General features: G+C 35.6%; 1 protein-coding gene across 1 annotated transcript; it reads left to right on the plus strand.

Moving 5' to 3' along the window:
• Positions 1-69,824: 69,824 nt before the first annotated feature.
• LOC149567440 (putative GTP-binding protein OBGC2) lies at positions 69,825-236,478 on the plus strand. Its single transcript, XM_089820632.1, has 10 exons — positions 69,825-69,982; positions 82,393-82,857; positions 82,947-83,041; positions 112,421-112,504; positions 152,745-152,822; positions 159,016-159,207; positions 159,319-159,426; positions 208,189-208,263; positions 208,427-208,644; positions 236,206-236,478. Exons 1-10 carry the CDS (start codon positions 69,865-69,867, stop codon positions 236,330-236,332), a joined length of 1,560 nt encoding a protein of 519 aa, XP_089676758.1. The 5' UTR covers positions 69,825-69,864; the 3' UTR covers positions 236,333-236,478.
• Positions 236,479-243,793: the final 7,315 nt, after the last annotated feature.

The following is a 243,793-nucleotide window of genomic DNA, read 5'->3' on the forward strand; positions in this document are numbered from 1 at the left end:
AAGCATCACTCTCAATAGTGAAGGGTTTGGAAAAATCTGGCATCGCGAGAACAGGTGTACTGCACATAGCCTGTTTCAGTTGTTCAAATGCAGTCTCAGCAACAGGGGTCCAGGAGAAGGCATCCTTTTTTAACAGAGCTGTCAATGGTGCTGCAATTTTCCCGTAATCTTTGACAAACTTGCGGTAGTAGCCAGTCAACCCCAAAAAACCCCGAAGGCTCTTGAGAGTTTTAGGATGCGGCCAAGTTTTCATGGCATCTATTTTTGTAGGATCCACCCGCACTCCATGGTGTGCAACAATATGCCCGAGATACTCCACTTCCTCCTGGCCAAACACACATTTAGATAGTTTTGCACAGAGTTGATGATCAGAGAGAAGTTGCAAGACAAGCTCCAGATGATGGAGATGCTCAGCCCAAGTTTTGCTATATATGAGGATATCATCAAAGAAGACCAGAATGAATTTCCGGAGGTATGGTCGAAATATGTTATTCATCACTGCCTGAAATGTTGAAGGAGCATTCGTGAGGCCAAAGGGCATGACTAAAAATTCATAGTGACCATCATGTGTGCGGAAGGCAGTTTTAGGTATATCCTCCTCATTAACCCGAATTTGATGATACCCAGAACGAAGATCTAACTTGGAGAAAAAATGAGCCCCATGAAGTTCATCAAGAAGTTCATCAACAACTGGAATGGGAAACTTGTCCTTTATAGTGAGATGATTAAGTGCTCAGAAATCAATGCAGAGTCGCCATGACCCATCTTTTTTACGAACAAGCAGAACTGGAGAAGAAAAGGAACTGGTACTAGGGCGAATAATACCTTGCTTCAGTAAGTCACGGACAAGTATCTCGATTTCGGTCTTCTGATGAAATGGGTAGCGGTAGGGCCTGATGTTGGGCGGAACACTGCCAGGAAGGAGCTGAATACGGTGGTCCTCTGGACGAGAAGGAGGTAATCCCACAGGTTCAGCAAATATACCAGAATACTTGTCCAAAATGTGTTGGAGATCGGCAGGAGTGCTAGAGACTGCTGATGGCTGCATCTGAATGGAATGGAGCTGAGCGATGACACCATGTGAATTCTTCTTAAGAAGTTTTTCCATACGATGTGAACTGATGATGCTGAGAGACCCTGGTTGTAAGCCTTTCAAAGTGTGTTGGTGCCCCTCGGCTGAAAACTGCATCCAAAGTTCAGCAAAATCCCAGAGAATGGGGCCAAGAGTGCGTAACCATTGGGCACCCAAAACCACATCACAGCCACCTAAGGGTAAGGCAAACATGTCAGAGCGCATGTTATAATCTCCAATAGAGAGACGCACATTGCGACATTTCCCTTTACAAGGTAAAGTGCCCCCATTGGCAATCATGACTTCAAAGCTAGAGCAGGGATGGATAAAGCAATCAGCCTGTTTGGCTATTCGTGGATCAATGAAGTTATGAGTGCTACCAGAATCAATGAGTATAGTAAGAGGGATCTTCTTGAAGAAACCCTGGACCCGCATGGTTTGTGGAGTAGTGACTCCTGCCAAAGCATGGACAGATATCTCTGGTGGAGCTTCTGGTGAAGGAGGTTCAGGCTGGTGAGGCTCAACCTCATCATCCACTGTTTCCTGAGCATCTACATATGCTTCCAGTTCCGGTGGAGAATCCACATCCAAGAGATAGAGCTTTTGCTGAACACATCTATGGCCCCGAGACCATTTCTCATCACAATTATAACAAAGCCCTTTGTCTCGCCTGACTCGCATCTCTGTTTCAGACAAGTGCTTGATCGGAGTAGTTCTGGGAGCTGGTATGACTGGAGGGTTGTGAGAACCTGTATTTCTGAATGGAACAAAATTAGATCTGGAGCGTTGTAGAGCACTAATCTTGTCTTCCGCTAACTTAGCCAACCCAAGGGCTTCCATCATTGTAGTAGGTCGAAACATTTTGACTTCTGAGTGAAGTGCATCCTTCAGACCACTGACAAAACAACTACGGAAGAATTCATCAGACAAGCCCTCTGTGTAATTAGCTAATTTTTCAAACTCTGTCTGGTATTCTCTTACAGTGCCTGTTTGACGCAGTTTAGTGAGTGCTCCTGTGAAATCATCAAAGGAACTAGGGCCAAAGCGCTCCAAAATGAGGGTGCACAATTCTCTCCACGTTGGGCCTACATTAGCCTTGATGTACCAACGGAACCATTGAAGAGCTTCATGTTCCAAATGAAAAGATGCAAGGGGGACTTTGTGGTTATCCAAAGTATTATGCAAGCTGAAATACTGCTCTGCCCTATAGATCCATCCAGTTGGATCAGAACCATCAAAGCGTGGAAAATCAAGCTTTGGTCCACGGAAATTGCCAAAAGAGGACCCAGTATCTCCTGAATGGTTTCGGCTCATGGCTGATTGCTGAAAGTTAAGACCCAGAATTTTGTCATCCAGATCTTGAAGTTTGGTTTTGAGGGATGCAATTTCCTCTTCCATGATTTTTGCTCCTGTACGCGTAACAACCATAAAAAAAGGTTTTTTTTTTTTTTTTTTTTTTTTTTTTTTTTTGGAATGGGTAGAAGATGAGAAACAAAAACTTTTTTAGTTACGGCAAACTTGGATTTGGGTAAAACTCATATAGGAAATGGGTGTTCGACGGGTGGTGGGAGACTATCTGGGGACAAGGGAAAAAGAAAAATGAGGGTTTCAAGGGTAGGGAGGCGAAATGAGGCGAACAGTCCAAGAGGGATAAGGGAGCAAAATGAGGAATTGAATCTTGTGGCTCAGTTTGGTGGCGATTGGATGAGAGGTGAAAAAGATAGGGCAAACCCTAAAATTAGATAAATGAGGGATTTAGGGCTTTGATATGTAAAATTTGGAGTTGGGTCGCCAAGGAAGGAAGTATGCGAAATGATATTGCAGACGTTCTGCGGAAGTATGAGCAAAAACAGAAAGCAAACAAGGAAGCTACGACTAAAAAACAGAAAAAATTTTACTTTCTTTTTTTTTTTTTTTTTTTTTTTTTTTTTGAACAGTCGACTTAGGAAAATTCACTCACAGACAGAACAACTGAAAAGAGTTATTGCAATAACAAGAGATATTAGAAGTGAGAGGAACCTGAAGGCCACGACAGAAAAAAAAAATTTGATGTAATTTCCACCCAGCGAGCCCAAGAGAGTGCTCTGATACCAGATGTGAAGAACCTCCTTATAGCAATATCGTGAGAATGCTCGAAATAACAGAATACAAAGTGATAGCAGAACTCAGAATGAATCTACTGATCGCAGGCCACTTCGAGGGGGTAACCTCCTTTGAGCAAGCTCAATACAATAAATTCGTCTGTGCCCATCAAGGGCCTCAATCTATTCTTATATACTGGGTACGATCTAGAAAAGTAATACTACCTATGCATGTGGGATAATAAAATATACTCACGGGATGACTTACAAAGCATATGCGTCCAACAACACTACTCTAACAAAATAAACAGAAGGAACACACAGGTTCCTAACATCTTCCCAATGAGTATTTTTCTGAGAATACTAAAAAGCTTAAATCATCTCATGAATATAAAAAGAATCTAAATACTGAAGAACCACTTAATTCTAACAATCAATATCATCCACATGATTGAATGTTAAAATTGATAAATAGATGAATGATGAGAATTTCACCTCTGACAACCTCCAAACTTCAATAAAAACAAATAATTCTGGAATATACAGCAAACACAACCTAAATCATACATAATTGACATTCTCAAGAACACAAATTACTATAAAGTAGATAATAGTATCTACTTCAGAAAGTTTCAGCACATAAAACTATAAATTTTTATTTTAGATTGCTACTAATTTAGGAAAGATTGTATTCAAAATTTAAAGTGTAGAACCCTTAAACAAAAGTATTTATGTTTTATTGCCTATGGAGAGATAAATCCCCTTTAAATAATAGCTATTACATATTTAAATGGCATAGGGTTGGATAACTATCCAAAATTATCGCACTAGGAGTAACTTGTCTTTTAGTTAACACAACTATGTCAATTGAATGCATAAAAGGAAATAAACAGGAGAAAAATTGCAACTGTCCAATGATCACGTGTTATATCAAGAAGAATTGTCCACACTGGTTGTGATTCTTGCGGCCTTCCATGTCCCATTGGTAGTAGCGAATGTAGAAATAACTAATGGGTGAGGTAAATTGATGTAGGCAATCCTCTATTTCCAAACCTTCTTTCCCCTCTTCAGCTCTATTACTTTCTCTTCATGCATTTCAATCATAAAAGCTAAGTTTGAGCTATGGTTGAATTATAGTCTTTCTTGTTGTCACTGTACAGACATTTTTCTTCATCAAACATATAGGACTTATAAGGTTTTATGTGAGGAATTCTTAGAGCTGAACTACTACTAACCTTGTTTATCCTGGCCAAGACTTCTCCAAAAATTGTCTTAATGCACTTGATTCTAGGATCATAATGATTTGCACATTCAATAACCAACTTCGAGTGCCCAATGGTTGATGGAAAGGTGGCAGCTTTGAGAAACCCACTACTGGCCAACCTCTGGTATATAGGACCAAATTGAACACTTTTCGCCCGCTCTAATATCCCAGCTAGGCTTACATTCACCAAGAAGGTATCTCAGATTTATGGGAGGGAACTTAACAGGCATGGCTTTTCTAGTTTAGGCAGCTAAAAATAGAAGAGAGTCATGGTATTGGTTTTTTTTTTTTTTCAAAGGAAGGTTTACAGACATAAACTAAAACACTTTAAACCAAAACTAGTCATAATAAAAATGACAGAGGAAAATGGTATAATGCACTTAAAGTTCTCAATAGAGCCTAGCCCTCTCCACCTCTTTTGCTTACCAGTTGATGTTAAGAGCTCATAGTGACCAAATAAGTAATTATACTAGCCAGAAGAGGAAATTTTAAGAAATGATTGTGGGAAATCTCAGGATAGATATGGGCAGGTGAAAGCATTTATAACAAGCATGTCATTTATACTTGACAAGACTTGCTAGGTTGTTAGCAGTTAATACCTATCAAATCCACTTGCTGATCTACCTCTCATGATATCAAAAAATCTCAATTTGACCTTTTCCCAAAATTAATTATACTTTGGCACGAGTTTCCTTAGCTATCTTAATTATTACCTTTCATATCTTCATAATTGCCATCAAGTGGGACCCATTTTCTATCTCAAGAATGGTATTCATCTCCTAATATGTCACTTGTGAGAAAATAAGAAAATGTCAAAAAATCAAAAGGTTGAAGTTGAATTTGAAATTACTTTGAATCAAATCTGACTTCAACTTCGGCTTTGCAAAACTTGACTTGGGTCAACGGGTAGAAAAGACTCAACTTTGTTGGGTGAAGGAGAGCGAGTGAGCTTAAACTTGAAGTAGAAGTATGTTAAGAATTCAAGTTCAACTTTAGGTTTTTGTAAAAGGAGCCTTGGCCAATAGCACTGCATATTGCATGAAAATCAAGGTAACAACATGTTTGGGGGAAGTGCTAAGAATGGAAGATTATGCTCTTCACCCTTTAGGTGAATCAAAAATCTTGACCTCTCAGTGTGGATCCAATTTGTCTCTATCTCCTAATAAGATATTACCTTTATAGGGTTTTCTATTGGTGGAAATATACCAATAGGAATAGCCCAAAGTTGGAATGAGAACAACCTAGCTAACCCAGCCCACTATAATCACAAACCCCTTGACAAAGGCCAAAGCCTTGGGGGGCATAGCACTTGTCTTCATTTAGTAGAAGTACTTATAAGATTGGGACCATGAGGAAAATACTAAGTGAGAATGCTTAAGGTAATCTTGTAGCCACAAGGTATGTTACTTGTCTCCAATAAGGTGCCCTATTATCAGGTGCAAGAGAAGTGTTGCAAATGAGACCCTTTCTAAACACCTTAGGATTAGAAGCTACCCTTATTATCCACTCAACATCTTGGTGCAAGGATCAATCCTAGTGGACTACCTAGACCACCCCAAGATTTTACACACCATTTGTGTCCCTTCGTTTGTGCCAATGGAACCTCCATGAAAAAGCCAACATCTATTATGGGAAACTACTTTACATGAGGTGAAGGGGTATCAAGCATGGGCCAAGTTGTTGAGTAATGAGTTTTAACCTTTAGGTAGTTTTTCTTGATATTTTTTTGAATGTGATAGACCCGTGAAAATATTTTGGACATACACATGATGTTAGCATTCATAGGGTTTTATTTTTGACATCACAAGTACTTGTTTTGACAAGGTTGCTTTGTCCCTTGTTCAACTGTTTGAAGGCATTCTTACATCCCCAATTATTCTCAAACCTTTGTGTCTACTAATACGAACTAGAATTTTACTTTGTCATGATTGTATTCTAGCCTAAAACACTTGAAAATTGAACTAAAACATAGACATTTTAGGTAGCAAGTCGCATCCTATAGATTTTATCGACCCTTTATTGCATGCCAGTTCTGAGAAATATTGTAGAATACTTATAATTTACCAAAAATTTTGCACCACCTAGCAAACCTTATCACCCTACTATGTTATGCTCTATTGTACAATCTACTAGGAACTATCACCTATCAAGAAAGTGTCATATGTTTACTTTACAAACTATTGCATGATATACTTTGTTGAACTTCTATCACCTAGTTTATTGTAAACTATCACCCAGTTTCTGTTGCTTCCATAATTGAGTTTAGATTCCATTTTAGCTAAATCAGGGGTGGTTTTCCTTGGTCTTACCACATTTTGGTATAAAATATCCATGTTTGGTACTATCTAAAGATGAAAATATGAGTTTAGTCTCTCAAATATGAACTTAATGTATCTTTTGGCTACTTGCTATCGAGCTTCTTGCTCAATTCTCGACTGGAATCATTAGTGCTATAAATTCTTGAGCACTTTTGACAAGCTATTTTATCTATTCTATCTTCTAACACATGACCATTTTGACTATACAAATTTTAACCTTGAAAGGCTCTATTTTGTCTCATTACACTAAAGACTTATCCTTACATGTCGATTGTGACTAGGCTCCAAGTTGGTCAAGGAAGCCATCCCTCATTTACTTTTGTGCAATTTTTTACTCCAACTAGACATCCTCATAAGAAAGCATGTGAGGAAGAACATGTCCTTAATAGGAAGAAAGAGGCTAACACCGCTACTTGGCATAATCCAATTTACTACTTTGATAATTTTTTTGATACCCCCTTTAATACCCCTAGGGCTACAGATAGTGTTTCACTCACAATGAGTCCCAAAGAGAGGAACCGCTGCTTAGAAGACCTTTTTTTGCATAGAGAAGAACAAGCTTGGTTAGATACAGAAAGACTAAAAGAAGCTATATGTATAGCCACTAGAGAGATGTCTCATCCACATGTTGAAACTAGTAGTCACACACATAATTTTTAAAATTGGCATGCTCATGATAACTATAGAAACCTATTTTGTGGTGATAATGGGATTAAAATGTCACCAAGATCTCCAAGGACACACAAACCACCTAGACCATAGAAATTTTATTATAAAAGAGAGGTATATAATGAGGTTACTAGTGAAAACCTCATGGATTTCAACAAGATGAACTTCTCCAAAAACTCATGCTAAAGGCCTTAGAGAAAAATGGAGACCAATACTTTCAATGCATCACTTCTCAGGTGTGGAAACTCCCTCATGACTATGATATTCAAAGGATCATATAGAAAAGAGATTCAATTGAGGCTAAGATCCTAAGAAAGGAAATGCAAGAGCTAAGAAGTCAACTTGATCAACTACAAATGGCAAAAGAGAAATCGAAAACATTTTTTGTGAAATATATATGTGTTCTCCCATTTGATAGAAGTCTCTACATGTTGTCATTTCCTTAGGATATTGAGGTTCCCAAGTATGATAAATATGATTAAAATGGTGACCCACACAACCATGCACGTCACTTCTACACTATTAGCATGGACTTCATGCATGAGGACACATACCTAATGAGATTATTACCTAGAAGCTTAAGGGGAAAAGCCATGGAGTGGTTTACCAAATTGTCACCTCCCCTTAATAAATTTGAAAAAATTACACAATTACTTATCCAAAAATATTTTTATAACATACAACATCATATTGCTATGTTGTATTTGTACAACATAAAACAAAAACAAGGGAAACCATTTATACATATTTACAATGATGGAGATAATTACTAGTGCGAGAACACCTAGGGGTAAGGTAAAACCATAAAGAAATTTTTGTTTTTACATGGTCTAACCAACCATGGAAACAATAAGTACTACATGTAAAGTCCCAAGGTGAGTTTAGATAAGTCAATTTGGTTGATTTGATTCTAGGAGTTAAAAGTTGTCAAGTAGGTCCTAGGAAGCAAAAAGTTGCTTAAAAGTATTCAAAATGGAACAATACTATGGAAGGAACCAATGAGTGGTCAAATTATGTGGAAATTTTTCATTTGATGTTGTGAATCCATGTGGAAAGGCTTGGAACCAAACTAGTCAAGTTTGGAGTCTTAGATTAGAAAAGTTGCAAAAGTTGTCGAAGGTTGCTCATTGACAAATTTTCAAGTAGTTTTTGAAAATGAACTACTTGGAGTAGTTATGGATTGTTTCAATGGAAAATAAGGAAGTGAAATACTATTTAAACATCCCTCAATCCAATTCTAGGGGTTGGATACTTGGATGTATGGACAACACTTGTAAGTGCAGTGTTGTATGAGCATTGGAGAAGCTTTTTGAGGACTAATGAATTTGTGGGGTTGATTGTGTTGTTGTTTTATTTGATTTAGCTTACTTGGATCATGTTTTGAAACTATTCATAGTTTTTTGGATTCAAGTGTTTCATTTCCTTAGGCTTAGAAAATCATTTTGTTTGGGCAATACCATTGTCCAATTTTGAGTTACTAGCATAGCAATGGCTATGGCTTGAACTTCCATGGTCAAACTCTCATGGCTTTTGGAAATTAGGAAATAGTCTTTGTATAGGTTGTAAATATGGAGTTTGGGATTTGTGCAAGATAGTTGGCTATTTTTACAAGTGAGCCCTAGGCAAGAAAATAGAGCTTGGCAAGGTGCAATGAAGGCTTGTGAAGAAGTGCAGTGGTGAATAGAGGATTGGTATGAGCCAAACTTAGTAATCTATGGAAAGAGGAAGTTAATAAAAGTTTTTGATTCAGAGGAGGAGGCAAGAAGTGGAGTTGAACACACTAGGGGGAGAGAAACCTTTCTTTTACCTTAGGAACCCTCAAAATAGGGGTTTTCTAACATTGTACTATACGGACAGTACTCAGACCTCAAACCACCAAAATCTTTGAGCCTAGGTCCATAGGGAAAAAATTCCTATAGACATCAACTAGCCTTATTAAGGGTTTTTGGGAGAAATTTCTAAACCCTTTTTTTTAGGAGGGCTAACAGGGGCTCTTAGGGCTATAAGGCCAATTTGAGCAATTTGGAGTTATGGGTGTGGTGGACCTAAAAGAATGATGCAGAATGGTGGGTAATATGTCAATAAACTCATTAGGAGAAACCTAGCTTGGTTTGTGTTGGGGAATATTAGAGTGATTGGAATTTCCCTTGTAGGCTTAAATATGCCTAGTGGAATGAATGGGAAGGATAGAGTGTGAATTGAATTGTTGGGGAGTTTTCTTGGGAAAAGGGGACCTAGAGTGTGATCTCTTAGAGTAGGGTTGAGAAAAGAACCTTAGGAGGCCATAGATAGCCTTATTATAGCCAATGAGGTCTAGTGGAAGAATCTCCTCATCAATTACATTGTACATATCCTCGAAAAATTTATGAGGTTGAGGAAATTGACATCTTCCTCAACACACTTGTGCCTGAACTATATTATGATCTTAGGAAGCAACCATTTACCTCATTCAATGACATGGTTTAAAGTTCCTATCACATTAAGGATGTTTCTATCAAAAAGGGTGACATTTTTCACAATAAGGATAAAAATGGAAATTTTAATGGTAAAGATAAGGGTAAACCTTGGAATAAAAACAAGTATGTAGTCAATGATGGAATTTTAGCCACTCCTAAGACTAAGGAATCAGCCTTTAACTTATCCAATGCCATATATGCTATTAAACAACAAGAGACCTCAAAGACACAATCTTTTGACAAAGTTAAGAGGCCCTCTAAACCAAGACACACTTACACACCAATGGTCGAATCATATGAAGTGGTCTTGAAAGCTTTTCTTGCTAATAAAATCAGTATGCTACCCAAAAATTCCTAACCCTATGACCCACTTGTAAAACCTGATTGGTGGAGAGATAGTTGATATTGCAATTACCATAGAAATAAGGGTTAGAACATTGATAATTGTTCCAAGCTCAAAGATGCCATCCAAGATCTTATTGATGAAGGAAAAGTTGTCATGAATGGCTTAGTTGAGAATTCTGACCATAAGACTTCCAAACAACCATTTCTCAAGTATGAAAAGGGAGAAACATTGAAAACCAACAAAAAGGGTAATGATATCAAGATTACTTATGCGTATGCCAACACAAATAATGTGATCGACACGATTGAGCCGATAAGTGAAAGCATCTACATGATGGGCCCTAAATTTGATGAGGAACCCAATTATAACACTGATGATGAGAAAATTAAGGTGATCTTGAGAATACACAACCCTCATTAAAACTTCAAAGACACTAGACGTAGGGTGTCCCTTAGGGTGGCTGATTCCTCCTCTTGATAGGGTGAGACCTTGAATGTTGTCACTAGGGGGGAATCTAAGGTTGTTCTCAAAGTGGTTAATGATCCCAAGAATGCCTCATCTTCCAAATAGGTGGTTCAACCTACTATATCTAATTATGACCTTGTAAATCAATTCCAGTAGACTCCCGTGCAAATCTCCATTTTTAAGTTGCTAGAGTTTTCTCCTTTACACAAGGAGATCCTAGAGAAAGCTTTAATAATTATTAATTTTCCCACCTATATCGATGCTAAATGATTCCAAGCTATGGTAAACTACATTTTCTCACCTCATTGTCTTACATTTTCTAAAGAAGATGACAAATCTCTTAGTCAATCCCATAATATCACTCTCCACATCAAAGTACATATCTACCACACCCAAATTTGAAGAGTCCTGATAGGTGATGGTACTAGGTTAAATATTGTTTCCTTCATCTCACATCAACAACCTTGAAGCTTCCACCTCACTTCCACTCATGCACCCTAAGCTCATAGACTGGTCTATTCAAAATCTTAGACCTGAGCTACTCATATTCCAAAATGATTAGGAGATTGCATGTTATCTAAATGTCATTGAACCCATGGTATCTTCTACCAGTAAACTAGTATTCAATATGAATAAAATAGACATCCAATAAATCAGTCACAATTTGAAGAGAAAAATAAAAGATAAGAGTTTAAATGGCGAAAACCACCTTGCGGTGGTGTCTGAACTGAAAAAGAGTAAACATAAAGATGTATCAAAAGGTGAAAACCTCTTTGAGGCACCTGAGGATGAGGTACTAAGTAGTCTTCCAAGATACTTTTTGGATAGATCATTAGTTTTGATAGAACCAACATAGCCAATCAACTTGGGTACTGAAGAATCTCCCAAGATCATACATGTAGCTCAGTCTTTATTAGTAGAAGAAAATGAATAATTCACATAGTTCTTCAAGGAGAAAAATATTAAATTCACATGGACCTATGTTGATATACTAGGCTTAGATAAAGGGTTTATTATGCATCACCTCTCCATATCTCCTCACATTAAACCTAATAAAGAAAAAATGAGAAAGATGCATCCATATTTTGCCTTAGTAGTCAAAGATGAACTAGAGAAGCTGCTAAGCACCAAGTTTATCAAAGCTATTGATTGTACAGAATGGATATATATTGTAATACATGTTTCCAAACATGGCAAGTATATTTGTGTCTACACTAATTTTAGGGATTTAAACAAAGCATGCCCAAAGGATGATTTTCTGCTACCAAACATAGATATGATAATGGGCATGATTGTGAGCTATGAAATATATTCCCTAATGGATGGTTTCTTAGGGTACAATGAGATTAAGATATAAGCTCCTGAAGATCAATAGAAAATGACATTCACATTACATGGGGTACCTTCTGTTGAAATGTCATGCCCTTTGGGCTAAAATGTAGGTGCTAGATACAAATGAGCTATGACTAAAAATATAAATGATATGATGCATAAAAACATGGAAATAGTATGTTGATGATACCTCACAAAATTTAAACAATGAAGCACTCACTTTTTTGACCTGAGTTTGATACTAGACCGCATGGAACAATTCCAACTTAGGCTTAATCCAAAAAAGTGTTCTTTTGGAATCACATCTAGAAAATTGTTAGGGTACATAATTTCAGTTAAGGCCATAGAGGTTGATCTAGAAAAGGTGTAAGCTATTATGGAAATGCCACCTCCCAAGAATGTTATCCAACTAAGGAGTCTGCAAGGATTCCTTCATTCCATAAAGAGGTTCATATCTCAATTAGTAGATAGATCATAATCGTTTGACAAAAATTTGCATAAAGGGTCAACATGCATATGGAATGAAGAGTGTGAGAAGAGGTTGGCTCAAATCAAAGAGTATATATCATAGCCACCTATCCTCATGCCTCTAATTCAGGTGAAGTCATTAATTCTCTATATCTTAGCTATTACAAATTCCTTAGGAGCTCTATTAGCACAACATTATGAGAATGGGAAAGAAAGAGCCATATACTACATTAGTCGCACATGGGTCTCTTATGAGCTTAATTACAAAATCATTGAGAAGGCTTTTTTAGTTGCAGTGTTTGAATCACAAAAACTTCACCACTACATGCTCACACATATCACATTGCTAGTTTCCAAAATTGATCCTTTGAAATATCTCTTGAGTAAGTTTGCGCTTGTGGGTAGAATAAAAAAATGGATGATGATTCTTCCATAATTTAGCTTTCAATATGTCAAATGTAAGGCTATTAAACAATATATTTATGATCAACTAGATTAGCTCCCCATCACAGATCCTATGCATATTGAATTCCTAATTGCATCTATCATTTATGTTATAGAAAGAACCTGGAAGATGTTCTTTGATAGGTCATATACTCAAAATGGTGTTGGTGCTAGAATTTTTTTTGTCATGCCTCATGGCTACACCATTCCAAAATCCTACAAGATATTATTCCCATGCATAAATAATATAGAAAAGTACAATGTCCTTGCCAATGGAATCAAGATTTCCCTTGAATGGAGAATAATAGAGCTACATATCTATGGAGATTCACAACTTGTCAATAATAAAGTTAACAATGAATATCAAACTAAGGATGAAAAGTGAATACCTTACAAGAAATTGGTGGATGCCCTATGGAATTACTTTACATTTTTTATCTTCTACCAAATCCCTAATGTAGAAAACAAGGTTGTTGATGCTATGGAAATTTTGGCATCTATCCTACAACTATAAAAGCATTAGTCTTACTTCAAATTCCTAGTGGAAGAATCGTGTCATCCTGCTTTTGACCCTAATGATAGAGCAATTTAAATTGTTGTTAGTCATGATTCCTCTTGCTATTCCACTATTTTCTCCTATTTTCAAGACCAAATCATTCCTAAAAATATTACACACAATGAAAAATGCCATCTTATCTATAATGCTTCCCACTACACTCTCATCTCTAGAGACTCATATAGAAAGAGCTTAGACAGAACATTCCTTAGGGTTTCAAGAAATATATTATTCTAAAAAGGTGTTAGCTAAATTTCATGACATCATTTGCGAGTCACATTCTAATGGCCTTGCACTTTCTTGAAAATTTCTTAGGGCATGATACTATTGGCCAACTATGCAAGTTGATGCCATCTGATATGCTAAATCATGTAAGAAGTGTCAACTATACAACAACTTGATTCATGCTCTTGGGTGTGAACTCATTCATTCTATTACAAACTGGCCTTTCTGACAATGGGCCTTTAACTTTATTGGTAAGATTCATTTAAGTTCATCTAGCAGACACAAGTTCATAATCACAACAATTGAGTATTTCACTAGATAGATTGAAGTTGTTCCACTTTCTACTGCTACAGGAAAACATGTTGCCCTATTCATACTAAATCACATCATTTTCCACTATGGTATTCCTTCTTCCATAGTCACTAACAACAAAAGACACTTTAAGAATAAGGACCTAAGACAACTTTACAAAAAGTTTAAAATCAAGAAACATTGGTCCTCCATATATTATCCTCAAGGGAATGGCCAAGATGCTGCTAAAATTTGTGCATAGGACAATTCACAAGTCAAGAAGGGATTTGTACCTACAAATTAATTTGTCATTATAGGCCTATAGAACCATCATATTCCCTTTACACTGGTCTATGGTTCTAAGGTTGTCCTTCCATTAGAAGTTGAGATTCCCTCTCTACAAGTCTCTTTACATGGATTGGTCACTGATGAGGACCATAGGGCAATGAGGATTCATGAGCTTGAAACTCTCAATGAGCATCAAAAGGCCATTTTTAACCACATGCGAGCTTATCAGAAGAGGATGTCTATCGGTTATAACAAGAAAGTCCATCCTTGTGAATTCCAAGTGGGTAAGCTTGTTCTTAGAGAAAACCCAAAGAATTAGCAGAACAAAGAGAAAAAGGTAAGTTTAAACCTAACTGGTTGGGTCCCTATATTTTAATTGTTGTAATTGGATCTAGTGCCTATTAGATTTCTACACCTGAGGGGGAATAGCCCCTTAAGCCTATCAATATACTCCATTTGAAGAAGTGTTATGCCTAAGGCCCTTATTTCTCAGTTGTTTGTACATGTTCTATGATCCTAAAAAATCCTAAAAAGTCATCTATGACCTTGAAACAATCCTAAAAAAATAAAAACTATCCTGAAAAAATGATCATCTTAGTGAAAACCTAGCAATAGGAACTTTGATGTATAACCAAAATAACCAAAAATTTAAAAAATACAAAAAAATCATAAAATGTCCTGAAATTTTTTTCCAAGTGGTGAAAACCTAGAAAGAGGCATTACTTGATTATCTTGCACCTATGTCTATCAGTCTTGCTTTGCGCTCATCCACTTCATTCTCACTTTGCATCACCTAGTTCGAAATTGACTCTCGCATCTAGATCTAGAGGATACAAACTATTTACCTTATCAAGGTATTCTTGTGCATAAATGTTTCTTCAAAAACTTGTCTAATAGTGTTTCTCAACACTTCCCCTTGACATTGAGTGTTTCCCAACACTTTTTAGATACCTTAGTTATCAGCTAGGATGCTACAATATTTCTTACTATTATATGTGAGCCCTCAATAAATGGTCATGTGACTTACACACACACACACTTGATCATTAAAACTTGTTGAGACTTGATTGATTTTATTTTCTATGTGTGTTGTCTATAACAATTTCTTTGTTGAGTGTTCCCTCCCTAATAGTCTTTTAAGGATTTCATGAACTAGAAGACTGGGGGCATGGGACATGAGGCATGTTATTTCTTGTTTTCTCCTTGTGGGCATACTTTGTTGATTAGAAGTGTCATGAGCATTCATTCTTGTCCTACTTGACATTTAGATCTATAATGTATCATCCTTGTTTGTTTTCACAAGACCACACTCAGGGGTTATCTTGGTGCTTATGCCTTGATATAGATGTAATCTTGTTGTATCAAACTTAGGGAGCCTTACTACATTATTCATCTTGACCAATATGTCTTTGATGCTTAGGTTTGGTTCCCACATACCTATCTCATCTAGATCATATTCATATCCTCGTAGTTATACCAATGATGATTGCATGATCTTTTGATGTCCCTAATAAAGCTTGATGATGAAAAATTTGAGTCTAAATATGTGTCCCCTAGAAATCACACCTTTTTATACTAGTTTTCATTTTAGGGTTCATTTTAGTTTAGTGTTGCACCTTGCATTTTGAGAGATTTCTCTCTTTATCTTTCGTAGGCTCTGCTAACTACATTCACCTTCTCTCACTTCCTCTGAATTATGTCTTTCACTTCTTATCAGTCATATCAACTTTATGCTTCTATTCTTGTCATCACAAGCGGTTAATCTCATCACCAAATCTAATTTATCTAAGTGCTAAAGTTTAAAATCATGAGTCTACATCTTAAACATGAGAGCTAAAAACTTCTATGAGAGAGATACATCAATGAGCATAGGAATGCAAACATGATCACACATAGCAACATCACATAGAAACATAAAGAAAAGTGTTGAAATACACATAAAAAATCCATAACATGAGCAAGAAAAGAGATAAGTACACAATGCCATAAACTGAATCTAGAATCTCATATATATAATTATCAATCAAGTACAATATGGGATTCAAAATCTAGATAGTTGTCTCAACAATATACATCAAGTGCCAGAAGAGCATTAAATACATAGACCTATGATAGACTACCTCTCTCATGTGTGGGAGGAGAATATGGTGGTGGTGCCTATATCATGTTCAGTGGATGTACCACCCCTAAATGATCTCTCAGCTCCCTCAATGTAGTCTGATAACCCATGTCCTAGAGGAACTATGCCTCTATAGGTTGCATAGTAGTAGGTAACCTTCATACCATGTCATTCACACTCTTATCTGGTTGTATCTCACTCTCACCTCAGCTCCTTTCTCTATGCCTGCTCATCTATGAGCTGTTGATCCTGAACCACTATGGCAATCCTTGCATGTTGTAGCTCTCCCTCTCATGCCCTGATCTATTGATCCCTCAAATATCCCCTCCTCCAACTAGCGAAAGTGGCACCTACCTCTCCTCCCATCTCAGATGTTGCCTCTCCAACTGAGGTCATCGTACCAGTGTCCCTTGTCTCTCCTCCTCCTCCACCTCCATCTATGTACAACTCCTCAAGCGCATCTGGCTAGCAGACACATCCCCATAACCACTCCCTCTGCCTCCTCTCCCTCTACTTCCTCTTCCTCCACCATCCTCTCTACTCCGTCCACCTCCACCATCCCCTTCATTATCACCCCCATCATCTCCTCATACTCCCACATCCTTAGGCTATGCATTAGGAATCATGAATCATATAAAAAATGCCTCCTCATGCTTTGGGCATAATCAAATGTCACTCTCCATCTAAAACCCCTGGAAGATAATCCCACATCTCTTGTCGTAGCTATTATGTCTCCTATAATGTTGCAACATAGTCAAGCATAGGTAGCCACCCCAAATCCTCCTAATTGAGCATAGGTGGTTCTCTTGTAGGGATCCTCTATCATCCTCCAAACTACCACCATACTAGTGTAACGAAAAAATGCTCCACAATGCCTGCATGGTGGCCTACAAAAAACTAGCTCCTAAATATATAGCCCAACTTGTCCACTACCTCCCACCATCCATCACATACCCTATAGGGCTGCCACGCAAAAGCAAACAACTCATTAAACAATCATTGATAATATGTCATGTCTTCTCTATGTGGTTGGGAGACAAAGTCACAGAATCTATAGATGAAGGGGTAAGATCTCTCCTAAGGATGTACTAGAGGTCAAATGGTTGCTATGTCATCCCAAGCCCAAACATCTACCAATATTGTGCCACATGCCCATGTCTTCCCCTCTCAGTAGACAATCTAATGCAACTCATGATACATATCAGTTGGAATAGCTGGTCTCCAAGCCATCCGTTGTGACCTCCCTATCAAGTCCATGACTAATCTCCCACATCTGCATTGGAAGCCCTTCTAGCTTCTATCTATGAATAGGACATGTGCAACCAAGGAACACACAATGCATAGAACTGGGTGTTGATCCCCATACTCTTCTATCAACCTCTCCCATGTTAGATGGCTATCAAGGATGGTCACATCCTTGAATAATGCCTAAAGCACTTCCCTGCCCTCTGTTGGGGCCTAATCATAATACACATTTGACACATAAAGCTCATGTCAATGCCTATAATCACATGATCATACAAAGAAAACATAGATATACTTGTTAAACTTATTGGATCCCCATGACAAGGTACTCGTAGGATGCGATATGTATTCTCAAGTGTGATAGTGGCCTCTCTAGTGGGCAAATGGAAGGTGTTATGCGCACTATGCCACCTCTCTGCTAGTGTGCTAATAAGGCCATGGTTTTCGTAGATATGGCGCAAATGCAATAACCACTGGAAATCCATGGTCCTCAAAGTCCTCCTTTGATCCTCATCTAGATGATGCACTAATCTCAATCCCACTACCTCAAGGGCCCTAATATGTAATATCAAAAATACCATCTGTAAAGCAAGAGCCTATATGTCAGCACATGCCATAATGAAAACCAAAACATTACTAAAAAAATCTATACTTTGCTATCCAACTAAAAAAATTAATATTCAAACAAGAAATGGTGAAAATATGACTCACAAATGCAAAGTTGGCTGAGTAAGTATCATACGACACTTTCTCCAATAGTTGTGTGATACTTCACACACTACAATACGACTATTGGGTGGTCTCGTAAGATTCTTTTTAAAACCTAGAAATATCAAAAATAGTTCATAGAACTACCATGTGATACCTTATAAAGTATCTCACAACATTTTTTGGGAAACCTATGAAACCTTACGAAAGCAGCGAAAAAGCTCAAAAAATCAAAAACTTATTGGGACAGCATACTATGGAGGCTGGTTATGCAACCGGTTGCACTCAAAACGGTGTGATGTGATCAAAATACCTCACTATGCCATCACATCTCTCTCAAAAGGCTCAAAGCTCTCAAAATTACAAGACAAATGAATTGAAAATGACCCCTTGGACCCCTTAATACCTTTTGACCTCATTTTGCCCCAATTTGTGAACTCCTTAGAATTGTGCAAAAATTGCACTCCGAGCTAATTTTGGCATCCTAGATTCATTTTCGGGATCAAAATTAAAATCAAAGTTCATCTTGGTAGTCAAAAAAACATTTTAGAATTTCCTCCTCATTTTATGTAGTCGGCTAACCCTTTGAAGCCTAATCTTCAAATCTCTTTGAGGCATCATCATTCATTCATTCCTTCATCATTTCTACTCTCTTCCACACTTCTTACTCACTTCAGTACATTTCATTTCACTTACATTTCATCCTTCTGCTTGATTTGACCTCTTTCTAATGCTTTATCTTCCTTGGTCAAATTCAGTCAAAGTGGAGCATACTATCACTTCTTTGTGGTCACTCTTGGGTTTTAATTGCTTATTTGTTATCGTGGACCTTGATTCATCTCAATTTGATCATATTTTAGTAATTTTTACATCTCATCTACCTCATTTTGATTTCAATTCCAACAGAGCATGAATATTCTATCATTACTGCAAATTGTTTGCTATGGCTATCTATCTCTACGGAGAATATTATTGACCTTTCCATTTTTTCTTGATCTATCTGCTTTGCTTGACATATTTGTCCTCTTCTCAGCTTGATCATCTCTATCTTCTAGTTTAGTATTGTCGCTACCAGGCTATGCATTCAGGGTTCGCTATCTTGCTCTACACTTCATTCTTTGGAGTTAAATCTCTCTATTTGATATTACCTAATTGGCTTCTTCATTATTTTATGTAATGTGTTCCTAGATCAATCACACATTAGTAAAAGAGGGGAAAATTTAATCACCCAAAAATGGTCGCCTAGACTATTATCCCCCTTCTCAGCATTTTTGCTAAATTATTAAATCATTTATCTAGATCAAATCTTCAAAAATATATTTACTTGATTATAACCTATGGTTTTACCACTATATCCTAAGTTCATATTTAATTAAAAGGAATGTGTCCCCCTTTAATTAAATAAAAGATCCATTTCATATCTTATCCTAAATTGCACACATAAAGCCATTTTTCCATTTTAAAAATAAAATAAAAGACTTTATGTCTCACATGGCAATGAAAAAGTCAACTCTTTCTGATTGGTGGAAATGATCTTGCACATGGATCATGCAAAATTCAACACCCCATCCTTGAATAGATCTTCTTGTCTCATGATCTCCATTATCTATACTTCTTTAAAATGGAGAGCTCTCTCGTCATCTAAGGATCCATCTTCGTTGCATTAGTGTTATGCTACATGTTTTTCTATAGGTACTCTTGGAGCTCTTGGAGGATCTTGTGGCTTCACACTCATTCTTGCATAACATAGTAATTTAATTTCATATTCCATTAGCCTAGTTCTTTTATGCAATAGAGTAGCAAATTTAGCTTAATTAGAAGGATTGTAACTCTTTCATCTTGGTAGTTAGTTGTATTCTTTGCATTTCATATAGCTTAGTTGAATTTTTGCATAGCATTTCCAAGGTATTTCTTGGAAACTAACACTCTTACTCTTGTCTTAGAATCTCTGATTTCATGGTGTACTTGTAAGTGGTTGCATTTATTAGGCTCAGGTAAGAGCCATTTCATTTCTATTTGTATTCCTTTGCATTCCATGACTAGGGAGCTCTAGGTCAACATTCAAGGCTCTCAATCCATGAGATCCCTTGAATGAAAGGACTTAGATAAGTGCACATTTTTATGTGTATAATAACAAGGGCTCTAGAATTCTTACGATTTTGTTTAGGTTTAGGTAGATCATTAGATGTAGAGCGAATATCTTCCTTAGCTTCAGGTGGAGGTTGAACTACACATTCCACAACATTAACAATATTATCATTCTCTCATCGTAAGGTATCATAAGCAATATTCACTTTAGGAGAATAATAAGGAGGAGGATGTTGAACAATAATATTAATAGTATGTTGAGGTAAAGGATAAGTTTAGATTTGAAGATTTTAATTGGGAGGTGCCACAAATTTATTCCCATTATCATTATTATCAATAGATAATGCATTAGAATCAATCAAATCCTAAATTTTATGTTTCAAAGAATAACAGGCCTTGGTATCGTGTCTAGGTTGGTGATGAAATTGACAAAAGTCTTTAGGATTAAAAAATGAACTTAATGTATTAGAAAGCAGAAGCAGTTTAATAGGAGGAAATGTATTCATATCAACACTAACCAACCTAGTCATAATAGAATGTAAAGAATTAAAAAAGAGAAGTAAACTTATGATTCATCCAAAAAATAGAGGAATATGTAGCGGCACCTCGAGATGAAATAATTACTTGATGATATATTGTATTTATGGATTTGTTAATCTTCACATAGTTTTTAGGTTTTTGAAATTTATTATGATTAGATGTAGAATCACTCTTATCAATAGGTATAGGAGCCATTGGAGTGGTGCTCTCAAATTGACTCACTTGTAATTAATAATAATGAGGTACTACACAAAGTTGCAAAAAAAAAAGGTAAACTCGGTAAGGATAATCTTATCTCTAATGTATTTTTGTAAATTTGCAATAAATGTATGTTGAATATCAAGATCAAGTACATGATAATTGCTGAAGTTGATAAAAGATCAACCGCATAGCTCCCAACAATGACCTACATGCAAACACCTATCACAAAAAGAGAGAAGCAAAAGCTATGGAGGCTAGAATTCCCAGATCCACAGATGAGACATTCTTAATGAGCAAAAAGAGAAATTGTTATAATCAAAAGTGAATGAATAAAATTACAAAGAGAGATAAATCCTTATAAAGGATATCAAAACCCTAATAGGAATCTAACCTAGGTTCCATGATAATAATTAATAAAAGAATTAATTATTATATGACCAAAGTTTGGCTTAAGTAAACTAGAGATAATAAGTGACTTAATAATTAAATCAATATGATTTAATTAATAATAATAAACTTTATTACTCTAGCAATAATAAATCTGAGCATGCAAATGCTTAAATATACCAATAAAGTTAGTCATTTTCTCCTTAGGAACTTGTTTTCAATGCATCAAATTAGTCAAAAAATAGAAGGACCAATATTATTATGAAACTATTATATAAAGACTTTAGAAAGTTTATGAAAAGAATCAATTGAATAGAGTGGAAAGGAGCAATACTATTTCAAAGATATGTCATGAAAAGTGTGAGAAAACAACTTAGCTAAAATCCTACGGTCATGAGCATAGTCACTACATAGAACTTGGAAAGTATTAAGATGTGTCATAGGATCACCTTTACCATTGTAAGTGTCAAGGTGAGACATATCAACTTGTTAAGGAGAAACGGTATGGATAATGTCTAAAGACAAAGGGCTACCTATATCACATGTAGCAACATTAAACTTAGATTGAGTAAAGAAAGCAAGTTGTTATTATAAATAATACATAGTTTTAGAAAGAATAATGATAGTGGAATCATTAGAAGCACAGACACATTCAACACACTAGGAAAGGTCTATGAATTAGATGGAATAGAGAAACTGTGTGGAACACTAGGAACCATAGTAGGAGTATTAGAATAAGTAAAAGGAACATTATTATATCAAGGATGTAAAGTCAACAATAAAAATTGCATAACACTCACATGAAAGGAAAGAATGGGAAGAATACTATGAGGATTAGGCACCTGAGAAGAAGTAGTTGTAGAAGTTGTGAAAACCAACTTCATAGATCGCCAAGAACACCTACATGCAAATAACCTGTAATGAAGAGAAACTAGAAAAGGAAAAAGCAGAGCTTGGAAAATCTCAATGGTGTGAGAGCGAAATTGTATTCCAAGTTATGAAAATAAAAAGTACAAAAGTTTAACCTTAAAGGTGAACAAAACCCTAAAGGAAAAGAAAACTAGGTTTGTGCATTATAATTAATATAAATATTAATTATATGCACCTAAGAGTAAGCTTAAGTAGACTAGAGTAATACATGACATAATTAATTAAATCAATGTGATTTAATTAATAAGTGTAAATAAATAGATACTCTAAACCCCCCCCCCCCCCCCTTAAGTGAAGCTTAGGAGGTAAGCTAAACTAGCAAATCTATGAAAGTAGGAAAAATGGGTCCTGGCAACAAGACCTGATCAAGTACCCAAAACAAGGAAATCTTTGTAAACCAGAGACAAAGGAGAAAACCCAGTGGGAAAAACCCCTCTACAAAAAGAGATAGAAAAAAAATTCTAAAAAAACATGAAGGAAGGAAGGCCTCAACAAGAACCCCTAAGGACAACTTTTGGAACCCTAAGCATAGACCACAACTAAAGATAGTGAGGTAATTCAAATGACTTGGTGAAGACGTCGACAACATGGGCATAAGTGGAAATATACTCCAAAGAGAGAACACCATCCTGGATCAGCTGATGGATGAAATGCATATGAAGCTCAATGTGTTTAGTGCACTGATGCTCCACCAAGTTGCGAGAAATATGAATAGCACTCTGATTATCGCACTACAGAATAATGGGACAATTAGGAGGAAAACCAAACTCAGTCATCAACTAATTAGAAAGCATTTTTGCTCTATACTCAGCCTCTGTAGATGAAAGTGCATAAGCATGTTACTTCTTGCACGACCATGTGATAGGACCAGAGCCAAGGCAAAAAACAAAGCCAGAAGTAGATTTCTGATCATCAACATTACCTGCCCAATCTGAGTTAGTGTAGCTAACAATGTGAAGAGTCCCTAATGTGTAATGAATGCCATACATAAGGGTGCCCTGAATGTATCTCAAAATATGTGTGGCAACTTGCCAATGACTCTCATGAGGCTCATGTGAAAACTGAGAGACAAGACCAACTACAAAGGAGAGATCAGGACAAGTGTGAGTAAGGTACAACAAGTTGCCAACCAATTGATAGTACAATGTGGGATCCAATGAAGGTGAAGTGCAAGAGGTATACAAAGTGACACCTAACTAAAAAGGTGTGGGAGTAGGCTTGCAATCAAACATGTCAAAGTGTCAAAGCATGTCAAGAGCATACTTCTATTGGTAAAAAAAGATTCCAACAAAGGACTGAACAGTCTATAGACCAAGAAAATAGTGTAAGAGGCCAAGATTAGTCATCTCAAATTGTTCCATCAATTCTCTCTAAACATCTTGAATCATAGAGGATGAGCTACCTATGAGAAGAAGGTCATCAACATATAGCACAAGGATCAAAACCTCAACCTTAAGACACTGAATGTAGATTATAGGATCAAAATGACAGTGTGTAAAGCCTGTAGAAAGTAGAAAGGAGTCCATCTTCTCATACCAAGCCTGAGGGGCCTATTTGAGACTATACAATGAGCATCAAATTCTACAAACCAAGGAGGAATCTTATACAAATCGCTAAGGCTACTCTATGTAAATCTCCTTAGTAAGATCATTGTGCAAGAATGCACTCTTCACATCCATCTAAAAAATGGTCCATCCTTGTGAAGCTGCGAGGGATAAGACAAGGCAAATAGAGTTCATCTTGGAAACAAAGGAAAATATATCAATGTAATCAATACCCTTAACCTATGAAAAACCCTTCACAATAAGACATGCCTTGTGCTTATCAATAGAACCATCAATAGCCAACTTAGTATGATGCAGCCATTTGCATCGCACTTTCTTCCCTTAGGAAGAGAACAAAGATCCCAAGTATGATTCTTCATCAAAGAAGAATACTCCTCCTCCATTGCACTGTCCCACTTAGAATGTCCTATCGCTACTACAAATGTCTGAGGATCATCACAGATAGGATGATTGAGAAGACTATAACCTGCAGTATGAGATCAAGTGCGATGGGAAGTGGAAGGGTCACCAGCTAGAGATCATATAGCCTCAACTATAGCTTGAGCCCATTTAGGCATCTAGGGAGGATCTTGTGGTAGAGGTAAATGGGGATCACCAAGATCATCATCCTTATCATTTGAAAAAGAGACTGAAAAGGATGAGGGAGTAGTGGTAAATAAAGTAGACTCTGGAGATAGGGTATCTACTACAAGGAGGCACTCATCAAACTGGGCATCCCATTGAAATAGGACCACTCTGGAATCAGGATCAAACAACCTATAGGCCTTAACATCCTCATAGTAGCCAACAAAAATGAGGTGTTAGCTTTTCCAGCTCCATTACTCTCCTTTGAGCATCTGGTACAAATGCCCATGCTTCACTACCAAAAACTTAGAATCAAGATACATCAGGCTTAACATGAGACCAAGCCTCCTCAAGAATCATATGTCGAATAGCCTTGTGAGGCATTTGATTCTGAATATAGTTGGTACAATTGACTACCTCTACCTAGAAAGATGAATCCATGGACCTGGACTGAATCATACAATTGGCCATCTCCCGAAGTGTTTTGTTCTTTCTCTCTGCCACACCATTTTGTTGAGGGGTGTAGGGCATTGAAAACTGATATTGAAGACCATGTTCAAAGAAAAAATCCCTAAAATTTTGGTTCACATACTCCCCCCATTATCTATGTGTATCTACCAAATAGAAAGACCAGACTGCTTCTCTACAAATGTCTTAAAGACTCGAAATGAATAAAAGACATCAGACTTGTACTTCAAAAAGTACACCCATGTATGCCTGGAGAATTCATCAATGAAAGTAAGCACATATCTGGCACTAGAAAAAGGAGTGGGAAATGACATGGGGTCACTATGAATCAACTCCAACGGTACCAAAGCATGAGTGGCTCATCCATGTGGAAAAGGATCCCTATGTTGTTTGCCAAGAGCACAACCCTAACAAACACATCTATGCAGGAAATCTGGGGAAGCCTAAGAACAAGAGGCTATATCCTCATCTACTAAAGATATTTGTAATTGACATGGCCCAAACACTCATGCCAAAGTCTACTTACTGAATTTGCATGTGCTACAAGATAGGAACCTGTGTCATCAAAAGACTCAAATCCATCAAATCTGTACAGGTGAGATGCAGAGTCAACACTCCCAGTAGCCACAATCAACTTAGAATCAAGTAAGTCCTGAATAACCACATCATGTGGTGAGAACTCAACTATCGTACTAGAGCTAGAGTGGAAAATCTGATAAATAGACAATAGGTTCATTAAAATGTTAGGGACAAAAAGGACATCCTGAAGAGAACCCCCAACTAATGCAACAGAACTAGAACCCACAACTAAAAGATGTGATGAGTTCCTAATAACAATCTATGAAGTATCACAAGGAGCAAGTGAGGTGACCAACTATTGAGTGTTTTTCATATGGTGAGAGGCATCGAAATCAAGAATCTAGGTAGGCCCATAAGTCATAGCTCGTACAGTAAGAGCGTGAATTTTCCCTGTAGGGGGGATGAAGACTTAGGAGGTGAAATGTGATGCTCATGCATGGCTTCCTCTAAAGCCTCCAAATATTTCCAACACCTAGAAACAAGATGTCCATCCTTGCTACAAAAATTGCAGGTCTCAGTTTATTTCTTCTTAGTCTTGGAGGTAGACTTAGTAGACTTCAAAGCATATTTACCCTTTGAAGGGTTAGCTGGAGGTTAAGAATCAATTTTTAGTGTATCTTTCTTTGGTTTGGCTTTCAATTTTGGTTTCACCTGAGAAGTCTGAGCAACCAATGCTTGGCTGGAAGAGCCAGAGGCATCCACCTATTGGATCTTAGCCTATTCCCATGTCAATTGATCACAAAATGTCTCAAAAGATGACATCTAATGTCTGTTACCTAAGGCATCTATAGTGGAGTAGAAAGTGGAAGAAAAGATCTGATATTGTCCTCACAACTTTGAGAGTATCAAAAAAATACACTCATCATCTGTTTTGTTTTTCCCACATCCCTGCAAAATTGTACGCAGAGATTTGAACTTCATCAAGAAGTCATCAATGGTGGGGAAGTTGGTAGGTGTCAAAGAAGTCAACTCTACATCAAGCTGTAGTGCTTGGAACTCATTCACTATGAAATTTGGTCCAAGTAGCCCGAGGAGTGGTCGAACCATCTAGGTGAAATAGTAGACTATCAGAGATATTCGGTACAATCAATCCCATGGCTTCATCCATTTTGTTCATGTGCTGAAGAACCTCAAAAGGGCACTATGGGATAGGTTGATTCTCATCCAAACATGACCATAAGCCATGTGACATAAGAAGTTGAGTCATGTGTGCTTTCCAATTGTGATAGTTGTGTGGTGTTAACTAGGCCACAGAGGGGTCCAACATTGAGAGAAGAAGACGGAAGCAAAAGGGTCAATTCTAAAGTAAATTATAGAAAAAAATTCTCCCCCTCACAATGTATAAATATATCCCTCAAAAACCAAAGCAACAACTATTGAAAGCACAAAAACTGAGAAAAGAACCTAGATGTTGGATGCAGAGAGGGGGGAAACTAAAGCCTCTACTTCAATGCCAAAAATGGGAGCTCAAATTGACTTGAAATGAAATAAAGCTAGCATTATTGTCTCCATCTCAAAACCATCTTTTTAGCACTTCTTTTAGATCAAACAAATACCTTTGTATGCTCAAGTTATGGCCAAAAAACCAACTACTGCTCCAAAATCAATCTATCTAGAAAATTATAGTCACTGGAAGAAATTTGGTAGTCATATGGCCATCAACTATCCATCACCAGAAAAAAAAAAATTTGGCTACCAGAAAATGATGTTAGTAGCTAGAAAGTAACATCATCATACTGGAAAATGGCATCAGCAGGGGGCCAAAAAGATGATGTAACCATGATTGAGAATGATGTCAGTGACTAGTTTGATGATGTCATCCACCGATTTGATGACATCAATAGCTGTGAACTATCAATGGTTGCTGAGTGGAGCTCTACGATGGTGATGGCGGGATAAGACAGCTCCACCAGTGGTAGCAACAGTCGGGCTAGGTGGAGATGGCCAGAGGGTGGCCTGCCGATGGTGATAGGGTACAGGCTACATCGTGGTGGCATGGTTGGTGGTGGCTAATCCTAGGCTAGGTGTGAGTGGCGCTTCAGTGGCATCGGGATGGATGGAGAGTGGTTGTTGGGTGGACCAACCTAGATAGGCCAAAAATTGATTTTTTTGTCCGTACAGCCCTCCGGGGGGGCCAAATCTTTTTTCCAGAAGCTACAGTAGCCAAAAATCAAAACTTTTATATAATTTTTTATTGTATCAGGACTTCTAAGTGTGATGGCGACATCTATTTTTTCCCAAAGTGCCCTGAAAAAATGTGCCTCCTCTCGATTGAAGAAAAAACCTCGAAAATGCTAGGGTTTCTATCTCTAAATCACGGCTTCAAAATCTCCAAACTAGGAAGTAGTAGGGATGCTCTGATACCATGTAGAAGTTGTGAAAACCAACTTCACAAATCGCCAAGAACACCTACATGCAAATAACCTGTACTGAAGAGAAACTAGAAAAGGAAAAAGCAGAGCTTGGAAAATCTCAATAGTGTGAGAGCAAAATTGTATTCCAAGTTAAAGTACAAAAGTTCAACCTTAAAGGTGAACAAAACCCTAAAGGGAAACAAAACTAGGTTTGCACATTATAATTAACATAAAATATTGATTATATGCACCTAAGAGTAAGCTTAAGTAGACTAGAGTAATACATGACTAAATTAATTAAATCAACATGATTTAATTAATAAGCATAAATAAATAGTTACTCTAACAGTAGTCACAATAGGAGTAACATAAGTAGAAATGCTAGAGATAGGTATAGAAATAGGAATAATAGGCTTAAGAATGGAAACAAGTGGACCCATCCACACTTCAGAAGCAACTTTATTAAAGGCTTAACATGAGTATGGATAAGGTGAGCATGCAAAAAATTAACACTATGCTCATCATTATGAATCACTTTCCTAAGAGCATCAAAAGAAGCAATAGTTCTAGTATTGTGGTTTTCTTGTAGAATCCAGTCATGCATTTTATCAATTCCAATAGCAAGTTTGTCAACTTGTTCAAGAGGAACCCTTAAAGCCTCATCCTCATCATGAGATGAGTGATGCTCCATAAGAGGATTAGGATAATGAGAAGCCATAGGGTGACTAAGATTCCTAAGACAAGGAGAAGATGAATTGGGATCACAAAGAGCCATGGATCAACAACTTCTCCTAACAAGAATGCCATAAGTAGGACTAAAAATAGTAAAGCTCATACACCAAACAAGGCAAGAAGACTCAAACGAATCCAAATTTATGATATGAACTAAAATCCAATGTAAAACAAGATATAAAGCATGCAAAGATAGAAAACAATATAGGAGAATGCAAAGATATAACTTTGAATAAGAAATGTAACACTAAATTAGAAGTGGAGATTTTGTAAGTTGGGTTCACCAATAAATTTGGTGATGGACATGTGAATCAAGGATAGGAACCTATGTTCATCACATAAACATGCATACATATATGCATAATATAGGGAGGTAAATGAAGGACATGAGTCCTTTCAATCCCAATTCTAAAGAATTGGGCCTAGAGATATTAGTGCTAACCAAACAAGTAAGGAGCATTAATGCAAACTAGGCCTAGGAAGTATAAGGGAAAAGATATCCCAAGTCCTTGAAAACCCTAGATAATGTAAGAAACTAGAGCTAGATATAATTAAATTTACTAAAAGGAAAAATAAGGTAGAGAACACACCTTTAGAATCTATTTTAAGCTTTTTTACTGATCAAAATGAATGGAAATCATCATATTTGGTCAAGAAACTATGCAATGGAAAAAAAAACCTAGAAATATTTGAGAGATTTGTCAAGGGTGAAATGGAGCATCAGGGGTGCACTACACCCCTAATTGACTATGTGTGGTACTGATTCTAATTTCACAATTTTAAAGAAAGTTGAGAATGGTACTTAGAACTTGATGCAGTGCAAGGTAGAAGAATCCCCAAAGGAGTTAACCTAGCCCCTAGCATTCACCACACAATGGAATATAAACAATAACACAAGACTGGATACCAATTCATAGATCTTTATTCATAAAATAACTGATTACATGCAATGTGCCTAGATGTAAGGCCTTCCAAGTTAGGGACAAATACAACTAACAATTACAATATCAGTTCTACAAGATCCCACAAGATCCAACTCACAAACCCAATCTTAGCTAGCCCAGATCCACAACTGGAAAAGAACACCAAGAAGAATCAAGAAGAATCCACACTTGCACCCTTAGGTCCACCAAGCAATCTTTTGGTTCTCAAGCCATAGCCCTAGCTCTTCAAATTTTGCATCCTCTTCTCCAAGATGGATCCCCTTAATCATCATCCTAAAGACTCTACAAGATCCCTTACTTATACCAACTAAGCCTCAAGTCGTCCTAGTTCATTAAAAAATAAATTAAATCCCAAACATTAAATATATGTTGAGCCACAAGTCAACTACAACACAAATTAAATACCCATACAAAAATTAAATGCCAAAATTAAGCTTAAAAACAACTTGGCACCAACAAGAACCAAAACCAAGCCAAGCACTAGTAAATCCCCAAGCACTATCAAGCTCCAAGACCATGCCGAGCTCCAAGACCATGTCAAACTCCCAAGCATTTCCAAGCATCACAGTGTATGTTGAGCTCCCAAAATATGTTGAGCTCACAAGCATAAACTAAGCCCAATAGTGACCGGGCACCATTCCTTTGGTGACTGAGTCCACCACTCCAAACCAAAATCCCTCCAACATGCAGGATTGCAAGAAATCCTAGGATGCTCCTACATCAAATCTGTAACATGTTCATTGATTTGATATCCACAACCTGAAATAAAAAAGGGGTTTTATTGTTGATGGGAGGGTTTGCCTCGGTGACCCTAGTTTAGGAATTAACCTTTAATTAAAATAATTAAAACAACACGAATGTAAAGTAAATGTACAAATTCACCTTATAGTAGTTGGATCTCTCAAATTGAATGCAATGTGCTTACTTACACTAATTGATTTGGATCAAGAAGATGAAGATGAATGGACAGAGAAGATGCAATAAATAATCTTGATTGGATTGAAGAAAAATTTGAGCATAAACTCCTTAAATTACTTGAATTCTTGAATCCTTGATCTTCAAAGGAGGAATGCTTTAATGAATGCTCGAAGACTTGAAGGCTTGAAAATTGAACACTTGAGAGCTTGATCACTAAAGTGCTTGATCATAGAATGCTTCGATACTTGGTGGATGAATGATGTGAAAATGAGGAAGTGGAAGAGTATATGAAGAGACTAGAATTGACTAACTCTCATAGGATGACCTGCCTAGGAATTAACACCCCAAAGGTACCCGTATATAGGTTCCACAAAGGACACCCAAGATATGTCCCAATCAGGGGTGTACTATGGCCCTGATTGGCTCATCAAGAGCACACTGCATACCTAATTGGTTAGGGGCACACTGCACTCCTCACAACCAAGTCCCCGAACCTCCAGGATCCCTTGCGAATCCCAAAATAGGTCCCAAATCTTCAGAATTAGGTACAAAATCTAAGATGTAGTCGTCATAGTGCAAACAAAAGATTTCAAGTGGATAGTTGAAGGGAAGGGAAAACCTAAGAGGATAGATCCTACCTCAAGCTTAACATTATGAAAATGGGATCTTTAAAGAGGATCTATTAGGTTTTACCCCAATTCTACTTAGGAGGAAGGAAAAAAAGGGAAGAAGGAACGAAACATGCAAAAAGATTGATGATCTCAAATCAAATAGGTGCTAAACCTTCATTAAATTGGAGTGCATCCAATTTAAGATGCTACACTAGGACCTTATTTCTCCACCATGAAATGTTACAATTGCAACCAAATTGGGCACCTTTCCTTTAGACGTCCTAAGAAGACTTTTTCATCCCAAGAAGGGGATAGGAGAGTGAATTACATTCAAGAGGATGTTGTAAGTTTTAAGTCAACTAAAGTTACCTTGCGCTCAAAGGTTGGAGAAAACCTCATGGTGAGGAGAGTACTGATCAAAAAACCAATCAAGGAAGAACCAAGCCAAAGGAGGTCCCTATTTAGGATCAACTGCAAGATAGTAGGAAAGGTATGCAAAATGATAATAGACTTTCGCTCTATCGATAATTTTTTTCAAATGGATTAGTTAAGAAGTTGAAATTAAGTAGGATTCCACATAGAAATTCATATAAGATCACTTGATTAAACAAAAGTCAACATGTATTAGTAAATGAGAAAACTTGGGTAGAATTTACTATAGGAAGGTATAGAGATAAAATTCAGTGTCATGTGTTGCCAATGGATACATGCCACCTACTATTAGGTAGGCCATGTAAATATAATAAAAAAATATATTCACAGTGGTGAGAAAAATTTATATGCATTTCAAAAGGATGGTGCCACTTTTAGTATACAATCCATAGAAGATGGGGAAGAAACCAAGCCTTCTGGTCCTAATGTCTTATTAGCTCAAGAAAAGAGTTCCTAAACACCTTTAAGGAAGGGGATGACATTGGGTTTTCCTTAGTGTTGAATCCTAAGGAGGAGAAAACAAAAAATAAGGTAGAAGTCCCTACAGAGGTACAAAATTTGTTAGACAAATTTATGGACTTAGTGAGTGATGGAGCACCTACTACGTTGCTATCACAAAGTGTTATAATCCATAAAATATACTTCATAGTAGGGGATTCCTTTTCTTAAAAATATGCATACAAAATGAGGACATTTCTAGGCAAGTGCAAGAATCACTAGATAGTGGTATGATAAGGAAGAGCATCAGTCCTTGTGAAATGCACACAGTTTTAGGACCCAAGAAGGGGGAACTTGGAGGTTGTGTGCCAATTCAAGAGAAATCAATAGAATCAATATAAGATACATGTTTTCCATACCTAGAACTGAGGATCTTATGGATTTTTTAGGAGGAGCAAAGTATTTAAACAAGATTGATCTAAAAAGCGGCTACCACCATATAAGAATAAAGGAGGGAGATGAGTGGAAGATGACATTCAAAACTATTGAGGGGTTATATGAGTGGCTTGTTATGCCATTTGGGTTAAAAAATTCCCTTAGTACATTTAAGAGGCTAATGAACGAGCTCTTAAAGAACTACATAGGTAATTTTTAATTGTTTATTTAGATGACATATTTATTTTCAGTAAAACTAAAGAGGACCATCTTAAGCATCTAGAAATTGTGTTGAAGAAAATTGCATGATGAGAAGCTAACCATCAATTTGTATAAGTGTGAATTTATGAAGGAGTTGGTATACCTTGGTTTTGTAGTTTCATAGGGTGTTTTGAAGATGTATATCTTAAAAGTGGAGGCAATCATCAACTAGCTCCCTCCTAAAATAGCTAGATAAGTTAGGATCTTCTATGGGTTAGCTTAGTTTTATAGGAAATTCATAAGAAATTTTAGTGAGATGTGTTCAGCCATCATTGACACAATGAAAGGAGGAATAAAAGATAAACTTAAATGGACACAAGTAGCTAAAAGAGGGTTTGAAACCTTGAAGTAAAAGGTGGATACCCAAACCATCTTAGTATTGCCTAGTTTTTACAAGCTCTTCACAATTGAGTGTGATGCAAGAAATGTTATAGTAGGAACAATTTTAAGTTAGGAGGAAAGAATAATGGCATTTTTCAATGAAAATATTAATGAGGAAAAAATAAGGTACTCTTATTATGACTTGGAATTATATGCACTTGTACAAGCCCTAAGAAAATGGAGGCACAATTTGTTGCCCAAGGAGTTTGTAGTTTATATTGGAAATCAAGCCCTTAGTTTCTTTAACTCTCAAGTTAAGATCAATTGCAGACATATGAAGTGGGTAGAGTATATACAGGCTTACACTTTTTCTATTAATTGGAAGAAAGTTTAAAGAAATAAGGTTGTTGATGCCTTAAGCAAGAGAGTAATGAGTGCACAAGGAAACTTAGAGCAACAAGGTTGTTGATGCCTTAAGAAGGAGCATATTGATTGCATAAGAAATCCAATTACAAAGCATTGGGATTGATAGTTTCAAAGACTTGTATAAATAAGATGAGGACTTCTTTACAACCTACAAGGTATATAGATATTTTGAGAACCATTTCCATAGTGACTATGGAGACTATGCCGTACAAGAAGGTTTATTTTTTAAAGGTGGACAATTATGTGTGCCAAAAAGGTCAATAAGAGAGATTTTGATTCTAGAAAAGCATAACTGTAGCCTAGGAGAACACTTTGGATTTAAATAACACTGGAGTTGTGCAAAGTTTTCATTATTGGCCTGAAATGCAAAAAGATGTTAGAAAATATGTGGAAATTTGCACTATATGCCAAAGAGAAAAAGGGACATCTTCAAATGTAGGTCTTTATCAACTTTTACCCATTCCTAATAGGGCATGGGAATAAATTAGCATGGATTTTTTTGTAGGGATACCTAGGACAAAGAGTGGGTATGAATTTTTTGTTGTTATAGTGGTGTCATGCCCAAATTTTACAAGGCAAAACACAACTACAATTTTTTTTTGAAATATGAAAATCACATACATATCTATGTGGGTTACAAATAATCTATCTATCTATAAGGTGTTTGAAATATATCTACTCATGGTTCTACTTCTTGCACACTAAACTCGAGCATCGATAGTCCAATGAAAAATCATATAAAATACATATTATAAGAGCATATAACTTCCAATGTTGCATAATTCATTTTAACACATTCAAATTAACTTTCCTAATCATTCCATATAGAGCATGCAAAAACAATAAAACATTAAAATCTACATATTGCATTTAATCTTAAATCCACATGACCAATTTAGCATTTGAACCACATCATAATCCATTTCTCTCCTAATGGTGTAATGTAGCATCCATACTTGTTAATCATTCCATATAAAATTTGGGTCTTAGTACATGTCATACATGAAAATCACTATTGTAAATACCAAAATCAAATAGATAATATAAACCACCATCCATCTAAATCTCGAATATATGTTGAAGTATCAAGTCCTAAGTTTCAAATGCAAATAAGATATCTATGCTATGATGGGTCAGGGTGAGGCCTCACATCCTCCCCCCCAGGCATGAACCTCCTCCTAGAGTTCATCAAAAAGGGTATGGGTACTAAGATTTTATTTGTGTTGCATCCTCCCATGACATTATGACCTCATCATAACAGTCCCATTGGACTCTAACTTGGTCCAACTCTCTACCTAGAAGTCTGAGGGTTTGTCGAGACAAAATGTGAATGAGTTCCCATGTTAGTTACCCATCTACCTCCATCTGCAACCCCATCAACTATAGCTTAGTGCGCTACTTGATGATCATAAACTATTGCAAAGACCTTGTGGGTCTTTCCCATGTCTCCTATTGTGGGTTCTAAAGTGGCCCCATACTGGCTACCTCCTATCAGAACTTGTGGGCACTCTCTTGCTAGGTGGCTCATACCACCACAAGTGTAACACGACCCTTGAGTATGAATCTAAACTTCCTATGATCCTAATTGTTGCTAAACCCTAGTCCTTATGGGTCCATTGTATCCATCACCTGATGATTATTGAGTCCAAGTTGGTTGTTCATAAGGAATCAGTGTCCATTGTTAAGATGTAGAGCTAGTGTCTTGTTGGGACCCATGTTGTGTCTATGGGATCTTAGAGGACCCTACTACACAATCTCAATTCCTCTTCCAAGGGGGCCTCTGATGTCCTGACTGTTGAGAAGGATCTCGGTTATGAGATCGACCCTGAGACTCTTGTTTTTTATGAACATCTTCAGCAACCAATGCTACCTCAATTGCCTCTTTAAAGGTATTAAGAAAGGCCAAGCGTACTAAGTTCTAAAGAGACAAGTTAAAACCCTTGGTGAATCAATAGATCCATAGTTTCTCATCCTTCATATACTCAACATAAGGAAGGAGCTCTAGAAATTTTCTCCCATAATGTGCCACAGTAAGGCCCCTCTGCAAGAGGTCATGAAACTCCTCAATCTAATTATGTCTAAAATGCTCTGAAAGATACCTATCTCTGAATTTGGCCACAAATGCTTCCCATTTAAGAGTGTCTACCCTCACTCCACCTATGGTCTCTTCTTGTTTCCACTAATTGGAAGCATTATCTCATAATAAGTGTATAGAAAGTTGTGCCTTCAAATTGCTCCCATAAGGTCGCAACCCAAAGCACCTCTCTAAGCTCTGTAACCATGTCTCTGCCTATGTACCATATGTAGATACGATGAAAAGAGATGGTTTGAGTTGAATTAACTCCATAATTTCATTTTCTATGTCTCTAGGTGCTCTCACTACTGTTGGTGGCTCTATAACTGGTGGTGGTTCAACCTAATGAACCGAGGCCTCCTCATGATCACCTTATCCCTTTGTATCTCTAGGTGGGGGGCTTCTACTTCTTTCCCTATTACCTGCTCTATGTCCCCTTGTCCCTTTTTGTTCAGGTTGTGGAATTACAGGTGGCAACCTCCCTGAACTACTTTGATAATTTTATGAATGGCTGTGAAATTCTAATTAAGGTTTTGAGGCTACTCGGGTGGAGGTCTACCAATTTCATGCTCAACTTCACCTAGTGCCACTCGAGTATCTCTAGGAACTCTACCCCTTTGATGACCATGGGTAACAATTAACATCCCACACACAAGTTGCAGTTTTAGTGAGTTAAGTGTAATGGGTTAGGTTCTAGTGTTCAACTTGGTACTCTGATCCAGAATGTTATGCCCAAATTTTACAAGGAAAAATACAACAACAAATATTTTTTTTGAAAGGTGAACTTATGAAAATCACATACATATCTATGTTGGTTACAAATAATTTATCGATTTATAAGGTGTTTGAAATATGTCTACTCATGGTTCTACTTCTTGCACACTAAACTCAAGCATCAGTAGTCCAATGAAAATTCATATAAAATACATATTATAGGAGCATATAACTTCCAATGTTGCATAATCCATTTTAACACATTCGAATTAACTTTCCTAATCATTCCATATATAGCATGCAAAAATAGTAAAACATTAAAATTTGCATATTACATGTAATCTTAAATCCACATGACCAATTTAACACTTGAACCACGTCATAATCCATTTCTATCCTGATGGTGTAATGTAGCATCCATACTTACTAATCATTCCATATAAAATCTAGTTCTTAATACATGTCATACATGAAAATCCCTATTTTAAACACCAAAATCAAATAGATAATATAAGTCGCCATCCATCTAAACCTCGAATATATGTCAAAATATCAAGTCCTAAGTATCAAATGCAAATAAGATATCTATGCTATGATAGATCGGGGTGTGGCCTCACAAGTGGATAGATTCAATAAGATGACCCATTTCATCCCATGCAAGTTAACAAATAATGATTGTCAGACTACTAATTTGTTTTCTAAGGAGGTTATTAGGAATCATGGCTAGCCATTAGTATAGTATCTGATAGAGATCCCAATTTCATTGGAAAGTTTTGGAAAACCTTATAGAAAATATTAGGTACAAACTTATCCTGTGGGTTTGCATACTATCCTCAAACATATGGTCAAACTAAAGTGGTCAACAAGAACCTTGGTAATATTCTCAAAAGTTTGAATGAGGCACATTGGCAATCGTGGGATCAGGTGATACATGAGGAATTTTTTGCCTAAAATGATATAGTGGAAAGTACCACAAGAAGAAGTTAATTTGAGGTAGTCTATGGAATACATCCAAGAAGTGTAATGAATCTTAGAGACCTAAACAATTTGGAGAAGAGGAGTGTTATGAATAAGGTTTCTCTCAGTCTATGCAAGAGATTCATTAGCAAGTCAAAAAAACCTCAGTGGAGAACACACAAACGATTAAAGAAAAAGTTGACTTGAAGAAAAGAGGTGTCCAATATTAGGTGGGTGTTAATGGTAAATTTGAACAAGGCTATATTACCTAAAGGTGTTCACACTAAACTACAATTAAGAAGGATTGAGCCCTATAAGATTCTAGACAAGCATGGTTCAAATGCTTACAATGATGATCTTCCTGAAGACTTGGCATTATCACTCATCTTTAATATAGTAGACTTAGTTACTTATAAAGGACCCATACTGGTAGTTAATTCATAGATTTTTAATGTTAAAGATATTGCCACTTCAGCAAGTACCCAAGCAATCCCAATCATAGACAGAGAGTATTTTGTGTTCTAGAGTAGCAAAAACACTAGATGCTAGATCTATATGGGGAACTTAATAAAATAGAAGGGATGGTCAAATTTTGAAGTTACTTAAATTCAAGAGACTGAATTAAATAAATTTTGTATTGATCTATCACTCTTGTCACTCCTTGTGGCTCGAGCTCTTTTCTCATGGGGAGAATGATACAAGACCACCCAGAGTATAGTTACAAAAGCCTTAAATTTTGGTTTGAAGAATCTCATATGGGTCTATGCATGTGGTAATGGTATTAGATATGTCATTATGTTATTTGGAATATTATTGATGTCTTGGAGTCATGGTTAAGTCCATGTTCGTAAAATATTGCCAAGTAGGCAAAAAATTGTAATATTGTCATTTAAGGGTTTAATGTGTAATTTGATGTAATTAAGGGTATAAATTCATGATGAGGGTGTAGAAGTGTTTAGGATTCTAAATGATACCTTTTTATATCAATTTTTGGGTTGATTTAAAGGTTGGTGAAAAAGTTGCATTGCAACTTTGCAATGTTGCTCAATGCAACATATTGCAACTTTGGTCATTTCAACAAAAAATAGTGTCAAAGCCTAAAATTTTTGGAGTTATATTAGGAGACATATAAAATTCCTCAAGATTAAATAATAGAGGATTGGAATACATTTCATATTTTTGGGCAATTCAAAAACATTACTAGTTTTTTTGCAACTTTTGTATAGTTTCATTTGCAACTCGTGCTACTTGTGTGTTGTGGATTAGTTAGTGAATATTTTTGTTACATTTGGTGAGGTTAGGTATATAATTGATTTTTTTATAGTGGTTCATTTTTTTTGTGGAATTTTAAGTGTTCTATAAAATTTTCTTGTAACCCTGTCACTACCTAAACTAGGGTTTGGGCACAAACACGAGCCCCTAACTTTAGTTTTCATCATTGGAAATTTTTGGCCTTCAGAAAATGAAACTAGGGGAAATGATATTTCTTTTCTAACTGGTAGATGACAAATAAGTTATGCTAGTTACTTTCTCCACCAAACCCTTAATGAGTTGTTAGTCAACTCACCTAGGTAAAAGACATAAAAGAGTTGTTAAACTTGGAGAATTAGAATGAACTACTTGTGAAAATAACGATGAAAGGTGGAATAAAGATATATAAATAAATAATGGTATTAGATAAAACCACTAAATCCATTGAGTTTCTTATTTTCTATAATCTTGGAATATTCATCATTTACAAGCCAAACTAGGTCAAGTTTGGCAAAGACTAGTTTACAGAGGTTGGGGCCCTAAACCCCTAAAGATATTTTGAAGATTCAAAAAGGGTATCTATATCAAGAAATTTTTTGGAGGGTATTTTAGAAATATTGGGAGTAAAACCCTCAAAATTGAAAATATAGACCTAATTGGAGCCCTATCCTAGTAGCCCTGTTTTGTCAATCTTGTCAAGAAATGGGTTTAAGGTTCAATAAACTACCCAATTGAGTTGAGAACAACGTGTAAGAATATAATAGAATTAATTACACCTATGCATGTGTCCCAAACTTCATGAGAGTATATTCTTGGTGTATGAGGGATAATAGGCCTAAAGAGCAAGTTGAAATAATTCACATTGATGTGAACTTCTAGGATTGAATCTTGGAGGTATCTATTCATCCCAATTCCTACCTCAATCCAATGGGTTAGATTGAAGAAAGAGAAGCTTGATTAAAATAATAAGGGCTCACAAACATTATCACTTATTAGAGCTATCAGATTTCTATAATCCATCAGTATTACTATTCATTTTTCTAGACTTAATTGTGTAAATATTTTTTTATCATCAACATTTTAGATCACACTATGTGATCCATCATCAGGACATTCATGCAAATGAAAAGAGGAGAAAAGTGATAAAAGGTCTTGATGAAATTTTTCCTCTCTTCAGTTGCATGAACATCTTGATGATGGATCACGTAGTGTGATCCAAAACATTGATGGTAAAAAATTCTTTACACAATCAAATCAAGAAAACTAAATAGCAATTATCACTAATTTTAATTTTCTATGTTTTTGGTATGTGGTCCCATTTAACTGCTTATGCATTTAATACTCCATGTCACCCTCCTTATTTTTTTGTTCTGTATATCTCCCACAGTTGTACTCCATGTCATACCTATTTACTCATTTTCTTTCTCCCTTATCTCTACATGCTCCCTCCAACACATATTGTCTCCTTTTATATGTGACATTGATGGGATAAAACCCTTATAGGGGTCAATTGATATTTTTTCCCTCAATATTTATTGTAGTTTTAATAATTAATTGTGACTATTTTATATTTGATCCCTCATTTAACATTAATACCACCCTACCTGGGCATTTGCATGCATATTGGGGTTCATTCTAGCGATGGTCGCACTCTCCCACTCAAGCCTAGAAATAATCAATTTGAGCAGCAATAATCAAAGCAGGATTAAGTCTAATGTTATTTAAATTAATTAAAATTATTATTATCAATAATTCAAGTATTTGTATTAATATAAATAAAAAGTCTATATAGATATTTAGGCAACTTGTGGTTATAGAAATACCACCAAAAATAAACTACTACCACTACCTATCGATAGATTATTACATGGAAAACACATTTTAAAAAATAATTCTCCCACAAAACAAAAGGAAAAACCACACTAGCTACTAAGGCTTGCTTGAACCACCCCACAGCCTCCTCACAAGAAAAGTAGGGAATTCCATCATTCCCACCCACACACCAGAGGAAGGAGCATTAGCCTGCCCATCCACACCACTAGGAACATCCTCATGATCCACTAAGAGGGACACATCCACATCTAGAAAAAACACCCTCGCAACCTAATGTAGAACCACCACTACCTTTTCTGCTCCCTAACATCATTTCACTTGGAGATGTCATTGAATCAATAAGAGATCGCCTTCTCCAATAAGTGCTAAGGATTTTATAGGAGTAACCTTTTTCTTCCTTTGGATATCACCAGCTCCCAAAGCTTGATCCTATACACAACACCATGAGTAAAACAACTACTTACACTGCCACATTCAAGTGGATGGTAATTGTACCTCCACTAGAGTAGTTGAAGACCAAACTAGTAAGGCATGAAGCTCATCAAACCCACTAAAAATGAGACACCATGAGAATTTCCCCATGTGCACCCCTACCATAATTTTATCCATGTAGCTTCTTTCATGCCCACTCCTCATTTTGAATCCAAGCACTCTTATGACATACCTAGGACTTCAACCTTTGAGTCTGCCGCCATTAAAACCAATGCCGAGAATGGGGACAAGATGTCTAGGTTTGATCACGGTCTCCAATTATGCACCAAATTCTACTCCCTAAAAATTAGCTTCAGTGCCTCCCAAAAGACCTCATCATCATACTTGAACACATTTCATAGATGCTTCAAAGTGATCGGCCCTTCAAAAGAAAAAATTTGTCCTAGTGTATACAGTGAAAAATTAGCCTCCATGATGCTTGATCCTAATGTTTTCAACCTTCATAATCTAGTTCTTGTGCTACAAATGAAAAATGGGAATTTGATGAGTGTTAATCACTCTAGTGAAGCCTCTTAAAGGAAGAGATTCCAATAAACACTACATCATTGCTCAAACTCACCTACGAGCTACACACATGCCTATTTCACATTTTTAGTATGAATTCCTTGTCAAATTTCTCTCCATTTGATTATGGGAAATGTTCCTATGAACTTTAGTGCACTTGCAAATCAAGATTTGATTGAATAATTTCCCTAAAATCTTTTAAAAGTTTGAATTTGTCACTCAAGGAACCTTTTACTCCCACATTCAACAATTTATCTTCTAGAGCATTTGCCTCCTTAGGCAAATGATAAATCCTATATTCCTCCATATTTTGCAACAAGGTTCGAACCTATTTGATGTGCTTCTTCAATGGAGAACTTGCTTGAATGCCTTGAATATTGATTGAAAACTTGAAGACTTGAGTGTTGGTGCCTGTGTATGAGAAATCTTGCTTGTGTGAATGATGGATGCAAAATTAGTCAATTGGATGGGTTTAAAAAGGGCTCAGAATAAACTTTCTCCCCCATGCCAACTTTACTTCAAATTTTACACCTCAAATTAACTCAGACTTGCACCCTAGAAGTATACCCAAAATAGGTCCCAAGAAGGGATGCACTAAGTCCCTAATTGGGCTAGTAGGGACATACTACATCCTTGATAACCTAGCCCTAAAAACCTTGAGAATCCCCTAAAATCCTAAAACAAGTTTCAATCTTTAGAAATCAGGTACAATTTTTGAGAAAAAATCATTTTAGTGTAGAAATGGATTCCAAGTGATTGGAGCAAGGTAAGGGAGGACCAAAGTGACTAGATCCTACCTCAATTTCTGTGCCATGAAATAGGAATTCTAAGGAGGATCTATTAGATCCTACCCTAATTCTGCTAAGGATGAATAAGGAGAGAGAGTAGAAGAAAAGGGGAAAATGTAAATAAATGATGACATCACATTAAAGGGTGTGAAACCATCATTAAATTGAAGTGCTTCCAATTTAAGATGGTACATGAACACATCAATAATATATATATTACTTATTTCCTTAAGCTCCTTACAAAGACATTTTTCACACATAAATTATGTTGTGATTGAGTCAAATAAACATTTTTCATTAAACAATCACCATCCTCTGAAGAGACAAGGCAATAATGTCCAAAATTGACCAAAAGAGACAAATTTAGACCAAGGGATTCAACCCACACTAGAACCTTAAGGGATCAGTGTGATGACTCCTTTTTCTATGTGGGTTTTGGATAGTCTTAGAATGAAAATGGACCCTTTCTAGAATTCAATTATTGGTAGTGTTGGGTGGATATTTTGCAACTGAAAGTTCATTTAAATTCAATCATAAAATAGGTAGACCAATCATAGTATATGAGTCAAAGTCTCTCCTACCTTAAAGGGAAGGCTCTCCCTTCTCACCACTCCTTGGATCAACTCAAGGTAAGAAAGAAGTTGAGATATATTGTAAGGGGTTTTACCAATAATCTTTCCTCTTATCTTTTAGGAAAGAATCCACTTACCTGTAGAGCAAATAACGGGTAAGATTAAATCTCTAACTACACTTCTACCTAAAAGTTGGAAATGGTGATATCAATAAACCAACACCAACTCAAAGGTTGATTGAAAGTGTACTAGTTTGGCTCTAAGCCATATTTTAATCTATTTTCTAATGAAAACATCTACCATTTAAATGCAAAGGCTTCCAAAAGTAGGAAAATTCTATTTTTTTGTGAATTTCAGATGATAACACAAGCTACAATCAAAAATTTGACTCCAATTATTCCTTTACTTGACTCCAATTATTCCTTTACTCACTATGCCCTATTATTAAAAAAATAATAACAACATGCGTTAAAGATAATAGACACAAATTACAATCAAATCTTCTAATTTGCACTATCACAATTGCGTTGAATCAAAGTTTGAACTCCAATTATTTATTTGTATTCACTTATCTTCAAAATTAGTACTATGCCATCAAATTTATGCTTGCACAATTTTATTAGATCTCTCTTGCATAAAAGTACAGATGATTTTTACAATGAGGGGACACTCCTTATATAGGAAAAAGAAGTGAGAGAATGGAGGAAAAAGTGGGAGCAACTCAACCACTTTGACCTAATAAAACTAAGAAAGAAGATTTATTGGATTACATGTACTGAAGATTCATGTAATTGGATTACATGCAATTTTAATTACATCTAATCCATCTTCTACATCTACAAAGATGAAATGCAAAAAATTAAAAAATTAAAAGGTGGAAAAAGTTGAATCAACAGTTAAGATTGTCAAGGAGACCCTTATACTTGGCAATACAGTAATGAACAATAGGAAGATATGGAATCTTCATTGTATTTGAAATGGTTTCAACCTTGAATGCACTAGCACATTCTATTTTTACAACTTGGTAATTCTCTGCAAGGGAATCACACAACTGCTTTGCCACAAACTTGTATGTAGTGAATTTGTTCATCGTATGTGATAAAAAATCTTCTAAATCAAATTTAGAATTCATTATGTCGGTGTACCTTGAAGTCATTTCTTCTTAAGTGAAAAAATCATCATCTTCTATAAGGATCTTGCATCCCATCTATCTTAGATATCTCATGATCTCCATTTCTACTACTTGATAGCCTTTTAAGGTTCCCTGAATTTTTGTCAAAAGCTTTTCCACCAGCTGTGCCTTATGACTCATGATTACCTAATATTCATAGAATATATTCAAGGATGGAATGATGCCACATGAGATGAAGACATCAAAATCACCCGTTTTCATTTGATCTCAAATACCCAAATCTTCTTTTAGGATATTGGTCTTTTGATTGAAAGAAGCAATCATGTCATTGAGTCTTTCTTCAACCCTTCTGATACATTCAAGGAATTTGAGTAGACCTTTAATTGACCAAACTCCTTAGATAATCTCTTCAAACCAAGCCTTAATTTCCTTGGTTCTCTAATTTACTTGAGTTATTATGGGTTGCAAGGAGTGTTGCCAAAAGACCTCATGAAGACAATCATTTTCCTGCTTCAACTTATTTTTCTTCTCCTAGAGGTATGATTTCTTTTTGATAAATTTGAGAGTGCATCTTGGACATCATGTACACACACCAACCATGGTTGTTTACCAAGTTCAATTTTAGTAAACTTGTAATCTAAGTGATTAAGCTCGTCATGTAGTTTATCCACCAAAGGCTCTGTAATCTCAACATATTTGGTCTTCTCATAATTAAAAAGGACTCTTGAGACAACCTTTTCCTTAAGGAGTTTAGATTTTTTTTTGCAAGGAGATCATCTAGGGGTAAAATTATCTTCATCCTTTTCATGGTGATATTTCCCAACCATGTAGGAAAACATAAACCTTCATCTGTTGAAACTAGAATAGTGGATATAATAGATATTGATATTGATTGTATTTCTATTGTCATAGCACGCACTTCTATTTTCATAGATGGAACCATGGGTGTCCTTTGAGATGACTTTGTCATGAATATCTCAAAACTTGCAATTGAGGTATCAAATTGGGAAACTTGACCTTTTATGAGAGTTGGAAAATCATCAAATACATTTCCAAGTTATCACATTGATCTTTTATGAGGATAGGAGGAGCTACAAAAGAGATATGGAGTGCCGACATGTTCACCTCTAAGATAGAAATGGTAGGTGTGAATATAGTGGAGAATGAATCCACATCATTGTCTAAGGCATCTAAGAATGGTTCCTCTTGACTAGATGACTTCTGGTTGTTTGGCAATCATGGGGAAGATATGATCATTATCTCTCCTACTTCCTCTTAGTATTCTACATTTGATTCTTCCTCTAATTCTTGCACTTGTAGGGGCATTTGAGAAGAACCTAAGGGTGAAATTGAACCTTTCCCTCCTTTAATCTTAAACTTGAGAGTTTTGGTTGGCCTTGAGGAGGATGAACCATCTTTTTTTTTTTCTCCACTTAAGACTTCCTTCCAATGGGCCCAAAATGATTGCAATCTATGCCAACTTTTAGATGTACTCTCTTGAGGCCTTTTATTTTTAGCCACTTGTTACTATTAAAAAAAAAAAGATTGGAATCTATCAAAGATAGAAATTCCTTCCTTTTATTGTCATTGAATAGGGAAGGGGCCAAGACTTTCAAGTTGAGTATTGTGATATTCTAGATCTAGGTTCATGCCGTCATCTTCAATCTCAAATCCTTATGGAATCTCAACAATGTTGAGGTTGATGATTTGATGCAATGTAAGCATGTAGTAGTACATCTTGATGATATATATCTCAGTGCAAAAATCAATTAACACATCCTCCATGCAATGAACATGGGCGAATGCCCTTTTATTTTTTGAATGCATCCCTCAATAGTCAAAGTCAGATCTAGCATTGAACTTCTTCAAGTTAATGAGCTAAAGTTTTGTCTCCGTAGCTTTAACCTTATACACTGAATTGCATGTATATCAACCAATCTTGAGGGGTTTGATAGTGGTAATCTTGAATCTTGGCCCATGCTGGATGTTGGTATGTTTACACTTCCATGAGCTATCTGGATATTTCCATGAGAATGATCCTACTAGTAGGATATCTTAGTACAATATATGATTCTCCTTGAAAATACCCAACTCTTAGGTAGGTGAAAGTTGGAAATTGCAAGAAAATGCACCTGAACTGATTTTACCTTTCCCACACCTCATCTAATATTGTTTTGATTGCTAGCTTCTTGTTGAAAAGACACCTGAAATGCATCTTGTACCCTCTTGTAATGATGCTTTCTCTGTGTTAGCATGATCTGATCATAATAGTTTTAGATAGGAACTAGAGACCTATCTCCCTTGTTGGAGAGTCCTGAAAACATCCCCATGGTTATAGCAATATAGACCAAATATGAATTCATGTAGAATGATGATGTGTCCCCACATGAATCAATTGTTTGCACAATATTGCACTTATGAGCTCTCCCCAATAGATGAGATCTTTTTTTTCAAAAATCTAGAAGATGAACTTATACATCTATGCCTCAAAGTTATTAGATTATTTGAGAGCACACATTCTACTAAGGAGAGTTATCAAATCATTAACTTCCGGAGAGAAGATAGATCTATGTATTGCCTTCAATTATCTAGAAAAATTGGGTCTCTTATTCTCTAGCCAGTTATCATTTGTATGCAATCTAAAGTTGAAGGGACTTTGAAAATTTGTTCAATAACATCTAGATCCAATTTGAAAAGTACCTTACCATCTGCATCCTTAACTATTTTTTATTTGGGGCTAAAATTATGTGCACATCCCAAGATGAACCCCAGTGTGATGGAAAACATAGGGAAAGTGGATAGTAGATGAATGTTACTCCTCTTTATACACCACATATTCTTGTTGGTAGGAGTTTCAAGCCTCTACAAGAAATAGGCCATGTCAACATGCCTAATCTCTATATCTAAGATTTGATCAAGAGTAGATGAAATAAAGAGATGCAATTGCATAAGCTAGCTCCTTATCATATTGATATTTCATCTTTCCTTTAGCTTTTGGTGGGGCAAACATATCTTGCACAACATGGAAATTCCAAATAGTAAATACACCATTTAAAGTGATTTGATCCATGGAGGTATTAGATTTTGGTTTGCAATGGCAGATCTATAAAGAATAGGTGTTCAAAGTATTGATTAGAAACTTATGGAATACATGTGATGGCTGTAAATAAACTAAAAAGCATGTATTTGGTCAAAAAGGGCCAAAATCAGACTTAGAATGATGGATTTCATGTAGGAAAGGATGGGGTTTTTGTTTGAATGGAAAAGAATGCAAGTTGGATGCATACACATATGTGCAAAATGACAACTTTGTTATTTAAAAGTGTGACCTTTTTACCAAAATTGGGTTCTCTAGAGGTAATTATATGTAGTAAAAATACATCATCTTTACTTAAGATAAATATGCAATTGGATTCAGAGGATGTAATTGCATGTGTTGGAGGATAAAGTTTGGAAAATATATGAAGTGTGGATTGGCATGGAAGATGAAAGCATGTATACACACTTACATTCTCGGGTGGAAATCGTCAATGTTCTTCCAAAAATAAATCAAAATAAGCAACAAACAAGAAAGAAAAACTAAAAATAAAACAAAATCTTACCTCTTGCTTTTGACTCAAACATGACAAACTTTAAAATCTCGCTTTATATACAAATTTTTCATTTTAGAGTTTGGAAGATTTTTGAATTTGCAATAAGAGGATTTCAAACTTACTTAAAAACAAGGGTTGTATTTGAACAAATGGACAAAAATGAGACAAAGAAGTCAATGTTGTAGAAAAAAAAGTAAGAAATACAAAGAAAGTTGAATCCTTATACTTACTTGGAGTTCAATGAGCCAAAAATGGAGGAAAGAGAAGTTTGGATGAACTAGTCTTCTTCAGAATCAGGTTCTCCAAGTGAAAACCATGCAACAACCAAAAACCTTTGAAAAATTCAAAGTTTTAAGGAAAATCATGATCTCCAAGGGCAAACACGTGCATGACTGAGCAAGATGTTACTGCAACTCTCTTTCTTCAAATATTTTTTATGCAAATCAGATTTAGAAGGCCCTAAAACATGGGAATTCTTGGCTCCAAGATGCAAAATGTAGACTCTAAAGACATTTGCATGCAAACATTTTTTATAGATTGCACATATTTGGGTGTTTTTAATGAAAACTGTGTATTAGAGATATATTTGCATGAAACATTTTTGGCATCCATGAGGAAAAATGTGGAATCTAGAAGCATTTACATGGATTCAAAAGCCAAAATACACTTTATAAATGCAAACACATGTTTTAAAAATGCATGTATTTGTGAGTTTTAGTGCAAATAACACTCTTGGGCTACCATAAAATGTAACATTTTGCTTGTATTCGAAGAAACATACCTTTCAAATTTTGTTTATATGCGAGCAAGAGGAAAATCACACTCTTGAAGCCTTATTACATGTTTAAAATATCTTGGAGCAAATCACACTCTAGAAACCCAAACGCATGAGGCATATGCAAGTAAAAAATGAGTTTATAGTGCAAATCACACTCTAAAAGGCTCACAACATATAACATCGAGGCTAGAAAAGGTATGTTTGATGCCAAACAAACTCCTGAGATGCAAGTACATGTTTTAAAATATGCACAACCAAAGTCCAATGTTTTCTCTTCAAGAGTAAAATCACACCCTCCAAGTGTACAAACATGTTTTATTTTTGTCCTAACATGCAAACCACACTCTTCAGATGTGTTTGCATGTTTTAAAATATGTCTTGACTTATCATGCATTTGGGTTGAGAAAGCCAAAATCACACTCTAGAGATGCATTTGTATATTTTGGTCATTTGCATTCACATGCAACAATAAAGTCACATTCTCTAGATGTATTTGCATGTGACATATTTCAAAAAAGACATGTTATTGAGTTGCATAACTTAAATCTTCTATTTAGCAATTGTCTATGTGATTAGTGAGCAAATATCACTTAAAGGGGTCAAATAGAATATTTACACTACACGGTTCACATATTATGTGTAGATATATAATTAAAAGCAACAATTTACTTAAATGTTTAAAGTAAATTTCAACATCAAATCATACTATATAGGGCACTACAGTCATTTAAGTGAAAACTTAAAAAGCAACTCAACATCAAAATATAACATAAAGTGCACTAAAATGACTTAAGTGGTAAATTTAAGTCATAACGTAACTTAAAAACATAACATAAAGTGAATTAAAGTTTTTTTTTTCAAAAAGTCCAACTCAACATTAGAATATAACATCCATTTTTAAAAAAATATGCAGTTGAGCTTAGAGAGGCCACTTTTTGGACACTTTAATGATCATATATTTTGGCTAACAAGTCTGACTAAGCCCTAAGATATACCAAATCAAAGAGAAAACTGAAAGCAAAAGATTAAACAAAACAAAAGACTAAAAAACACTTGAAAAACTAAATAAAAACTTTGAAGGCTTCAAAAATAGAGTATAGGCTAGTAAAGTGAAAAAATGAAAAGAACTTGATGAAAGCTGTAACGCCCCGCTCGGGAACCCAAGAGAATTAAACCTAACATGTTACAATGTCTATTGAACTATTTTTTTTTTTGAAGTTTAAACAACATCAAGATAACATTAATGCGGAAGCAATAAGAACATACATATCAAATACACATTTGCAATTACAGATACAGTTTCAATTCCTCAAGGATTCCTTTACGTTGAGTCACATTTAATAATTTTAAATTAATTAGTTTAAGTTCCAAGTACAATGTCTCATGATCATAAAGAAATAACAGATACATAATCGCATAAGCAAATGCATAAGTATATCTAACACAATGAAAGTACATCCAATAAATAACATCCACTGCACATGTCGCAGGGTATGTGAAAATAGATACAATAAATCAGAATACATGATAACATATATACATCATCTGAAAAGAAGTCTCTGAGATATGAAATAAGAATGATAAAGGTACATCTTCTGCAATGAACATCCAATAGCCGGTAATGTGAGGGGAACCCAAATGGTAAGAAGGCACTACCTCCCGACCGCGTGGTTACCTAGTCAGGCTTCCACTCCCACCGTGCAGGGAAGATAATGAACGATCCACATACGACTAATCAAACATAAAACATTCCTAGGCAAGGTACCCCTAATAGCCAAAACTACCTCAAAGATAACACATGCTATTCAAGAAGATAAAATAATCCAAAAATAAGAACACTCAAACCAATACCGACACCACATAACCAAACATCATGCACGAACCAAGTATAAACCAAATACCAAGATCACAAGATAAAGTCAACAAAAGATAATCATCCTCAAGTCAAAAGCCACATGTCAAAAGTACAACATCCATGAATCACCAATCATCCTCAATGAAAGTAAATAACTATAATAAACACATCTGACAATAGATACACCACCAACAATAAGTACACCACATCCAACAATAAGTACACCACCAGAGATACACAAATCTACAGAGGAGACTCATGCTACATACTAGGGAGTGTCATCACATGGCTGCTTGAGTTACCTTGGACTGATCTCTTAAGAGACCTCGGACCCTCAAGCGTTGAGTTACCCTGGACTGGTTACTATGAACCCCAGACCCTCAACATCACACATATGGAAACTAGAAAGCCCTCTCAAGAAGACGAGGCACTCTTCTCATTCCACCCTTAGTCTATACAAGCACTAAAGGCATGGTTAGATAAAAAATCTCTAACTTATCTTTTTAGTGTGTTCCCCCCCCCCCCCCCCCCAAAAGTTTTAATTACTAGGTTATCACTTATTACATAACTTGCATTAGGTTACCCTAGTACTGACCACTTTGGGTCCCGGACCCCTATGCAAGCCACTCCCAAGTCACGTACCTAGACAACCTCTCCTAAGCACATAAAAACACAGTTGTGTCCCATACCACAACACTCATACTGATCAAACTCGGTTCCTTAATAGGCAACCTGAAATAAGATGGTTCTGCCATCCAAGAACACATAAAAGCTCCACAAGATAAACCTCATAAATATAATCTCCAATATGAATCATAAAACACATCATGACATCCAACCACATAAATGGTATAAAAGAAATCTGACAAAGCCTCTGGTGTACATCCTAGACTGGTCAAACTAGGTCAACCCCAAAATCCACAAGTAAAGACAATACATAGAAAACAGTACAATTTCATAGTTTGCGTTTGATTTGAGAATACACAATTGGGTCACAAGTAAAGTTTTAGTTTACATTTTAATGTATGTTTCAAGTTATAAGAGTCTTAGTGCATTTCCATCCAATAACTCATCTGTTTATCCAATTCAAATAGATATATAAAGTTATCCTCTTTATAAAAAAATCAATTTCTAAAAAGAACAATCAGAGGATAGTCATTTATTTAAAATAATCTCTAGTTATCGTTAATCAGAACCATTAATAATTCAATAACTATATAATCCATTAATTAATTACTCTTAATTAAAATTGTATTTATTTAAATAATTAATAATTATTTAACTAATCTTATTAATAAATCCGTAATTTCTATTTCACCCAATTCACCATTAATTAAATTTAATCAAACTGATTTTTGATTAAAAATTAATTAAATAAATTTTGACTAAATATTTATATCAATCTCTCAAGTTGTAAATAAAAATGGTCATTAATTAAAAGTTAATCATACTAACTCCATTATTATTTAAATTAATAATGATTATTAATATTCATAAATATAATACTGAAATCTTATTAATAAATATTATTAATTAACAATAATAATAAAAATATTAATTAAAAAAAATTAATATTATAAAACATTAACAAAGATGATCTTTCAAAACCTTTTCATAAAACTATACGCCTTTTCCCAAATATGGGTCGACTTTTTAAATAAGTCGCAGGCTTTTAAGCCAGCCGTGCGGTCTGTACTGCATGCGGCAGTGTTAAAAAGGTGCGCCCCCATTCGCAAGCAGGTACACTGCGATATGCAGGTACCCTGCGAATGTCGCTGATGGAGATAGGTAAGTGGGTAATTTTGTTTGTTTAGTTTAATTTTTAATTTTTAATTTTTTTAATTTTTATTTCATTTAAAATTTAATACGAATTTTATTAAAACAAATTTAAAATTATTATAAATGAAAGATAAGAATTATTTTATAATTTTATAATTCTTACAACTCCTCTATATATATATATGTGTACATATATATATATATACATGTACATATATATATACATGTACATATATATATACATGTACATATATATATACATACATACATATATATATATATCTATATATACATGTATATATATATATATATATATATACATGTATATATATATAGATATATATATCTATATATATATATATATATCTATATATATATATATATATCTATATATACATGTATATATATATATATGTACATGTATATATATATGTACATGTATATATATATGTACATACATATATATATATATGTACATACATATATATATATGTACATACATATATATATATGTACATACATATATATATATGTACATACATATATATATATGTATGTACATGTGTATATATATGTATGTACATGTACATACATATATATATATGTATGTACATGTGTATATATATGTATGTACATGTATATATGTATATATATATATATATATATATATGTACATATATATATGTACATATATATATATATATGTACATGTATATACATATATATATATATATCTATATATATATGTACATGTATATACATATATATATATCTATATATATATGTTGTATATATATATGTACATATATATATATATATATAGATGTACATATATATGTATATATATGTACATCTATATATATATATATATATGTACATATATATATACAACATATATATATAGATATATATATGTACATATATATATATACGTACATATATATATATACATATATACGTACATATATATATATATATATATATATATATATGTACATATATATATATATATATATATATATATGTACATATATATATATATGTACATATATACGTACATATATATATATACATATATACGTACATATATATATATATATATATATATATGTACATATATATATATATGTACATATATATATATGTACATATATATATATATGTACATATATATATATGTACATATATACGTACATATATATATATGTACATATATACGTACATATATATATATATATATATAGATATATATATATATGTACATATATATATATATATATATCTATATATATATATATAAAACATTCACATTATTATCCCGACAAGAAAATTAAGTTTAACCTTTCAAATTTCTAATTAAAAATTTTCTTTTTATTTCAAACTAGTCCTCAAATTAATTTATGTACATATATATATATATGTACATATATACGTACATATATATATATATATATATATGTACGTATATATGTACATATATATATATGTACATATATATATATATGTACATATATATATATATATATATATATATCTATATATATATATAAAACATTCACATTATTATCCCGACAAGAAAATTAAGTTTAACCTTTCAAATTTCTAATTAAAAATTTTCTTTTTATTTCAAACTAGTCCTCAAATTAATTTATGTTCTTAAAATCTATTGAAAAAGGACAACGTGTATCTTTTAAAACTCAAGCTTGCTTTCAATGTCCAATAGATTCTCATATTTTAACTAATTTCTTATTCAAATACAATCCTCTAAAATAAACTCAACGAAGCCATGTACAAATATTTCTCAACCAAGAACAATATCGCATACCATAAAAACAACACATGCAAAGACACAGAGCAAACAAAAATTTGAAAAGCGAAAACTACTATACAATTAAATCACAAGATCCTACTTGGATCTGATGCTAACCTCTGACAACTAAATGCAAATTCCTACCGCAAGCAAAATCTTTCAAGCCACGTAAAATTCTTTTCTTTCCAAACCCTTCGAATTGCTCTCCATAAACCTGTGTGTGCCCTGAAAACCTGTGTCCGAAAAACTTCTATCTCCAATAATGACCCGAAAACCTCTAATAGAGAATCTAATTACCTTTTAGGGTTTCTGTGACCACAACTCTAAAATTACAATTATTTAATTTAATTAATTCATCATGCATAATTGATTTTCTTTTTTTTAAAAATTAAAATATTATTTTATTATTCCTTCATGCACTTTAAGTGAATTGTTAAATTACTTTATTTAACTATCCACTTGACTTCTATTTTAATCAATTTATAACTTATAAATCTCATGCGCACTTAATGCGATTAAATATCTTTATTGATTTCACATGTTTTATCTTTTAAATTAATTTCTTTTATTTTCAACTCATTCATAAATCATGCGAACTATAATCTTTATGATAATTAAATATCTTTTCACTTTTAATTTCATTTTTTTAGAAACTTAATTGATAAAATATTTATTAACTTAAATAACAATAATATTTAGCATTTATTTAAAAATGAACTCTAAATATATTATTATTAAATTAAATAAATATTATCATGTTCTAATTTTAATCTTAAAACTTTTATCTTCAATTTAATTCTTTATATTTAATTAATTTCTCAATTAATTAAATATAATTAAATATTCAAAATATCATAATAATTTTCCATTAAATTAAATTATTAATTTAATCTATTAATTAGACTTAATTAATAGAAATTCATCAAAGACTCACAAAACAACATATGCACAAAAATACTCACGGGTTTAAAAAGGGTAGACAGTCTGTTACGAGTCCTCCTTGCAGGACAAGTATTATAGGCTTATGGCTAGGATTGGACCTGATCATTATCTTCCCATTCTCACCATTTGAGTATTTGTAATAGGGCACGCTCATCCTGGCGATTCAAGGAAGTCGATGCCCGGTACCTGCATCCTGCATAAAAGACGAGCATATACATGTTTATAGTTATATCTAAAGTAAACAGGCAATGGCAGGGAGTGGTGCATCGTGTAGATCCCGACTAGCAGGTGACTACGACTCCCTCCCTTAACCACATCAAACACTTCAGACAAAAAGATAAAATAAACACACACACCATACACATGCAAGTATGGGGTAAGTATGGTAAAAATCACAAGTCTAACATCAAATGCGTACATATAATAATGCATCTCTATCAATACAACATAATCATCATTAAAGACATCATGTTAATATTTTTATGAAAGAAACCACATTTACTAACTAGGATCATCAAAATATCATTAACAACACATGAATGAAATCAACTAAGCAATAATAACCGATACATTTGTAATTCAAGACATGAAATAATATCATAATATTGTAAATCCAATATCTCTAAACTAATCAATGCATAAAATCAACCTAAAAGAATTTGACAATGATAACAGAAGTGCGAACTAGGGGCAGGCACTACAAAAGCCTTTAGTAAAAGGATTCACTAAGCACAGTTGAGAATGATTGGTTGATCAACATTGACCTATTAATTAGTGAATTATCTCAAAGAAATGTGAAACTTATTTGAAAAAGGTTTCATAGTGTTACCTCCATTTTGTAATGACAAAATGGAGGACAACATGTATAATTAATCATATTTAAACTAATTTGTTAGAGCTATCACTTAATAGCATTAATAATTTTAGATAATGTCAAATTTTCTCATGTATCAAGTCCCCCAATGGATGGTACATTTATTGTTGCTCAAGTTTGGACGTGATCTAGGTGGGGTTCCCATATTGGGACTCTCTTGCCTTGATGTGAACAATTTACTTGACCCCCTATGTACACTCCCTATTCACTACATAACTACTACACTAGTTCTTATCAACTTATCTATAATTTATTAATAGTATTAATTATGATTATGCTAGAGTCAAATTATGCTTCTTTATTAGCTTAAGATAAGGTGCAGTATTTTGTCATTGGCTTTTTGAAATCTAAGTTTATAAGTAGGACGTAATTGTTCTTCCAATCATGCCCAATGTTATTATCATTTGATTTGTAAATCAAGGAATATAAATGTTATTAATTTGATCACAAATATATTATAAATAATTATAAACATTTATAAAATAACTCTGCATTTCATGGTTTAAATAATAGAAATGAGATAACATAATACTTTATATAACTCAAATATACTAATTAAAATATGATCATACATGGACTTAGCTTTTTATATTCCCATGATGGGATCACCTTATATTAAATGTGCAACATAAAATCTCTACTCAGTAAGTGGTGGTGCACTCTATACTCATGCTAAATGTACAACCCATCCAACGAGGTCTTCCTTTGAGAGAAAGTAAAATCAGCAAGGGTTGCCGACAAATGAGCTTGGATAAAAAAATGGTAAAGCATAGATTATTGATAAATCAGTGAGTCAAAAATAGGAACGTAGGGCCTTGCAAGAGTATCTAAACATGATGAGTTAGAATTGTAGAGGATATCCATGGATAAGATAGCTAGGGTTGGGGCCATAGCCGAGGGGCAAGACATTATTTGTCTCATAGAAACACATGAACATGAGGGGTGCAGGATTCCATATTTTGAAGGGTGCAATAAAGTCTTCATGTGGAATGAAGAAATAACAACAAGTAAAGGTCATGGAGGGATTACTACCTTGATAAAAGATATGTGGAACAAAAAAAAAAAAATGGAGAAAGAGGACCCAAATAAACAATTTATATGGCTAAAGATTGAGGATGATGAGGAGATCATATGGTTAGCAACATGCTATTTCACACCAAAAAGCTCTAAATTCTATAAAAAGAGGCATCTAGAAAATGAAGACCCATTTGTAGCTTTAAAGAAAGATGTGCTTTCCTTTAATCAAATTGGTAACACAATTCTTTTAGGATATTTTAATACTAGGATTGTGAGTAACCAAGCTATTCAGCTGGGCAACGATCTAACAGAGGATGATAATCCCTTATGGCTAAAAGAAGATGATGATAGTATCAGTAAATGGACCTCACAAGATGAAAAAGGTGGTGTATCTCACTTTGGGGCTGAAATCTTAGGGCTATGTAGCCTCCGCAAGTTGGTTGTGTGTAATGATATGAAGATGTGGCTTAAATCAAACAAATTTACTTGTAAAATGTATAACATAAAAAGTGTGGTGGACTATTTGATATGTTCACAATCAACCATCACCAAGGTAGTTGATTTTAGAATTAAACAATGTCCTATAGAGCTAAATTCAAACCATATGCCCCTCTATATTAAATACAATATGAAGGTCAAAAGGCTTAAAAGTGACCAAGTCCTAGATGAAAGCACAAAAGGACATAAAGAGGGAAAGATTATTATAAACAATGAAAATAAAAAGATATTTTGCACCGCTCTTGAATAGTAGATCCAAATGCATTATGACATCATGAATATCAAGGAAAACAATGATAGAAAAGTCACACCAGCATAACTCACTGATCCCACTAATTCAGGAAGTGCTAAAGGGTTGTAAGAGAATAAGGATAAAGAAGAGCATCTCAAACACCTTTCCGGCTAACCCATGGTATGATGAAGAATGCAAGGCCACAGAAAAAAAATTTAAAGGGAGAAAGGAAAACAAAACAATCATAAGAGAATACAAACAGTTGATCAAATCCAAAAAAGAAGAATATGTGATTAATCAAAGGAAGGGGCTAATCATTTTAGGAAAGCACAATCCTAAAGATTTTTGGAAGAAGTTACAACAAGCTAGAAAACATGTTGAAAATAAAATTATGGATTCTAAATGGTTAGAGTATGCAAAGACTCTTTATGAGAGACTGGAGGACAAAGTTCCACTCCCCACAATCAACAATTCAGATGAACTATTTTCTAATGAAGACATTACTCTAGGGATAAGGAGATTAGTGAGTGGAAAAGCTCAAGATATTGATGGGATGTAGGCTAAATTTCTAAAGTGGGAGATAGATTTGTTGACTCCACACATCAGGAACATTTTTAATTTGGTCACGCAAGGCTACTTTCCCATAGAGTGGAGCACTAGTGTAGTTATCCCTCTCCATAAAAGTAGGGATGTCAACAATCCTTCTAACTACCACACCATCATAATGAAACCTCTATTAAGCAAGCTCGACAGGAGTATGGTAGAGCAGAGAATTAGTGGATGGGCAAAAAAAGAAAGGAAAAGAGCTATGGGATAGGTTGGTTTCAGACCAAAATATTCCACCATTGATCACTGCATTACCCTAAGGTTCGTCATTGAAAAAGTGTGGGATAAATAAGGGGAGAGAGGCTTTTTGCTACTTTCTCGACTTTAAGAAAGCTTTCGACACTGTCCCTAGGGATAAGTTATGGAATAGGATGGAAGAATTGGAGGTCCCAATAGAGTATAGAGCTGTTGTTTATAAACTTTATGAAAGTTAAAGCAAAAATCAAAACCAAAGTGGGCATGTTAGAATGTTTTGGCAGCGATAGAGTGGTCAAATAGAGGTGCATGTTATCTCCTACCATGTTTGGCTTCTATATTGACAAGTTAGAGGAATGGCTAAACAAAGCCAATGGAGAGGGAATTTAGCTGGCTGAATATGTGATCAGAATGCTTCTTTATGCTGATGACCTTATTCTTATTGCTAAAATAACATAGGGGATGAGGGAAAATTTGAAGAACTTAGAAACCTTTTGCATAGAGGTAGGGATGGAGGTCAACATTTCTAAGACCAAGATCATGGTCTTTTCCTTGAGGAAAAGAAAATAACAATGCACTTTCATATTTAATGACAAAGCACTAGAAAATGTAGAAGAATACAAGTATCTGGGGATAAATTTCCATTACCAACTCAGTTGGGAAACATGCAAATCAAGAAGGATACAAGGGGGATGGAAGGCATCTTATCTTCTTCAAAACAGGTGCAGGACAACATAGTTATGGGACTGGAAGACTAAAAAAATCCTCTTTGGGTTGTTGGTGATACCAATTATTTTATATGGTAGTGAGGTATGGGGGAGCAACGTATCAAACCATAAATGGCTACAAATTGGAAGAATTTAGAAACACTTCATCACAACTAATCTCAAAATCAAATCAATGATTCCATACGAGATTATTTTAGCAAAGGTGAGTATCTTCCCCATGGAGGCCTTGACGATTGTTAGATTATTGAGCTATCTAAAAAAGTGAATAAAATGTATACAGATCGCTGGCCTAATAGGGTGGTTGACAGAGAATTGACTTGATAGAAGAAGACATGGAAGAAACAAAACAATAAATGGTTCAACGAGTGGAATATTGACTACCAAGAGTGCTTGAAAAATAATTTGGAAATAAAAAAATGGGTTGCAGAAAAAATCAGATCTACTATATGGGAAAACCAGTTAGGTAGAAAAAAAACCTATTACGTCAAAGAATTCAATCCCACATGTGAACATAATGACAAAGAGTATTTAGGAGCCAAGATCAAAGGAAAGGTAAAAATCCTAGTCGCTCCACTGAGACTGGGTTCACACCGTTTGAGATGTGAAATTGGTAGATGGAAGGTCCCTAAGGAAGAGTGGGATGACAAAATTTGTAGATTTTGCAACAAGGGTGTGCTAGAAATGAAGTGGCACTATCTGAAGGATTATATAATATATGAGGAAATTCACAACCAACACAAAGAAACTTTAAAAGTGAACAATATAAAAGACCTTTTCAAAGGACCAAGATTCCTTATGCAGATTCACAACAAAAGAGACAGTATGGAGAAATCAAATCAAATTGACTAGGAGTTTTATGTGGGTCCCTTAGGCTTATGGCCTCATGGATGTCATTAAAAATCTTTCATTCATTCATTTGTATCCTTGAGTCCTCTTTCCCTAATGTTTTATGGTGGGTCCATCTTCCCACATAGCCACCAACCGATGGGTTCATTTTTTAAAAACCTTCTATACTTACATTGAATTCCCTTTCCAAAATGTTTTCCCATTTTCTAATACTATGTTTTTCCATTTTTTAATTCCCATTTTCCCTCTTACTCACATGGTGCATGAGCTCACAAACTTCATATATATATATATATTTTGGGTAATCTCTCTATATGTCCTCATGTTCAAAGGCATGGATTATTTATATGTATTGGCTTGAGCATGCCAATGTCCCTTTGGGTAGACGTGACCTTAATTAACTTAGGTGTTAGTGAATTACTATTATATTATAATGGTAGCTTAGATTAATTTGATGTTTCTCATATTAATTTGAGTATTTGTGTTCTTATATTAAAATATAAGGACATTTACATTCAATTATATCATCTATGTTCTAATATACATATTGAATAATTATCTATGTATTTAACAACTATGAGATATTATCAATATACACATATAAATTACAATTACATATTTATTGGTTTCATTCTTAGTCAATTATTCTTAGGTTTTGTTAATGTAATATTTAAGGTCCTTCCAATGTTCAATAATTTTATTCAATTTATTGATTTATTACATTTAGGGTTATCATAGTTCCCTGACTAATAGGTTTGTTACAAATATTGTCTCTTACAACTTCTACTATACAATATATTTATGAATAGATTGATGAGGTGTTTATTTATTTATGTTTCAACTATTATGATCTAATATTAAATTTTATTATTAGAGGGGACATTAAAATTGGTGGTTAAACTTAATAGGATCCATATTCTAAGGGGAGAAAACTAATAACAAGTCACTAAAATAGCAAGGGCCATGTTTTGAGAATGATGTTTGCATAGTGAACTATCTTTCACAAAGTAGAAAAGAAAGACATTTTTGGTTAGTTTTCAATAACATTTGAATTAATCCCACAAGGGACGCATAAAGAGTTCACCTAAAATAATTTGTAAAAGAAAATTGGTTTAGTTGCTTACAATTATTACAATTTGCAGAGTAAAAAGAACAAGAATCATGAGACATTTATAATTCATACTTTATATTACAACATTAGAATAAATTTATAAGGTTTCTTCATAGGTGACACCTTGAGGCATTCAAACACCAAATGTTTTAATATTAATATCCAAAGTTATAGTTTTAATGCCATTAGAAAAAGATACCTAAAACCTCTATAATAAATATTGGGATATAAAAATCTCAAACTAAGTAATCAAAAGGTAGTGCAACAAAAAAACCTAATGCAAAAAGGCATCATGGTTAGAGATTAAAATGACAATTTTATTTATGTAGTGGTGCTTCCCTTAGGATCTCAAATTAACCATCATATAGAAGTCATAGGAGTTTATCAAGCTCTACTTTCGACCAAGTGTTTGGGTTACAAACATGTTTGGATTGAGGGGGATTCAAACAATTTATAAAATGCCTTAAAGGGTAAAATAATGCTTCTTGGTCTATTAAAAAATCTAGAAATATTATAAAATATTTTAAGAAAAGTTTTATTTCTCAATCTTATATGGAAACTAATAAAGTGATAGATAGGCTGGCAAATAAAGGGTTAGAAGCAAGGAGGGAAAAACTATTTAGGATTCTAAAAACATTATAAAATATTTTAAGAAAAGTTTTATTTCTCTCTTATATGGAAATTGATAAAGTGATAGATAGGTTGGTGAATATAGGGTTAGAAGCAAGGAGGGAAATGTTTGGGAATAAGGAAGAGATATGGTTGACAACATTTTATCCTTCCTTCCTTTTGATAGAATCAATGCAAATGTTGGAAGAGTTTTCAATAATGATGGAAATGACATGTAAACTCATTATTATCAATGCTTATGGTGGGGATCGTATCAAGGTCATTATTACCAATTAATCTTGACATGTTTTATGGGTGTCTTTTCGGATTTCTTGGCAATTTAATTTTGTATTGTCTATCTAAACACCAAGAATTGGGTTTCTGTTGATCTCCTAACTATGGAAAATTATATGAAGAGGGTTGAGCTACTTACTTGCGATGAATGGAAGACCAACACAAAAATATTGTATAGACTGTCGAAAAGTGGTGTCACTCCTTATATGGAGAAGTTGCATGGGTTACACATAGATATTACTCACACCTTTGTTCAAAATTGGAACAATGGTTGTCATTCTATTTGGGAAGGAAATTTACCTCAATAAGAAGTTTATTCTGATATCACTCATCTTCCCATGACTAGTATGGAATTTTATAGAAATAAGAGGGTTTCTAATAATGTTGTTAGGAAATTCCTAAAATTAACCAAGAACGAGAGACTTTGGTTAAGAGTACTAATTATTTTCTTGACCCAAAGCAAATTAAACCCCTGGGGAGTGAAATTATTAAACCCATAACATAATATTTTATCATGGATGAGAAGTTTACTAGGGTCCATGATTATCATATTGTGGTGCTGAACCACTTTCATAATAAAATTTGGGTTTGTTTCCCTTACTACCTAATACCTTATTTGAATGCTAACATAGTTAGCATTAGGGAGAACTCTAAAACACAGATTCTCCATCAGGGCCTTTTTTTATTAATACATGATTATTGTAAGGAGAGGGCTTCTATTTCCCCTCTTAACTAGATTCCTTTCAAGGAAGAGGGAAAGGGGAAAGATATCATGTTTGACAAGAGCTAGGAGACTGAGTCTAAAGAGGATCTTGAGGATTCAACATACAAAATTTAGTCCCCCTCTCTTAGAAAGGTTGTTGGTACACCCATTAAGGAGTATGGAGGTGACAATGCCATGAAGAAAAAGGGGAGTGATGAGGACTTTGACCTTTGAACTCCAACCCTCTACTTCTAGGAAAAGGAGTTCTATGGGTCTATAAAGCCAACTCCTAAAGCTAGCTTGTCCACCGGGAAAAGGAAAAGTAGGGATCTTGATGTCATGTGTTCCACATTCTATTGGAAATAAGAAGAAAATTGGTTCTAAACAACATGATGAACATATAAGGGCAAATACACTAATCACCAAAAGATGCATAATAAGGATTTGGAAGGCCTCTCAACTTTGGTTATGGGTGGAGATACCAATTTGGCTACTCATCTCGTGCATGCTAAGGAGAAGCCAATGGAAGTTGATATTGCAAATAAAAGCCAACTAAAAGTCAACCAATTGGAGGATCATGGGAAAAATGGTGAGGCCAACGCTTTGGAAGCTACTAAAGATGGGGTTGAGGGTTTTTTTCAAGGTGTTTAAGTGGGACTACAATGAGATCAAATATATTAGTAGCATTTCAAAGTGTTCTTCAATGAAAAACTACAACTTTTGGAGGCTATGGATGTGGGTAAAGATAAAACTCTTCCTAACATGCTCAAAGATCTCACTATAGCCAGTGATAATTTTGGGGCTAGTGTGATACAATATGAGAAAGGCTTTGGGGAAGTGAACTACACATTGACACAACATGAGAAAAGCTTAGGGGAAGTGAATACTAGAATCAAAAAGATGAAACACACTCTTAAGGAAATGAGAGAAAGGTTTTCATATCCTTAGTGCTTCCAACTAGCATTTGAAAATCCTCATCAACAAGTTGGAGAATATCAATCAGGAAAAGGAGGTTGTTGATTTTGAGGATGACAAAGAAACTTCTAGCCCTAGGAAGAGGACTCGTGCTAGCAATAGGTAGAAAGCTCTAAGTACAAAGAAGGATATCAAAGATCTTGAGGGTGCTCAAGAGAATATGAACTAGCAAGAGAAAGAAGCAACACAACTTCTTCATAACTTTGTCTACTATTTGTTGTTTGGTTGATTTTGTCTGCTGATATTTTGTTGGATTCTGGGTTCTAGCGGATCTATTTTTGTTAGAGTAGTTTCTTGGCAATTATTTGTTACAGTCCTTTGATCTTTAGTTGCTTATAATGCTTATCTTTTGGTTTTAATGTTGTAAAGGGTTTCAAGGTCCCTTCAAAAGCCTTTTTTTTATCTTAATCAAAACCACAAAAAGGCATCAAAGCTAATTAACCTCTTTTAGTGATTCAAATATGCATAATGTTAACTAAATTATTGAAGGACTATTTTACTTCAAGATAAATGTTGATAATTGAATGTTCAACATGTGTCCATCTTGTGACAAGGGTGTTGTAAAAATAAAATGAAACCACATCATAGGATGCTTAGTCTACAATGACATTAATATAAATTACAAGGACACCTTGAGATGATTTATTTTAAATACTTTGTTTGAAGAGTTTCTAATTGCACACTTTTTAAAATCAAAGTTCTACCACATAAAATTTGAGATAATTTTTTTAACAATTTCTTAATATTTTGATTACCTTCTAACTTAAAATTGTACTTATACACATGGTCTATGCAACAATTTATTTGCACCTTAGTAAAAAACATATTGCTAACAACCAATAGTATGTAAATATATATGTTATCTAATTGTATTTGTTAGTTCCTGCCAAGGCAGGAATACTTATGCATTCATGTCAATGCAAATATGACATTAACACTAACTAATCAAATCAAATCAAATAATTTAAAAGATTATATGAGATTTCAAATGTTTATATCTTTTTCTAATTTTACATTATTTTATAAATCACATTTTTCATCCATTCCATTGGTCAATACTATTTTTGGTGCGGGAGAAAATTAATTTTCTTCAACAAAAAGTACAAATATTTTCTAACAACTTCATCTTTGCATTAATGAATGTATTAATTACAACTTAATCTTTTCCACATTTGTGACAAGTTGATAAGATTTTATTTTTTCAATCATTTTATCTTCCACCTCACACAACATGTCTAATCAATATTAATTATCACAATCTATTAAATATTTTTAATTTCTTATTTTAACCATATTTATTATTAGTTTTTAATTCCTGCCAAGGCAGGAATACTTATGCATTCATGTCAATCCAAATATGACATTAACACTCACCAATCAAATCCAAGAATTTTAAAGATTATATGAGATTTCAAATGTTTATATCTTTTTTTTTCTAATTTTCCATTAATTTATAAATCACATTTTTCATCCATTCTATTGGTCCATGCTATTTTTGGTGGGGGAGAAAATTAATTTTCTTCAACAAAAAATACAAATATTTTCTAACAATTGCATCTTGCATTAATGAATGTATTAATTATAACTTTATTTTTTCCACATTTGTGACAAGTTGATAAGATTTTATTTTTTCAATTATTTTATCTTCCACCTCACACATGTCTAATCAATATTAATTATCACAATCTATTAAATATTTTTAATTTTTTATTTTAAATGTATTTATTATTAGTTTTACATTGATGTTTATTTTTGACTATTTGATATAACTTGTTCCTAAAACTTCATATAATGCATAAGTTCAAATTATATATGTGTGTGTGTGTGTGTGTGTGTGTGTTTAATATAATTTCAATATGCTATATCTTTGTATTTGAATTTCTAATTTTTCTAAAACTTTGCCTTTTTATTAAAAGTAGTTAAATTATTACTATTATTTTACTTTTATAAAAATAAAATAAATAATATTATTTTTTAATTATATTTTATAATAGTGTTCAGTGTTACAATTTTTAAATTATATTATTTATTATTATTAATATTTTTTATTTAAACAATTTATCATTTAGTTTAAATACATTTAAAATTTAAATATATATTTTAATATTAAATTAATAATTATATTTTATATAAAAAAAATACTAAAGAAATAATCACAAAATAGAAATAATTCAATTCTAAAATATATATAAATTATTATTAGGTTTTTATAAACTATGTATTAAAATTAAATAGTTATATTTTATTTCTTATTTGTTATATCATATTTATTCATCAACATCAAATTTATATGCATTGCATCTATTTATTATTTACAAATGTACATATTAAATTATATAGATATTATTTCATAATTAAAAATTACTTAATTTTATGAACAATTTGGAAATACAAAACATTAAATAGTAACCTTTCTCTAATTTTTTAAAATTAAACAATTAGTTTTACTTATAAAATATTTTTATAATCCAATACATTTCATTTTTTCTTATAGAAATGTGAGTTTTAATATAAAAATTAAATTCTTAGTTTCATTAATTAAAATATAATATATTTTAATTTTTTGTTATAACCATGATTTTATTTTGACTATTTATTTTATTAAAAAAAATAATTATATTTAATTCTTTCTCTCTCACACACAACTTATGTTGGTATCACTCTATCTTACTATTTTATCTCTCTTCCTCTTCCTCTATATTATCTATCCTTTTTTCCTCTGCATATATGTTTATGTTGTTATTGTTGTATACTGCTATTTATCTCTATCTATATCTCTATCCTAGTTTTTGTCCAATGCTAATGATTAAATAAAAATAGTGTGAGTTCCATTTGATAATCAAGATGAGAATAATACATAGTTGGGGGAGTTATTCCAACTACTTATGGTTATCTAGTAGCATGCATGGTATGCTTAAGCATATAATGTGATACTCCAAATGCTTCATCACTTTTTCAAGTTCTATAATTCAAATATTGGTATGGATATCTTTCCTCATTATACATAATTTAAGTTGTTAATGTAGAATGTGCAAATTTGTCTAAAGCAAATGTATTGATCATAGTATGATATTAAGTACTTAGTGCCATATTGGGGACTTTGACCTCTTATTCTTGGGCTTAAACGTCCAAAGATATAATAATGTAGCATAAGAACTTAACAACAAAATATGAGCCATCCTATCATATCACAAGCGCAATTCTAAGACAAGAATTTAATAACAAAATATGAGCAATCCTATCAGATTACAAGTGCATTTCTAGGCAAAAATTAATGCATTCATAATGTTAATTTAGATTCTTACTCATCTACACCTCTACAACCATTATGCGTTAGGCAGGAACTATGACGCATTGCGTCTCTTGTACATTGATGTTTATTTTTGACTATTTGATATAACTTGTTTCTAAAACTTCATCATGCATAAGTGTATATATATAATTTCAATATGTTATATCTTTGTATTCGAATTTTTAATTTTAATTTTAATTTTGTTTTTATTAATAAAAGTAGTTAAATTATTACTATTATTTTACTTTTATAAAAATAAATTAAACAATATAATTTTTTAATTATATTTTATAATAGTGTTTGTAATATGTATAATTGATAAGTGTTACAATTTATAAATTATATCATTTATTATTATTAATATTTTTTATTTAAACAATTTATCATTTAGTTTAAATACATTTAGAACTTAAATATATATTTTAATATTAAATTAATAATTATATTTTATATCAAAAAAATATACTAAAGAAATAATCACAAAAAATAAATAATTCAATTCTAAAAGATATATAAATTATTATTATGTTTTTATAAACTATGTATTAAAATTAAATAGTTATATTTTATTTCTTATTTATTACATCATATTTATTCATCAACATCAAATTTATATTTATTACATCTATTTATTATTTACAAATGTACATATTAAATTATATAGATATTATTTCATAATTAAGAATTACTTAATTTAATGAAAAATTTAGAAATACAAAACATTAAATAGTAAACCTTTTATAATTGTGTAAAATTAAACAATTAGTTTTACTTATAAAATATTTTTATATTTCAATACATTTCATTTTTTCTTATAGAAATGTGAGTTTTAATATAAAAATTAAATTCTTAGTTTCATTAATTAAAATATAATATATTTTAATTTTTTATTATAACCATGATTTTATTTTGACTATTTGTTTTATTAAGAAAAATAATTATATTTAATTCTCTCTCTCTCACACACAACTTATGTTGTTATCACTCTATCTTACTATTTAATCTCTTTTTCTCTTCCTCCTCTATATTATCTATCCTTGTTTTTTTCCTCTGCATATATGTTTATGTTGTTATTATTGTATACTGTTATTTATCTCTATCTATATCTCTATCTTAGTTTTTGTCTAGTGCTAATGATTAAAAATAGTGTGAGTTCCATTTGATAATTAAGATGAGAATAATACATAGTTGGGGGAGTTATTCCAACTACTTATGGTTCTCTAGTAGCATGCATGGTATGCTTAAACATATAATGTGATACTCCAAATGTTTCATCGCTTCTTCAAGTTCTATAATTCAAATATTGGTATGGATATCTTTCCTCATTGCACATAATTTAAGTTGTCAACGTAGAAGGTGCAAATTTGTCTAAAGCATATGTATTGATCGTAGTATGATATTAAGTACTCAGTGTTATATTGGGGACTTTGACCTCTTATTCTTGGGCTTAAATGCCCAAAGATATAATAATATAGCACGAGAACTTAACAACAAAATATGAGCCATCCTATTAAATCACAAGCGCATTTCTAGGACGAGAATTTAACAACAAAATATGAGCAATCCTATCAAATCACAAGTGCATTTCTAGGCAAAAATTAATGCATTCACAATATTAATTTAGATTCTCACTCATCTACACTTCTACAACTATTATGCGTTAGGCAGGAACTATGACACATTGCATCTCTTGTTGCAAATACAATTAGCTAACATATATGTTTACATACTATTGCTTGTTAGCAATATTTTTTTAAACTAAAGTACAAATAAAATGTTAATTACTACACTTAGCTTTAATGCTTCTAAATCTCATAAATATTAGTAAAATCTTTACTTCTTTTTGCATGTTCTCATATGCTCTTGGTTACCAGTCATAGCTTCTAACTCAGATTGTCTCCATGAATAAATATCAATGGCCACTAAACCTTAAAATTATCATAAGCTTTTTCATAAGCTAGGGGACATTCTAGGCCTCTCCGTAAAAAATAAAATAAAAAATACTACCCTTCATTCAAAACAGATAAAAACAAGAGCTCTTTGAGAGTTGGAGTCCCTGCCTTTAGGGAAACAAATTAGACATAATATTTGATAAAATGATGGTTTTGAAAAGAGAAGTTATAAATTTTAGCAAATTTAATTTAGATTTTTAGTTAACATTTTAAATTTTAGTTTTATAGAATAATGTGGTGACTAGCCATTGTCTAAAAATATACAACATAATGTAATGCATTTTAAAATCACGAGATTTGAATGAATAGAGTTTTAAGTAAGAAATTTAAGATTTTTAGAATTTTATTGCATAAGTTAAATTTGGAGATTAATTGTTTTTAATTTTTTAAATTAATATATACTAAAGTTTATATATATAAAACAATAAAACTCTTAATAGCAATAATATATTTTAATAAAAAATCAAATTTAGTAATTATTGATTTATATAAAACTAATTTTTAAAATAATATAAAATATATTATAATTTTAAAATATTATATTCAAAACTAAAAATTGTGATCTTAATATTGATAAGACATTATTTTTGTTGTGGAAGATAAAAACATGACTTTTTAATAAATCTAATGAATTTGTGACAAATAAAAAAAATAAAGTTGTAATTATTTTATAAATCTAATCAACTTGTGACAAATATGCAAAAGATAAAGTTGTAATTAATAAATCTAATCAACTTGTGACAAATATCCAAAAGATAAAGTTGTAACTATTTTATAAATCTAATCAACTTGTGACAAATATGCAAACGATAAAGTTGTAATTAATAAATCTAATGAACTTGTGACAAATATCGAAAAGATAAAGTTGTAATTATTTTATAAATCTAATAAACTTGTGACAAATATGCAAAAGATAAAGTTGTAATTAATGAATTCATTAATGCATGTTAGAAAATATTGTATTTTTTGAAGTGAAAAAATAAAATAAACTCCACCAAAAATGTAATGGACCAATTAAAAAATGGTAATAAATCAATATAAAATAATTTTAAAATAGAAAGCTTGTTGAACTTTAGATATAACTTTAAAAATAGAATAATTGTTTTCCAAAAAATTAATTGAGACATTAGTACCTGCCTATAGATAGGCATGGACTAATAAATTCAAATCATCTTCAACACCAACGCAGGGAGTGTGAAAGCAGAGGAGCACGCGAAGCCATGAATCCAGATAAGTCCTAGATATTATAAATACGAAGGCAAATACAAAAGGAGCTCAGAAGCATTGAAGCGGAGAAGGAAGTACCGAACTTGCCAGATGATGGCCCTGGATTATTTATTCTGTACCTCCACTCGGCCTTCGCTGTCTTCCTTCACTTCACTTCAGTTCCCCCAAGCAAAGGCCAATACAAATATAAATGCTTTTACTCTGAAAGGTAACCCAAATGTTAATTAGTCGCATATGCAGAAATCCATTTTATCAGCTCCCTGGAAAATGTTCAAGATAATCTATGAGTACAATTTTATGCGGAAGCAAGTTGTGCATATCAATTCTTGCATTTTAGCATTTGCAATCTCTCTCAATACAAAAGCCATTCCTTCTTGAACTCTTTTATACTTGATTAATCTTGAGACAACTTTGAGTTTTTTTAACATAATTAACTCGCCAAGTCTGCGGCAAAGTGGCAATTTTTTTTTACGTATTGTAATTCTTCTTCTGCCGCCAGTAGCTGATGCTCTAACACTCTTTCATATGATTCTGAAGGAGCTGAACTCCTTTATCATTTAAATAAACTTCCACTAAATTTAGGTTTGTTGACATGGAATATAGAACCTTGGCATGGATACTGCTTTGGGCTTTGCCATCCATTCCCAGTTACTTACCCTGCCCTTCACATGCTCTAGCTTTGCTGATTTGTGGGACTGATCTCCGAAGGTTCACAATTCTCCCTGGTTCCTTTTTCCTACTACTCTATTTTCTTAAACTTGTGCGCTGTGTGATTGCACCAGCAACTCGTAAATATTAACATGCTTATTCCTGTGAATAGAACTGTATATTTCTGACATGATTGGACAGTAAGGAATTGACATATATATCATGTAATCGCCAAACTTGACCGAATCTAACCAAAATGATGCAGGACAGACTAGGTGATGATAATCTTCTTGGCCCAGGTTAAATATTGGGCATTGTACACCTTTAACTCTCTATAATAAACAGAAGTACCAGAGCAACAAGGCAGAAACATTGACATAGTCTCACATTTGAGTGGCCTGAAGTAAGTATGAAACAGACAGTTGCATCTGGTGTTTGGACTGTTTTTGCTTGCTGGGATGTTTGGGTGCAACAGCCTCTGCGACGGGGATATTTTACAAAAGACAGTCCACAGTAAATTATCTAATCGTGAGCCTTGATTTATGGTGTTTCTATCTCTCCTCTTCACCTTCCTTTGCATCTGACCACATCCAATTGAACAATCCCATCATGAACTCTAATTCATCGGTAATGTGGAAGCATGGCATTTGAAATATATGGCAATTAGATACATAGCGTGTATGTTTAACCTTTGTTCTAATTGCTGCAATCACTTTTTCCCATCAACGCATCCGATTAACTAGTTGTTTGAGCAATATATTTTTCTTGTAGTATTCATTCATTGTTTGAGATATTTTTCTTATATGACAAGAGCTCCCAATAAATAGTAGGGTTTCAGGAGTGGAAACCCTTTTGTGTTTCAGTGGTAGCAATGACAAGTTGCACAAAGTGTGTGAGAAAAATCCAATGAGAGCTGTGAAGAATGTTCCCTTCTCTTGTGGGTCGAAAGTGGGGGTTTGGGGGCTTATGGCCTTGTATATATCTTTTTTCTTGGAGAAAATGAGATAGAGAGGAGAGGGAGATGACTTTTTTTTATGAATAGTCCCTTCTCTATTAATATAAATATTAAAGTTACATATTCACAAAAAAAGGGCTGGGGGATACAAGATCACCCCGCGAGGTTTCACACAGCGTAGGGCCAGAAAGCTTAACAACTACTCATAAAAAAAACATATATAAACTGCCCTTAGGCAGCCAAAGCAGTGCCAGCCGAGGGAGGAGGATCATGGCGATCGTCACAACTCCATACATCAGTAGGGTTAGTGGGTGGCTTAGGAGGAGCCCACCCGTCATTAGCATGAACAAATTTATCTTTTTCTTCTCCCTTCGTTTTGGGAGACAAAATTGCCAGGTCCAGGTGAGGGAATGACCACTTCGGGTCTCTACTGAAGGAGGGCCAACCAAAATCCGTTGGAGCAGCATGAGGAGCAACCGGAGACCAACCAATACCTTGCCATGGAGAAACAGAGCAGCGACGCTAGTCAACAAACTCACCACTAGGCAAACGACGAAGAGCCTGAGAGTGGGGCGTTTGTGAGTGGTGAGAGGAAGAAGAGGAAGAGCCACGACCCCGCCGACGGCCACAGGGCGTTTGTGCGTTCTGTAGAAGCAGAATTCATCAGCACTCTAGCAACTGTACATGGTGCATTACCCCAGTGGTTGAGCAATTCCTGAAGGTGGGCCACCTCCAACCTAACCTTGTCAGTCTGTACTTGAATCTGCATCATGAGATTATTACATATACAAACCTTAGTATACATAGAGTCATTGATGTCCAAAAAACTGTGAGTGAACAGAACAACATTTCTATCTTTCCACAAAGTAAATAGGATCTCCAGTCTGAAAGCATGCCAAATTTGAGAATACTTGAAGGGCATTCTAGGAGATTCTCCCAACAAGATGATATGCCAAGAGAATGGTTCTGACTGAAAGGGTCTAAAACAATCATAAATTTAGAGCCAATATTGCTGGGCCCTTCTACAAAACCAAAAAATGTGAAGAAAAGTTTTCGGCTGCCCACTTGAGTCGAGGACTGAGAGGCGAACCCTAGAAAAGAACACACAAGGCAAAGTGTGCAATCTTCAGCTCAGTGATAACATTTCAAATGGTGTTAAATCTAAAGCTCTAATATTTGTGAGAAGATTGCAAATGCCACAGATGATTAAGCACATCAACCATAGGCAGGTGAGGAACCAACCAGCGATAACCCAACTTGAGTTTTTAGCTGGCCATAGGAGTGGCAAGGTACCACTTCCAATCACTCCACCATGGCTTGACTGACTGAACCCCTAGTTTGTGTAGCATATGAAGAGGCACCACATAAATTAGAAGATCAAATGTCTGCCGATTTAGGCGGCCAAGCCGAAACTGGACTTGCATGTCCTTCCATGAGCGAATACTCATGGCGAATTCTGTTAGATTCAACTCAAAAGTTGGACCAAGTATGCCAAACCCCACCAAGACGGTGGCAGTTAGCATTGGGATCAAAAAGGCCTAACTTATTACGCATGTAGTACTAGGCTTCTCTTTCCCCAATTGTCAAGGAAAAGGCTAAACCCCATCTTTTTCAAAAGCTGACTCAACCATATTAGAATCCCCACATATGACCCAAGTGGCGGGTGGCAGCTGATCTGCCATCCAATGCCAAAGGTAAGATCTTTCCACAACATCATTGGGAGTATAAACATTAACTATGCCAAAGGAATGATTATGAAAAGACAACAAAATCCAAACTATCCTCTGCATCGGATCAAAGCCATGCGAAATAACAAAAAAAATAAAATGAGAAGATAGAAGAGTGACTACACCACCTTGACCAGCGTAATGCTAGGAAGAAAACATGGTAGTATCCGACCAAATAACACGACAAGTTGAATTAAGAAGAAACCCAAATATCTTAACTTCTTGAAGACGAAGAATATCAAGGTGACCCAGCCTCTATCTTGTGTCACAAACCAGGTATTTTCCTGGGGAGGTCTATGAGACCTCGAACATTCTATGAAAGAAAATTCATGACAAAAACTCTTACATGTCATCCACGTCCCCAAGGGAGGAGAAACTGTTATGTAAGAAAGCTGCTATGGATTTGAAAGGGGGAGATTTATCTCTTGAAGAGATTAATCTCCGTTTCTCCATGACATTTGTATCCTCGGATTGTCCATTTGGACTACGAGTGCGACAGAGAGACTGATTGCAATTATGGAAGTAGCCTGCGATGTGCAGACCTAAGTAGGTCAGGAAGCACTCGCAAAAGCTTCCGCATTCCCTTGAGGAGTACGGTTTGAACTAGGCAGCAACAAAGGAGTAGGTTTGGAAACAGGAACCACACTAGCCACCGTTGTAGGGGACTTAGAAGATGCTTGGGCAATAGCAACTGGTGTCTTCTTGGGAGTCGTTGAGGTTTTACCCTTGCGGGTAACCATAGTCCATTCTTTTTTTTCTGAGTTGCAACTGGCTGAACCTCCTTGAGAGGTTGTTTGTTACACTCAATCAATGGACAATCCTTGATTTTGTGTTCAACAGACTGGCATTAGTAGCAAGTGTTGGGTAAACTCAAATAGAGAACCTTTTGAGTGAAGTTGGTGCCACCAACCTGGATTTCAACACTTTCCTTAAGACCCCTGGAAAGGTCAACTTCTATGCAAATCCTCTTTTGAGGACGAGTGCTATAAAATTTAGGCGGATCCATGCAAACCTCCTTGCCTAGGGTTTGAGCAATAGCTTGCATGAAGGTCCAACAAGGCATAGGGAGACCTAGGAACTCGACCCAAACAAAAACTCAAAGTTTCTTATCATCCGAGATTGTAAAATCTTGAGATCACCTCTAGAAAACTAAGAGGGAAGATCTAACCGACCAAGGACATGGTAAAAGATTTGTTCGGCTTGACTAGGTTTAGCAAAGCAAAATAGAAAAAAGCCCTTGGTGAGGCTTTCAATGCCTTCTAGTCATACTCCATGTGGAGTCCAGGCCTTGGCGATCCACTCTTTGAGCATGCTTTTAGAAGGAGTAGGACCCACAAAATAGCCTATTAGGGTATGTTGCTCTAGCCACATAGGCATTATCAAAATCTTGAATATTAAGAACAATGTCGGGGGTGGAATTACCTCGCGAAATACTTTCAGGATGAACTTGCAAGGCTGTTTGCTTGGAGGAGCCATTGACATCTGCAGCAACAACTCCAACACCGACATCAAATGTTGTGCCGAATTTGGCTGAAGCCATAATAAAGGCTACAAAAATCCCGTAGTAAATGTGGTATGACAAAACTAGAAGGACTTAGAAGGAAAGCCGTACGAAAACACAAACCCTAGTAGAGCAAATCCAAGAGGCTTTTGTTTTCTCTTTCAGCAAGATGACTTTTGTATTGGGTAGGATGATGCATTTCAGGGGCATTTTATGGTTTTTGGATGCAAAAGAAAAGAAGTAAAAAATTGTCTTTTTTGCAGTGTTCCACCACCTATTGGAGATGGGGCTATAAAGGGCCTAAGGGCCAAGTTCAGGGATGACAATGTGGGGTTGGTGTTGGGCATTGCTGATATACATAGAGTACTAGAAAATAGTAATGAAAAGATGTATAAGAATTACATTTAAAATAAAACTTTGACAAATTAGTAAAAATAGCAAAATTGCAAATAGTAAATGTTAAGATTTGAATTGTATGTGTTAAAGATGAATACTAATTATTACTGTTTTTTTATGGACAGTGATGCTGTCATTCACCATTGATAATATGAAACCCTTATATTTTGAAATTTAACCATATATGAAAATGGAATTGGATAATGAGTTGTTGGATAAATATGACAATAGAACTACATGAACTGCAAACATGGAAAAACCAACATATAGACCCCACTTCTGATATTAATTTAGGGTAGCCAGCATAATCAGCAACAATGTATGCAATAACAGCTACAAAACCTCATAAGTTGCCCATATATGGTTTGCAAATGATCCGAAAAGTCCTTTAGTCAGCCAAAAATATATGTATCTATCTGATTTGCTTGCAAAACGTAATATCCCCGTCGTTAAATAAAATAAAATAATAACTTTATTTGGGATCCCGATCGATTTATGTATATCTCGGGCCCATCTTTAATTTTTTGTAGGCATAGGTGTTTGTCGTGTCATATGTCGGCATGTTGTTTCTCCCTCGGGAGTTTTCCTCCAACGGGGTATATATGTCTGCCACCTTAGTTGTTGTAGGTATGCGATTTAGATTATTTTCTTTGTACTGCGAATTCCTGTTGGAGTTCTCTGTTCACCATTTCGGAAGTGAGAGTTCTTCCCTACTTGGCTATTTTGGTTTTAGTGATATTCATTCCTCACCCTATTCCGTCCGTGTATTACTTGGCTTAGATCTAGCAAATCAGAGTAACATTCTTATTTGCAAGTCTCATTGTTCCTGGTGTGTGTGTGTGTGTGTATATATATAGTTCACATGTGACAGTGTACGCTTTGTGCTTATATTGATATCTCTGTAATTGATAGACAACTGCATTATCTCATTGAAGGAAGTCCGTCGGTTCACACGCCCCAGTCATATTTTGTACCCCCTCCCTTCATCCCTCCATATGGCCATGGCAATTACCCTCCACACATAGCATTTTGTTCGACCTTCCCTAACAGTATGACCACCTAACCGTATGATTGGCATACTTCTCACACCTCCGTACCAAATCACTGTACAAAATTCTTATCTCTCTTCATCAGTGTATGGTCACCTTCAATTCCACCATAGGGCTTATGCCATATGACCTACACTCCCACCATACCCATTGGAAGTCATTAACGTATGGTCTGCACCACTATACCCTCCCTTTCTCCACCATATGACTCCAAATTACTATCGTACATTTCTAATTATTGCCTTGTCGTACACCATCTGGCATTTTGGATAACCTCATACCCACCGTATACCTCATTATTGTAATCTGTCCTCCATCCCCCAAGAATGAAACATTAAAGTGGTATCAAAGCCAGTGATTCTGTCGGCCCGTGGAAGTGAATGCAAGTTTATACCTGAAGGAGAAGGTGAGATCACTTTATTGGTAGAATGGGGGATCCACAGGATCCTATGACAAAATTCATGAATCTTTTAAGAGAGCTCAGCAGACACCAAATGCAATAACACATTTCTGGAGTATTTGCTGGTTATTGACTGGTTAAATGTTGCTGGTTATTTACTTGTTATTATTGTATGAATTCTTGTTTACGATTCTGAAAATTAGTTGAAATTTTTTTGGAGAGAATATCTAAATGGGATATCGCATACATGTATTCCTATATTTACAATAAGAGCTATGTGCCTTGATCTTTTCTTTGTTCCTTGAGGATCTTCTTGTAGAAGAGAAGAACGATGCATCAAGAATGTTGCTGAGGCATTTTTTTTTGGCGTATGACAACATCCAAAATTTTGAAACAAAGTCAGGACAAGGGGCACTTCCAATGAGAGGGAGCAGACTGCGATGGGATTTTGTTTAAATATCAAGATGGTCATATACTATTTGGTCTAGGACTTGATCTCATAATAGTAGCTCCAAAATGTTCTTGGATCTAACACCTTCAATCACATATGAATCATGTCAACTAATAAGAGACTATTGAAGCAAGATATCCTTGATAATTGGGATTGAGTGTCCTTTTGTATCAAGAGGGAGCTTGCCATTTCATTAGAGGCAACCTGGGACGAAGAGGTTAGGAGGTTTATCCATGTACTTGAAGCTTCAAAAAGGAATGACATTATCTTAATATCTGGTGTTGCCAAGCCTAAGGATAAATCCACAGCTTAGTACATTCACTCATGTTACTATGAATCGAGGTATGCTTCTGTGACAGAGGGAGTAGATGGAGGGTATGCTTCAGTTGACTTTTAAGGATCTTGGTCATATTTATTCAGAGGGAGTAGACCATGTCAAGGTGGATCCTCTAGTGATCAAGAAACTGAAGTAGTTAGAGGACTATGATTCATGAGACGAAGTTCCATATGTGTAAGATTGAAAGGCCTTTATGTGAATGCTGAAACGTAGATGGATATCTAGAATGTTATTCATTAAGAGTACATTATCACTGAAGATCTGACAATCAATATTTTCTCCAAAGCCTTCAACCAAAGTAGAGTTTGCACATTGTTGAAGACAAGCTCAGAGTAAGGGATCAGACCCCTTACTGAGAGAGAAACTCAACATTGGTGATTTCTTGGGATGTATCTTAATGCATCCTTCTTTGTGAGAGAAAAGCTTAAAGTGAAACCCTTGTTTCACCCTCTGGGAGTAGTTATGATGAATCCACCCTTTAAAATGGTTCATGGTAGATGTCATGTGTGTGACACCATGACAACACTACATGAGAGAATCCATGGTGACTCCGTGTAAAATCTTTTATTGCCGTGTGTGACTCCATCACTTTATGGGCCCCCCTTGTGTACATTATTGAAAGGTGACAATCTTTCTAATAATGAACACTTGTATTTGACATTGTAAAGTGATGATTGTACAATGATTAGTTTCACTATCATGATGGATATCATGTGACTTGATATCCATGGACATGTCATGATAGTATCTCTTGGACATTTTGATAGATATCACGAGACTTGATATTAGTTGAAGATCATGATGTTCCTTATGAGATAATCATGGTCGATAAGTGTTTCCGTGGATATGCCATGATTTGTTATGGTAGACATCATGAGACTTAATGTCAACGCACATACCATAACTTGGATATATAAGAAGAATGTCATGTGACTTGATATTCTTGAGCATATTATATCCTCTGATTTCACTAGTTGGGTGATATCTCCGCGCACAATAGATGAGCCTATCGTGATATATACTTGGTTATCTTCAGTGTTGAATCAATAGTAGCTTTGGTCAGATATAGGTATGCTGATTGATTGTTTTGGAAATACAATCATCACACTTGCATGTAATTGAAACCCTAAAAATAAATGCTCTTATTGGAGATAGATAATTATCTATATCAGATTGTAATGGATCCAAGTATATTGTAGATCTGCACTTGCAGATTCCACTACCGATCATTGTCATTTTTATGTTCGTCTTGCCCCGATCGAGTTATGATCAAATGCTTGAATAAATCAGCTCAAAGTCTGATTATTCCTTATTGCAGATCAGCTACATCTTATATTTATTGATTAAATGCAAACTTTTGTTAATCATGATAAGGATCAGGTTTTGGTTTGGAAATAAATAGTTGCATTTGAAGAGATGGACATGCCTTTTCATCCCTTACATATACTCAAACCGGTCTGCCAAGAAGAGCATCAAAAGCAATTAATGCTCTGCCCTTTGGAGTTCAGTGACTACAAATATTAGGTTCAAATTACTAATTAATATTCAGTATTTATCAATATTGAATTGTCACTTGCATACACATTTGCCAAAGAATCTTTTTTGATTACTATCTGCAAATAAAATACAGAGATTAGTAAGAATTATATTCTGAAATTTCAAATGATACATATATAGTTCAAATCTGAAATAAATCTAATCATATTTAACAAAGCTCATTCACAATATTTAATCCCTAGCAAATAGAATAGTACAAAAAAAAGGTACCTTACAACAACAGTATCTTCATTTGCAGAAATGTGAAACATAAGTGAGATACCTAAGTGATATCTCCAATTGCTGATGGGTTTCCGTCCATTGCCTCCAAGCTCAAGGGTTTCTATCATCAAATCTGCTCGAATCCAATTCTCTCAAACTCTTTAAGAGAGAAACAATAAACCAAGAATGCAAAAAGGGAGCTCTTCATTCCTTTTTATATTGTTTCCACATGAGCTCTCACACTTGTTTTGTCAATGTGGGATAAATAACATAATACTTTTGCCTTTCCTTGTTTTTTCGCAATTTTTTTCCTCCTATTTTCTTGTGGCTCTTATTTTTTAGTGGTGTTTTTTTCTTTTTATATTTCCCCATTTACCTTTCATGTCTCCAATCTGTTAAAATAAAGGGGACCATGCCTTTCCTTATTTTGCGATTTTTTTCCTCCTATTTTCATGTGGCTCTTATTTGTCAGTGGTGTTTTTTTCTTTTTATATTTCCCCATTTACCATTCATGTCTCCAATCTGTTATAGAATAAAGGGGACAATGTAATTCAAATATTTCTCGGAAGCAATAGACTATGCCATAATAAAGTTCAATAATTAAATTTAACTTTATAAAGTAACTTTATTAGTGCATAATAAATCATATCAATGATAAATAAATCTTCTTGTTGATTTTAAACTATTATCATCAACATGTTACTGCTACTGGATATCTAGTCATGCCTAGAATAACTTACTATAAATAGTAAGTGCCCCCCATATTGCCTCAGATCGCCTTAGAATGAACTGCAACCAAAACTGCCTAGGTCAGAAGTCCTCTAAGTCCCTTTATGCCCTAGTTAGCCTATCTAACCATGGGGAAATAGGCTAATAACAACATTGTGCTGCGAATGCTGGAAATCGGATATTATAGAGCATCAAATAGGAGTTATGATCAGATCAAATGGGCAGCAAATAATATAAAAGGCATCTTTGCATACAATATCAATTCTATGATATTTATAACCACCTACTAATATTCTCAATAAAGTCTTGAAACTACATTTTTTACACAGGTTAAGTCAATAGTAACATATTTTTCAAGGTTAGTATACATTTTTTATTAATATAAATGACATATGTATGTAATGACATGATATACAAGAAGTATAGTGTATCCATAAGGCTCAGGAAGGGATGAGGCATAACGAGGTGGTGAACATAATGGCTTGTAAGGGGCCGTTCTAGGACAAACATGAAGATGGCTAGAACTCTAGGACACTTTTACCTTGAGGAGATAAGTAACCTGTCGATGGTCTCTTCCCAAGGTTTAGAAGGGAAGTGAGAATGGGAGAGGTAGTGGTGAGCCACCAAGTTGAGCTTATGTATCTATACATGTTTCGTATCGAAACATTTTGACTTATGTGTAGGGTAAAGAAAACAAGTACTTGGCGAGAGAGAAGGGGACAGTATGTGCATCCATGTGTTTCATTGTTTTTTTGTTGCTTTTTGGTTCTTAACACCATTAGGTACGTTTGATACATACCCTAGGCACACCTAAATGCTTAGATATGTATTCTGGGTGTACCTAAGTGTACACTTGGGTGAACACATAGACAGGTGTACTTGGTATTGGCGAGGGAGGCCCAAAGGGCTTATCTTGTAACTTAGACAACACTAAGCCAAAAAATAGATATCTTTGCCAAGGAGGAACTTTCTTAATTGAAGCCATCTTGTCCTCCTTCATTGGTACCATCAACAAACTTCAAACCTCATGATTATTTCATATTGATCAATTGTAACCTCCATCATCTTGTAAAATTTGTTTGTCGAAAAACAAAGATTGTGACAATGCGTCCTTGCAAATAGATCAAGGAGAACACAAATTGAATGGTTTGACATCTAATCAAAATCAATTTTAAAGACAAACAAGAAAAGATGACCATAAACATTGAGCTTTTTATGGCACAACATATTGGAACAAGCTAAGTGAACTAAGATGTGTAGACTACAAATGGTTTGCTGATGCCGTGCAATTGTGCATGGATCATACTTACTATTGGTAGTTTCATTTTTTGGGTGTATGTAGTTTTTAAAGATTTGTAAGTCAATTTTTTCTCAAAGAGAATGCCCAACATAGTCCTTTGTGAATAGTAATAGGTTTTGCTACATTATACGGTTGGATTTTATATCCTATAAGAAGCTTGAGGGCTGGTTGTTATGAATAATGATACTGTATAATTCTGCCTTTCCTAGTGTGACTTGGATCACTTTTGGAGGCACTATCCGTGTTGATCTTAGCCCACTCTTCCTAAGTTTTTAATAGTTTACTTGAGAAGATTGGATGTGTAATATTACATTGTACAAAATATTACATGCAAGTATAACAAAACTATTAATACACATTATTACTAATATAACGTATATTGGCAATTGGGCACTTCTATGTTGTTGGATATGCAATTATATCCTCATTAGAGTAAGTTCAATCAAAAAAATATATTTTGTTATTGCAAAGAATTGCCTGAAAAAATGGGCACACCAAAGAGATTTTTTCACTGCAATTGAATGCTAAAAAGCTTTTAGTATGGTATTATATACAAATAACTTTAGGCTTCCTCTCTTGTCACAGTGTCCCATCTGTACTAAATTTCAGAAAAGCTTAAAATATGGATTAACTAGAACAAACATTAGATGTCCTTAACAGGTTTGTACGATTGTGCTTTTCAGTTTAATTAGGGCATTGCTTAGCACATATCTTGATGTAAACATTAGCTATGATTAATGCTAGTAATAGTAATAGCTGCTATTGCTTGTTCTTTTTGTTGATTATAATTAAAATTTTATTGTATGATTTATCTTACAACTTATATCCAGCAATGCTGATGTTAATCACGAATCTTGGCATTTGATGATTTGATAAAAATGGGTACTTATGTTGGACATATTTACTTTCATATTTCTTCTTAGTGGTCTTTCATCTTTCTTCTCATGTCCAATTGCAATCCCTAGGAGACATTGGGCAGAAGTTCAGGCCTTTGATTTACTGATGCTCTAGTTGTCAATATTAACTTTTCCTCCTGAAGAATCTCCATTACTTTCATCTAATGATAAAATATTCTCTTATAATGCCCTTAATTGTATTCTTATTCTAGAAGCTTGTGGAGAATTGAAAATATTTATCTTCCATGATTTTATTAAAAGGTGTCGGTTTCGTGTCTTTGTTTAGCTTGCTAAGTTTTGATATTAATTTAAAGTTAAATCCTTACTTCTTGTTCTTTTGTGGATGTTATGTTGTAATTTCTTCAACCATGGAAGATTAATGATATTTAAGTTTTGTGTTGACATACATTTCTTTGTGGAACTTTAATATCCCATGTTTTAGTTTGTTGATCAGTCCGTGGGTGAAGGCAGGTCAAAGTGTAGTGGGCTGCATCAAGGGTCACAATATACAATGCACATTGATAAAGGGCAAAGATCTATCTGCTTCTGTTCCGCATAATTTGGAAAGAGAGCCCCATAAGTATTTTGATCATGTTGTCATTACTGTGCGCTCGGGTGATGGAGGGCATGGTGCAGTTCTTAGCATGCCAATGCCTGCAATGCAACAAAAAACTCAAGGGAAAAAGACGAAAGAGAAAGTAAAAAGAAAAGGTTCTTATAAGCGAGACCCAGATGGAAATTTGATTCTACCCATGGCTGGGCATGGAGGAGATGTAGTACTTTATGCAGATGAGAGCAAAGACTCTTTGCTGGAGCTACATCAGATAAGCAGATATAATGCAAAGCGTGGAGGGAATGTTGATGCAATGGGTGCTTTGACTCCTATGTTGCATGATGGTTTTGCAGCACCTACCCTGCGAATTCCAGTTCCTGTAGGTCAGTGGAATCTGCAATGTGCAAAATATTTGGTTCATAGCTCTTGTTTATGACAGAATTATTCATATATAAGCTATACTGCATGCTAGGAACTGTGGTGAAGCGGAAGCGGGGAGGAAAACTTTTTGCAGATCTTACTCATCCTGGTGATGAGATACTTGTTGCAAGGGGTGGGCGTGGAGGAGTAAGTTTGTATCTTCTTGATCCATGATTACACATTGCTTCTCATCTTTTACTAGTTCATCAACCTACATAACACAGAAAAATAATTATACTATTTTCTTGTCATATTAAATTAGAAATCTCTGTTATATTGGGGTTTGTATTTGAATGAATTGAAGATACACAATTTGCTTGATAAAATTGACAAAAGAGAGGACCTTGTTGAAGAGAGTCCATGGTCCGATCTTTTCTTGAGATCAAGAAAAAAGTAATTTTTGGTCTTAAAAAATCTTGTCAGTTGAAAGTGCTCCTCTTGTATTATTGTTAAGTGTGACATCCTCAAAGAGAATCTATTGTTTGATCTTTCTCAGGAAGAAGAAAAAGAATCATTGTCTTAAAAAATGTTAAGTAAATGTGGTTTTTTGTCTCATAGTCAATTGTGCCTTATTTGATGATTTCACTATTGGGTAGATTATGAAATGATCAATTGGTGCAAAATTGGTATTTGCTTCCCATATCTGATGTAAAATTTCCCTTCTTAAATGTGACAGTAATTGCTTGGAACCTTTTTGGTCTAATGTCTCTAGTTAGAAAACCATTCCCCAAAACCTTTTTATTATTTACCAACTAGAGCATGGACTCTGAAGATTGACTAGTCTATAATAGCTAATGAAGAGCTGGTAGTCAAAGTGTTCTCTTTAGTTTTGTTAGGCAATTAAATGGATAAATTTTTCACTCCACAGTCTATCTTTGCAATTGAATGTTCCATAAAAGAAAAATTGTGTAGTACACTTAGAAGCACGATCTATCAAAACGATCGTATTGCAAGGGTGTAATGACCCCTAACTAAAATATTCATATGAATTACTTAGATCTCGAATAGTGCTATGAAAATCACAAAATCAATTTTACAAAATACTTAGATCTGAAATACACACAAAATAAACAGATCTGTACATTTAAGTTTGCTGTAAGGACTATTTCATTTGCACAATTCATTTAAATGATTACAAATATCTGCTATAAGTATTTATTGACTACATTGGTTAGAAAGATGTTTTGAAAATGACCAAGCTGTGAAAATACCCGATAATGCTATAAATCTCCCAGTTGAAGTGTTGATGCGACCTCCATGTGAAGATTCCTCAGAAACCAAACTTTTTATCCTCTCATATTTAAAACCAAGGGTTTTCATCCTTAAAGTTTTAAACCCAATAGCTAGCTGCTAAATACAAGTGCTTGGACTAGGGTTTAGGTTTGTTGATGTGATGATAAAATAGATCCAAACTGATGAAGTTGTTCACCTTCTATAGATGTTGAAGGCCTAGTGTGGACCCAAATTTCTCACCGTCTTATCACATTCAAATTTGCATCCTTTCCTTCTCAGTTCTGGCTGTAGATGAAGCCCTCTGTTCAAATGGCAGGGTTTTGTGGGTGCATGATTGAGTGCGGGGGCATAAGGAAGTGCATAAGAAAGATGCAATGGTTGTTGGGAGAAAGGATTAGGGGTTGATGATTTCAAGCACATAAGGAAGAAAAAATCCATAGGTTCTAAATAGCAAGGAAGTGGAAGGCCAGGGATTGAAATTTTGAGATCTTTGATGCTGGTGGGGAGTGGGGAATGGCAGACAAGAATGACAGTAAGAGAAATATCAAAATCTTCCCAAGGTTGGAAAGTGACTTGGACAATCTTATATTCAGGACAAGGAACATTACAAAGTGCATGCCTTAATCACATACTTTGTGCTTTTTTTTGGTAGATAAGGTTAGCCTTTGATTTTTTAGCTGCTTAACACTTCTTGGAAAGATACGAGAAGGGAGACTAATCTATTTTGGCATTTTGTGTGTTGTTCTTAAAGGTGTGTCACTTCAAATTTGTTCTTGAGTAGGAAAATTTCTGAAACTGATAGGACGGTATAGAAGGAAAATTATATTTAGATTTCCACTATATATTAGATTTTTGTTCCCCCAAGTTTCCCGGACAACAATTTTTTTGGCAATTTTGGGGACCGGGGGGGGGACGGCAAACGGGGACAGCTATATATATATAAAGGGAAAATTTATAATATACACTGAAATTTGCAAATATACATGTCATTTGTATGAAACTAAGCCAAAGCATGTCATTTAAACATTATACAAGCTTAAGATACACCATTTGAATGCCATCTAGGAAATAATAACTGATTTCAGTACTTAATTGTCAATATGCATATCAATATGTGAACAAAAATATTTAAATATAAGTTCAACAATGAACAATATCATAAAAATCTGGAAATTTAAATATGGCCAAAGGCTAGAGGGCTGCCATAAAGTTTCATCATCATGTTCAAGCTCATTATAGAAAACAAAATATAGAAAAATGAAGTAGACTGTTGCTATTCTGCCTTTGCCACCATGACATCAAAATCAGAGTCCTCACTGTCATGCTCCACAGTAAGTGTACTCTCATCTATTGGAATCCCAACCAATCCTAGTGCTGTCTCATCCTCATCTATCTAGGCCACATCCTTAGGCTCAACATCCCACTGCAAAGTTGGACAATACTTATACTCTGGAGTTTGACAATCTGCAAGTCGAAGAGTATGATGCATTGCCACTAGCTTCTCCGCTCGTTTAGAGGCAAGTCTATTCCTCTTGATGGAGTGGATAAATGAATATGTGGACCAATTCCTCTTTGCAGCTGAGGAACTAGCAACCTGTGCAAGGAGGCGAGTGGCAAGTGCTTTTAACTTGGGTTTATCTCTCCCATGCCAGGTCCACTATCCAATAGGATCTCTCTAACCAAAACCACTCTATCCAACTTTGCTTGTGGCTTACCCAAGTTTGGGCTGCAGAGGTTGGTGAAGTCAAGGAACTTTTGCACGAAGTGTAGAGGCCTCTTGAGCTGAACACATCTTATCAATGGCTCTTGTGAAGCCATCCAATACCTCAAGATCATCACATGGGAGGCCCCTTCCACCCAACTTTGCATACCATTTGGGATTTAGAGAAAAGGCTGCCATATGAAGTGGGGTATTCATTATGTTCCACCTCCGCATCACAATAGGCTTAATATGCTCCTCATAAAACCCCAATGTAGGATTCTTTGCTGCAACAATTATCTTTATCTTCCCAATAGGCTGTCAAAAGTCTCATATATCTCTCTCAGACTAGGAGTGTCAATATCAGTAGATCTAATGACATGTACAATGGGTGCTATGATAGAGCAAATATATCTGCACGATGCAAACAAAAATTAAAATTAGAATTAGAAATTTTAATTTTTTTAAGTTAGTATGAAAATCAGCAAGCAAAAGACTAACATTTAATTTAAAAATCAGCAACTTACCTCATTGTGGACCACCAGCTCTCATCAAGGATCCTTTGCTTCATTGCTATTCCTTTAGAGGACTTAGAATTGGACCATCATCCCTACTCTGAATTCCCCACCATCAATTTGAGGACCTCATACACCTCAATCATCCTTTCCATCAAGATGAAGTATGTACAATACCTATAGGAACAATTATAAATTAAAATAAAGTTAAACATTAATGATTAAACACATCACATGTAAGTTTGTAAGTTGTAACAATTATAAATTAAAATAAACTGAAAGAAAACTAAAAGTAAACTATAATTAAAATTGACATACCTTGTCTTGGCTAGTTTGAGGAACTCCTTAAAGAAGGACCTAAATAAAGCAAGTGAAGTGTGGTGGTTGCATATAAACATTTGCACTTCTCTAGCTTCTAACACCGCCTGTTTCACCCATTAAATCTTCCCTATGTCCTTCAATGCTTTGTACAATGCATGAATACAACAATGGGTTGAAAAGATGTTCCTATAAGCACCCTCTACCATCAAACCAACTGATTTGCACACAGGTGCAAAACTATGATAACTTGTACTACACTAGCCGACTCAACCTTCTCTATGGCATCTCTTAAAATGGTGAACTCGAATTCTACATCCTTCTTCTTTCCTAGGCAATCTATGGCTTTCAAAAAATAAGAGTCAGCAGGGGATGTGACAATGATATTGATGAGTGACCAATGTCTAACATCGGTCCACCATTCATCACAATAGAGCAGCCTGACCTAACCCAAGTACGTTTCATATCCTCAAACAACAAATCAACCCTATAGTACTCTTCATCTAGGATGGTGTTTCACAACTTATACTCACTAGGGGGTACAAATGAGAGATTTATATTCAATATATCTTTCACCATTTGTTGAAAACAAGTGGATCGACTGTATGATATGGGATACCATTAGCAACAAAGAATCTACCGATGGAAGCCTCACACTTTTCCTTTGTCTGTGCATTAAACTAACTTTCCAATGAGCCCTTCTCACCACTACTCATCTTCCTTTTCCACTAGTACCAATGGTGGATGACATATGCCTAGATGATTGTGACTGAATAGGTGGCGATGTCATTGTCAAATTTTGCCACCCCCCTATTTCAGCCTCTAAGTGCAATCTTCGACATTGTAATCTCTGTGCATCAGTCAAGTTAGGACAAGCTTTGACTCCATTGCAAGGAACACCTAAAAAGTGTGACTTCACCCTTGTATAGCTGCCCCTAAAATCATCAAGACAAACATGACAATCCCACACCCTAGTCCCTCCTGAATTCTTTTTATCTTTTGGCCTAGGTGTGACAAATTGGAGAAGAGGTTTTCTCCTATTGAAAGGACTCTTTGCAAAATCCTTCATGATGGTGGAAGGGCATTTAAACAAATCAGTTCTAGGATCAGCTCCTTTCCTAGTCCACTACTAGCAATATCACCCCTAACCACATTTTCCTTTTCATCACCATAACTACTAGTACTTCCACTGTTGCTCATTGTGCTTTGTTTTGAGATTTAAATAATCAATGAAAATATAAGCAAAAACAATGACAAAAAATTAAAAATCAGACTTTTCAACCTGCAAATCTATTTAAAAAATGGAAAATCGAAGCATAAAGAGTTTCATACTTGTTGCACAATAGAGGAAGCTCAAACCCCTGCTTAAGCTCTTGGAAGCAAAAATATTACCTCCTCTTCTTGCAAAATGAAAACCCTAGCCAGCTGCAACACACTCCAACTTCACAAACAAAACCAAACAAATGACAAAACAACCATAATGTGGTATTTTTTTTACCTTTTAGGGCATTTGGAGGGGCGGGGCCAACCTGGGCGACCAAGTTAGGATTATAAAATTTATGCTTTTTGTTTTTGCTTTGCAAAAATCGGGATGACTGATCATCCCCGGTACGGTCAAGGGACGTCTAGACGTCCCCTTTTCGTACTCAGGACATCTGCAATTTTTGCCTATCTGGGGATGGCAGGGGGACGTCCCATACCCCTCCTCCTGTCGTGGGGACCTCCCCTTGGCTTTTCAGGCGAGGACACATCCCTGTGGTATGTAGTAGTAGATTATAGAAGGAAAAGTAAATTTAAAGATTTTTGATCTATTATTGACATGGAGCAAGCCTCAAGTTTGCATTCTTAATCCATATTGAGAATACAATCAATAGTGGGGGTGAGTATGCCTCATAATACATATTTCACCATAGTTTGTAGACTTTGACTTTGAGAGTATTCAACAAGCCCAAAATTTTCAACTCGACTAGAAAGTAATAAAAATTAAAATCTCCTAAGGAGAATTTTTTTGTTAAGTTCAATTGCAAAATGGGTTTAAAAATGAAAATTAATACTTTGAAAGATAAAACACATGGCTTTATAGAAAAAGCAACATGTGAAAAATGCTTGTTAACTAGTGTTTTACATGCACGAACATTTTTACCCCCATTTTTTTGTGCCTATAAAAACGTGAGAGTTAAACTTGTGAGAACTTGTCCAGCTAAAAAAAATAGAGTACTTGGAGAGTTTGCAATCTATGTACTTTATCATCATTGTTTGGTTTATTTCCATTCCTTTGAATAATCATTGTTGTTGACAATTTTGCCAGTTTAAATAAATTATGTATTGTTATCTAAAAGACATTTTAATGTCAAATAAGTTCTCAGGTAGTTGTAGGGAAGCGATGGCTGACACTCTTAATTGACTATCGAGTGCTTTATATTGTGGGTTGGCATTGGGAACAAGAACTAGCATTATATTGACATTACATAGAATTAAAGGCTACATCTCTCTGCCAATTTATTATGTTATGCGTTCTTTCTAAATTATTATGTTATCTATATTTGTTTATATTTCTATTGGCTCTGATTATTAAAAACATATCTTGAAGGGAGTAAACATTTTGTTGTCAATGTGTAATCGAATTCGAAGATTCAAATGAAGGACAATAGTTGGGATGTTAGAATAATGGGTCATGCATACGAATAAGTGGTAGTAATTGATAATAATGTCGAGGACAACAGGGAATGATCATAGATGATAGTAATATAGGACTTGGTGCACACGTGGGAAGTTTTGGTCAATTAGTATGTGCAAAGGGAGGCTTGGGATAGAGAACTCCCTACGGGTATGATAAATTACAAGCTCACGGTGCAAGCTACATTCTATGATTTTCTGGGAAGTCATCTAAGGTTGTTGGTTCACAATTTGATTGAATTACAAGAATAGCATTAAGAGAAGAAATGAGAACAACCTCGTCAATAGATACTACAATGATGTGAAGAAAGGAATTAGAGAGAGGAGGTAGATTATGACACAAACAAATGCTGTATGTTTGACAATTCTATTAATTAATGGCCCTTCTCCCAAACAAAGAGAAAAGATGTATTAGGAGAGAGAAAGCAGAGAGAGAAGGAGAAGCATTGGTGAGATCTCTTTGAATCAAGGAGTAGAGTGAAGATGACAATTATTACAGAGAATCATTGAGGAGTCTCAAAGTCCACAATGAAGAAAAAGTTGAAGTGTCCAGGTGAAGCCGAATTAGAGAGAGACGAGAGCCAACTAACATGGAAGGTAGCACACAATGTATATGGCACAAGTGGGAGGAGATTGCCAGAAGCCTACCACTCCCCAATGAGGTAGGAGAAGATCTTGCTGACTAGGCAAATAATCCATTTGTACAAGCAATGATAGACAAGGAAGACACAAAGTTTGAGTCCACACAGATTGAACCATCTATGCATTCCACATGTGACAAAGACAACAAAGAGAGAAACTTTGAGTGCGGGGTAGTTGAATTATTTGAGAACACTCTATTGGGTATTGAGAACTTATTCATATGAGAGGAGTAAAGGAAAGGGGTGCCGAAACCAAGGAGAAGGGACTACTAGCACAAGGGTGGTGATCAAGGTATGGACAATGTAGGTGTATGTGTAGAGAGCTCACATGCTGAGAGTACAATTGAGACAGAGGAACGTTGAAAAAGAGACATTCCATTCTAGTCTGACACACAGGCTGCCAAATGAACTAGGAAGATGGTGAACACCTCAAAGAAGCAAAAGCTTCCTAAATTTACAAGGGATGGATCAGAGGACCCTATTCACCATTGCAAGACTTATATCAATATGGGAAGGCAATGCTGAACATGACTAGGAATATTGGTTGAAGGCATTCCATGCCACTCTACTAGGAATTGCCATCGATTGGTACATAGACTTAGCAAGAGGGTGCATAACAAGTTGGAATGAATTGAAGAGCATTCAAATAAGAATCCAAATTACTATGAGATATTAATGAAATAGTGGCAAAAATTCAAAGGAATCTCCATGTAGTACGACATCATGTTTGTTGCTTGATGACTATAGGATTGATAAAGCATCTTTTGGATCAGCTATTTGCGTAGCAGAAATGGAGGGTAGGCATGAGGATATTTACCTTATGATGATAATACTTCCAGCCAGCATAATGGTTGGATGAAGCATAGTAATTTACTCTGAGTTGGAAGCTGATTGGATATTGGAGAATCCACTATTTGAGTTTGATGATGGAACACCTTTTGATGTTGATCAAGAGTCCCAGGTTGATATGGATTTCAGCCAGGAGGTAGCTGCTTTATTATATTTGATAGAGGGGCATAATGTTGATTATAAATCAGCCTTGGATAGAGACTTGACTAACAGTATGGCCAAGGAGCATATAAGGAGAAAGGATACTGCTAATGGGTATTAATTGATTGTTTTATCTCCTAATACAAATAGGACTCAACCACAATTACCAAGTGCCTATTGCTACTCTACCATCATAGGTGTTGAGCATGATGATAGCACTTGGTTTGGTACACTTCTCATTATGGAGGAAGCTGATTCCAATAGTGTTGCTAGTTTTCTTCTTCAACACAAATCCTATTGTGGGACACTTGTTAGAGGGGCAACTTTATGGTAGTTGGATATTCTAGATAGCTCAGAGGGTGGATGATGCAGGAGCATCTTGGGTTGCCTTGTAATCCTACACTTTTTGTTCATTCTGCCAGTTATTGCCGAGTGCCAGTTACTGTCGAGTGCCGGTTATTGCCGAGTGCCAGTTGTCAAGTTTCAGTTGCTGCCGAGTTCCAATTGCTCCCGAGTTGTCCAATGTTGGCCGAGTGTTACTTCATGTGTCGACTGAACATGTTATTTACTTACACTTAGTTCCTTCTTTGGCCGAGTTGTCTGTCTTTTAGTTCTTAGTAGGAGCCGACTTTTGTATTTAATTCGGAGCGTGAATTTAATGATAGGATCTTGTTTAGGGGTGAGTGTTGACCATTTTGGGGTCGGCCTTTCTTTGGTGTAATGTTCTAGAATCCTCTGTAAGTCGTTTTGGCAAGTATAAATAGAGTGCTTAGGCTTAGGTTAAAGGTAGAACTTAGAGGGTTTCGAAAGTGAGAGGCATATATGTCTGGAAGTGCGAATTTGAAGTTGGATCGTGGATCTTGAATGTATTTTGTATCTGGCCGTAACCCAGAAGGCCTTACTACTGGGCATGTATGTTGATTATTTGAAAATTCAATATAAGTATTTTGTTCTCTCTCTCCTTGGTGTAGTTCTCTGTTGTTTGCTTTCGTTGTGTTTACTCAGCAAGGTGGTTTGGATAGCTAGGTGTGCCCTTCGCCCTAGTTCTTCATCCCTCCTTGTGTTAGGTGGTATCAGAGCCAGGTTCACCCTTGTGGAGATTGGATCGTGTAGAACCCTAAGTGAATCTGGGTTGTAGGGTTGTAGATCTGCAGATTTGACCTATAACTTACAGAGGGTTACTATCCTGCAGGAACTTGATTGTAAAGATGGTTCGAGGTAGAGGAAATGCTAACAATGCCGTATTGGATACATTGAGAAAAATTGCAGCCAAATTAGATGTTGTAGAGACAACCCAGAAGAGAGGAGCGCATCTTGATGATGTGAGTGATGATGAAGCAATAGCATCAAACCCTAATCCAGAGCCTGAAGAAGATCAAGATGAGGCGAGATTGTTGAGAGTATTGTCTAGGGCAAATTGAAAGCTTGTTGTAGAAGTTGTTCCTTATGATGGAAAATTGGATACCAATGCTATGTTGGTTTGGATCTCTGAAATGGAGAAGTTCTTTGAGTATGAAAGTACTCGTGATAATAGGAAGGTGAAGATTGTAGTTACTAGGTTGAAGGGTCATGCCTCACTGTGGTGGGAGCATTTGCAAACTGATAGACAAAAGAGAAGAAAGGAGAAAATCAGGACTTGGCTGAAAATGGTGAACAAGTTCCTTCCTGTTGATTACCAAGTTAGCTTGTTGAGAAAGATGCAAAATTTGAGACAAAGAGACATGACTGTGAAGGAGTATACTAGGGAATTCTATAGATTGGACATTAGATTTGGAAATGTGGATGATGATGTTGAGAAAATTGCAAGATGTCTAAATGGATTGAGATTTGGAATTCAAGATGAGATAAGTTTTGTGAAATTAGAAAGTGGAAGAAGCATATCAATATGCCTTGAAAGCTGAGGAGATCTTGACAAAGAAGCATGAACAAAGACAAAGAGGTAGAGGTGGTAGATTCCAGAGAGGTAGAGGTAGATCTTATGTAGAAGCTGACAAATTTAACAATTCTATGCAAGATAAGGGCAAATCTGAATGGAAGAATGATGATAAAGGCAAGACCGAGTGGAAAGGTGGTGATTCCTACTGAGGAAGAGGTAACTCTTATTCTAGAGGTGGTTTTCGTGTTATTTGTTTCAAATGTGGTAAAGAAGGGCATAGATCTTTTGAGTGTAGATCTTTTGAAAGTGGGCAAGGTAACATAAATGCTGTAGTTCAAGGAGACACTGAGGGTTCACCTAATGGACCTGAGGCTGGAGAAAATTTGACGGTGAGAAGAACCTTTTGTAATAAGGGAAGTGACGAGTAGCCTATCCTAAGGAGAAGTTTATTCAAGACCAGATGTAAGATGGCTGGAAAATGTTGCAAGGTGATCATTGATAGTGGAAGTTCTACAAATTTGGCGTCAGAAGAATTGGTTACAAAGTTGCAATTGCGAGGTTGGAACATCCTAAACCTCATCATGTTTCATGGATGAAGGATGAGCATAAGATATTGGTAAGTGAACAATGTATTGTGAAGTTCAAGAGTGGAGATTATTTTGATGAAGTTCTATGTGATATTATGCCTATGGATTGTTGTCATATTCTATTGGGTAGACCTTGGCAATATGATAGATATGCTATACATGATGGAAGATTGAATCAATATACTCTTTGGGTGAATGGGAAAAAGCAAATATTGCCGCCTTTAATTGAAAGTCCAAATGAGGATAAATGTACCACTGTGAGAATTTGCATGGTTAATGGAAAGCAATTTGAAAAGGAAATGAAGAAGAATCAAGTTTGTTTTGCCATAATTCCTAGGAGACAGAGTTGTGCCAATAGCGGTCTAGTATCAAAAACTAGTGTTAACTGAGTGCTAGTCAATAGTGACTGAGTGACAAAAGCTAGTGGTAACCGAGTGATAGCAGAAACTGGTAGTATTGACCGAGTGCTAGTGGAAATTACAGAATTGTTGAATGAATATAAAGATATTGTTGCAGAGGATATACCTGATGGTTTACCTCCTATGAGAAGTATAAGTCATTGCATGGATTTGATTCCTTGAGCTAGTTTGCCGAATAAAGCACCATATAGATTGACACCTAAAGAGAATAAAGAATTCAATAGACAAGTGCATGAGTTGTTGCAAAAATGTTTGATCAGAGAAGTCCATTTGTTGTACCTGTTGTATGAGCACCTAAGAAGAATGGAGAATGGAGAATGTGTACTGATTCTAGAGTTATTAACAAGATCACAATGAAATATAGGTTTCCGATGCCTAGGATAGATGCCATAATGGATTGTTTGAGTGGAGCAAAGTATTTTACCAAGATTCATTTGAAGAGTGGTTATCATCAGATCAGAATCAGAGAAGGTGATGAATGGAAAACTGCTTTTAAGACAAAAGAGGGTTTGTATGAATGGTTGGTAATGCCTTTTGGTTTGACTAATGCACCTAGTACTTTCATGAGGTTGATGAATGAAGTTCTCAAAAGATCCTTGGGTAAGTTTATGATTGTTTATTTGGATGATATTTTGATATTCAGTAATACTTAGGAAAAACATCTTGAGCATGTAGACAAGTATTGTAGAGATTGAAAGAGGAGAAATTGATGATTAACCTAAAGAAGTGTTCTTTTATGCAAGAGGAGATTGTGTATTTGGGATTCGTGATTTCAGTTGATGGTTTGAAGATGGACCCTAAGAAGGTTAAAACAATTTTGGAGTGGCCTACACTTGAAAATGTGGGTGAGGTAAGATCATTTCATGGTTTGGCTAGTTTCTATAGGAAGTTTATAAGGAATTTTAGTTTTGTTTGTAATGCCATGATTGAGACAATGAGAGGAGATGAAAAGGAATTCAAGTGGACATATGGAGCTGATAACAGTTTTGAGACATTGAAACAAAAGATTGTTAGAGTTACCTGTATTGGCTTTTTCTAATTTCAATAAGGTGTTTCAAGTTGAATGTGATGTAAGTGGCAGTGCAATAGGTGTTGTATTAAGTCAAGAAGGTAAACCTATTACTTTCTTTAGTAAGAAGTTGAATGATGCTAAAAGAAAGTATTTTGTGTATGATCAAGAGTTTTATGCTATTGTTCAAGCATTGAAGAAGTGGAGACATTATTTGATTCCTAAGGAGTTTGTGTTGTATACTGATCATAAAGCCTTACAGTACTTGGGAAGTCAACATAAGTTGAATCAAAGACATATGAAGTGGGTTGAGTATTTGCAGAGTTTCACATTTGTAATTAAGCATAAAAGTGGATTCACTAACCGAGTTGCTGATGCATTGAGTAGAAGACGTTCTTTTCTGACCAAGATGAAAGTTGAAGTTCTTGGTTTTGATGAGATGAAGGACTTGTATGACACTAATCTTGATTTTTCTAAGATGTGGAGTGAGTGTAGAGCACCTAGTTTGACAGAACAACCAAGTAAGTTTGATGAATATTTTATTCAAGAAGGTATGTTGTTCAAAGGAATTCAGTTATGTATACCAAGAAGTTCTATGAGAGTTAATTTGATTAAAGAAAAGCATAGTGGTAGATTGGCTGGACATTTTGGAATTGATAAGACATTGAGTTTGTTGAAATAAGTATTATTAGCCACAAATGTATAAGGATGTTCAAAAGTTTGTAAAGAGTTGTGGAGTTTGTCAAGTTGCAAAAGGAGTAAGTCAAAATACTGGTTTGTATACACCTATTTCTATTCCTGAGAAACCTTGGAGTTACATTAATATGGATTTTGTTCTTGGATCGCCTAAGCCAGTGAAGGGGTATGATTTTATATTTGTTGTTGTGGATAGATTCTCCAAGATGGCTTATTTCATACCTTGTAAGAAGATATTAGATGTAGAGTATGTTGCTTAGATTTTCTTTAAAGAGATTGTTAGATTGCATGGATTACCAAGAAGTATTATTTCTGACAGAGATAGTAAGTTTGTTGGTTATTTTTGGAAGACTTTGTGGAAGAAGATGGGTACTAAATTGAGGTTTAGTTCTACATTCCATCCACAGATAGATGGACAAACAGAGGTTGTGAATAGAAGCTTGGGTAATTTGCTGAGATGCTTAGTTGGAAATGAACAACATAATTGGAAGATGGTATTGGCACAAGTTGAGTTTGCATATAATAATTCTATGAATAGGAGTACAGGGAAAATACCTTTTGAGATTGTTACAGGAATGCAGCCTAGAGGAGTATCAGATTTGAGGGATGTTGCTGGTGAAGAAAAGAGAAGTGCTATAGGGGAAGAATTTGTTGATTTTATGGAGTCTTTGCATAGGGAAGTAAAACTGAAATTGGAACAAAGTAATCAGAAGTATAAGGAGAATGCTAATAAGTCTAGAAGACATCATGTTTTTGAATTCGATGATGAGGTGATGGTTCATTTGAAGAAATGAAGTTTTCTTGTTGGAACATACAGTAAGATGAAGATGAAGAAGTTTGGACCTTGTAAGATATTGAGGAAGTTTGACAGTGAAAATTTTTATGAAGTTGAGTTACCTGATGACATGGATATATCTCCTATATTCAATGTTGCTGATTTGTATAAGTATCATGAGTCCGATGATGAAGTTGTTGTATCAGATGATTATTCTAAAAAGCAGATTGAAGAGGTTGAACAGGGATTAGATCAAAGAGTTAGTAAGAACACAAGAGGAAAAGATTATTATATGTATTTGGTGAAGTGGAAGAATAGACTAGTTGAAGATACTACATGGATTTTTCAATTTGAGTTGGATTTAGCTTAGGTTGTGACACTTGCACGATTCATGAGAATCATTTCTTTCAACCTTGGTTGTCTAATGCAGGAGCATCCTGGGTTGCCTTGTAATCTTGCACTTTTTGTTCATTCCGCCAATTATTGCTGAGTGCTAGTTACTAAGTGCTAGTTATTGCTGAGTGCCAATTATTTCCGAGTGCTAGTTGCTGCCAAGTTTCAATTGCTTCCGAGTTGTCCAGTGTTGGCTGAGTCTTCCTTCCTGTGTTGAGTGAACATGTTATTTGCTGATGCTTGGTTCCTTCTTTGGCCGAGTTGTTTGTCTTTTAGTTCTTAGTAGGAGCCAACTTTTGTATTCAATTTTGATTGTGAATTTAATGATAGGATCTTGTTTAGGGGTGAGTGTTGACCATTTTGGAGTGGGTCGGCTTTTTTTTGATGTAATGTTCTAGAATCTCTTATAAGCCATTTTGGCAAGTATAAATAGAGTGCTTAGGCTTAGGTTAAAGGTAGAAAATTGTCATGTCCCCTTTTTAGTGACATGTTATTTTTCAGTGAATTTGCCTATCATGGACTCTCGTAGGCAGATTTTTTGGTGAGAGAGTCATTTTGATGATTATTTGGGGATTTGATGGTTTTATTGGCTCTTAGAGAGATGGGGTTTATTATATTTTTATTTTATGTGTTATGCGGGGCCAAAATATTATCATTTTGAGTTGAGTTGCACTTTTTATTTTATAAAGTTACTTTTTATAAAAGTGCATTATAAAGGGATTTCATAAGAATATTTATGGATACTTCTAGAAGTTCTTAGAGGCTTCTTAGGAAAGTGAATAAATAGGGTGCTTGGCCTCTCATTTGGACATCCCAAGTTTTGAGTTTACAATACTATTCTCTTTGAGCATTTGTGGTGCCATCGTGGTTTGCAGATTGTCACTTGATCTTTGAGAACGGAGTCTCCTAAGGATTTGCATAACTGAGGAGGTGAAATATCCTTTGAAGGGTTGCACTTTGGAAGTGATATTCAACTACTTCAAGTTGAGCTTATTTGGGTATTTTCAGCAAAACAAACAAAGAGCAAAACAAACAAGAGCACACCTTTCTAGCAAGGCTCCTACAACCACTTCACATTCTTGATAGGAAGTGGGAGTATATATCCATGGATTTCATTACGGGCTTGCCTAAGGCCCTAGGGCGAGATTGTATCTATGTGGTGGTAGATAGGTTGACGAAGTATGGACACTTCTTTCCCATCACTACTACTTACACAACAGTGTAGGTGGCTGAAGTCTTTTTCAGGGAGATTTTTAGACTACATGAGATACCTCAGAGCATAGTGAGTGACAGGGATAGCAAGTTCTTGAGTCATTTTTGGCAGGAGGTGTTCCGTTTATGTGGCATTGAGCTCACACCTAGCACCAATTACCACCCGCAAAATGATGGACAGACAGAGATAGTAAATAAGTGGGTGAAGGGATATTTGAGGAACTGCATGGTTGGTCAATAGAAAGCATGGGTTAGATGGATTTATTTATGTGAGTATTGCTATAATACTGCCTATCACATGTCTATTCAGATGACTCCTTTCAGTCATTTTTGGCAGGAGGTGTTCCGTTTATGTGGCATTGAGCTCACACCTAGCACCAATTACCACCCGCAAAATGATGGACAGACAGAGATAGTAAATAAGTGGGTGAAGGGATATTTGAGGAACTGCATGGTTGGTCAATAGAAAGCATGGGTTAGATGGATTTATTTATGTGAGTATTGCTATAATACTGCCTATCACATGTCTATTCAGATGACTCCTTTCAGAGCACTATATGGCTATAATTCACCGAGCTTTGTTGATTTGCTTATGAGTGATGTTAGAGTTCCTCGTGTTGGGGATTCGCTTCAGGAGAGCAAGGACATTGTTGATGCGCTCAGAGATAATATTGCCAAAGCACAGAATCAACATAAGTAGTATGCAGATCAGAATAGGATAGAGAGGAGTTTTGAAGTTGGTGACATGGTTTACCTCATGCTGCAACCTTACCGACAGTCTACTCTCAGGAAGAGGAAGAGGGGGTTAGAGAAGCTTAAGCCTAGATACTATGGTCCTTTTAGGATTATCAAGCGGATTGGTGAGATGGCTTATGAGCTTGAGCTTCCAATAGACAACAGGGTGCACAATGTTTTCCATGTGTCATGACTCAAGAAGGCATTGGGTCAGCATGTTTTGCTTTCAACAGTTCTTCCTCCATTAGATGATGAAGGGAAATTGGTTCTTGTTCCTGAGTACATCATTGACAGCAGAGAGAGACAGCTTCGTAGGAGAACTATCAGAGATTACTTGGTGAAGTGGAGAGATTTACCCGAGGAGGATGCCACATGGGAGGGAGAAGATATTGCAACATCCAGCTTTGAGATTGCTTGAGGGCAAGCAATTTCAGGAGGGGCAGACTGTCATGTCCCCTTTTTAGTGACATGTTATTTTTCAGTGAATTTGCCTATCATGGACTCTCGTAGGCAAATGTTATTGGTGAAAGAGTCATTTTGATGATTATTTGGGGATTGGATGGTCTTATTTGCTCTTGGAGAGATCGGGTTTATTATATTTTTATTTTGTGTTATGCGGGGCCAAAATATTATAATTTTGAGTTGAGTTGCACTTTTTATTTTATAAAGTTACTTTTTATAAAAGTGCATTATAAAGGGATTTCATAAGAATATTTATGGATACTTCTAGAAGTTCTTAGAGGCTTCTTAGGAAAGTGAATAAATAGGGTGCTTGGCATCTCATTTGGACATCCCAAGTTTTGAGTTTACAATACTTTTCTCTATGAGCATTTGTGGCGCCATCTTGGTCTGCAGATTGTCACTTGATCTTTGGGAACAGAGTCTTCTAAGGATTTGCATAATTGAGGAGGTGAAATATCCTTTGAAGGGTTGCACTTTGGAAGTGGTATTCAGCTACTTCAAGTTGAGCTTATTTGGGCATTTTCAGTAGGGTTCGATTTTAAGCCTGGACATACATTTTTGCTCATGTCTCACTATTGGCTGGGAGTTCGATTTTTATTTTTTAGGAGAATTTCCTTGGAGCCTGGCGATTATTTCCATATCATTTTCGACACCTTTCAGCCCAACATTTATTTTTGCCAGGAGCTGTACCAGTCCGACATGTATGGCTATACCTGCAAGCCGAATGGTCAGCAAATTGGAGGGTAGTTTGGAGTTGCAATTTCATTATTTCGTCTTCAGCATTCAGCCAGTAAGGGTTTGTTGTAATGTGCCATGTTGTAATACCTTGAGATGAAAATCGCATATCATATGTAAAAGCATTTGGTTATCATTGAATGAATATATTGACACTATTTTACATCAATTATTTGAGTAGATTTGTTGCACAACAATTTCCTTTATTCAGCATTTAATTTTCAGCAGTGTATTTAGTTTGCATGCCAAGTGTTTGATGAAATTCCACAGTTTAGTATTAGTGGCTTTTTGTGGCCTATTGGTAAGGGCCATTACAAAAATAGAGGGTTTCGAAAGTGGGAGGCATATATGTCTGGACGTACAAATTTGAAGTTAGATTGTGCATCTTGAATGTATTTTGTATCTGGCCGTAACCTAGAAGGCCTTACAGTTGGGCATGTATGGTGATTATTTGAAAATTCAATAAAAGTATTTTGTTCTCTCTCCTTGGTGTTGTTATCTGTTGTTTGCTTTTGTTGTGTTTACTCCGCAAGGTGGTTTGGATAGCTAGGTGTGCCCTTGGCCTTAGTTCTTCATCCCTCCTTGTGTTAGTGGATGACCTTTTTGTTTCTGGGACATAAGAGGATCAATCAAATGTTCAGTATTATTTCAAGGAGCTGGTTGGTGTAATGTTGAGCTCCCACCTTTATTTGACTCTAGTGATGCTTGTGATCTCAATTGGATTGAGGATTTTCCCACATATGGTAGCAACACACAGTAGGTTGATTCGATAGAGTATGCATATGGAGTGATCTACGATCCTAGTGTTAGTATGATTGGTGCATTGTTGTTGTGGGGAATCGATAGAGAAGCTTCACAATTCTAGAAATTTTATTAATATCAGAGTAATGGCTTGGTGGAGCTGCTTCCTTGAGACTAATATGGGATCCAGGCATTTGGGCTACAACATACAGATACCAATTTCTTAAGGGCAAGCAAGGGAGGACTATAAAGTCCTCTTTTCTAGCCATTAACCTTTGATGTGTCATTAGCCTTTCCCATCATAGTCTTGTTAGCTAACTGTAAAGTTTCTACAAATTCTTCTACTAAATCAAACTGATATAATACCTTTAAAGTGTTGGAGATGGTCTTGATCAATTATAGATGAAATATTAATCCTTCTTGTCAAGATATATAGTTCTGCAATAATATATTTATTCCGCTATAATTCGTACGAGGCAATGAATGCTAAAGGAGTAGACTTAGTTTCAATGTGTGTCCTTTATCCACAATCATAACCTACATAAATATGGCACCCAAGGGGCATGTCCCTAGAAGTGACATGTCCCTCTCTAGGTCAGCCAGAATTGTTCTCTCCAAATCGACGTCTAATGAAGGAATAGATTTAGTTAGTGATTAAACTAACTAATTTGTTCAAGTTTAATCTCAAACAACATTACCCAAAGGGAGACGCCGATCATTTCTAAAGACTAGATAATTATATATACAGGCCTTCATTAGTAAAGCATTTTATGCATAATCAGATCTGTACGATCTGTACTATCAGACCAATATGATTTCGAAGTTACAGAATTAACACTAACCAAGTCTTTGTTGCGGATCAAAGTGAGTTTTGACATAGGCATCTTCACTTTTAGGCAAATTGGGGTTGAGATAGCTGGGGTTCCTAATAATTACTGTCTATAGTAAGTCAGTTGGGGTCTGTATTTCCGGTTTTGAAGTATTGGACTTCAAGCATTTATCCTAGAGCTTTTTAGCAAGTTATTATCTACAACCTTTTGAGTTCGATAGGATATTTATTTTAAAGTCAGAAGATTAAATTGTATTAATAAAGTGACTTTAAAATTTAAAAGGGGAATTAATAAGTGACTTTATCTTATAAAGTTACATTATTCTCTTAAGTGAAAAAAACACAATAAAAAGGGAAAAGAGAATAAAGAATGAAGAGGCGAGTAATGAAGAGTCATCTTGTTGTGCTCAAGATGAGAAGAGGGAGCTCATTTTCAGCATGTTTGGATATTGGTTTTTGGTGTTGAGTTTCTCTTGGAGAAATCTGTCAAAGTGTTTAGCTTCATATTTAGAACTTTAAGACACAAACCTTCATGCTCTTCTCGGCAAATTGGATGCAAACCCGGTTCAACATTGGAGGTGAATTTGTGACAGTCTTCACAATTGCATTTCAAGTGCATTTTCTGGTTATCTAGTTTGATTGACATCATTGTTTTTACGATTGGATTGTTATTGTAGTGCTGATTATTATAATGCATTAACATTTTTTGAGTATTTAATATGAGCTTTTTGCTGGTTATTATTGCATAAATTTTCTATTATATGTCTGGAAAGTATTTGTGAAGAAATTGGGAAAAATATCTAGTGGGATATTACATTTATCTATGCTATCATATTTTAATTTTTTTTATTTCTATTTTGCCATCCCCTAGTCGTCCCCAAAATTGGCCCAAGAACTTGCCCCATTGTCCCCCTTGTCCCTGTCCTAGAAACTTGGGGTAATCTTAGTTGTAACTCATCTTTGGCAGAAGCCTCATGAGACATAACTCATCTCTGGATTGGAAAATTGCTTGATTAAGATTGTCCCAAATTTGATTGGTTGAAATCATTAAGGCTTAGATTGAGATTACTTCGTATTCCAATATTGGAGATGGTCCAAGTTTTTCCCTCGATCATTGTACAATGTACTCTTCATATACATAGATGTAAGGCTGATGTTCCCTTCGTTTGTAATGTAGTTCTGAATCAGAGTTTAGCTTTGATGGTGCGGTTATTAGTAGAGATCTCGAGGAGAAAATATTAGCTCCTCTTGTATGTGTTAATCCTAGGTCATTTATTTCTATGGATAGTGTTTGTAATATCCCTTGCCCAAACTGACTGATTTTAGCTCAAGGAATATTGTCAAACACTTGTATGCTGCTTTTCACTTTTTTGATTTTTTTTGTGTTTCAGATTGTTTGATATAGTTTGAATGATGCTAAGAAATTCAGAATATTCGCAAATGATATTACAATGCCTATTACAATGAACTAATATGCAAGTGCAGTTCTTTTTGGTATTCTTTTAATGCATATACATGGAAACTAGATATGGAATGCATACCTACAGCCAGCTGATATTTTGACAAACAATTGACATACAACTATTATGCTGATCATATATGCTATTAGATGGACATTTGGTCAAACAAATGGTATGCAACATATATCTCCTTTATTGAATTCATTCCCATGTACAATGTTGCTATGAGTTTTCCAAGACAAATGGGCTTACAATAATGACTACAACAATGCCAAAATTTGATTATGAATTATCACTTCCAACAGCAAAATTATATACCTAAAATTACAACGCTAACTACTAATAGTTGCAAGATGAACTTGCTAATAGTGAATGCCCAAGGATGGAGATGAAAGTTGCAATCAGAATCAAGCATAAATACTATAGCGCAGCACTATTCACGCGTACTGTAGCAACCAACAATAAATGTATTCTCCAATTTAAGCACAAATAGAACTCCAGAATGAAGCTCTCCTGAATGCCAAATTCAGTGGATATTTGACCACCTCAAATAGTTGCAACATTGAAGAATTGACGCTCTTCAATGGCTAACTAAAATCAGAAACCCTTACTTTCTTCTCTCAAGTTCATATCAAATGCAATTCACAATAATTGGATGCTCAACAATGAACCTCTCGCCTCTATTTATTCTTTTCCTTCACCCTTCTAAAAGGAAATAAAATATTATTTAATTGCACTCTCTAGAGGCTTCCTCCTTTCCAATACAATAATTAGTTGTATTTCTAGAAAATGCACTCTTTAGAAGCTTCCCCTCTCCAATACAATAATTAGTTGTGCTTCTAGAAAATTAAATTAATTAAATATAAAGTCACCTTTTAATTTTGATTTATTTAATGATTTTATAAGAAATTAATTTAATCAATTTCTCCTTATTTCTCCACTTAACCTTCAGAGAATGTAAAGGCTAAGAACTCCATTGAGATGCTAAAAAGATGGGGACATTACAGTCCGCCCTTGTTGAAATTGCTTGTCCCTAAGCAATCTCAACTCTAGATGTTGCAAAATTTCTTCACTCTTCCAAGTGGCATCCTCTATTGGCAGTTCTTCCACTTCACCAAGTACTCCCTGATAGTACGTCTCCTCAAATTCCTCTCTCTAAACTCAATGATAGCCTGTGGTACTAAAACCAATTTCCCCTCATTGTCCAAGGGTGGAAGCACTGCAGAAGGAACAATTTGGTGTACTAATGCCTTTTTGAGACGTGACACAGGAAAATTTTTACGGACTCTACTCTTTACCGGCAAATCCAACTCGTAAGCCACCTCTCCAACTCTCTTGATCACCCTAAAAGACCCATAATAACGTGGCTTAAGTTTTTCAGCACCACTCTTCTCGAGAGTGGACTGGTGGTAAGGCTGCAACATCAAATATACCATATCACTTACCTAGAAAGTTCGCTCAATCCTCTTCTGATCAGCATACTGCTTCTGTTGATTCTGTGCCTTAGTGATATAATCCTTAAGAGCCTTCACAATGTCCTGGCTCTCCTATAATAAGTTTTCAGCACTGGGCACTCTACTATTTGATAGCAACAAATGCATGAAACTAGGTGCCTCATATCCATATAATGCCATGAATGGTGACATCTGGATAGACATGTGATAAGTGGAATTATAACAATATTCACATAGTTATATCCACTTAACCCAAGCCTTTTGTTGCCCTGCTATGTAATTCCTGAGGTATCCCTCCACCCATTTGTTCACTATCTCTGTTTGACCATTTGTTTAGGGGTGGTAGCTAGTATTCGGAGTGAGCTCTGTCCCGCACAATCTAAACAACTCCTGCTAGAAGTGACTCATAAACCTGCTATCCCTGTCGCTGACAATGCTCCGAGGTAAACCATGCAACTTAAATACCTCTTTGAAGAATAAATCTGCCACCTGTGTAACAGTGTATGTTGTGTTGATTGGGAAGAAGTGGGCAAACTTTGTAAGCCGATCAACAACAACATATATACAATCTCTACCTTGGGCTCTCGGCAGTCTTGTGATAAAGTCCATGGATAGAAACTCCCATTGTCTGGGGGTGGTACCTACTATTCGGAGTGAGCTCTGTGTCGCACAATTTGAACAACTCCTACCAGAAGTGACTAATAAACCTGCTATCCTTGTCGTTGACAATGCTCTGAGGTAAACCATGCAACCTAAATACCTCTTTGAAGAATAAATCTGCCACTTGTGTAGCAGTGTATGTTGTGTTGATTGGGAAGAAGTGGGCAAACTTTGTAAGCCGATCAACAACAACATATATACAGTCTCTACCCTGGGCTCTCGGCAGTCTTGTGATAAAGTCCATGGATAGAAACTCCCACTTCCTGTCAGGAATCAGAAGTGGCTTAAGTAAGCCAACTGGGTAAGAGTGCTCCTATTTATTTTGCTGGCAAGTAGAACACTCTCTAACATATTGCAACACCTCATCTTTGAGCCCTTTCCAAGAATAACGCTCACAAATCTATTGGTAGGTTTTGTAAAAACTTGGATGTCCTGCCATAGGTGAGTTATGATAAACTCTCAACACCATCCTCTTCACCTCTAACCTTGGCACCAAATAAATGTGCCCTTTGTAAATGATGATCTCATTCAGAAGGGTGAAATCACTATTCTGGATCGATCCATCTATGAATCCCGATGCCCATGTATCTTTTGCATACTCTACAAGGATCAAATGTCTCCAATACTTTGATATATCGGTCATCAAGCTCAAGTGGGGTCTTCGTGACAAAGCATTTGCTACTACATTCTGTGTCCCCTTGAAATAGGTAATATCAAAATCATATGCTTGTAATTTACTTACTCATTTCTGTTGCTTGTCATTAAGATCTTGCTACCCCAAGAAATGTTTCAGGCTATTGTTGTAATGTCCCTTTTTTCTGGGACATTATATTTCTGTGTGGCCAACACACTTCGCCTTGGTTTTGGGGGTGAAAAGGTTCTTTTCGGGGTTCAGTTCGAGATTTGGCCTAGACATTTCTAGTTCCAGACCCATCAGAGCAGTTTTGACAGGTTGTCCGGATGCTTACTATTTTTAGTAAGTAAACGGAGCTCAGTATTCTTGATATCCCAGTGTTGATTTGGAAGCGTCTTTCCCAAAGCTTTCCAACGAGCTATTGCAAGTGCTTATCCGAATTCGTTTGATCAGTTATTTTAATGCCTGATGATTATGTGGGTTTTGACTAGTGAGTATTAAAGTTCATTTAATGTCACTTTATTTTAAAAAGGTACTATGTCACTTAAGTGACTAGAGGACAAAAAAAATGTTTTATCCCACATTGCCTACAAGCGCGTGCATCACAGTGGGAAAAGTGATAAAAGGTACAACAAGCTTCACATGAGGACATATATGAAGATTATAATACTCAAGCAAATATTAATCTGGGAACTGGAAACAGTTGTTGGTTTCTTCTTCTACGACGTAAACCCTTGGAGAAGTGTTTTGAAGGTTGGACGCAAACCTAGCCTTCTTACAGGTTTCATTTATATTTCCAATCTGACTATTATTTTCTGTTTATAAGATTGGATTACTTGAGTTGTTGCACGTTATTGTATTGCTGATGTATAATACAGTAGTGCATTTTGAGTTATTTAATTCTTGGTTTTTAATATGTACTTCTGATTATTGGAGAAATAAACAAAGTATTTCTAAGTTTCTTTGAATGCAAATCTGCAAGTTACAAGTTTGCCAATAGTGGCATGTTGTGATGGTTAAGTTGTTGTGTTGTTATCCTTGCCATTAAGGTTCAAATCTCATGGGGATGAGGTCCCCCGTTTGTGGCCTCACTGGTTCATAGCTCCAGGTCAAAGCGTTTACCCCTCTTTAAAAAAAAATAAAAAAAAATCTGCAGGTTACAAGTCATTTAAGGTTTTGAAAATTGGTTTGTTGTTCGGGATTAAATCTGCAAGTCTATATCTCAGTTTTTAGTAGAATATCCGGACAGGGATATTACAATTGTGATTGGTTTTTATGCTGAATTTGCTACCCACTAAATACTACTTGAATTTGGCCAAAGCATGCATTATGGCCAACATTTCCTTATCATAAATGCTGAAGCTCCTTTCAAGCCCCCTGAGCTTCCTACTCTCATAAGCAATCAGGTGCTTGTCCTGCATCAGCACCGCTCCAACACCTTCGCTAGATGCATCACAGTGCAACTCAAAAGGTTTGCTAAAATCTAGTAATGTTAGCATTGGACAAGAAGTCATCAACTCCTTGAATTTATCAAAACACTTCTATGCCTCAAGAGTCCATAAGAAAGCCCCCTTTCTCATCAAGTCCATCAGGGGCGCTGCATGCCTGGAATACCCACTAACAAACCTCCTGTAGAACCCACACAACCCCAAAAATTCTCTCAACTGTGTCGAGTTCACTGGAGTAGGCCACTCAATAGTAGCACGAATCTTTTCAGGATCCATGCACTCCCTGAGCACTGATAATGTGACCCAGATATAATAACTTTGATAATCCGAAATCATATTTGGACTCCTTTGCATACAAGGACTCCCTGGTCAAAATGCTCAACACAGTGTCTAAGTGTTGCACATGCTCATCCCATGTCCTACTATACACCAGGATGTCATCAAAGAAGACTAATCACAAATTTCTTCAACTGATGTTGAAAAACCCTGTTCATTGTGGACTGAAAAGTAGCTAGAGCATTAGTTAGCCCAAATGACATAACTACAAACTCAAAATGGCCACAATGACATCTAAATGTCATCTTCTCTATATCCTACTCTCTGAATTGTATCTGATGATAGCCTGATCTCAAATCAATTTTTGATAAGAAACATGTTCCATGTAGCTCATCTAATAACTCATCAATCTATGGGATGGGGTACCTATTTTTTATAGTCTTCTTGTTCAGGATCCAGTAATCTATGTACATCTTAAGAGTTCCATCCTTCTTCACCAAAACCACAGAAGAAGTGAAAGGCGACTTACTTGGTCGAATGTGCCCCATAGCAAGTATTTCCTTGATGGTTTTCTCAATCTCATCCTTCAATCTCTTTGGATGCCTGTAGGGTGTGATCATGATGGGTTTAGCACCCTCCTCTAACTCAATAATATGCTCAATACCTCTATCTGGAGGTATTTCACTGAAAACCTTGTAGTGCTTGATTCTCAATTCTTGTATGTTCGAGTGATATTTTGATTTTTGCTGCCCCTGTGATGGTATTAAAGTGCAACGGGCTGCCCACTCAACTTGGTCATGTCTCAACAAGCTCTCCATGCGTTTGCAAGAGATCATCCTAAACCCACTATCACGATTGGCCTTAAGTATATGGGTCTTCCCTTTTGACTGAAGCCTCATCTCCATATCTCTCAAATTGAGAGTGAACGCCCCTGTAATCTTCTTGTCACATTTGAGGATGCAGCCATCAGCTACCTTCACTCTCAAACCCTCAAATTGCTCTGTCTGAATCCCTTGCCTCTCAATCAATCTGGAATCAATAAAATTGTGAGTAGCACCTGTATCAAGCAAAGTAATAACTTGCTGACCAACCAAGACCCCTCTCATCCTAAATGCTCCCTCTTGTTGTACAGTAGTGAGACGGGCCTCCTTAACTCTACCCTCAGTCTTCTCATCACCTATATCATTTGTGCCTTCCTTTTTTTCAATTGATTCTTCATTTTCAGATTGCTGGTCTGAATTTTCAGAATCAGAATCCTGATAATATCCCTACATAACCATGTTTTCTTTCCTCTTTGGCCTCAAGGGACAGTCATGGTTCATGTCATAGGGTCCTTTGCAATAAAAACAAAGTTTTTTTCTTCCTTAAATCATTCAATGTCTTTCTATCCAAAGGAGCAAATGATTTATCTTTATTTTCAGCCTTTGTTTCATTCCAGTCAGTTTTCTTGAAGAATGGTTTATCTTTGCTAGATGATGCACCCTTTGATCGAAATCTATTTACTAGGGCTCCTTGTTCCATACTTCTAGCCTTCTTAATCGCTTTTTGCAAATTGAATGGATCAAAGGCTTTTACCCAACCCTTCAGTGGTTCAGATAATCCCTCCGTGAACAAAACAACCAATCTCTTATTTGATATATTTGGCACCATAACGGATAGCCTTTGAAAGTCACTAATGAAATACTCCAATCTACTTGTTTGTTTTAACTGTGCCAAATCTCTGAAGTAGACTTTTGGATCCTTATCAAACCTCTCTACCAACCTGTCCACGAAGTCCTAATATGAAGTCACTTGGTTATGCTGAAAGGTAACCATCGCATGGTATCGCCAATCATGTGCAACTCTCTCTAAATGTAGCGTGGCATATTTTACTGCCTCCACTTCTATAATAGGTCTCAGTGCTAAGAAGGTATCAAGCTTGTGAATCCAAGCTTGCGTTGTCATTTTGCTACTCCCATCAAATGTAGTCAAGGAAAGCTTCCCTGTAGTCCGCTTTAATACATTATTCTTGCCACGAGGTCTCCTATTTTGTCTGACTGCACGGTAGTGTTCTCTTCTTTGGTTCACAAACCTCTCAAAAGTCATTCTCTCCCGTACTTGCAGTGCCAATAATTCCCATTCATCATTAGCAGCCATAAGGATATCTACAAATGTCCCGTCCTCAGCTTCCTTTGCTGGCTCCTGTACTAGTTCCTCTCTAACAAAGGTAGGACGTGTGGACCTATCTGTTGTTCTCAAAAGAGTTCTATGAGTTCTAGTTGATCCCACTGCACTCCTGTTATTCCCTTTTTCGTGATTCTGTTTGTCTTGTGGGTTCATGCACTCAACCATGGTGGTGAGTGCCTACAAAGCTTGAGCCATCCACTCTTGTCCTATAACCATTGCTTTGAAAAATTCCCTTGTTTCTTGATCCTCATTCCTATTGTCTCTTGGTGGGTTACGCTCTTGCTTGTCGCCCATGGTTTCTGGCTGCCTGTCAAAATCTTGTTCCTTGTCAACCAAAGCTCGCTTGCAAGTGTAAAATCTGTGAGAGCCAACCCCAGGTGGCTGGATGTGATTGCTAAACCCTTGGGATGGTAGGATTTAGCGTTGATACTAATGTAATAACCCCAACCGGTTATATAACTTTGTTTAACACCAAATCCTTCTCAAATTCAATTGTTTGACATTTTGTCAAATACTTTGCAAGCAAGCTCTGATACCAATGTAATATCCCTTGTCCAAACTAACTGATTTTAGCGCAAGGAATATTGTCAAACACTTGTATGCTGCCTTTCTCTTTTTTGATTTTTTTTTGTGTTTTAGATTGTTTAATATAGTTTGACTGATGCCAAGAAATTCAGAATGTTCACAACTGATATTACAATGCCTATTACAATAAACTAATATGCAAGTGCAGTTCTTTTGGTATTTTTTTAATGCATATATATGGAAACTAGATATGGAATGCATACCTACAGCCAGCTGATATTTTGACAAACAATTGACATTCAACTATTATGCTGATCATATATGCTATTAGATGGACATTTAGTTAAATAAATGGTATGCAACATATATCTCCTTTATTAAATTCATTCCCATGTACAATGTTGCTATGATTTTGCCAAGACAAATGGGCTTACAATAATGACTACAGCAATGCCAAAATCTGATTTTGAATTATCACTTACAACAGCAAAATTATATACCTAAAATTACAATGCTAACTACTAATAGTTGCAAGAGGAACCTGATAATAGTGATGTCCAAGGATGGAGATGAAAGTTGCAATCGGAATCAAGCATAAATACTGTAGCACGGCGCTGTTCATGCATACTGTAGCAGCCAACAATAAATTTATTCTCCAATTTAAGCACAAATAGAACTCCAGAATGAAGCTCTCCTGAATGCCAAATTCAGTGGATATTTCACCATTTCAAATGGTTTTAGCACTGAAGAATGGCTAACTGAAATCAGAAACCCTTAGTTTCTTCTCCCAAGTTCATATTAAATGCAATTTCCAATAATCGGATGCTCAACAATGAAGCTCTCGCCTCTATTTATTCTTTTCCTTCACCCTTCTAGAAGGAAATAAAATATTTTTTAATTGCACTCTCTAGAAGCTTCCCCCTTTCCAATACAATAATTAGTTGCGCTTCTAGAAAATTAAATTAATTAAATTTAGTCACCTTTTAATTTTAATTTATTTAATAAATTTATAGGAAATTAATTTAATCAATTTCTCCTTATTTCTCCACTTAGCCTTCGGAGAATGTAAAGGCTATGAACTCCACTGAGATGCTAAAAAGATGGGGACATTACAATGTTAGCCTAAATAGCATAAGAAATGGGTAAATATGTACTTCGTTGGAATGGCTTAATTTGGGACATTAGTCAAATGAATTGTTGCAGATCTTTATTAAATGTTTTTTCTTAGAATAAGGACTCCAACTTGTTGGTTACATGGATGCCTTCATTTATAGTGGCAGTTATGTGTCAAAGATCTGAGAAAAGTAAAGATGAAGCCAACCTTATGCTTTACTTTTGATACATCTTGTGCAATTCATTGTATGAATTTTGATTGATCTTTGTCCCACTAATACTTTCTGCTTCATTTTCTGTGTGGTCTTACAAACATGTCACTTAAGTTAATTCAGACAATAATATGAAACCAAGTGAAGTACTTGATTTTATATATTAAATCGGAATATGATCTTGTAAGGAAGAATACAGAGAGAACTTGCATTTCAAAAAAAATCATTTAAATATAAGAACCAATGTTTTTTAATTTACAATTTATTTGATAGCATGGAAAATGATTGAAAGAGTTTTGACATATCATAGACTACTGCCTTACTTGTAAATGGAAGAGAATCTCCTAGTGCATTTACAGGGCTTATGATTTTTAGAGCATTAACATATATGATGGATTGCAGAAATTGAAATAGTTTAGCTTTGAAATTTTACATTCTCTAAATGCATACACGATGTCATTATTATTCTTTTAACTTATTTACCTGATAAACTTTCAGAGTTTTACAGAAAATTATTTTAGCTTTTAATGTCAGGTCATTAGCTCAGAAATCCTTATAATGTTGTATTTGATTTTCCTAGAAGGATGTCATGTGCATTTTCACCCTGTCTGGGAAGTTCTAGGAGAGTCTTTTTTATTGTGGCACTATCTTGTTGGTTGGAGACTCATTGCATGACTCTCAGAAACCACTATTGAGCAATCTTGTTTTACACTAAACACGTTACTATCATCATTGTGAGAGTTAGTTTGACTTATTTATTAGTCATTTTAAAAGACCACTGCAAATTTGTGCTCACCCCTAAAGTGAATTCAGCTTCTAACTATGCAAATACGCATACCTTTGTCTATACTGGTATCAACTAATGTTTTCTTGTCAATGTAATGGAGTTCACATGTGCTCAATGGGCATGTTGGCCAAGCCAGGAGCTGAACAATCTCCTTGCCCTTTATTAATTGATATCTATTTATTTAGGACTTTTTTTTTTTGTGAATTGATGTTGTGAAGTTACTCCTATCACATCTTTCTTTAATTTGCAGATTAGCTTGGTGGAAATGCACCACAAAAATAGAAGACGGTTGGAATCTGTACATGCAAATGTTATCAGGGATGAAAACGATAAGGTGACGTCTTCTTTTTGTTCTGATTCTCTTTGGTGCTTCCAACCACTTTATTAAGGCTTTTGTTCATTTGTTTTTCCCATTTTATCTTGTGATTGTTATGCTGAAAACATAAAGATATAAGGTGTAATTCTCTTCTAACTCGGTGATTTAGAAAATGTCGAATAGGTTTTCTTTTCAGTCTCATGTTGTATTGTTATAACTTATATGTAATAAGCCTGCTAAAAGGTGATCTTGTTTATTTCAGACTCAATGAATATTGTCAAACACTTTGCATATGTTCCCAATAACCAAGATTATACATTAATTTTCCTGAGACATTTCATCAAGCACCTGGAATACTATGACAATCTTATATCATTGTGAGTTCATGGTAATAATATTCTGAAATCGATCAGTCTCTTTGTATTGTCATTAGGACAAACACTTTGAATGAATTAAACATTCAGCTGCTGTCATTACAAAGTCATAACATTTTGAGAAGACACTCATACAGCAGTGTCATTTTGTCAAACAGGTTGCACAAAACACAATAAAATAGAAATAGCTATTAAACTTTAATAGTTATTTCATCAAACATCTGTCTTGCGTCCTTGACACAACAAAACACACTAACTTCATTTGCTAGTCAAATGCAAATGTTTACGAGCTAATTTTATTCGTGAACTTTATTCGTAAACAAACTATGGAGCTTGGAACTGATTCATATGCAGTCATAGACAACCAAAATAATATCACAGCCTTCTGTTGTTTCTAGTGAGTGATATCACAGCATGTAATTCAGTTTGGTCACATTCAATAGTACAGAAATATCCCAAATCATACATATGCTGCCCAGAATTTAGAACTCAGCCCCTTGATTATTGGCTGCTGCCACCAAACTGCCACCAAATGAAGAGCAGCTGCCTTAAACTCCAAACAGTTGTCTCTAATGGCAGCATTCTGCATTAAATAACATTCTCGATAGACTGCAAATTGATACTGATATATAGTGCTGGATCTTCCTCACAAATTCGGATACCAATTAAGCACAATCTTAATCTCTGGATGAGATTAATACTGGCACAATTCACTAGCAGAGATCAACCAATTCGAAATGCAAACACTGGGTAGAATTCATAATTCTACAAGTTGTGGAAAACTGAAAACCCTTGGCTTTCTTCTTGCAACACCAATTTCACAATGTCAAAATGCACAATAGAATCGTTTTTCTCGTTTACAAAAAGCATATATGATTCTCAAATGCAAACCGGTTGGAAGCTTCGTGCTTACACATTATAAATCTTAAAGCCATAACTTTGCTTTTAAGTGTATATGCTTTCTGATGTACGGAATTAACACTGGCACAATTCACTAGCAGATCAACCAATTCAAAATGCAAACACTGAGTAGAATTAACAATTCCACAAGTTCAGAAAACTGAAAACCCCTGGCTTTCATTGTACAGACTTACAACACCAATTTCACAATATCAAAATGCACAATAGAATCCTTTTTCCCTTGCACTGCAAACATATATGATTCTCCAATGCAAACCAGTTGGAAGCTCCATGCTTACACATTACAAAACTTAAAAACATAACTTTGCTTTTTGATGTCTGAGATGTAATATTCAATTATATTTCCTTCCTAAGACTTTGGTGCCATAATACACTTTATTAAATAAATATTTAATGAACTTTACACTTAATAATAAGCTCACTTACTTATTAGTTCGGAAACTAATGTTTTCAGTTGCTCTGTCTTCATTAATTTTTACAATAACATTAATTGATTTCTAAAATTTGGAGTCTTTTGTTTTTTTAAACTTATTTTTCACTAATTTCTAACTTTTGATTGGTTGCTCATAATTTTGCTGGGGGTATAATTATTTTTTTGGACCCAAAAATAACAAAAATCAAGAATACGTATAATTATGAATTAACTAATCCTGAGACTAAAAAGACTTTCTGACAAGACACCTGTCAGTCACATTTACTGAGCTTGGATAAGATCGTTACCAAGTAATTTTGTGCTAGAAACAAATGTCACAGTTTCAAAATATAATTCCTTAATCCATTATTGATCATCTTTAGGTATTTATGTTACAACCGTATCTAATTCACTCGACTCTCTGTCCAATAAATATATGCTCTTTAAATTATATTGGGCAATCACTCAGAATATTAGCTACAGTATTAACTTCTTTATAGTCAGCAGTCACAAAATCTGCTGATCATGTGCCTCGGAATTCATAATGCAATTTTCGGTTTTCTGAGATTAAATCCCCCCTACCCCACAAAAAGAAACCCTTTCATGATGATGGGAATAGGTATGCTATGCACTCTAATCTTTTTTGCTTTTGTTGAGAGCCAAGCGATTCCGTTACATTGCTTCCCTCTTCCAACATCAGAACGTGCTGCTTCTCTTCAAGCTCACCAATTTCGTAGAATTTAACTTTCTTTCAGAAAAAGGGTCTCAAATTCACAGATTATCCTGAATGAGAAGCAGAAAGTAAGAAGTCTGGCAGATGGGGAACAGTTACGTCCAAGTTGACAATGGTAGGGCCCTGATAGACCTCGTGTTTCACTATTATGTGCCTCGCTGCACATTTCCAGAGAATTCAACTCCCTTAATTTTATTTCTTTTGTCATCTAACAATATGAAAAAGTTACATATTAAAGGAGTACAACAATATGTTGGTATCTGATAAGCGGTCGGTTTTATGGAGAGCTTATATCTTTGAAGAAGAAATAGTTAATTTCAAAATAAAATTATTTTCCAGAACAAATAATTAAAAGGATACAGATTCAGATTTCCTCTTCGTAAAGTCCAAATCCGATGAGGGTTTTAGGTGAGTATTAATTTGGAACAAAATCATATAAATGTGTTTTGCTTTGATTCCTGTTAATCTGTGTACAAGCCAAGGACATATGCAGATGGATACAAGTTCAGCAATGTGAGAGATGCACCAGCTCGTCGTATGGGAAAAGCTATTGAGGGGGTCGTGCTTTGTCCCTTTCCTTACAGAAAGAAAATTATAGCTGAAAGTGGGGGTTCAGCTGTCACTGTATATAATTTGAAGGTCTAAATAGTCACCCTACCCATTTTTATTGTGTTCCTTTCTAAAAGTCAAATATATTTATAGTTATGAAGGTGCATTCTGGTTGTATCACCTAAATAATCTTTTAGAATGGTAAAACACTTTAATCATTACAAATGTTACATCAATAAATTATTTGAGTATGTTGTACAAAATAATATATCTTATAGTTTTTTATGTTTTTTAAATGTAATAAAATTTTAACTTCATATATTGTTATGTGTCATTTTGTTTTGATGAATATTGCATATAGTATTATAAAGAAATCATACCTTGTAAAACTTATAGTTTTTTGTCAAATTATAATAATGTTTAAGTTATCATGTCATAAATGAAAAGTTTTGACATGACCTTGGAGTCCGAAAGTATATCTCTAAAACCAGAGATCAAGTAGCATAAGAACACTTCACAACTTGAGCATAGGATCAACCATTTCAATAATTTGTTTCCTTCTCCTTGTCACAACAGGTAGGGACTCTTGCTTTCACAAAGCTCTTGCTAATATAGCATCACTTAATTGATAATCAATAATGAAATCAAAAGCTTATTTACTCCTCTAGATAAATAACTCATAATGGAGATACTCACTACTCATGTTTGACACCTAAGTGCCTTACCAAAAATAGAGACTGGCTAAAATTGGCTTACTATAAATATCAAGTTCCACATATTAAGTTAATTTATGAATGAATCAATCACTATGCACACAAACGACACCCTGCCAGATATAGAAACTCCACAACAATGAATTACTCTAAATAGTAAGTCTCTGAATAATTGGTCCAGTCAATGATACTAAATCTCAACATTGCCACCAAGTTGTTCAGGAACCTTGCTAAAGATAGAAACCCTGACTTTTCAGAAATAGAAACTTGCTATAAATAGTAAGTTTGTCAATCTGACTCAAACAAAGAACAATCATGAACATCCCTGACCACAAATTGTGGGAATCAATATTTGGCTTTTCCAATTGGACCCTCTGAACAACTCCATTAGTCTATGAGGGTTAGGAAATATGCTAATCCTCTAAAAGTTGATGCTCATGGAAATAAGGACATTACAATATGCCATTCCTGAAATTGGTTATTCTTAAGCAATCTCATAAATAAAATATATACCAGTCCACTTAGATCCCAAGGCTTGAACTATGTAATGTCTCTATGATCACCAACTAGCTCCTAGAACACCGTCACCTATCTAACTGATAGAACCTGGCAAACTGAAACAAATTCAACTGTAGATGTCATACGAGTGAACATCTCATAGAGAAGCAACTAGGAAGTAACCAAGCTTGCTTCCCAAAACTGCACAGTGTGAGCTTCCATACACCTTGTCCTTACTATTTAAACTTCTAAAAGGTCCTTTGTGAGCTCAGTCTGAAATCCCAATGTATTGGAAGGATCTCAAACTATGAGCAAAAGCCTACCAAGAAGAACAGCCTTAGACGTTTGTTGCTTCACTCTAAACTCAACTCCACCATACCCAAAGTGGTGAAGAATTCCCTATGACCCATCCAACCTGCAGTGCTAACCTTGTCACCACCTAGGTTCTAGTATAAATGAAACTCACATTCATCCGTCATAAGGAGGTAAGAATATCTGGAAGCATATGCTATACTGAAACCCATACTACACTCTGTTAGTCCTCCCTAGATGTGTTGTTTCTGCAAGTAGTTCCCCATTAACTTACATTAATTGACCCCATCTACTAAAGATGGTGAATATCCATTCTACAAAGGATGGTATAACTCTAGAGCCAATCCATATCGACGCATCGCCAAGTCCTCTACATGTGTGTAATGTCCGTATTTTTCGTGAGCATCGTAGTTCATGAGTAGTCTATTATTTAACCCTCGTAGGCTAATTGAATAGATAGAGGATCTTGTTAGCAGTGTCAAAGGCTACTTCCCACTTTAGAGGTCAAGGATGTTCAAGTTTGCTCTTTGTTTGGGTCATTTTGGTACACTTACTATTTATAGAAAGTCATTCATCCAACATTTCTACATTTGACAGGTGACTTGGACTAGCTTCAGTTGCTGTGATGACCCTTGGCATCTTTGTTGATCAGGTATTCAGGGATTTACTAATAATAGCATGTTGGGGATTAATAAAGATGGGCCTTTACTATTTTTATTAAGACAGTTAGATGCATAGTAGATATAATGATTAACTCTTAGATTCAATCAGAATCGAGAAATAATGATTAAAGATGGAGTTGTAACATTATAATTATTATTAAAGTTGTACTTTAATAATAATTAATTATTAATTGCATATTATTGATAAATTAAGTGGACTTTACTTAAATGGGAGATAAATGTCTAATAATATATACATTATATTTTAACGAGTGCATAAAAAGGAGGGGAATACAATTAAATATTATATTTCAAATGCAGCAAAAACGAAGACACTTGTAAGTTATGAGAAGTTTATTCATGAAGCCTCACGATCAATTTATTATTTGGGGATTATTAATGCCAAAGGAAAAGGAAATAAATTCATTCTATGCATTGAATAATTTGGTTGTGTTAGGAGGAATTTGAAACAAGGGTTTCAGAAATTCAACTTGAAGAATTGTGAATTCTTCCAAGTCTAATCAACATTTTGAGCTGGTTAAATGCCCAATGAATATTGTCTTTGGCTTCGACTAGAGGCTGTGATTGAATTCAATGGTGAAGGAATTGGTGTTTAAAATCCATAATTATTTTCATAATTAGCTTCAATGTATAATCAGCAGGTCTAATTGATAGTTTCTAGCCACAATGTTCAATGTGAGGCATGATAAAGGGCAACCATTGTAATTACTAGCAGCCACCTGAGCCATTAAGGGTTCGAGAGTGCTCAGTGTTTAGTCATTCTTTGAGCATCTAACATCCTTGGCATTGGGTTTCTCATGTGCATTCCAGGTGGCTACATTAATTCAGAATTCCCAACAAGCTGTGTTTCATTTGAAAGACTCATTTGTTACATTGTTAAAGCATCATATTCAAATTCAGTTTGTAATTAGCTTAATTAGTTTGCAATTATAGAAGAGATAAGTTGCACAACAAATGTTTGTTGAAATGCCATACCTATACTGCTCATAATCAGCTTACTAGTTTTCATAACAAGTGTATGACGTAATGTCAATTAGTTTAAGTGTTGAGTTTACATGCCAAGTGTTTGATGATTTGTGAAGTAGCTGTACTTATTATTTCCAATCACTTTTATGCATGTAAAATGTCCAAAAATCAGACGGCATAGTATTCCTTTGACATTGTTGATCAATATTTTATGGTTAGAGGCATTCAAAGCATCAGATGCAATGAACATGGCCAAAACAATACAAACTGAAACAAAGAACAACAGGTAAAGACTTTGCAGGACAAGTGTTTGACAATATTCCTTGAGCCCATAGTCAAACAAATTGAGGTAGAAATGCAAGGAATATTATAGAGGTGAAATTACAATCTAGGGGTTCTTACAAAGTGGAACAAAAGAAAAATGATGAGCAATCCTCATTGTGTAGTTACGGTAAAAGAATCCAATCTTGTTCAATGACTCATCATTGACAACTCTGGAATCAGAAGATGGCTCCAAACTCTGACTCCAAGCAGCTAATTGGGTAGATGCCCTGCCAAGTCTCTGTGCATACCCAATAGCATACTATCTATCATGAAAGAAGTGGAGGTATTCTGATTTAAATGCCACCCAAGCACTCTGGATGAACCTCAAATTGTGAATATGAGCACTAGCCCTGACCCCATATCCTCTCTCCAAAATTTAAGCTCCCAAAGAAGGTACTTATAATATCCCTAATGGATATTACTCCTCAAATTCCTCAAAAGATCTCTCAGAAATTTAAATAGATAATTTCATGCAAAAGGTTTTGAAATTATCCAACGAAATATCAGAAAATACGCAAGTAAAAATAGTCTTAGAAATATTATTGCATTTCAATCATTAGCAATATAATAACGAGATCCAATCATAAATACAAAAAACTACAGTTAAAATAAAGATTTAAGCACAAGTGAGATCTTTGTCCATTGCCTCCAAGCTCAAGGGTTTTTGTCCTCAACTTGGTCGAAAAGCTACGTTTCCAAATTCTCCAAGAGAATATATCAAAACATTTATCCATGGATAATGCAAATGAGCTCTCTTTCTTCTTTGAAGCACAACTTGGTGACTCTTCAAATTCCCTTCTCCGTTTCTTTACTTCCCTTTAAAATATCCTTTTTCCCATTAAATGAATAAAGTGCTCCTATAATAATAAAGTGACATATAATAACATGAACTTAAAGTTTAATAATCACTATATTAATAAATCATTGAATCTTTAGGTTTTAAAATTATTGATAAGATAGACTTGGATTATCATGTGCGACAGTATTACGATAATAGATAGTTTTTATTATCTCTGTTTAGTTTCTAATGGTTATCTACTGTAGTCTCCTATGAATATTAGAATGTTTTTAATGTTTAGTTTTTTTGTTTCTAGAGTTGAATGTTTTTGTTCTTTACGATTGTTTCTTAAGTAAACATCATTCAATCTCTTATATAAATTGATCTCTTGATCACTGTTAATAACAAGCAAATATTTTATAATTACTTCGTAATATGGTATCAGAGCCAATACTCTAAAAATTTTCAAAATAATTATAATTTCTTGGTTGAAATTATCTGCCTTTTATTTTTGAAATTATTTTCACCCATATTTGCTTCCAAAACCTCTGGGTTGACTAGGGTTTTTTGTCAAAAAATTGCACCATTTTGTCTGTAACTCATGCGATTTTTTCCGGTTTGCAAATTCACGCTCTTCTATCTGCAACTAGCATGACCGAATCCTCTGAAAATTGAGGATTATTCTCTGCTATTCATGTGGACGTCTATTGGGTGTCATTTCTCTGCAACTCACTCCTAGATTTTTCTGCCACTCATGTCCAAATTTCTCTGAAAATTGCGCGTATTCTATGTACATAGAATAATAGATGTGAAGAAAAAACAGATGTAAGTGAAGAAAAGGAGGAAAGTAATAAAATATATATAATTAGATTTTTTATCTAATTTATATATTATCATATTGAAAGATACAATAAAGATATAAAAAAGGGGGAATAAACAGAGTTAAAAAGAAAGAATATATAATCAGATTTATCATCTGATTTATTTATATTTATCGAAATATATTAGTTGATTAAAAAGAAAACATTTTTAGAGGCTGACTCCAAGAAGGGCATGTGTTGACTTGGAGTAAAAGAGTAGAGTATGTATAAATGAAGATTAAAGAATTCGTAAGTATTAGTTTGAAGAAAAGAAATTGGAGCAAATAAAGTGTCCATCATCAGTTGGGTAAACAATAGTATCAAGGTGGAAAAGAAGTTTGTGTGTAGTGGGTTGGTGCTCATGAAGGTAGTAGTGGGGGTTGGTGCTTCGAGTAGTCAGAGTTTGCGAAGTGTGGGAGTTGGAGCTTCTAGTGAGTTGGTACTCATAAACATAAGAGGTCGTAGCGTCTAGTACGTTAGAGCCTACAAACCATTGTAAATGAACAATTTATATAAGAAATCATTTATTTTTTGTTGTTTTCTCCCGCATTGGGTTTCCACATAAACTTTGTGTTATTGTGTTCATGTGCATAATTGTTTATTTCAGCATTTGAAGTTAATTGTTTGGATTGAAGTTTAAAATTGGCAAAATTGTTATTATACTGATTCACCCCACACCACCCCCCTGTAATGTCCCCAATTTTTAATGTAATAATTTAATTAATTAACTGGTCCCAGGATTTAAATAATATAATAAAAGGACCTTTAATTAATTACTTTAATTAATTAATATGGGGCCCAAGTTAATATTTGTATTTGTGGTTCTGATTGATTTAATATATTTTGGACCTATTTTTATTTTAGTTTTCGTTGGTAAGTGTTGCCATCGGCTATCTTTGTACACCCTTGGAAAGGTTTTCCCTGACAGGAATTCCTATTGGAGTTCCTTGTTGTTTGCCATTTTGGAAGTGGAAGTCCTTCCCTATTTGGTTTGTTCGGTTTTGGTGGGATTCAACCCTCACCATATTCCGTTGCCTGTAACACTTTGCTTGGATTTGGCAAATCGAAGCACCATCTATCTACAAATATTAATTGAATATACCTGCATTCAATTTGCATTATTTGGATTTCATCTCATACATGGTTGTTTTGTTCAAACTCACTTTCACTACCCCTACGTTTTCTTCCGTACAACTACATAAACATATAGACTCTGGATTGGCACATAGTCATTTTGTAATAACACGGTAGAGCCCATCCTATGCGGCCCATCCTGTACGGCTCACTGTAATACTGTACGGCCTCACAAGCTTGCATTCACTTGTCCCCCTCATCGTACGTCATCTGTGCTCCATTACCAACACCGTACAACCATACTCCTGTACAATCATACTCCCATACCATACGACCCTTCATAATAGTATTGTATTGCCACCGTACAATAGTTTCTACCATCAACACTAGCATACAATCACCTCCATTAGCATCTTTGGTAAATAATCAATAGTAGGGTTGTTAAAGAAGGGAAAACGGAACGTTACAGTAGTATCAGAGCTAGTGATTCTGCCAACCTATTGGGAGAATGGAGAGCTTTGACTTGGATTACACTATGTTTCAGTTTCCATCCGATTCGAGGGCACATTTGTTAGTTGAATGCTCCGAGAATACTTTTGCGTGCCAACTATTGGATGGTCAAGTGCAGGATGATAGATACAAGGTGGTTGACAATGTCATTTACCACAAAGACATAATCTATTTGGTACCCGAATTGAAGATGAAGGAAATGATTATGGAAGAAAGTACTTGCACAAATAACATTAAACCAATGCTCGACGATCAACTTGATGGAACTTTGGGTTCTACTAGCGACCCTCCAAATAAGCAAGCTCTACAGGTTGTTGTTTAGCCTCTTGGTGATGCGGATTCGATTGAGGATTATTTGCAGGAGCAATCTTTACAGTTGGTTGATTATGAAATCTATTCCCCAGTGGCAATCATGATGGATTACATAGATGAATTTCAAGTTTGGGATCTTGGTGACTCAGGACGGGACAATATTTATATCAGAGTGGCGCAGCGGAGCCTGAATAGTGGTCTACTCATCTCAATTGAATTCAATTATGCACATGTGATCTTGAAGAAGCATGGGGTTTTCAATAATCTGCATCCGTGCATGTTTTGGGATCCTAGAGTTTGCGTATTGCTTGAGGACAAGCAATCTTTGGCTGGCGAGGATTTGTAATGTCCCCAATTTTTAATGTAATAATTAAATTAAATTAATTAATTAACTAGTCCCAGGATTTAAATAATATAATAAAAGGACCTTTAATTAGTTATTTTAATTAATTAATATGGAGCCCAAGTTAATATTTGTATTTGTGGTTCCGATTGATTTGATATATCTTGGACCTATTTTTATTTTAGTTTCCATTCGTAAGTGTTGTCGTTGGCTATCTTTGTACACCCTCGGAAAGGTTTTTCCCAACAAGTATTTAAGCACGACTTCTAGATAGTCGTAGGTAGGCATTTTGGATTATTTTTTATGTACTGCGAATTCCTGTTGGAGTTCTCTGTTGTTCGCCATTTCAGAAGTGGAAGACATTCCCTATTTGGTTTGTCCAGTTTCGGTGGGATTTAGCCCTCGCCCTATTTCGTTGCCTGTAACACTTCGCTTGAATTTGGCAAATCGGAGCACCATCTATTTGCAAATATTAATTGAATATACCTATGTTCAATTTTCATTATTTGGATTTCATTGTTCAAACTCACTTCCACTACCCCACGTTTTCTTCCGTTCAACTACACGAACATATAGACTCTGGATTGGCACATAGTCATTTCATAGTAACATCATACGGCCCATCTTGTACGACTCATCTTGTACGGCCCACTATAATGTTGTATGGCCTCACAGGCTCACATTCACTTGTAACCCTCGCCATACATCATCTGTGCTCCATTACCAACACCATACGGTCATACTCTCATACCGTACGACCCTTCATAATAGTATCATATTGCCATCGTACAACAAGTTCTACCATCAACACTAGCGTACGGTCACCTCCATTAGCATCTTTGGTAAATAATCAATAGTGGGTTGTGAAAGAAGGGAAAACGGAACATTACAGCTCCCTCTCAGTATAATCGTGTGCTCTTCAATTGGTATCAGAGCGGGTTCCTTCTATAAAGCCTAACCGCTTGAAGATAGATCTATAAAGCACACATGGGAAAAAGCAAAGGAATGCAAAAAAGAATACTAGTAAGAATGCACCGAGTAACAAAGTTGAAGTGATCAATAATGAATTCTTTGAAAAAAGAGCTGACTCTATATACAGTGATGATTGTATCAACATTATAAAATCAAATACATGTGGGAATACAGAGGTTAACATTTGTGATGAGATGGCACTTGGAAAACATATGGCAATAGAAAATGATGATGTGATGAGTCCAAAAGACCTTACAAATGATGGAAAATAAATTATAGAAGCATGTAATGAATCCGATGCAAAAGAAATCTTGGATGATAGAAAATTTAAGGAAGAATCCACTACAGATACAGAAGATGAAGAAGAGGCCTATAGTGAGGAACGTGATGTTGATATCATGGAAGAATTTCATTATGCTTACAAGTAAATAGAAAACTTAAGAGAAAGAATGCAAATCAGAGATCTCAAATCCAAGAGCTGTGTGAAGCCCAAAAAGAATCAGGCAAAGTAATTGAAAATTTGAAAGCGCAATTAGAAGAAGCCAAACAAGTCTAGAATGAGATGATGCGGAAGTTAAATGCAAAAGAAGTAGATAATGTGAAATTAGTGGAAGAAGTCACCATGCCAAAATGTGGTTCAGAGAAAATCACTTCCAAATTGAATACCAATCTTAAGTTCGAAAAGAGTTTTGAAATCCTAACTAATATCATTGACAGTCAAAGGCCATCTTCCAGCAGGATGGGTGTAGGATATGAAAGAAGTTCCAAGCATCATGATCATACACTCAAAGAAGGAAGTAGTATGACAGAATCATCCATGAAATTTGAAGGAAAATAACTTAAAAAGGACGGTAAAAAGAAAGGTCAATCCAGCAAATTTTCTTCAATGCAAGAATATGCATATGGATCCCAACCCAACTTTTATGGATATTGCTATTTGTGCAACATTTTTGGTCATAGAGCAAGAGAATGCAAAACACATAATGGAAGCTTTTATGGATGGAGAAATAGAAATCAGTATGGACACGTTGTGCAGCATTGCAGATATGGATTCATAGAATCACATAAAGAATATACAAAGAACAAACAAAAAAGGTCTATCTTTGTATGGAGAATGAAAGTTGACAGTGATAAAGAAAATAATGAAACCTCATGGACTTCAATGCATAATAATCGAAAGGGAAGAACTAGAAAAGTTTGGAGAAAGAAGATTACTAATAGAGAGAATGCGGTCATTGCAAGTGTAACTTGCAATTAAATCCTAGTTTGAGAGGAGATGCATGAACTTAGGGGAGATACAATGAGAGTATCCATTAGTCCCTTGAAGAAAAGAGAGATAGTTCAAAATAAGTTGAAGTCTTGAAGATCACATTAAGAAATGGAAAATTGATTGCATTGATGTAAAATTTTGAACAAGTAACCTTCAAAGAACTAGATGCAATAATGACAGTACTAGAGCATGTAGGATCATTAAAGATCCATTCTTAAGGCAATACGAGTGAACTTTCACAAAGGAGCATTTGATGACTAATTTACAAATAGAAGTTTGATGATCATCCCTTTGCCATTGATGTCAAAGGGGAAGAGATATGGAAAGGAAGAGAACCAAAAGAGATAAGGAAGAATTGCCATCAGTGAAAAAGGGGGAGATTGATGGAAGTATTGTCATTGATGTCAAAGTCAGAAAGAAGTTGTCATTAATGGCAAAGAAAAAGAAGCAAGAGCCTTATCTGAAAGGGTCTTTCATGTAGAACAAGTGTGGTTTATAATCAAATCAAATGTAACACTTAATATGTTGCAATGAAAAAGTGGTTGAATACAATAATGTAATATAGGGCAATGAAGTATGCTTATTAATTTCAAATGATGAAATACATATAGCAGTGATATGGGTGCAAGCCACAATAGATCGTGAATTCATAAGGTAAAGTTTAAGAATATATATGGACAAGAACGTCTTTAGTATAAAGAGTTTTGACCATATATGAAGACCAGAATATAACAGCGACAGTGTGCAAATGAATAGCTTTTAATGAAAAGATTACTGACATATTGTTGGAGATAAGAATATATTAAGGCAGCAAATCGTGAAACTCAATCAAGAAAATTCATCAGGGAAAGAAGAGTCAAATAAAATAGAAGAGGTCAAGTTTGTTCTTTGAGGAAAAGACGACAAAGTCAAAAACATGAATAACTGCGATATTCCAAATACATTGATATTGATATAGAAAACAAACTATTTTATGAATTCACTTTCAGTGATAGTTAAAGTATGAACTACAACAAACAAATAATAAACCTGACATGTCATCCATTACACAGCAACTAGAATGGACGGTAAACAAAAAATATCGAGCTATTTGAAGATATAACTAAAATAGCATCCATGTTATCATTCAGAAGGAGAGTTAGGAAATTCAAGAAGGCAAAATATTGTAAACCGATAATAATGATTGAACCGGGAGTCTTCAACAGTTAAACTAAAAAGCGACCATTGTTTTCATGTTAGTGATTTGTGGACAATGAAAAGACTATTGATTGGCAGCGATATTTTATACATGTGTTGAGGTCTTTCAGTTGTGTTTCAGATTGAAGTACTCAACATATGCACACTCAGCAGCGATGAAGAGAAGCCAGTATCATGGTGTCATTTTTAAATGCTTGCAAAGGAAATTTGTAATGTGTTCTCATATTCATTATAAGTCAGCATATAAACAAATTAATGGAGCCCGATAGGTATATGTGATAGTGAATACGCCTAGATAGAGGTTATTTGTGGAGTCATGGTGGTATCGTTACAACATTAATATAGTTTCCTGTGTGATGTGGTATCTATGGTGATCTTAATCGAAGTGTTACACCAGTATTTCAGCGTATGGAAAACTGTCAAGGTTCGAATGCAAATAAATATCCATCACACTTGTATATCTTGGAGATGCCATCAAGTTGACTCACAGCCAGAAATGATTTGAATATGAAGTCTTCATGCTTCAAAAGCTAATCAACGAGAATTACATAGAGATGCATTAAATAATATCCATTACTCACATCATTTTTTTATATGGGTTAACAATTGAAACCCGATAGGACAAAATAAAATAATGATTAAATCGACAAATATTGTTTTATTTTTGTTGAGAAATTACACGACTTTTATGAAAAGTCATGTTCCTCAATATTGACAAGTATAAAGGAGAACGATTCATTTGTAATAAAAAAAGAGGGAAGAAGAAGTATGAGAGCAGAATTGATAAAGAAGACAGAAGTCAGCGGAGATGAGGGTGTGAAAGAAAAGAAAAGAATAATAAAGAAAGAAGAAGTCAGTGGAATGTACATAGAAGAATAGATGTGAAGGAAAAATAGATGTAAGTGAAGAAAAGGAGGAAAGTAATAAAATATATATAATTAGATTTTTTTAATCTAATTTATATATTATCATATCGAAAGATACAATAAAGATATATAAAAGGGGGGATAAACAGAGTAAAAAAGAAAGAACATATAATCAGTGTTATCATCTGATTTATATATATTTATCTGAATATATTAGTTGATTAAAAAAAAAAAAATTTTAGAGGTTGACTCCAAGAAGGGTGTGTGTTGACTTGAAGTAAAAGAGTAGAGTATGTATAAGTGAAGATTAAAGAATTCATAAGAATCAGTTTGCAGAAAAGAAGTTGGAGCAAATAAAGTGTCCATCATCAATTGGGTAAGCAATAGTATCAAGGTGGAAAAGAAGTTTGTGTGCAGTGGGTCTATGCTCATGAAGACAATAGTGGGGGTTGGTGCTTCTAGTAGACCAAAGCCTGCTAAGTGTGGGAGTTGGAGCTTCCAGTGAGTGGGTGCATAAGAGGTCGTAGCCTCTCGTAGGTTGGAGCCTACAAACCATTGTGAAAGAACAGTTAATATAAGAAAGCATTTATTTTCCATGGTTTTCTCTTGCATTTGGTTTCCATGTAAACATTGTGATATTGTGTTCATGTGCATAATTGTTTATTTCAGCATTTGAAGTTAATTGTTTGGATTGAAGTTTTAAATTGACAAAATTGTTATTATACTGATTCACCCCCCCCTCAGTATAATCCTGTGCTCTTGAAAACCCATATCCGCTTAGCACACTAAACATGCTGCAATGATCAACTGTGAACCCTGACTATAATCTTGATGCAACCAAGAAGTCCTGTACTCAGAATAGAGGCATGCCACGAAGATTGTCACTCTTGCTGCTCAACTTTGATCTCATCTTCACCATTCTAGAAATGGTGAAGCCAATCAACTTAACTTACCCAAATTGTAGTGCTAACCCTATCATCGCTTGAGTCCCAAAGCAAACTGTTCTCACATCCATCTTCTACGAGGAGATAGAAATCACTGAAAGTATCTGCAACCCCACAACTATCTCCAACCTTTGCTAGGCTCCCACAGATGTGTTGGCTTTGCATATCAATATGGTGGAAAATTGATTGGTGTCCCCCCAAATAATCTCTCATTATCATCTGAGTTGAATACCGGCAACTGCTAGTTCCATCTTTTGAGATGGAAACTCTCCATGCCATATAAGCCAATCCATACCTGTGCATCATCAAGTCCTACACATTTGGATCAAAAGAAAGATGAGCACTCCTCACTATATAATCGTGATAAAGCACACCAACCTCATTCAATGCCTCATTACTAAGCACAATTTTCCTATTGAATGTAGATGAATCATACTCATCTTGAACAACCCTCGCACTATCATCATTGACAACTCCCTCAACTATTACATCTGAATGTTGAGATGAAGTAGGATATGACAAATTTAATTTTTGATGAAGCTCAACAATTTGTTTTTCAGCCACCAAAAGTGCCACTATGGTGTCTTTACCATAGTTTAAAAATTCGGTTTCAGCAATAACTCAGCTGGCCTAAATTTTTTGAAAATCTAAGAATCGACAAAAACTCGGCGAAAAATTCGGCAATAAATTGACACTTATATCGAACATTTGAAAATATACAAATTTTTAAAATATTCTTAAAAATGCATACACACACACACCAAATTTGTAGAAGATATAATGATATAATAAGAAACAATTTAATGCAATTATAAACCTATAAAACTTAACGAATTGAATTTAATAAATTTATATTTATCGATAATTGATTATTTATAATAGATATCTCATATTCATATTTTCATGAAATATAAAGTATATAAATTTATAAATAATAAATATTAAATATATTATAAACTAAATTGTATTTATAATTTTTTTATAGTTATCCAGTTACTAGTAACTATAAATCTATAAAAAATTATAAAATTGATAATTGTAAATACTAGTAGTGGTAACCAGTATTATACAATTTATAAATAGTATTATGCAATTAAATTGATAATAATAAATTAAATTAGTACTATACAGAAGATTCCTGACTATTGTTTTCGAGTCCAGGCTATGGTGGCATCACGAGTCCAGGATGTTGTTTTTGAGTGGCATCTGGCTGTGGCATGTGGCGTCAATTTTCCTCTGTGCGGTCTTTCCTTCTTGGGCAGTATTCCTCACCCGCAGCAGCAACTTTAACTTTACCTTAAAACTATTTCATGTTGACCACACAGTGACCAATCAATGATATTTGGGAGCGACTTTTGTTTTTTTGTGTGATATCAAGTAAAATAAAACGCAACAATTTTTGGAAAATATTGGTGCCAATATATGGCCCATTTATTTCGTCTCCATAATGGACTCACGATATTGTGTAGAGTTTTTAAACTATGGTCTTTAACAGTGTTACCGATGTTAGATTCGGTCTCGACGTCCGGACTCGGTAAGGACTCGACAAATTAAAAAACCCATGAAATTCAAATTTTAAAAAAGATTTTAAGCCTTTTTCATGTATCATTGAGCCAATTAACATCAAATACGCAATAATTGAGATAAATAGAAGCTACTTTGCACACATATACAACTTTTCATAGATCATGTAAGTCTAAATGCGAATTCTTGAAAGTAATTAGATAAAGTTAAATTGAATAGCATAATAGAAATTTGAAATTTAGTGTAATTGTCAAATGTCTATAATATGTCAATATCCATGGAATATGCAATCCATGGAATCAAATGTTCAAAACATATATCAAAAGAAAGACTCATAGTAGCCTATGTCTTCCTACGAGTACGCCTAAGATAGGTCATGGAAGCCTTTAGAGCTATTCTCTCTCCCTGTGTCTAAGGTTGAACCTCAATGGCACGATCATCCTCCTCATCCTCATAATCCGAGTTAGATCCATCACTCTCAGCCTCAGGGTCCTGCACTAGGTCTCCTCGTGCTCTAGCCTCTTCCATTGCCATTGCCACTGCCTCTGCCTCTCGATCAACTTGATCAATCCACTCCAAGTCTTCATCATTGAAGACACAATCATCAACCTCTGCGTTCCACTCTACTTGTATATCAACCTTCTCTAATACAATGGGAGATGTGTCGGTGCTCAAAATCTATTTGTGGTAGAAGCGAAGGTTGTAGTGAACAAAAACAAGATCATTCAACTTTTTTAATGTCAACTTGTTGCACCTCTTTGAGTGTATGTGCTCGAACATACTCCAATTGCATTCGCATTTTGAAGCACTAGATGGCTGGCTCAAGATACGAACTGCAATCCTCTATAGATTTGACACCTTACTACCAAACATCTCCCACCATACATTTGAAACAATAAAATTTTAAATCAGTTCTATAAATTTGACTTTATCAATCTAGATTCTAGATTCTAAGAATCTAAAGTGGTAATAAAATAGAATTTAGAATTTGGAATCATATATTTTTACCAGACATCAGTTCTGTCCATTTTTTCTTGCACAAGTCTCATGAAAATAAGTCTCCTAGTGTTTTTTTATACATCTCTATCTCACGGATTATAATTGTTCCAATACTTGTATCAGGTGACATTCTCTCTATAACATCATAGAGGTCACTCAACACCTCTTCATCAGCCTTAAAATTTTGGCTGAATTGGTATTGATGGATTAAGAAAGTGGGTAGCTACATGTATAGGCCTATGAAGTAGATTGTGCCATCGCTTATCAATGGCATCCCATATGGGACCATATTTTTCATGATTTCCTGCATGAAAAGGTCGAATGATCTATTTTGCACTATCCATGCCCTCATAAATGTAACCCATTAAAGGCTTCTCTCCATCAGCAATTCATAGGATAACAATAAGAGGCTCTGTGAACTACAATTGTGGAAAACATAACATTAAGCTTTAAGTTTTCCATTTAAAAATGAACAATGTGAATGTCAATAAACATAAACAAAGGTTTAAAACTTTAACAAAAATAGTGAAATGAAATGGAAAGGAGCACGAAAAGGAAAATTACCTCCACAATCTCCTTGGCAGGTTTCCAAAAGCCACTCTCATCAAAAACCCGATCAACCAACTCAATCGCTGCATTTAGCTTTGAATTTGATGAATTTGTCCACTCCTCATATACAAACATACCTTTCAAACTAGCCTTTGCATTAAGAAAAGATTTCAACATGAGAAAATTTGTTGCAAATTTAGTGACTGCTAGATGAGACAACTCTTTGTTCTTTGTGTGTCACCTCATAAGGTTGAGGACCCAAGGATGATTATATATGAACATGCAAATATTCCTTGCTTGCTCTACACATTTTTTTATCCAAGGAATTTTACCTAGATCCTCCAACATGAGGTCAAGGCAACGGGCAACACAAGGGGTCCAAAACAAGTGGCGGTGCCTCTCTGTAAGAAGTTTACTAGCAACACCATAATTTGCTACATTATCTGTCACAATTTGCACTACATTCTCCTCACCCACCTCCTTCAACACTTTCTCCATTACCTCACAAAGATACTCAACATTTTTGGTTTTCCTCGAGGCATCCATTGATTTTAAAAACACTGTGGAACCTGAGAAAAAATAAAGAAATTTAATACAATCACAAAGATCAATCAATTTACTACTAAATTATTAAATTCTAACTTTCTAAGTACAATATTAAATTATCTGATGAGGAGACAAGAAAATTCAGCAGTGTTCTATTTCTTCTATTAGTCCAACCATCAGTTATGATGATGCAACCCTTTGCGACCGATACTTTACGCTACTCAATTTCAACTTTTACATCAGCAACACGATGGGCCAAAATAGGACCTTTTAGCTCCTCATCATTAGGAGCTTTGAACCCCGGACTACAAACAGTAACAACATCTATGACAATTTGCCAATAAGGAGACCTAAAAGTTGAAACAAATTAAATAAACAATATAAGTATGCTTATTATGCACGCAAGGGAAGACATACAAATAAAAAATTAAAATTATAAGTACCTTGATGCATTAAAAGGAAGCTTGTTGTAGAAGAAGAAATCTCCAAGTGCCAACTTTGCTTGCTCATGCTTTTCCTTATTCCAAGCCATGCTCACAAGTGATGGTCCTGAACCTGAAGTTGTGCGTGGAACAAAGATGAAATCAAGTGAGGATCTTTGCTTACACACCCGAGGCCCAATGCTCGTAGTTTGAGATGCAATAGTAGAAGAGGGTAGAATTGGAGGGTGACCATGGCCGTGATAACTTGAAGAGCCCTCTACACTTCTAGTTCTAGCTAATTGTGCCATCTCTTCTTGTTGCTTTTAAAAAAAAAAATTCTTCTCTAAAGATTCCTCTAAGAGAACTTGCATATCACACATAACATCTTGAGGTACCTCCTTGCATTTTTTGATATCATGCTTTGGTATATGTGCAAGGTGATATTTCAATCTATTAATGCCTCCCCCATTATATGTTATCATATAATGCCAACATGTCACAACTCCTTTCTTATGCCCAAGAATAACATGTACCCAAGCCCCATCCCTTGCTACTGCACTAGGGTCAGCATTAGGGTAAGTTTTAGGCTTAGTTCCACTATCCTTAGGTTGAGACATGATATTGTTGCTGTTGCAATATACCATAATTAAAAAAATAAGCATTTAGAAATTAGAATATAGAAAATTCAATTTACAAACACTAGGGCTGCTTATTTTTCAAGTTTTTCATCACCATAAAATGGAACAAATCTATAGAGTACAAACACATGCAAATAAAAAAAATTCATGAATGTAAAAAAAATTGCATAATAACAAGAAAAAAATGTATCTTACCTCTTCAATTTTGCTCTAGAAATGGAAATGTAACCCAAGTTCGAAGAAGCCTCCTCCAAATGCTTCTTTTAACTCCTCTCAATGCTTATATGCAAGCTACAAAGTGGCACAAACAATTAGCAACCGATAGATGAGAGCCAACCGATTTGCTAATTTATCTCCCGAAACTCCAATACTCTAACCTCAACTCTTCTTTCTCTATTCTTTTTGTTTTCAAATTATAGAATGACCTTTTCAGGTCTTACTTATGCTTTTGAATGTTTACATACCAAAAAAAACAAAAACAAACATTTTTTTCCTTTGTAGATGCTGACTGCCGGCCGAGTCTGCTTGACAGGACTCAACAAGTCAGTTCTAACTCAGCCAGGACTCAGCCGAGTCCAAGGCAAGAGGCCATTGGCCTCATTTTGCTTGGCTCGCCTTGGGACTCACCGAGTCTTGTGACACCGGTCTTTACCATTCTTGAGCTCATTGGTATATGTTTCTACGTCTTCCTTCTTCCTCAGTGCTTCTAAATAAATTTGTGCAAGATCAAAGAGATGATCACGATCTCAAAGAAGATGTAGATGATCTGATTTCATTATTTTCAGCCCTTCTTGGATCACTGACAATCGGGAAAATTCCTCTTGCAAAGTTGTTTTTCAAACATTCCATATATGTCATCAAATCTTTATAGAACTGCAATAATTTTATCCTCACTTAATTTCATTTGACTCTCCAAGTTAGGTGAACTAGTAAGTATAGGAGAGAAATCAGATACACCCAAGGTAGTGGAGTGCATTCCATCACACATATTAATGTCATGAATGTCATCTTTCATGCCCACTTGTGTATAGGAAATAGGGACAACACTATTTGTAAAAAACAAATTCATCACACGAAGAATTTACGCCATATGTAGGGACCTTTAAACCTAGATCAAGACTGGCATCCACACTTATAAGATGTGGAGTCATCATCATAGGCTGATTGAAACACTTCTTTGTGCGTCCTATCAACATGCTTGTCAAGTGCACTGGTGTAGGCAGCCTCATAGGATACCTCCACCTCCATGCTGGCTATCAATAAACCTGTGCAATCCTTAACATGTTTCCCATGATCATGTGAAGACTACAAATCATTAGTAGTCGGTGGTTCTTCTTTTTCCAGACAACTTGTAACCTGTGTAGTAGATTTCTCTTCATTCGCTGCCTCCTTTTTAGTCTTGCCATCTATGTCTCATCTGAAATTTTGTCCACCTATAGGCTGATTGTGGACTGCTGAAAACTTATCATACAACTCTTTGCATACTCCTTGTGCAAGTATATCATCAACTATCTTGCGGTATTGTTCCTTTGCCACAATATTCTTTTGTTGTAGTCTTGGATGAAAGTCCATATAATCAGTGAAGTGAAAATCCTTTTTGACATGCATAGGAAGAGTATCATATTCATCTAATCTGCTGAGTACTTTGCCCCTTTTATCCTGCTGTAAATTCTGGGTTAACTATCACTGGACTTGACCAAGATCCTTTATGATCTTTTCTAGATTTGGCGATTTTCCCATGACACTACTCTTTCCTACTCAAGGATTTTGTCAAACAGTTTGTGTGCAAAAAGCCTAACAGATTTTGTAGTAACTCACTAGAATATTCCCTCAATCTTGTTCCAAATGTCACTGTGTTGCTGTTTTAGGTTGCATTTCAGGTTTGTTGAATTTAATATTCAAAGGTTATATTTGACTATATCATTGAACAGAAGAACTGAAATTACACGTCACTGGCATAATTTGCTTCTACTTTTGTTGATAAGCCAAATGAATTCATTAGCAGCAGCAAATTATATAACAGAGTAAGTGCTGAAGTTAATCCATGGCTTCAATAATGCTCTAATCAGACTGATATTTTGTCAAACAATTAAAGTGCAATATGATCGATTGTTCTTAAAACTCAGAATACTTGAGACACTTCAACATAAGATTATCGTGACAGGTTTATATCAATGGAAGATGAAAGAAATGATGCAATTGTTCTGTCCCTTACGAGCAAATATTAGTACTAATCTGACCTGCGAATTTCAGACTTTTGGGAAACTGTCCAAATATGAGTCTGTTCTACGAGAAGTTACAGCATAAAATGCTCAGCAAGCCACAGTTATATGAAGCTCAAGCTCAGATTGACAGAAAGCAAGCAAAGGGTTCAGCAACAATTACTCCTTGTTAGAACTGCTGTTTTTAAATTACACCAATATCAGTGTGCCAAAGTATAGAGTGATCGAACAATTTCAGAAGTATATTTTGCATCAATATGATTCTCTATTGACTTCAAGTAATTTCTGAGCATTGCTGTAGCTGTTTTGCATCTTCTGCTATAATCAGTCTGAAGTTAAATCTCCACATTCAGCACTAATTGTAAGTATGTTACTGAATGTAGAACTCATCCCTTCATTGTACAACTCCTGGAAAGGAAGATTACAATGATATTCAACATTGCTTCACCTGTTAAGAATCAGGCCAGTCAGTACCTCTATAACTTCTGAGCAATGAATGAACACTTTTAATTCACTAAGACTCATCTTGTACACATCTAATGCTAGAAATGCTTGCAGGGTTGCCAGTATAGCCTAACTAGGCCTTAAGATAATAACAATATGCCAAAATGCAATCTCCACCTATAGTTGCCCAACCAAATGATGTAGACCTTGAAACATATTACTCCCAAAATCTGCACAATGATATGAGGTTGTATCCTGATCACTCACCTCATGATATGTAACTGTAATATGCCCACTTTTAGCAGGTTCCTGCATTTGGCTTGGTTAGTTCACCATTGCGACCCTCCTAAGCTGACAATAGGATTTGAGGGTCTCATTCGTGTGGTTATAAGCTTTCTAGTAGCCTATGGTGTGTTTTGGCTCTATTTGAGGGACTTACTATTTGTAGTAAGTCAAATTGTTTATTTTGATGAGCACAGTTGAGTTAGAGGAGTTGAGTGATGCTCTCAGTTTTTATTTTGGGCTCCAAGAATCTTGGAGGAAGCGTCCATTCATAGTAAGTCACCCTGTTAGGTCCATTCATCGTCTTTCATCATCAGGATCACTCTGGTGTTGTCAGATTTTGATTTTGATGCTTCTATGGTTGTTTTTGCAAGACGGGTGAATTAATAATTTTTCATCTAAACGTGTTGAGGTTGCTATTTTTGTTGGTGTTTAATGTTGGTCACCTCAGTATCATAGTACATTGGAACTAGGATGAAAAGTTTTAAATCGTGGGCACAAGAAATAGTGGTCTTGTGTGTCAAAATATTAAGTTGTGGTGGAAAAGGTCATTTTTGGGAGCCAAAAGTAACTTTGTTATATTTTAATATTGTGTTGAGGAAGCTTCTTAAGTGAAGTTGCATTTGGGAAACTTTTTGCCATTTGGAGATTATAAATATGAGCCCATTTGATGAATAATGTTGTCGTCGGTAGAAATTGTGTATCAGTCGATGGGTTCCTTCAAGAAGATATTATTGTAGCCGACATATGGTATGTGGCCGACGGATACCTTCGGGAAGGTTCCTCGAAAATTATTTATACACCCTTCGGAATTATTGTAAATTATCATTCAAGCATAATGTACTGTTTGGCATATGCGAATAATAATAAGAAGTTCTGCTATTCATATCTATTGTTTGTGTGTTGATTTCTTTACCTAGTACGGTAAACATTTGGCGTCGTTGCCCGATGGACCTGTTATGCAGGCAAGCGGATATGAATTAAATGCTGAATCAGTTGAACAAAGATAAGAATAAGCTGAAGGAAAAGGATGACATACACGTTGCGTAAGAAAATTTAATTCTGGCTCAACAGACAGAGTGCCGAAGGAGATTCCAAAAGATTGCCGACGAAAACAGGAGCGCAGAAGGATTGTTGAAGGAGACTCGACAACGGTTTGATTTGGTGGAAGAAGCAAGGGAGGAGTTTCTGAACCTGCATACGCCACGGGAAGAGAATCTTGATGGAAGGAGATCGACTCACACGGCTTGGAGTGCCGAGGGAGCACGAGTGTGGAGTGACCTCTTCGTCCGAGATATACTTTTGCAACGGACAACTTCGGTGGACGAAACCTCTTCTTCACCAAACAACGCGGAAGTCAAAAACAGCGCGGGTGTTGAAAACAATGCGGAAGCCGAGAACAGCGCGGGTGTAGAAAATAGTGCGGAAGTCGAAAATAGCGCGGGTGTTCAAAACGGCGCGGGTGTGCAGAACATCGTGCAGAATAGCGCGGGTGTTCAAAACAGCGCGAGAGCTCAGAACAGTGCAGGTACACAACAAAACCCCCAATATACAGTGATAATGGCAGGTCCAAAAGAAAAGTTGCCTAAATTTGATGGTGATGAAGCAACTGATCCCATTCGACATTGTAAAACATGTGAAACGATTTGGAGAGCGAATGGCATAACAGATGTGAACGAATGGGTCCGACAGTTTTCAGCCACCCTACGGGGTGTTGCGATTGATTGGTTTACTGACACAGATCCGCAGTAATTAAACACTTGGGATAACATTAAGGAGTTTTGTGCAGAATTTCAAATATTGTGCGATGATAATGAGATCGTCAATGAGATATTCAATACCAAGCAGAAGAAGAATGAAACAGTACGGGTCTTCGCCAGGAGGTTGAAGGACTTAATTAGTAAAATGGAGAATAAGCCGGCAGATGGGCTCCAGAAAAGATGGTTCATTGAAGGCCTTCACCAAAAGCTGCGGAAAAAGATGAAGATCGTGCCACCATCGACATATATTGAAACATACAATCAGGCATTGAACCTCGAAAGTGAACAAAAGACAAAGAAAAAGAAGAAGACGAGCTTATCCGATTCAGATGACAACGAGCCTTCAGGAGAAGATAGTAGCGATGATGAAGGCAGCAGCAAGAAAGTCCGTTCTCTTCAGAAGGACATGATTCGGATGATGAAGGAGTTCGAGAACATGAACAAGGAGACTAAGAGCAGTGAGCTGTGGTGCACAGAGTGTAAAACCGACGGTCATACTAAAGGATCCTGTCTAAAGAACCAATTCTGCGACATTTGTCAGATCATGGGCCATTCAACAAAGGAATGCCCCTTTAACATGAAAACCAAAGGATCTCCGCAGGTGCTTCTTACACAGGCAGCTTCCACGTAAGGAGGGAACGGAAATGCAAACATTGATGGTGCCACTTCGGGTGGGTACAGGAATAATAGCAGAGGGCAAACCAACAACAATAATGGCGAAAGGAGTCAAATTCAGTATGATGCGAATGGTCGGCCAATAGTTCAATGCCACGCATGCAATCTGTGGGGTCACTTTGCCCGAGAGTGCACAGTGGCGAACACACCGAAGTTGCTATGCTGATGGTGTGGACCTGGCGATCATGATGATGCTAAGTGCCCAAAGTCCGGAGTAAACTTGATTACTGTCGGGATGGACGAGGAAGAAGTTCTGGCAATCACTTGGAAACAGGCGAAGCTCTACCCTGATCCGACGGAGGAAAAGAAGAGATTGGAGGAAGCCCGCGCAGAGATCCAGAGAGCAACGCAGGTAGCAACGACACACCTGAAGGACACGCCTGGTACCTTCGTACGAAACTGCGCAGAACAGAACATTGTACGACAAATATTGCAAGTTGAGGTACCCATCAGGATAAATGATCTGTTTCTCACTATGCCTCAGCTCCGATCGGCACTCACAAACATCGTTCCTGCTGCTAAACTACCAAGAGAACATGGAAGGGAACAGGAAAGTGGAGCAAGTACAATGGACAAAAAGGAGAAGGAAAGTGGCGCAAGTTCAGAAGATCCAATGCTGTTAGCCCTCTCATCTGGACGCCATTTGGCAGTGGTCAAAATGGGAATTCTCGGGACTGTATTGATGGAAACGATTGTGGACGGAGGGTCCGATGTCAATGTGTTGCCTGAAGACACTTGGAAAAAGTTGGGACAGTCGACATTATGGCCGCTTACATTCCAGCTGCTAACGGTCGATCAACATGGAATCAAGCCACTGGGAGTCCTGACAGCACAACCAGTGACGATTGGAACACAGCCATTCTTGTTGGATTTCGTCGTGATCCCACTGAAGCGGAGAGGATATGATGCCATTCTGGACCGGGGCTGGCTGATACAAGCCAAGGCAAAGCACGATTGGAAGAAAAATACTTTATCACTTGAAAGCAAAGGCCGAAAGTATGTCATCGATCTGCACACTCAAATGGTCGGGGAAGAAGCTCTATCGTCAGATTCCGAAGGAGAAGAGGATGAAAAGGGGCAAAATATGGAACCAGATCAGGAGGGAGTTCTACGACTAGAAGGAGATGATGATTTGGATTCAGTAAATTGTCTTTACCATTGGTAGATAGAAGACTATGAACTATTTCAAAGCTGCAACGTACTGACAATAGGAGGACACAGTACTGATGAATTTCCAAAGGAGTTCACCGAGATGAAGGAAGGGGATGCGTCACTCGATGTGATCCCAGCACATAAGTTCACTAAAGGGGAACCCATCAAATACAATGAAGTCACGTTGCAGACCATGAATTTGGGAGACGAAGCCGAACCACGAATCATACTAGTGGGGGACAACTGGGACCCTGTACTAAAGGCAGTAGCATTCAAGATATTTTTAGAGTATAAGGATGTGTTTGCATGGACATACAAGGACTTGAAAGGAGTACTGCCGGAGTTGTGTGTGCACCACATTCAGTTGATCGAAGGAGCAGTACCCGTACGGAATCGGCCCTATAGGATGAACAAAAATTATGCGGCACGAGTTACGGAGGAAATCAATCGGATGTTAGAGGCCGGCATTATTTTCAAAGTGCAGACCAGTGAATGGGTATCCCCGATAGTGATCTCACTGAAGAAGGACTCCACTCATATCCGAATATGCGTCGATTTCAGATGCCTAAATGCAGTCACCATCAAGGAACCGTTCCCGATTCCATTCACAGACAGCATCTTGGAGGAGGTAGCGGGACACGATATCTACTCATTTATGGATGGTTTTTCTGGTTACAATCAAATTTCAATCACAAAGGAGGATAAGTTGAAGACGACATTCGTCGTAGAAGATGGGGTGTACGTCTATAATCGGATGCCGTTTGGTCTGTGCAATGCGCCTGCGACATTCCAACGGATCATACTGCACATCTTTGCTAAGATGTCCGTCGGAAACTTTAAGGCATTTCTAGATGATTGGTCGATGTTTAGTGCAGTGGACAAACATCTGGCAGCTTTGGGCGAGTGTATGGAGAGATGCTGACGCGCGTGCCTGGCCCTAAACCCGAAGAAGTGCAGGTTTATGGTTCCGCAGGGAAGGTTGCTCGGGCACATCGTCTGTAAGGAGGGATTGAAGACAGATCCGGACAAAGTGCGAGTCATATTGGAGATGCAGCCGTCCACCAATGTGACAGAGGTAAAATCTTTCCTCGGGCATATAGGTTATTACAGGCGTTTCATCAAAATTTTTGCCAAGGTAGCATATCCGTTGGATAGGTTAACTTGCAAGACAGAATCGTTCAGATGGGAAAAGGAACAGGATGAAGCATTTGAAGGTCTCAAAGTACGACTAGCTATAGCACCTATTTTGGCATACCCGGATTGGAATAAGGAGTTTCATGTGCATGTTGATGCATCAAACTATGTGATCGGAGCAACTCTCGGGCAAACAGGAAGCCACGGGTTGGATCACCCAATCTACTTCTCCAGTCGGTTGCTATCAAAAGCCGAACAAAATTATAGTACGACCGAACGGGAAGCATTGGGGATGGTCTATGCTGTGCAGAAATTCCGACATTACTTGCTAGCTACTCCATTCATGTTCTATGTCGTTCATCAGGCCCTGTTGTATATGATCAACAAACTAGTCATTCAAGGAAGGATGAGCCGATGGTTACTCCTCTTGCAAGAGTTTACCTTCAAGATCATCGTATGACCAGGGAAGAAACACGTAAGCGCGGATCATCTGTCACGTATCAGAACAGGAGAACTGGCAGAAGGTGTGAATGATGACTTTCCTGATGCATAGTTGTTTCAGATTGCTGCACTACTAGAGTGGTACACAAGCATCGGCGAATACTTATCGACGAGACAATTTCCAAGTAACATGCCACCGAATGAAAGACGAAAGTTGGTAATACGGAGTAGAACATTTCAGCTGATTAATGGATTGTTGTATAAAATGGGACCCGATCAGATCCTGAGGCGTTGTGTCCTAGAGGAAGAAATCCCATGGGTACTGAAGGAAGCGCATGAAGGACTGGCAGGAGGACACATGGGGCCGGACACAACGGCGTGGAAGATACTTCTGGCAAGACTATGGTGGCCAACAGTATACAACGATGCCAGGGAATGGGTCGTTGCTTGCGATACATGCCAGCGAGCCGAGAAACCTTTGAAGAGAGACTTCATGCCTCTGAATCCCTCTCATGCTTAGGAGCTCTTTGAACGGTGGGGTTTGGACTTTAGCGGACCTCTGAAGACGAACAAAACCAGAAGGTGTCGTTACATCGTCGTTGCGACGGAGTACTTGACCAAATGGGTGGAGGTGCGTGCACTACCAAACAACTTAGCGGTAAGTACATCAAAGTTTATTTATGAACAAATTATTACTAGGTACGGGATCCCATTGCAATTGACGAGTGATAGAGGAGGACATTTTGTAAATCATGTTATCCGCCTACTCACTAGGGAGTTCAAAATTTATCATTCGTTATCAACCCCGTACTACCCAAGAGCAAACGGACAGGCCGAAGCTACCAACAAAATCTTGGTATCAATTATATACAAATCTTGCGTAGTCGAAGGGGAGGATTGGCAGGAGAAATTACCTTCTGCTTTGTGGGCTTACCGTACGGCGTATAAAGTTACATCAGGACATACGTCGTTTCAATTGATGTTCGGACAGGAGGCTATAGTACCAACGGAATTCATGATACCAAGCCTACGGATAGCACTAGAAAACAAGTTGGGTGACATGGAAAGCTTAAGGGAGTGGCTGTACAAATTGAACAGGTTGGAGGAGAAGCGATTATTAGCACAGTGGGCCACTGAAGTAACGTAGAATAGGCCAAAGGCATGGCACGATAAGCACGTGAAACTAAATAGGTTTCAGCCTGGATAGTGGGTATTGAAGTATGACGGTCAGAATGAGATCAAGCCAGGCAAGTTCAAAGTTAAGTGGGTCGGGCCGTATCAGATCCGGGAAGTAGGGGACAATGGAGCAATAAAATTATGGACTTTGGATGGAGAGGAAGTGCCTTAGACGGTGAATGGCTCGAAGCTGAAGGTATACCACGACCGGAAGACTTTTACATTACAGAATGGCCTTCGGGCGACCCCTTCGTCATTGTAGACCGACGATGACGACGGTCGAAGGGGAAACTGACTTCGCTATTCTTAAAATAAAAATTTAAAAAAAAAAAAAAAGTAAAAAAAAGACCGTACAGATTCTTCACACTATATAGTTGCGAAGAGCGTACGGTTTTTTCCTGTACGGATTTCCTTGGCAAGTGTACGATTTTTTGTGTTGTACGGATTTCACCAGGTTTCTGCATCCGTACGACATACGGATTTTGGAAGAAGCTGAAGTGAAGGCAATGTACGGGTTTTCCTGGAGCTTTGAACGGTACGGATTTTAATATGTGATATACGGACTTTATAACAATAATGCAGTATACAGTTTCTTAGAAGGATGCCGTACGGATTTTGCATTTTTCAACACCTGAACTGCTGGTCACAAGATTATAGGAGTGCAACGATTCATCTAAGAATAAGAACAACTGTATGGGTTTTGCACATGATAGCAGGCATTGCGTTTATCAATTTGGCACATTGGTGAACGAATTTGGGCCCCTGAAGTGCACAGCCACAAACACATGTATTTGAAGGTCTCTGCGAATGATGAACAGAGTATTAAAAGCAAGAACCCCAGCCGTGTTCAGTTCTTGAAGCAAGTGGAGATGCTACCGTACAGGTTCCAAATTGATTCAACTGCACACATTGCAACCTGTCGTACAACCACCATACGGATTTGTGGAGGAAAACTGTTGTACGGATTTGTGATCTTTTTGGTGTATGGTTTTGTTATTTGATTTTTCTTCTAACTTCTTTAGCGTACGAATTTTCAATCTCCTCTTGTGGGTACAGATTGTGAAAATCATTTCAGGGGTTGCAATTCACCGTACACGTTTTTGAAAGAATTCTCCACCGTACGGATTTGGAAGACCGTTAGGAAAAGACAAAGATATAACTGATGGAGTCTGCAGGTATACGTCAGTGGAAAAAACAATTAGTGCAGTCTAAAGTTGTGTAGGGCAGGAACATGGTAGGTGCAGGTAACCAGAATGAAGGCTCGAGCATCAGCAAAGAGAAGCGTAAGACTACAGCACTTGCAGCAGCTGAAGTCACGCCACAGACTATACAATTTGAAGGGTTGAGTGGAACAGATTGCCGGAAATGGTGGCAAGAAACCCCTGATGATCATCCAATAAAAACAAGCATAAGAAGAGCACAGGTTGAATGGGCCATTCAGATGCCTTTTTTTTGCATTCGAGGTTATGAAGGGTATCTGTGTGCCATGATTGAGACATATGGCAGAGCTTCTCGGAGGAGCACATTTCAGTATTTGGGCAGGAACTTGGTCTCATTCAAGGCAACCGATTTCACACGTGTTTTTGGCATTCCAAGGCCGTAGGGCAAAAAGATTCAGCCGAAGAAAATTCCTAAGGATGGAAAGCTATTTTTAATCAGATTAGTATGTGGAGATTTGACTGAAGCAGAGTAGGCAACATTAGCTGAGACATCGAAGGGAAGGGGTTTAAAGAAAATCGACGTCTGATGGACTTGGTCAAGAGCAGGCTCACGGGATCCTCTAGGGCATCCGATCTCATTTTCGCAGGTGTCCATGATGAACGGAATAATGACCGGTAAAGTGTACGATTGGGCGTCTGTGCTGGCCGAGCGGATGCATGAGTTTATGACTCTCCAGCACAAGACCTTCTATATGCCCCACTATGCGATTGGTCTCTTCCTCGATGCTGCAGCACGGATAATCCCAACGGATGAGTTATTGGCAAAGCCTGGACCTCTTGCCCTGGGAGAACCTCCTATCATGCGGTGGAAGCACTTGGATACAAACACTAGGCAGAAGGGTTCTGCAGGCCAAAAGAGGCCTCGGATGGACATGGCAGGTGATACGAATAGCGGCCGACAAGAGACATCTTCTGAGCAGGACAGTGTGGAGGAAGAAGAAAGGGAAGGCGAGGATGATGAAGAGGTTCAGGTTGTCACGGCTACCCCCTTGCTATTTTCGTGTGCTACAGTTTCGGTGACTTCCGAGTTGGTCCCAGGAGGTCTACACATGGCTCACATTCCTGGGTTTGGACAGACACGGCGACCAATATTGATGACTGGTGGATCCCACTAGGTAGTCACACTAGCCACACCGTGGAAACACGGGGTACAGCCTTCTCCTGTCCGGCCGAGAGTTGGATTTGCTATAGGCTTTGCCTAGCTGACAACACCCGTCACCCGAGAGACTTCTTCAGCCCCTGTTGAAGCACTTTCGGTAGCAGCACAAGAGACTTCTTCAGCCCCTGCTGAAGCACTTCCAGTAGCAGCACCTGCTATAATTCAGCCAGCAGCAGTAGTTACCGTAGCACAGTCAGCAAAAGTTCAGGAACTTTCAGTAGAGAACGTACCAGACGGAGGAATGCAGGAGTGTACGGAGCCAGCGCAGTCCAAACAACCAGAGGTGATGGATAGAGCTAGTGTCTTTCTGAGGCAACAATTCCAACTCGTTCCTGACAGGCGTGGCCCGTCCATTCAGTCTCCCAGCTATTCCAAAGTAGCACCTGCAGTACTAGAGCCTCAGCCTTAGGAGTAGGGAATGCCACAGGCCGTGGTTGCGCCGTCAACAGACGAGGCCGCACCGGCTGTGGGCATGGGTTTCGTTGATGATGAGGCGAATAGTGATGCGGAATGGTCATCGGAAGGCTTCGCCAAGGAGGATTACAGGTCGGATGAGGACAGGTGCAGGGACTACCTTAGGACTATGAAGTCTACGTTGAAGAAGGGGCATGATGTGGTGATCCAAGCTCTGACTCGGCAGAGGGAGTGGCATTTGATCCGAGCGTATATTCGGAGGGTTTGTCCTCAGCGATTTCAGACTTGTTTTGTGGATAGAGGCTGGCCGATGGTTGAGACACCTGGATAGAGGTTGGCCGATGGTTGAGACACCTGAAATGTTGGCAGATTGGGCCACTGAGCCAGAGTTGGGATCGAGTGACACTCCGTTGATGAAGTTGGCACATGAGATCGTTGGATTGTACAAAGAGGTTTACTATGCTCGGCAGCGCGCGGAGGCGGATAGGGCAGCAGACAATGTTGCAGCTCAGAGATCCCTAATGGTTGAGAAAGAGGCAAGAGAAAAGTTAGCCACCGACTTGGCCGACCAGCAGGCAGCATGGGCAGCAGAGTGGGCAACACTATTGAGGGATATGGCAGCAGTTGCATAGGATAGGGACGCGGCTATCCGGGATAAAGATGCGGCGGAGCATGAGTTGCAGTTGGCCAGGAGACAGGCTATGGATGTTGTGCTTCTACTGAAGGAGGCCGTAGAGGTTAATTCACAGATTCAGACAGATCTGCGCATCTGGACAGACCAGGTGTATGAGTTATGTCATTAGCAACACTCTTTTGGGACACCTCCTCCTTCTCTCTAGTATTTCTTTTGTTGTTGTAAGTTGTCTCCTAATTTTGTTAGTCGTCAGGAGACGACTTTTCTTTTTGAGGGGGATGATGTCGTTGGTAGAAATTGTGTATCAGCCGACGGGTCCCTTCAGGAAGATATTATTGTAGCCGGCATATGGTATGTGGCTGATGGATGCCTTCGGGAAGGTTCCTCGGAAAGTATTTATATACCCTTCGGGATTATTGTAAATCATCATTCAAGCATAATGTATTGTTTGGCATATGCGAATAATAATAAGAAGTTCTACTATTCATATCTATTGTCTGTGCGTTGATTTCTTTACCCAGTACGGTAAACAAAAGCATCCAAGTGAATATTATTTTCTTTGTTGTCTTGGTGACATTTCTGAGTCTGATGATTTTGTGCCCTTGCTGAGGTATAAGGGTTTTGCATTTGTATTTCTGGAGTTTGATTGGTGTCTTCCATTAGTGTACTTACTGTGGCTTGGAAGATATATGTTGGCTGGAGGTTATCTATATTCTGCTATTGATTGAAAAGATGGCTGATAGCTAAAAGAAAATCTCATGCTTTGGTACACCTACGGTTTGGAGTTTGGCATCATTTCTCAGAGTTTTGCTATAAGTTCTCATTGGCTCTTCACATGCCTAGATTTTTGGTTATAGGCGTTGAATTCCAATGGTCTAAAAGTCCTGTCAAAGGCCACATTAATGTCTGGTGTTTGACACGTCTATCTCTGCTAAAACGTTGGAAATTGATCTACACTTGATTGACAAAATCGAATTGCAATTCTGGTCATGAGTTACTCGGCAGCTTGTTGACATTCTCTTCTGCTGTTTTGCTTGTTATTGGGAGCTGTAGTTGCCTGTGGAGTTTGGGTAAATTCTAGCATCACCCTGCTGAAGGAATTCAGACACCATTGGAGGGCGTGATTATGTGTTTGCAATCACCAAGTTTGGTGACCTGCTGATAATCTCTAGGCGTTGCTTCTGTTGGGCAATCAGAATCTATTTGAAGGCGCTTGCTAGTTAGATAGGAGCATAGACAATTTCATTATCTCAACTGGAGTTGCAGAGCTGTGTGAAATGCATGTCAATTTTTGTGCAAATTGATTTGGATCTGAAGTCAGAGGTTCTTTATTTAATTTATTATTGTTGTTGCAGCATTGCCTCAAATTCCAAATTGCAGATTGATATAGACCCCAATTACAAGACATTCAGTTTGGTGTCAATTATAGTTAATTATAAAATTTGGCCATTTTGCTGCTAGCCGTATTAATTATAAAATTTGGCCATTTTGCTGCTAGCCGTATTTTAAGTAAATGAAATTAATTGCTAGTTTCCAATTGCCAGATCTATTTGAAATTGTTCAATTAGTTGTGGGCAGTTTAGTGCATAATCCAAAGTAGTGTTTCAAAATTTGGGAAAATAATATACTTTCAGTAGTGTGAGCCAGGTTGGGGTTTTTACAGTAACAACATGTGTGTGATAATCAGTGCACACATCATCAACTAAGGCACTGCTGCTATGTACCTCAATGAATGGCTCAGAAGACATTGTATAAATTGCTGATTTGATAGTTTCTCCACACACTTCCCACTCCGAATCTAACTGCAATCCCCTGTAAATCATGATCATGGGACCTATTATGAACCAAAAGTTTTCTTGATTTATTTACTAAGATCTGATTTGAAGAATCAGATTCATCATGGCATGAATCCACAATTTTCTAATGCTATCGTGTGGGAACTCAGTGATACCATCCTGCACATGTTTCATCACTGCTATCCCATGCTGATGCAATGTATCACTACTGCTGACATTAATGGTTGCTGTCATATCCTTGGCTTCCTCATGTACACAAACTCCTATCACATGAGAATGATGGAACTTCACAAGATTGTCTTCAAACAAATCAGTAATGACAACATGACTATGTAGAAAATCTCCTTCATCTTGTGTAGTCAAAACATTAGTGGCTTCTCCACTACGTAAAGGATCAACTTCCATATCTGCCTTTTGATCTTAGTCCTCCATTCAAGTTTCATAAAAATGAATAACATCACATGAAACCTTATCTTCATGAGCTGTTTGAATGAAATTGGTTTATCTTCAGACATCACTAGCACTTCCCCAATTAGGAAGTCATCATAAAGTGTTTTGTCCACAACATTACTGTTAAGGTAAGTCTGATTTTGATTTTCCATGGGATCAGCTGCGTGCTGGTCACTAGCTGCTGAAAGTTCATTTTAAATATTTCTAGATGTCCCTCCTATAGAGAGACCTTTTGTTTTTTTCTTCCTTTTTGTTTTGTGATGTAGACCCCTTAAAAATGGATGTCATATACTGTCCTAAACTGTCCATGGCTGCTGGATCCAAAAGCAAGTCATACATCCTTTTTTGATTTTTCTTAATCCTCTCAAGTTTTTAATTATGGCATTTGACTACTTGGAAATAATCATGCTATTCAATTAGTATCCTTGTATAATTGATTTCTTTGATTTTTCCATAATTCAAACAACTGCAAAAGTGCTGGTCACTTAAAATCAAACATGTGAGATCAATGATTTCCACCCTCAACAAGATGGCAGGAAACCGCTCTGATACCATTGGGTACAACCCTTGCTAAAATGTGATCTTGTTAATTTCAGACTCAAAGAATACTGTCAAACACTTTGCGTACATTCTTGATAACCAAGATCATAAATTAATTCTCCCCCAGACATCTTATCAAACACTTGAAATACTATGACAATCAGATATCACTCTGAGTTCATGGCAATGGCATTTTGAAATTGATTATCCACTCTATATTGGCATTATGAAAAACATTTTGCATGAATTAAACATTCAGCTGCTGTCATTACAAAGTCACAACATTTTGAAAAGACACTCATACAATAGTGTCATTTTGTCAAACACATTGCACGAAACAAAATAAACTAGAAATAGCAATTAAGATTTTATAGTTATTTCATCAAACATTTGTCTTGTATTATTTACACAACGAAACACACTAACTTTATTTGCTAATCAATTGAAGATGTTTACGAGTTAGTTTGCCTATCACCTCATCTCTATTGATCTCCTTATTCCCTTCAGCTCTCTCACCTTTCATTCTTTGCTGCCACAAGGTCTCTTTATCCTGTTGTTCTAAAACTCCTCCCGTGATTTGCAAAGCTTGCATGGGGTTCTATTTCCATTTGGGCCTAATTATCTGTGACAGGGAAAATTTCCATTTCTTCGTCCACTATTTCCCCTTCTTCCAGTTCTAGTATCCCTTGAATGCCTATATGGTTATAATCTACCTTGGTTTGAGGGTTATCCCTATTCTGCAGAGATATAGTAAATCCTCCCGTGGTCTTATTGAGGTCAATAATAATGTCATTATTTGGTAAATTAAAGGAATCTTTATCCATTGTCCTAATAAAGGGCTCACTATATTTTTAAAATTTTATATATGACCCGGAATGTTTAGTGTAATTCTATCATTAACCTCACCATTATATGATTCGGTTTTCAGAAGGTATATTGATCACTTGGTGATGATTTTTATTGGTTTTATAATCTGTGTATTTAGCTCTAAAGTAACCAAAATTTTGACATTTGATGAAGACATAGTGTTCTGCTAAACATTCAAATCCACCTAGTGAACTTCCTATCCTCATTAACATATAACTATGCAACAACTTTATAGGTAGGGTAGGGATGATGATCCATCCAGGAACTCTAACATTCTGAAAATATTTTGGATTAAAATTTGTTTCCAATCATTTTTTTTATAGATTCTATCCTTTAAAATAGATTTACAACCCATATAATAATTCCTTCTTGAAGAAGATTTTCTTACAATCAATAAACAAGAAATATTCATCTAGGGTAGTTATACTTAGTTGGTCCCTGAATGATTCGTCAAGCCATCTAATAATGCATTTCATTGAGGAGCCAAATCCGCACCACTTTGCATATAGACCATGGTTTTTCTAGCAATAATCCCATATTCCCTTTGTGTAGATATTGATCATAATCATAGTGTTTACCTCCTCATTCACTGATGAGGGTTGTTGCGGTGCCCTAAACTACTAGAATCCTAAATCGTATTAGGGTTTTTGTAATTGTGCTCAAACTTTGTGGGAGCTTTAGGAGCCTCCTGTCTAGATTGGTTACCATCAGGTTTGTCTAGGGATTTCCTTGTGATGAGAGTGTCCGTAGGTAGCTTCACATTTTTTGTAGGCTTTGGCTTTGCTGGTAGAATACTTCCTAGTGGGGTTTTATTAGCAGCAGAGGCATAATTTGGCACTTGGTGCATGATAGGGATTACCCATAACCCATTGAGATTTTTCCTTGTATTATCGATATTACCTTTAACCTTATTTTTCATGGCTCACTTTTCCTTTTGTCCTCTCACCATTTGCCAAACTTCATCAGTGCCCCCAGCCAATTTTGCCTTGTTAATCTCAGATATAGGGTTCCTGTGCTCCTCCCCATTTCGCCCAATAGCTCTACTAGCTGATGTAGAGTCTCTTTACCAATTCTTTGGCTGATACTTATTGGCTGATACTGATCCTAGGTTGATCCAGGGATGCAGAATACCCAACTTATTTTGGTAGAATCATTGAATGATTGTTTTGTAGGGCAGCCTTGATATTCCTTTGAATCAAAGGATTTGTCATTTTTTCCTGCTGCAAATATAGCACTGCAAAACAGTTTTCCAGCCTTGGAAACACTTTCTCTGCAATGTGATTACCATATTTTGTCTTGATATAAAAATCAAACTTCTTTTTGTGCCTTTGCATTTGCATCTGATAACAGAGCCTTTTTTAATAAATATCTGCAATTAATTTGAGTTTACTGTATAATATTCAGTTTTTCTACATTGTTTTGAAAATCATGCAATTTTTGGATTGAATTCCAATTGTCGAAAATAGTTTAAGTTTTTAATCTTTTGGTTTGCCAAAATTTTCCCCAAAAGATTTTTGCTGCTGTGTCATATAAATGAGTCACATTGTGTAGCTATCGAAACAAATGATTTTGTCCTTATATTTATATGTACCCTTATATTTTATTCTTAACATTGTGGTAATTGCATTCCATGGTTATAAATTTTGGAGAATTATGTTAAAGGCCAAAGGAAATATCTTATTGTTCATGACTATAATTTTAAAATGATAAAAAACTAATCCTTTGTATTGAAAAACTTTGATCTTTTGACAACAAGGAACAATTACAATTGTGTCTTGTTTGAATTACATACTAACAATGTAAAAAATCTCATGTATCTATTGATTGTGCATGGTTTCAGCTGCCTGAGCTTTTGACTTCCATTTTGTAAGTCTGTGATGATCAGTCAACCTGATATTCATGTTAGGAAATATCATAGCACTTCCGTCTTTAATTTGGACTGTATGGAATATAATGGCAAATTGGTAACTGCGATTGTTAAAGGTGGAGCCCTTTGAATTGTAATCGCCATTTCTTAAGAACTGTGATTGCTGTCATTGAGATCACTATCACTAAGATTGTTATTGCAGAAGCAATTAGTTAAGGAATTAAAAATTATGAAAAGACACATCTCTTGAGGAATGTCCCAGCCATAGACAAGGAGGTCTCTTTGTCTCTCTTGAGGGATATTTTTTGAGAGAATCTTTTTAATGTATCAGTAATAGTCTGAAAATGTATAGTAGCATTGAAGAGAATTAATGACAATCAGCATTCTTCATCATTCAGCGGGTGGACTCATTCAGCGATACCTATTACAATTACCAGAGCAGAATTAATCATTGGAATATCGAGATTGGGCATAAGAGACCCCTGGGCATTTCAGAACTGTTACTACCAACATCTAGTAATCTAACAATACTCCTGTGGGATTAATATTGCCTAGACATTGTTTCTCAATCAATTTATCTTTTATATATGTTTATGATTGGATATAAAATGCATATGTAAAGGTCTGTTAGTAAACCCCTATTTTTATAGAAGGAAGGAGATGTAAGGGGAAGAGAAATTGCGAGAATTGCCAATAGATAAAATACCCTAGGTGGATGTCCATGTTGACTACCATCAGGACCAAGAGGGCCGAAGCTCCACTCTTAGACTTAGATAGGACAATCGAGGAACTCCATTATGATCTCCTCCCCCACTTTGTAACGATGGCTATCATTCTTAGGAGATGAAACATGGATAGGGAAAGCAGGTACAAGATCTCCACTAGGTAAGTTACCCTAGGTGGATATCCATGTTGCCTGCCACCAAGGCCAAGGGGGCCAGAGTTACAATTTTGGGCTTGGTGAGGAATGGCTTTAGGTGGACATATGGTACTTCTTCTCGCACACTGTAATGTATTTGCAATGATGCTATAGATTGCCATTGTGATTTCTACAGCTAATTGAAGGGAAATTTTTGAAGGGGACATCACACTTTTTTAATAACTTGATTGGTTTTAACTTTTAATTACCATGGTAATTGATGCTTATGAACTTACCCAGGGAATTGTAGGAATGATGAAAAAAAAAATTGTGCAATATATTTTTACTTTTCTTTGTTTCTTTTCTGACAATGAGAATAGTGTTTATCAGTTTGGTTTGTAGCTTGTAACCTTAGCATCCTTTGGGATTGATTGTTAAATATAAATAAATTAATATACTGTATTTAACCTAGATTTATGCCAAAGCTCATAAGCTTTGTTACATAGCAGATAAGTCTCTTATGTGACAGTTGATTGCTGTGTTCACCAGGGAAACCTGCATTGGGTTTCCTGTCGAAGGTTTCAAATATGCATTTTTTCAAGAGACTAGGTTTTTTCAGTTTTTGATTTGGTATAAATTGTTGAGCTGAAGATTTCCCTGGAGAATTCAAATGTCATTAATGAAAAATCATGTATGCAGTGGTATCCAGATACATGATTATGGCTGACTGAGAATATCTAAAATCTTTTTTCTTCTTTGAGTTGCATTCTGTGTTATTCATGTATTTTTTGTTCTTTCTTGGCTTTGTAAGTTGTTGACTTGGATTCTGACATACTGAGAATAACAATAAAAGATTCAAACAACACACTTGTTGCAGGATATGGTTTTTGGACAGCCAGGAGAAGAAGTGAGATTGGAGTTGATATTGCGAATTGTGGCAGATGTTGGGATTGTGGTATGCTTTTCATTCATCTGGAGTTCAATTTTATCCTTTTAATTTAATTTTTTATCAGCTGGCACATTGAGGTTTTAAGCATGTTCTTCCAATAGAGTTTTAGAGGGAAAGCCATTTCCTAACTGTGTTTTCTGTATATAATCACACACAATACAATTTTTTCAAAATCTTGGCTTTACTTACAATGTTTGGCTATTTTTAAAATAATGTATTAAAATACTATTTTATAAAGTTATTTATATCTGACATATGCCTAATGGTTTAGAAGAACTTCTGATATTAAGGTCAGCTTCAAATCAAAGATATTGCTAACATTTCTTAGAGCAATCTACGTTTTTTAATGCAACAGAACCATCCATATTTTGATGAAGACAATAATTATAAGTAGAATTTATTATGCATATTGTAAGAATTTGTGACTATATTAGATCAGGTGCCATACAACTCCAGATGCACATAGCATTAACTAGATTGAATAGCATGGAAACAAAGAGAATATTATTTTTGCAATAGCACGTTCAAAGAGGGTGAATATTACAAAATTAAAAATGCATTAAGCATTAGAGGTATTATGGTTCCATTATAGTGCGAATTGACATGGAGCCATGTTCATCCTACAAGCAGCCGGAAAAAGTTTAGAGAGCAATTCTAGTCTATTTGCCTATTGACAATGTGCAACCATCAAATACTGTGATCAGTGTTATGAGACTTGGACTTAGTTTGGACTTGGCAAGCTGATTATTGATTCGGACTCGAATTCAAACTCAGACGTGGTGCCTAGTTGCAAAACCCAAGAAATTCTGAGTTTCAAGAATTGAAGACTTGTTTCATGAATCCTTTAATAAATAAACCTTAAAAACACAATAACATCATCAAATAGAAGCTAGTTTGATCTCACATACACAAGTATACATCAATACCATTATTACAAACACAATTTTTAGCTGTAGTAAATAACACATTTAGGTATATATTGTCAAATGTATACAAAACTCATAGAATCCAAATTCTACGACATTGAAACAAATATCAAGGCTATAATTACAAGTCTATGGCTTAGAGGAGGTTGCATTAGTCATCCCAACATCACGACAAGTCATTGTAGTAAGCTATATGTCCTCCATGTACAATATGAACATATTATAATACATAGATAAATTGAAAATACAAATTGCTTAGAATACACATACATTCATATCTATAAAAATATATATAATTTGTCTCAAAATAATATTTTAATATAAAAATAATAATAACTCTTAATATTAATAATATAATATGTTATAGATAAAAATATAATAAAATAATATTATAAGGATAAAGATATAAAATTAAAAATTAATATTATATTATATTAGTTATATAATATATAATAATGAACAATAATATAAAATCTTAATATTATATCATTTCTTATTCTTAATATTAACTTATATATCCTATGCGTCTCACTATAGTCTAATCCAATCTATAATATTTACTCAGATCCAATATTTAACAAAAAGAAGATAGAAACAATCAATAATGAGGCAGGGGATGCAAGGCAAGAGACACGTCTTTTAGCCTTTGCAATATATGAGTCAACAAGACTCGTTTTTAGGAGGGGGGACATTAGAATTGGAAATAAGTATATCAATTGGAAATAAGTATTGAGGAAACATTTCGCATAATGGAGACAAAGATATATTTATTTATTTGTTCTTATAGTTGCTAAAGGAAGAATATGTCATTCATAGGTTGTAAAGTATTAAGCATAGAAATAGGAGAATCATTTGCTTCAAGAATTACAGGAAAATTGCAAGGATATTAAGAGCAATTGAGATTTGACACAATTTCTATCATGCCGTTCAAGAATGGATAATTTGATAAAAAAGTGGAAAAAGTTTAAATAGTTGTCATCAATATTTTAACTAGAGTAAGTGGGAGTATTACACTTCCCATAACTTTTCTTGTATTTCTTCAAAATTTAGTTTGCATCCTTTATGAGGTGCTTCCATTTGCAGAGGAAAGGTCAGCATGGAGGGTCGAGAATGTGCCAGATGAGGATTTGCCTTTCCTGTAACTGAGTCATCACTGTGTCCATTGTGTTCTCCAAAGATTTTGCCTTCGATAAATTTTTGTAGTATTTCCTCCATGAGTCGTTAATTTGTACCTGATTCCCAGTGAGCTTTCTGAAGAATGACATGACTTAGGCAGTGGGATCTTGTGAATCTCCCATTCTACCAACCGAGTGGCACTACCTTTGTTTCTGCGTATAAACTTGCATTCACTATCCACAGTTTAGTAGGATCACTAGCTCTTATACCACTATAATGTTCCTAACAAGCTCTTAAGATTAATCCCTGTATATGGATATTTGATTGAAATTTGTCCCACACTCAGTAATTAACAGGCGGGACATTGTATGGTTGAGAGCTAGGTTGGATTGAATGAGAACATACGGTTTAGGGAGAGGGAAGCTATGTATGGATTGCTTGATAGTGCATGAAGGTAGTGGCTAGTCGTCAGGAGTGGCCGTATGGTGTCTTGGCAGTGTACGGACATGAGGATGAATGTGTGTATTGTGTAGAGATTGTTGGAGGAGACTCAAGCGTACAGTTAAAGCTAATGATGGATGGCTGCCAGCTGTATGGTGGTTCCAAATTAACCCTACGGTGATCTAGCTTCCCGTATTTGGGATGATTGTATGATGTTGGGAGGAGACTTAGTGATATGGAGGCCTTTGGGTTGTACAATGATGTATGGAAAACAAAATTCGTATGGAGAGCTAGCTTCTTGCTTAATGAATATATTAGATCTGGTTTATTTGCCAATGTATATATGTATGTTTCCTCTAGTGCAATTATGTTGAGCAAACTAGAAATGATTAATTAATAGGTTTTTCCACAATGCATAGTATTAATGCCAAACATAGGAAAGATACAATTCTTGTTGTACAAAATTAATAGTTGCAAACAACATGCTCTGATTTGCTAGATCTGAGTGAATGAAACCACAACAGAATAGGGTGGGGGTGAAACCCACCTAAACTGCATTAGCCAAATAGGGAGGTCTTTCACTTCCAAAATGGTGAAATAGGAAAAGTCCAACAAGGATTCATAGTACAAATAAAAAAATCAAGTTGCATACCTAAACAATCCAACCCGACAGAGATATATACCCCATCTGAGTAGAACTCCCAAGGGAGAAACCAAGTGCCTGCACATGACATGGCTAACACCTACAAATAAAATAGAAATGGGCCCCAGGATATACTAAATCAGTCAATCCCATGTACAAAGTTTTAATATTTTATTTATTTTATGACAGGTATTTCACAGAGTACAAATGAAAAAAATAGAAAAAGAAACAATAAATAAGATATATGGAATTGATTGGCAAAAAGCTTAATTAAGAAATTTAAATTAAATTATGTAAGTTCCTAACAAGGGACGTTATACACAATGATGGTTAATTCTCTAAATCCACTATGGTGGGTAACACATGAGGTGATACCTGAGGACATGCCATAACAGGTGTTATATTGAGTCCTTATGTAGATAGCACACATCGTGATTTTTGTCGACATGCCATAAAGGAACTTCTCTAAATCCATTATGGTGTGTAGCACATGCGGTGGTACCTAATGACATGCCATAATGGTTGTTATACTAAGTCCTTTATGGTGGATGTCACATATGGTGATATCTGACAACATGCCATAAAGGTAGTTCCCTGAATCCTTTATAATGGTAGGTATTTAAATTCTTAATGGTGGATAACCTATGGTGATATCCAATGACATGCCATAAAGGTAAATTTCTCTTTAATCCACTATGATGAATATTGCATAAGTTGGCATCTAATAAATTAATAATGTCTCCATCTAATATGGAAGCCTCCCTAGCTAAAGAGGGAGTTTTGAAAACTTAGCGTAAGGAGGTCATCATATTTAACGTATTCTAATGTATTATTCATCATATTAATCAAACAATGTCATTTATCATTATATTATTAATATTAAGAATATTCATGCCAACATGGCATCTTAATAAGTTAGACTATTTTATAAAGTCTCACCAACGGGCTAGATGACTCTGACGTGACTATGAGCACTGTACCTTTGATGTGACACACTGACTCATACCGATGTGACCCCTATATGTCATGTTAGTTCACATCACGATCGGCCTCAATTGAATGTGCCTTTGACTTGCTAAAGAGTATGGAGGAAAAACATAGAAAAAGAAACAATATTTAAGGCAGCGGTATAAATACGAAATAATAAGAGGATTCGATGATAATAATTTGAAATCAGTTAATATACAGTTAATATATCTATTACGAATATTCTATATTAAGATTAAATATTGAATTTCATATTATCACAGAGATTTAAATTATAATTAGTCTAATTAAAGTTTTAAGAGGAAAAGTGCTTGTTTTCTTAATGAAGCTCTCAATAGTTATTAGAGAACTATATGGTAGATTTTCAACATATTATTACACATGCAACCATGAAGTGCATGTAAAAAGGATAGAAAATTGTTTGGAAAATTTCATTGATCATTTTCTTGTAATGTTCCCATTACAAAATAAATCATTAATCAAACTATTGTTAATGAGCCGATTGATTTAATATATCTCGGACCCATTTTTGTTTTGATTTCGTAGTTTGTTTCACCGTCGGCTATCTTTGTACACCCTCGGAAAGTTTTCCCAGACTAGTATTTAAGCTCGGCTTGTAGGTAGTCAATTTGGATTATTTCTTTGTATTGCTAATTCCCATTGGGATTCTCTGTTGTTCGCCATTTCGGAAGTGAAAGATCTTCCCTACTTGGCTTTGCGGTTTCGATGGGATTCAACCCTCACCCTATTCCATCACATGTAATACTTCACTCAGATCTAGCAAATCGGAGCATCATCTTTCGGCATATAATTATTGAAAGATATTCATGTTCAAATCTTCTTCTTCTTTGGTTTTCCGTATGATGAAATTCGGGCTTAGTAGTTTAGGGTGCATAGCTATCTTCCATCCATACTTCATCCATGATTGGCAAACTTCATTATAACTCTATATTGCAACTCTACCACCATACGGCCTCCTAGTTCCCTGCTCCCTTGCTCACCGTACTACATTCATTGTTCGCTGTACTACCTACATAGCCTTTCGTACGACATCCATAACCTACCGTACGACCTACATAACCTTCTGTACGACCATCCATAGCCTACCGTACAACCTGCATAACCTTTCGTACGACCTTCCATAGCCTACCATACGGCCTGCATAAGTATACCGTACGACCCTTCTTTGTGTCACCGTATGGCACAGCTTGTGCTCCATACCATACTGTATGGCTTGTACTGTACGACCTCCCCATTGTCTGAACGTTGGCAATTGACATCTGTACGCCATCTCAACTCAACCGTACTAGCCTCTAGATCACCGTATGTATTCATCTGATTGCTAAATTGTTAGGAGAAAGATTGTTTGTGAATTGTGTACGGGAATGGATCATCACATTTCTTGATATAATCAACAAAGAGAAACATTTCCATTGAGGTTCATGCAAATGTGGCATCTAAACTTGTCCTCATTTTCTTCTATATGTTCTTGGGAATCCCTTTTTGAAACATGCACATAACTTTGTAGATGCCTAGATGATCTAAAATATACTTGGAAATCCATTTTCAATTAGGCCTGACTTAGGAAGGCCTACACTTGCTACAAAAGCCATAAATTAGACCTTCATGATATTGAATCAATGTTTGATTGGAAAAATCCAGAGACAAAATATGTTTTCCTCAAGGTTCAAAATTGGAACCAGGATCAACATCACAGTTATTTAAAAAAAGAGCAGATCTGCAAATAAAATGGGATATTCAAATCAGTTCGTGATCCACATCATTGAAAGACCTATAAAAGAAAGTGTGTTTATTTGAAGATAAATAAGGGAAATACTCCTTTTTATTGTATTGGTTTTTGAGTTTTTGGCAATTGACATGCTTCTTGTCAATTGCAATGCTTTTAGAGTTCTTCAAATGACTATACTGTGTGGACATTGACCCGATTCTTATTACATAAGATGATAAAAGTTCTTTTGCTGATTATAACATGTCAAAATTTTGCCCCTTTTTTAGGAAGGAGAAATGTTTCTGCTTTGTGTTTAAAATTTTAAATTAAGAGTGACTTCAATTTCCTCTGTTTTAGGGACTTCCAAATGCAGGAAAGTCTTCGCTTTTAGCAGCTGTCACACGGGCAAGGCCAGATATTGCAGATTATCCTTTCACAACATTGATGCCGAATCTTGGACAGCTTGCTGGAGACCCTGATCTAGGAACTTGGGGTTCTGCAACGCTGGCGGATATGCCTGGTCTCATAAGAGGGGCCCATCTAGGAAAGGTATTTGCAGTTTGATCCCATAACTTTACTGCTTTCTTTTTTTCAGTTTCTTGCTTGGTTGATCATATATTATTTTATATTTTTGAAGGCTATAACTTTATTTCTTTTTAGGGTTTGGGAAGGACTTTTTTAAGGCATCTCCGAAGGACCCACCTTTTGGTTCATGTTGTTGATGCATCTGTAGCAGATCCTGTACAGGATTACAGAACTGTTAGAGAAGTATATTCTAACATTTAATCTTGATTATTCCATAAAAAATATGGTAAATTGCTGATGACTATTCACAGTCACAAAAGATAAAAGTGGAACAGATATAGAAATGAAATTGTTCAATTGCAAAAAAAATTTCATTTGCGTATTCTGAAGTTGGGCATTTCTTTCTTGCTTCTCCATTTATTGATGATGGTCATTCGAGGAATAAAATGCTGGAACATTAGAGGATAATGCAACATGAGAATCTTTTTAGTGGCAGTTCTGATTGGGATGTTTCATGAAATTTGTCAATCTTCGTTATTCTTATAGTCAGTGTACTCCAAAGTAATATCCGATTAGGTTCTGGTCAGGGCTAAGTTGTATGATTTTGAAATGTTCTATTTAGTCTTTTCCTTGACTTGTTGTAATGAAATGTATGTATGCTTCAACATGTATATAGTAAGTCCACTGTGGGCATATGTGGGAAAAAGGTAAATTGTAAATTTGTTTTTTATTAGCAAACATAAAAGGATATTGATTTTAAATATCCATGATACCAGAAACAAACAGAAGCTAGTTTTACCATACAAAAACATGAATTTTGATGAATGTAAAAATTATCTTGTAGGGCATGTCAAGTTGCTATATGAGACCAAGCTATGTGGAATTGAAAGATTAACTATATCTTGTCTTATATCATTCAGATTCTGTATATCTTATTTTTCAATTCCTGATCAACCTCGGAAATGAAGGGGCCCTTTCTAATCCATCTGTGTGATGCATGTTTATGATTCTTAAAAGTGGATTCCAAAAACTGTCTTGCAGGAAATGGTAGTACCATCCCCGCTCCCATGTTTCAGCAGTGAAAAGCTTGGGTACTGATCTGGACTGAGCTCATTATTGGATTTGTTTCATATTCATTAGAAATGTCGGTGGCCTTTCTAGCTATTTCAGAAAAGGGCTTGATGTTTACTGCTTTAGGCAACAAGTTTAGTACATACAGAATAAAAAGAAAGGAAAGTGATATAATGCAACAGAACACAGTATTAGAGAACTCACAAACTTCTTTATTAATCTTAGGAAATGCTTACATTCATATATTCTGACTCATGGTGACAACATTACATCTTCATTCACAATGATGATGATGATCGGATACAAGTGCATAGAATATTAAGTGTCAAAGGGTTGCAACTATGTAACGTTGCGACCAACCATTTTGAACTGCCTACTCCTTCGGACAAACTAAGCACAGGTTAACAACTAGTTTTACCAATAACATCATCCATCCACCCCCCCGCCCAAAAAAAAGGGAGAGGCTAGGAATGCATCCTTAAAGAATGAGTCGATATAGAAGCTGTCAGCTACTCCCTGAGCTTATACACCTGCTCAATCTTGTATTTCAGATTACTGTAGCTACCATCTGATGCTTCGTAGCTCACTTCACCGTATACACTGCCTCCAAAATCTCCTTGTCCTACTTATCTACCAACTCCATAGCTATGGCAAGACAAGTCTCCAGGGATGCTCTTTTGACCCTCTCCTGCACCAATTGAGCCTCTCTCTCTGCTAACCTGGCCTCCCTCTCTACGAGCTGGTTTTTGCACCACTCTAACTCATCTTCTACCTCCCTTAATTGTTTGGCTAGCTCCTTTGGAGCTGTGACAACAACTTGTTGTTAGGACGGCTCCAACCCTTGAGGCTACATGTTGAGTCCACCTACATTGGTAATACCACCAGCAAAAGATTTGCTCAATTCTCTGTAAGGAGGTTTGGGTGTGACTCTCTCCCATGGGCTTGCACATACCCCAATCCTCCAGCATCTCTAGGGTCTTATGTGGTAGGCAATCCTCGAGACTGAAAACACCTAGTAAACTCCTTTGTTGGTCTATCCCCCTTACAAGTGCGTGGTCACATTGAAGCCACTACCCATTGGGCACTTGTGACCATGTCTGCCAAGTATTGGTCTAGGTTTGGGTCACCACACTCTCGCTAACCCTCCTGAAAAAATATCTATGGGAGTGGTGTCTCTCCTACATCCACACTTGTTGCCTCGCTATTCACAACACTAGGAACCCTCTTGGGTTTGAGCTCTCTCACAGGCAAAGATCTAGCCTCAAAATCCATGACATCAGTGGGTGGGGGTAACGGTCGTCATGGTGAACATATCGTATGCCTCACAAGTTCGATGAGCATGAGCTGGAAGTGATGAAACCAATCAAGCCAACTATCCATGTTTGACTCTGAAGCAGTCACCAAACTAAACATCCTTTCAGCCACCCCATCCTTAGCCATGTCCTCGCCTACACACTATGCACAACAACCAGCTCCATCACCATTGCCTCATCACCCTGTGGCAACTCGCCTACCTGCTCGCTTTTGGTACCTCCAATTGCTTCTGCCACTGCCTCTACCAACACTGGGAGTGCATTAGACGTTGTCATTGGTACTGGTGTCCCCATGCTCACTAGCGTCCACACTTGACTGAATGTTGGTATGGTCAATCCAATCTTCAATCTTGTAGTGGTGGGCAGAGGAGTCAAGTCGGGCTTAGAGCATAAGGGTGGAGATAAAAGAACTGGGCCACCACTAACTCCACTACCAACTATTGTGTATATCATGGATGTTTTGATATCTATTGTCCAATTGCTTTGGGCAACATAATTTGTTATTGTACGCAAGATAATTGTGTAGAGGTTAAAAAAATGCTTGAATAATATATTTTTGATGAGCTATAAGAACCACATCAAGTTCCAACTCCGACGAACATTGAAATATTTGAATTTAATATGTTTGATATTTTGTCAGACACTAACATGCAAACTAATAAAGTCGGTTTCACCAATAATCTTATTTTAAATGAGATAGACTTGCAAACAACTATGAAATACCATTTAAATTTGTTTAATATTCAACATGACATTTTGTCAAATGGTTGGCAATTCACAAGGAATACATCTTATTGCAATTCAAGGAGCTGAAATATATATACAATGATAATCAAATGCATTGATAATTTAATAGTTGCAATAAATAAAATCCTGGAACTGATCATATGTATTCTCAATATGCCCCAATTTGCATTGCAGCCTTCTAGAAACATGTATATTCTAACGTCAATGCCTGCAATTTAATATTGGAGGCCTTCTCCACACCGAATGGACCTCCACACTGCCAAACTTGAGCCACTGCCTCCATATATATGTCGTGGGCTGTACGTAAATTGCTGCTCCTTGGACACCAAATGCAGGTCTTCATTTGACTGCGATCTGCATTAACCTATCATCTTTTTTTTATAAAATTGTCTTTATATTATTTGGGCTGCCCCTTCCTTCTATCACTGCAAATTGTTCTGGTAAATAATGAAGCCCTAAATTCTATAACAAATTTATATTTGACCTCTGTAAGAAGCCAATGCCCTGACATAGTTCGTTGGGTGTTTCACCAACTCAGTCTCAAAAACTTAGAAGAATTCACAATTCTTAATGCTTGAAATCTGAAACCCTTGTTTCGATTTCTTCTACACACAAACAAAAGCAAATGCACTAGTCATGAATGAATTCCATTTCTCTCCTCTATTGCCTTTTTATAATTGTCCAAGAGAATTCACAAATACACATCTCATAACTTGAATATCCCTTATCTTTTAAACATTAGCGTTTGTTTTAAATTGATTAAATATGTTTTCTTTATTCCTCATGTGCTCACATTGACTTAGGAAAACATTTAAATAATCGACCTCCTGTAATAAATGTTATTTAAAAGCCATAAAGTCATTTGGCCCCTTTCATTAAAATGACTTTATAAACAACTTGTATAATTGCTTTTGTTTTCAACCATAGGGTATAATGTGATAAAGGGGTAACTTTAATAATATCTAATAATTCCCACACTTAAAAGTCGCTTTATAAAGTTAAATAATAACTTTATAATATTATCATCAATCATTAATGTCATTATAAACTAAATATCTCTTTAATAACTCGTTATTTTTTTGACCTGTTTGGACTTGGAGGTCAACTATGGTTCCCACTACACATCCAACTTGCTTACTAAAAATAGTAAGGGTGCATCTCTAATAACCCTTGACTCAATGAAATTAGTATATCCCTAAATATGTGATCAACAAAGATCCCTAGGTCAATTCTACAATTGAGACCGATCTAGATGCCCTGCCAAATATGGAAATGCTGGATAGATGACTTACTATAAATAGTAAGTGTACTGAACTGAGTCAACTAATGAATAAGTCAATCATCATGCATACCATTAGTCCTGGCGCCCTTGCCAAAAATAGCTTTGAATCTACTTTGACTTCCTATGAATAGAAAGTCCTCAACTAGAAGTCCTATCAGTGTTACCATAACTCCACACAGCTACCAAACTGTCCAGGTGCCTTGCTAAAACTAGAAACTTTGACTTCCTAAAATAAACATGTACTATTTATAGTAAGTTTGCCGATTTGACTCAAACAAAGAGAAACGCTGAACATCTTTGACCTTTGGAGTGGGAATTAGTCCCCCAATTCTACTAATTGGACCCTTTGAATAACTCCATTAGCCTATGAGGTTCAAGAAATAGGCTCATTCTCTAAAAGATGACACTCATGAATAGGGGGACATTACATGAACATAGTGACTTTTTAGAGGGGAGGCAGATCTTAGGTAGTATTATTGTAGGTCACTAGATGATACATAAGGATACCATGAAACAAAATCAGCTATGAAATGCTTCAATGTATTTAATTGGGTCTATTTAGAAGTGAACCTACTGGAATTTGGTTTTGGGAAGGATTGGTGTTGTTGGGTTGAGGGGTGTATTTTCTATTCATCCTATTTGGTGCTTATTAGTGGTATTCCAACCATTTGTTTTGGGGTTCATCACCGACTCAAACAAGGGGACCTGCTCTTGCCATTTTTGTTTATAATTGTTGTAAACTTTTGGAAGGTCATTAAGGGAGAACCACACAAAATCCTATATTTGAGGTTTGGAAGTTAGGTTGTGGAATATGTCCTCTCAAGGAAGCAGTGTAAGGTAGGCCAAGGGAATTAAGTAGGTTCTTGATTTCTATGAATGAGCCTCAAGATAGAAGGTAAACAAGGTTGTTGGCAATAGTTTTGCTGATAAGAATTGATGAAGGGTACTCCCTTATTAACACAAACACAAACAACAAAATAGAGAAATAACAACAATTTGCAAGAACGGAAAATGGACTTCTTTTACCCAATAAAATGGAATTATAATATTTAGAAATAAAACATGTAAAGCCATATGAGCAATTCCCTATAGTATTCAATAGGCTAGAGCCACCATCTATCTATCTAGAAATGTCCTAGACAACCCTACGGACCTTTATATAGGCAATTTTTCACCGCTCACGAAGGTTCTAGAAATTTAATCCTAGACCCTGAGGCTGACCAATCCTAAATTATTATTATTTTTTGTATTTTATTACATTAGAGAAGGCCCCAACAACTTTCAAGACAAGAAAATTTGGAGGAATTTCATTTTGCCATTTTAGGTGGCGCGACTTCCGAAGACCATAACTCATCCCCAATTGCTCTAATTGACTATTATGACCCCATTTTAGTAACGCCATGAAGCGCTCTACATTGCTTAACTCGAGAAAACTCCAATCAACTGAGGTTTGACCCCTTATCGGAGTCTCTAAAGCCTTCAAAGCTAAGTTCAAAGTTTTAATACCTTGTTGTCAATACCAAATTTTTTCAATAACTTCACAAATAGATTTGATATTGCAATGAAACTTTATTTGTAGGCTGATATATCTAAAATGAACCTACATGGGCGAAATTAGAACATTTTGAGCTCGGACAACCAAATTACTAAAACTAGTAAGCCTCCAAAAACAGTAACTCTGCACTGAGACAACCCTTATTGAAAGACACATCTGAAATATTTTTGGGTGATGCTAGATTGCCCTTACACCTAGAATGCTCTTGCATCAGAGACCTAGGGTAATTTTAGAAGTGATCCCATCACATCTCAGGTGTTCAAAAGAAAACCAAGACGACTAAACTCCTCCCTTGTTAGCCATGATGGGTTGTCCTTTCCATTTGATCAAATATTGCTTATATGCCCTATTGCTTGTGCTTTTGCCAATACAATTGGATAACAGCCCTTCAATCTCCTTTGCAGTTGAAGTAGTTGTTGGAATAGTCCATTGTGCTTCTATGGCCTCATCGTCAACACCTCCTTCATGATACTCTGTTGAATTTGAAATGTTAAACATTGGTGAAATATTCAGTTCATTGGGAAACTCTACTTCATAGGCATTTCTTGAATCATGCTTCTTCGGTATCTTGCACGATCCAAAGTTCTCTATCTTCAACTTATTATATGTTCTCATTGGAAATCTTTCCTTCCTCAAATGAACCATGACTTCATCTCCAATTTGAAATTCCTTGACTCCTTTTCTCATCCGCCTTTGCCTTGTACTATGTATTCATTTTGGTAATGTGCTTCCTCACCTCCCCATGAATGTTCTTCAAATGTTCTGCAAAATCTTCAACTTCAACATTACTTGTCTCCCCTTTGTCCAACTTCCTTAATTCAGGAGCATTCATAAGACTACTTCTATATACTATCTGGAATAGTGATCTACCAGTGCTCCTATTGATAGAATAATTGTATGCAAATTCCACCTATGGTAAAATCAAATCCTATCCCTTTGGTGTATCTCCAACCAAGCATCGCAGCAAATTTCCCAAACTCCTATTGACCACTTTGGTTTGTCCATTAGTCTGTGAATGATTTCATGAGTTGAACTTCAAATCTATATTTAATTTTTTCCACAATGTTTGCCAAAAGTACCTAACAAACTTAGTGTCTTCGATAGCTCATGTAGTCTCACTTCTCTAAAAAACAATTCAGCCACATGAACAACATCCTTAGTCTTCTTGTAAGGAATGAAATGTGTCATCTTTGAAAAGTTGTTAACCACTACAAAAATTGAATCATGCCCTCATTGAGTCCTTGTTAAGCCAAGAACGAAGTCCATATTGGTATCTTTCCATGGCTTCTCTAGTACAAGTAATGGCTGATATAACCCTGTATTTTGTTTTGCTCCTTTTATCATTTGACATACTTTGCAGCTTTGTACAAACTTCTTGACATCTTGCTGCAACCATGGCCAATAATAGTTCTCACTAACCAAAGAAATGGTTTTCTTTTGACCAAAATGGTCAATCAACCCTCCACCATGCTTCTCCTTTATGAGATTCTCCCTCATAGAACTCCTTAGAATGCACAATTGACTTTCTCTGAATAGCATATCATCTTGAGTGATGAAATCCAACCACCTAGTTCTGTCTAGAGTAACAAGTTCTCTACAAGCTTTCCAAGCTTCACCAAAATCAGGATCCTCTTTATACAAACTCTTGAGTTCCTTGAACCCAAAAATCTCAATTTCCATCTCTGCCACCAAAATCTGTCTTCGACTAAGAGGATCTACTACCCTATTAGACTTCTCACTCCTATGCTTCAAAACAAAAGTATAACTCTACAAAAACTCAACCCATTTAAAATGTTGTTGATTCAACTTTCCTTGATTAATTAAATATTGCAAAGCTTGATTATAAGTATACAAAACAAACTCCTTAGAAAAAAGATAATGTCTCAGCTTCTTCAACGCCTGAAATATAATCCATAAACATACATTTCTTACCTTCCTCTTTTCTTGGTCCATGTCTCTCTTTTGTTTCTTCTTTTCGAAGAGTCGCAACCTTTCATAATACAAATCCTTTGGAAAGTCACAACACTTCATGGTTATAATCCTTTCGAAAATTTATAGCACTTCATAACTAAAATCCTTTGGAGAAGTCCCAATACTTACAACATTTTTGAAGAGTCGCAACTATTCATAATTATGACCCTTTCAAAGGTTCACATCCTTTCAATATCATTGATACCTTTTCAGAAAGTCACTTCCTTATTTTCTTCATAATACTTTCATCTTCCATTTTTCCTTTTTGAACTCCTATCTTCTCCTCCTCTTTTTTCCCCTCTCTAAAATAAACTCTCCTCCCTTTTATATCTTAATTTTAAGGAATCATGTCTATTTGTAAAATATTTATTAACTTTTCATTAGATTTAGTTAATTTATATTATTCTATGTTATATTATTTATTTACTTACTTATTTGTATTTATTAAATTCTATTTAGAAAGTTAACATACTTTCTTTAATATTTTCTCTTGTATTTAATTTAATTTCTTTATATATTCATTTTGATTTAATTGATTTTTATTATTTAAAATACCATACTAAATATTATTTCATTGATAATATAAATTAAATAATAATTATTTCATATTTTTATATTTTAGTATTAGTTTTAATATAACTTTATTATCATTATTTATTTACTAACATTATATTATTTGATTATTATTAAAATTCTATCTTAAAATAGGGATATGACATTGTGTCAGGCTCAATCCTTTGTTAAAGAATAGGTATTTGCAAACCTATTATGTACCACACGACGATCATACTACTAGGGTCTCCCTAACAAAAAATGACAAACACCCATAGGCATAGTATCACACAACACCTCATTGTGGTAGATCTTGAAGTTACATGACACTGTTCACTAACCAAAACCTTATGATTCTTCTGCAACCAAGCAATCTAGTAGGGATTCAAGTGTTTCTTTCTTTCTAACTTCAACTTATTAACCATTTCCTCAGAAACAAGATTATTTGTGCTACCACCATCAATAATGACATCACATACCTTACCATTGCATTTGCACCTAATGCAAAATAAATTCTTCATTTGTTCAGGTTCATTCTAATTCTCATTCTCATTCTTACTAAGTCCTAAGGAGCAAGTTAGGTGATCATCCATGGTTATGGGGAGACCCGTCTCCCCCCTAAAAGTCGCGTCTTAGAGATTTTTTGTGTCTCCGGAGACCTCAAAAAATGTTGGAGACCTCTTAATCTCCTAATTCAAAAAGTGAAGTCTCCCCGAAGTCTCCTAACAAAATATAAATATAAAATATAATATTAAATAATTTTATATATTTTAGCCCTCATTTTAATGATTTCAATGCAAAAATTAAGACCAATGAGATACAATATTGTGATTATGTAAGTTTTGAAATATTTGACTCGATTTGACTCGATATAATGTGACATTAGTATTATTATTTACTTTAGTCTTTTAGTTTTACAATATTACTATTTTCAAATTTTGTATTTAGTATTAGACTTCTTTAACTATTAAAAAAAATTTCGTCTCCAAGTACCCCCATCTCCTATTTTTGAAAAAACTGTCGTATCGGTACTAGTACTAGTACTGGAGACCTCCAAGTGTCCCCGTCTCCCAGTGACCTTGTGATTATCCAATAGGAACCAACCTAGAATCCAGAGTTCTCATATTCATAATGGCATATCCCACATGCAGAATTTGAGTCCCATGTTATGCTAGATTACTAAAGCTTAAAAGTGATGGCATGGTGCATAACAATTATGTTTGTACCATCATAGTTGTACCCTACCACAAACTTGGTGATGCAACACAGAGTGTAGGAGTTACTCCCTTCAATGCACGTCTTAGCACCCAACACATTGCTTCCCCACATCACAGGGAGTTCAAGAGGTGACTATGGTCAGTTTGTAGCCAATACACCTACGCCCAAGGCACCACACTCATGCTTGAAGGTATAACACTTATGACATAGAGAGCCACACTTTCCATAGAGGGTGTGCACTTGTAGTAATGTCTGATGGATGGCAATCACAAATGAGGAGGGTATTGCAACTTGAAGTGTGCAGCTATGACCAAGAGTTTTAGAGGATAGTGATGGTAGATGATGCAAATACAAGACTTGATAGTTTTTAGGACAAATGTGCTATGGGTATTGTTGAGACTCCACCACCTTCACCCAACTTATTAGTGAGCACCCACTTCAAGAGAGAAGTAGACACATGACACATGCTTGTACCAATAGAGCTCCTTGAAGAGAAAGAGGTGGGCTTGCTAGGAGGGAGGAGATACAAGTTGCAATTGAGGAGGTGATTGAGATTGAGGAGATTGTACATTAGGGAGATGCCTCCTTGCTATTGGCAATGCTAATAGATGAATTGAGCAAGAGAGAGGCACATGATGGCTACATTCAGGTCTGAAAACTCAACTCGGATGATGCTGTTGGATCCATACAGAGATACTTGGCAGAATTGGAGGGCATGGCAATTGTCACACAAGGGATGGTTGATCTTGCCAAACAAACGAATATCAGTTTTGTCTCCGCAGAGGTAGAGAGACTCCTCAACTTAATGAGGAATGATTGTGAGCAAGAGTTGACCTAGCACTTTACAACCCATTAGCCATAGAGACTCTTGAGATGATGGACGCATGGCATAGGCTAGATTGACAAAAGGGGAAGCTTGGTATCATTGATACTCTGCATAGTATGGAGAGTGAGTTTTGAGACACATTTTTTTAGGTTGTGGAAGGCAATTAACTCAGTCACTGAGGCTAAGGAAGGGAGAACAGCCACAATAGAGTAGGTGGCAGCTGCTTGGGAGTTGGTGCAACAATATCAAGTAACCACTATTGAGAGGGAGCGAAGAGTGGTGTTGGAGTGGTTGGAGTAAGAGAGGCAGCTAACACCTACACTTTGCTTGAGGATTATGAGAATTTGTGTGATCAAGTTTATATCCACATATGCATATGATTTTGCATAACTAGCAGAAGTTGTATCAATGCATGTGGAAAATTGTTGAGACTCTTTATATCTATTATATGATAGTAAAAGGTTTATTCAAAAATCATATAAAAGGCCAATACATAAAGTTTCTTTCTTGTAAGGTCTATCAGAGACAAAAATCTAGTTAGTGCTCTTTGAAAGAAGGGGATGGTAGCATGAAGTTAAAGGTGGCTCTAAGGTTATTGTTAATGCCATAAGGATTGGGGTGGCTCAAAAATCAGAAAATAAATATGATCCTTAAAAAGTTGATCATTATTAGAAACTTTAAATGACTTTACATTTAAACATGTATTTAAGGAGATCAGCAACCACATGAACACCCTAGCCAACTGTATAGTAGATCATGAAACATGGCACTTGGTGAGACCTTAGTGCCTTTCCAGAGTCAAAAGCCCAATATACTCATTGATGATCTTGTATCGATACAGAGAAAGGCTCTTACATGATGAAACCAAGGAAAGCTGACCACTTGTGTGTTACAAAGGAAATTTGTTCCATTGCAATTGAAGTAGGCGCAAGAAGAAATTGTTGGACATATGGAGTATTTGGGTGTACATTCTATTATTCCCTCTCGTTCAATTTTTATCTAGAGTGGTTGTGGACTCTATTACAAGACGAACAGCTAGTAAGAGAACTTTTTGGCAGGGGAGGGGGAGATTATTGAATTATGACTAGTTTTTCAAATTAAGTTTGATGATTATGATTCGTGCAATTTGGTTGATATTGTGCAATCTACTTCTCATGATGACACAAGTATTGTGCCAATACAAATGTTTCTTCCATTCTTGATCAGGTGTTTCTAGAAGTGGGATAATCTAAGAAGTGATAAGGACAATATTTGAGGCTTTGTTGTGACAAACATCGTATAGGGATCTCAATGTTGTATTAGATGATGTAAATATCATGTTGGTTTTTATCTTGGTGTGGGTCAATGATTGGGTTTTTCCTCTACCTTTGATGTCAAATGGATATTTTTTGTCAACTCACCCATTGGCCATAATGATATCCTCTGTTCTGACCAACATGGTGCAGGGATCTCAATGTTGTATTAGATGATGTGACTTTGGTGTTGGTTTTCATTTTGGTCTGGGTCAATGGTTTGGTTTGGCCTGTACTTCTGACGTACAATGATTAACACTTGTCAAGTCAACCATTGGCCATAATGATGACCTATGTAAAACTAGGTGAAGTGTAAAAACCCCTAGCTGGTTATAGCCTTAACAAACATTAATTTCCTTCATTAATCAAAAATTTAGAATTTTATCAAACCTTTTGCAGTCATACTCCAATAGTGCAAGTGTGATGTTACTTGGTTTTACAAATTTTGTCAAATTCAGAATAAACATTTGCTACTAATTAATAGAGCATCAATGCCAAAACTTTGAAACAAATTGCAAAGGAAATTTGCATTCATCAATTCTGAAATTTCAGTATATTCTAACAGCACATTTATCAATAACAATAATTTATTAATCTTTCCCAGAACCTGGAAATGTTGATCAACTCCACCTATGAAAAGAAAGTTGTGGTGATGAAATGCAGCCCTTCTCAGAGACCTTTGAACTGTAGAATGCCAGCACAACTGTCAATTTGAATTGGCAGCCCCTTGAACATGAACAATACCAACCGCAGCCCTCCAAAATGTTGTCACAGACCTCTGGAAGCAAACTCAGGCACCAACAATTCAAATGCTGGCCTCTAATTATGGACGCAGACCTTAGTTGGGGTCTCAGGCCTGCTTTTAATGTAGACGCAGACCTCTGAAACTTGTACAGACCCTCCCAATATATTCACAGCGAGTCAGAATCTGACCGCAGGCTCTTTATTTGTAATAGCAGGCCTTCTTTCTTTGATCGCATGCTGCTTGTGCTGGACGCAAGCTTTCAAGAAGGTGATTGCAGGTATTAGTGATGACCCAACACTGCTATCAGTGATCAATGCAGCCCTCCAAAGTGCTCAATAACTCCACAAATTCAATTGCAGGTGGAAAGGATTAATAGCAGCAGCAAGAACTATTAATTCCCAACCAATTTCTTCTAGTATAACCACTTCCCAGGTACAGTCAAATACAATAGAGTAGTAAGCAATTTGGTTTACCTCAGCAGCAAAATTGCAAGATAATTTCTCAAAATAACTCCCAGATCACTATCCACAATACTTCAGCTGTGGATCACATACACAACTCAGAATTCAAACCCTTATACTTCAGCAAGGGCACAAAAACCAACAACTTCAGAAAATCTCACAAATTCACAAAAGCAAATAGATAATCAAATAATCAGATGCCTTTTTTCTTTCATAATGAGCTTATATTTATAATCTCTAATTAACCTTTTGTTTCCAAAATGTAACTTTACTTATGAAGCTTCTCCAACATAACATCACTTTATAACATTTAATAATAATGTATCATTATAATAAAGTAAACTTTTAATAATTAATTAATAAATGTGAGCTCATGCAATATTGACTGCCAGCACCACCATTTGCACTGCCAAATACAGCAACTGCCCAAAATGGACTTACTAAAAATAGTAAATCCATCATTGAGACCCTCAAACCACCTTGTCAGCTCACGAGGGTCGCTATGATGAACTGACTCAATCAAACATAGAGACCTGTCAAAAATGGGGACAGTACATGAAGTGGGAATTCATCGTTTTCTACACACAATTTGAGTTTTTTCCTAGGCACAGTTGGTCCCACTGGTTGAAAAGGATAATATTTTGTTGTCTATATGCAGGTTGGAAATTATGTGAAAGTGTGTATGTAATTGGAAAGGGTAATTCAAGTTTAGCTGACTATGGTTGCATTGTTAGGGGCAATCAAGGTAACATGGCATGAGGTCCCTCAAGTCATTCAGGGGTTGCCACAAATAATGAGGTTGAATTAGCAGCTTTAAATTGAGGGTTGACAGATTGTTGGAAAGAGTTGTCAAAACTATTGATATTGAGGCCAATTCATGATTTATGTGAATGCACTTAGGAAATTGGAAACAACTTAGAGGGGTTCATAAGGTTTGGGAGATTTTGGAAAGATTGGACTTCTTAATTCAGCCTGTATTATAAGATCCAAATAGGACATAGGATGTATTGGCAAACATTGAAGTTTTTATTGGCTTCTTCAAAATTGCAAATTCAAATTCCAGATGGATGGTCAATCTAGAGAAGATCTTGGCCGAGGAGTGTGTATAGAGATGACGAACCCTACAAAGAATTTGGCACAAAAGGAGTTTTGATGGGCTTGAGAGCACATTATGGTTCTTTGGGTTGAGGTTTGTTGGTGCTATTTATTGGGTGGGATGGAGAAGCTTGTAAATAAAATGCTGGGGAAAGTTGGCTTTGATGTCACCTACAAGTGCATAGAAGAGACAATTGATGAAAAAATCTAGAGGTTATTTGTGGTAAAGAAAAAGGAGATTGCAGAAACAATTGTGAATATTTTTGGAGTAGACTCATGGAACATTGGGCACATTGATGATAGGGAGGTGTAATTTGAATGCTTTTGTTCACGTGTGATAGAGATCTTGGGAGCAAAGATGTGATGTGTAATTTACATCCATCACCGTGTTGCTAGTGGTTTCAATGATGTAGTTATGACTGCCTTGAAGTTAGATGAGGTTTGTCTATGGGTTGGTTGGATAGATTGCATTTTCAAAGAAACACTTTTAAGAAGAAGAAGATCACAAAAAGAGCCCCATAGTTGTGTAGGAAAGGAATTGAATACATAGACTAGGGTAGATTTAGCAATTACATGAGTTTGTTTGAGGATTTGTTTTCTCCCCAATAGCTGTCTAAGATCTTTGAGGTTGCTAAGGGACTAATGCATATTATGCATTGTGTTTTGTAATTTTTTGTCATTTTCTATAGAGTAGATGCCCATTAGCACCACTTTGCAATATCTATGTATTTATGTATGTATGTCTAATACTTAAAGCTAATAAAACCTATATGTTGATGGTTTTTGTTGTTGTTGGTAAAATTATAAAATAGCCAATAGGTAGATTAACATGTTGTTGATAAAGTTGTAAAATGGCCGACGGTTAGATTAGTATCCGAATGGGCGCGACGGTTGAGTCAACCTTTGGAATGGTATATGTACACCGTCCGGAATGGACTTTGGATCGTGGTTGTAATCATCATTGGAAGCACTATGTAATCTCTTTGGCATATATGCGAATAATAAAAAGGAGTACTGTTGTGTTACATGTTCTTGTCTATTGTCTGTATGCATTAATAAACCGTTTGCCCCGTACGGTAAACATTTGTTTTCATTTCCCATTGATCATTTAGTTCTTTGATCCTCCATGATGGAGAAACTTTACTTCTGTAACTTTTTCGCTTAATGTATGTATATGGCCAAAGAGCCTCCTTTTATCTAGTGAAAGGAATAAAATTAATTAATACACGAAGAAACTATTTATACAGATATATGTTTCTATGTATATATGTATGTGTGTATATAGTTTTTCTTAAAATTAAATTAATTTGTAAACAATTTTTAAGTTTTTAAAAAGTTTGTATAGTGATCAATTAAAAAAAGTACTATATAAAAATTAATTGAAAAATCCTCCGAAAAATTGTATTATAATTGTTTTAGAGTAGATATTTAGTAAAGATCAATGGTTCTTTGGATGGCTTCTTCAATGCAACCAATGGAATTTGGGAAGGAAATCCCGCATCCCCCTTTTTATTTGTAATAATTGCAAAGGTGATGGAGATGGCATTCAAGTGGAGAGGAGATTGCAGGCTTTGGATGGGGATCAAGGTGGTCTAGGATCTGGAATCAGTCAATCACAAGCAGTTTATCAATGACACTGCTTTATTGGGGAAGCAAACATTCAAGAGGTGAAAATAATTAAGGCAGCTATTGATGAATATTTTGAGATGTCAACGCAGATAAAAAAATTAAGGAGAAATCAGAGATATTTTTCTTCAACACAAAGAAAACTACTCAAAAAAGATTTGTCAATATTTGTAGCTTTTTGATTACTGCTTTACCTACAAGATATACAGGTGCCACCATTTTTAATGGTGCTTGCAGATCAAATTATTGAAATTAGTTGCTGGAGAGATGCAGAATTAAAATCTCAAGATACAAGAACAAATGGCTATCCCTTGTAGATAGGATAGTTTTGATTAATTCCATCATCTTGACTATATCTATCTATCTAATGTTAGGCTACCGAATTACACATTAAAAAAAGATTGTTTGGAAAATTAACTCAAAAATTTCCTTTGGAAACTCAAAAGAGGACCAAAATTTTTGACTTATTGAGTGGATGAAAGTGTGCCTACCATAAGGGCCTAGGGCACAGATTTATGGTGAATGAGGGCTCAAAATTTTGCATTGTGTGGAAAATTGGTATGGAAGATGTATGGTGACCCCTGGGAGCTATGGTGCAGCATATTTCAGAAGAAAATTTTGAGACTGAACAAGCTATTGAGACATCTAGGAATACATGGCTAGGTGATTTAGATTATCACAATCGAAAATTTTGTGTGTTTTAGCTCATTGCAAATTACTAAATGATCCACTCGGACAACATTTGAATCTTGCGTAGAGTGTGATGATATTTCCCCGTTAATTCATATAATGAAAGCAAATGTTGATTTTCCTAGACGGTGGAGAATACAATTATTGTCAAATTCCTTTTTTTTTCTAGTATCACTTTTTGTAATGTAATCTTTGGTTCGTTAATATGAGGGAGCGGCCCCTCTACTAGAAGCACTTATATATTTAAATATTAATTAATTTTTAAAACTACGATGCAAAAAATTAAATTTAGGAAAGCAAAAACTTAATATGCAAAAAAAATCCATGCACCTAGTTTGCACCTCTATAGTAAGAAATTTTGAAGGAAATCCACCCTAGAAGTAACTAAAAGACCCTGACAAAAGTCAGTGAACAACATTGTGGAAGCAAGAAAAAACAATAAAAAATGATAATCAACATTGTAGAAACAATTTAAAAAAACCAATGGAGGATTAATAATTTCCATATATTGCAATTTTACTGAGAAAACCTTAAATGAATATGCAATGTGTAGGCAAACAATTTTTGTTGGAATATGCAATCTTATACAATAAAAAATACATTGTCATGGAAAACCTATAATATTAGTCATACATAAATGAAACAATAAGTAAATAGAAATATTATGGTCACCAATTCATTTTCTCTATTATCATGCTCTTTTGAAGAAAAATTTGTGAAGGACAAGATCTAAGATCTCATGATTTGCTTTCACAATTTGAGCCTTGTGTTTAGCTATAGGATTCAAGGACAAATGACCTTGAGTTATGGAGATCGGAGAATGAAAACCCTTTAGTTTTGTGAAGATTGAAGAATGGAAACCCTTTAATTTTTTAGGGCTTTCACACACAAAGGTTGTGTTTGTACTTAAAATAGTTATTTGAATATAAACATATAGTTTGGTTTTTGTTGCAAGTTTTGCATTTCTAAAGATTCAACACATTGTAAAAGCATATATTTTGTAATCATTGAAGCAACATTTTATTGATGATGAAGCTTTATTCATATTGTGTGTTTTTCTATGAAGCTTCAACTTATATAGATAATATTCTATTGCTCCTCGGGAATAGGGGGATGGAGGAATGTTGGGATGGGTTTCCGGGATGAGGCAACAAAGGGCCTATGTTTGGGGAATATGAGCAGACGACAATGAATGAGTTGCATGGAGCGGTGCTATATATAGTATACACTATACATTTATTGCTTGAAATGCTAGTTATGAGAAGATGCAAAGGAAGTATATTGCAAATACTAAATATAGATACTTGAACATTTAACAATGAACAATATCAGTAGAATATTATAATACTAAATAAAGTTCCAATTTGACAAATGAAATTGTCAAATCAGCGAATAGAAGATTTTTATTATATCAAATTTATGATAAATATGCTTATAATGAGTAGCACTATATCAAAATAAGTACAAAATGTCAAAATGTAGAGAAGGGAGGCTTCTAATCGTCCCTCAAGGAAAATTACTCATCAGTAGAACTCGGTAAAGTGGGAATAAAAACATCAAGTTGATTTGTGATTCCCCCATCAATTTCTTCTTTTGTTTTAAAATCAAAATTGGGGGTCTAGGGGTGGAAGCCCCCCAGTAGGGTCAATGGGCCAAGCACATTTTCCCTCATGATGAGGAGTCCTAACTCTCCAGAGCCCTCTGGCTCTTCCTAGGACCTATTCTTTCGTCTTACTAGGGTACTCCTCACTACCCTACTTAGAGATCACTTCTAGGATCCCTAACTCCTTATAGAACACCAACTTCAAACACTCAATTATGCTCCACAATTTCTCTATGCACTCATGGGTTCAATTCAGCCATTTTCTCTCCCAAACTGATCTTGGGACTAGGAATAGGTATCCCTACTCTTCCCTACCTAGTTTCAATCCATTCTGATCCATTTTGTTGGATTCTTCTTTGGTTCCTCTATCGAGTTCTTGTTTTTCAAGGTTTAGGCCTTGTAGCTCTATTTGCCCCAATCAGGCCTCCTCAAATCAGAGTTCTTGGAATAACCCTCAATTTCTCCAAACAAACTCCCAACTTGGTTAGGGATTCTTTCTAAGATCTCCCTATGCTTCAAGATTTCCTAGGTCTTAGTCTCGTAAAGTGTTCGTACATAGGACTGTTGCCAAAACCCTATTTTTGAGGGTTTCTAGGGCATGTGACACTGTTTGGTTTCTTTGCTCTCAACAGGTTCTTTAATGGTCTCCTCTACACTCCTCCTTGCATACACATGTCCAAAACACATGCCTTTTCACTTCTGCTACTTGGATTGGCACATTCCAATCCATTAAGCAAGCCCCCTTGCTACTGTTCTATACAAGCACCCAACCAGAATGCCTCTGCACTTGCCTAAGGCTTGATGGCGAAAATAGTTCTCCTGCAAACAATGACTTTACAAACCATATTTACAAAGTATACAGGGTCCCCTACTTGATTCCAAGAGGCGATGGAAGTTCAACCACGGGAATTCAAGTGGGGCACATATTTACAAGATTGGCTCTAAACTAGGCAGTAAACTAGTGAAACACAAGAAATTTGCAAAATGTTAACCAATCATATTAAACACCTAAATCAATGCCACACAAAGTAAAAACACCACAAGTTGAAGTCTTAATGCATTAATTCAGTTCTTTCAATCCATTCAATGACTAGATGATGGCTCTGTTGCAAAAACACAATCAATTCTTGTTCTTTCCAAACCTCAGTCTGTACAATACTACCAATTATTAGATTAGGGGTTGTCTGACCTTATATATCCTATTCCCACATGTTTGGACCCTTAGGTGGGGTTTAGAACACCATTGAGGCAATTTTTTAGTTTATGGGAAATGTTGACAACTTTTACAACTTTTGCTCATTCAACAATTCCCTCTCCTAACTTGCATATCTCAATCCAGAATCAACTCCTTGGATCCCAAAACACTTAAAAACATAAGTGCCACTCCATTTTGGAGTCTTGGTCAAACTTTGACCCTTGTGTTGACTTTCCTAGGACTTTGACACTAGAGCCTAATTGAACCCACAAATTACAAGACCTTAAAAACCCTTAACTCAACACACACACACCATACCAACCTTGGGACTTTATGACTAGTCCTTATTACCTTGGGGGTTGGCTAGAACCCCCTACAAGCCAAAATTTGTAAAAATCTCCTAAAAGACCTTAAGGTGCTCCTGCACCACCTCATATATTTCCTTTGGGTTTGTCATTTTTGAAGCATTGTTCTCCCAAGATCTACATGTGGCACTTGGCCAGCGATGAGGGGACTTCTTGTCCCCATATCCTTGGAGACATCCCCATCCCTAGAATGCAAGGGTATAGGAGCAGAGACACATCCATGTGTAACAATGTATCTAGATTATTTTGCTATCCGTTGTTATATCTTTGTAGGCATTGTTGTTATTGGAAATAATATATATTAAAATCTTAATTCATCCACCATATGCTCTCACAATTCCTTTGCAAGATTTGGCTCATCATGAAGTGGTGAATTATAAGTTTTACTCATGGTATGCTCTCACCTTGCCCTCGCAAGATCTTAATGATCAGAAATTGGTATATATTCTATATTAAAATTTTGTTTGGGATATTAATGAATGACCCTCTTATATGCATGGTTGAAAGAGTATTGTTGTTTTTGTTATCTTCATTGTTTTCAACATTTGTTGTTTGTGTATGCTATAATTGCTTACCTCTTGTTTGTTCTCATGTAAATCACATTCTCCCTACAAAATTTGTTAGTGCAAAGGAAAAGGACAGTGGCTTTTGTGAATCGAGAAACCATGATTGATTGGATTCAATGTTATGATAATTGATTTGACAAGATACTAACAAAAAATGGATACAAAAACAAAGCTTTGTAGGGATATTAAAAAAAACACATTTGATATTCTATTTTAATCACACATCCACATTTAGTGCTTTGACATTCTGTTGGGTGGATATTTTGCAACCGACAGTTTTGTGAAAATCCAGTTGCGAAATAGGATGACCAGCCACAGCATATGAGACAAAGTCTCTCCTGTTAGCTTTCAGGAAAGAATCCAGTTACCCACAAGGCGAGTAATGGGCAAGATGAAATCTCTAATTGCACTTCCATCTAGTAGCTAGAAATGGTGATACTGATAGACCAACACGACCTCAAAGGCTGACTTGAAGCGTGCCAGTTTGGCCCTAAGTCTTGTTTGTCTAATTTATAAGAAAAATCACTACCACTGGGGCGCAAAGACTTCCACAAGTAAATGATCTCTACTTTATAACTTATTTTTAGTTTTAATCTATTGTATAAGAAAAATCTCTACCACTGGGGCACAAAGACTTCTAGAAGTAGGGAAATTTTAACCTTTTTCGTGAATTTGAGATGGTAACACAAGCTACAGTCAAAGCTTCTAGTCTATGTATTACCACAGCCGCTCCCAGTCAAAGCTTCAGCTCTATTGCTTTAAGTGGGAGCAACTAAACCAACTTTGACCCGGTCTAACTAATGAGAGAAATTATTGTATTACATGTCATAAGGACATGCAAATCGTATTACATGTAATTACACAATTTCATGCAATACATCCTCTCTAACTACTTGCATGAAAATAAAGAAAGAAAAAGACGGAAGTAGAGCGAATAAAACTAAGGATTATTCTGAAGTGCCTTGTATTTGGCGACGCAGTCATGCATTGTAGGAATATCTGGGATCTCCGTTGATTTTGATATGGCCTCAATCTCAACTATATCAATGTATGCTGATCTTAGAATCTTAAAGTTTGCTGCAATCGAATCCTGTAGATGTTTTGCCACTGATTTATATGTTGCAAATCTATTCATCGTATGTGAGCCAAATTCCTCAGAATCAAGTTCAACATTGACTGTGTATTATGAAGTCATTTCTTTTGTTGAGACCAAATTATCATGTTCGGTGAAAACAATTCATCCTATTTGTTCCAAGTTGCATATAAGATCTATTTCAAATGTCTAATAGTCTTCCAAGGCTGCCCATAATTTGGTCAATAGTTTTCCTAGTGTCTCTTCCTTGTGTCCCATGAGACCTTGGCATCTGTAAAACATCTTTGAAGACGGAATGACTTCACATGCCACCATGCCATCCAAATCAGTACTGGGTATCTCCTCCCAATCTACCAAAAGTTCTTTTAGAGTGTTGGCTTTGTTGGTTCCCAAAACTGCAAATTGAAATCCTACAAGCCTTGCGTGCTCGATGCTAGGATATCAACCGGTTAAGGCCAACTTAACGGAACTGAACAATGTGGTCCGAGTTCCTTGCACTTTTGGCTTTGCAAAACCAAGGCGGGTGTACCTAATCCTGGACAACAACCTTAAATCCAAGATGCTCAAAGTAGATTGGTTAGAACGCGAATATAATGAAAGTTTCCCAAATCGGCAATTGTTATAGAAAATTTCAACCTTGCGATTTATGAGAATAGAACAAAAGTAAATGATTGCATAAATGTGATAGTGTTTTAAATAAAGAATAATTATAAATTAATGCAACAAATGAATATATTAATTCCTTAACGGAAAGAAATGAAACATTTGCTAACATATGGATTATGAATCAAGAGTAAAAGGCTAGTGCTTAATTAAATGGGCAATCAGAGTCAATAATATTAGTTGAAACATACAACTTTATAAAATTCAATATATTTAAACGATAAACAATTTTAACAATTCAGACGCGACGGATCAATTATATAAATGCAATTTTAAACTAGTCTAGAATGCGCTTTAACTCTTGCGGAGACAAACTAGACATAAATATGGAAACAATTATATATTTCACAATATCTATGTTTATCAGATTTAAAATGCAATAATGACCCAGTCTACTTATCTGAATATTAAAATATTTATAGAAATTAATAAAAAATATTTATAAAGGACACAACTTAATAATAACTTAAAACTCTAATGCAAATAAATTAAATAGATTCGCTTACAAATTGTGCCAGAAATAAAAAATGTACATAGACACTCCTTGCGGATGATCCATGCAATGTATTTCAATTCTAGAATCACATATAAAAATTTGTACTCAATTGATCCAACATCCACCAGCTTAATTCAAAATTTCATTCCTTCACCAATGAAAGAATAAAATATATCAAAGTGCATATATGTAAATATTTTTTAAAAATATGAATATGAAAAAAATTGCCCCTCTTGCTATTTTACATCTCCTATTTATAAAAGGCCAAGGGGTATCGGTTCCCTCTTAAAAAATCGCACCCGTTCATAATGGAACTGCCCGATAATCCGATAACATTAATATAGCAAACTAAAACATAAATAATCAAATCATCGATTATTTCTTAAAAGTATGGGGACTCTCGCGGAGGTCATGTTTTGGGTGCAATATTTTATTTTCGGCTCCTGAACAATTCATTCCTAAACGTTATAGAAGTCGGGAAGCTGTCGCAAAAACTTCCACAATGTGCGTCCCTTATAAACTCCATCTAGTCCCAACTCCTTGCCTCTACGTCCACCTATTTGGGTGTATGCCTGGCAGCCTGCATGACCTGAGCCTTTATCTCCATGGAGTAGGGTGCATCCTATCAATTCTGGTGTACATCTTCAGACCTCTTTGCTCACCATGGAGTAGGCAGAAGGTGAGTTCGAAAGTCTGGTGTCTCGCCATTTCCTGCCAGATGCGCTTTCTTGATATTTTAATCTGCCAGTCGATAATGATATGGCCACCGTTGATATCTGATGCCTTTGGTTCAAAACTTCTTGTTACCACGGTGATTCTTCATCCTGCAACAACACAAGACAACATTAGATATCAATGATTAGAAAAGATAAAAGTCCTTGGCTTTGGTGGTTCTGAAAGATATATCTATGCAGTCCTCCTCCATCGTGGATGAGAGACAACTCAGAAATTGCATGGGATACCAAGCTCTTCAACAAAGGCAGGCGAGAAGCTTACAATATATATTTTCCAAGTTCTGGACATATGTTACTCCTTTGGCAACAATTATCTCTCATCGTACATCTTGTTGATTCAATAGTATTTTCAATTTTTACAAATCTCCAACTCCATATATTGAGAATGTTTTGAGACTTCTAACATTTATATGCTATCATATCACAACTGTAGCATCATCTTGCTCATCATTTCTCTAAATTCTCCAAGTCTTACTGTTCTGAAGTAAGATCCCTTTTGGCTACTTGCTCGCATTGGTAAAATGCTAGGTGTAGTTTTTGTGGATGTACATATTTTAATAGTATTCCTGTAGGAAACTGAATCAATACATTCCCTTTCCAATCCCTCATTCTATGGATTAAGAAGCAGGCCGGGAGCTTGTATCTGTGGACATACAGATTCATTTTATCTTGAGTGATCAACTTCCTTTTATAATCAAAACAGGTGGCTTCATTTTACACATGTTCCTCAAACTCTTTCATATATGTAACATACTTCAGTCAAGAAAGTATGTGGAATAAATCATTTTACTTACATCTTCAAACACCAATCAGGCTGATATAATCTCAGTCTCTTTCATAGGTAAAATCTTATCTTGTACACATATAGTTATATGCTACAAATTTCCCTGGTTATGCTATGCTGTTTGAAGTCATTGTTGCCTTCTGAAGAAAACCTAATATTTATGACACAAGTCTTTCCATTATGGACATATTCCTTGCAACCATATCACTTAGGATATATCCACCCTCATCTAACGATATCTCATGAAACCTCCCCCTCAGAAGATAGCTCACTAACACAACTATTTAAAGCTGCATCTGTACATTCCACATTACAATTACTATCACATTCTCTTCTATGCATAATCCTTTAGGGTGACTAGAGACTACTACATGAAAACTGAGCAACTTTATCCATTGAACAACATATAGTTTGAATGGTTGGAAACTAGCAGCACTGCTGAATGAAAATAATGATATGAAGCATAAAAATAAATCTTAAGAACAATCAAGAAGATTCATAATTGATAAGATAAAAAATTCATCCTACGAATGAAATGAAAAATATAAATGGAGGTCTTAATCTTGTGAATAGTTGGGGCTCCATCAGGCTTCTTGATTCATAGAAATAATCAAGTCGTGTATAGTTTCTTCAATTTCTCTAATGTGTTCAAGAACTCCGACCGCAATTTTGATGGCTTGCACTCTTGAGACAATTTCTCCAAACCAAGTTTTGGTTACTTCAATCAATTTTTTCTCCTTAGTTGTATGAGAAGTGGTAGTTGCAGGTTGTGATGACTGTTGTCAAATAACCTCATTTAGGCAAGTGACTTCTTCCTTAAGCTGATTTTTTTTTTCTCAAAGCTCATGATTGCTTCTAGACACATTAGCAAGCACGTCTTGAGCATCTTGCAAACATCCCAGCCATGGTTGTTTACCAAGATCAATCCTGGTGATCTTATAATCCAAACAATTAAGTTCCTCAGCTGGTTTATCCACTAAGGGCTCTACAACTTCAGCAAATTTGATTTTCTCAAACCCAACCACAATTCTTGAAACAATCTTGTCTTTCAAAGATTTGGATTTGGTCTTCTTGATAGGAAGATTGTCTGGAGGTGGCACTACTTTCCTCCTCTTCATAATTATCTTTCCCAACCATGCAGGTAAATTGAAACCCTCATTGTCTGAAATAGGAATAATGGCTATAGAAGAAATTGATCCTAATTGTATTTCAGATGTAACTGTGCATGCCTTAGTCTATATAGCTGAATCCATAGGTGCTTGTTGAGATGATTCCATCATGAACATATCAAAACCAGCAACTGAAGTGTCAAGTTGGGAAACTTGTCCTTCTATGAGGGTTGGGAAATCCTTGAAAACATCTCCCAAGTTTTCACACTTTCCTGCTGTGAGAATGGGAGGATCTATAGGAAAGATAGGGAAAGATGACATGTTCACCTTGGAGATCGATGTAAAGATAGTGGAAAATGAATCCACGTCATTGTCTACATTATCCAAGATGCATTCCTCCTTAGTAGGCGGTTTTTGAACATTTGATGGCCTCGGAAGAGAAATTATCATGATTTCTCCCTCCTCTTCATCAGATTCTTCTTTAGGTTCTTCTTCCTGAATTGGTGCTTGAGGGGTTCCTAAGATGATTTCGACCCTTTTCCACCTTTGAGCCTAACTTGAGAGATTTCTCAAGTGTTGAAGAAGATGCACCATCTTGGCTTGTAATCTCCACCTTAGATGTCCTTCCAACCGGTCCAAAATTTTTGCAATCTAATCAGAGCTTAGGATATACCCTATTGAGGCAGTCGATCTTTAGCCACTTGTTGGTATTTGCCAAGATGGACTAGAATCTATCAAAGATAGAGACGCATTCTTGAGAAAAAATGGATATTATCAAAAGATATGGATACTGATTCCATGAGGATATTAGCAAAGACGGATCTTGAGAAAAAATGAATTCGGAGTATGAATTAGATACTCATGGAAAGTATGCAATGAGTTGGATGTGATATGGAAAGTATGTGTGGGGGGCTAAAATGGGACTTAGGAAGTCGGATAGCATGTAAATGCTCTTTGGAATGCAAGCTAAGTTCATGGGAATGCATGCAAACTACAAAACTAATTTTGGTATTTAAAGAGTGACCTATGAAAACAGGTTCTCTAGATGTAATTACATGTAAAGTGATTTAAATTTAATCACGACTTGATGTAATTGTGTAATTAGGTTCGAAGGATGAGATTACATGTAAATGCGTATGAAGAATGAAATTTCATGTAATTGCGGATGGAGAGTGAGATTACATATAATTGCGGATAGAGAGTGAGATTACATATAATTGCTCTCAATATGAAATTGCATATGAAAGGAATGGATGCAATGTGCTTTGACATGTGTTGGTGAAACACGAAATGGTGTGATGCACTTGCATGTAAAGTTGGAAAGTTGAATGGTGAAGAATGATCATGGATTCTTGGGAAGGAACCTTAAGATTTTCGAAAAACAAAAACAGCAACAAACAACCATCAAAATCCGAGCACAAAACAAAAACATACCTTTGGTTTTCGACTCAAACATGGAAAATACCAAGATACTTTCCTATTCAAATTCAAAATTGGAATTTGGGGAAATTCCAAGCACTAGAAAATGAAGGTTTTCATATTCAAATTCGAAATTAGAATTTGGGGAAATTCCAAGCACTTGAAAATGAAGATTTTCATATTCAAATTCGAAATTGGAATTTGGGGAAATTCCAAGAAGAGGATTTGCAAAATACATGGCATATATTTGGACAAATGTACAAGGATGAACCAAAATATGCATGGAAATAGCAAAGAATGGAAAACTCCAATTAATAGGTTGGAAAGAAAGTTTCTCCTCCAAATTTGAATCTTCAAGTTCAAACAACTTTTTGACTTTTTCCTCACTTGCATAAGATGAATTCGAATGAGCAAAGGAAGAGATGTTTTTGTATAGAAATGCCAAAAACGGATTACAGGACATAATAACCCGGCCAAAATAACCCAGGGTCATAATAACCCAATCCAAAATAACCCCATAAGATTATAGAGAAAGGAAAACAAAATTTATAAATTACAAGTATATTTCTAAGAAAAAAATTTATTCGAATTTTCAATTTAAGTGTCAAATTATGAGCAATGCCTCTTATATAATCTAAAATATTATTATTGTCATAACCATCAACTAGTCTTTTTAGTCTTTTTTCGAGTTCACGGTATTTTATCCTACTTGGTTGTGTAGTGTGTCCAGCCGTATATTTCTCAATTTCATTCTCTTGGTGACCCTGTTCTTTTTTCACTGCTTTGATGAATCTCCAGATTGAGTTATGCGATGATTGAAACGATTCACTAAATCCTCTATGCCATCCCTCAATAGAATTATTAGTTTTGGGAAGATCATCTTGAATAGCTGAATAGCAATTCCACATTGTGATTGGAAACTTGGGTGACCATCTATTGCCTCTTCTAGTTAGTCTTCCAATCCATGTGTCTTCAAAATAATCAATTATACGTTGCAGTCTCCTCATGTTCTATATAATAAGGAGATTGTAGAAGTATTTCAAATGCATTGATTACATATATTTGAAGCACAAAAGCTAATGCAACCAATTTTTTGATCTCAAATGAAAATACTTCATCGACATTGTAACGTGTTTGTAGACCTACGTCTTGAACTTTCCTCCACAAGCACTGAGAGAAATGGAAAAGACATCCTCGAATAGTGATATTTGGAAAAATTCAAAATCAATAAAGTATAGTTTTTGGGTTTAGATCAGGTTGCAGTTGTTTTAATTTTGCAAGTACTTGTGTATAAGTGGATCTTGTTTTGTTGGTCATAAGAATATAGACGGGTGGAAATATTGCATCATTTTTCAAGCCATGAATTGTGTACAACTGCTGAAAAATACTTGGTATTGTTTTAAATGTACCATCAGTAAACCAAATTTCAGATTCTTTTAGTAGTTGCAAATTTTGTGTGGTGGTGAACATTAAAAAACAATTCTCATCATTATTGTCATGATAAAGAAACTTTTCCCCTCTATTGGTAATTGTATATTCAATTGGTAAGATAAGATCTCTCGATGTCTAAGGATTTGGTGGTGGCGCTTCAAATCTTATTCTTTTCCTTCGAATCATTTTGGATAATGCATTTGTTGATGGTATTGCTCCTGCTACCGGTAATGAAATATTAGAACATGTAGTAGAAATGATATTTTGTGTAGAGTCTTGAGTCAAGCACGCCATGTCTTTCATTTCATTCAACTTCTGTTTGACAGTGATCATCTCAATTTTTGGAGCATGATTATGTCCTGTACCGCTAATCACATCACTAGATTCTATTTGTGTTGTAGTATAGCACCGACGTGAACATTTATTTGTAAAATATTCTACACAACGCCAGATCATTTTATTGACACCTTCTCGATGAAGCAAATATGTGTAACCATTTAAAATGAGTAATTTCTTATTTTTTTGACTTGTTAAAAATTGAAGAGGCATTGTATAGATTAAAAATTATGAAGAATTTCTTGATTCCCTAAAAGTATATTTATTTTTGTATACTTTATAGAAACCCCTAGAAAAAATTAATATAATGTTTAAAATATTATTTTTATTTTTATTTTTTTAATGAATTTTGATTTCTCTTTTTCTTATCACTCTACACACTCTTCATTCTTCTCCCCTTCTTCCTTCCTTTACTTCTCTAAGCTCTTAATTTTATTGCTTTATATATCCTCTTAATGCCTCTTCATAATGCCTTTTGACTTACATCTTTTCATAATAACTCTTATTTAGCTTATTCCCACGAATTTGTCTTTATTTTTATAATTATTTACCATTTTATAAGTTATTTAATCATATGAAAGATGTTTTAAGGCTATTTTAGGGGTATATAATGGATATATGGTCTAAAAATGACCTAAATATCCTCTATGGTGCCTCACAATCCCTTTTTAAGCATTCTAACTTGATCTAGAATGACTATGGGTTATTTTGTCCATGGGTTATTTTGACCATGGGTTATTGTGACTTTGGGTTATTGTGTCCTTGGGTTATTATGGCAAGGTTATTGTGTCCAGGGTTATTTTGGCCGGGTTATTATGTCCGACACCCCCAAAAATGTGTTCTTCAAACCTCCAATATGCCAACGTTTTTAAGAAATACTATGCATTTGGGTGTTTTTTTAATAAAAACGTGGTCTCAACTTACTAGAACATGAAACATTTTTAGCATGGGAATTTAAAAACGTGATCTTTAATAGCAATGGCATGGATCGAAATGCCAAAACAATTCCTCTTTGGTCCAAAATGTGATCAATATGCTCCAAATTTGGGCATTTTTTGGGCAAAACATGGCCTCTAGATGCAAAGAAATGAACCATTTTTGCAAGGGAAAGCAACGCTTAGGGCATGGGAATGCATAGAAATGCAAAAACGACCCTTGTTGGAGAGATTTCATGCCATGAAATGGGCAGATATTAACAAATTTGGCAAAAACGTGTTCTCCAAGGGCAAGAACATTGACGTTTTTGCTCGTTGAGACAAAAACATGGTCTCAAGTTGCAAATACTTGTAATGGAAAATCCAGACGCATCCTTGCGGAGTCTTTACATGTTTTAAAATGCATGATGTTTGTCTTTAATGCAAAACACACTCTTGAGAAGGCATTACATATTTAAAAAATATGCTTTTTGAGTCTAGATGCAAAACACACTATTGGAGTGGCTTTGCATATTTTAAAATTTGTCAAAATGATGCAAGTAGTGAAAAAATGCACTCTCCAAGGATCTTTGCATATTTTAAAACTTGCATGTAAATGCCAATCCTTCATAAACGCACTCTTGGGAAGGCATTACATATTTTAAAAATGTGCAATATGTAACATGTTTTTGACAATTTTGACTTTGGAAAGCCAAAATGTGGACTCAAGATGCAATTACATGTAAAGGAGGTTTTTATGCAAAATGGACTCTACGAAGTCCATTACATCTAGTTTTAGTGCAAAATGCACTCTTGGAGGTACATTACATGTAAACATGTAAATGGGTTGGAAGTTGCCTTTAAATAACTTAAATGATCAATTAAGCACTCGTTTAATTGATTTTTGAGGAAATATCATTTAATTGGGTAAAAATAACATTTACACTATAGTTTAATTACTATGTGCAAATATCATTGAAAAAGTAATGTTACTTAGATGTTTTAAATTAAAACATAAAGCAACTCAAAAATTAAATCAAACTATATAGTTAATAAAATCACTTAAGTGAAATTTTTTAAAAGCAACTCAACAAGAAAATATAACATAAAGTGCACTATAGTCACATAAGTGATAAATTTAAGTGATAAAGTAACTTGAAAACATAACATAAAGTGAATTTATGTTATATTTTTCAAAAAGTGAATGTCAATATTAAAATATTACATGATATTTTAAAATATGCAATTGCATCTAGAGGTAACACTTTTTGGGCACCTAAATTGTCATAGCTTTTGACTATCAAACTTGATTAAGCCCTAAGATATACCGAATCGAAGGAAAATTGAAAGCAAGGGTTTAAGAAAAACTAAAAGACCAAAAGTATTTGAATGCAAACTTGAAAACGCAAAAGAGGATAATGAGGGCTTCAAAAATCAAGCAAAAGCTTAATAAAATGAAAAACAAAGAAGACTCAACAGAAGCCTTCAGTAAAAGGGATCATTATATGAATTAGAGTCGATTGATTGATCAATATTAGCCAATTAAATAATGGACTATCTCAGAGAAAAACAAAGGTATGTTGAAAAAGTTTTGTACTATTACCTACATTTTGTGGTGACAAAATTTAGGACAAAAGCTGGCTCTCTCTAGGAAATGTTACTCGTTTGTTTTTGAAAATAATGAGTTACATAGAATCCATTTCTTTAAGTGCCTTCATCCACTCCACTGGGTAATAGAGTTGGGCAACTCGAAAGTAAAAATAAAAACAAGAACCCTGTGACTCGAATACAGGAAACTATGTATGAGGGGTACTTATCTGATAAAGACTAGAAGTAATGTTTCAGATGTTGTCCAATGTAAGGCAGTGGCATTGGTATTCCATCACGATATGCAAGCAAGAAACTGTTTTTGCCTGTGATCTGACGAATTGTGAAAGGTCCTCGCCAAAGAGAATCAAACTTGCCATGCATTCCTTTTGGTTTTCACCTCTTGTCCCAGAGTAGAGCAAGATCAACAATTTGGAATTCTCTATACTTAGCCTTTTTATCAAAAAGGACTTTGACTTGTTGCTAGTGAGTAGAAAGTGTATCAACCACCTCTTTCCTTCATTCCTCCAATTGCTGAAGAAACATAATTCTCATATTCAAAGCATTGAATAAGTCTCATCTTCGATGGCTCGTATCAACTTAAGAGCAGGAAGCTGTAAAGTTATTGGAATCTCAGTATTGATCCCATATATCAACTGAAAAGGGGACATTCCAATTGCCCTCTTTGGAGTAATTCTGTCAACCCACAAAGCACCGAACAACGCCTTGTGCCATGTTCTTTGATTTGATTCAATCAACTTCCTCATTATAGTCACTATATTCTTGTTGCTTGATTTTTCTTGACCATTACCTTGTGGGTAATAATCGGATGCATGTGCCAAAGTTATCCCATGATTGAAACAAACTCAGTCACTTCCTTGGAAGAGAAAGTAGCTGCATTATCTGCAACAATTTTGTTTGAAACACCAAATTGTGAAATGATGTTCTGTTTCAAGAAATCAAATTATTTTTGACGTAGAGCCCTTTGTAGGAATGGCTTCTACCCACTTGATAAAGTAGTTTGTCACTGCTAGGATATGAGTGTGACCCTTGCTTGAAGGTGGATTAATAGTACCAATGAAATCAATACCCCACTACTGAAAAGGTTCTTCAATTACTACTGGCTTCAATGGTAAAGAAACAAGTTTTTGTTTACCTGTGAATTGTTTACACAATTTTCTTTCCTTACCCACTGATATGCATCTTGAAAAAGTGCGGGCCAATAGTATTGTGCTCTCTGCATTTTATGTGCAATGACAGGTTTTGAGAAATGTCTGCCACAAGCTTGATTATGGAAAGCATCTAGAATCCGCACTTGTTGGCTTTTATCCACACATCGGAGAAAAGTTCCATCCATTGTACCCTTGTAGAGACCATTTTTCCATAGGATGAAGCAAGAAGCTTTCAAATTGAGACTCCTCCATTCTTTGTATGTCAAATGTGAGGGACATTCTCCATAACTAAGATAATATGCCATATCAGAATACCAATCATTCGTAGTACTAACAAATAGAACAATAGGAAGAGAAGAGGAATTTTCATCTTCCACTTGCAAGAGTTCATTTTCAGCCATAAGTTGACAGAGTCCTTTGCCATGAAAATCCACACATATGCGAATTTCTTCATTCTTGTTTTGAACAGGAACTATATCAAGTACCCATGATGAATGATGAATAGGAAAGATAATACCTACTTCCGACATCTTTTGAATTTCTGCTATAATGGTACTCGAAATCTTTGGATTGTACTACCTTTGTTTTTGGCAAAAGATAGTTGTGCCAAACTTAAGAGGAACATCATGATGTACTTCCTTACAATGAAAAGATTTCAAATCCTCATAAGAATAAGCCATAACTTCTTTGTATTCACGAAGCAAAGTGATGAACTCCTTTTCTTGGTTAGTGCACCAGTTTCCAATGTTAACCAACTTTGGATCATCTTCAATCCCAATATTGTATTTTTCAGATTGTCCTGAGGAGCTATTCTCTGTCTTTTGTTGCTCTTTGACATACCTATCATGCTTGTCAAATAGCTTCTCCGAAGAAATTTGACCTTTGGGGATCTTATTTCCTTTTAATTGAATTACTTCCTAACCAATATCAAAATTTTCAGAAGAAACGATTTCATTTGGCATAGTCTCGCCTCCTTCAAAATACATATCATTAAATCCTTCCTCGATTTCCAAAAAATTGATAATATGAGTATCATCATTGAACACTTGCCCATGTTCACAGTTATCCGAAATACTTGGTCAGTAAACCAATTGTATTTCATATCTGTCATCTTCAAAGTCTTGATGGGGAAGCAACAGAGTGGCTGAAACAACAAGTGAATCAGCTCTATCATTCAACTCTCTAGGGATCACCAAGATATTGAAGGCATCAAACAACTTGATGAAATCCCAGGCTAGGTCACGGTAATGTCTAAGTTAGTCATTTTTGGCTTGATACTGGCTTTTGACTTGACATACCACCAACTCAACATCTCCTTTAACATGCAAGTACCTAATTCCTTTGGCCTACACGATGTTCAATGCCAATATCAAAGCCTCGTATTCAGATGTTTTATTAGTATTAGGAAATTGCAACTTGTAGGAAAAACGAAAAAATTCTCCTTTAGGTGAAGTCATCACAATTCCCGCTTTGGATCCCATACAAGCACAACTTCCATCGAATTCCATAATCCAAACATCATTAGAACTACTCAAACTTGGTTCATAGTCCATGAGAATAATAATCAGTGGAATCCATAACTGAAACATGTTCCTCTTTATTAAGATAATCCATAGGATCACCTTGAGAAACTACTTCTTCATCTATGACGGGTAGTTGATTTGGAATGGTAGCCTCTTCTAGATCTTCAATAGCATCAACAAATCTCTCAATTTCTAAAAGCAAGGAAGAACTTTCAGAGCCTGTCTAGTCTTTTGCATATTCTGACACTTCATTAGCATGTAGGTAATAATTACCCATTCCAACTGATTCGAAAAGAATTCGAGCATGTGGATCATTAGATTTGACTACCACATACTTCATTTCTCTCAGGATGCAACTTTTGCATGACACCTTTGACAAGTATTCTAGCTTCACTCATATCCATATTGAGTTCACCACCCACATCCTTACAAAAATTATGGCCAAGTAACATACCGTAAGAAGCAAGTACATCTGCAACCAGGGCGGTCATTTTGGTCTTCTTGTCCAGGAAGGACACAAAGGAAAATTAAGCATCTTTGATTTGCCTTTTCAGTAGTACTTGCTTATTTTCCATTGAGTAGCAATTACCAAAGGATTTTGTCAAAGTTAATCCCAAAGAATCTGCAACCTTAGCTAGCATGACATTGTTGGAGGCGCCAGAATCTATGACACAATTGCTTAGCTTGAAACCATTGATCAGTAGGGATAAATAGAAAGGTTCAATCTTCCTTGGAACAGAGGATGGAATGGTAACTGGGTTATTGGGCATAATTTTAGATTCGATAGAAATCAAATGGGGTTGAGTAGGCTGTGATTCTTTGACAAATTTGGTGAGCCTATCTAGCTCATATGGATATGCTTGTAGGTATTCTACCTTAGACATCTGAATTTTGGTCTTCTTAGCATCTTCGATGATATCAAAATCTTGGAAAGAACTAGCTAAGGAAGCATTGAAACTTTCAGCCTGGGGTTTAGTATTACAATTAGGCGCACTGGGATTTGAAATACTAGATGGAGTAGGAAAATCAGTGCATACTTGATTTTTGGCAGGGTCAACAGGTAGGCTCGGAAGAGTTGTTCCCCTCTTTACAACTTCTTGTTGTTGAGCCAGCTTTGTTTGCGAATGCGTCATGATTGCGTAGGCTTGTGCAAAATCAATGTCATGTTCATCATCATATTGGATGTACCCAGTAGTAGAGTCACTTGCTGCTTGATTATCCTCATGATTGAGAGAAGCATTATCCTCAGGAGGATAGTCTTCTTGATTTCCATTAGTAAGATCAAGTTCATAGTAGCTAGTGGCTGAGTTACTTGGTGGTGCTTCAAGTGCGAGCCTCTTCGGGGGAGGAGAGAGCTTGTTCTAGTTCTTGGCCACATAGATATTTGCAGCATTAGGATATGGCTGCCTTGGAATATCCTTATATGGAGCGGCAAACGACCCTTGAGATATTTGCTTCTCAAGAGCAAGAAGTTCATTTGCCAGCTTCTAAACCAATGGATCAGTTGAGCCTAATAAAGAAGATTTCGTATAGGAATTGTTCTTAAATTGGTTGGAATCCTTACAGATCTTTCCCACAAGGATCAAATCATCTTCAATCTCTATTGCCAGAGTTTGTGCGAGAATCAAAGTAATAGAAGCAACCCATCTCAGCAAGAAACTAACTTCTGGAAGTTGAGTGTTAATGAAGAAACACTTTAAATTCGCAACTGTAGGTTGAGAAGCAGTGGGAATTGGGTTAGCTAGTTTATTGAACTTAACAATAAACTCCCACATCCCATCATTTGCTTCCTTCATCTGTGTGAGTTGTTCTAGGAGAGCATGCTCATCTTGTGCATACTTGAATCTTTCAAAAAACTTAGTCTGCAAGGATGCCCAACCCGTGATGGAATTGGGTTCCAAGTTATAGAACTAATCAACTATCATACCTTGTAAGGTCTCAATAAAGAGCCTCACAGAGATATCTTCATATTCAACACCAAAAACTCCTATAGCAATGTAGAAAGCCTTAATGTGTTCATCAAGGGTGTTGTTTACCATCCCTTTAGAATTTGTGAAAATTCTTATGGGAACCTTGGGGTAGTGCATGCAATGGTGCTGCAAGATTGAGTGGGCCAAAAGATGCTCCCCATAGTCCAACGACAATATTGGTATTAGAAATATGGGTATAGATGGTATGAATAGCAAGAATCAGCTATGCAGTAGAAACAAGGGGTTTGAGGAAAAACTAGGAATCTTCACTGGGTATAGCTGTTTTCTTTTTGGAAGCTGGGTAACTTGTAGTTCGGGAAAGAGAAGGGAATCAAAGCGAGCTTATTGAGCCCAAAATGATCAAGCGGAACTTGAATTATCAGCCTTCTTTCTCTGCAAATACACGTGCTCAAAACTTGTCAGTGTGATAGCCGATAGTGCCAATCAGAACAAGGACCTAGAACTTGAAACGAAAGCAAGAGGCCTCCAAATGCGTTTGTGTTCCCCAATAGAGTCGCCAAAAACTGTTGGGTGGATACTTTGCAACCGACAGTTTTGTGAAAATCCAATTGCAAAATATGATGACCAGCCACAACGTATGAGACAAAATCTCTCCTATCTTAAAGGGAAGGTTCCCCCTTCTCACCATTCTTTAGATCAACTCAAGGTAAGCAAGAAGTTGAGAGATTCGTAAGGGGTGTTACCAATATTCTTTCCTCTTAGCTTTTAGGAAAAAATTCACTTATTCATAGAGCGAGTAATGGGAAAAATGAAATCTCTAACTACACTTCTATCTAGTAGCTAGAAACGATCATACCGATAAACCAGCACCAACTCAAAGGCTGATTGAAAGCGTACCGATTTGGCTCTAAGTCTTGTTTGTTTAATTTCTAAGAGAAATCACTACCACTGGGCACAAAGACTTCCAAAAGTAGAAGATCTCTATTCTATAACTTATTTTTAGTTTTAATCTATTTTATAAGAAAAACCTCTATCATTGGGGAACAAAAGACTTCCAGAAGTAGGGAAATTCTAACTATTTTTTGTGAATTTGAGATGGCAACACAAACTACAATCAAAGCTTCCAGTCTATGTATTACCACAACCACTCCCAGTCAAAGCTTCGGCTCCGATTGCTTCTTAACTCACTATGCTTTATTATTGAACCCACAATAATAACATGAATCAAAGACAATAAGCACAAACTACAGTCAAAGCTTATAATTTGCTCTATCACGATTGTTTCCAGACCAAGTTTTGAATCCAATTGCTTCTTTTATTCACTTTTCTCCCAAATTCGTACTATACAATCAAAGTTATGCTTTCTATTACATCCCAATTTTTGACCTAATCTAAAATGTTCATATAGCCATTGAGGTTCACATGAAGTCAATTGACAGTTAAATTTGTTATAATCCTACGAAATGGTAAGATGGTTAGTCATCATAATTTCATGTGAAGATAACATGCTAGTTGATTATTTATCATGAATTCATTGGAATTGAAAAGGCGATTAGCCGTAATGATTATTTATGAATAAATAACTTGTTATGGTAATATGATTTAACTGTGGAGAATTTTCTTGTAGGAAGCACATCGAAGAGGTGGAATCATTGTTAGAAAAGAATTGAGCACAGGAGCATTACCATCATTGGGCAAATGGGTATGAATCGTAAATCACCATGGTCGAGGACCTAACGACTGCATAACAGGATACACACATTAGACACGCATGAGCTATTAGATAAACATTAAAATCATTAATGATTCTAACTTAATTAAAGTACATACCTTTAATAATTTTTGGTTGCTTTTCCACCCCATCATTATATACATATTTATGTACGTACACAGATATAAATTAAAGGTGACATAATTATATTATTTTTATACAAGATTTTATCTATTTGATACGTACATTTAAATACATGTACAAGAAGATAAAATAAATCTTCCAAGATGAAACATGTATTTAGATATACATATTTAAAAGGTATGACCTTGGATAAACATTTAATATGTGTCATCTTAATAAAATATATTTACGTGCAAGTAAATAAATATGTTTATATTATTCTTTTGATTTGTAACCTTTCAAATTCTTTTTCTTATTTATTCAATTCTTTACTCGAAACCGATTGAACACTTGGCATAGTTATTTGGCATCCAAGAGCCAGGACACTTCTTTTATGTTACGGTTTCTTGGAAGCCAAAGAGACATTTTATCTCTTTATATTATGGAAGCCGTGAGAGACCATAGAGTCTCATTCCTCACAAGATATCCTTCTACAAATTTTCCTTTGTTCTTTTCTTGCATATTTTCTACCACAATGATTCTCATTCCGTGTATACTCTTGCTGAATACATGATTGGAATCTCACTAAGATTGCATTCGGAGTTCTTTCGTGAAGGTGTCGGTTGATAGCACTTAACCAAGATTCATGTTGCTTTCCAATTATTTTTTATTGCATCCGACTTCTTCTTTTTAGCACTTGTCTTCTTCCTATACTTTGGATACCTCTGCAGGGTGGGGCTGATTGATAGCGTCTAGCAAGACACCATTCTATTCTAGATTCTTTTAATATGTTATGTGGTGATCATGTTCCAAGCATTACAATATGTTTTATTATCAGATATCGCTGTAATCCAATTTACTATTGCAGTAAGATATAGTCTTGTATCATGATGCAAATCATTTTGTTTAAATATCATCAGTTAGACTATCTCTAAGATAGAGCTTTTTATGATGAGTAAAAGCCAAGTATCCATGACATGATATCATATCTTTATTATGTTGTTGAAGGTCAGAATCAAATGATATTTATTCTACAAGCCTTAAAGTTACACTTCTCAAAATTCACGGAATGTGATAAGCTGGAAACATGTAAAATTTTTATATCAGTTGAAGATCAACAGAAAGAGCTAGTTGCTCTGAGATTCAAACACTTGGGACTCACCCGGCTGTATAGCCAAGGAAAAGGGTGAAGAGGTGAGAGAAAAGAATCTACAATAACATGAAACAGAATCAGATGTGACATAACAATGTATATCATTTTAAAAGGAATCATTTAATAGTTCATGTGTGATCATGTTTATTGTTTTTTCCTGTTGTCAAGTCGAGTGGTGTGATTAGATACCAAGATGCTTAGTGGTTGACAAGGTGTTCCATGTCTATTCTAGGTAGGGAAGGCCTTTCTAATTAAAAAAAAGTGTGGGGATAAGTTTAAGGTCCGTGGTTGGGCGGTTAAGCCCCTGACAATGTTTCCCCTCTCCGCAAGATGTCAAGACGTGCATTGATAAAGATAAGTTGAGCATTCAAACATTTATTGGTATCAATTATTTTTACTTATGATATTTTTACAAGTAGAAGATATGATTAATTTATATCGTTGAATTCAATTATTTCCTTAGATGAAAGCAACCTTTCTCGTCAATGTAATTGGTAATCTTTTAGATTGATTGACCTTTCAACTAAATATGAAATATATCTAGATAGGATTGTTATTTCAGTCTTTCATTCATAAGAATAATGATTATTGGCATAACTTTTAATCTTATGTTTTTGCCACAATTAGCAATAGGAAGAAAAGGAATGAAATAGAGACATCTGACGCTCCAAATGATACAATGGTATCTAATGTCCTAAATGATACAGTTGTATCTGACACCCCGAGTGATACAGTGGTATTTGATGTCCTAAATGATCCAATGGTAATTGATGCCCTAAATGATCCAATGATAATAGATGCCCTAATTGATACAGTTGTATGTGATGCCCTAATTGATCTAGTGGTATTTAATGGTAATCGTCATTTGATTTTGATGTAGTGGTATTGGATGGTAATCGTGATTTGATCCTAAGTGGTATTTATAGGCTAACCTGGGTGTTTGCAGAAGCATTCCTAGATTGATTTCGGTTTCGAAATTCCATGGTATGTAGATTTTAATTCCTATAGTAAATTCATTGATGGTGTTTTCAATTATTGGTTATGAAATTTCGTTTAATTGATTGTAACCGTTTATCTCATTCACATGAACGTAACTGATATAAATGTCTTCCTATGAAAATGAAGTAATAACTATATTTCTTTGAATATGTTAGTTGTTAGTTAACACCCGGGAAAAAGTAGATGGTACAGTTGCACAAGTTTGGCAGAGTTTTCTTACATACAATAAAAGATGATTTTAACAATGAGGGGGCACTCCTTTATATACGCAAAGGAGTTGAGAAAAAAGTGGAAAAAGTGGGAGCAACTCAACGAACTTTGACCCGGTCTAACTAATGAGAAAAATTATTGGATTGCATATCATAAGGACTTGCAAATCGTATTACATGTAATTATGCAATTTCATGCAATACATCATCTCTAATTACATGCATGAAAATAAAGAAAGAAGAAGATTGAAGTAGAGGGAATAATCCAAAGGATTATTCTGAAGTACCTTGTATTTGGCGATGCAGTCATGCACTGTAGGAAGTTTTGAGATCTCCATTGATTTTGATATGGCCTCAATCCTGATTGTATCAATGAATTTTGATCTTACAATGTTGTAGTTTGCTGCAATCGAATCTTGTACATGCTTTGCCCCTAATTTATATGCTACAAATCCATTCATTGTATGTGAACCAAATTCCTCATAATCAAGTTCAACATTGACTCTGTTTGTGTATTTTGAAGTCATTTCTTCAGCTGAGACCAAATTATCATGTTCGGTGAGAAGAATGCATCCTATTTGTTCCAAGTTGCATATATGATCAGTTTCAAATGTCTGATAGTCTTCCATGGCTGCCCACAATTTGGTCAATAGTTTTCCCAATGTTTCTTCCTTGTGTCCCATGAGACCCTTGCATCTGTAAAAGATTTTTGAAGACATGGCTTAACATGCCACCATGCCATCCAAATCAATATTGGCTATCTCCTCCCAACCTACCAAAAGTTCTTTTAGAGTGTTGGCTTCTTGATTTATAGAAATAATCAAGTTGTGTATAGTTTCTTCAATTTCTCTAATGCATTCAACAACTCTGACCGCATCTTTGATGGCATGCACTCCTTCTAAGACAACTTTTGAAACCAAGTTTTGGCTACTTCAATCAGTTTTTTCTCCTTAGCTATATGAGAAGTGATAGCTGCAAGTTGTGATGACTGATGTCGGATAACCTCATTCAGGCAAGTGACTTCTTTCTTAACCTAGTTTTTCTTTTCCCAAAGCTCATGATTTCTTTTAGACACATTAGCAAGGGCATCTTGAGCATCTTGCAAACATCCCAGTCATGTTTTCTTACCTAGATCAATCCCAATGATCTTATAATCTGAACAATTAAGTTCCTCAGCCAGTTTATCCACCAAGGGCTTTGCAACTTCAACATATTTGGTTTTCTCAGACCCAACCATAATTCTTGAAACAATCTTGTCTTTTAGAGATTTGGATTTGGTCTTCTTGACAGGTAGATTGTTTGGAGGTAGCACTACTTTCCTTCTCTTCATATTAATCTTTCCCAACCATGTAGGGAAATTGAAACCTCATTAGCTGAAATAGGAACAATGTCTATAGTAGATATTGATCCTAATTGCATGTCAGTTGTAACTGTACATGCCTCAGTTTGTACAGCTGAATCCATAGGTGCTTGTTGAGATGATTCCATCATGAACATATCAAAACCAGCAATTGAAGTGTCAAGTTGGGAAACTTGCCCTTCTATGAGGTTTGGGAAATCCTCAAAAACATCTCCCAAGTTTTCACACTGTTCTACTGTGAGAATGGGAGTTGTGGAAGAGATAGGGAAAGCTGACATGTTCACCTCTGAGATAGATGTAAAGAGAGTGGAGAATGAATCCACATTGTTGTCTACATTATCCAAGAGGGGTTCCTCTCAAGTAGGTAGTTTTTGAGCATTTGATGGCCTTAGAGGAGAAATGATCATGATTTCTCCTTCTTCCTCTTCATCAGATTCTTCTTCAGCTTCTTCTTCCGGAACTAGTGCTTGAGGGGCTCCGAAGATGACTTCAACCCTTTTCCACCTTTGAGCTTAATTGTGAGAGATTTCTCAGGTGTTGAAGAAGATGCACCATCTTGGCTTGTAATCTCCACCTTAGATGTCCTTCCAAATGGTCTAGAACTATTGCAATCTAATCCAAGCTTATATACTCTGGTGAGGCAGTTGATCTTTAGCCACTTGTTGGTATTTGCCAAGATGGACTAGAATCTATCAAAGATAGAGACACATTCTTTGTGTTGCCAATTGTTGGGAAATAGACAACGCTTGTCAAAGCTTGCCTAATGGTATTCTGGATCTAGAGTACTGTCATTGTCTCTTGCCTAGAAATTGGGTTGAATCTCAACCATGTTGAGATCAATGATCTGCTGCAAGGTGAGCTTACAATAATCCATCTTCATAATATCAAGCTTCATGTGCATATCAATCCAAACATCCTCCATGTAATGAACATGAGTTAATGCTTTTTTGATTTTTGAATTCAAACCTCAGTAATCAAAATCATACCTTGGCTTGAACTTCTTCATAGCAATTGGCTGAAGTTCTGTCTCCATGTCTTTTGCCCTGTATATTGAGTTGAGTATATATCCCGATCACCAAAGGTTTAGCGGCAGTGATATCGAAACTTGGCTTATGTAGGGTATTTTGGTATAATTGTACCTCCATAAGTTGTTTGGCTAACTCCATCAGAATGATCCTGTCAGTAGGATACGTTGGGAGTTTATATGGCTCTCATTTGAAGTAACCAACCCTTAGATAAGTGAAAGTTGGAAACTGTAGAAAGATTCAACCAAATTGGTTCACCTTGTTCCAAGCTTCATCTGATACCCTCTTGATCACCAACTCCTTATCAAATTGACATCTGAAATGTCCAAAGAATGCATCTTGGACTTTCCTATAATGTACCTTACTCTATGTCAATGTGATTTATTCATAGTGATTCCAAATGGAAACTAGAGCACAATCTCCCTTGGTGGATAAGCCTGAAAAAGATCCCATAGTTGCAGCTATGCAAACTAGTTATGAATTCATATAGAATTGCACTGAAGTTTCCATTTTAAGCAATTGTTCACACAAAGTTGAACTAATAAGCTCTCCCCAAACGATGGGTTCTTCATTATCATAGATTTAGAAAGTGAATTTGAACATCCATGTTTCAAATTCGCCAAATTCCTTAAGGTCACATACCCTAATGAGAAGGGTACAAGTCTTTACATTTTGGCTTAAAATTATGTAAAGTCTTTGGCCATCTAGAAAAGTTGTTTCTTCTAACAATCAAGTAATATGCATTCATATACTTTTGATACTTTATCTTTTTCTGGTTCCACAAGTAGAGAGTTGTATCCTTTGATAAGTCTACACATTCTACACTTTTGAGGGACCTTAAAAATATTTTCAATCACATCAGGATCTAGACTGATCATAACTTTTCTATTTGCATTTTTTAACGTTTTGGATTTAGGATTGAAATGGCGAGTGCATTTTAAGACGAACTCAGGTTCCAGGGCAGTCATAGGGAAAGTAGATACAAGGTCGATGTTACTTCTCTTTAGGTGCCCCATCTCTTTGCGTGAAAGATTTTCAACCCTTTGTAGGAATTTAGCAATATCCACATGTCCAATCTCCGTATTAGAAATGTTATCTAAGGTAGAAGAAACTTGAGATGCAGTTGCATGTGCCAACTTCTTGTCATATTGATACTTCATCTTTCCTTTTGACTTCCAAGACAAGAGCATGTCTTGTGTTGCAACATGAAAATTCTGAAGTGTGAACACATCATCAAAAGATATGGATATTGACTCCATGAGGATATTGGCAAAGACAGATCTTGAGAAAAAATGAATTCGGAGTATGAATTAGATACTCATAGAAAGTATGCAATGAGTTGGATGTGATATGGAAAGTATGTGCAGAGGGCTAAAATGGAACTTAGGAAGCTGGATAGCATGTAAATGCGTATGTGTTTTGACATAAATGCTCTTTGGAATGCAAGCTTAGTTCATGGGAATGCGTACAATTGACAAAGTTGATTTTGGCATTTAAAGAGTGGCCTTCTACCAAAACAGGTTCTCTGGATGTAATTACATGTAAAGTGATTTACATGTAATCATGACTTGATGTAATCGTGTAATTAGGTTCAAAGGGTGAAATTACATGTAAACGCATATGAAGGATGGAATTACATGTAATTGCAAATGGAGAGTGAGATTACATGTAATTGCTTTCAATATGTAATTGCATATGAAAGGAATGGATGCAATATGCTTTAGCATCTATTGGTGAAATACGAAATGGTGTGATGCACTTGCATGTAAAGTTGGAAAGTGGAATGGTGAAGAATGATTGTGGATTCTTGGGAAAGAACCTTAAGCTTTTCGAAAAACAAAATAGTAACAAACAACAAACAAAACCAAGCACAAAACGAAAAATACCTTTGGTTTTTGACTCAAACATGGAAAATACCAAGTTACTTTCCTATGCAGATTCGAAATTTGAATTTGGGGAAATTCCAAGCACTTCAAAATGAAGGTTTTCATCTTATTTAAAGAGGAATTGCAAAATACATGGCATATATTAGGACAAATATACAAGGATGAACCAAAATATGCATGAAAATAGCAAAGAATGAAAAATTCCAACTTACTTGGTGATCAAAGAGCCAAATATGGAAGGTTAATAGGTTGGGAAGAAAGTTTCTCCTCCAAATTTGAATCTTCAAACAACTTCTTGACTTTTTCCTCACTTGCAAAAGATGAATTCGAATGAGCAAAGGAAGAGATGTTTTTGGATAGAAATGCCAAAAAAGTGTTCTTCAAACCTCCAATATGCCAATGTTTTTTAAAAATACCATGCATTGAGCGTTTTTTAATAAAAATGTGCTCTCAAAATACAAGAACATGAAACGTTTTTAGCATGGGAATGCAAAAACGTGATTTTTAATAGCAATGGCATGGATTGAAATGCCAAAATGATTCCTCTTTGGTTCAAAATGTGATCAATATACTCCAAATCTGGATGTTATTTGGGCAAAACGTGGCCTCTAGATGCAAAAGAATGAACTGTTTTTGCAAGGGAAAGCAATGCCTAGGGCATGGGATTGCATAGAAATGCAAAAATGACACTTGTTGGAGAGATTTCATGCCATGAAATGGGCAGGCAGATCTGAACAATTTTAGCAAAAACGTGTTGTCCAAGGGCAATAACATTGACATTTTTTCTCTTGGAGACAAAAATATGATCTCAAGTTGCAAATACATGTGATGGAAAATCCAAACGCATTCTTGGGGAGTTTTTACATGTTTTAAAATTCACGATGTTGGTCTTATATGCAAAATGCACTCTTGGGAAGGCATTGCATATTTTAAAAATATGCTTTTGCAGTCTAGATGCAAAAAACACTCTTGGAGTGCCTTTACATATTTTAAAATTTGTCAAAATGATGCAACTAGTGCAAAACTGCACTCTCCAAGGCTCTTTGCATATTTTAAAACTTGCATGTAAATGTCAATCCTTCATAAACACACTCTTGGGAAGGCATTACATATTTTAAAGATATGCAATATGTAACATACTTTTGACAATTTTGACTTTGGAAAGCCAAAATGTGGACTTAAGATGCAATTACATGTAAAGTGGATTACATGTAAAGGAGGTTTTTATGCAAAATGGACTCTAGGAAGTCCATTACATCTATTTTTAGTGCAAAACACACTCCTGGAGGTCCATTACATGTAAGCATGTTAATGGGTTGAAAGTTGCCTTTACATAACTTAAATGATTAATTAAGCACATGTTTAATTGATTTTTGAAGAAATATCATTTAATTGGATAAAAATAACATTTACACTATAGTTTAATTAATATGTGCAAATATCATTCAAAAAGTAATATTTAATTAGATGTTTTAAATTAAAACATAAAGTAATTCAAAAATTAAATCAAACCATATAGTTAATAAAATCACTTAAGTGAAAAATTTAAAAAGCAACTCAACATGAAAATATAACATGAATTCAACTATAGTCACTTAAGTGATAAAGTAACTTTAAAACATAATATAAGGTGAATATATGTTATATTTTTCAAAAAGTGAATGTCAACATTAAAATATAACATGATATTTTAAAGTATGCAATTGCATCTGGAAGTAACACTTTTTGAGCACCTAAATTGTCATATCTTATGACTGTCAAACCCGATTAAGCCCTAAGATATACTGAATCAAAGGGAAAACCGAAAGCAAGGGTTTGAGCAAAACTAAAAGACCAAAAGCATTAAAACACACACTCGAAAATGCAAAAGGATATTGAAGGCTTCAAAAATCAAGCAAAAGCTTAATAAAATGAAAAACAAAAAAAACTTGACAAAAGCCTTTAGTAAAAGGGATCATTATATGAATTGGAGTCGATTGATTGATCAATATTAGCCAATTAAATAATGAACTATCTCAGAGAAAAATGGAACTAAGTTGAGAAAGTTTCATACTGTTACCTACATTTTGTGGTGACAAAATGCAGGACAACAAATTGCCTTTTTAATTTTTAATTTTTTTTTTGAAGTATTTCACTTATCCTCATTTACACGAGTGTTTCATATTATAAAAGAAAAATCAAAACACATGTTATTTTGATTATTTTTACCTATACCAATGCTTCTAGTTTAACTTAAGCACTTTGACTCGTTTTTTTAGGTTACCATAAGTTTTGTTACACTGTTCTCCCAAGAATGTGTATATCTACATAGAACAATGTTGTAGAGAAAAATGGACAGGAATTATTCCTATTTTTCATTTGGGGTCATCATTGTAGTAGCCAAGACTATTGCCGTTGGAGTATCTCATTTGCAAATCTACATAATCTCTAAAGGATATGTCTCCTTTGAGATCCGCGTTCCTCCACTCTTGGCTTAGTTGTTCTTGCATTTCCTAGAAAGTGGACTCTCTCAGATGCTTTGGTTCTCGGCAAAAATGTTAGCATCGATGGTTGTGAGTGTTAATGCTAGGAGTATGCTCTTCCTATGACAGAATAATTGTCATGCCCATCTTGTTCTCTATTTGTCTTTTGTTCTACCAATTTATGCAACGTCTCTTCCATGAGTCGTCGTCATAACTATCCTCTAACCATAGTATCATTGAGCTAAGCTTGGCTTCTGGTTAACTCCCTTGACAATGCCATGACTTTAGTTGCAAGAGCCTGTGGTTCCCCCATTTTGTCAACAAACTGGTACCTCCTTCTGGTGTACACCTGCATCCACTACTCAACATTCTAGCAGAATCACCATCTTTGATACCACTGAAATATTCTAAACCCTAGTAACAAGCCAAATTCCCAATCTCCTTGCGAAGCTTTGTGGGGCTCCTTGAAATGTATGACTAAGTGGAAGAATACGAAGGGGTTTGTTGCTTGTACGATAGGTTGTCATATGATGGGCCCATCTTAACAGACAATAGAGATAGCGAATCGTACAGTCTGACGTAGGCTCTTATCATCGTCTCTCTCCCACCTATTAGGTCTTCCTTATATCCGTACAGTGATTACACTAAGTGTCCATATGACAAATTGCAAACACCTTCTGAACACTATGTATGGTATGATGATAGTACAAATTGGCCTACCAATGTTGTGAAGTGATGAAGACTTGTCTTCCGGATTCAAATATCTTGATGTTGTCAATTGAATAACTAGGAATATGTTTAATTGATGAATAACCAATACAAGCAAAAAGAGGTTGATGGAAAGTGGAAAGAACATGCAAGAGGATTCGTAGTCATTAATGGTAGCACTTTAGATTACAATGGTTTTGGAATAAGAGCAAAGCAAAATAGGGTGAGTAGTTACTCCCACTGAAACTAAGGATGCCAAGTAGGGAGAATCTTTCACCTCTGGAATGGCAGACGACTAAACTCCGATAGGAATTTGCACATACAGAGAATAATACCAAATTCGCATGCCTATAACAATGACTAACCCGACCTTATATATGGCTCCGAGAAGCTTCTTGAAGGATTACAAATGTGCCGACATGACCAAAGCATTATGGACAATAAAATAAGAAAAGGGCCCAAGAGATAATAATATTAATTTTCAGGGCCATACATAAAATTATAAAATTAAATTATTTAATAATATCAGTAACATTACATTTAATAAAAGAAAAATTCTTTTAAGTCTTATTCATATATTATCTTTAAATGTTGTAATTCTTAACTCTAATTTTATCTTGATAGGTAGAGGACTTGGTTTATGTGCATTCAAACTTGCGGTTTCTTACACACTAGGTAGCTACAAGGGGAAACAAGGAAGTAGGATAGCAGGCTAGAGCGTATTGACTTGGATGCTTCCACTTCCGACATCTGCAGTAGAAGAATAGCTAGATAGCGAGCATAAGGGTACTTGTGGTAGTGCTATTATTAGCACTAGTGTTGGTAATGACATTGTTTGTGGTTCTTCTAATTTAGCTATAGCTACATCATCTAATATGGATGGTGATGATATTTCTGAAGGCCCATACGATGATGTTTGATCTATAAAAGCTGATTATTTACTAGTTAGCAATGTAATATTTTTGAATGTTGTGGTCGTTTTATTTGTTATATAATATGTGATGCTATATGTGGTGTATTTTGAACTTAATTACTAGTACAAATATGTTTATATTTTATATTTTTATATGTTTTTGTATGGATGAACCCAAAACAAACCTAACCCCACAATTTTTATTTATGGAACCAATGAACTAAACCCTTGAACTGGAATGCAAACTAGGACTAGGATTGGTAACTTAGTTGATCATCGCAAGTTATGAAGGTTAACGTAATGAATATAGAAGGATTAATATCTTTCCATGTTTTCTTTGAGCTGCCAACAAGACATTCTCTCTTCATGTTAATGAGAAAATTGGCATGGGAGCCCACTTGGCAATGTGGTTTTCCATACACGTGTTTAATTGTCCTGGTACGTTGTTTATTTTCTAGTTCTAGGATTCTCTTTTTTAAGAATAAAATTCACAATGACCATTGAATCATCTTCAGTTTGCACTTGTTTGACATGTATGATTTATATATTTGCAGACTAAGGAGTGCCTGAGTTTCCAATTCATTGTTAGTTGTAGACACTAATCTCTTTGAAACTACTCTAATCAACTTCTGGCCCTGATTACTAATTATGGAACCATCTCCCAATTTTCTAGGGTTCCCCTAAAATTCTATTAAAGTTAGATTTGAACCATCCCTTAGGAGGAGCAATCCAACTTATTCCCTTTCTTGGATTTGTGTAGGGATAATTCCCTTCTATCCAATGGACAGGGGGCACACACAGATTTTAATCATTCCCCTCTTTAGACCTTGTGGCTCTAACAATGGGGTATTGATCAAAATATAATAATTTAATAGTGGGTTGATTTTCAGTTGAACCAGAATTGTTTAACTTAATGTTAGAAAGCTCCATAATTCATGAACGCTTTTCCTTTGTGATGTATTTTGCATATTCCATTAAGTTAAATTGGAATGTAAATTGTTGTGCCATTCCTCTTATCATTTTCTGCCTCATGTTGATATTTGATCATATATCTCTATGTTAACTCAACATGAAGCTTTTCCTTAATGCAGGAATTACTCATGTACAACCCAGCTTACTTGGAGAGGCCTCACATGGTGGTTCTTAACAAGCTTGATCTTCCACAGGTTCATTACTACCTTGCTGTGCATTATTTGGAATTGCGGGTTTCTGATTTTATACATTTATAGTTCCGTTTCAAATGCATAAATTGGTGGTGCAGGTTCTGTTACTATTTTATATTATTGTCTATGCCATGTGAAAGCCTTTTTGACTAATTTATTTTTGTAGGCAAGAGAGAAGTTTGATTCTATATCTGAGCATGTGGCGAAAATTGGTTGCCCCGAAGGTGTAACTAGTGGTAAATATATGTTGGTAGAAGAAAACAAATATAGAGAGGAAGAAACTTACAGGCTTCCTAATGGAGAAACTGCAGATAATCTCATAAAGCAAGAAAAAGAGATTGAAGATTACTCGCGTCCTCTGGCAATCATCGGCATAAGCGCTTTGTTAGTCTCTCTCCCTGTCTCTCTTACGTATACAACCTCACACCCAGCCACCCCCACACCTGCACAAAGACCAACACTTTTGCTTGCACAAAAATGTTATGCTCCATTTTTTTCTTCCTGGGCAGGGTGACTAAAATCAGTTTTCTACACTTTGTCATGTTTCATTATATGCAGACTGCTGGTGTGACTTGTAATTATTGTTTTACTTTGTGCTGCATGTACAATTCTTTGTAAGCCCTCTTTGTTGCTTTTTACACAGATCTTATAGGTTTACTTTTTCTGTAGCATGGATATTTCTTTGTCAACCCTCCTTATACTCTATGTATGAGATGCTATAGGAATTTCTTGATATCTTTCATTATTTGTCGTACCTATTATCAAAATTCTTTTTTTGAGTTCCTAAATATAATTTTAATGTTTCCTGATCTTCTCACACACAAATATGCACTTGAAGATTCTGATATCGCAATTGAGATGCAGAATGAGTTTGGCAAGCACCTGCAGTTTGTTATGCTATGTGTTGGGTAGCTCAAATGAAAAATTTCTGACAGTATCAGCATTAAAGAACTATAGATGCTAGAGAAAATCTGAAATGCAATTTACATGTCAGTTTTCCGATCTTAATGTGTTTACATTATAGAAGCAAGACTTGCTAAGACTCCCGAGTACTCAGTGAGTCACAGGGTGAAGCATGGCTTTTAAGTTTCCCAGGCTCGGGTTTGGACTTTTTAGACTTTTTGTTAGACTCGCCGAATCTTGGAGTCACTCAGGCTTGGCAAATCAGGGCCTCAAACTCAGCCACTTTATTTTTAAACTCAAAATTTCAAATTATTTTTGGTTTATGACATGCCCTAAGTATATACATGAAATATAACATTTAATTTTCCATCTTTATCTCCAAGTCAGTCTCATTCTCTTCAACAAAATATATACATGAAATATAACACTAAGTATAAGATTTCTTTAAGTTATATTTCATGTATATATTGGTAATATGTTTGAGGGTGATTTCATATCTCTAAGAGTTCTAATGCAAATTCTAAGTTTTAGAAGATCTTATAAATTTTTCAAATAGTCAAATTTCAGGTAATCAACATGCTTCTATCAGTGTTCTTTCACTCTCTCTATCTCTCTTTATCTCCCTTGGACTCTGTACTTATCTCTCTTACTATCACTTTCCTCTTCCCCCTATTTATACCTCTCTCTATCTCACTTTCTCCTCTTTCCTCCAAGCTCTATATCTCTCTTTCTACTTCTCTCACTCACATGCTTAGACACCCGCAAGGGGTGCTACCCTCAACCTTGTTTTGATATTGCCTCCAAACTCCCATCAAGCTACAAGCAAGTAATAAGCCAACAATGAATCATGACCAGAAAAATCTACATAATTCATATCCTGTTTCATAAATCTCTGCGATCTATCTTAGACACCTTTGTAGGAAGGATGCAGGCTCCTCAGAGCCATAGACTTCTAATTATTGCTTTGATATTTGTTTGGAACTTTTGATGTCATGGATTTCATATTCGATGAGTTTTGTATGCCTTTGACAATATTTTTATATATAAGGATGCTATTTGCTTCAGCTACAATTTGTGTCTATACGTAAATGGTAGATGTGTACTTGTGTGTGTGATCAAGTTAGCTTCTATATGATGATGTTATTATTTCCTTATGTTTTATTTAATAAAGGGGTGCATAAAGCAAGTTTGAAATCCCTAAAAATCTCTAAACTTCTTGGATTTTTTTCACTTTGTTAAGTGTTTGCCAAGTCCAAGCCCAAACCATGCTTGCCAAGTCCAAGGAAAGTGCAAGTCTTGTATCTATGGTTTGTGTCACATCATCTTGCACACATAAATAAGGTTTCCTTACATGTTGAGATTTTTCATTCATCAAGCCAACCAAAAGAGTATACATCACAAAAATCTGCAGATACTGGTGGACTTAACACCATGCAGAGTTTAGACACCAAGCAACGATCCTGAAAGCCTGGCATTGTCCACATTTTGTCTATTCCCACTTGTTTAGTCTTATTATGTTGGCTCCATAATGTTTTTGTTGAGATATGATAGCGTCGGTCAGATTTTATTAGACATACATGTGCTTGACTTGATAAATCTGAAAGCATAATCATATTAGACTAAGATGAACTTTGTGCATATATATATATATATATATCATGCATCCTATAGATTTAAATTAATTAAGCCTATAGTATCTATCTATGCTTGTTAATTTTTGGTGACTAATTGTTAGTTAGTATTCACTAGCTAAACATGACTTTTCATATTGAATAGTCATGACCGATCATGATTCAACCCTTGGATATAGTATATATATGCCCTGTGATGAATGGAGTATATGCATATTAATCTATAAATGATATATACATCTTTCAGATTTATATCAGACCTTAATAAAGAAGTTATTCAGCATCTTGTTCATACTTTAACATGGTATCAGAGCAGGCAAACCCCAGGCCTGTTTGTACTAAAACATCTGCATCACAGCAAATCAATCAATGAAAATGACTGAAAGTTTGATTTGAAATGATGAAGGAATAGTAGAGTGATACAAATCTGGAATTCTGCATCATACGGCAAGAATCAAGGCTATCAGAGATTCATGAGGAAATTCATGGATTGAGACAATATTGTGCATTGGGAAATTAAATTGACTAATCTGAGATAGTCATAGATGTGTGTACATGAATGCAAGAACCAGAACCAGAAGCATCCAACACATCATTCTCCATATTGATTGTTACCATGATTCACCGAGACAGAACTAAGAGGATGTTTGCTATTTTTTATACCTTGTGTAGGAGAGTAAATTACGCCTACACTTTGATGAGTCAGAGATACACGGACAGAGGAGGTGAAGGACTTGATGCCTTACCTTGGTGTATACAATGGTGCATGCTCTATTTTCTGTTCGAAGTCTTCTTGACCATGCGAGGATACAACTCATACATGCCATGTGTTGGAGCCTATGTTAGGTTTATGCCACGCAAGCAAAAGTAGACATGCTTATGATTTGGTGTGATTCAATTTTTAAGAGATTAAATAGCAGGTCATACACGAACATGTGGACCTTGTATATGCTGGGTTTTATAAGAGTGGTGATGAAGACTAGAACCGGTGTAACAGGAGTGCAGAGTGTAAATTGGGCTGTGCTAGTTTCTCTCGTCTGTCAACCTTATCTCAATGTTATTCCAAGCATGTTGGTGTCTCATTTCTTCTGTATTTATACCCGGTAGTGCTGGCCACCTCCAGTAATATTGTGTACAACAGAAGAAGAGGAATTTGGTGTTTCAGTCTAAAATCCTCACAAAATCCTTGGGACCGAACTCATTCATATGATATGTGGTCTTATGACATGTCATGATGTAGTGCACGATACCTGTTGGTCAGAATGCCTTAAAGAAATGACATACAATGGGTAAAAGTTTCATGTTTTGAAGATTGCAAAGACATTACAGACTTTGTTGAACGTACAACTGGCAGGGGCATATAAAGTTTTGGAGCCTATGGATCAAAAGTCATCATCTCATGCAAATAAAGGACCAGATCCATTCATTGGATATTTAAGTCCAAGGCCAGTAAAGTTTACAAATCTGTCCGTTGTCCTTTCTAATAATGAGAGCCTGAGTCAATGTATGGACATACATTGAAGCACATCGACATGGAACATTTCTCCTACATTGCAATTGGAAATGGAAATACTCCAGCTGATACATATGCAAATATATGCTGAGATCACAGATGGATTATAGGATCACTCCCAAAGCAAATTGGAAGAAATGTTCTTACTCTATAAAATGGAATGAGTGGGAATTTTACATTGTGGGGGGATAGTAATAACCAATGTTCCATTCCCATTTGAACCATCTTTAAGGGAAGATGTTATAAAAAGGACACCATGAGAGTTCCAAATTAAACCATCCTTTGATTTGATACATATGAACCCTCGTTAGAGAAACTTGTATCAAAAATGTTGATGTAAAAAAGGGTATTGTTCTTGGAAAAGAAGAATGATGCACTAGGAATGTTGTTGAAGCATATTATTGAGTGATAACATCGAAGACTATGAAATAAAGAAAAGACAAGGAGACTGCGATAGAATGATCCTCTGACAACAGGTCTATTGTACTATTGGATCCCGCACTTTCAGTTGTATGGGAATCATGACATATGATAAGAAGTCTCTTGGAACGAGATATCTTTCATGATTGAGATCATGTAAGCTTCCATGACAGAGTGAGTAACTAGAGGATCTTCTCCAGTTGGCATCAGAGGATTCTTGGACATTTTGTTTTAGAGGGAAGTCAATCATGTTGAGAAAATTTATCTAGTCATTAAAGGATCAAGATTCTCGGGGTGGAGTTCCATGTATGTAGATTGGAGGGCCTTTGTGTGGATATCTAGGTCGTGATGTTTATAGATAGACACCTATCGAATCAAGAAGCACTCAAGAGAAGAAAATGATGGATCCTGTGTGAAAGTCATACAAGTTGAAGAATGAAGACTTAGCTTGCTTACATGAGGCTGAGTTGGTTGCAGGCATCTTTTAAAAGTGCTTATTGTTCTTCAAAGAGGAAAAAAAATCAACATTCAGAGGGAATCTAAAAACCCATCACATGCAACCTTGCACGAGGAAGTTAGAAGGGTAATATCTAATTTAGAGGGAGTTTGACATTTCTTTAGAAGTAACCTTGATGACGAGGTCAAAAGGTTATTGTTTCTTTGTGAAGGAGAAGTTCAAGGTGAAATCCCTCATAATACATTCTTCTCTATGAGAGAGAAATTTGAAGTGAAAATCCTTATCCTCTGCTATGGTTCATGGTGGATGTCATGAGTGTGACAACATCACATGAGGGAATCCATGGTGATTTCATGTAAAACATTTTGATGTCGTGTGTAACTCCATGACATTAATGGGCCTGCCCCCTGTGTACATTACAGAAAGGTGACGATCTTTCTGGTAATATACACTTGTATTCAACATTTTAAGGTGACGGCTTTACAATGCTTACTATCACGACGAATATCATGTTGACTTGATATTCTTAGAAATGTCTTGATAGTTAATATCTCATGGACTTATTGATAGATATCATGCTGACTTAATATTGGCTGTGTATCAATATGTTCTTTATGAGATAATCATGGTGGATATTATGTGACGTAATATCTGTGTATATACCATGATGAGTTATGGTAGACATCATGTGACGTGATGTCAGTGAACATACCATAACTAGGATATATGAGTATCATGCCGACTTGATGTTCAATATACTTCTTGATATCACGAGTGACGTGATATCTAAATCTGTTCATACTTAGTATATCTTGAGCATTTTTTATGCATATCATGAGATGTGATACCTATTGCAGATCATTATGTTATTTATGAGATAATCATGGTGGAACACCATGATGTGTTATGGTAGACATCATGCAACATGATGTCAGTGCTCATACCATAACAATGATATATGAATGTCATGCGACTTGATGTTCAATTTACTCCTTTATTTCACAAGTGAGGTGATATCTAAATCTGTTCATACTTAGTTATCTTCCCTAGCTAAGAGGGAGTGTTGAGATATGATAGCATCGGTCAGATTGTATTAGACATACATGTGCTTGACTTGATAAATCTGAAAGCATAATCATATTAGACTGAGATGAACTTTGTGCATATATATATATATATATATATATATATATATATATATATATTCAATATCATGCATCCTACAGATGAAAATTAATTAAGCCTATAGTATCTATCTATGCTTGTTAATCTTTGGTGACTAATTGTTAGTTAGTATTCACTAACTAAACATGACTTTTCATATTGAAATAGTCATGACCGATCATGATTCAACCCTTGGATAGAGTATATATATGCCATATAATGAATAAAGTATATGCATATTAATCTATAAATGATATATACATCCTTCAGATTTATATCAGACCTTAATAAAGAAGTCATTTAGCATCTCGTTCATAATTCAACAGTTTTCTTCACTCCCTTTTTAAATATTGTTTTTACTTGATTGACTTGAATATTTATCAGATTTGTTAAATACAGCAGAAGCAACATAATCCATTGATCACAACTTTGCTTTGTGAATATTAAACCAGGTGCAAGCCTATTTCAAGATTTGTGTCATTAAAACAGGTAAACGATCGATTGATATATGTGTCTTACAAATGAAGAAACTTATGCCAATGCATGGACCTAAATCTTCTCCAGTATGTGACCATGAGGACACTTGGAGAAATGAGCAGTGCAATCGCTTAAGGAGCTAAGCTCACCTCCATATTCTCTGGGATCTTTCCCTTCATATTTATCCGAGCTTTTGGTTCTTTGTTGATTGTAATTTAGACATCTTGTTGCCAAATGTTTTAGATCCATATCTAGAGTTAGGATTATTGCCCTTTTTAATTGATAATGTGAAATGGCAGGACATTCTCATCGCCAAGCTATCTGTCATTTGACATTTTTTTATTGGAAGTAATACAAACAAGGTTATTGCAATATCTATTGAAGTATTTGATAACAAAAAAAAAGTTAAAGGTGACCAGAGGCACCAAATGCGTGTTCAAAGGTGATGAAGATGAGTGTAATCCTAGAATTCAACCTAGAAGTGTTGTGAGACTCTTTCGGATTACGGTTTTGTCCTGTAAGAAATATTGCCAGTGAAGCATTGGCTACCTTCCAACATGATGTTGGGTAATGGTGCCATCCCTTTGTAAAACTCCTTTGCCGGCTACTACTTTATAACACCGATTTCTTTTACTGAATTAATAGTTTGGCAATGTTTAAATCTTTTCTAATTTATTCAATATTTCCCAAGTTTGATATGTAGTAGAAATTACAAGCATTTTGAAATGAAGATGTAAAAAATAGATAAGGACTGAACAGATTAACCTTGCACTTCATTTGATAAAACCATACAATACAAACACTTATTGAAATGGCACCTGGTTGGTATTTGCTACATGTCAAACTATGTTATAAGTATCCCTCAATTATTCACATGTGCCTCTTTACTGCCAATACTCAGCCACAGAATTAAGACTGTCCTTTTGGCCATTGATGTCCAATGCTGAGAGCATGTGACATGCAAGAGCTGGTGCTGACTTGTGGTCACCCCACACGGCTGCTAGGGCAAATCGCAGACTCGGCAATGGTTAACGTGAGCCTTCCAACAGCTGTTTCAACTCCCACGAAAAGTTGGAATATGATATGTAGCTAGACTGGTATTGTCGTCCCACCTTTATTTGCAGTCAGAATCCATTTTTATCCATGGCGGCCAATATGCAAGCCGTCCAACACTAATTTGTCCACCACCAGAATAATGTGGACTTCCAGCCCAAGATAGTATCCTTCACAATTCAAAACGTAGACTCCCAGCAAGAGAATGTAAACCTCCACAAATTAGTAATTGATCACTAACAAAAATCTCCAAGCCACAGTAGACATAGTAGGAGAAATACGACAAATCCATTATACTTCAGCAGTGGAATAAAACACTTCTCAAATACAGTGATGAACAATAGAGAAGTTAGGCAATCTTAGCTATACCTCAGCAGCTAAATTGCAAGTGCAATTCTCAAAATTTCTAACCCTTCTACATTAGCAAGGGCATATAGTTAAGAACCCAAGAAGAAGCCACAAAGGCACAAAATCAAATATATAATTAAGCGTACTCTTCCCAATGAAATGAGCTCTCATTTATAAGCTTTTCGTTGGCAGAAGTTATAATAATCCTTCTTAAATCAGGTCAGAAAATTAGCACTTGTGCTAATAGGATTTTTGTCAAACAATTGGTGAACGGTTTTTTATATTAACTAGGAAGCCATTTAAATATACCACTTCTCTTAAATGCATGCCAAAGTTGAAGACAGTTTGAATTAGGTGGAGTTCAAATACAAATCAAAATTTAGAACAACAATTTCATATAGGCATATTGTATGCAAATCTATTTGAAAGAATGATAGAGAGAATAGACTGGGTTCAATCTCTATATTTGTAAAGGTGATTACAGTCTTCCTAATACAAAACAAGAAATGAAGAACCTGGAGATTGGCTGCTGAAGATGACAGTCCACGTGACCTGCTGTGACCAAGATAATGCTGGCTACACTATTTAACTGCAACCCGTGGCCTCTTCCTTGACGTGGACGTGAGACACTGCTACCGTGAGTAATCCCACTCGATGATTGCTACTGCGAATGGAGGAACTTCCAACGTCTATTAATTTGCACCCGCAATATCTATTAGTCTACACCCGCATATTGCACTCTCTCTTCTAAGCGATCTTCACTGGTGTAAGTGGAGGATACTGTGTATTGTTAAGCACAGGATTGACGGCTAGACTATGGCTTGAAATTTCGTCAACCTTCTTACTTTGCTAAAGAACACCCTACTGTGAGTTAAGACACGTCCACTGTCCACCAAGTTCTATCATGGCTGCTAGCTTATTCCTTTAGCCGACAATAGCTACTGTATAAAGGTAGGTAGACAAATCGATATATCTAGTTTCTATTTCACTATATATTCCAACAAGAACTTACTTCCAATGCTTGAAACTAATGTCCCTTTTCCTCCTATCGATTTCTACTTGAAAACTGAATGTTGAATCCAATTGAGGGGTTGGGGTGATGTCCAACTTCCTCATACAACTCGAGGGGTTTCGTCCTCAGAGTTATTAGTCACATTAAAGCAACTGCTTGTAGCAATTTACTAATATTTATCATATATTCATTGTTGTGTTCTTTCCCAAGACAAAGTCTCATATTTATAACCTCGAAGTGAGGGAAAAGTGTTGGAATAAGAGATGTGGGATAAAACACCAATTTCGTCTTCTAGTCACTTAAGTCACTTTATAAAGTGAATGATTTTTAAAACATAAAGAAACTTTATTAAAGTACTTTAATACATTAAATGACGAACTTAAGACAAATCTTCCCTTGTGGTTGGCAGGCATCCTTACCGGTAATGTCGTTAATCTATCTAGATGTGGAGATAGATTAACTAGGCGCCAAAAGAACTAACGCGAAAGAGGGGACGTGACAGAAGTTTCCATAAAACTTCACTTCAGAAATCATTGAAGTTTCCCAAAAGAACTCAACACTAGAAACTTTCCGACTTGTTTTTTAGAAATATCACTTAAAGTCATTATTATAATAATTTAAACATTATTATAATAATGCAACTCAATGAATAATAACTAAATAAGAGCTCATGCAATTATTAACCTGATTTACTGCAAGTAATGACCAACTGCCAAGCCATCCACTACCCTACCAAAAATAGCAACTACTACTTACTAAAACTAGTAAATCCACAACTGAGACCCCCAAAACACCCTGTCAGCTCACAAGGGTCGCTATGATTAGCTAACTCTATCAACCACACAAATTGGCCAAAGACGAGGACATTACAGTCCTCCCTCCCTAAGATTGCTTGTCCCCAAGCAATCCTGGAGCAAAATGAACACACAATCCACCTGGATCCCAAAGGTAGAACTGTGTACCATCCCTGCTATGTACAAGCAAATCCTATAGCACCAACACCCAAATAACGAACATCAACGTCAGAATCATCTGAAAACTAACCTGAGGTGTTGATCAAGGAAACAACCCATTGGAACTCAACGCAACTAAAATACCAACTTCGTGCACACTTGAGTTCCCATCAAACTAATAATCACACCCAACTGCACTGTTGGAGATGGTAACAGCCATAGGTACCTAAATCACTAAGACCAACTCCAACCTTTGCCAAAATGTTCGGGTTGTGTAGACACTGCAAGCAATTGTCAGTCCCATCTACAAAAGATGGTGCTAACCCATCCCATAATGGATGGTATGAAACAAGAGCCAACCCACATCGACGTGAAACCAAGTCCTCTACTTGTGGGTCAAAAGAAAAATGATGAGTACTCCTCACAGTGTAATGCCAATAAAAACTCCCAATTTCTATCAAGGGCTCATCATCATCGAATTGGGAATCAGAAGATGGCTCCAATCTCTAACTTCGAACTATTGGTCGAGCAGGATCCTGGGAAACCCTCTCAACAAACCCAACTTTAAAATCCCTGCGGGGAAGCATAGTAGACAAAGTCTTTACAGTCTCTCTCACCAACCTCTGAATAGCATGAGAGTCTCAAATGAGAGTACCCTCAGACACTCTGTAAGAATCCCCTCTCACATCCAAACTCTCCAAAAGGTACTCCTTGAAGGACACTGTGCAATAGAAATTACATGTGGAAGCATCCACCTGCTCCCCCACGACCCACAATTGATCCCTTTGAAAATGTGGCACTGCCAATTGTCCAATGCTATCAGCTGTATGAGATGAAGAAATAGATTTGCTTCTAGCAGAAAGAAGCAAATCAGCATGAGAGCTGAACTCCCTTGATACTCTCATCTCATCCGTATCTACTGCACCCATATCCTAGACGGATGTGTCAGACACATAATCACGTCCATCATCCCCAATTGTGGAAGCAAACTCACCACCAACCACAATATGCAACTGAATTGGGTCTAGGGTTGGTGTGGTCCGAACATGCTCTAACTCCACGATCACCTTATCCAATCATGACTGTGACTCTTGAAGAACCCATTGAGTACATTAAAGAGAGTCCACAGTCACCTCAAGCTCTTGGGTGAGCTCCACCACCTCCTCCTATTTCTCTAACAATGTCTCATCAAGATCCTGACAGCCTCTCGAAGCGCATGAACCTCTGCTAGAGAAAGAGTACTATCACCGCGCTCATCAAACATAGGAGCACCCCAACCAGATGTAGCTAGCATCTGACGGACAACATCATGATGCACAAGAGCTGAAGAAATGTCACTATCACTCACCTTTCACTGACTAATCACATGATACCTTTGTAACCCCTGACTCCTATGTAATCTCTGTCTCACAAACTGGTGATAAGAAACTGAATTAGAACTGCCCACTATAAGATTGCTCATACGTGCACCATCATCCTCACACAACTCCACATCCAAGATACAACTGCTAGGTACCTCAACCAACTCCTCATCCAAAGAAATGGAAGCCCTTGCATGTCTCAGCTTGTACCTCAATTGTAAGATCATGTAAACATCGATCCTTGGACTCATGCAAAACCTCGTTGAAGTCATCACCTGATATCTAATAAGGTATATCATACCCGGTGCAGCTCATAGCATAATCAAATGTGTCTATATCATTTGCGTCCACATCTCCTAACTTCATTGTGACACCTATATCACCAACATCGTAGTTGGGTGACTCCATACGTGCCTCAGTCCCACCAAAGGAAGCAAGCTGCCTCGTGTACTAGAGCAACACTACAGTAGCTGACATATAAGTCGCCAATAACAACTCCCTCCTCCGGTGAGTCTGACAAGTCAGTGACAACTACATCATCAACTGCCTCTGAACTAACCAAAGCGACTACTTTGGGAGCCTCAACCTACTGAAGCTCAGTGTTGCTATCCATCACGGGCACATCCACATGTCCCTGTGAAACTAGTCCATCATCAATACTACAGATAGGGCTAGCAGTTGCCGTACTAAATATAGGTACATCAGCATCATGGACACCTGTCGGGGAAAACTCTAGCTTCCTTCCCTGCAATCTCGATGTCAACCTTCTAAAGGAGGAAACCATATACCTTGCTGCCCTCTCAATTGTCGTTGGATCCGACAAACTCTCTGCCGACCTTTGTTGATGAAGCTTAAGTTTCTCCATACTCTCCTACAAAGCATTCATTTTTATGCTAACTTATTACTCCACCAACTTCTAGAATTGCCAGTCCTATGTCTATCCATAGCTGGAGAAATTAAAGTGCTGGTCACTCCACAAACCAATCTGAAGATCTTCAAAGTCAGCACTGAACAAAATAAAAACTGAGCCCAATTCCTGCAGGCTGGCAGGAAACTGTTCTGATACCGGCTAGTACTTTATAACACCAATTTTTTTTACTGAATTAATAGTTTGGCAATGTTTAAATGTTTTCTAATTTATTCAGTATTTCCCAAGTTGGATATGTAGTAGAGATTACAAGCATTTTGAAATGAAGATGTAAAAAACAGATAAGGACTGAACAAATTGACCTTGCACTTCATTTGATAAAACCATACAATACAAACACTTATTGAAAAGGCACCTAGTTTGTATTTGCTATATGTCAAACTTTGTTATGAAGTATCCCTCTATTATTCACATGTGCCTCTTTACTGCCAATACTCAACCGCAAAATTAAGACCGTCCTCTTGGCCGTTGATGTCCAATGCTAAGAGCATGTGACATGCAAGAGCTGGTGCTGACTTGTGGTCACCCCACATGGCTGTTAGGGCAAATCATAGACTCAACAATGGTTAACATGAGCCTTCCAACAATTGTTTCAACTCCCACGAAAGGTTGGAATATGATATGCAGCTGGACTGGTATTGCCATCCCACCTTTATTTGCAGTTAGAATCCGTTTTCATCTATGGCAGCCAATATGCAAGCTGTCCAACAGTAATTTGTCCACCACCAGAATAATGTGGACTTCCAACCCGAGATAGTATCCTTCACAATTCAAAACGTAGACTCCCAGCAAAAGAATGTAACCTCCACAAATTAGTAATTGATCACTAACAAAAATCTCCAAGCCACAGTAGACATAGTAGGAGAAATACGACAAATCCACTATACTTCAGCAATGGAATAAAACACTTCTCAAATACATTGATGAACAGTAGAGAAATTAGGCAATCTTAGCTATACCTCAGCAACTAAATTGCAAGTGCAATTCTCAAAATTTCCAAACCTTATACATCAGCAAGGGCATACAGTTAAGAACCCAGGAAGAAGCCACAAAGGCACAAAATCAAATATATAATCAAACTTGCTCTTCCCAATGAAATGAGCTCTCATTTATAAGCTTTTTGTTGGCAGAAGTTTCCATAAAACTCCACTTCAGAAATCATGGAAGTTTCCCAAAAGGACTCAACACTAGAAATTTTCCAATTTGCTTTTTAGAAATATCACTTAAAGTCATTATTATAATAATATAAACACTATTATAATGATGCAACTCAATGAATAATAACTAAATAAGAGCTCGTGCCATTATTACGCTGATTAACTTTAGGTGACGACCAACTGCCAAGCCATCCACTGCCTTGCCAAAAATAGCAACTACTAAAAATAGCAAATCCACAACTGAGACCCCCCAAAATGCCCTGTCAGCTCACAAGGGTCACTATGATGAGCTAACTCTATCAACCACACAGACTGGACAAAAACAGGGACATTACACCCTCCTGCAATTCAAATTATAAAAATAATGAAACTTTTTTTCCTTCTATAGTAAATCTAAAAAATTACAGGGAACAAAAAAAAAATTTGTGATTTCATAGATAAATTATCAAAAACAAGCATTGAATCCATTGCTTGCAAGTTTTGAGTGGAAAAGATCACAAGTTTGTAGAGAAAGAATGATGGAATTTCTAGAGAGAGGCATATGATTTTCTGCAACAAAAAAGCTGCACAATTTGTTGAATGAAGATACCACATCATTTTAAGGGAGAAATCGGACACAATTTTGACTGAAAACCATTGATTTTTATTAAGTAAATGCTTAAAAATTCAAACTAGAAAACGACATAATTTCCCCAAAAGAATACATGATTTGGAAACCCTATAACATGTTTTTGCATGAATTTGTGCAATTTCATACAGTACACTATTGAGGCATACAAAACTCATTTGGTAGTTTCTATGTCACATGCATGCAATCTGTCGCTACTACAGTCCATAGAATTCATACTTTCGCTTTTCCCAATGGGTCATCTGGGCTTTAATACCAAAGTATAGAATGTAATAAAACAAATAATTACTAGGATATTCGATCATTAACAAAGAGTGAATGTCTTCTTAAATAAAGTTACAAAGATCTATCCAATAACGATAAGATCGACAACTAAGAAATAAAAGGATAAGAATTAAAAGAAGAAAACAAACCTAAAGTCTATTTCAAAGACTTATTACCATTTTTTACTAAATATTACAATATTACTTTATCAAAGGAATCACCTTGCTTTGTCCACCTACCACTTATTAGACTACCAAATTGCTTCTTGCTCCAACTCTTTGATCAATCTTCAAGTCTACAATAATTTGGAATGATGCGGTGTTGCATCCCAAACATGATAAGCATGTTTAGTGTTGGTGTAAATAATTATTCACTATTTACACTTACTTAAGTTTACTTCAGTTAATGCATTATTTTAATATTTATTTATTAGTCACCTAGGAGTATGTGCACTCTTGTGAGTTGTCATGTTGACAACATAGGAGTTCACACCTCTTTTATGCACATGTTGTCTACAACACAGGAGTTAGCACACTAATTAAGCACATGGTGTCTACGACATCTCTACTTGAGATACACTTTGTCATTCTTATCCTCTCATTTAGAATGATGGATAAGATGTGTGCTTAGTTGTCATGCTTATCTTATCTCTTGACTCTTTCTAGAGACATTCTAAGTGCTTCCTGAGAGGCCTTTATATTGTGTACTATCATCACATACAATATAGAGCAATGTATGAGGACATACTTTGATATATTGATCATACTCCTTTTTGGTCTACAGTTGTGCTTGTGTTCGAGTTCTACGATCTTGGGTGAATCTTGCCCTAAGACAAATTCTTACATGGTATCAAAGTTATACCAAATTCTTACATGGTATCAGAGCTCTTGGAGAATCTCTCTTCACATAGCCGTTCAAGACCATTGTTGCTTTAGCACCTCGGCCCAAATTCAGAGTATCGTAGTCATTGGGAGCGTCTAGAGGTAGATCTGACCTCGCCATTGCGTCCGGAACGTCAATTCGGTGAAATTTGACTATAATTTCGTCTACCCTAGGCATAGTCAAAATTGAGGCAATTTTTTTTGTAAACCAACACCCGAAGGACCAATTTGCAGAATTGGTATGATCATTTCAGATCTGTACATTTAATTTTCAGGTTTGCATTTTTTTCATCTGCATCTCTACAAAAAATTTCGAATCTACATTATTTTTTCCTTAAAAATTGGCTATCAAGCCTGTAGGAGAGATTTTTTGCAAGTGAAGATTGAAGCTTGCTGGTGCAAATCAGATATTTGCATCACATTTAGAAGGTCAAAAAACTCTCAAATCGGATTTTGTTTCATCCAAATCGGACATCTAAGGCAAAATTCAGAGCCATTTGAATAATTACAGCAGTGATTTTCAAACAGCGATATCTCGCTCATACGGACTCCTTTTTGCGAGCAATTTTTTTGTTTTGGGGTAGAATTCCATGATCTACACATTGGTGCAAGTGGCTTGAGATCTCTGTTCCTAAATTTTTCTGCAACTCGCAAATTCCGATTTTTGCCATTTAAAATGCTTAGTACGGGCTCATCTAGACACATAATCAGGTTCCTTTTTTTTTGAAAGTGCCTTTTTTTTTATCTACTTTCCAAATCTGCAATCAGATTATAGGTTATGTGGACAGAAATAGGCCCTAAATTGGCAAGTGGCTATCAAGTACCGAATCATTCATTGGAGGGGGGGTTCTTTGATTTATTTTGCGTCTTTGGGGGTTACATTGATTAGTCCATCATGGAAGAGGAAGATTTAATTATCTTGACACCAGACAACTATCAGGAATGGAGTCAATTGGTTATCCCATATCTTAGTCAGCATAATGCACTACCATATGCGAGAGGGCTTTTATACAATGTGGACACAAGTGCCCTCATTTTCCGTACTCTCTTTCTATTTATGGATATGGAGGTTATGGATTCACTTGACGACATTAAGTCATCTAATCCATATGTTTATTGGATTCATCTTTGGGAGATGTATGGAGATCCACATATTCCTCCATTCCCAAAAGATCTTTACCTCCAATTGCAGCTGCATCCTCTCCAGATGAGATCACACCTCCAAGCCTGTTGCTCCTACTGATGCTATTCTAGCCACAGATGCTTCAGATTCAGTGCAGTAGGACCCTTTATGTTTTCCTACTTTAACTTCATGCGACTACCTCCTTCCCGCCATTGCAGGCCTGTTCATGAAGTCTCACAATGAAGATGTGGGAGACACTATTGATGATATTCGTCTTCTCCTTGAGGCAAATTCTTCATCTATTGCCGCAGTGACAAATTCATGTACTTCAGCACAGTAGGGTACACTTCGTCCTCCAGTTCTAGCCTCAGGTGATGACTTCTTGACTAACATTTCAGGTTTGTTTGTGGAGTCACATAGCAGAATTGGAGGACTTTTTTTATGATCTACCACTTCTCTTTGTTGAGGATGATCCTTCTACAGTTGTTGCAAGGGCCCACTCTAACCCTCATGTCCATTCTCTACATGATCAGTCTTTACAGGCTGATGTGATTGTGGATACTTATGTACAACAATTGTCGGAGGTCTCTTTGTCATTTGAGGAGATAGATTGTTCTTTGAAACAGGTTTTGCATCAATCCTTGCTAGATCTACACTTCTTCTCAGTTGTTTTGGAAGGAGCCACCATCAATATCGACACAGGGACACTTGAACAAATTTCAGAGACACCTTTCATCATCAAGATTCTTTCCACACCCAGGGGACGCATCTCACAGTACCTCTACCATTGTTTCTTCCAAAGGGGAGGAACATCATTCAATGGTCATGGATCAGCTTCTACATTGGAGCATTTCTCACTAATCAGCACCTTACATTTAGGGGGGGGGGGGGCGGACTACCTTGTCTCCTCCTCTATAGGGGGACTTTTTCCTCTTAGGGGGTTTTGTCTTCTCCCATCTTTCTCTTGTATATACTTGATGTATGTCGTAATGGGGGGGGGGGGGGCGCGGGTCTTGATTACTCCATCCATCCATGCATCATGTTTTCATCTCTTTTTTTGGGGGAGGGTTTTTTCCCATGAGGTTTTCCCTCTTTCTCCGCTTTATGAGAGATTGCATTTTCATTATGTACATGGGTACCTAATATGGCCTCGTAGGCGGGACCCATTATGCATTTCATCCTAGTTCTTGTGAACTTAAGTGCATTCCCCTAAGTTGCACTTAAGGGGGGGTGTTGGTGTAAATAATTATTCACTATTTACACTTACTTAAGTTTACTTAGGTTAATGTATTATTTTAATATTTATTTATTAGTCACCTAAGAGTATGTGCACTCTTGTGAGTTGTCATGTTGACAACACAGAAGTTAGCACACTAATTAAGCACATGGTGTCTACAACATCTCTACTTGAGATACACCTTGTCATTTTTATCCTCTCATCTAGAACGATGGATAAGACGTGTGCTTAGTTGTCATGCTTATCTCCTGGCTCTTTCTAGAGACGTTCTAGGTGCTTCCTGAGAGGCCTTTATATACAGGCTCTCCTAGTGTGTACTATCATCACATACAATACAGAGCAATGTATGAGGACATATTCTGATATATTGATCATACTCCTTTTTGGTCTACAGTTGTGCTTGTGTTCGAGTTCTACGATCTTGGGTGAATCTTGCCCTAAGACAAATTCTTACATGTTATCAGAGCTATACCAAATTCTTACATTTAGGCTCCATTATATTTTCAATCAGTTCCATCTTTGTATTGGAACTCATCTTGCTCTTAGACTTGCATTATCTGTATACATGTAGTAGTAACCCTTCTATAAGTGACAAGATGGCACTTATAAATGAGGTATTAAGTGTGACAGCAGTAATAAATGGAAGGATATTGAAAGATAAGCTGGTTGATATGTTGAGAGCTTTTACATAACTGCAACTTGAGGACTATCCTGCTGCAGTGCCAACATTTCACACATCTACCGACAAATTTAAGGAAAAATACAAGCGTTCTGCTATATACAGCAGAAATAAAAATTGTGTTATATTTTGGAATGAAGGAAAAACTTTCTTTCTATTAAGGCTGATTGGAGAGTATGACGCCATCCTTTTTGTATTGTTTGTTTTGCTCTAAAACTTGAAACTAAGTGTTTGTATTTTTGTCATTTGTGCTGATTAGGTGGAAATGCCAAGTGAAAAATGTGAATTAACGTTATGGCTTGATTATCACTTTGTTGGTGTGGTTTCACAATGTTTGCCACTGAAGTCAAGGTTTTGTGCTCGCATTTCTAGGCAAAATATGTGACTTTCACTTGTTTCCTTTCATGGTTTTAAACACTTAAATACGTTTCCACTGTAATCATGATTTAACAATAGCCCCCTCTAGAAGTACAATTCATGTATTTTCCTTTCTTCTTTGAAGTTGGCAAAAATCACATGGGTAGATACTCCTTAGGCTCACTCTCCTTCTGACTTTGCCACTTAAAAGAACACACCACTCCATTAGACATTCTTTGCTATGCTTCCATCTTGGATCCATAGTGTTACTCAAAATGTGTGACACCTTGATGTCTTCAAGCTCTCTAAACATGGCATGCTTTGGTGTTTGTAAAGCCATTCGAAAAGTGCAACATATTTTTTCAAGATTTTTAAAATTACATATATCCTCCTAATCTTTGTTGTTACTTTTGTGTGATGGCCCAATGGCTCACCCAATTGCACAACACACCCTCGTTGTAGACCACTAAGGAACTCTCAGTCCTATGTTAACACCAGGTATGGCTTCCCACAGAGATCAACCTGTATGACACTTTTATCATGTCTCACTTGTGTTGGGAATGTTGTACGGTGATTGGCTTTATCCGTACCATGGGAAGGGTACACCTGTACAGTGGAAATGCTCAACCCGTATGGTGGGAAGTAATAGGCCCATAGAATAAAGATAGACACCCATACAATGGAAGTGCTCACTCATAGGGTGTCACTATAGGCTATAACAAATTCATTGTGATTGTACGTGACAAAATCTATCGACAAGTAATTTGGCATATGGCACTTTGAGGTCTGACGGTAGGCAATTTATGTCTTATTCAATAATGATAAAAGATGCAAATTTACACCGAGGAAATAATGATAACACTCTAGGTTATATCAAATGGATCAAGATTGGATTACAGATTGGTCTTCAAATGAGGACCTTTATAGACTTGATGCACAATTGAATTATCAAATTGATATTTCCAAAGGTGGAATAGGGAGGTTGTGAACCCCCAAAACTACAAATGTTGACTAGGGAGGATCTTCCACTTCTGAATGTGCGTAAGAACCACCATTAGCCTTTAGCTTCCGAAAATACAAAGAAAAGTCAAATACATTCCATGATGATTTACAATGCCTAGCCATCTTATAAAGGCCTCCAAGTGTCTTAAAAGTTACAATTGGTTACAAGCTGACATTATTTTATTAATTTATTATTTGGGCCCCTTTGTTTAATAATTAAATAAGTCCTTTATAATATTATTTAATTAGGCCACTTTTAAAATTAGGGACATTACAAATCTCATTGTAATGTCCCCCTTTTTTTTCCAATCTGTGCAATTGATTGAGTTAACTCATCATAGCAACCCTCGTGAGCTGATATGGTGTTTTGGGGGTCTCAGTTGATTACTTACTATTTTTAGTAACTCTATTATGGGTAGTTATTTTTAGCAGCGCCAATGGATGGTTTGGCAATTGGTCGTCACTTGCAGTTGATCAGGTTAATAATTACATGAGCTCTTATTTATTTATTTATTGAGTTGCATTATTATAATAATGTTTATATTATTATAAATAATGACTTAAAGAGACATTTCTAAAAAGCAAGTTGGAAAGTTTCTAGTGTTGAGTTCTTTTGGGAAACTTCCACGTTTTCTGAAGTGGAATTTTATGGAAACTTTTGCCAACGAAAAGCTTATAAATGAGAGCTCTTTTCATCGGGAAAAAGCATGCTTGAAAATTATTATTTTTGTTGCCTTTGTGGCTTTTTTCTGAAGTCTGAATTGTGAGCCCTTGCTGAAGTATAAGGGTCTCTGAGTTTCTAATGTTTGAAGTCTCTGCTGAGGTATAGTGGCTTCACTGATCAAATCTCCTAACTGTCATTTTCTGTGTCTGGAGATTGGCATTATAATTTCGGGATTCATCTCTGGGTATTGTGGCAAATTGTTGCTGTTGTATAGCAATTTGCTTGGTCTCCTACTGTATCCCTGTGGCTAAGGAGAGATTGATTGTCAACATTTCCAATTGTAGTGATCAGCGTATGATTGGAGGTCTGCAAATTCTTAGTGGTGGAGGACGTTATTAATTTCTGAGGTCTGTATATTTACTGGCAATGTTTGTGGGCTTGGTCACGGTGCATTGAAGGCAGCATTGCATCTGGAAATTTGTAGTTTGCTTCTACAGGCAGTGTTGGATGATCGAATTGCTTTGTCTTTAATACCTGCATTCAGCATTTCTGCAATTTGCAGGACCGTTATTGACTGTGATTAGCTTGAGACTTAGTCGTACATCATCTCTGCACCTCTATTCCACCTCCTAGGCTCCTGATTTGATCATTGGTATGCAAAATTCTGTATAAGTTGGGTCACATCAGGGTTTGGGGCAGTCATATTTCAGACTGATTGCTATTTTCATGTCAGTTGGACGACCATTTTGAATTGAAGGAAGCTGCGGATTATCTCACAATTGCAGCCCACCGTTTGGGAATCGTGTGTTGTTCATACTGCTCACATTAAAAGCATCTTAATTACAATCAGGTTACTCATACTTATGCTTGTAATTTCAATTACCATAGAAATCAGATTGGAAGTCAATAAAGTTGGACTTTAGCATTGAAGTTTTTGCTATGATTGGTTGCAAAACGAGTTATGACTTTTTGTTCAAAATATTTAGAGTTTCGTATATGTGTTTTCCGAATGCAATTACAAGAGTTTTCTCAATTTTGAAGTGGCCTGCAAAGTGTGTGCCGAAATGCCAAAACCCTAAATTTATTCAGAAATTGGAGTTGTTGAGGTTATAGCTAGGTTGGAGTTTTTACGCTCACCACCCAAAGATTGCTTACCCTCAAGCAATCTACCATCTGACCATCCACTTAAAGCTCTAGGATCCCAAGTCATGCACGGATGTTGGTAGTTGTGTCTGTTGAAATCTCCACATTCCATCATGATCACCTGTAGGTGAGGGGAGTGAATCGTCGTCAATCTTTTGCTGTGTCACTCTAATATAAACATTGCTATGCCTACAGTCCCCAAGATCCCGTAGAAGCCAATCTTTGCACATGTCGATGCTTAGATCCCAAGCCTTCATGGGATCGTGTTCAACAATCTCTTGTGGAATTGCATAGCTTAGGTAGATCTTGATGTTTTATGAGGTAGCCCTTCACATGGTGAGATTGTAATGCATTTTTCATGCACAATCGAAGGATATTCAACCAATTGTAGTTGCTTTTGCAAGAGATTATCGGTAGTGTCTCCATGAAGCTGATCAACCACTAGTAGAGTCTTCTCGTTTGAAGGATCACTGGTAGATGTAATATCCCCTCTAAGAATGGATTTTTATTAGAGCACAATTGTTGGAATAAACACATTGTCAATCTATTCATGAATATATCTTATACTAGAAGTTGTAACTAACTGATCAATTAAGAGATTCCAATAAAAACATATGAATAAAGGTCATAGCTAGACATTAATTAACTAAATATATGATATTAATCAATATCATTATATGTTAATTAATAAATAACTCAATACTAAAATATTGATTAACTAACAAACTAATATTAATATCATTTACTAAATCAGTCATCACAACAATTAATGTGCCAAAGGACATGATCTCTTTAGGGACATGAACACTTATAAATAAACATTACTACCAAACTTAGAATCATCAAATGGACTATCATAGGAACATTATAAGATAAGGAATCGTGGGAATTATTATAAAAACACGTCATTGTGTTTAATAAAATGATATTTAAATAGAATTACCTATCTTTGTTACCAAACACACAAGAAAGTTAACATGAAATGCAGGCCTTCCTAAGGCCAGGCAATTGTACGAGCATCAAGAAAGGGACCCTCCACGCAATGATAAATAAAGGGGAATTTATTGACTATACAATAATGTCTTCCCGAATAGTGATATATTTTTTCTTCCATAACATCGGCAGCACCACCACAATATGCAGGACTGATGTGGCAGTACGATCCTACCACTCACATTGTAGCCAACTTGGTGGGGCACATTCATAAGAAATGCAAAAAGGTATATAAGGTTCCTTTCTATTATAATCAAATATATATTATATATACTAGTTGAGTGAACACTAAAAATAATTAAAGTATTATAGAATCAATATGTAATATGATCTCAACAATTATTAAGAGTATTTCTCAATATCATTATAAATGATTATTAAATTAGAATTGATCTAATATATTTTTATAATTGAATAGTGGCATTATAAGAATAAGACTCAATCGTCTAACTATCAAAATATGATTATCTCCAATATTATCATTATTTGATTTATTATTAGAAGGATAAAATGTTACCAAGGAGGGGCTTGTATAAATCCAATCTAGTGGATCTTATCCCAATAGAGGGTGGGGGTCAGCATCCTGTAAATCTTCATGAAATGGGCTTGGACCTGTACACTTTGAGGGAGTCCATAGATGGTGTTTAGGCAGCTTGGATAACATATTTATATCCTCCTATCCTAAATCCAAATAAAAACATCATTTGATAACTGAAATGATTGTTAAGAATATTATAATGGATTAAAGACATCAGTCATGACTGGCCCCTAGAGGGGACATTACAATAGGGCCCATATTTCCATCAAGATGATTGTTAGGTATTGATTCAACAAAATTTATCTAATCCTCATCTTCACCTTTGCAGCAATCATGAAGGTTTAGGTGCTTCCCACTTGAAGGGACAATTATTGAGTTGCTTGTTCGTATCCCCCTGTGGAACTGTGAGCATGCCCTTGTCCTATAGCCACTCGTCAATCTCCTGCTTCACACTATTGTTATAGAGTATATTATGCCTAGGGGATGAATACTTCGTTTGCAATTCTATATAATCTTTGACAAATATGTCCCTCTACCATCCACTAGTAACCCAATCCTATTTTATTTGCTTTAGCGATTCAATCAAAGCACGTGTTTGCATTTCCTATTGGTCAAGCGTAGGAAGAAAGGTTGGCATTGATGGCCTTGTCTTGAAAGTCTGACAGAGTCTCTACTCACTTCTTCTTAGCTCCCTCAACACATCTTCCAATCCATCACTTGGTGCCATTATTCGATTTTGATAAAGTGTCTTGATTAAATTATAAAGGACTTATTTAATTAACTAATTTAATTTTTAAATAAAGGGGGCCAATTAATAAATTAATAAGATAATATTAGCTTGTAACCAATTTTGACTTTCTAGATGCTTGGAGGCCTTTATAATGAGATGGTTGGGCATTGTAAATCATCATGGAATGTATTTGACTCTTCTTTGTATTTTTGGTAGTTGAAAGCTAAAGGTGCTTCCTACATAGTTTCAGAGGTGGAAGATCCTCCCTAGTCTGTATTCGTAAATTTTCGATATTTCAATTGTGCATCAAATCTATGTCTTCATTCGAAGAGCAATTTGTATTCTTCTCTTGATCGATTTGATATAATTTGAAGTGCTATCATTATTTCCTCTGAATGTGTAAATTCACATCTTTTATCATTATTGAATAAGACATCAATTGCCTATCGTCAAACTCAAAATGCCATACGTTGAACTACCTATCAATAGATTTTGTCATGTTGTACGAACATAGTGAATCCTTCAGAGCCCATAGCGACACTGTAAGAGTGTGTATCTTCATCATATGAGCCTATAATTTTTCACCATATGCTCATATACAAGTGGAGCCTTTCCATTGTACAAGTGTAGCCTTTACACCTTATGGGTAAAGCCAATGACCGTACAACATTTCCAAGACAGGTGTGACACAATAAAACTATTATACAAGCTAATCTCTATGGGAGGCCATATCTGGTGTTTCCACATGACTATGAGTTACTTAGTGGTCTACAACAAGGGTGTGTTGTGTGATTGGGGAGCCATCGGGACATCACAATGGTATCAAAGTGAAATAAAATCAAATCATGGTACCAACTAATAGATTGGAAGATGCGTTGAGGAAGCTAATATGAAGTGAGCAGAGACTCTGCCAGACTTTCAACACAAGGCTATGGATATCGACCTTCCTAGGATCAAGCAACATGGAATGCAAACACCCACTTTGATTGAATCATTGAAGCAAATCAAGTAGGATTGGGTTAGTGGTGGATGGCAAAGAGACATCTCTCAAAGATTATATAGAATTGTGAATGAAGTATTTGTATTCCTTCTCTGAGTGTAATATACTCTACAACAATAGTCTAAAGCGGGAGATTGATAAGTGGCTACATTATAAGGACATGCTCACAGTTCCACAGTGGGATGCTAACAACAAACAAACAATAATTGTACCTTCAAGTACAAAACATGTAAAGCTTGAAGACTATCTCAAAGGTGAAGAGGAATACATAAATTTTATCGAACCAGCACTCAATGGTCATCTTAATAGCAATTTGGGCCTTATCAATGATCCTTCAAATAAGAAGGCTCTACTAGTGGTTGATCAGCTTCATGGAGATGCTATCGATAATCTCTTGCGGGAGCAAGTGCAATTAATTGAATATCCTTCAATTGTACATGGGGCGTGCATGATTACAATCTCACCATGTGAAAGGCTACCTCATGGAAACAACAAGATCTGCTTGAGCTATGAGATTCCACAAGAGATTAATGATCATGATCATGTGAAGGCTTGGGATCTGAGCATCGATATGTGTGAAGATTGGCTTCTATGGGATTGTGGTGACTCTAGGCATAGCAATGTTTATATCAGAGTGGCACAATAGAAGATTGATGGTAATTTACTCACCTCGCTTATATCTAAGTGTGTGCATGTGATCATGATGTTGCATGGAGATTTCATTGGACAAGGCTACCAACATCCACACATGGTTTGGGATCTTGAGAGCTTCAAGTGGACAAATGATCTGATGGCGGATTGCTTGAGGGCAAGCAATCTTTGGGCAGCAAGGATTTTTAATGTCCCCAATTTCACTAAAGTGATTTAATTGAATTAATTAATTAAATAATACTATAAAGGACTTATTTAATTAATACATTTAATTATGAAATAAAAAAGTGCCCAAATAATAAATTAATCAAATAATGTCTGCCTATAACCAATTGTAACTTTCTGGATGTTTGGAGGTCTTTATAAGCAAATGACTAGGCATTGTAAATCATCATGGAATGTATTTGACTCTTCTTTGTACTTCCAGAAGCTGAAGGTTGAAGCTGGTTCTTACGCAGTTTCGAAGGTGGAAGATATTCCCTAGTCTGCATTTGTAGTTTTGGTGGTTCACAACCACCCTAGTCTGTCGTTAGAAATATCATTTTGATGTTTCGATTTTGTGTCAAATCTTAGAAGTCTTCATTTGAAGACTAATCTGTATTCTGCTCTTGATCCATTCAATGTAATTTGAAGTGCGATCATTCTTTCCTCTGTATGTGTAAATTCGCATATTTTATGATTATTTTATAAGAAATCAATTGATTGTCATCAGACCACAAAGTGTCCTACGCCAAATTACCTTTCGATATATTTTGTCACATTGTATGAACGCAATGAATCTGTCAAAGCCAGTAATGACACTGTACAGGTGTGTACTTTCACCGTATGGTATCTTCATCATATGGGCCTATTACTTCCCACCATACGCACATAATACTTCCACCATATAGGTGGTGCCTTTCCACAGTAGAGTTAAAGCCAATCACTATATGACATTTCCAACACGGGTGAAACATGATAAAACTGCTGTACAAGCTGATCTCCATGGGAGGGCATACCTGGTGTTTCTGTATGATTGAGAGTTCCTTGGGGGTCTGCAGCAAGGGTGTGTTGTGTGATTAGGAGAGCCGTCAGGACATCACATTGTGCCAATTGAATAAAATGCTAAAGAATTTATTAATTGTTTTCCGACATCATTCTCAGCTTCCAGTCTTTGTTTGTATATCATCTTTAGTTTCACAAAACCTTGATTCATCTTTGTTTTCCATTCCTCCTCAATCAATTTGCAGACAGTGTTTGTAGAAACACCTGAGAACTTGATAGGATTAAAACAAAATTGATATGATGAAAATGATACTATTTATTGGTTATTTATAAACTTGATTAATGACAGTTTTGTAGAGGCACCAACCTAATGCGGGTTTTTTAAATAAATAGAAATAACTTCATCAAAGATGTTAGTACATACATAAACATAATAATTTAAAATAAGGAAAATATAATTATTTGTGATCTTTTTTATTTGTATTATAGGGGGCAACTCAATTAAGTGAAACACATGGAGTTGGGCGAGTAGATAATTGTAGTATAATTTGAATTGAATTACTGGAGTTATTGAGGAATCTATTTCATAAGATTTTTGCATGTGTTATGGATGGGTCTACAATATTTAAAATCCTTGGTACTATCTAAATTTTTTTGTTTGTGGGTTTCTTTGTCCCTTCTATCACATCCTTACATTAGATAATAGAATTTAAACTCGTTTAATTACATCAGATATCTCATACATTTAACTCATTTAACTTTTATGTATTGCAATAAAGACATAGGTCATGACATATATTTTCTGAGTCATCTCAAATAGGTTGAAAGATTCCACACTTCCAGTGTCACCTGAATATTAGTGGCCTAGACCATGATAACATGAATTTTGATATGTGCCAATAATTATCCAAAAGTACTAAGATGCCCACACCATTCCAACATCAATGTAGTCTTGAACTTAGAGAAGCCCACAAAAGCATATTTTGTAAATGGCTGCAGCACTCAAGTCAGATTAATGATTTCTAGTATACATTTAGATAGTCTTAAGCTTATGACAAAAATAATTTCACCGATTATATACATGATAGCTTCTATCTTACTCCACATTAAGCACAGAGAAAAAATCATCCACTTCTTTAGCCAGGATGTGTTATGGATGGATTTTTTGCTGTTTCTTCCAAAAACTAAATGAATGTGGAGTGTTTCTCAAAAACCCAGTTTTAATTTCTGTTTTTCTTAATTTCGTGCTGTTTTTTTATTTGCTGTATATGATTACAAAAAAGTTGACATGGAATCATTGTTCAGTATACAATCATTCAGTCATACCAAATGTTTAAATAAATGTGGGATGTAGAATATTTACCTCATCTTTATTTATGAATGATTCTTTAATTTTTAGTCGTGACTAAAAAATACGTAAAATGTTTTATTTCTATCTTTTGCAAAATCAAGGATTGTTTTTTTGAGAACTAGGTTACGAATGTTATATTTCAAAATTGGAAAGTCGTTAATACTATTTTACTTTTGTCAAATTTATTATCATTTTTATGTTTTATTTTTTATTTAAAACAATATATATTTGTAGCACAAGCTTATTAACTATGGGATAGGTCACTCATGAAAATGGATAGGGTCTAGAACCTACTTTCTATTGTTAGCATTACTAATCACAAATGTATTGTATGATTTTGTAGGAAAGGGATTGGCATTGTTGAGATGCTAAGAGAAATACGGTTAGCATTAAAGAGCTTTGAAGTAGGGGAAAGAGAAGAAATTCAAAATAAAAGAACACTTCAACCTATGATACAAAGATTCTATTGACTATGCACTTCAATGTATTATGTAATGAAATGTGGATGAGGCACTCAGTTTTTATTTGAGTTGTTATTAGCTATTCTTGCTAATATTGTAAAAATACGGACATAAAATTACTCATTTTCTAATGGAACGATTATTTGAGTTTTGAATTTTGCTTATTGTCATCTTATTAATTTGTTTTCAATTTTTATATGTATCTATTGTGTTTAGACTTTCTTTTTTGACAACGCTACGCATGTTGAGTCAAAGTGTAGAGGTAGGTGATGCTATAATTTGTCATGTATAGTTTTTTCTTTATTATTGAACTACTCGTTTGCTCATATACATGGTGGGAGATTATGAGATTGTTTTATTTTAATAACATAAATTAATTTCTATATACTAATTTAATTGAAGTGCATGCATACATCAAGATAAATAAATTGTTGTATACTTGAATATTCTTACATATGGAGCAAATGCAGAAACGTGTTGGCAACATGTCATTATGGAGAAGATGCAATAGTTATTCCATGCCTAAAACTAATTTATTTGGGATAACATAAATATCGCTAAATTGTAATGATTTCCTATATTTCCTACAGATGTTATTTATTGTCATAGAACTAAAGTGAAATATAATGAAAATAAGATGCAATATGTATATTTCAAGAAGCAACATTTGAGATTGATTAAGGCAAAACCTACCAAAAATAAAGGTAGCTTGATTTTTTTTCGACTTTTCACAAGTTAAATGTGATTTTGTTTCAACAACCATTGAATTCAACAATATTTTTATAGGACAATACCAACTTTCTTGTACTTCGACACAATCTAAATAGTTATTGTGTTTCTTATTCTTTTTGTAGGTTTGGTGAAGATATTAAAAACACTTTATAGTGACAATGGCCTAAATGTGCACAATATTGGTTTTCAGGTACGCTAAGGCCTAATGAGGGATCGTGTTTGGGAATGAAGGTGATCCCAGTTCATAGTTTCATTGACATTGCGACTAACTTGAAGGGTAAGAGTATAGTGTTTTGAGTTTGTAATGTTCTGCCAAAGAACCTTCAAAACATGGTAAACATACATAGGAATATGTAGAATAAGTTTTATTTTTAGTACAATTATATTAAAGATGCATGGCCACATGAGTGTAACATATAGCAACAACATTAGTTGATTAACCACTTTGCAAACATGCACTAGTAGAAGTCCCAATCTCTTCCAAGGGTTCCAAGACACTTAACTACACAATTAATATGGAACTAATGGTTCCTTGAGTTGCCACAAGAGCTTGTATTGAATTTGACGAGCTACTTTAACACTAAGATGCTCAAGACATATTACAACACAAGGAGATGACTACATCAACCTTTACTACCAACTATCCAACTCTAGGTTTGTTTTAAAGCACCAACCAAGTGTCCTTGATAACAAATTCATACACTAATTGATGTAAACATTAGAACACATCATGTGAGCTAAACCAAGAATGTATGATCATACAAATAGCTTGCAATCACACACATGTCAAAATTCAAGACGAGTGAATTGACAATACTAGGGTTACACTTTTTTGCCAAGTTTGACATTGAAACGAACAAATTCTTTATCCTCAATATTGCATAAGTTAATAATATATTGACATAAGTTCATTTGTTCAATTATAACTTCTTGTGTGCATGTCCAATTTTAATCTATTTATTGTTAGAAAGAGGGCTTCAATATTTGGTGCTTAGATTTCCTTTTTTTTACTTAATTAATTAATATTTTCACATAAGTGTTGAACACAGAGGTCGATGTTGCATGATAAATCTATGTTTAATTAATCTAAAAAAAGTTTCATAATAAACCTATATATTGAATTCTTAACTATTAGAAAGCATGTTCTAAGTACTACTATCATGCATTTTAGTTTGTTGATATTATTCCATTTAAGCTTCGAAAGTCAGAAAATTGCAAAAAAATGGGAGAGGTTGGGAGTGCTGATTTGTGACAAGCGAATATAATAGCAAATACCTTCAACAAAAAGGGTTTCAATCAAAACTGAGAACTTTTGATTGAAACCCCTCATTGTGAAGAAGAATTGCCAAGATATCATAGGAAGAAAGTAGCTCTCTCTCTCTCTCTCTCTCTCACACACACACACACACACACATTTTCTTGGCTTTGCATCATTTATATAGTTCACATGGGGTTTTTCTCTTCTTTTTTTCCCTTCAAAAATCTTGCCTCCTTGTGTTGATTTTGTAACCACTTTGAAGCTTGTGGATTTATGGTAATGATTTTCTTTACAAAACCCTCTTGGATTCTTTCCATATAGTTTTTCATTTGAATATTGCTTACATGGTATCAAAGCTATTTAATCCTTGTTTGAGTTTGTTTAAAGGTTGTCGTTTGCTTTGGAGACGTTGTTCTTAAGAGAGAAATACGCTTGAGCTTAATTCCTAGCTTTTTGTGTTGCAAGTTTTGTATGGTTATATATATTTCTTTTTATTATTTCTAACCCTCTTTGGAAGGCTTGCAGTCAAAAAACCTTTTTTATTATCTAACCCATTTTTTTCTCTTGTTTTGGAAAGCTTGTCCCCCTAACAAAGAAAAACACTACTCTTTTTTATTGTGTTAACATTGTTCTTTACAAAAAATTTTCATTTTTTTGAAGGTCTCATTATCAAAATACTCTAATCTATTTTATTGCAATCTAATTTTTTTTCTTATATATTTTCTTTATTAAAATTTCTTAAAAAGATTAATTTTCTACTGCTACATGTTTATTTGTTTATGTAGTTTCACGTTAATCTATCATCAATTTTCTCTGTCTATTTTTCCTATTGCAAGTTTTAACTTTTATTTCTAATTATTGGGCACTAAACTCCAGGCCCACTACACCCCAATATCTACTTGTCTGCCTTTTTTTGTGGGGGATGGGGAGGGGGGGAGTAAGTGCCCAATTTATCTGTGCAACTTTAAATGTTGTTGGCTGACCGACTCTCCTCTCTAACTAATATTCCAAGCTGATCTCACTTGTGATTGCCGAGATCCTTATTTGAATAAAAATCAGCCTCTCTCAGTTGTAAGTTGGGCACTCTTCTTATTAGGATTGGTGTTGTAAGTAGTTTTGTAATTAGTAGTTTTGGCATTGTAAGAAGCTACCCCCTAGCTCAGAACCTTTTCTGGTGTTGTAAGCATTTTTCATTGTAGAGTCACTCTTTTTTTGGCCAAGCAGACAAAAGACCAAAGAGCTTGAAGGACTCAAACTAATAACCTACGCTCCAATACTATGTAAAATTTTGCAATAGATTCAGCTGAAGAAAAAGAAATAATCCATCTTTGAAAGCTCTTAGATATAAATAGAACTAAGAATAATTTAAATTATATTGATCACATATTGCTCTTTTTACAATTGGCACATGTGCATATCTTTATCAAAGCACCTTTTGTAAATTTCTAGCTTAACCAACAAATAATCTAACTAGAATGATAAAACAAAATATGTAGCTATAGAAAGAAAAAAACAGAATAGAAGATAAAAAATGAAACTTCTCATTAATTACAATGAAGAATTACAATAATATAGGCTTCCTCAAAGCATAAAGGAAAGGAAAAATAGGAAAAAAAGTATTCCTTAGCTTACACGCTAGGAAAAAAAACTTTATCCATAAAGCATGGATTTAAAATTTTAAAAAAACTAAGTTTTATTTTCGAACACCCCCCCTTAAGTCTAACTAAGGAGACAAAAGCCTAAGAATAGGAAAGAGGAGAGACTCAATAAAGGCATTGAGTTTGAGCATCTTCCAACTTGCTCCTATTGTAAGCCTAATATTGTGAAATGCAGAGACAAACACTGTATATTGTGGACCCAATTTTGACAAAATAGCAAGGATTAATTTTCTTTCTTGTGTGGATTTATCAATTCCACATTCTTTCAGCTAAAGGAATAAAGCCTTGAACTTTGTGAAGAAGTCTTGAATATTCTCAAAACTACTTGGATCTAATGAGTTGAGCTCATTTTCAAGAATGTGGCCTCACATCGCATCTTGCTTTCCAAAAAGAGTCCCTAACGTAGGCCAAACCTAGTTTGGAGTTGTGCATGCTTCAACATGAAACAATAATTATGGAGACCTGGATAAACAAAGAACCAAAAGCCTCATCCATGCGGTTGAAATATTTGGATTTTTCAATTGCAAAATTTGGTTCTACCTTTGTTGCTATTACTATTCGATACAAGCCTCTACTTCTAAGTTGAAGTTGAATCTTTGGCTTCCATTTGAAATAGTTATATGGCATCAAATGTGCAAAGGCTAGAAACTCCATTCTTTCTAAACTCTAAACCTCCTCAATACCTACAAAATAAATTTGTTCTTCTTTCTAGCACTATATGCTCTAATACCATGTAAAAATCTAGCTTAACCAACAAATAATCTAGCTAGAATGATAGAACAAAATATGCAGTTGTAGAGAGAAAAAAAAATTCTGAATAGAAGATGAAAAATGAAACTTCTCATTAATTAAAATGAAAGAATTACTATAATATAGGCTTCCTCAAAGCATAAAGTAGAGGAAAACAAGAATAAAACTTAAAAAATCAGAAGTATTCCTTAGTTAGCTTACACACTAAGAAAAGAATATTTATCCATAAACCATGGATTAAAAAACAAAAAGAAAGCTAAGTTTTATTTTCTAACACCTTTCACTTAATTCACTTGTCAATGCTATTGTCTTTCCCAATTTTCTGCTGATAAATTTGGTACTGTTGAAAGCCTATTAAAATTAGTTTTTTTATACATCTTCTCAAAGCACATGAGCGTTAGATTGCATAGTGGACTTTAAATTTGTAAACATCAGTTTTTTTACATATCTACTCTCACTTGTCGAGACCAATTTTTCCTTCACCTTTTTAGTTAATTGTGTATAGAGCCATTGCTTTCACTTTAATCTACAATATGTTATATGATGTGCAAGCTACAAACTTAAAATTGATGTCAACCATGCACATATATGAAGTCTTCAAATATGTAGAACAAAGAAACATGTTATTTGAGCTTGCCCACTTTCCATGATTGATAATTTCCATAATAAATTGGGAGAAAACTTACCTTCAGCCATGTGTGGGTGAATAGAAATACCTTCCAACATTCATAATATATATGTTTTAGTTTGGTGGCATTTGTTTTAGTTTGTGTGTTGTATATCAAGAAGATTACATTCTTGTGGAAATTGGCCAGCATTTTTAGATGGTCATTAAGATATGCATTTATTTGATTATTAACCTCTTATCTTAACTGGATTCTGACCTAATTCTAGGGCAGGTCTATTATTCTTTTTCTGATAGCATTTCTCTTTTGTTTTGGTTCAAAGACACTTTTTAATTAAATGCATGGTAATCATCATTCTCTTTATCGGAGAGGTGTTATTTCAACCAAAAACTTTATGCATTATTGTTCTTTCACATTGGACCCACCAATCTACCATTTGCCTATGGGTCCATTACATGTAAATACCTAACATTCTCATATAGCTTTTTTTTGACTCAATTTGTTTGTGGCATATTTTTCCTTTCTTATATTAAATTAAGAGGTTGTAAATTATCTATTTTTATAGAGTTTTCTTGAAGCGCAAAAAAAATTAACCTTTTTTTGGATAGGTATGAGGCCCAAGGTTGTGTTTAGATTTTAAAAACCATCTCAATTGGGCACCAAAGATTAAAGATGGATAGATATCCTTGTAGCCTAAACATAAATATCTCAGAGTGATTTATCCAATTTTAGTGTCTATTTTTTTATTTTAGAATTTATATCATTGCTCTTGATACTTCCTTGTGAATATAACCTAAAAAATTAAACTTGGCTACGATCAAGTTGTTAGATTGAAAATAAGTATGCTTCATAAGCAAAATGAAACTTATCTCCTATTAACATTAATTTTAAAATCAAACAATATATAAAGAAAAGTTTTGAATAACCAAAAATATGTTGCTTATTAACATTAAACTTCCACAATATAAGCTAAATTTAACATGTTTATTCTGATATTAAAACTTCTAAACCAATTGTGCTTCAAGAACATGTGTCTAGCTTATACTTATCATATGAGCTTATCTTATTAGAATCTCTTCTCCATCTATTCCTTTGTTAGCGAGATTGTCTGTGACTCTATTACCTTCCCTATAAATATGTTTTATGATTGTTTCTTTGAATTGATCAACGATGGCTAGGGCATATTCAAGTTTAGAATTAAGAATCCAATTTAGGGTCTTTCATTTGCTTAACGCATTTAGGATAATTTGTGAGTGTTCTTCGATAGCTAATTTTTTAATACCTGTCTCTCGACTTAAAGTTTAACCTTCTATCAGGGCCTCTAGTTCGGCTATGTTATTAGACATTACTCGTAAAGGTTTAGTGTGTTTAGCTAGGCATCATCTATTATCTAAACAAATAATTCATACTAAGCCTACTGGACCTGGATTACCTTTAGAGGCCCCATCAAAATTAAGTTTGATCATCCTGTAGGAAGAGATTCTTATTTACATTCTTTCCTAGCAATATTGTTGGATTTTGTGTATATTATTGGTGAGTTAATTAGTTTAAACCAATTTTTATGCATATCTACATCTTAGTCGAAAAATGAACTTTCATCCTTATATGAGTTTTTGAGATTATTGTTAGCTACCTCAATAATACAAGCTTCCAAATTATTAAAAAAGGATGTTAGATCCATCTTTTCATTACAGAAAATTATTCTATTCATTTCTTATCATAATTCCCATAGGAGTATGAAAGGGGATATTTTTCATAAATTACTATAAACCTTAGAAAAACCAAGTTTCGGCCAACTTTTTAAAAAAATTAATAGGTTATCAGGGAATGTAGTTTGTCAATTTAATTTCTTACATAACCAATACCAGCAATCCTTAGCAAAGGGCTAGTCATAAAGCAAGTGTTCAAAATTTTCAGATTCTTTTTCGCAAATTGGACATCTAAATGGTCTTGCAGAACCCATCTTAGTGAATTTGTCTACTATTAGAACTCTCTTTTGAAGAGCCGCCCAAAGGAAGATACCTACTTTCGAAAGACATGTCGGATCCTAACATAGATTTTGAGGGATGTCAATCTTATCCCATTGTTGAGAATTTATTGTCTTTTCATACCCTAGCTTGACTTTATAATTTTTGTCTTTCAAGACTCCCCAAATTAATTTATTTTTTCTATCTTTACGATTTGCTTGCATATTTTAACTTTGTTTTAAATTTTGTTCACTTTTATGATTTTTTTTACTTGCTAGTATTATTTCTAATATTTAAAAAATAATTAATGAAATATTTTTATGAGTTTTCAACTTATATATATATACCAATTCAATCTACCATTTTATTTATATTTCAATTTAAGATTTTTTATTTAATTTTTTTATTTTTAGATTATTTATTAAAGTTTTTGAAGTTATAGTTTTATATAACATTTTAGTAAACTTTATCATCTTTAA

The sequence above is a fragment of the Cupressus sempervirens genome, chromosome 3 (genome assembly GCF_028749045.1).
Source record: "Cupressus sempervirens isolate cs-2001-9-10 chromosome 3, ASM2874904v1, whole genome shotgun sequence".
NCBI classification, from domain to species: domain Eukaryota; kingdom Viridiplantae; phylum Streptophyta; class Pinopsida; order Cupressales; family Cupressaceae; genus Cupressus; species Cupressus sempervirens.

Bases quoted from the DNA above. Each gene is read 5' to 3' on its own strand.
- LOC149567440 (XM_089820632.1), top strand. From the start codon at position 69,865: ATGATGGCCCTGGATTATTTATTCTGTACCTCCACTCGGCCTTCGCTG. The intron at 69,983-82,392 runs GTAACCCAAATG...GGGTGAAGGCAG, and splicing joins AAATGCTTTTACTCTGAAAG to GTCAAAGTGTAGTGGGCTGC. The intron at 159,208-159,318 runs GTATTTGCAGTT...ATTTCTTTTTAG, and splicing joins GAGGGGCCCATCTAGGAAAG to GGTTTGGGAAGGACTTTTTT.